This window comes from Geotrypetes seraphini, chromosome 4 (assembly GCF_902459505.1).
Source record: "Geotrypetes seraphini chromosome 4, aGeoSer1.1, whole genome shotgun sequence".
NCBI classification, from domain to species: Eukaryota; Metazoa; Chordata; class Amphibia; order Gymnophiona; family Dermophiidae; genus Geotrypetes; species Geotrypetes seraphini.
In genome coordinates, this window is record NC_047087.1 from 283,089,290 (window position 1) to 283,355,157 (window position 265,868).

The window sequence follows — 265,868 nt, forward strand, 5'->3', positions numbered from 1 at the left end:
GCTCCCAAATATCCATAAACTTCCTATAATGTCCCTGTTGTATGGCCATCATATGTTCCATTTTAAAAGTGTGACATAGAGATTCCCACCAAAAAGTATAATTTAATCGATCCCAGTTTTTCCAGTTCCTCAAAATAAGTTGTATGGCAACCCCTGTCATTATAAAGAGAAGTTTGTTATTCCGAGCAGATATTTGGCTTTTAGCCCTCATTAACGTACCAAATAGGATGGTATCGTACGTCAATGCCACTGAATTTTCCAATATTTTGTTCACTTGATCCCAGGTGGATCTCCAAAATTTAAGTATCAAGGGACAATAGTACAATAGATGATCCAACGTCCAAACTTTGAGATGACAGTGCCAGCATCTATTAGACTTGGAACTATCTAATTTCTGTAATCGAACAGGGGTCCAGAATGCTCTATGTAACAAGAAAAACCATGTTTGTCTCATAGATGCAGACACTGTACATCACATCCTCCAAGTCCAGATTTGTGGCCATTGAGATGCAGTAATCTGATGCTTTATCTTCTAATGCATTAGCATAGGATTCTCAGTGGCTGCTTACAATCGGTGGCAGCAGCGGAGAACCCTTTTGTGCATCGGGAGGGGAGCTTTCTGTGCCAGTAAGACTGCTTTAACGAGTCTTACTGCCAAGGAAAAGCTTTTGTGCATCAGGACCTCAGTGTCTGGCACCTAAAGGAATTAAAGCCTAGGTAATGAAATGTTCCCATCAGATTCCACAACTAGGCATGAAGCTTGTGCAAGGTGAATCCAGAAGTAGGTGGCCGGCATACATTACTAATCATGTTGTGAACCTTCTCTCAGAGTATGTGAGCACTTTTTAACTGTAACAGCCACTGTTTACGCTTCCGAAATGCTTATTGCCTTTTTATGAAAAATGGGTAATTAGATTTCTCTGTTTAATTAGGCTGATATCAATAACGAGTTATTTCTTTGCCTCAGGGGGCTCTTTGTACTTGGTATGCTAGCATTTTTCATGAACTGAGAAACATTCTCTAAAAGAAAACGTGATCCTTTATTAATATGTCTTTTTCCCCCACTCAGCTCTATGCCAAGCCTCCACAGTGTTTTCTTTCAGCTATGATAGGCAATAGTTTGTTCTAAGTCTCGGATAAGGTGGTGTTGTCACGTTCGACCATCCGATAAGTGAAAACAAAGGTCAATAAACAGAAAATATAAAATAATACCTTGTGATCAGAATAAGGGGCCCTTTTGCAAAGCTGCAGTAAGAAGTGTGCTTACCACAGCAAAAAAAAAATAGCTTACTGTGGGGCACACTGAGGCATACCACAGTAATTTGGGGATGTGTGCGTGCTACCCACACATAAAAAAATATAATTTATATTTTAGCACTGGGGCGGAGAGTGGGCATGTTCTGCACTGATTGGTTAGTGTACGGACATTGCCGCATGCTAACCAATCAGTGCATGTTTAGCACATGAGTCCCTAGCGCCTACAAAATACCATACCATACTGATTTTTGTATCCCGCAAGTATTGACTAGTCATCATTGTGGCTTACATAATATTAGAAATGATACAGAGGTATAGACTTCATACACATGACTACGTTATAACAGGTCAGTGCAGTGAAGAGAATAGATGTGTTTTCAGTGCCTTCCTGAATTGGAAGTATGTGGTAAGTCGTTGTAAGCTGCTTGGGAGTTTGTTCCAGAATTTGGGTCCTTGGAATTCAAAGATGATCTCAAAGAGAGCTTTTCTCCGGACCTGACATGGGGAGGGGGATGGTAGCTTCCAGTGTTGAATTGTCTTTTAATTATTGAAGGACTGTAAGACTGGGATAGTAGAAGTGAGTTCAGTTAAGTCTTCCATTAGTGTAGTAATGTACTGAATTGTGTCTGGCACCGAGTCTTTAGCCATGCATAGGAGGTAGAGGTCGTCTGCGTAGAAGGTGGTGTGAACGTTGGGGTTGGCGATATGTTGACCCAAGGCACTTACGTAGACATTGAATAGAGATGGTGAGGGAGGGGAGCCTTGAGGGACGCCACAGGATGCCTTCCATGATTGCAATTTCTTTTGGCCTCTCCTAATTTCGTAGGTTCTTTTGCTTAGGAATTCCGCAAACCATTTCTTCACGTTACTGTACACTCCTAACTCTTCCAGATAGAGGAGTAGCAACGAGTGGTCTAGTGCGTCGAAGGCCACAGAGATGTCAAATTGTATGAGGACTGTTTGGCCTTTCTCAGGTAGCCCTATGCCTTTGATGTAAGTTCCAGACGGAATGATTCAGTGCTGTGATGTGGTGAAGAAAGAGAAAATGGTAAAAATGGTCTTAATGCATAGGGAAAGGGACTTGCATACTGTCTTATTGTGGCTTTGGCATTCAAAGTACTGGAGGATTGAGTGACTTGCCCAGGGTCACAAGGAGCAACACTGGGATTTGATCTCACAACCTCTGGATGCAGAGCCACACCTTCCCCCAGTGAGCTAAACAGGAATGGCCTGAATAAGACGCAGGTCACTGTTTGGCAAAAGGGCTCTTAAATATGTGCCTTCACTAGTTCTGGGGATTAATCCTTTTTCTACTCGGAATATGCTGTCCTAACTCGGGATTGTTACCCAGGTGCCAGTCTTGAATATCGGCTGTAGCTGGATATATTTCAGTGGCTGCTTTCAGTGCCGGTATCCAGAATCAACAAGTTAAAGGAGTAACAACAAGGATATGGAGGGAATGGTCAACAGCGAATAACAAAACAATTGCACACGAGGGAAATAAATTAATTCAATAAATTATTGGGGCTCTTTTATAAAACTGCTGTAAGCACCAATGCATGCTTAACCGCAGCAATTTTGCCACGTACACACTAAAAAATAAAATGTGCATGGAGTGTTTTTATTTTGCGGGGTGGAAATGGGTATATTCTGCACTAATCGGGTAGAGCAGCTAGGCCATGCACCGATGAGTATGTGCTTAGCGCGTGTGAGGCCCTGGGCCCCTTTTATCAAGCTGCGCTAGAGGTTTATAGCGCGAGAAGGTGCAGTAAATTCTCCGACGCTCACAGAATTTGTAACCAATAGGAAGTGTTTGATTTATATAGGCTGCATCAGAATCCGTAAGCCACGTCTCAGTGAAGCTACAAAGATCTAGATCAGAGTTTCTCAATTCAGGCCTGGAGTACTCCCCTTGCCAGTCAGGTTTTCAGGATATCCACAATGAATATGCATAAACTTGGTTTGAATACACTGCCTCCATTATATGCAAATTTCTTTCATAATTCTTTAAGAATTGCCACTGCTAGGTCAGATCAGTGATCCATTGTGCCCAGCAGTCTGCTCACGCGGCGGCCCTCTGATCAAAGACCAGCGCCCTGAGACTAGCCCTACCTGCATACGTTCTGGTTCAGCAGGAACTTGTCTAACTTGGTCTTGAATCCCTGGAGGGTGTTTTCCCCTATGACAGACAGAAGAGCGTTCCAGTTTTCTACCACTCTCTGGGTGAAGAAGAACTTCCTTACATTCGTACGGAATCTATCCCCTTGTAACTTTAGAGAGTGCCTTCTCGTTCTCTTCACCTTGGAGAGAGTGAACAACCTGTCCTTTTCCACTAAGTCTATTTCCTTCAGTACCTTCAGTATATTCATTGTGGATATCCTGAAAGCCTGACTGGGAATGGGGTACTCCAGGACCGAGATGATAAACACTGATCTAGATTATATTTTAAAATAAATTCATGAAGTAAATTATGTTTATTATGGTACAGCAGCAATTTGTTGATGCTGCAGAAACTGTAGAAACAGTAGAAAAATATTTTACAGATGGAATTGATAAAGTGTTATGGAGAGGAATATTGGTTAGATACCTTACCTGTCTATAAGAAGAAGATCGCCGAGATAGTGGTTAATAATCACAATGGGTTGGAATTATAAGAGAAGCAAATAAAAAAGTTGAAAAATAATTCTAGAAAATACGTGATGTTTAAAATTTGAATTAAAAAAACTTCAAATATCACGTGCACTAAGGAGCACAACCTGCTCCTCAAACGCACTCCTTTGACATGCACTAGCGGTGCTGCGCCTTACAAGGCGCAGCACCGCTAAGAGGTGGAAAAAATATAGGCTCAGCTACCGTGATGCCACTTCCAGTTTTCTGGATGGGAAAATTCAGGAAATGTCAGCAAAGATGAATCCCACTTGAGATACTCCGTCTGAATCTGTAGCTTTCAAGTAGGCCACTGCTGCTATGGCTTTTCCAGAAGTGGCTGAGAAGATGCAAATTTCTCTGGGCTAGGTAGCACTGAGTGCTGCAGGAACTTAAGTGAGCGAACTATGCAAATGTTCAATGTTCAAGAGACTTTAGAGAATCTCTCCATTTCTCCCATTCTTGTTGCATTTTAGTACTTTGAGAAAGCTTTATTAGTAGGGATATTCCTTGAATGGTTACTGGAGCCATGAACCCCAGTGGAGCATATAGATTATTAACTGTAGATAAGATATATGGTTTTTCTTGAGTGGACACTTGAAACGTGTTTGTCATGAATGTTATGAAGTGCTGTTCTGCCTCTGGTTTCTTTCTCAGGGTCTTCTGCAGTCAAGGTAGAGCTTGCTCCCTGCTCTTGTTCTTTTCTCCTCCCTCCCCATATACTTAAGAACAACCTTTACTGGGTCAGACCGATGGTCCATCAAGCCCAGTAGCTTGTTCTCACAGTGGCCAATCCAGGTCACTGGTACTTGGCCAAAACTCATGCTACCAATACTGGGCAAGTAGTGGCTTCCTCCATGTCTTTCTTAATAACAGACTATGGACTTTTCCTCCATGAACTTGTCCAAACCTTTCTTAAAACCAGCTACGCTATCCGATCTTGCCACATCCTCTGGCAATGCGTTCCAGAGCTTAACTATTCTCTGAGTGAAAAAAAAAATTTCCTGCTATTGGTTTTAAAAGTATTTCCCTGTAACTTCGAGTGTCCCCTAGTCTTTGTCATTTTTGATGCAGTGAAAAATCGATCCACTTGTACCCATTCTACTCCACTCAGTATTTTTTTAGACTTCAGCCGTCTCTTTTCCAAGCTGAAGAGCCCTAACCATTTTAGTCTTTCCTCATATGAGAGGAGTTCCATCCCCTTTACCATCTTGGTCGCTCTTCTTTAAACCTTTTCTAGCGCCACTATATCTTTCTTGAGATAACGAGACCAGAATTGAACGCAATACTCCAGATGAGGTCGCACCATGGAGCGATACAGGGGCATTAAGGCATTCTTAGTCTGCCTATCCTTAACCTCTGTACCCATTCTCCCTTTCCTACCCCTGCTGATTTTTACCCTCACCTACTCAACCCTTCTGATTTTCACTCTTTCACCATTTCTTTCTCCTCTCTTGTCCCACCAATGATTATCCCCATCCCTATGCCTTGGATTGCATCCTATGCCTTCTGCCACCATGGGCCCAACTCATTGTTTTGAGCTGCATGAAACACCATACTGCCAAAGTTTGTTTTGTGGTTCTCTTAAATTTTTAGAAATTCTTCTCATTCCGTATGTCTTGTATTCATTCCTTTATTTCCTTGGGCTTCCCAAACTTTTCTGTACCAGGCATTATTTCCAAAATGTGTCTGTTTAAAGAAAAAGACACCTTCATCGATTGCATGTTACTTTTAAACTTGCAGGTATCCTGTCAGCAGCTGTATGAAGAATTTTTTAATATTTCTAACCCAGTTTGCATTCCAGTTCTAGTTCTGAGTTAGAGAATGACATGGTGACAGAATTCATCACCATTCCGTTCCCGCGGATAACCGTGGGAAATGATCCCATGCCATTCTTTAGTGTCTATCTCAACCTCAGTCCTTCTATACCAGCATTCTTCAATGCAAGGCTAGAGGGTCAGAGGTTGTGCCCATTCATACTCCCTTAAAAAATGACATGGAGATGGTTTCCTGCAGTTATCCGCGGGGACGGGAATGGTGATGAATTCTGTCACCGTGTCATTCTCTGAGTTGCACTTTGGCTAGATTTTATTAGCTCTTCACACACTGAACTTCAGTTTCTTTTATTCTGCTTCCAAAGGACAATGACATTCAAACCTTTAACTATGTCATTCTCACCATTTTTATGCTTAATCAGTGCAGTATCCATCACTGATAAAAATATTTCACTTCTTCCTTGGGCCAACAGAGGATTTTGTTGTAAACATCATCAACTGCCTAGGGCATTTTTTTCATGGTCCAGGAAGCATAAAAAAATTTGTTTTGTGTGAGGGGCCCGGGCAATGATCCAAATCAGTCAGGCAGCACTATTGAGCATGCAAAAACTCAGGGGTTGAGTATATGTCTTAAGTAATGATCATACTTGTTCCTTGGCCCCTAGGCTCACCATTTCTTCCTATCTTGCTGACAATAAAGACTGACTCACAGGGATTCTACAAAAAATAATGATTTATTTAGCACAACATAAATACAAGGGTTCTTCAAAAAGTTTCCACACATATTTTTTGCAGGAAATGGTTGGGGAGGGAAACGTGGAAAGAGGGCGTATCGTAGAATGTCAGAGCAGAGGGTGATTATGTGGAAAAGTGATGTAATTTGATATTGAGATATTTAAATAAATAGCGTTTAAAAAACATAAAATTGTGGAAACTTTTTGAAGAACCCTCTTATTAAGCATGAGGCAAATTCCTAAAAGCAGTTCTGTTACAAATCCTATCATTAATAATTATTAAATATTCTTTCATAAAATATAATTGATGTACCAATGTATTTTGGCTCAGGCTTCACTGACAATTAATTTCAGCTACCCATCCCTTAATCTCTAGGGGGGTCCTTGTACTAAATTGTACTAAAGGTAGCCTCAGCAAGCTTCCTACACAGGTCTTTTCTGCATATTAAGGCTACTTTTCCCATAGCTAGAAAATGGCTTTTTTCTATTTTCTGAATTAATGGCCACACGCTAATTTTGTCATTAGCGCAAGGCCACTTAAAAAATTTGCACATGAGCCCCTAATGAAGAATATAAGAATAGCCTTACTGGATCAGACCAATGGCCCATCTAAGTCACAAATACCTGGCATAAACCCAAATAGTAGCAGCATGCCATTCCACCAGCCAGGACAAGCAGTGGCTTCTCACATATCTGTCTCAACAGCAGATTATGGACTTTTCCTCCGGGAACTTGTCCAAATCTTTTTTAAAACCAGCTCCATTAACTGCTCTTTCCACATCCTATAGCAATGCATTCCAGAGCTTAACTATTCTCTGAGTGGAAAAAATATTTCCTCCTATTGGTTTTAAAAGTATTATTACTCTGTAACTTCATCGAGTGTCCCCTAGCCTTTGTAAATCTTGATGCAGTAAAAAAATCGATCCACTTGTATCCATTCAACACCACTCAGGATTCATTAGACTTTAATCATATCTCACCTCAACCATCTCTTTTTCAAGCTGAAGAGCCCTAACCTAGAGAATGACACGGGGAAAAAATCTGTCCCCGTCACCGCCCCGTCCCCGGCTCACCGTCCCCGGCTCACCGCCCCTTCACCGCCCCGTCACCGTCACTGCCATCCCATTCACCGCCCCGTCACCGTCCCCGCAGCATCCAAATAAGCCTCAGTATTGCAAAACACCATGAAGACAGAAGAGAGTCCTGCCACAACTACTACTGCACTGAGAATCTGTTTCAGTGCCTCTGCCCTGTAGTAAAAACAGAACATAAAATAAATCAATTGACTTGTCCTCCCTTGCAATGACGTGTTCCCCATGTTCACCTATAGCTCGAATCAGGTCAATTGTGCACACTAAAAATGCCCACCTGAGCACATAATCATGCAGCAACAGGAGGATCTGGAACATGAGCGCAGGCAGGTAGTGATACAAAAACAGCAGACACCTGACCGATTGCAGCGTTCTGCCATCTCCCTCCCTCCACCTCACCTTAGATGTAGAGTATGCCGGCTTTCTTTTTCGCCCAGCCGCACGCGCGGCTGCTCATTTGTTCAATATTCTCCTCTGACGCAACTGGAAACAGGAAGTTACAGGAGAGGAGAAGATTGATCAACTCGAGCAGCCGCGCGTGCGGCTGGGCGAATAAAAAAGCCGGCATACTCTACATCGGTGTTTTTCAACCTTTTTACACCCATGGACCGGCAGAAATAAAAGAATTATTTTGTGGACCGGCAAACTACTAGGACTAAAATTTAAAAACCCCGTTTCCGCCCTATCTCCGCGAGCTCGGTCACCTCAGTAACTATAGAAAAATAGACAAATATAGTGCAAAATATAGACAGCAGATATAAATTCTCAAAACTGACATGTTTTGATCACTAAATTGAAAATAAAATAATTTTTCCTACCTTTGCTGTCTGATGATTGATTTCATGAGTCTCTGGTTGCATTTCCTTCTGTCTGTGTATCCTTTCTTTCATTTCTTTCTTTCTGCACTCAGGCCCAAGAATTGTCCCTTTCTATTCCCTCCCTCTTTCCTTCCTATGTCCTTAGTGCCCCCGGTGCCTCCTTCCCATGTCTTTAGTGCCCCCAGTGCCTCCTTCCCATGTCTTTAGTGCCCCCAGTGCCTCTTTCACATATCCTTAGTGCCCCTTCCTGTCTTTAGTGCCCCCAGTGCCTCCTTCCCATGTCTTTAGTGCCCCCAGTGCCTCCTTCCCATGTCCTTAGTGCCCCTTCCTGTCTTTAGTGCCTCCAGTGCCTCCTTCCCATGTCTTTAGTGCCCCCAGTGCCTCCTTCCCATGTCCTTAGTGCCCCTTCCAGTCTTTAGTGCCCCCAGTACCTCCTTCCCATGTCTTTAGTGCCCCCAGTGCCTCCTTCCCATGTCCTTAGTGCCCCTTCCTGTCTTTAGTGCCCCCAGTGCCTCCTTCCCATATCCTTAGTGCCCCTTCCTGTCTTTAGTGCCCCCAGTGCATCCTTCCCATGTCTTTAGTGCCCCTAGTGCCTCCTTCCTATGTCCCTCTCACTGCCTTCCACACTTTGTCCCACCCCTACCTCCGAAGCCTGCCTGTCTACCTCTGTCCCTCCCTCCCTAGCCAAAGCCAGCTGCCTCCCTGCCGCTCAAAAAAAAAAAAAAGCCTCCTTCCTTTTCCCCTGCTCTTACCGCCATGCTGCAGCTGCTAAAGCCGACAGGAAGTCTTTCCGACATCAATTCTGAAGTCGGAGAGAATGTTCTGGGCCAGCCAGGCAGTGATTGGCTGGCCCAGAACGTCCTCTCCGACGTCAGAATTGATGTCGGAAAGACTTCCTGTCAGCTTTAGTAGCTGCAGCATGGCAGTAAGAGCAGGGGAAGGAGGGGTTTTTTAAATTGTTTTTTTGCGCCTGTCCATCTTGCCGGCCCTGCTCTACATCAAAGGTGAGGTGGAGGGAGGGAGATGGCGGAACGCTGCGATCGGGCAGGTGGGGACCGCGCGATCCTTAAATGCCTCACTGCGGACACAAGTCCATTCACCGCTCCACGGGGCGGTGAATGGCCTTGTCCCCGTCCCCGCAGAGACCACTATTTTTTCTTCCCCGTTTCGGCGGGTTACCCACAGCTACTCGCGGCTAGCCGCGGGCAACAACCACTGTGTCATTCTCTACGCTAACCTCGTTAGGCTTTCCTCATACAAGAGGAGTTCCATCCCCTTTATCATCTTGGTCGCTCTTATTTGAACCTTTTCTAGTGTCACTATATCTTTTTTGAGATAAGAAGACCAGAACTGAACGCAATACTCAAGGTGAGGTCACACCATTGAGCGATACAGAGGCATTATAACATTCTTACCCCCTCTTCTACAAAACCGCACTAGCGTTTTTTAGCGCAAAGAGCCGCGGTGAGTGGCCTTCACTGTTCCCGACGATCACAGGAACTCAATGAAAGTCGAGAGCAGCGCGGGCCATTCACTGTGGCTCTCTGCGCTAAAAACCATTAGTGTGGTTTCGTAGAAGAGGGGGTTAGTCTTTTTTTACCATCCCTTTTCTAATAATTCCTAGCATCTTGTTTGCTTTCTTGGCCACCACTGCACATTGGATGAAAGGTTTCAGTGTATTGCCCAAGACACCCAGATCTTTTTTTTGAGCGCTGACCCCCAAGGTGGACCCTAGTATCTGGTAACTATGATTTGGATTATTCTTTCCAATGTGCATTACTTTGCATTTGTCCCCATTAAATTTCATCTGCCACTTGGATGCTCAGTCTTCCAATTTCCTACGGTCTTCCTGCAGTTTTTCGCAATCCACATGCGTTTTAACAACTTTGAACAATGTACTGTTATCTGCAAATTTAATCACCTCACTCGTAGTTCCAATTTCCAGATCATTTATAAATAAGTTAAATACAGTACAGATCCCTGCAGTACACCTCTATTTACCCTCCTCCATTAAGAAAAATAGTCATTTAACCCTACCTTTTTTTTCTGTCCAATAACCAATTCTTAATCCACAATTGAACATTGCCTCCTATCCCATGACTCTTTAATTTTCTCAGGATCCTCTCATAAGGAACTTTGTCAAAAACTTTCTTAGAAATCTAGATACACTACATCAACAAGCTCACCTTTATCCACATGTTTATTCACACCTTCAAAGAAGTCAAACAAATTGGTGAGGCAAGACCTCCCTCAGCTGAACCCAGAGCTGACTCTGTCTCATTAAATCATGTTTGTCTACATGTTCCACAATTTTATTTTTTATAATTGTTTCCACTATTTTGCCCGGCACTGAAGTCAGGCTTACCAGTCTGTAATTCCTCAGATCTCCCATGGAGCCCTTTTTAAAAATCGGCGTGACATTGGCCACCCTCCAATCTTCCGGTACTACAGACAATTTTAGCGTCAGGTGACAGATCACTAGCAACAGATCAGCAATTTCATGTTATTTCAGTACCATGGATGTACCATCTGGTCCAGGTGATTTATCACTCTTTAACTTGTGTTTGAAAAGAACTATTGGAAGGTTGATGATTTTTTTTTTTTTTTTGGCCCATGAAGCTGATCTGAGGCTTTTTTTCTCCAACATTATTATTGTGGGTTCTGTAAGTGCATGGGTACTTGTGATTGAAAGTTTGAAGAGACAGTGGTGTCATTGTGCTAGGGGATTTATTTATTTGCTTACTTTTTTAGTCCGTTCTCCCATTTTTAGCCCGGGTTACATATTTAGCTGCAAAAGGTTGTTTATATACGAGTTTGAAAAGGATACCTGGTATTGTAAACTGACTCATCCCTTTTTAATCTGCGGTAAGTAAATGTCAGTATTTACCACAGCTTAGTAAAAGGTCCCCAAGGAGTTTACATTAAACAGGCCATACAACCTATATCTCTGGGCCCATGTCAGTGGCTGAAATGTCCTTCCCTACCGGATCCAGCTAACCTGATACTAGTTAGGAAGCAGAAGTGCCGAGGTGAGCAGAGAGGCAAATATACAAAGTCACTAAGGTCCTCCCAAGGAGTATTCCTAACTACACCCTCTCAAAATGACATCACATTATGTGATACCTCTCCAGTGAGCCTTTATCAGAGTAGCCCACACTCTGGAACGCACTCCCTGAAAGGCTTAACACAGGAAGCAGGTGAAAGCTTGGCTCTTCAACCAGGCCTTTAATGGAAGAATGACAAACGTGCCAGTGACACACACAAAGAGTGACACCAGCAGCATATGCTCTAGCAGGACATGTTTATCCTGCCCCAGCTAAGATAATATTTAAGCATCTTTCTGACCTCATGTGCAACCTTCTTTAACTTAGTCCCCTTATTTTCTCACTCCTTTACTCTATCTTACCTATCTATCCCCCTCTTTTACTAAGGTGCGGTAGCCATTTTAGCGTGAGCTAAAAATTAGCACGCACTAATCTAATCTAAACCTTAAGTTTATATACTGCATCATCTCCATGAGAATGGAGCTCGACACGGTTTACAAGAACTTAAAATAGTGGGTAGAGAAGAAGAAAAAGGATTACATGAACTTATGTGTAGAAGGGGGGAGAGAAAGGGGGGAAGGATAGAGCTACAATTTGCTGAAAAGCCAGGTTTTCAGTTGTTTGCGAAATAACTGAAGGGAGCTCAGGTTCCGTAGCGGGGTGGTGAGGTCGTTCCAAAGACCTGTGATTTTGAAGAGAAGGGATTTTCCCAGTTTGCCTGAATAGTGGATGCCGCGTGGAGAGGGGAAGGCTAGTTTAAGCCTTTGGGCAGTTCTGGAGGAGTCGGGACTGGAGGAGTTGAAAGACAGTGGGATAAGAGGAGGCAGGATTCCGTGAATGATCTTGAAAGCCAGGCAGGAACATTTGAAATGGATTCTGGAGATTATTGGGAGCCAATGAAGTTTGGCAAGGAGTGGGGAGGCATGGTCAGACTTGCGTTTTGAGAAGATCAGTTTGGCTGCAGTATTCTGGATTAGCTGGAGTCTTAGAATACTTTTTTTTGATAGATTTAAGTAGATGGCATTGCAGTAATCTAGTTTGGAGAGGATGATGGATTGGACAAGGATGGCAAAGTGTTGTTGGCTGAAGTAGGATCTAGCTTTCCTCAGCATGTGAAGGCTGAAAAAGCATGATTTTGCCAAGGAGTTGAGGTGGTCACTGAGGGAGAGAGAGGAATCGATAGTGATACCAAGGACCTTGCATGAGAACTCGAGCTGTAGTGTATCGCCTGTGGGTAGTGTGAAAAGTGTGGGCAGGTGTTCGAATTTTGGGCCGAGCCAGAGTAGTTTTGTTTTAGATTCGTTTAGTTTCATCTGTACCGAGAGGGACCAGGCCCATAGGATATAATGGACGCGTTAGCACACCTTAGCGTGCCTTAACATTTAGTGCGTGCTAATTTTTAGCGTGCGCTAAAATGGCTACCGCACCTTAGCAATAGGACCCGAATATGTTTCATCTTTGCTTACATTCTATCCTATTAAAACATTTTATTGCTATTGTAATGTAGCACACATTATTATACTTTGTATTGTTTTTTGAATATTTGACTGCTGCAATTGCCTATTCCTTATGTTTCACTTATTCTTGAGTGAATTCCTTTAAGCCGCAGACTTGCTACCAAGGATGATAGTTGAAAGTTAATATGTCCTTTAATGCTCTGAGCCAGTGACTGTGTAAAAAATAATAATAATAATAATAGCAAAATACCAATGTGACCATGCAAAGGATAAATGCTTAAAATAGGGCAAAAGAGTTCAATGAGAGCAAACCCAGTCTTTGTCTCTGCATAGCAATTAGTAGCTTTCAGCATCAGTGGTCTTTGCACAAACTCTAAACAGTCTTTGTGATTGGTTACATCGATTTTTCCAGCATCTATAATCTCCAATCAGGCAAGTACCCTCCATGTACCATGGTTACGCTCTGCACAGTAGCAAAACAAGTCATTGTGTCTTTGTTTACTTTTGGTCTACAACAGTGTTCTTCAACCTTTTTACACCTATGGACCGGCGAAAATAAAATAATTATTTCGTGGACCGGCAAACTAATAAGACTGAAATTTTTTAAAACCCCATTGCCGCCCTGTCCTCACGAGCTCGGTCCCGTTAACCATCTGATCCCATCCGCACAAGCCTCAAATAGTTATGATTTTATATTGAACATATTTTATTAAAGTATAAAAAGCAACAATATTCTGTACAATTGTCATTTTATAAATATAAATAATACAGGGCAAGAATCAACAAAACCCCCATCTCCCCTCCCCTTCACATATATCCCCTCTACTATCAAAAAAACTGAATAAGCCAAATTATTACAGAATGCTACACAAATATCATGCTAACAGAATACCGCAGTCACACATGGCAGGAATGGTGTTAGGGGGAGGGCAACTGCCTCCTGGTCAGAGAAAGCCCTAAGCCAGCTGGAAGCTAAAGACGCACTGCCTGGGCTTTGCACTCCCCAGTTATGTCTAACATCAGCTCTAGCAGGATACATATTTTAAATCTGATATATTCTAATCACAAGATAGAAATAAAATTATTTTTTTCTACCTTTTGTCGTCTCTGGTTTCTGCTTTCATCGTCTTTTCACTCTCTTCCATCCAGCGTCTGCTCCCTGTCTCTTCAATCCAGCATCTGCCTCTTCCATCCACTGTCTGCCCTCTACCCCTCCCCCTCCCATATGGTATCTGCGTTTTTTCTATGTCCCTCTCTCCTACACCAGATCTAGCATCTTTGTCCCTCTTTCCTTATTTTTCATCTGACCCCCCCTTCCCAGCATCAATCTCTCTCTACCTTGTCATTCCTCTGTCTCTCCCCTTTCTCTCATCTGATCTGATCTCTCTATTCCATCCTGACTCCTTCCCCTCCTCTAATCTCCCTGCCAGCTGTTTCCTTCCAATGTTCCTCCTCCCTTGTCCAGCAGTACCTTCTCCCTTTCTTCCTCCCCTTATCCAACAGTAACTCTCTTCCCTTCCTCTTCTCCCCTGTCAGCAGTAGCCCCTTCCCCTCCCTTGTCCAGGAATACCCCTTCTCCCTTTCCTCCTCCCCTTATCCAACAGTAATTCTCATCCCTTCCCTTTCCCTTCTCCCCTGCCAGCAGTAGCCCCTTCCCCTCCCTTGTCCAGGAGCACCTCTACTCCCTTCCCTCCTTCCCTCTCCAGCAAATGTTTCCTCTATGTAGGCTAGGGGCAGCTCTGTGTGCTTTTAACTTCGGCACACAGCTGCCCCTAAGCAGTATTTTAGCGCGGTTTCATGAGGCAGCCTTTGGTAGGCCGGCCCGCTTCGATGATGCGATGTGGGCCGGCCTACCAAAGGCCCCGAGGCTGCCTCATGAAACCGCGCTAAAATATTGCCTAGGGGCAGCTGTGTGCCGAAGTTAAAAGCACACAGACCTGCCGCTGCTTTTCTGGAGGTGCGGAGACATACGCGGCAGGAGTCGGTGGTGGCAGGCAGGAGTGCCGGCATAGTGACGGCAACAGGAAGTTGCACGTCAGCTGACGCCAGCACCTTTTGCTGCGGCGGGGTCCTGAATCCTTTGCGGATCGGCAAGATTTTTTTGCGGACCGGCACCAATCCGCGGACCGGTGGTTGAAGAACTGTGGTCTACAAAACCGAGGCTGTAAAAATAAGTCGAGAATCCTTTACACAAGAGGAAGGCTAGCAGGGCTGCATGCAAAGATCCATAGGGCTTTGCAGTCTATGATCTTTTACAAGTTCCTGGAGGAAAAGTCCATAAACTGCTGTTGAGATAGACACGGGAGAAACCACTGCTTGCCCTGGATCGGCGGCATGGAATGCTGCTACTATTTGGGTTTTTGCCAGGTACTTGAGACTTGGATTGGCCCAGATGGAATACTGGGCTAAATGGACCCTTGGTCTAATCCAGTAAGGCTATTCTTATGGTAGGCCAAATAGCAAACGGCTGAGTTAAGCTCATAATGTTGTGCAAGCAGTATCATTCATCTCGGTTCATTATTCAGTTAAGCTAATGCAGAAGGCTGGACCACATAACGTAAGAGGTTATCCTAACATTATTAGCCAGGTAATTTTTCTGGTTAACTTTAGTTCTGCATATTCAGTGGTCCTACGCAACTGCACGAGCTGGCTGGAAATAACATAACATAAAATTTTATTTATTTGTATACTGCAATACAGCATGAAGTTCAATGCGGCTAACAGGAATTAAGTAGAAGACCATACATAAGAGGTCCACTTATAAATAACCAGCTAAGTAATCCTATTAACTTTAACCTGATTGAACGTCACTCAATATTGACCTAAAGGTACAAAATTCTCATCGAAATGCTGAATTAGGGATCCTTCACTTTATAGGATGGCGGGGATTGTTTCGTACTGTCAATTCTTAACTAATAAAATAATTAAGCTCACTACTATGAGATATTTTTTTTTTCATTTCAAGGAGAGAAAACCAAGGTTCATTTTGCCTAATACAATACCTACCCTAGAATGCCCCTGTGGAATATTAACTATAAATTGCTACCCTGCTCACGAATGCACAAATATCACTCACTTCATAAAAGTGACAGCTCTGCTGACTAGGGACTCAATTTACCCAACTGCAGGACCTGTACAAATTTGCAGAGGAAAGTTATTTGTTGACTTAGGTCAATAAATATAATCCCAATGTATGTTTTTAAAAATGCAGCTCAGAACCCCTGTGTATCTCAGGAAAGCCCATAAACCATTATTAAGATGGACTTGGGAAAATCTAATGTTTATTCCTGGGAGAAGCAGTGTATCTGTTTTATTCTTTGAGGATCATTCTAGGTACTTGTGACCTGGATTGGCCACTGTTGGAAACAGGATAGAGTCGACTCAGTTATCTGGCACTGAATTAGGTGCTTCTGACCTGAATTAGGTGTTAATTAGGTTCTGTGAGTTTCAAAGGGTCTGTTTGTAGAAATCCCCTACAAATCATATCTACTGTACACTTCTCCCTCCGGATTCGCAGGGGATAGGAGCAGAGCCGGACTGTGAATGGCGAAAAACCGTGAATATCCGGCTCTGACCCAGCCCCGCCTCCCTCCCGCCTTCCCGGCCTTACCTGGTGGTCTAGCGGGTTTTCGGGGCAGGAGCGATCTTCCTACGCTCCTGCCCCGTGCACATCGCCATTAGGAAATGGCTGCTGTGAGTTCCCATAGTCTCTCAAGACTACGACGGGAACTCCCTACAGCTATTTCCTAATGGCGATCTGCACGGGGCAGAAGCGTAGGAAGATCGCTCCTGCCCCGAAAGCCCGCTAGACCACCAGGTAAGGCAGGGATGCCTGGGGGAAGACTTAAGGATTGTTCTTTTTTCCCCTTCCCCAAAAAATCGTGAATATGTGAAATCGCGATTACTGAAACCGCGAATGGGGAGGGGGAAGTGTATATAAAGAGATGAAAAGTCCAAGGTAGCATTCTTCTGAGAGGAGAGAAAAAGGGAAGATGACATTCTCTTTCTGAGAGGAGAAGAGTAGAAGACATATGTATCTTTGGGTTTATGTTCTTATGTAAGCCAAGTATGGGACAATCAAGCCATTGTGACATCACTGATGAGTTTGTCTCTTAGGCATTGGTGGAATGAGGCATTATGACATCACAGTCTGTGCTCTGGAATGTTGCTACTATTTGGGTTTCTGCTAGGTACTTAGGACCTGGGTTGGCCACTGTTGGAAACAGGATACTGGACTTGATGGGCCTTCAGTCTGTCCCAGTATGGCAGCTTTTATGTTCTTATGTAAGCCAAGTATGGGACAATCAAGCCATTGTGACATCACTGATGAGTTTGTCTCTTAGGCATTGGTGGAATGAGGCATTATGACATCACAGTCTGTGCTCTGGAATGTTGCTACTATTTGGGTTTTTGCTAGGTACTTAGGACCTGGGTTGGCCACTGTTGGAAACAGGATACTGGGCTTGATGGAGCTTCGGTCTGTCCCAGTATGGCAAGTCTTATGTTATTAAAACAAAATAGAACTGGAAAAATAAACTTGCTAATTCTATGAAGGGCTTGTCTAGAAACAAAATTAATAACGCTGCATACTGTTTAAAGCCTTTAATTTTCAAAATCAATAATTTAGGACTCCTTTTATAATGCAGCAGTAGAGCCTTTTACTGCGGGGCTGTGAGGTAAATGCTCCGGTGCTGATTCAATTCCTATGGGTGTCGGTGCATTCACCTCGCCAGCCTATGGTAAAAGATTCTAACACTGCTTGATAAAAGGCATTCTTAAATAATAAAATTAAGGATGTATATTTGGTACGCCGGCATGTGGTCAGCAAGTAGCCAGCAGCAGATTATCAAATTATGCAAAACGTGGGCTGCAATATTCATTTCCAAAGTCGTGTTGCCCTTGGATATGTGTGTTGTGCTATCGTTTAGTACTCTCCATCTTTGGAGAGAAATTTCTACTTCACTAACTGTTTTAAGTGTGTTTTTAACACTAATGAACCATACGGTATTTTGGTATGGGATTTCAATTTAAGCTTCTGGCATCTCTCTCATCCAAACAATTCCTCCGAGTCAGTTTGGTCCCCTTTTGGGGAGTCTGCGTTCCCAGCACAGATGCTAACTGCAGAGGCTATTCCAGCTAAATAAACGCTGGGTCAGTATTTCCTGTTTGTGCTCTAACAAAATAGCAATTTTCTGCATAGCCCTGGGGAGAGGGGTCAAAGAAGGATAATGGGGTCAGCTGCCTCCTTGTTAGGCATTTCTTAGGAAAAAAAAAAAAAAGTGTGAGAAAATACACAGAACCTCAGGAGAGAAGGGCTGTGACAGTCCACGTAAAACTAAACTTTCCAAAATTCTGAACGAGAAGAAAGAAAAAGTGCATGAGAAGGGAGTACAAAAAAATCCATGAAAGAGAGAAAAGATACTGTAAATAGGGGGGGGGGGGGAAGCTAAAATCTTATCATACTCAACAGCACTGCCTGCCTATGTTCCCTCTAAGCCAGGGATGTCAAACATCGGTCCTCGAGGGCCGCAATCTAGTTGGGTTTTCAGGATTTCCCTAATGAATATGCATGAGATCTATTAGCATACAGTGAAAGCAGTGCATGCAAATAGATCTCATGCATATTCATTGGGGAAATCCTGAAAACCCGACTGGATTGTGGCCCTCGAGGACCGACATTTGACGCCCCTGCTCTAAGCATAGCATGTGAGCAATCGCTCATACATTTTACATGGTTGCTACATGGTCGCTTACAAAAATACTGACCCACCCCGACTTGGCTTTCAAACAAAATGAAACTACAAAAATTTAATTAAACTAAACTGAATCAATTGCCACAGGTGTGATGGTTTTTATGTGCTATATACAGAAATCCATTGCTAATACTGGGACCAAAAATTGTTGGTTTTTAGAACTTGTGGCTCAGACCAAAAAATATTTGCACGCACCCAGCCACTCCATAGAGAGAGCATTGCTTTCTGCTTGGCTTCCTCTACATGGAAAATTATATGCTAAGAGCTAGATTTTTTAAGAGATTTAACTATGTAGATTCTGCAGTTAGCTTGCTAGACCTAACTGGCTAAAATTATGTCCCCTCCGATTGGTTAAATTTGTCCTTCTAAATGAACCACTTATATAAATTTAGGCCTCCTTTTATCAAGCCGCATTAGGGTTTTTTTTTATCACCGGCCATCGTCGTTAAAGCTTAACTATTCTCTGAGTGAAAAAATATTTCCTCCTGTTGGTTTTAAAAGTATTTCCCTGCAATTTCAGCTAGTGTCATGCCAAAACAGAGTTACAATTGTACAATCCTTAAAACAAGTTACAGAACTGTATATCATACCGACTCTCTATACATTTTTCTTTCAAACGCACAAGTTTCTTCCTGTTCAGTCTTTTCCTAATTTCAGCTTCTTGCTAACTGAAGTACCTCAAAACTGTTATATCTCACTGGGCCAGATTTTCAGTTTACTTTTTTAGCTTTGGGGGTAAATGGTCCTCTGGGACTCATACAATTGCATACTTCATTAAATGTTGTGTCTTGATCTACTGTATATATTAGGGAAAGCCTAATTAGAACCCTTAAAGATTATATTACACTGTAAATTCATATGCATTTAATAGCATGTTAATGCCGTCATCTCTCTCATCTGCAGAAATATGCAATTACTATACAATCTACTATATAAACGGCTACTGCTACTATTAATCATTTCTATAACACTACTAGGCGGTGACGGGACCAAAGCACGCGAGACTTCGGCACACCAATATTGCAGCGCAGACAATTCGGCGCAAGACCCCAGCACGCCGCCTAAAAACTTACTTTTAAAGACGTGGGGTGTGGGGGGGAACACCCCCCCCCACTTTACTTCATACTTTTTGCGCTGCCGTTGGGGGGATGTGGGAGGTGCAACCCCCCACATTATAGAGAAAACTTAACTTTTTCCTCAAAAATCGGGAAAAAGTTAAGTTTACTCTATAACGTGGGGGGTTGCAGCCCCCAACCCCCCCAATGGCAGCGCTAAGGGTATGAAGTAAACTGGGGGGGGTTCCCTACTTACACCCCGCGTCAGAGCTCTTTAAAAGTAACTTTTTAGGCGGCGCGCTGGGGTTTTGCGCCAATTTGTCTGCGCTGCAATGTCAGCGCACTGAAGTCCCGCGCGCGAATGACTATGAACCCTACTAGGCATACACAGCGCTGTACACATGCAGGTATTATCTCTGTCCCTAGCGGGCTCATAATGTAAGTTTTTGTACCCGGGGCAATGGAGTGCCAAGCGACCCGCCCAGGGTCATAAGGAGGCTACTACAGTGGATGCTTTGAGCAGAGCAAACTCAAAAAAGTAGGATTTTAGTCTGGAGTTGAATACTGCCAGGGAAAGGGGCTTGACGTACCAACTCAGGCAGTCTGTTCCAGGCACGCAGAGAGAAGAGACGTAGTCTGGAGTTAGCAGTGGAGGAGAAAGGCACAGGCGAGACTTGCCCAATGAACAGAGTTCCTGGGGAGAAGTATAGGGAGAGATAAGAGAGGAGATATATTGAGGAGCATTAAGTAGAGTATAGGTCAATAAGTAGAGTTTGAGCTGTATGCGGAGAAGGACAGGGAGCCAATCTTGAGGAGGGGGGTGATGTGAGCACAGCAACTCTGGCAGAATATAAGTCGTGCAGCAGCATTTTGAATGAATTGAAGGGGGGAGAGGTGGTTAAATGGGAGACCAGTGAGAAGCCGGTTGCAGTAGTCTAGGCAAGAGGTGATCAAGGTGTGAATAAGGGTTTTGGTAGTGTGCTCAGAGAGGAAGGGTCGTATAATGGTGATATTATACAGAAAGAAGGATTTGCGCAGAGAAGAAAAGAGAGGAGTCAAAGATGACCCCGAGGTTGCAAGCTGACGAGACAGGGAGGATGACAGTGTTATCCAGTGAGATAGAGAGCATGGGGAAAGGAGAGGTAGGATTGGGCGGAAGGATAAGAAGCTCAGTCTTGCCCATGTTCAGTTTTAAGTGGCAGCCAGACATCCAACTAGCAATGTTGGACAATCAGGCTGAGACCTGGGCTTGGATTCCTACAGAGATTTCTGGTGTAAAGGGGTAACATAGAGGCGATATTGGAAACCATGGCAGGAGATCAGAGCACCAAGGGAATGAGTACGAGGGAATGTTGAATGCTTCCATTGTGATGACATCAACTTGATTTCTGGGTCGTACCCATAAACCCAGGACTCATCGCCAGTGATCACTGTGCTGAGGAAGTTGGGATCACTGTTCACAGTCTCCAGCATGTCTTGTGCGATCTCCAAACGGAGTTGCTTCTGCTCGATCGTTAGCAGCTTTGGCATGAACTTCGCTGAAATTCTCCTGAAGCCCAAATCCTCAGTCAAAATGGAATGAACGGATCCAACGCTGATGCTCGCCTCGTCTTAAAGTTCTCTCATTGTGATTCGTCAATCCTGTATCACCAGGGTCCTCACTTGGTCAATGACGATCTCATTTCTGAATGTTGAGGGCCTACTAGAACGTGCTTCACTCTCCACTGATGTGCGGCCATCTCTAAAGCAGTCGTACCACTCCTTTATCTGTGTGGTGCCCATTGCTTCGTCCCCCAAAGGCCTGTTGAATCTTGCGGATCGTTTCCACTTGGGAATTTAATGCAGTAGCGTTGTTAAACTTTTTCTGTCATTTTGTCAAAAACAAAAATCCAACAGCGCTCACTTACATTTCCTCACTCATCGGCGGTCTGCTGGCAACTGACAGCTTCTGTAGGCAGGAAAAATTCAAGCATACGCATTAGGGTCGCCTACATACGTGCACCAAACCATGACTCCCTAGCTTTATTTGATCACGCAAGAAAAATTAAGGTCTGATACTTTTTGAACAGCCCTCGTATACAGTAGATGGAGAAAAGAGGAGGTCCTAGGACAAAGCCCTGGAGAACCCTATCTGCTAGTGGGATCGCAGAGGAGGAGGATCCACCGCCACATACAAGGGGGTGCTGAAAAGTTCTCGGCCCAATCAACTTCCTAACTGATGTTATTTCGCCGCTGTAGCTGAACAGAGTTGAAGCCTAATGATGTGAGATGAATGGCAGCTAAGTATTGTTCTTCTGTACTTTTATAAGCACTTGGAGACAACTGAGAATTGTTTCCAGCAAAGTTATGAGTGTTGAAAGACTCAAATATTAAGACTCTGTTCCTGCAAATGATTATTTTGGAAGGATTCAGGTACTGAAAGACTGTCAAGTACTGTTTTCCTGCAACTTGTACATATTAAGATATCAGTGAGTGATTTCCCCAGATTTTGTAGAGAAACTGAGTACATAAGTATATAATTAGTGGATTTTTTTTTTTTTTAAGACCTATGATTAAGGTGTGCCTGTTCTGTCTTATAGCATTTGCTTGAATGTAGCAGTCGCACTGTAGCCACCGAGGTCTTTTTTCGCCACTTTGTGAACGTTTATATTTATTAGTATTTATATACCGCTCTTTGTTAAAATATCAGTGTGGTTTACAACAGTTTAAAAAAGGAAAAGAATGCCAATATTTAACCCTTTCAGGACCATAAGGATCGTAGGCCAATTTTTGTGGTTTTGACGACATTTTTATGGTAAAAAGGGCTTGCAGATGCCAAAAAATTGATTTTTTTTTGTGAAATATCATTATTTTTTTTTAAAAAAATCAAACTTCTGGCTTATGGACAGTGTGGCAAGTGAATCTTCTCGTCAATCTGGCAACGACGCTAATGAATGAATGTCGGAACCAGTTTGTTTACATAAAGGCAGTATCATATGGAATCCGTACATATCAAATTTAGAACTGTAGACTATCCCAATCAAAATTTATAGGATTTTAAAGTTATGGGACAAATATGTCCCTTGGTCCTGAAAGGGCTACAGAACACATAATAAGAGGGGTACATAAGAACATAAGAACTGCCGCTGCTGGGTCAGACCAGTGGTCCATCGTGCTCAGCAGTCCGCTCATGCGGTGGCCCCCAGGTCAAAGACCAGTGCTCTAAATGAGTCTAGTATCTACTTCTCCGGAAGGGAGTAGAGTTTATTTATTTACTATTTGAAATCAACCCATAGTATATTATCACTATAATATAAAACGAAGAATTTAAATATGTCCAGAATATTATTGCATGTTCTTACCAGAGATAAGAAAACAAGTCTATGAAGTGTAATGTTGAATTATTTCCTAGGAAGAACATCAACATAGCTAGAAGGATAGGGGGCAGCTCTCCCTCGGTAAAGTCCTTGTATTTGGTGACCTTTAAAACCAATTCCTGCTCTATTCCTTTATGACAACCACAAGTCATCTTAAATTTACTTGCATGAATTCACATGGAGCAAGGGAGCAGTAATCTTCCCTGGGGCCTGTCGAAACAGAAATGAAAGGGGTGTAGCAGGGAAATCTCAGAGAAAATAAACAGGATGGAGAAAGTGAAGTGGTGAAGAGAGTGCAATGGAGGTTTTCTTAGTGGACAGACTTAGTTTAATCCTCTTATACCAGAAGCAAGCTGAATCAAGGGCACTTAACAACATGAAAAAGCACTCAGACATAAACATAGAGGGAAATTTTCTGCCCCCCCTTTGTGGCATGTATCCACAGGTTTTCAGCCCTCTTTCAAAAGGAACTCCTTCTACAGTTTACCTGTAAAAATTAAGGAAAGGGAATCGGTATTCCACCTTTATGTGATTTACAATCAAAGTGGTTTACATATTATATACAGGTACTTATTCTATACTGGGGCCAATGGAGGGTTAAAGTCACTTACCCAGAGTCACAAGGAGCTACAGTGGGATTTGAACCCAGTTCCATCAGTATGCAGACCACTGCACTAACCACTGAGGCTACTCATCTACTTGGACTATGATACGGGCACAAAATTATCCACAGAGTTTGCAGGTGCAAAATGTTCTATCATAAAACAGGCACAGAGAATTAAAGTTATGCTAATAGGCAGTAGAGGGCGTGGGGCAATTGGGAAAAGACTACAGGTCCCAGAGTGCCTTGTGCTGTAGTCAGAAAGGCGGGACTCAAGCAGAGAGGAGTGCTTCTGCCCAGAGAACCTAGTAGGTGAGAGGTGCCAAGTGAAGAGCTCCCTGAGAGGGAGAAGGAAGCTCCCAGTTTTCCTACACGTGGGCTAGGGCAGAAGCCCGGGGAAACTAAAGGCTGCCTTTTGAAGCTAAGGAGAAGGAAAGAAGAACTCACTACTGCCTGGCTGAGGTAAGCCACAGTGATATTATTGTATTATGTGTGAGGCAAACCAATAAAGAGAACACTTTGTTGATGTTAAAAGTGTTTGTGAAATGTGTGCTGATTGTTCCTGATATTTCAGGCCAGCCTGCCACCATTGGACACTCTGCCATAGTATGCTTTATCAGATCATAAGAAGAACACAAACATATACTGTTATCACATGGATCAGGTCTTGTGGAAGAAAGAATTAATGCTCAGTGAGCTAGCTTGCCACCAGATGTAATTAATAAGCTGCTGCATCAGCTTATAATAGTTAAAGCAGCAGAGACGTATCAGCAAAACCACTATGATGGGGAGATGGCACAGCTGTCACAAGAGGTGAGCTGGGCACCACCATACCACTCTTTTGAGTCAGTCTGTGAACATCCAAGCCCAAAAAGCTTGTTTTATCCAGAGGCTTCTCTATGTTTTGCTTTGTTCTGCCACCACCTATATTTTGTTCCTAAATGGACTTTATTTGAAAGTATCAAAGTTCCAAAGGTACACTAAAATCATCCACATAAAATAATTCCATCCACATAAAAGAAAATCATCCACATAAGAGCCTTAAAGGACCTAGTCCGCTAGGTCCTTTAAGGCTCTTATGTGGATGATTTACTTTTATGTGGATGGAATTATTTTATGTGGATGATTTTAGTGTACCTTTGGAACTTTGATACTTTCAAATAAAGTCCATTTAGGAACATCGTCACTCCACAGAGTTTTTTTGGTTTTCTCTGGATTTTCCTCTTTGTGGATATTTTGGGGTCAATTCCTTTTGTTTTTTACCACCTGTATTTTGCCATTAGGAACATCCTTCTCTACATTTTCCTTCAATTCCTCTAACTAGGAATGCCCCTAAGCGTCCCAATTTAAGTGTTTATGTTTATCTGTGATTTTGATAGACAGCCTTCTATAATAAAATAACAAAGCAGTTTGCAATCAATAAAAAGAGAGGGAGAGAAAGGAATTCCATTAACTTATGGCGTAAATGCGCATGAGAAACCAAAAGACACTGTGGAGTGACGATGTTCCTGAAACGGACTTTATTGAAAATATAAAAGTTCCACAAATCAGCGTAAACAATCCACATAAAGATAAAATGATCTGCCTAAAAAGCTTAAGGACCTAATCCGCCAAGAACGTGGGACTAGAGAATGATACGGTGACAAAATTCATCACCGTTCCCGTCCCTGTGGATAACCGCGGGAAATAATCCCATGTCATTTTCTAGTGTCTATTTCAACCTCGGTCCTTCTACACCAGCATTCTTCAAAGCAAAGCTTGAGGGTCAGTGGTTGTGGCCATTCATACTCTGATTCTTCCCTCTCTCCTTAAAGAATGACATGAAGATAGTTTCCCGCGGGGACGGGAATGGTGATGAATTTTGTCACCATGTCATTCTCTACGTGGGACCCAACATAGACCATGGACCATGTTGGGTCCCATACTCTTGGCGGATTAGGTCCTTAAGGTTTTTATGCGGCTCATTTTATTTTTATGTGGGTTGCTTATGTTGATTTCTGGAACTTTTATATTTTCAATAAAGTCCGTTTCAGGAACATCCAAAGTGTCTTTTGGTTTCTCTTGGATTTTCTTCTCTGTGGATATCTCAGGGTCAATTTCTTTGTTTTGGGTAAATGCGCATGAGTCAAGTCTCTTTCATTTGAAAGGAAGCTCTGGAATGAGAGGGCATAGGATGGAGTTAAAAGCTGATAAGCTCAGGAGTGCTGTCTGCTGAGGTTAGAAAACATTTTGGCTACTATTGGAGGAGGTCTTCAGCTGTCAGCCACAGGAAGGGTGATTCAATTTTGGGTGGGCCTGAGCACAAGGTGAGTGGGCCACTTGAGTATGACATGGGGGTGGACTGGATGGAGAATGAGATGGGAAGACACTGGATGTTGGATTAAGTATCCATGAACCCAGGATGGTAGAGAACCAATCTGGAGCTGAGATATATCCCTAACGATGTGAACTGGAAAAGACTAGATGGACTAATTAACTCTGAACAAGGCCAGCTCACAATAATTACAATAATTACAATATTTTATTAATTTGTTCAACTATGAGTTCAGATACAGTCGTCTCACCTAAGTGCATATCGGTTAAGTGAACGCTTCGGTTATCCGCAGCCTACCACCATGGTCCCATTTTTTTTATATTAAAGTCAATGGATGTAATCTCCAGATAATTGCAATTCGGATAAGCACACAATCCGCTTATGCGCACTGATGTTATAGGTCCCATCTCTATTTGTTCACGTTATGTTCACTCCAGTTAAAAGCAATCACATTCTCACGTTGATGAGCCACGTGTTCGGATCAGCAGTCTAGGCCTGGCCAGGTGTTCAAATTTTCGAAACTGTACCTTGGCATCTCGTGGAGAAAAGTCATTGTCTTTGGCTGAACGTGTCCGCCACGCTGGGCAAAAGTCATTGACTTTGGCTGAACGTGTTGATGTCTTAAAGAGACTTGACCAACGGGAAAGTCAGGTCTTTATTGCAAAACATTACAGCTTTCAACTTAGCCAGATTTCTCGGATTCACAAAAAAAGCAAACCATATTAAAAGACTGGCAAAACAACAGCAATCCTATCAGGAAATGCAAAAGAATTGGGAAGGCGGAGACGTTGAACTAACCAACATCAAACTTGTGTTTCTGCCACCAAACACGATCTCTTTGATCCAACCGATGGACCAAGGGATAATCTTTAAACATCATTACAGGTCGCTCGTGATGGCAGTGATTGATGCAAGCATAGAATCCAACCCCCAAACTGCTGAGCTCGCGAGAAAAATGACGGTGCTCGACTCTCTTCACATGATATGGGAGGCATGGAGTCAAATCTCATCATCAACGATTTCAAATTGCTATCGACAGGCGAGTTTCATTCACGCATCTGATGAGACAACTGAAGCTGACACTTCGTCCAATGAACTCCCAGTTGGACTCTCGCCACAAGAGTTTGAGCTGTATGTCACCGTCGACAACGATGTGCCCACATCATCTGACAGCACTAATTCCGATATCTGTACAGTCATAAAGGACACTGCAGACAACCAAGAGTCTGATGAGGATGGAGATACTGCTGCGGTCATCACGACTAATGAAACACCTGCAGAGATTGTTTCCTTCTCAGAAGCGCTGAAATCCCTACACACGCTGCGTTGTTATCTGGAAATAAATGGATGTCACAACTATGGCCAGCTTTACAGCATCAGGAGTCCGAATCGTGCAATCTGCGCTGCAGAAAACACTGATTATTTCAGTAGAATGTTGGTTTAAAAAAAAAAAAAGGTTTACAGTGTATTGCATTAGATGGAACAGTGCGGTTTCTAAAACTGAACCGTGTTGAATTGTTTTCAGTGTGTTTTTTACTGAATAAAAGTTTTATTGTACTTTGACTACAGTGCACTGTGATTTTTCATGACTAAAAAGTGATACTCCGATTAAGCGCACACTCTGTTCAAGTGCACGTGGCGGTCCGGTCCGGAGGCTTTGCACTTAAGAGAAGTCGACTGTATTCGGTAGGGGTACAGGGGGGTATGGAGAAAAGGGGCAAGGGCAATGAGAATTTAGTACTCACCACCTCATGGGCCCACCTAAAAATTAGTCATCGGCCTATGCCACTGCTTACCACAAATTTGTACATAGGGATTATGAACTGCAAAAGAGGCAGTAGGGCAGTTTCATATCGGCAGTAGCAGGCCAAAATCCTATTAGATTTTGTGAAAATGAGCATGTAACAACGCGTGGGGCTCTCCCAAACATGCTTGGTTTTGCGGAAACTGAGCATGCGCTGGGGGAGAGAAGGCCCAGCACAGAAGTGGTGGCGAATGGGAGGAGTCCCTCTGCTGGCAGGGTTAAGGACCCTCATCAGCTTAACAATGTGGGGGGCCACCAGGGGACAAAGAGTAGCAGCAAGGCGAAGTAAAATTTTGTGTACCACCACCACCACCAACGTACCTTGTGCTCTAGCCCCCACTAAACTTGAAGTATAGCTACACACCTGTCTGAAAGTCTTAACTGCTCTCAGGTTTGAAGCACCAGCATTTGGGTACTATATTAATTCAATTTTTAAATGTTAGCAATCTTTTTTTTTTTGGCTCATTTCAATTATAACCCTAGGAAGAAGAATTAAGAAGGGCTCCATATACTAATTTCATGTCATTGCAGTGATTAATCTCGGAGCCCTATTACAATTTGAAACACTCCTCCTGCTGACTTTTCATTAGCATTGCACATACTGAGCTACGCTGGTTATGGCTAAGTTTGAAGCTTAATATAAATTATAAAATAGACATTCTCCTCCTTTGTCGATTCAATGACAACACTATCAGAGAATGAGCAATTTTATGATTTTAATTTCATGCCATTTGGGATCTATGTGATTTATTCTGGAATACCAGCTATCCCCCACTGAGTATTAGCGGTTAGCCGGCCGAATGCTATTTAACCATCCTGGAGCACTGGATATCAGGCAGCGTGTCTCTTGAGATCACAGTGGTGATATATTGAGGTTTGATTGGAGGGAGGGGGTGGAAGGGGAGAAGCTTTTGCTTTAAAGGCAGACCCTGAACTGCAGCTGCTACACTCAGGCCAAGCTTCACTCAGAACCTTAAGATTTTGTACTTTGACTTGAGTAGTTTCAAGAGACTTCCCTGATAACTTTGGGGAATCAGGTCAGGGACAAGTAAATTTATTTTAATCTGTATTTTTCAAATTTATATAAAATTTATGTGAAAATAGAGGGTGCCCTCAGAACTTTAAATCCCCATACTCTGTTACAAACATAAAGCTGTTGTTGAAAAATTGCAGGCGGACCTTAGGAAATTGGAAGAATTAGGCGTCCAAATGGCAGATGAAATTTAATGTGGACAAATGCAAAGTGATGCACGTTGGGAAGAATAACCTGAATCACAGTTACCAGATGCTAGGGTCCACCTTGGGGATTAGCGCCCAAGAAAAGGATCAGGGTGTCATCATAGACAATACGATGAAATCTTCTGCCCAATGGGTGGCGGCAGCCAAAAAAGCAAATAGGATGCTAGAATTATTTAAAAAGGGATGGTTAAAGAATGTTATAATACTCCTATATCGTTCCATGGTGCGACCTCATCTGGAGTATTGCGTTTAATTCTGGTCTCCTTATCTCAAGAAATTTATATATATATAGCAGTGCTAGAAAAGGTTCAAAGAAGAGCGACCAAGATGGTAAAGGGGATGAAACTCCTCTCGTATGAGGAAAGACTAAATATTGATTTGTAACAAAGACAGAAAAATTTAAACAGAACTCTCTGCTTCCAGGGGCAGCCAATGAAGTTTTTGATAACAGGGACTTATGTGGACTTATGTGTTCCCATTTCTTCCCATTATGTGGAGTTAGGGGGTGGTAAGAGATAAAACCAACAGGTGAGGAGAGCACGAGGTCTTTGTACAGCCATACTCCATACTAGGACCCATGGAGTGAAGGGTGTATCCCATATGGAATTAACAACAGGGACTGCTACTTAAAATAAAAAAAAGGAGTATATACCTCTGCTAAATAGCAGAGGTTGAAGCATGAAGACTCCAGGAAAAAGAGAGAAAACTTCACAAGTAGAATAGGGAAGCCATCTCTTTGGTCCAGAGGCAGTTGAAAGGAATTACGCCTTTATGAGAGGATGGACAGGGAAGTCCAGTCCTTGGCTTGGTCTGGAAGCTGGGGAAAAGCCTGGAAAGGTTTAAGGCCAACTGCAGCCCCAAGTTGTGTTGCCAGGTGGGATGGATTGGTGCTACTGAACCTAGAAGTCTAGTGGCAGGAAATGAGAAGGAGTCAGGAAGCTGAAGTGGACTGTAAAAGTATGTATACAGTGTTCCCCTGCGAATTCGCGAATCGTGGACTCGCTCATTCGCGGTTCATGAATCATGGACTCACACATTCGCGGTCTGCTCTGACCGCCTCTTCCTGTAGTAAAGTCGGGCTACACCAATCAGGAGATGTGTGTCAAAGCAGCTCCTGATTGTTGTAGCCCGACTTTACTACAGGAAGAGATGGTCGGAGTAGACCGCGAATGTGTGAGTCCATGATTCATGAACCGCGAATGAGCGAGTCCACGATTCGCGAATTCGCAGGGGAACACTGTATACATACTTTTACAGTCCACTTCAGCTTCCTGACTCCTTCTCATTTCCTGCCACTAGACTTCTAGGTTCAGTAGCACCAATCCATCCCACCTGGCAACACAACTTGGGGCTGCAGTTGGCCTTAAACCTTTCCAGGCTTTTCCCCAGCTTCCAGACCAAGCCAAGGACTGGACTTCCCTGTCCATCCTCTCATAAAGGCGTAATTCCTTTCAACTGCCTCTGGACCAAAGAGATGGCTTCCCTATTCTACTTGTGAAGTTTTCTCTCTTTTTCCTGGAGTCTTCATGCTTCAACCTCTGCTATTTAGCAGAGGTATATACTCCTTTTTTTATTTTAAGTAGCAGTCCCTGTTGTTAATTCCATATGGGATACACCCTTCACTCCATGGGTCCTAGTATGGAGTATGGCTGTACAAAGACCTCGTGCTCTCCTCACCTGTTGGTTTTATCTCTTACCACCCCCTAACTCCACATAATGGGAAGAAATGGGAACACATAAGTCCACATAAGTCCCTGTTATCAAAAACTTCATTGGCTGCCCCTGGAAGCAGAGAGTTCTGTTTAAATTTTTCTGTCTTTGTTACAAATCAATATTTAGTCTTTCCTCATACGAGAGGAGTTTCATCCCCTTTACCATCTTGGTCGCTCTTCTTTGAACCTTTTCTAGCACTGCTATATATATATAAATTTCTTGAGATAAGGAGACCAGAATTAAACGCAATACTCCAGATGAGGTCGCACCATGGAACGATATAGGAGTATTATAACATTCTTTAACCATCCCTTTTTAAATAATTCTAGCATCCTATTTGCTTTTTTGGCTGCCGCCACCCATTGGGCAGAAGATTTCATCGTATTGTCTATGATGACACCCTGATCCTTTTCTTGGGCGCTAATCCCCAAGGTGGACCCTAGCATCTGGTAACTGTGATTCAGGTTATTCTTCCCAACGTGCATCACTTTGCATTTGTCCACATTAAATTTCATCTGCCATTTGGACGCCTAATTCTTCCAATTTCCTAAGGTCCCCGTACCTTTGGAAGTTGGCCGGACAGACGGGAGCCAAACCCGCCTGTCCGGCAGGCAGCCAACGAAGGAATGAGGCCGGATTGGCCCATCCGTCCTAAAGCTCCGCCTACTGGTGGGGCCTAAGGCGCGTGGGCCAATCAGAATAGGCCCTGGAGCCTTAGGTCCCACCTGGGGGCGCGGCCTGAGGCACATGGGCCAAACCCGACCATGTGTCTCAGGCCGCGCCCCCAGGTGGGACCTAAGGCTCCAGGGCCTATTCTGATTGGCCCACGCGCCTTAGGCCCCACCAGTAGGCGGAGCTTTAGGACGGATGGGCCAATCCGGCCTCATTCCTTCGTTGGCTGCCTGCCGGACAGGCGGGTTTGGCTCCCGTCTGTCCGGCCAACTTCCAAAGGTACGGGGAAGGGGGGTGGGGGGGGTCGGCCAGGGGGGTCGCGGGTCGGTCGGAGGTTCTTGGGGGGGGGGCGGTCGTTGGAGGGAGGGGGGTTTGCGTCGAGGGCAGGAGGGCCTGGGATCCCTCCTGCCCGTAATGTAGTGCGGGGTGGGGTTAGGGGGTCGCCGTGGCCAGGAGGGTTTGGGCTCCCTTCTGGCCCAACTACACAAAGTACGGGGAAGGCGGGTGGGGGTGTCGTGGGGGTCGGCCAGGGGGGTCGCGGGTCGGCTGGGGGACGGGCGGAGGTTCTTGGGGGGGGGGCGGTCGTTGGGGGGAGGGGGTTTGCGTCGAGGGCAGGAGGGCCTGGGATCCCTCCTGCCCGTAATGTAGTGCGGGGTGGGGTTAGGGGGTCGCCGTGGCCAGGAGGATTTGGGCTCCCTCCTGGCCCAATATTGTCGGGGAGTCGGCGGTCCTTCGGGGTGGGGGTGCGAGTGGTCCTGCCGAGGGGGGAGAAGAATCGGACGTCGAGGGGGGGCATCAGGCTTTCAGGATGGGGACAGGACTTCAAGGGGGGACAGGCAGATCTTCAAGGGGGACAGGCAGACCTTCAAGGGGGACAGGACTTCAAGGGGGGACAGGCAGACCTTCAAGGGGGGACAGGCAGACCTTCAAGGGGGGACAGGACTTCAAGGGGGACAGGCACGGAGAGGCGGGGCAGTGCACCGAAAGTCAGGGCGGGTGAACGGTGAGTCGGGGCAACCAGAGGAGAGTCGGGGCAGTGCACCGAAAGTCAGGGTGAGTCGGGGCAACCAGAGGAGAGTCGGGGCAGTGCACCGAAAGTCAGGGTGAGTCGGGGCAACCAGATGAGAGTCGGGGAGGGCGAAAGGAGAGTCGGGGCAACCAGAGGAGAGTCGGGGCAGTGCACCGAAAGTCAGGGTGAGTCGGGGCAACCAGATGAGAGTCGGGGAGGGCGAAAGGAGAGTCGGGGTGGCCAGAGGAGAGTCGGGCAGCATGCGCGTTATATGCCTGAGCGCGGTATAAAAAAGTTTTTGTACATATCATCGTGATTTCTGCGCGCTATACCCCTGTGCGCGTTTTACAATGGTGCGCGTTATATCCGCGAAAATACGGTACATTTCTCTACATTGAACTTCATCTGCCATCTCTTCGCCCACTCCCCTAGTTTGTTCAGGTCCCTTTGTAAATCTTCGCAGTCCTCTTTAGTTCTAGCCCCATTAAATAGCTTGGTGTCATCTGCGAATTTTATTACTTCGCTCTTCGTCCCTGTTTCTAGATCATTTATAAATACATTGAATAGCAGCGGTCCAAGCACCGACCCCTGCGGTTATAGTTATAGGCATCTTTAAAAAGTAAGTATTTTAGGCTGCTTTTAAATTTCTGCAAGTTTTGTTCAGCTCTGAGGTATAGAGGGAGAGAGTTCCAAATTAAAGGGACGGTGACTGAGAAAATGAGAGTACAATGAGTACCAATTATCTTTTTAGGGATGGGACGTTAAGGGAATGCTTTGAGGCGGTTCATAGACAACGGCGCGAAAGACAAAGGCGCGCCCAGACAATTGAGCACAGCGCGGAGGTGCGCGCCGCTCAAAATTACTGTTTTTAGGGCTCCGACAGGGGGTTTTGTTGGGGAACCCCCCCCACTTTACTTAATAGACATCGCGCCGGCGTTATGGGGGGTTTGGGGGGTTGTAACCCTCTACATTTTACTGTAAACTTAACTTTTTCCCTAAAAACAGGGAAAAAGTTAAGTTTTCAGTAAAATGTGGGGGTTAGAATCCCCCACACCCCCCACAACACCCCCACAACGCGGCGCGATGTCTATTAAATAAAGTGGGAGGGTTCCCCCCCACACACACCCCCGTTGGAGCCCTAAAAACAGTAATTTTGAGTGGCGTGCGCCTCCGCGCTGCGCTCAATTGTCTGGGCGCGCCTTTGTCCCGGCGCGCTTTTGACCTGACACCCTTTGAGGCTGATCTTAAAGTTCTGGGAGGGTCATAAGGGATCAGCAGTCTGTCTATGAATGCCAGGGTATTGGTTTGCATAGTTTTAAAAGTCAAGAGGGCAATTTTATAGGTAATCCTATGTAAAACAGGCAACCAGTGAGCTTTTTGTAACAAAGGGGTGATGGAGGGGGGGGGGGGTTAAAACAACATGGTTAACAACAAGCAAGAGACTGTACAAGCACAGTGTATTATAATCACAATCAGAAGAATTTGTCAAATAAGTAGGTCTTTAGCATTTTTATTAAGGAAAGATAGGAGTTGGAGTTTATCAGGACAGAAGAGGGTTTATCCCATGATCCAGCTTGAAAAGATATAATTCTATGGAAAAATATTTTATATATGCAACCTTTTACAGTAGGAAATGTAAATAATCTGAAAGGCAGAGAAAAACGTTTTCTATCTGTAAATTTAAAGCGATCAATAATATTTTGTTCACTTATTAAAATGGGCCATTTTATAAGAAAAAAAGACAAACATGAACTATTTTTGTCTCCAAAGAATGACATTGTGGGTCTGATTCACTAAGGTCTTTTCCTATAGACAAAGAGCATGGGGGGAGGAGGGGGGAAACTTCAGCGATACCATCGGGGCTGACTATTTCAACACAGTTGCTATTTGATCAGCGGCACCGTGCTAGCTTCAAAGGATTCACTGAATAATGAATGCAAAAGTCACCATTTCAAAAGTGGAACCCGGCTGATGAGTCCCTCGTTAATAGGATCACCCACCGGCTTTCCTCTAAGGTCATTGTTTCTGAAAGTGGCTGCTCTACCCCTAAAGCCCAGTTGCATTATAGAACGTTCCTATGTTTTGATAAGCTGTGCTTTAAATTATTCCATTGTGGTTCTTGCTCTTTAGCCAAACATTTCGTCTTTGGCAAAATGACTTTGCCAAACCACAGCCTCAATTTACTGGCTGCTTTTTTATTTTACTATTTTTTGTCTGGGGAAACCGGACATCTAGTAACCCTATAACATGGTCTTCATTGCAAGGTCCTTGGAGACCTGAGAGGCTCTTACACCTATCCAGAGTCGTCATCCCCCCCACCAGTGAGAGCCAGTGCTTACTCGTCATTCTTCCCAGCGGCGCTGCTCTAACTCTTTGGGTCAATGACAGCATGAGTTAAGTAAACACGCTGTCTTCGGTGACTTGGGAGCTTTTCCTCTGTTACTACTTCCTGCCTCCGCATAGGTGGGAAGCAGTAGCAGAGAGAAACTTCCAGGTTTCCTAAGGCAGCATGTTTACTTAACTCATGCTGCCAGTGGCCCAAAGAGTTACAGCAGCACCACTGGGAAGAACAGTGAGCCAGCATCGAATCCCACAGTAGGGGGGCGGGGGAGGAATAGCATGGGGAGGGTAAGACAGATACTGGATAGCGGGGATGGGGAGGAAAAGGAAGGAAGCATGCCAGATCTCCAGGGGAAGAAAAGAAGGGGCAGTTTACAATCTATCTAATGCACCTGGGGCAATGGGGGGATTGTGACTTGCCCAGGGTCACAAGGAGCAATGTGGGTTTGAACCTACAACCTCAGGGTGCTGAGGCTGTAGCTTTAACCACTGTGTCACTCTAGAAATCAAAATGTAGCAAAAGTAGCCAAGTATAAGACAATCGAGCCATTGTGACATCACTGATGAGGCTGGCTCTTAGGCATTGGTGGAATGAGGCATTATGATGTCACAATACCAGCTCTGGTTATCAGAGGCTGAAACTTTTCACACTATTTATTTATTCAACTTTCTATGCTGTTCTCCCAAGGGAGCTTAGAACAGTTTACATGAATTTATTCAGGTAGTCAAGCATTTTTCCCTGTCTGTCCTAGCGGGCTCACAAGTCATCTAATGTACCTGGGGCAATGGGGGGATTAAGTGACTTGCCCAGGATCACAAGGAGCAGTATGGGTTTGAACCCACCTCAGGGTGCTGAGGCTGTCTCTTTAACCACACTGGTTGTCTTGTGCCGCGTCCTCTGAAAGCATTCAGAATCCAGATGATGAAAAAAAAGACATATGATCGCTTTCCCCCTCATCAGGCAAACTGTACGAGTGTTACATGGTAGGCCAGGTGTCCATTTAATTCATCAGAGAACTCCGAGATGAGCGCTCTGATAAGCTTGAATTCAATCGGGCACATTCTCCTTCAGCTCCTCTAGATCTGTCAGTGCTGTGTTTCTGCCACAATGTGCTGCAGAGATCACAGGATCATCTATTTAAAGGCGGCCAGAAACAGCTGCAAATGAGTCTCTTTAAAGAGGACGACGTTCAAATGTTTATTCCCTGAGTAAAATATGTACATCGAAAATGGTTTCTCTCTTATGCAGAAAGGGTACCAAAAAGGGGCAAGGTTGGGGGACAGGGGGGGAGGGGGTTCATAGAGTCTGTATAGGATTTCATTCGCTGTGTGGTTTAAAGTACTAGGGCAATGTAAAGGTATAATGAAAAACAAATTAAAAATTTACTCAAGTAAAAAAGTAATAATAATTTTATTTCTTATATACCGCTATACCATAAGTTCAAAGTGGTTTACAACAAGTTACATACAATGAGAGTAAGAGATGTTTACAAGAAGTAAGAGATGTTTACAACGAGATACATACAATGAGAGTAAGAGATGTTTACAACAAGAAGTAAGAGATGTTTACAACGAGATACATACAATGAGTGTATGAGATGTAAGGGGAATAGAAAAAGTACTTTCTGGGATACAAATTGCAAATGGAAGAGAACCAAGATGATTTGAATCAAAAGGAAGTATCTAGTCAGAGGTTGGGGTGCAGGGGGAAAACAATTTGGGTGGAATACCTTTACAAATGGGAAGAAGGATGAGTTAATCTAAAATCAAGAGAATTGGGGATTGGGATGAGGATAGCTGAGGGGGATTGGGCAAGAATTAGGAATTAGAATTTGTCAAAGAGACGGGTCTTCAGTAATTTTCTGAAGTCGGCATAAGAAGTGGCCTCAAGAATGGGTTTTACAAGCCATTCTCGAGGCCACTTCTTTAACAAAAAGTAAGGGCCTGATTCTATAAATAGTGCCTTAGTTAGGTGCAGTAATTGAGGAGGCCTTAATGATGCCTAACTAAAATTTATGCCTAACCTAAATTAAATCAATTAGCTTAAATGATGTGGTAATTGACCGCGTCACTGAAGTTAATTTGAATAATTAATTTTTTTAGAAATTACAATTAAAAATTTAGGCATGGAATTACACGCGGCACACAGAGATGCCTATGTGGAGGTGCCGTATGACACCAATCTGAAAAGTAAGGGTGGTTAGGGGCGGAGAATAGGCGTGGTTGACTTAGGCGTCGCTAGGCATCCAAGTTAGGCACCAGTAAATTAGGCTAGGCGTCCTAGAGGTAGGCGTTGGTATATCAGGCCAGGGTTTTCCTGGCCTAATTTACTGGTGCCTGACTTGGATGCCTTGTGACACCTAAGTCAACCACGCCTATTCTCCGCCCCTAACCACGCTTACTTTTCAGATTGGTGTCAGAAGGCACCTCCACATAGGCATCTCTGTGTGCCGCGTGTAATTCCATGCCTAAAATTGAATTGTAATTTCTAAAAATGAATTATTCAAATTAACTTCAATGATACGGGGCGTGGGCAGCAGCTCCTATGCGTGCCCCGCACCTGAACCGGAAGTCTTCTCTCTGACGTCGCAACGTCAGAGGGAAGGCTTTCCGATGAGGCGCAGGACATGCGAGAAGCTGCTGCCCGCGTCTCTGTGCACTGCGTCGGTGAGTAAGAGGGAGCCGGCCCGAAGATAACACCGGGGGCGGCATAAAATGGCCAGGCGGGAGCAGGCCAGAAGGTAAGGCACAGCATGGAGGGAGAGAAACAACAAAGGTAGGGGAGGAATTATTTTAGTTTTAAATTTAGTGACTGAATTGTGACAATTTTGAGAATTTATATCTGCTGTCTGAATTTTGCATTGTTCAGGAAGAAATGCATTTGTTTCTTTTCCTCTGGGGTTGTATTGCATGCAGAGTCTTGCACCTTAGGGTTTGTTTGTATATATTAGTACTTTTAGATTGTGGTCCCATATTTGCAAAGGGGTTATTATCTGTGTTCTGATAGGAATTAATGTTGAGAACCATACAGTGTGCTTTGTGTAGTTTAATTTTGTAGTTATGTTGTTAATAAGATTATATTGTGTGTATATATGAAAAATGAATGGAAAAAATGGTGTTACAATTAGTACTATTATGAGGGTGGGGTCCGGGTCGGAGATGGGCAGAGTCTGGCCTATGACTTAGCCCAGTGTTCTTCAACCGCCAGTCTGCAGACTGGTGCCAGTCCACAAAATAATTATTTTATTTCCGCCGGTCCATAGGTGTCAAAAGGTTGAAGAACACTAGTATAGAATATACTTCAATAAACATTATTTCATTTTAGATTTCTATGCACAGCCTTGTGCATTTAACCATATGAAGTGTTCAGTACCAATCCAACTGCATGCAAGCCGCTGCTAGTTGTTACTGGGGACCATCAAAACACTTCCAAGCCACCTTACCCCCCACATAAACAGTGAGCATAACATTTGACCAGGGCAAGGGTAGGCAATTCCAGACCTTGAGAGCCAGAGCCAGGTCAGGTTTTCAGGATATCCACAATAAATATGCATGAGATAGATTTGCATCTCAAGGAGGCAGTGCATGCAAATCCATCTCGTACATATCCATTGTGGATATCCTGAAAACCTGACCTGGCTCCGGCTCTCGAGGACCGGAATTGCCTACCCCTGGACCAAGGCAATGCACTTATCTGCTCTGTTGCAGGTACTACAGCACCCCAGCCGAACTTCTTAGATCTTGTATAATTTTTCAGCGGCTCTGCAGGTGGACAAATCTGTGTGAAGCACCCTGTGTTACTTGTGTGATAAACTTGCTGCTTTAAACCCCTCTACCCAGCCCTGAGTTTCACAGAAAGCATCATCAGGAGGGGTAACTTCCCATGCTGAAACAGTATAAAAGCAGCCTGAATGAAACCCTTCCCTGCCTATTGTCCTATCCTTTTTCGTACTCTCTTCTTGTCTATATTTTATTGTAGTTCACCCCCAGTCCTTTTGTACCATATCAGTCTGTTTTGTCTTTGTCATCATGCAATTTTGTTGATATGTATCCCCTGATTTTATAATATTTTGTATAATTGCTCGAAAGGGTCCAGAGAAGAGTGACTAAAATGGTTAAGGGGCTGGAGGAGTTGCCGTACAGCGAGAGATTAGAGAAACTGGGCCTCTTCTCCCTTGAAAAGAGGAGATTGCGAGGGGATATGATTGAAACATTCAAGATAATGAAGGGAATAGACTTAGTAGATGAAGACAGGTTGTTCACCCTCTCCAAGGGAGAGAGAACGAGAGGGCACTCTCTAAAGTTAAAAGGGGATAGATTCTGTACAAACGTAAGGAAGTTCTTCTTCACCCAGAGAGTGGTAAAAAACTGGAACGCTCTTACGGAGGCTGTTATAGGGGAAAACACCCTCCAGGGATTCAAGACAAAGTTAGACAAGTTCCTGCTGAACCAGAACATACGCAGGTAAGGCTAGACTCAGGGCACTGGTCTTTGATCTGGGGGCCGTCACATGAGCGAACTGCTGGGCAAGATGGACCACTGGTCTGACCCAGCAGCGGCAATTCTTATGTTCACATTACGATAGACGATATATCAAATTATCATTAGACTTGAAACTTGAATTTGAAACTTGTATGACATGAGAAATCTGGGACCAATGTGTTGCACAGTTTTTTTGATACTGGATCAGTGAATTCATACTAGTGAGGAGCAGCCCACTGGTTTAGTGCGGTGGCCTAAGAACCTGGGGAACTGGGTTCAATTCCCACTGCTGCTCCTTGTGACTCTGGACAAGTCATTAACCCTTCATTTCCCCAGGTACAAAATAAGTACTTGTATGTAATATGTAAACCATTTTGATTGTAACCACAGAAAGGTGATATATCAAGTCCCGTCCCCTAATTAAACAATGGAATATTTAGGCATGCTTTGTTTAGCTGTGAATTTTAGTGTTTGGTGCATCACATACATGAACGTTGTCTGTCAAGTGTGTCACAATAGAACAGTGTATCGCAAACTGTGTGCCACGACACACTGGCGAGGAGGAGAGTCATCTACGCCAGCTGACTGCAGCGAGAGGCACATCCTATAGGAAGTCAGCCGGCGCAGATGACTCTCCTCCTGGCCGGCATCTTTCCTTCTCTCCCCGCACCTCCCGTATCCCTCCACTAAGCGGGTCGCGGCCAGATGGGCCTCCACGCACTTCCAGGTGCCTTCCGGCCGGAGCACTGGATTTAGTGTGCCGCCAGCCGGAAAGTTTGCGAGACACTGCACTAGAAGAAAGGTCGAGACCCACTGGCATGGAAGGAATCGCTGCTGAATAACTCCCTGGGATGGCTATAGGGGCCCCTCAAGTCAGGCTCAGGCCCCCTTTATCACTACAGCAGCCAGTATATGGCTGGTGGGGATACACAAGTCCTGCCAACCAAAGTGGTTTTCTGCCAGAGCCCAGCCCATACTGCCTGAGCAGCAGGAAGTCGGCAGGGTGCTCTGGCAGCTGATGCAGCACTTTCGCACATGCTCAGTTCACATTTGAACTAAGAATGTGCAGAAGTGCTGGGTGGCAGAAGCCGGAGCTGCCTGACAACTTCTGTTACTCATGCAGTGTGAACTAGGCTTCGGCAGGGACATTTTGGCTGGCATGGCTTGAGCACCCCCACCAGCAAAGGTGTGAAGAAGGAAGGATGCCAACAGTTATGGTGGTGACAGCCAGGGGACAGCAACAGCGTTGTGGCAGCAGGGGCGGCAGCTGGGGGTAGCAACAGTGATGGTAGCAGCAGGAGGAAGCGCCAACAGCAGCAGTTCGGAGGAGGGGGGAGTAGGTGAGACTGAGAGAAAATGCTTGCCCCTCCCCCCTTCAAAATTATCTTCTGGCTATGCCCCTGATACTAGCCATCAGAAAAGTGTATTACAAAGTATTTCATTCCATTCCAAACTTTCCTGAAAATTGAAGGCTATCGAACTTTCACAGAGACCTGGTTGGGCCTGGGAGATTATTGCATTTTCAGTCTTATAAGTTTGTATTTCTAACTATTAACAGAGTCAGAAAAATCCCGTATGGATTGATTAAAATACGAAACAGCTTCAGCAGACCAGGAAGCCAGGGGGCTCATAGAGTAGGTCTGATGGGTATTGGAGGCTGATCAGGGCACGGTATAAATCATGAGAATGACAGAGGGTCTCAAGAAGAAAAAAAAAAGTCTCCAGAGCAGATGTTGCAACAATTCCAAAAGTGCAAGCTAAACATTTTTCTTATTTTTTTCCAAATTTCTGCCTTTTGCTCATCTCAGCACCGCATGGGCCTCTCTGATCTCCCGGAAAACGTCAACAATATGCTGAGTTGGTACATGCTAAGATCCATACCTCTGACACTTTCACTGCAAGCAGCATAACTCTGTATAGGGAATCAAAGTACTGAACAAGCTAAAACCGTCAGTTGTCTGCATATCCAGCAATAGCATTGTTCAGTCACTTCAAATCGGTGGACCAGCAAATAATTTTTGTCACAAGCTGATGCTCAGGACTCCTGCGCCAGGAACGACACATAAAAAAACAACTTCCTAATGCTCAGCATTGCTAGCAAGCAAATCATATGCATGCTATTAGTGCTGAACATTGGGAAGTTGTATTTAAGAGCCTGCCTTGCTTATGCGCACAAGAGCTGCGCAGTAATCGAGGCTCTTGTGCGCATACCCAGGCAGTGTTACGGGTTCCAATTTGCAGGGGGAGGCTGCCTGTGATTATCTCAATGTTTGTTCCCACTGGATGGAAACGGCTTCCTCCCCTCCCCCCGCTATAAATAAACAAGCGAGCGGGGGCTGTACCTTCCCTCAGCCTTTGCAAATCCCATCCACAGCCTCCTTCTTCTTCAGCACCGCTGCAGCCGCACAGAGGACAAGGAGGAGCTCTCTACTCCACCTGCTAAGCAAACTTCTTTCAAATTACCGATCAGACACATCCTGTTTAAAATCCTAACGCCATCTCCAAGCTGGCATTAGGAGGGTTACCATATTGGACACATGACCCCGCCCCATTCCGCCTCCAGCCCCACAACGTTCCGCCTCCAGCCCCGCCCTATTCTCTCTCCAGCCCTGCCCCCACAAAGTCTCGTCTCTTCTTCCGGACGAGCACCAGCCACGTCTGGAGGGCCTCGAGCTTGTGCAGATGTGTGTGACGCATGCTCAGAGGCCCTCCAGATGTGGCCGGAGCTCGTCGGGGCTTTCCAAAACCCGGACAAATGCAGAGTTTTGGAAAGTCCGTTCAGGGGCATTGGGAGGCAATGCCTAAGTAGCTCATTTGTCTGCATTTACTAAGTAGCTCATTTGACTGCATTTACTTACCGTCTGCGCTGTTCCCTGTGCTCATGCCCTCTGAACATGTGTACAGCCTAACGCCGGCACTAGTCTGGCACTAATTGCCTCTAGTGTTGGCGTTAGGGTTCTGAACATCTGGGGTTGTGGGTTCAAATCCATGCTGCTCCTTGTGACCTTGGGCAAGTCACTTAACCCCCCCCCCCCCCCCAATTGCCCCAGGTATATTACATAGATTGTGAGCCTGCTGGGACAGACAGGGAAAAATGCTTGAGCACCTGAATAGGTATAGAAAACTGATTAAATGCCACTTGACCTGTATCTGAGTGGCCAATAAAGAGGTAGGAATCTGATAAAGATGTGCACAGATTTTTGGCTAGTTTGGCTTTTTCTTATTTTCAGGAATTTTTCTCAGTCTTGTTTTACATGTTTAATATCATGTAATCTGCTCTTTTAAGGGCCCCTTTTACAAAGCTACGGTAGCAATTCTCCCGCGGCAAATGCACCAAAGTCCACATAAATTGAATGGGCTTCTGTGCATTTGCCATTGCAAAATCACTGCAGCGGCTTTTTAAAAGGGGCCCTTAAGTCACTGATAGTACATAGTGGAGAACACATAATAAATAAATAAAACAATAAATACAAGGATTTATAATAAAATCATAATAAAAACTCAATAAATTCTAATCTGTTAGGTTAGGACATTCAGATGATGCCTCTGAATACTTTGGAAAAAGAAGTAGACCTTAGAGCAGTGGATCTCAAACTGTGTGCCTCCTGAGATTTCAGGTATGCCGCGGTACACTGGAGGGGAGGAGATGCGCCGGTGCCAGCTGACTGCCTACAGGACATGCCTCTCGTGGCGAGAGGTGCGTCCTGTAGGCAATAAGTGGGCGTCAGCACCTACCCTCTTTGGCCCTCTTCCCTTCTGGCACCTCCCACTGGCATCTCAGAGCCTGCCTGGAAGGCCTTCATACACACGCAGATATCGACATGATGATGTCATCACGGCAATATCAACATGATGATGTCATCACGGCAATATCCACGCCCTTCCAGGTGCCTCAAGCCACAGACACTACCTTTAGTGTGCCGTGGCTTGAGAAACTTTGCTGGACACTGCCTTAGAGTCAAAATAAAAGTCTTTATATGTACAACGGTGGTTCTTAAACCTGTCCTGGGGGACCCCCCAGCCAGTCAGGTTTTCAAGATATCCCTAATGAATATGCATTAGCCTAAAGCCTAAGCTTGGGGGTTTTTTTCAGTTGATTAAATGGCTGCCTATTGGATAACTCAATATTCTTAAAACCAGCTATTAAATATTTAATACAAATAAGTATTAATCTAAATCAGGGGTCTCAAAGTCCCTCCTTGAGGGCCGCAATCCAGTCAGGTTTTCAGGATTTCCCCAATGAATATGCATGAAATCTATGTACATGCACTGCTTTCAATGCATATTCATTGGGGAAATCCTGAAAACCCGACTGGATTGCGGCCCTCGAAGAGGGACTTTGAGATCCCTGATCTAAATCAATTCAATTTTACTCTTATCTCCCACAATTCATTTCATTACAGTACTTTTACAACTTAACGATACTTAATTTATTAATAAATATCAGAATTATTTAGTCAGTGAACCTAATCCCCATCACTCACACTCACTTCCCAACTTTCACACACATAGTACAGTCATTGTGATTACTTTTATCAAAAACTGGATCTTGGTTAGTTCATGAGTTCAATAGTCCATGATCATCTAGTCAGAGAGGCTTCAAACTGGGAGTTGCACAACAGTCTAGCACATGAAAATCACAGTTTCTTAAACACAATCGGCAGGCCTCTCTGTCCTCATGATGGTCCTGTTCTTCAATTCATAAAGCATTCAGCTCACCACAAGACTGTGTTTCGCCACCTGGCATCTTCAGGAGCTGTGTTTGCAAGGCTCACCAACATGACAACTTTACCTACAATACAAAATAATTCACATACATTCCCTTTCATTCATACTAAAACCTCACCAAAATCTTTAAAACACCTTTCACCTATCAGTAAACTAAGCATGACTCGAGCAGAGACCCAGGGTTCGGCACAAGCCAGGATCAGCTGACAAGCAGGAAACACATCATCTACATGACCTCACTTCCTCTCCATAAACCTTAGAGCCCTGTTCAAATAACTCCCATTCCAGTTATAACACCTTCCAGTCCACTTCTTTGTTGAATACAACCATATTCCTGTTACAACAGATTCCATTCCACTTTTTTGTTGAGTCCATAAGGCTCAACTGTATTCCACTCATAAATTAATCTCTGTTCCCTTCTAAACAGTACCTCAGAAATATTAACACCACTTGGTAAAGACACTTGAATCAAAACCATAAACCGCATATCCACTACCGTCTCCCTTATGAGCATTTGTTTTGCCAATGTGAAACAAGCGGGGTATCCTCCTTACCCAATCTGAGATTACTAACATGTTGAGCCACCCCAAATTTGATTTTTCGTCATGTTTGCCCCAGATACCATTTATCACACGGGCAAACTATACCGTACACAACCTGCTTAGTGCCACAGTCACGATCACACCCAGGGACCACAACCCTATCAATTACCAAGGCAAACTGGCACCCTTTTACAACTGGTGCCTCTCTGCAGTAGAAGAGACTTACAGGGGTATTTATGGACCTGATGTAGGTGTAATGCGTATGCAACAATCAAGGTTATAGCTTATGATTTCAATTCTCAAGCCCAAATTCTCTAAATGGTGCTGTAAGTTAGGCGGCGATAGAAGTCCTACCGCCGTCAAACTTTATTGTTTTGATTGGGGTTAATCGGCGCGTTGTTTTAAACCAATTAAAAAGTCATTTAAAAAATGTAGGCGCCTACAAAAAAAGGCACTGTAATCATGTCTACAAAGGCACCTAATGGTGCCTAAGGTCAAAGTAGGCGTGGTTTACACTGGAAATGACCTTAGGCTCCACTAGGCATCTCGTAATCATTTCTACAGACGCACCTAATGGCGCCTAAGGTCAAAGTAGGCATAGTTTACACTGGAAATGACCTTAGGCTCCACTAGGCATCTCGTAATCATGTCAACAGAAGCACCTAATGGCGCCTAAGGTCAAAGTAGACGTGGTTTACACTGGAAATGACCTTAGGCTCCACTAGGCATCTCGTAATCATGTCTACAGAGGCACCTAATGGCGCCTAAGGTCAAAGTAGGCGTGGTTTACACTGGAAATGACCTTAGGCTCCACTAGGCATTTTGTAATCATGTCTACAGAGGTTCCTAATGGCGCCTAAGGTCAAAGTAGGCATGGTTTACACTGTAAATGACCTTAGGCTCCACTAGGTATCTCGTAATCATGTCTACAGAAGCACTAATGGCGCCTAAGGTCAAAATAGACGTGGTTTACACTGTAAATGACCTTAGGCACCACTCAGCATCTCGTAATCATGTCTACAGAGGCGCCTAAGGTCAAAGTAGGCATGGTTTACACTGGAATTGACCTTAGGCTCCGTTAGGCATCTCGTAATCATGACTACAGAGGCACCTAATGGCGCCTAAGGTCAAAGTAGGCGTGGTTTACACTGGAAATGACCTTAGGCTCCACTAGGTACCACACTACCGGAAAGATGTGTTGAGAATTGAATCGGTTCAGCGAATGGCTACCAATATGGTCTTGGGGCTCAGGGATCTCACGTATGAAGAAAGACTAAAAAAACTGCGGATGTACTCACTGGAGGAGCGAAGAGAGAGGGGGGACATGATTGAGACCTTTAAGTATATCACGGGGCGTATAGAGATGAAAGATGATATCTTCAGTCTTACAGGGCCCTCGATTACCAGAGGACACTCGCTGAAAATCAGGGGAGGGAAATTTCAAGGTGATGCTAGAAAGTACTTCTTCACCGAAAGGGTGGTCGATCATTGGAACGAGCTGCCTCAGCAGGTGATTGAGGCCAACAGCGTGTCAGATTTTAAGAGAAAATGGGATATTCACATGGGATCAATAGGGGAGTAAAAGTCAGGGTCATTGGCATGGGCAGACTCGATGGGCTATAGCCCTTTTCTGCCGTCAATTTCTATGTTTCTATGTTTCTATAGGTATCTCGTAATCATGTCTACAGAAGCACTAATGGCGCCTAAGGTCAAAGTAGGCGTGGTTTACACTGTAAATGACCTTAGGCACCACTCAGCATCTCGTAATCATGTCTATAGAGGCACCTAATGGCGCCTAAGGTCAAAGTAGGCGTGGTTTACACTGGAAATGACCTTAGGCTCCACTAGGTATCACGTAATCATTTCTAGAGGCACCTAATGGCTCCTAAGGTCAAAGTAGATGTGGTTTACACAGGAAATGACCTTAGGCTCCACTAGGCATCTCGTAATCATGTCTACAGACGCCCCCAAAGGCGCCTAAGGTCAAAGTAGGTGTGGTTTACACTGGAAATGACCTTAAGCTCCACTAGGCATCTCGTAATCATGTCTACAGATGCACCTAATGGCGCCTAAGGTCAAAGTAGGTGTGGTTTACACTGGAAATGACCTTAGGCTCCACTAGGCATCTCGTAATCATGTCTACAGATGCACCTAATGGTGCCTAAGGTCAAAGTAGGCGTGGTTTACACTGGAAATGACCTTAGGCTCCACTAGGCATCTCGTAATCATTTCTACAGACACACCTAATGGCGCCTAAGGTCAAAGTAGGCATAGTTTACACTGGAAATGACCTTAGGCTCCACTAGGCATCTCGTAATCATGTCAACAGAAGCACCTAATGGCGCCTAAGGTCAAAGTAGACGTGGTTTACACTGGAAATGACCTTAGGCTCCACTAGGCATCTCGTAATCATGTCTACAGAGGCACCTAATGGCGCCTAAGGTCAAAGTAGGCGTGGTTTACACTGGAAATGACCTTAGGCTCCACTAGGCATTTTGTAATCATGTCTACAGAGGTTCCTAATGGCGCCTAAGGTCAAAGTAGGCATGGTTTACACTGTAAATGACCTTAGGCTCCATTAGGTATCTCGTAATCATGTCTACAGAAGCACTAATGGCGCCTAAGGTCAAAATAGACGTGGTTTACACTGTAAATGACCTTAGGCACCACTCAGCATCTCGTAATCATGTCTACAGAGGTGCCTAAGGTCAAAGTAGGCATGGTTTACACTGGAAATGACCTTAGGCTCCGTTAGGCATCTCGTAATCATGTCTACAGAGGCACCTAATGGCGCCTAAGGTCAAAGTAGGCGTGGATTACACTGGAAATGACCTTAGGCTCCACTAGGTATCTCGTAATCATGTCTACAGAAGCACTAATGGCGCCTAAGGTCAAAGTAGGCGTGGTTTACACTGTAAATGACCTTAGGCACCACTCAGCATCTCGTAATCATGTCTACAGAGGCACCTAATGGCGCCTAAGGTCAAAGTAGGCGTGGTTTACACTGGAAATGACCTTAGGCTCCACTAGGTATCACGTAATCATTTCTAGAGGCACCTAATGGCACCTAAGGTCAAAGTAAGCGTGATTTACACTGGAAATGACCTTAGGCTCCACTAGGCATCTCGTAATCATGTCTACAGACGCCCCCAAAGGCTCCTAAGGTCAAAGTAGGCGTGGTTTACACTGGAAATGACCTTAGGCTCCACTAGGCATCTCGTAATCATGTCTACAGATGCACCTAATGGCGCTTAAGGTCAAAGTAGGCGTGGTTTACACTGAAAATGACCTTAGGCTCCACTAGGCATCTCATAATCATGTCTACAGAGGTTCCTAATGGCACCTAAGGTCAAAGTAGGCGTGGTTTACACTGGAAATGACCTTAGGCTCCACTAGGCATTTTGTAATCATGTCTACAGAGGCACCTAATGGTGCCTAAGGTCAAAGTAGGCGTGGTTTACACTGGAAATGACCTTAGGCTCCACTAGGCATTTCGTAATCATGTCTACAGATGCACCTAATGGCGCCTAAGGTCAAAGTAGGCGTGGTTTACACTGGAAATGACCTTAGGCTCCACTAGGCATTTCGTAATCATGTCTACAGAGGCACCTAATGGCACCTAAGGTCAAAGTAGGCGTGGTTTACACTGGAAATGACCTTAGGTTCCACTAGGCATTTCGTAATCATGTCTACAGAGGTTCCTAATGGCGCCTAAGGTCAAAATAGGCATGGTTTACACTGGAAATGACCCTAGGCTCCACTAGGTATCTCGTAATCGTGTCTACAGAAGTACTAATGGCGCCTAAGGTCAAAATAGGCGTGGTTTACACTGTAAATGACCTTAGGCACCACTCAGCATCTCGTAATCATGTCTACAGAGGTTCCTAATGGCGCCTAAGGTCAAAGTAGGGGTGGTTTACACTGGAAATGACCTAGGTATTTCGTAGTAATAATAATAATAATAACTATTCTTTTATACCGCCATAACCAAAAGCTCTAGGCGGTTTACAATAAAAAGAGCTGGACAATCAGTGAAATACAATAATACAGTAAAAAATATAAATATTTGTAAAATAGAATTTCAATAATAAAACTCACTGAATAATAAACTTATCGAACAAAGTGGTCTTAATTAATTTTCAAAAACTGCAATAAGATAACATAATTTGTGAATACATTTACCTAACCAAGATTGTTGCCTACCAGCTTGAAATGCTAGGGTCCTATCTAAGAAGGTCTTATATTTACATCCATTAATTTTTGGATAAGCAAATAAGTAGAAGTTCTAGTTTCTCTTGATGGTCTATGCAGCACAAAATGAGGAAAAAGGTAAGCTGGAGACAATCTCGATATCAACTTAAAACAGATACAGGAAAATCTGAATAATACTCTTGCCTCCAAAGGCAGCCAATGAAGTAAACAATAATATGGATTAATATTGTCGTTCTTTTTTAAACCAAAAATCAATCTAACAGCTGTATTCTGAATTATCCTTAATTTCCTTATAATTTTTTTGGGTGCTCCTAAATAGATGATGTTACAATAGTCTAAAATAGATAACACTAATGCCTGCACCAATAGTCTGAAGTACGATAAAGGATCAAAATATTTTTTAATGGTTCTTAATTTCCACAATGTAAAAAAGCATTTTTGTACCACTAAGTTCGTGTGTTCTGCTAGTGTTAAATGTCAGTCTAGTGTGACTCCCAGAATTTTGATAGATTTAATAATCAGGTAGTCATGACCATTAAGATAAAGCAATGAGTTTGTTATTTTGTTGTTGGGACTAGCCAAGAAAAGTTTGGTCTTTTCCGTATTGAGTTTCAGTTTGAAATTAATTGTCCACTGGTCTATTTGAGTTAAAATAGAAGATATCTGGTTTAAAAATTTCAGTGGTAAAATTATTTAGAGGGATTAAAATGAAATGTCATCTGCGTACATATAAAATTTTACATTTAAACTCTGTAATAAATGTCCTAAAGGGGAAATTTAGATGTTGAATAAGGTAGGCGATAGCGGAGAACCTTGGGGCACACCAGATGGATTGCTGCATGAATGACAATAGTTACCGTCACAGATCACTTGATAAGATCTTTTCTTCATAAAACCTTGAAATCAGTTCCAGACCCTTCCTGAAAGTCCTATTGTGTCTAAACAACTCAACAATATTTCATGATCTACTAGATCAAAGGCACTACTAAAATCTAGCTGAAGAATTAAGACACTAGTGCCTTTGTTAAATACACCATGAAGATAATCAAGCATTGAAGTTAAGATGGTCTCCGTACTATATCCTCTTCCAAATCCCGACTGATCGTCATTAAGGATATTAAATTTATCCAAATAACTTACTAATTCTAAATTAACTAAACCTTCCAGTAATTTGGTAAACAAAGGAATGCTTGCTATGGGTCTATAATTGGATTTCGTGGCAATTGATACCTTCTGATCTTTAAGAATAGGGGTAACCAAAATTTGACCCAATTCATCAGGAAACAGTCCCTTAATCAAAGAAAAAGTAGCCCATTTAAATAAATCCACTTTAAAAGTAGATGAAGCATTTTTCATTACGTTTGGGGGACAATCGTCCAGCAAACATTTCGATTTGACATATTTATTGAACAACTTTAAAAACTGTTGTCAGTCTGGAGCTTGGAAATGATCCCAGCCCTTGAGTCATCTTTCAAGTAACTAAGTAGCTATTTATCTTGGCTGACCCTCTTTAATCAGGAGTTTATAGTTCTTTAATTTAAGTCTCCAATTTACCTTGTCCTTCTCCCTATTTGATTTCAACCAAATCCTTTCCAGTTTTCTTAATTCCTGTTTAAAAACCAATAGATCAGTATCAAAACATTCATTGGAGGATCTCTATCTCTTTTTATACATTTTTACTGGAGCTATTTGATCTAATACTTGCTTACTGAACTTTTTCCATCTTGTTGGAAAATTTGAGTCCTCCTCACCTTTAGGATTTAGCTTGTTATGAGACCTGAATTCTGTTGGATTTATACTTCCTCTATTGGTAATTAATTTTACTTTTTTATTATTATCCAATTTTGAAAGAGGCTGTTTTTCCTGCCAGCAAAGTTCAGAATTGCATAAGTAATGATCTGACCAGATGAATTCCTTCCATACACCTTGAATAAACTGAATTTTTGACCAAGTCACTGACCAAATCTAGTTGGTGACCCTTTTGATGCGTTTTTACTGATAAGGGTATAAAAATCCCAACACAGCTAGTATAGAGAAGATATCAATTACTTCTGAATGTTCTATTTGTTTTAATTGTATATTTATATCTCCCAGTAAAAGATTATATGATCCTATCAATGTATTTGTTGCAAGAAATTCATAGAAATCTTCTTTAGCGTTAATCCATCTCTTAGGGTGAATATAAAATATTGTTATTATTAGTGAATCCTCCAAATATGTACTTGAGGTCAAAGTAGGCGTGGTTTACACTGGAAATGACCTTAGGCTCCACTAGGCATCTCGTAATCATGTCTACAGAGGTACCTAATGTGCCTAAGGTCAAAGTAGGTGTGGTTTACACTGGAAATGACCTTAGGCTCCACTAGGCATCTTGTAATCATGTCTACAGAGGTACCTAATGGGGCCTAAGTTCAAAGTAGGTGTGGTTTACACTGGAAATTACCTTAGGCGCCACTAGGCACCTCTGTATATGCAATTCTTATCAAACTTAGGTGCTAGTAATGTAGGCCTGCAATATCCTAGCTTATATTACCAGCACCTATGTTAGATGTAAGCCACAATTCTCTTAACGGCACCTATGCGTGATTGACACATGGCCGGTGCCGTTTTTAGAGGCACCCGCCGATGTAAGCACCATTACTAGAATCCGGCCCTTGAAGTCCAAGAAAACAATAAAAGGCTGTAGAGAGTCTTTCAAATTTAACTCTTCTTAGCCAGAAAAGAGAGTCTCCAAAGTGGAGTTCACCAACCTTCCAGAGCTTCGGAGTCAAGCGTCTCACCAAGTCTCTGTAGTAGCTTGGCACGCGCGGCATTCTTTTTGTGCTTCTTCCCTTCGTAGTGTTGCTGGGCCATGGAGGGATTGTTGAACCAGGCACTGCAAAGGTTGCAGAATTTCCCAGAATCACTGCCATTTATATAAGCCCAGGGAAGATCACAGTCTGTTGGGCTCATCTGTGGCTCTTCAGGAAGCTCCTGCGCCGTCTCTACCATGTTGAGAGAAAGATGGACAAAAAGTAAGATGTAAAGGGAGCACCTGTATTGGATATACAAAACAGTTTATGTACATTTCAGCAAGCCATGGTCCTGAGATAAAATGTTCTAGACCAGTTAAGATTTAGGAAATCCACACTGAATATTCATGAAATTGATTTGTATACAATGGAGGTAATGCATGCAAATCTCTCTCATGCATATTTATTGTGGATAGACTGAAAACCTGCCTGGATGAGGAGCCCCCGGAACAGATATGGGAACCACTGTCTTCTGTAGACCAGCATGTCATGGCAGAGAGAGTGCTGAAAGCTAACTCTCTCTGGCCAGAGGAACCTTTTCTCTCTAATGCAACTTCCTGTGAGTGGATGCAACAGAGAAAAGGTTCCACCAGCCAGAGAGGCAGCTTCTAGCACTCCCTCTACTACGATCCACTGCAGAATATGGAGGATCCTCGGAGGGAGGAGGGCTGCAGTGACGTTGACCCAGGCACAAGGAGAAGCAGCTGGAGTGCTACATCCCAGCTAGTTAGAAATTCAGGGGGCCCTAAAAATTGTCTGCAATGGGGAGGGGGGATAGGAAGAGAGAGCTAGAGGGGGGGATAAAGAATACTAAACTGACCAGGGGCAGAGGGGAGAGAGGAGTCAGATGCAGGACATGGGAGGGGGGGTAATAAGAACATAAGAATAGCGTTACTGGATCATACCAATGTTCCATCTAGCCAAATATCCCGTCTTCACGGAGGACAATACAGGTCACAAGTACCTGGCAAAAACCCAAACAGTAGCAAAGAGAGAGACAGGACCAGGCCCAGCAAGAGGTACAGATGGTGGAATTAACTAATTTATTATTTACTAATTATCAGCTTTGAGAAATGTGCATTGTATCCTATTCTTCCTTTACCTCCCCTCCCAGTCCACACTACCTTTGGAACAATAGTGCTCTATAATAGTTGTGCACATGGTACTTTGCAGACCCCAGGTTTCAGATAACTGAGGTTTCTGGACCTTGGCTCAAACTATTTGAGTAGTCTGAACAATACATAAGGAATTGGCATAAATTATAAGGGAACTGGCATAAATCAACAGCCCTCTGCCTTGAATTGCTTTGCTAAATTCTGGTTGGGATTCTTATGTCTCTTAAGGTGGGTTGGACATCTCTTCTATATACAGTACTCCCCCGAAATTCACAGGGACTCTGTTCCAAGAACACCCATGAATTTTTAAACATCGCAAATGTGGTTTTGCGCCTGTCAAGAGGCAGGAGATGGCAGCTGGGGTGCTGGCAAGTGCAGAAAATCATTCGCGGTATGCTCCGACCGCCTCTTCCTGTTACTAAAGTCAGGCTACACCAATCAGGAGCTGCTTTGACATGCAGATCCTGATTGGTGTAGCCCTGACTTTAGTACAGGAAGAGGCGGTCGGAGCATACCGCAAATTAGTGAGTCTGCGATTTGCGAACCGTGAATTCACGGGGGGGGGGGGGCACACTGTACCCTTTCACAAGACTGTAACTGGGAAGAACCAAATCTACAACTGATTCAGTATAGGGATCGCATCATAAAGTGTACAAGGGGGTGCTGAAAAGTTCTCAGTCCAACCAAGACGAGAATGACGTGGATATGGTTCAATCAATGCTCTGAAACAATGTCAAAACACAGAATTAACCCCCCTCTTTTACGAAACTGCGATAGCAGTTTCTAGCAGGGGGAGCCGCGCTGAATGGCCTGCGCTGCTCCCGACGCTCATAGGAACTCAATGAGCGTCAGGAGCAACACAGGCTATTCAGCGCGGCTCCCTGCGCTAGAGACTGCTATCGCAGTTTCGTAAAAGGAGGCCTATGTTTCTGCAAATTGGCACTTAATGAAATAAGACAACGCTGTACAGGTGTAGGTTTTCAAATGCTCAGAATTTAGGAACTTGGTTGGTTAGGCTGAGAACTTTTCAGCATCCTTCATATTGCTATGTAAATGTTTGTTTGTTTGTTTTTTTTAATTTTAGGTGTGTTATAAAGAGGGTGTATGTCATTTTTAAAATATTATTTCTGGGTCTTTGACTACTTCAATTCAGTCTCTACCAAGAAGAAATGAAACCATTTTCCACAGTTGTGCTGTACTTCCTAGAGGTTTCTATTAGAGATTGACACGGTGACAAAATTCATCACCGTTCCCGTCCCCGCGGATAACCGCGGGAAACCATCTTCATGTCATTCTTTAAGAAGAGAGGGATGAATCAGGGTATGAATGGCCACAACCACTGACCCTCAAGCTTTGCTTTGAAGAATGCTGGTGTAGAAGGACCGAGGTTGAAACAGACACTAGAGAATGACAGTCTCTGGTATCCAGAGCAGATATTGTGATGTCATAATGCCTCATTCCACCAGTGCCTAAGAGCCAATCACATCAGTGATGTCACAATGGCTTCATTATCCTTGGCTCACATAAGAATCAGAGTACGAATGGCCACAACCACTGACCCGCAAGCTTTGCATTGAAGAATGCTGGGGTACAAGGACTGAGGTTGGAATAGACACTAGAAAATGACATGGGTTTATATCCCGCGGTTATCCGCGGGGACGCAAACGGTGATGAATTTTGTCACCGTGTCATTCTCTAGTTTCTGTCACGGGCCAGCAAGACAAATGCTCACAGAATTCCAATAAGCATCGGAGGATTTACCTCACCGGCCCATGGTAGAAACCTCTACCGCAGCTTTGTAAAAGGAGCCCAAAGACTTTTACAGACAGTGTCTGTAGTTTAACTCTCCAGTGCAATTGTATTTTAGCTTTATTACTAGTTTTATTCTTTATTTCTTACTGGACAATCTAATTCACGTTTCCCTCTAAGCTAGTATATCACAAACGATGTGCCGCGGAGGATTCCAGGTGTGCCCCGAGGAGGAGAGGCCCCGGCATCAGCTTACTTCTTACTCGTTGGCTGACTAGCGGTGAGAGGCCCGTCCTGTAATCAGTCAGCCGGCACCTCTGCTCCTTCTCCTCACCTCGTCTTCTGCAGCACCCCCTCCCCCCCCCCCCCACCGGTGGTAATAGGAGGCTCAGGGCCGCCGCTGGAGGACGTCCACACATTTCCGGGAGCCCTCCAGCTGCAGCCCCGAGATTAGCATGCCAGCAGCTTAAACATTTTGCGACACGCTGCTCTAAACTGAGCAGGAGCCCTCCCAACTTCATTGCTGCCAGTATGAGGGGCGACGCTGCAATATTGCGTGGTCAATTGCTAGGCACAGGCAATTCTGCAGAGTCTTGATGTCCCTCACCGCTGAAAATATGAGAGTGAAACAGCAACCCCCACTCACAACGTGTAGGTGGAGGGCTCTCACTCTCACTCAGCTTAGAGCAGTGTGCCGCAAAATGTTTAAGCTGCTAATCTCGGGGCTGCGGCTGGAGGGCACCCGGAAAAGCGTGGACATCGACGCACATGCATGATGTTAGGACGTCGGCATCCATGCTTGCGCCGACGTCCACCCGCCGCGGTCCTGAGCCAGAAGGAGAGGTGAGGAGAAGAAGCGGAGGCGCCAGAGAGGAGGAGAGACGCCCGTGCAGGCTGACTGCTTACAGGACGTTCCCTCTGGCGGTGAGAGGCACATCCCGTAAGCAGTCAGCCGGCGCTCTCCTCCTCACCGGCATCTCGGGGACGCACTAGCGTGCTGCGGCACAAGGTTTGCGATACACTGGCTTAGAGGGAACAGTGTTCAGATAAAAGATTTTCCAAAGATTCATATAAAATGCACTGTACATTTTACCAAGTTTTAAAGGGGGGGGGGGGTGATGTTATCTACTAAATAAATGTTATAATCTAACAATTGAATTCTGATCTTCTCCCACCAGAAGGAAATAATCCAAGGATGCCCTCAGTTATTTAGTACATAATATGGAACATTTTGGTATTCCGACTGCTGGGTTGAAAGCCTAGACGATGTCAGTTAAGGAAATGAGTTTAGACAATTGTGTGCGCTACCATTTTGAAACATTTCACGGCTCATCACAGCTAGGTGGAGGAGTTAGAAAACAATCTAATGACACCGTCATTTATTATCTTTTAAAGAAACTGTAATCTGCTTTCTTAAATGGCAAATGCTAATAGCCTTGGGGGTTTCAAATCTCTGCGTTTCTCCCATCGGCTTTAGTGCTAGGATTATCATTAAAGTAAGTCAGCTGTACATTAAGGCTCTCCTAGGACCGTGCCGATAATTCATCACTTTACCTTGCCTTTTCACAGACTTTGCTTATCGCTAGCAGGTTGCAGGAGTACCGCCTCCTTCCACGTGACCCCGCCTAGTATAATCTGACTTCTTGGCTATGCTCCGATGCCAGTGTAATGTGGCCTCAGTAAAGAATCTAAAAGAAAGGTACCACTGTGATCAGTCCGATGACTCAGTGACAGAACAAATCTGATTTGATTTCTGGCCCAGGTGCTGTGCTTCAACGCTGGGGATTCCACAAAGGCAGCATTCACAGATGGGAGTTTGGGGGGGGGGGGGGGTATTGCCATTACGCAACAACCACACAAGGGGCTAGTTCTATAACCAGGGGTCTCAAAGTCCCTCCTTGAGGGCCGCAATCCAGTCGGGTTTTCAGGATTTCCCCAATGAATATGCATTGAAAGCAGTGCATGCACATAGATCTCATGCATATTCATTGGGGAAATCCTGAAAACCCGACTGGATTGCGGCCCTCAAGGAGGGACTTTGAGACCCCTGCTCTATAACAGTGAATCTAGAGAGCCAACTAAAACAGCTTCTCGGTATCTACAAGAAATACCTTGACAGAACATTATCATTTCAAGCAGGCAAATGGAACAAATGTTTAACCAACTTCATCTCAAATGCATTTTCATACCATACGTTTAGAGGAAGTCAATCAAAACTATCTCTTTGACAAATTTCTCTGACCCCACTTCAACCTTGATGTACTTCCAAAACACTTCCAGATAAACTTGACTAAACTTAACATGCCAATGTAATTTTGAAAGTTCTCTGTAATATCGCTGTCTGTATATAGTCACCAAACTATTTAGTGCAGTTAGGACTAAAGAGGACTGCAAAGATTTACAAAGGGACCTGAACAAACTAGGAGAGTGGGCGACGAGATGGCAGATGAAGTTTAATGTAGAAAAATTTAAAGTCTTGCATGTAGGAAACAGAAACCCGAGGTATAGCTATACGATGGGAGGGCTGGTAATGGGTGAAAGTATCCAAGAAAAGGACTTGGGGGTAATAGTGGACAAGATAATGAAGTCATCGGCACAGTGCACAGCGACCTCTAAGAAGGCGAATAGAATGCTAGGTACTATCAAAAGAGGTATTACAACCAGAACAAAAGAAGTTATCCTGCCGTTGTATCGGGTGATGGTGCGCCCGCATCTGGAGTACTGCATCCAATATTGGTCGCCGTACCTTAAGAAGGATATGGCGATATTCGAGAGGGTTCAGGAAAGAGCGACACGATTGATAAAAGGTATGGAAAACCTCTCATATGCTGAAAGATTAGAGAAACTGGGGCTCTTTTCCTTAGAGAAGCGGAGACTTGGGGACATGATAGAGACCTACAAGATCATGAAGGGCATATAATAATAATAATAATAACAGTTTATATACCGCAGGACCGTGAAGTTCATGCCCAGCGGTTTACAACGATTAGAAATGTTACAGATTGAATGAATAAACAAAGTACAGATTTAGCGACAGGTGATTCTTGCGCTCGGTTGTTAAGGACTAAGATTGAATAGGTTGGTTTCCTAAGTATTTCAGGAATAGATGTGTTTTCAGGCGTTTCCTGAATTCTCCATAGGTAGTAAGCACAAGCAATTGTTCAAGGTCTTTACCCCATAATGCTGCTTGATGTGCTAGAAGATGTTGATGATGACTTTTAAATTTACAACCTCTAACCGGTGGAGAAACGAAGTTCAGGTGTGAACTTCGCTTGTGTCTGTTGGTTGAGAAAGAGAAAAGGTCTGTTATGTATTTAGGGGCTAAGCCATAGAGTACCTTGAAGCAAAAACAACCAAACTTGAATTTCACACGTGCCTCCATCGGTAGCCAGTGTAAAAGTCGATAGGAAGGTGTCACATGATCAAACTTCTTCAGTCCACAAAGTAGTCTAACCGCTGTATTTTGAACTAGTTGCAATCGCCGCATGTACTTCTGGGGGAGTGCCAAGTAGGCGATATTACAATAGTACTAGAATTCAAAATGATGAGGCGTCGAAGTAAGCTCTGATGGACAGAAGTTTCCAGAGGGTGTAAAAGATTTTTCTGATCAAGGAGTCTACCTGGTTTTTCATGGTCAGGTTTTGGTCCAGTGTTACACCCAATATCTTCATAGTGGGTTGAATTGGATAACTAAGGTTGTTGATGCACATTGGTGCTTTAGTGTTGAGTGGATATGGTGCTGCTATGAAAAATTTTATTTTCTATGAGTGGAGTGGAGAGGGACAGATTCTTCAAACTTTCGAAAACTACAAGAACGAGACGGCATTCGGAAAAGTTAAGAGGGGACAGATTCAGAACCAATGCTAGGAAGTTCTTCTTTACCCAGAGGGTGGTGGACACCTGGAATGTGCTTCCAGAGGGTGTGATAGGACAGAGTACGGTATTGGGGTTCAAGAAGGGATTAGACAATTTCCTGAAGGAAAAGGGGAAAGAAGGGTATAGATAGAGGATTACTATACAGGTCCTGGACCTGATGGGTCGCCGTGTGAGCAGACTGCTGGGCATGATGGACTTCTGGTCTGACCCAGCAGAGACACTGCTTATGTTCTTATGTCTCTTCTCCTGTAAACCGCTTTGAACTGTTTGTGGTATGGTGATACTGTATATAAAAATAAAGTTATTATTATTATTATTATTATTAATAAAGAGTGGGATTTTTCTTCGGCTAAAAATGCCCCATAGTGTTAGGGAACTATTCTATAAAGGACAGTAGGTATCTACATTACTTTGTATGCACTTAAAAGGCAATTCTATCAATTAGCACTTTAATGTAGGTGCTCCAAGGCTATAGGTCCCCCAACTTGCACTTAGCGCCAATTCTATTATGGACATCTTGGTGCCAAGATTCCATTATACAATACTAATGCAAGGTTGGCACTGGCGTACTCCTGTATAGGGGGACCTTTTACGCCAGGTCAATGGCAGGCAAACGTTGACATGCCAAGGTGCACCAAATGACAGGCATAGTTTTATAGTATTCTATAAGCTACATAAGTGACTGGCAGACATGCCTGTGGCCTACCCATGCTCCACCCATATCAATTAACTTTTTGCAGTTAGGCACTATGGCATTTAGGCGTTATCTTACTCAACATTACCTAATGCACATAGGCGCCTGCCAATTAATAGCATCTTTGATGTACTACCTCTAGGCACTACTATATAAAATTGCCCCTTAGGCATGAGCACTTATATCCAGGGCCGGCTCAACCTATGGACCAGGTGAGGTCTTGGCTCAGGATGCCGATGATAAAAGGGCACCAAAATCCCAGTCCGGTATCTCTCCCTCTCTCTTCCCTCCCCTCTACGGATGGGAAAGGAAAAATTGCTGGATTGGGATTTTGGCAACCTGTATCACCAGTATTGTGGGGGGAAGGAGACTTGAGATAGAGGGAGAGCTACTGGATCATGGGGTGGAGCACCGATGCAAAAGTTGGCTTAGGGTGCCACAGTCCCTTGAGTCGGCCCTGCTTATACAAGCCATAGAACTGGACCCTATATTGGTGGTAAAGGGAGGGAGGGAAACAGGGGAAGGTCACAGGCGGTTTAGCTTATGCTCCTCCCTGAACTCTGAGTTTTGTATTTCCCTCCAAAAGTTAAAGCTTCAATTCTATTGGGCCAGTTTCTCAGAACAGACCATTCCCTGTTCAGATTTGATCAACACCTTCCTTTGAGAAAAAGTCCAGAATGTTCTTCCTACAACTGCATATGAAGGTGCATTTTGGCAGCCTGCAATTCCTCACCCACTCACACCTTCTCACATCATGTCCTCGCACTCTTCGCCCTTATTCTCACTTCCCATGCAGTATTTCTCTTCTCCTTCCAATGGAGCAATCTTCCAGCTCACTTCACCTTATTATTATTTGAACTGAAAGTTTTCAATGGCATCATCCTGTAGCCAAATTAGTCCGTGGTAACTTGGAACAATTCACTTTTATGACTAAATGATCTGTCTTTCTAGAAAATCACAGGTTTAAAAGTACAGTATTAGAAAGAGAATATGAAACTGGAACGTACGCAGGTGAGTCTGGACTCATATAGAGCACTGGTCTTTGACCTGGGGGCTGCCGCGTGAGTGGACTTCTGGGCACGATGGACCACTGGTCTGACCCAGCAACGGCAATTCTTATGTTCCTTTGAAGTTAATTTATTTGTTTCATTTCATAATTGAAGAGCACTATACATTAATAGATAAAAGATGACCTAATGCAATCTACTGCATCCAAGGCAAAGGTGAGAAGAGTTGCTAATTTATTTCATTTTTAAAACCAAGTTGTCCCTGGTATGCAAGATTACCAGACAGAAACTGACCTGGTTTTGGACATGTGATGAGGGTGAATTCACTAGAAAAGGAGGTGCTACTCAGAATGATCAGTGGTAAAAGGAAGCAGGGGAAACCAAAGGCCTGTTGGCTGGATACTGTCAGAATGACACGGGAATGAACATCAAGCAATTGAAAGAAGCTGTGGAAAACAGGGAAGCCTGGCGAGGACTGGGGTCCAAGGGTCGGACACGACTGAATGGATAGCAGTAGTACTATTTTTTTTTTAAACTTATAATTCGCCTAAAACTAAGCGGTTTACAAAAGAACATAAACTAAACACAGCTTCATAATATCATAAGAAACCATAAATTTTAAAAAATAATAATTAAACAATACTCCACACAAAATTAAATAAATTTACACAAATTTAACTAAACAAATCAGCATAACTGTTTTCCAGTGTTCTTTCAGAAACATATTCTGGCTTTTGCAACCTTGCAGTTATAGTAGGTTAGACTATTTTATATAATGAATGCTGAAGATGACATAGAGCAGGGCTGCCCAAGTCCGGTCCTCGAGATCTACTGGCAGGCCAGGTTTTCAGAATATCTACAATGAATATGCATGAAAAAGATTTGCCTGCACTGCCTTCTTGGCATGTAAACCTCTCTCATGTATGTTCATTGTGGATAGCCTGAAAACCTGGCCTGCCAGTAGATCTCGAGGACCGGACTTGGGCAGCCCTGCCATAGAGAGTGTGGCGCTAAATGAAAAATACTAGCGCAAGCTTTATGGAGGCATTAGTGTTTAGCGCGTGCGGTATTATAACGCGTGCTAAAACCGCTAGCGCACCTTAGTAAAAGGAGCCCTAGGTCTTTGGGAGCGATGTACTTGCTAGCTTACTCTTGTAAATGTGTGGTAAAATATTTGGGTTTGAAGTATGTATTTTTTGAACCACAACATCCGAGAGCCTTCCTAAATATGAAGATCTTAAGAGGAACAGAGTCAACTAAGGAGAGAATTAAGAAATTGAATTCAGTTAATAGCATTTTCTTTAAATTATTTTTCTTTAATATCTTCCTTGTATTTAATGACCTCCTTCTGTTTATAGAGGTCTAAGGAGGCTTATAATTTTCTATTTTCTTTCTTCTATTGGTAAGGAAAGTATTTAAATGTGTTTCCTGTTAGAATCTTCTTACCGTGTTACTGTATCAAGTATAATGCTTGTAAATTATATTAAACTTATATATTAAAAAATTTTAAAAAATTAAAAAGCGCAGTTCCAGTTTTTTCAGCTAAAAATGCCTCTCTGCAGTTATGCGTTTTAACCCTTAGGCACCAAGTCATAGATTAGCATCTAAGTGCATGGTGACAGCTAACTGCTCTTTCAGCTTCATTTTGACATCTAACATCCATTAATTCCCACTGCTGCACCAAACATCGAGGGCCAGGTTCTATAAATGGCACCGCAACGCTCAGCATGGTTGTCAATCAACCTCTAATTTTCTTTTCTGTGATTGTCTGCTCGTTTACAGTTCGATTTATATTCCCTCTTTTTTGGACCTTGTGTCCTTGTACCGTTGGATTTCTGTATCTTCTGTGTTGCATCTGTTAATAAAAATTATTTGAAAAAAAAAAAAAATAAAGAATCACACCTTAGGCGTCGCTAGGCACGGTAGAGGTAGGTGTTGGTACATTAGACTAGGTTTAGGGTTTACCAGCGCCTAACTCAGACACCTGGTGATGCCTAAGTCAGCCATGCCTAATCTCCACCCCCTATCTACGCCTACTTTTCAAGTAGACTTCATTAGCCGTCGGATGGCGCCTCGACTTAGGCGTCGTTAGGCGCTCTCAGTTCCGCAGAGAAGACATAATTGGTTATTTAAACTTATCAATTAACTTCAATGGCAAGGCAACCATTTTTAGCATAATATTTTATTCAACATCTGGGCCTGTGCAACCTCTGTGATTTGACATCTGTGATCATATCAGTTGTGATCAAATCAACTTGCATCATTGAATAATTCCATGCTGCTGACTCCTGATGCAGGCCTTCAGCCGAAACACAAACTGTGTTAAGTCATTTTGTATCACCTAATAAATTGATTCAGTTACAACAGTCCATTGGTTTTCGTCTCCGTTGCTGTAGCATTGCTTGTTGTTCTGCGGAGGATTTGTTGTCTTCTGGTTTTGACGGTCAATTATCATGCTAATTGAAATAATTTGGGTATTTATAGAATCTGGCCCCGAGTGCTTAATTCATACCTAACTTTTGGCGCATTATATAGAATTAACCCCTAAGGGCTGGTTCAATAAATGGTGTTCAAAACTTAGCTAACATAATAATATATAAGAAAGCAAACTTAATGTTTCCAACAATGTTGCATTAGATAATAAGTTTGCTAATGATGAGTTGCATTAAGGCACACATGTCAAACACAAGGCCCAGAGGGTGAATCTGGCCCGCCTGGCCATTTTATGTGGCCCACACCTCTAAGTGACTGACCCAGTCCCAGTGGCACTCCCCCACTCCCAGCGGTGCTCCCAAGCTCCTCACCATGCTGCCTCAGTATCCATTTGCAGGCAGAAGGACCCAGTCCCACTGTAAAAGCTAGGTTGGAGCAGGGCGCTCCACACAAGTGCCTGACCACGCCACAGGTGTCTGAGGGTGAGGAAGGATCTATACTTCTACTAAGACTAAGTATCTTAATTAAAAATTTGGTCCGCGACTTAGCTTGTGTTTTAGATTTCGGCCCCTTATGTGATGGAGTTTGACACCTATAATTTTGAGACTTTGAAAATACCAAATGATTGTTGTAGTCGTGAAAAATCAAGCAGTTTCCCAGTAGATATAACATCATTTAATGTACGAATGCCTGCCTGCATCCAATGCTTCCAGAAAATCTCAGGCTCGCCTATTTGAATCTTGGAGTTTAGCCACAAGGATTGATAAGTAGATTTCTCTATTGCAATATCTGTTAATTTATTAATAAATTTCAAGGTTTTCCAAGTAGTCTAAAATGGTGTCATAATTAAGGGATAAACCAGGAAAGTAATTATTATCAAATGGCAAGCCTCAAAACCAGGAAACTGGCTTCAAAATAGACCACTATTGGGATCAGAAGCACAGCTCATATCACTAGCTTGCTCTTAACAGTCGTGAAAAACAAAACAGTAAAAAAAAAAATTCCTATAAAAGGATAGAAGAAAAAGACTCTCCGATGTCAGAATTGACGTCGGGGAAAGACTTGTTGGCCCAATTGCACATCGCTGGCCCTTCCCTTCCTTTCCTGCGGCAGCGAGCAGGCAAGAGGGCAACGAGCAGCACCAGCAGCGGGGGGCGACATGCAGCAGCAGTACGCAGGGGGGGGAGGCAACGAGCAGCAGCAGAATGCTGGGGGGTGGAGGTGTATTCGCTCCATAAGACACATCCACTTTTCCACCCCCTTTTTGGGGGTGGAAAAAGTGTGTCTTATGGAGCAAAAAATACGGTACTTTCCCTTGTACTCTCATAATGCAAACTTGTCAATGCTGGAGCCATCAAATGTGCGTGTGTAGAAGATCTCAATTGTCTCGCAGGAATATAAAGTGCTAAGCAGTCACATAAATATTTAGGTGCCATTTGATTAAGAGAAGTTTGCACTCTCTCTGACATCACTTCTGGGACCCACGCCTAGGAAGCAACCGTCAAAGGGCGAGCCAACACCGATGCGGGCATGCTGCTCACACTGGAGAAGTTAAAAAGGTACAGGGGAAAGGGCAGCGCTCACCCCTTACTATACCACTGGGCACAAGGAGTTACATCAAGTGAAACCAGGTGTCAGTCCCAGTGTACAGGTCAGGCATTGATCCACACTCTTCTATAACACTGAGCACATCTTAAGGGAATGCACCTGACCTACCCACATTGTTGCCGTTGTTGCACATCTTTTGCAGAGCCACGGCAGGAAGTGACGTCAGAGGGAGAGCCGATGCTGGCGCGAGCAGCAGGTTGGGGTTGCTGCTTATGCCGTGAACATTAAAGAGGTCCAGGGGAAGGGAAGGGGCACGTGCGTGTGGTCGGAGGGGGGGAAAGAGCAGGGGTGAAGAAGAGGTTGGGTGTTGGCACCCCCACCAAGACGGCGCCCAGGGCGGACCACATCCTATGCCACTGATTCAAAGCTGTTTACATATTTTATACAGGTACTTATTTTTGTACCTGGGGCAATATGTAGTAACATACTAACATAGTAGATGGCGGCAGATAAAGACCTGAATGGTCCATCCAATCTGCTAACCTGATTCAATCAAAAAATATATATATATTTTTTCTTCTTAGCTATTTCTGGGCAAGAATCCAAAGTTCTGCCCGGTATCGTGCTTAGGTTCCAACTACTGAAGTCTCCGTCAGAACTCACTCCAGCCCATCTACACCATCCTAGCCATTGAGGCCCTCCCCAGCCCATCCTCAACCAAATGGCTATATACAGACACAGACCGTGCAAGTCTGCCCAGTACTGGCTTTAGTTCTTTACTATTTACTATTATTTTTGGATTCTAGATCCTCTGTGTTCATCCCACACATTTTTGAACTCTGTCACCATTTTCCTCTCCACCACCTCTCTTGGGAGCGCATTCCAGGAATCCACCACCCTCTCCATCTCATCCCATACTCCTCAGACCATCAGACACCCCCGGAACTTGCATGGAGGTGATCCCTGGTGTTTAGGAGTGAGAGTGATCTCCCTCTGCTCCCAACCTGTCTGGCTCAGAGTTCTAAAATGGCGACACTGACCTCGCAATGGAGGGTTAAGGATTAAATGACTTGAATGAGTTACAGAGTGGAAAACCAATCCCCTCGTAAAAGAAAGCAACAGTAGATGGTGGAGTAGGGAAGGAAGATTGACTTCCACACAGAATCAACATGATAGTATGATCCCACTTTTATTCCATATCCTAGGGTTACCATATCACTCCAGAAAAAGGAGGACAGATTGAGACATCTGGGTTTTACTTCCATTGGTTTCAATAGAAGTAAAGCCCAGATGTCTCAATCCGTCCTCTTTACTTCCATTGCTTTGAGTAGAAGTAAAACCCGGATGTCTCAATCAGTCCTCCTTTTTCTGGAGCCACATGGTAACCCTATCATATGCCAATAGATACAACACACCTGTGTTCCGGTAGAAAACTGCCTGCCTCAGGGAATAAAAACCAATCCTCGTGGTTTTGAACTCGTCCCAATGAAAAGTATACGGAATGAATCCTCATAAAGGGACCAGTGAATTGTTGTTCTAGAACGGCATGCACAAACGTCTATCACCAGTTTTTATGTTGTTCTAGACCAGCAATTCACTGGTCTCTTTTTGAGGATTCATTCCGTATGCTTTTCATTGGGACAAATTCAGACTACGAGGATTGTTTTTTGACTCCTGAGGCAGGCGGTTTTCTGCCTAAACACAGATTAAGTGACTTGACCAAAGTCACAAGGAGCTGTAGTGGGAATCAAATCTGGTTCAGGTGGTCCTCAGGTAGGAGTGGCGTAGTGTTTAGAGCAACAGCCTCAGCACCCTGAGGTTTCGGGTTCAAATCCCATGCTGCTCCTTGTGACCCTGGGCAAGTCACTCAATCTTCCATTGCCCTAGGTAAGTTAGATAGATTGTGAGCCCTCTGGGACAGATAGGAACAAATGACTGAGTACCTGATTGTAAACCGCTTAGATAACTTTGATAGGCGGTATATAAATAATAATTTTTAAGAAAACAACCTGTATATCTCAGTTTTTTTTTAAATGGGGACTTAGACATTTATACAAGGCATCAAATGCAAATGGATGGATTATGCCACCGAGTTGGCTACTGACCCCTGGCAACACACAGTGAGGAATCTACCCTGTGATGTTTCAAGGCCCGAGTACAGGAGTGGTTTGCCATTGCCTTCTCGTGTGCAGTGTGTGGCTCACCATGTTGCTCCTGCTGCCCAACACAAGGCCTACATTGGCTGGTATTCCCAGGTAGTCTCCTATCCACGCACCAACCAGGCCTGACCCTGCTTAGCTTCCAATAGTAAGAACAAGCCTATATCTAGGGCAGCCAGGCCATCAAAAGCCAATAGGGCTTGCAAAATGAGGACCATAGCTCCCGGCAGAAAGCAACTACCTATCCATTTACTGCGACTGAAATACATATTTTTTTAACGCCATGGCCAGCATTCAAAAAAGAATGCTCACCGCTGCTACTGAATATTGACCCGGTATGATTTTTAAACTTTCTATAAGCACTTAATATCAAACCAATACAGTGAGACCAAGATCAGAAATTTAAAAATGAAGGAAGAATCTTCCCATTTTTAAAAAGTCTCATAATGAAGATCCACATTTCATATGCATCTCTGATAGAGGCACAGTTCCTCCCTTTATAAGCAGAAGTGCAATAATGCTGCAAACCATTATGAATTAAACTAACGGAAGGCTTTTAAACTGCTGTCCAACCATCCAAGACAGCCCAGCTGCCGCACCAAACTATAAGAGGTCTTGGAAACCCCCAGTGCCAGGGAGCAGTGTAGCATTTCAGTCTGTCTGTGCCAGCCACCAACTTTCCTGCTGGATTTTCCATGCTGGGAGTTAAAACTCACCTGTGCATGCGCATGTGCTGGGTGACTCCCCCAGCACCAGCTTCACCCGCTTGGCGTGCGTCTTGCCCTGGTAGTGAGACTCTGCGACGATGGCCGAGGTGAAGAACATGTTGCAAAGGGTGCAGCATTTGTTCTTATCCACTTCAGTCTCATCACTTTCCTGAAAAAGAAAAAGAAAATTGAAAGATGTGAAACCTTTCCTGACATATGAGAGCTAATGGCTTCACAAGCCGTTTCGCTAGTTCCATAACTGCGTGAGATGGGGGGTCTTACCGAGCCAGCTGTATGCATGCCACAATAAAGAGGCTAAATTATCATTTTTAACACCAGATAAATATAGGCTCCCATCCTTCATGCAACTAAGCAAAGCAACCTGATGTGGCTCCAAACTGAATGCTCTTGAAAGCACTTTTACAGTGCTCTGACATTCTACATATCTGGGAGTTGAGGTGGTTAATGGGAATTGAGAAACACATTTTGGCCTCTTCCCCCTGCAATCTGTGCATGATTCATCTTCTACCAACCTCACTACACTCACTGGCTCCCTATCTGCCTTTGCATACAGTTCAAGGTCCTACAAGTGTGTTCATTCTGCTGCCCCTCAATATCTCTCCTCTCTTCTCTCTCTTTATACACATAGAAACATGATGGCAGTTAAAGGCCAAATGGCCCATCTAGTGTAACCATTATCTCTTTCTCTCTGAGAGATCACACCTCCCAGAGAACTCTGGTCCTCAGATCAGCTGCTCTTAGCTGTACCCTTTTCCTCCACTGCCAATTCCAGACTTCGTTCCTTTCTTCTAGCTGCCCCTATGCCTGGAATAAATTACCTGAGTTTGTCCGCCAAGCACCTTCCCTTACCTTGTTTAAAAGCAGACTGAAAACCCACCTTTTTGAAATAGCCTTCGATCCATAAACCCTACTGCCTTAAAGCCAGCAGATTAACCATTCCCCCTAACTGTATCCATGGCATCCTGTTTGTCTGTCTTGTCTGTTTAGATTAAGCTCCTTCGAGCAGGGACTGTCTTCTGTGTGACTCTCTACAGCGCTGCGTACGTCTGGTAGCGCTATAGAAATAATTCATAATAGTAGTAGTAGTGTGAAGAGTTTCAGTGTTTGGGAAGCAGAGCTGAGATTGTGACGTCATAATGCCTCATTCCACCAATGCCTGAGCCAACCTCATCAGTGATGTCACAATGGCTTGAATGTCCTGTACTCTCCACTGCCCACCACCCTAGCCTGCTGATTAACCATTCCCCTTAACTGTATCCATAACATCCTGTTTGTCTGCCTTGTCTGTTTAGATTGTAAGCTCTTTCAAGCAGGGACTGTTTTCTTCTTTGTGATTCTGCACAGCGCTGCATACATCTGTTAGTGCTATAGAATAATTCATAGTAGTTGGGAGCAGAGCTGAGATTGTGATGTCATAATGCCTCATTCCACCAACACCTAAGAGCCAACCTCATCAGTGATGTCACAATGGCTTGATTGTCCTGTACTCTCCACTGCCCACCACCCTAGCCTGCTGATTAACCGTTCCCCTTAACTGTATCCATGACATCCTGTTTGTCTATCTTATCTGTTTAGACTGTAAGCTCCTTCGTGACTCTGTACAACACCGTGTATGTCTGGTAGCGCTATAGAAATAATTAGTAGTAATATTGGCCCTGATTCTATAAATGGCACCTAAAACATAGGTGCTGAGGAATATAGCGTATAGCGCCTGTCAATCTTCAATTAGACACCGTTTATAGGTACCTAGCAATGCCTAAATTGGACTTAGCACCGACAGGTATCAAAATGGTGGGCGCCCCCCTATTTATGTCAAGGTTTTCTTTGCCTAAATATTGGCGTCTAACTCCAATTTAGGCACCTAGATGTAAAACATGCCTAAGATCCGCCCACAATCCGCCCCTAGTCATGTCCACTTTTAGGTAGGAGCCTTTGACTATGTGCCTAGCTGAAAGTTGTAGACGTCTACCACGTAATTAATTAAAATTTTTGTCAATTATGAGTTCATTATTGCTCATTAACTTACCCCCCCCCCTCTTTTATGAAACTGCGATAGCAGTTTTTAGCGCAGTGAGCCGTACTGAATGGCCCGCGCTGCTCCCGACGCTCATAGAGTTCCTATGAGCGTCGGGAGCAGTGCGGGCCATTCAGCGCGTCTCTCTGCACTACAAACTGCTAGCGCAGTTTAATAGAAGAGGGGGTTAGGGTTACCAGATGCACAGATTACCCCGGACAGGTCCTCCTTTTCGAGGACATGTCCGGGGGTCCAGATGGCTTTTCAAAACCCGGCATTTTGCCCTGGTTTTGAAAAGCTTCTCACCAAAATTGCATCGAGAAGGGGCATCCGCACATGCGCGGACACAACACGGTTGATATCTCGCACACACGCGGATGCCATATGGGGGCGGGGCGGAACGGGGACTGGCACAGGCAGAACGGGGCGGAACTGGATGAGCCTGGGGGGCGAGGTAATGGGTCTGGATTTTTCTCTTCAGGAAAATCTGGTAACCCGACGTTACCGTCTCTGATTAAGGTAATTCAAAAAATTACGTTAGGCAATTAGATCAGCTGGGTGCACCAATCTAGGCACCTCATTTCAGACACCATTTAAAGAATCTATGGACCATTCGGGTCTTTATCTGCCGTCATCTACTATGTTATGTTATGTTATGTAATCTGGGCTTTTATGTAATAGGAGCCTGAGGTTTGTACTCTCCCATAAAAAGGAGGTGTTGAAATGAGTGGATTAAGTCATATGGAAATTTATTTTGGAGGAATGATAGAAATATGTATGGAATATTATTATTGTGAATCTAATTGTAATAAATATCTCTTTGTATTATATTATTGTATATTTATTTGATTCCTTCAATAAAATGTTATAAATCAAAAAGGAAATGGTTTTATTCAATGTCTTCAGGTACTTACTAAGACTCACTAGTAGGAGGAATTGAAGCATATGAAGCCATCTGGTGAATATCACCATGTTAATTAATTGCTTCCTCCACATCATTGGGGGTCACTGGAAATAGCTACATCTTCACATCCTTCCATGCTTTTCACGTTGCTTCACTAATCTACGCAATATATACACTTTCAAGCTGAGAGAACAATTATAGGAATATTCCAAAAGTAATTAAGACTAGGAAACCACAACATTTTATTGTATAAAGTTTCACACCCCTTCAGTGTTTGGGTGAAGCCCCTCGTGCAGCAATAACAGCTATGAGTGGTTTAGGTTTTGTATCCAGCAACCGTGCTGAAATATTTTGCCCATCTGCCTTGGTGAAATAGCTCCAGTTCTTTCAAATTGACGAGTTACTTTCTGTGGACTGCAGCCTTCAATTCTTGCTGGATTCAGGTCTGAGGGTTGACTGGGTCACTCAAGGACACACACTTTCCTCTTGCTGAGCCCCTCAATTGTTGCTACCCAACCCCCCCCCCTATCTTGAATCTGCTTGCTAATGTAGTAACTGATCACAATCTTATTGTAAGTTGCAATGATTCCTTGCAGAAAATTGAGGGTTATAAGAAACTATGGGCTAGATTCACTAAGGGCACGGATCCAATCCGTGAACGATCCGATCTGTGTCCGGGGGGGCTGATTCACAAATCGCCCTCATGCATCGGAATCACGCCTCCAACCGACCACCCAGATCGCTCTACAGTGATCCCGACGCATGCGCAGACCATCTGTAGATGGTCTGCGCATGCGCTGGCCCTCCGTGCCCGGCAGAGGAGGAAGCCTGCTTTTTTTTTTTCTTTGCATGCCTGTGGTTTTAACCTGCTTTAAACCTGAGGGTTAAAACCACGGGATTGCACTGCGGGGAAGGGCAGGAGAGTCAGGGCATGAGCTGGACAGATTCGGGGCCAGAGCCGGAGAGATTCAGGGCGAGAGCAGGAGATCGGGGCTGAGAGCAGATCGGGGCAGAGAAGCAGGGCAGAGAGCAGGGTGGCCGAAGGCAGGGCAGTCGGAAAGGACCTGAGAGATTGGTCCTCAGCAGTTGCATATTTTTGATCGGTCAGCCCAGTCAGTGTCCGCCATTTTTTTTTTTTTTTTTTAGTGATTCGATGCCTGCCTGCATTTGAATGCCATTCCCCCTCATTTGCATGCGTGGATCAGAGGATGATTGGAACAGAGGTTAGTGAATCGGGTCGGAGGGAAATTGGGTTGCAAAGGGGTCGCTAAGTGGTCGGAAGTTAATCGGTGGGCTTAGTGAATCTAGCCCTATATAGCATGGTACATTCAATGGTGTAGTAAGGGGGGTACAGCGGGTGCGGTCCACCCCGGACATGGTCTTCCTAAGTGTGCTTCACCCTTCCTCCTCTCTGCCCCCCTCCCCACACACTCTCCTTGCCATGCGCACGTGCCCCATGCCTTCCCCGTACCTTTTTCACTTCCCCGGCATCGGCATCCTCTCTCCGATATCACTTCTGGGACTCGCAACTAGGAAGAGACATCAAAGGGCAGGCCGACAATGACAGGGGCATGCTGCTCACACCAGAGAAGCTTAAAAGGTATAGGGAAAGGGAAGGGCACATGCACGCGGAAGGGGGGCAGGGAAGGGGGAGGGGAGCCACCGCCCTGGGCACCGCTTACCCTTACCACGCCACGGGGTATGGTTCTCCTGCTGATACAAGTTTACAAGGTTAATTAAAATTTGATATACTGCCTATCAGGCTTCTAAGCAGTTTAGAAGTTTAAAACAATGAGTTAGGGCAGTGGTCTCAAACTCATGGCCCGGGGGCCACATGTGGCCCACCAGGTACCATTTTGAGGCCCTCGGTATTTTTACCATAATCACAAAAGTAAAATAAAAGTTTCTTGATCATATGTCTCTCTAGCTATAAATTACATTACATTAGTGATTTCTATTCTTATTCCATGGACAGAACTCCTAACACTCCCTCTCACTTCTTCAACTCCCATCAATACATGTGAACCTCCACCTTCCCCTCTTATTCTACCCACCAAACCTATTAACTTCAATAACCAGTATTTTCCTGTAAATAAAATTTTACCTTCCTATTGTACACTCTTGTATATTCCTGTCAACTTCAATGACCTGTACATTCCTAAAATGTTAATTCCAATGATTTCATCATTTGTAATCTTAATTAATTGCTGTGAACCGCCTAGAACTCTCTGGGTATGGCGGTATACAAAATAAAGTTATTATTATTATTATTATTACCTTGTGGTTCAAGACGGATTACATAGGAAGTTATCTGGACATTTCCAAGGAATTATAGAGTAGAGCAGGATGCTTCAGGGTATTGAGATGATTCCTGCGGAGATTAGTTTGTCTTCAAGGATTTCTTGAATAGCAGGGTTTTTATTTCTTTTCTGAAAGTTTTGTAGTCTGGGGTGATCAGTAAATTGGAGAGTTGGTAGTCTAGTTTTCCTGCCTGTGTGGCTGGTAGGCCATCGTACAGTTTTTCTTTTTTTGTTTGACGTCTCTGATTGGAGGGTGCGTGAATGGTTTGTGGGTTCTTCTATGTCTGGTTGTGGTAGTTTGGATTAGGTGGTTTTAAATACTAGACAGTAGAATTTGAATAGTATTCTTGCTTAAGACTTAACCAAAAAGAAAGATTTATAAACTATAAAGAGTTTTACGTCATGCAAAATTGTCATTTCTTTAATAAGACATTAACTATTTTTTCTGAGGCCCTCCAAGTACCTAAAAATCCAAAATGTGGCCCTGCAAAGGGTTTGAGTTTGAGACCACTGAATTAGGGTGACAAACACTAATACAAACAGACGTACTGAAACGATAGGGAAAGAAGTACATGTCAAATAAGAAAGAGACAGTGAAGTAAATGTAAGGGAGATTGCCAAAAATACAGTGTAGTGAAGATAGAGATCAAAGTACTTTGAACAAAAATAATAAAGATCTTTAGAGCAAAATCTAAAGTAGCCTTAAACCTTAGAAGTCCCTATAGCGAGACCTACCATCCGATCATAGTGCATGAAAAATTTTAAAAATTTTAAATTGAAGAAGTTTTAACTCATAAATTTAAGGAAAAATATGTGTATAAATTGGTGGGTCTCGCTATAGGGACTTGGGTCCTTGGCTTGATTACACAATTCTGAGTGTAGGTTAACTTTCACATAATGTGACTTCTAAGGAAAAAGGACAAAACTGAGGGGAACTGGAAAGAGCACAGGAAGTATCAAAAAGAATGTCACCGAGTGGTTCGAAAAGCCAAAAGAGAGTATGAAGAGAGATTAGCCAGGGAAGCACGAAATTTCAAACCGTTCTTTAATATGTTAAAGGGAAGCAACCGGCTAGAGAGGAGTTGGAACCGCTGGACGACGGAGACAGGAAGGGAGTGGTGAAGGAGGAGAAAGAAGTGGCAGAAAGACATAACATGTTCTTTTCGTCTGTATTCACAAACAAAGACACATCCAACATACCGGAACCTGAGCAATTCTTCAATGGAAATCAAGCAGAAAAATTAACATCCATAGAAGTGAGCCTTGAAGATGTACACAGGCAGATAGAAAAACTAAAAACTGACAAATCCCCGGGTCCAGACGGAATCCATCCAAGGGTTCTGAAGGAATTAAAGGAGGAGATAGCTGTACTACTGCAGCAAATTTACAATCTATCCCTGAAAACAGGCCTGATCCCGGAGGACTGGAAGATAGCCAACGTTACGCCCATCTTTAAAAAGGGATCAAGAGGTGACCCGGGAAACTACAGACCGGTGAGTCTGACCTCGGTTCCAGGGAAAATGGCAGAAGCACTGATAAAAGAAAACATCAATGAACATTTTGAAAGAAACGAACTTCTGATAACCAGCCAACATGGTTTCTGCAAGGGGAGATCGTGCCTAACGAACTTATTGCACTTCTTCGAAGGAATTAACAAACGGATGGACAAAGGAGACCCCCATAGACATCATATATCTAGATTTCCAAAAAGCCTTTGACAAGGTGCCCCATGAACGCCTACTCCGGAAACTGAAGAACCATGGGGTGGAAGGAGACGTACACAGATGGATCAAAAATTGGTTGGCGGGTAGAAAGCAAAGGGTAGGAGTGAAGGGCCATTACTCGGACTGGAGGAGGGTCACGAGTGGTGTTCCGCAGGGCTCGGTGCTCAGGCCGCTGCTATTTAATATATTCATAAATGATCTAGAAACAGGGATGAAGTGCGAAATAATAAAATTTGCAGACGACACCAAACTATTTGGTGGAGCTCGGACTAAAGAGGTCTGCGAAGAATTGCAAAGGGAATGGGCAACGAGATGGCAGATGAAGTTCAACATTGAGAAATGTAAAGTATTACATGTGGGAAACAGAAACCCGAGGTATAACTATACAATGGGAGGGATGTTATTAAATGAGAGTACCCAAGAAAGGGACTTGGGGGTAATGGTGGACATGACAATGAAGCCGACGGCACAGTGCGCAGCGGCTGCTAAGAAGGCAAACAGAATGTTAGGCATAATCAAGAAGGGTATTACAACCAGAATGAAAGAAGTTATCCTGCCATTGTATTGGGCGATGGTGCATCCGCATCTGGAGTACTGCGTCCAATATTGGTCACTGTACCTTAAGAAGGACATGGCGTTACTCGAGAGGGTTCAGAGGAGAGCGACGCGTCTCATAAAGGGGATGGAAAACCTTTCATACGCTGAGAGATTGGAGAAACTGGGTCTCTTTTCCCTGGAGAAGAGGAGACTTAGAGGGGATATGATAGAGACGTATAAGATCATGAAGGACATAGAGAGGGACAGATTCTTCAAACATTTGAACAATAAAAGAACAAGAGGGCATTCAGAAAAGTTGAAAGGGGACAGATTCAAAACGAATGCTAGGAAGTTCTTCTTTACCCAACATGTGGTGGACACCTGGAATGCGCTTCCAGAGAGCGTAATAGGGCAGAGTACGGTACTGGGGTTCAAGAAAGGATTGGACAATTTCCTGCTGGAAAAGGGGATAGAGGGGTATAGATAGAGGATTACTGCACAGGTCCTGGACCTGTTTGGTCGCCGCATGAGCGGACTGCTGGGCACGATGGACCTCTGGTCTGACCCAGCAGAGGCATTGCTTATGTTCTTATGTTTAGATTTTGCTTTAGAGATCTTTATTATCTTGATTGAAATAAGAGAGAGAGCCATTTAGGGGTTATCCAAAGGGGAGGGAATCTGCCATCTCGTCGCCCACTCTCCTAGTTTGTTCAGGTCCCTTTGTAAATCTTTGCAGTCCTCTTTAGTCCTAACTGCACTAAATAGTTTGGTGACTATATACAGACAGCGATATTACAGAGAACTTTCGAAATTACATTGGCATGTTAAGTTTAGTCAAGTTTATCTGGAAGTGTTTTGGAAGTACATCAAGGTTGAAGTGGGGTCAGAGAAATTTGTCAAAGAGATAGTTTTGATTGACTTCCTCTAAACGTATGGTATGAAAATGCATTTGAGATGAAGTTGGTTAAACATTTGTTCCATTTGCCTGCTTGAAATGATAATGTTCTGTCAAGGTATTTCTTGTAGATACCGAGAAGCTGTTTTAGTTGGCTCTCTAGATTCACTGTTATAGAATATTCCTATCATAAGCTACAAGGCAGTTCCGTTGAAAGCTGCCAAAAGCTGTTTGTAAGCTTTTGCCAGCTTTCAACGGAACTGTAAGTCAGTCTTGTAGCGTATGATAGGAATATTCTGAATGACATGACTCTTACACGATTATTTGATTATTTTGTAGATGCCTGCATGTTTTTGCCTATGGCCCTGAAGCAGTGGACCGAGTGATAAGTCCACGAAACGCTGGCCACGTCGGCAATTTTTGGCAACTTACAGGCAACTTCTGAACTAACAATGACAATGATTAAGATAAGTACTTAGTTGTCAAATTCTATTGCAAACTAATAGAGAGATGTATCTATAGTTTATTAAAAAGTTACAGTTTACATAAAGGTCTTATAAAAAGTTAAAAAAATTTAAAAATTATATTTATTCAAACTTGAAGTAAACTGTATTGAATACATCCTCAGGTTTTTGGGGCCAGTGATTGGAGCAGGAGCAATTACGCTGAAGTTTCAGTCCATGATAGGACTTTGCGTAAGCTCCCATTCCGAGGCCTTTTCCTGAGTAGTTACAATCATTGTAGAATTAATTTTAGATATTTACTCTCTGGAAGTGGTATTTGGTATCATTTTTGTATATTGTGATAAAAATTTATAAACATTAGAGGTTCTGGTAGAAACCCGTTTACAAAGTATGTATTCTTTCCAATTAATATTTCCAAATTAAAGTCTTTTTGCTTATTTTTAAATGGGTTTCTACCAGAGCCTTTAATTCAGTAGCATAATTAAATGAAATATCTATTTCTGAAGTTTATAGGGACGGGCGGGGACGGAGGGGATTCCTCGCGGGGACGGGTGGGGACAGAGGGATTCCTCGCAGGGACGGGTGAGAGTCCTCACGGGGACGGGTGGGAACGGGTGGGACTTTGGCGGTGATGGGTGGGATTTCTGTCCCCGCGCAACTCTCTAATTGTGAGTCCACCGGGACTGCTTTGAGTGTGGTTGTTTAACTACAAAAAGGCAATTTACAAGTCCCAATCCCCCCCCCCTCTCCTTTTCTTTGGCATTTCTGGAACAAAGACCACAGAAGTCTGCCTGGCACTGTCTTTAGGTTCCAGTAACTAGTAAAGCTATAGAAATGATATGTAGTGGTTCTAAATTAACAGTCAATGCTTTTCCCAATTTCAGCCAGAGACCTCTGCAGTTCTCTTAAAGTAATCTTAGAGCTCACGGAGATCTTCTTTTTGCTTAAGATCAGACAACTGACTTTGAAGAGATGACTTGATCAAGGCAGTGTCTGGGGTGTGTCCAACAGTTTCCAGTTTACAATGATAGACCTGACGGTGCTCCAAAGGATATTCAAACACTTTAAAATTTTCTTATACCCTTCCCCCAATCTATACCTTTTAATAACTTCACCCTGGAATTCTTCCAGCATCCTAAGAGTTTAGCACCGAACTCTTAAATTGTTTAATTAAGAGTTTTTATTGGCTGAAAACCGGCGTTAGGCAGCATGTTTAGACTGAAAACCCACCTTTTTCATATAGCTTTCAATCCTTAACCCTACTCCTCTGCCCTCCATCCATTCCCGCTATTTAACCATTCCCTTTAACCATATCCATGACATCCCGATTGTTTGTCTTGCCTGTTTAGATTGTAAGATTTTTCGAGCAGGGACTGTTTTCTTATTCTTTGTGACTGTGCAGCGCTGCGTGCATCTGGTAGCACAGTAATGTAATGTTTTAATATTAATCACTTGTTTGTCAGTTTTAAAATGAATAAAGAATTTAAAAAAAAAAGAAAGAAATAATTAATATTAGCAATAGTAGACATTTGATTCAAATTAACTAAATATAACAGACACCACTTGATTTTTCATCCTGGAGAACTTGAATCAGCTCAGCTATTACAGAAACATAGAAACATGATGGCAGATAAAGGCCAAATGGCCCATCTAGTCTGCCCATCCGCAGTAACCATTATCTCTTTCTCTCTCCGAGAGATCCCATGTGCCTATCCCAGGCCCTTTTGAATTCAGACTGGACACAGATGGGCTCTGTTTAACTTACTCGTTTTAAGGGCCTTGTTGTGGCAATTTTGGAAACGGAACTAGTATGGGTTTGGTATGACAAAGGGTGTGAAGGCATCTGATCAAGATGTTTTGGTTTCTTATTCATAACTGCTTTTTAAATATTTCTAGTAAATATTTCTAGAATCATGCCATCATATTGAAAATGTAGTGTATAGATCAATTATATAAGCTCCTGCTTTAATGCATTTTGAATTGTATTTTTTAGACAGAAGAATGTGAAAAATATGCAAGGGTTTGAAGGATTTTACATGGCACTCTATCTTGTGCAATCTTGCGCTGGCTAGGGAAGGCATTCAGGAAAACGCATTCATCACTCCAATAGTGGATAATGAGGATTCTGAACGAGGCTAGGGTTTTTGATGAATGAGTAATCATAGGGATTGAACATGTCCAAGATTTAATTTCAAGTGTCACCCAGATGGTATGCTCTTTTCAGGAATTAATAAGTACAGTATTTGCCTGAGTAAAAGGGCCTGACCATAATTTGCCCTCCTGGAATGCATAGTGCACAAGCTTTTAGTCAGAGTAAAAAAAGATGTTCATGTGGATGTGTTTAGAGGGGGATTCTTTTTTTAAGGGGGGGGAGAGGAAATAGCCTGCAGGGAGATGATTTTCAATAGTATGCAGGCTATTTTGTCTTCTCTTGGCCACCCATACAAATAGCAGGCGTAACAATTGCAAATTGGTTTTGTATACGTATTTGGGGCTTGATTCTATAAACAGCGCCTACCTGTGGGCGTCTAAATCGGGGCACCTATTGATGTAGGTGCCTAACTTAATTTTCTTTTTTAAATTGGATAATTGGCACTGATCATTGAAAGCGCCATTAAAAACTGATTAAAAAACCATTTAAAAAAATTAACCCCCCCCCCCCTATTTTTACAAAAGAGCAAAAGAAGTTTTTAGCTCCAACTGAATGCTCTGCGCTGCTCCGATGCTCATAGGAACTCTATGACTGGTGGAGCAGCAAAAAGCATTCAGCGCACTGGCGCTAAAACCTCTTCTGGGTCATTAGTCGGTAAGCACCTACCATTTTGTGGTAGGCATCTACCTTGAGGCACCTACCTGGAAAATAGGTCTGGTTAGGAGGCAGAGTTTCGGCATAGATTGAGTTAGCCACTGATAGGTGTCTATGTTAAGACGTCTATATATTTTTTTTATTGTCCCTTTATTTTGGAATGATCTTCCAACTACTATTCAGTCTGAGCAATCTTTTCCTAAGTTTAAGTCATTATTAAAAACCTATGAAAGCGTCATTGCGGAAAAACACAAGGCTATGAATTCCTACACTAAAATCTGGAGTCCGGTTAACGCCTATTGCAACATAGGATGACGACATTCAGTTTATGTGCTGAACCACAGATACCACCCTTTGAACCTGGCTTTTCCTCTACGGCTCATTCCACACTTCCTATAGGTCAGGGGCAAGTAATTCTGGCCTCGAGAGCCGGAGCCAGGTCAGATTTTCAGGATATCCACAATAAATATGCATGACGTAGATTTGCATCTCAATGAGGCAGTGCATGCAAATCCGTCTCATACATATTCATTGTGGATATCCTGAAAACCTAACCTGGCTCCGGCTCTCGAGGACCGGAATTGCCTTCCCCTGCTATAGGTGAATGGCTCCGGTGTCTCTCTGTGTTTGGATATTACAATCATTTTTTTGGCTGTGTTTGTGCTGCTACTCTCCTCTTTCTTCATAGGCGTGGGTCTGCCTGCTGTATTATTCCATTACATTAGAGATTTCTATTCCGCCATTGCCTTGTGGTTCAAGGCGGATTACAAAAGAATTACAAAAAACGTATTACAAGAAGAAGATATCTGGTAATTTCTAAAGGAGATGGTAATTTCTAGAGGAGATAAAGAGTAGATGAGGTTGCTTTGGGGAATCGGGAAGGTATTGGGAAGTGGGAAGGAGCTAGCGGTATTAAGTCAATATTTTGTGACTCTTTGTATTGATGCAGCGTGCATGTCTCTTGCCTTGTTAACATTCATTTATTGTACTTTTATATACTAAAACCAGTATGATTCGATGAATGGCGCCTAGCTTTATAGACGGTAGGCGCCGTTTTCCTTGCCGCCTAACGAATTAGGTGCTCGCTTATAGAATCAGGCCCTTTGTGGTTACTAAGGGGTCCTTTTATTAAGGCGTGCTAACCGATTTAATGTGCGCTAAAGACTAGCATGTGCTAAGTGCTAAGGCACCCATAGAATATAATGGATACCTTACCATTTAGCACACGTTAATCTTTAGCATGCGCTAAATTGATTAGTACGCCTTAATACAAGGACCCCTAAATTTCAAATGGAACAATGTGATTTATGTTATGTAGATGTCTGTTCATTGTTTGGGTAGACATTTATTATATACCATTTGCTGATTAGTGATATATATTGCATCTTTGATTTGTTATGATTGGATTTATGCTAAGTAATAATAATAATAATAATAATAATTTTATTCTTATAATACCGCCAAAGCAATGGTAGTTCGAGGCGATTTACAACAAAGAAGAGCTAGACAAACAGTGTATAGGGGTACAATGTAAGATCATCAAAATACAGGAGAGCATGATACAGAGGTGAGGCATAAGAGATTTTGGGAACAATTCGGTTAGGGTTGGAGAGGCTTGAGAGGACTTGGTTACAAATTGGTTAAACAAGTTTGTTTTTACAAGTTTTCTGAAACTTAGATAGGATAAGGAGTGCGTGATAATGTTACCCAGCCAATCCTTCAGTTGACCTGCTTGGAAGGCAAGTGTTCTGTTCAGGTATCTTTTGTAACGGCAGGCCTTTAGTGTTGGGTGGTTAAATAGGTGTAGTCTGCGTGTGGGTCTGGATGGCCATTCTAAGTTGAAATGGGGAACAAAGTATAAGGGGGCCGAACCTAGAATAGATTTGAAACAGAGACAGGCAAATTTGAACACCACTCTCGCTTCGAGGGGCAGCCAGTGGAACTTTTGGTAATAGGGAGTTAGGTGTTCCCATTTTTTTAACCCAAAAATCAATCGGATTACGAGTTTTGGATGTATCATATAGTATGATCTCCATAGAAAAGAATAAATAATCTGTAAGAATGGTTTATAAATGAATAAATGAAATGAAAAGATGTTGGTCATTTATCAAAGGTGTTCCAGATATGGACAATTAGCTACATATGTCTCTAACAAAAAAATTGTCACACTTAAGTACACAATGCTACAAAAGGCAGCAATGGACCAATAATTACACTTTGACATATTATTGAAATTACAGGAATTAAGACTTTCCAAATGTTTGGGCGGTCTCAGATTTCCAGAAATACAAACAAGCCTTTTTAGTTAAAGCAGCCAGAATATGACTTAAATCTGTTACATCAGTGTTCTTCAACCACTGATCCACAGAAATTTCCTGCTGGTCCACAGGACCAGCATGTGCATCGGGCCCCATTCAGTGCTCTTCAGCCGCCGGTCTATGGTGTGATCGATGCGGCGTTGTCTTTGGGCCGGCTCCCTCTTCCTCAGTGCTGCAGTGCACAAAGCTGTGGGAAGAGGCTCCTACACGCGTCCTGCGCCTAAACCAGAAGCCTTCTCTCTGACACCGCAACGTCAGAGGGAAGGCTTCCACATGAGGCGCGGGACGCGCGAGGAGCCGCTGCCCATGGCTTTGTGCACTGCAGCACTGAGGAAGAGGGAGCCGGCCTGAAGATAACACCGGGGGGCAGGCACAGCATGGAGGGAGGGAGACAACAACGGTAGGGGGAATGATTTTATTTTTAATTTAGTGATTATCTGTCTGTTCAGGAAGAAATGCATTTGTTTCTTTTCCTCTGGGGTTGTACTGCATGCAGAGTTTTGCAGCTTAGGGTTTGTTTGTATATATTAGTACTTTTAGTTTTCAGTCCCGTATTTGCATGGGGTTATGTCTGTGTTCTGGTAGGAATGAATATTGAGAAGCATACAGTGTGCTTTGTATAGTTAATTTTGTGGTTAACCATTATGTGGTGTTAATACGACTATATTGTGTATGTGTATATATATGAAAAATGAATGGAAAACATGGTGTTACAATTAGTATTATTATAGGGCGCAGTCTGGGTGGAGATGGGTGGAGTCTGGCCCACGACTTAACCCAGTATTCTTCAACTGCCAGTCCGCGGATCAGTGGCGGTCCACAAAATATTTTATTTCCACCGGTCCATAGGTGTCAAAAGGTTGAAGAACACTGTGTTACACAGTCTTCACAACAATTTATTATTTGACCTCTCCCCATAAAACATCTTTTTAAATTATATCATCTCTTATGCTTGTTAAATGGCCAGTTATTTTGGGCAGATTACAAGCATCGTATTTTGATGCATTACATAAAATTCAACTTCAACATTTGCTTGAAGCCTTGGTCTGGGGCTATCCTAATATTAAAACTGGCTCTTCACCATTTTTAAGGATGAGTGGGTATGTAGGAATATACTAACCCTCTCTTCTCAAAGCTCTCTATGGGCTTCCGGGCCGTTACCGAGCGGCAGCCACTAACGCAGCTTTGTAGAAGAGGGGATAAGCCTCAAAAATATTTATAATGGTAAACACATTCCTTCATTTAAACATCTTCAAGATATTTAGGGCCTGATTCTAGACCTAGACCCCCCCAAAAAAAATAATTGGTGCTGACTAGAAAGACACGTAGGGAGAAATATGCTGTTTTAAATAGTCCTTAAGTAAAAATTCAAAGTGCCTACAGGCGCCTCAACAAAAGGTGCTGGAATTGTGTCTCCAGAGGTGCCTAATTCCACTATAGGCATGGAGGTGCAATTCACATCAAACACAGGCACCAGAAATGCTGGCCTACATTTCCGGCACACATCTTTGTTGGAAGCGCTATTCTCTAAACAGTGCCATTGCATGATTGACAAGTGATCAGTGGCCGCTTTTAAGTTTTACCGCCAACAGTGGCGCTGTCTAGAGAATCTAGGTCTTAGATCCAGGTTCTGTAGATGGCACAGCTCAGAACAGTTGTCAATCAACCACTAGGTTGACACAATTGGACACGAGGGATTTTCAGATGAGTCATGGGTAATGTTGCTTTGTTGATCTCAAAAGACAATAACGTCACCAACCGGAGGAAACTCCTTCATTTCAAGATAAGCGTTATTTTTGTTTTGATATTTATTTATTTTTCTATACCATTCACCCAGGGGAGTTCAGAATGGCTTGCATGAATTTATTTAGGTACTTGAGCATTTTTCCTTGTCTATCCTGGCGGGCTCGCAAATCTATCTAATGTACCTGGAGCAATGGGGGAAATTAAATGACTTGCCCGGGGTCACAAGGAGCAGGCATAGGTTTGAACCCACAACTTCAGGGTGCTGAGGCTGTAGCTTTAACCACTGCGCCACTCTAGAAATCAAAATGTAGTAAAAGTAGCCAAGTATAAGACAATCAAGCCATTGTGACATCACTGATGAGGTTAGCTCTTAGGCATTGGTGGAATGAGGTATTGTGATATCACAATACCTGCTCTGGTTATCAGAGGCTGAAAATTGTCATACTATTTATTTATTCAATTTTCTATGTCATTCTCCCAGGGGAGCTCAGAATGGTTTACATGAATTTATGCAGGTGCTTAAGCATGTTTCCCTGTCTGTCCTGGTGGGCTCGTAATCTATCTAATGTACTTGGGGCAATGGGGGGATTTAAGTGACTTGCCCAGGGTCACAAGGAGCAGTGTAGGTTTGAATCCACAACCTCAGGGTGCTGAGGCTGTAGCTTTAACCACTGTGTCACACTCTCCCAACCAATTTGCATGCACAATTAAAGGCCATATGCAGAATTTGGGGGGACATAGTTTACAATTTCATGCAGCCACCTCAAAATGTTTAAGATCTCATAAAATTACATCTCCTCCAGTCATAATTAATATTTGATCTAAATTAGATAAGAGTGTTTCATTCATTCATAATTTCACATCTCCATCTTTTGATCCTCACATTTCAGCTTTACAAAATATTTACTTTATGTTACGTTTTTAATAACGCACTTTATTCCCAAACTAGAATTCAGAGTGGTATAGCACCATAAAGAAAAATTGATTACAGTCAATCTGGAATTTACGATAATAATCAATAATATTTCAAATTAAAAGTACCCCCTTCTTAAATTATCACCAGATAATAAGTAATAAAAAAAGGGGCCAATTAATGGCCATGTGCTAATTTTAAAATTAGAATGAGCATTAGTGTATGAGCCTTTCCCGCCACTTATTTTGTAAATGGTAATGTTAATCCTGAGCTAATCGGCCAGTGTGAGCCAATGCGTCATAGTGGAGGGCAGGCCTACTCTTTACCCCCAAACATGGCACATGCCAATCCCAAAATTAGCATGTGCTGCCTGAGCACACCCTACTGCTGCGGATTTTAAGCAGCAGTGAACACGCTCTAGTGCTTACCGCCACTTGGAAAAAGGGTCTCTTCAGACTTTAACAATTTCTGGAAACTACTCCTATTTATTATATCTATAATAATAATAATAATAACAGTTTATATACCGCAGGACCGTGAAGTTCTATGCGGTTTACAATGATTAGAAAGATGCTACAAATTGAGTGGAATATACATAGTTAGAGATTGGTGGCTAACAGTTTAAGGGATCAGTTGTTATGGGAGAGATTCATTACCTAGGTACTTCAAGAACAGGTATGTTTTTAGGTGTTTCCTAAATTCATCATAGTTATTTGCGTGTATAATTAGTTTTTCCAGGTCTTTGCCCCATAAGGCTGCTTGATAAGAAAGAAGATGTTGATGGTGTCTTTAAAATTTACATCCTTTAACCGATGGGGAGACGAACTTCAGGTGTGTACTTCTCTTATGTCTGTTGGTTGAGAAGGAGAAGAGGTCAGTTATATATTTAGGGGCTAGACCGGATAGTACCTTAAAGCAGAAACATCCCAGCTTGAACTTCGCACTCCATTGGCAACCAGTGTAGGAGTTGATAGGAAGGGGTTATGTGATTGGACTTCTTCAATCCAAAGATCAACCTGACTGCCGCATTTTGTACCAGTTGCAGTCTCTGCATGTTCTTCTGGGAGATTGCCAGATGGGCGATGTTACAATAATCGAGATGGCTTAGTATTAGGGATTGTACCAGAATTCTAAATGATGAAGCGTCAAAGTATGCTTTAATGGACCTAAGTTTCCAGAGAGTAAAAAAACCCTTTCTGACCAAGGAGTCCACTTGGTCTTTCATGGTTAGGCCTTGGTGCAGTATTACCCCCAGAACCTTCATTGTAGGTTGAATAGGGTAGCTGAGTTTGTTGATGCATAGTGGTGTTGTAGTGACAAGTGGGTGTGGCGAGGCTACGAAGAATTTAGTTTTTTCTGAATTAAGCTTCAGTCTGAATTCTGTTGTCCATTGTTCCATCAAGTTTAGTGCTTCTGTTGCCATGTGGGTAGTTTCAGAGAGAGAAGTAGTGAACGGGATAATGATTGTAAAGTCATCTGCGTAACTGAATAATTTTATATCCCGCTGGGCCAGCTGCACGCCTAGTGATGTAAACGTTGAAGAGCAATGGGGATAATGGTGACCCCATCTATAGTGCTGCCAGACATATACAATGCTGCACATTAAACAATAAAGCTCAATAAAGCTTACAATCTAATCAAAACAGACAAACAGGACAAATAGGGAATTTCTCACAAAGGGAACGATAAAACAGATGGGCACTTTACATGTGAGTGGGAGTTTGGAGTTAAAAGCAGATTGAAAAAAAGTGGGCTGCTGGCCTAGATTTGAATACTGCCAGAGATGGAGCTTGACGTACTGACTCGGACAGTCTGTTCCAAGCATACGGTGCAGCAAGATAGAAGGGATGGAGTCTGGAGTTGGCAGTAGAGGAAAAGGGCACAGATAAGAGACTTACCCAATGAACGGAGTTCCTGGGGAGGAGTATAAGGAGAGATAAGAGAGGAGAAATACTGAGGAACTGCAGAGCGAATGCACTTGTAAGTCAATAACAGGATTTTGAATTATATACAGAAATGGATAGGGAGCCAATGAACCACTGTGGTAACTGCCCCATAGCCTATAGGGATTTAAAGGGCTTCGGGGCTTTTGCCACACGGCTTTGTAAAAGGGGGTGGGAGTGATTTGAGGAGAGGGATAATGTGAGCATAGCGACACTGACAGACTATAAGTCGTGCAGCAGAATTCTGAATGGATTGAAAAAGATAGGAAACCATAAATGTAATACTTGTCAGTCGCATATTCCAAATCTTAGCAACTTGATAATTTTGATCTCAAACCTTTAACTGAAGACAGAAGAGAGCTTTTTACACCACAATGAGAATTATTTATTTATTTATTTTAATTTATGAATTGCTTAAATCTAAGCGATGTACAAAAACATTTACATCCACAATTTCAAACAGAAACATCGTAAAATGCAGTAAACAAATGTCAGTCTCCCCCACAAAATTTCCTTAATACAGAATTACCATGTTTCCCCAAAAATAAGACCTACCCCAAAAATAAGCCCTAGCATGATTTTCGGGGTAGGTCTTAATATTAGCCCTACCCCTGAAAATAAGCCCTAGTCGTAGGCAGCCGCGCTTCCCCGCCTGACCCACTCCCTGCCCTGCCCCCGTGCGCCCCTGCCAACCCTTCCATCTCTCCCTCCCATCTGAACCCCAACTGCGAGACCGAAATACCTGGAACCAAACGGCAGTGTTGGCAGCACATGCTGCATCGCGGCCTGCTCTTCTCACATCTGGCCATTCCGTGCTGCATTGCTGATGACATCATCAGTGATGCGGCAGAGGAATGCCCGGATGTGAGAAGTACAGGCCAAATAACTCCAAATATTATGTCAAGAGTCCCAGTGTTTCAATAAATATTATTAGTATATATGGTCTCTAAAGGTATATCTTCATGGATATGAGATGTGAGAAGGACAGGTCGCGATGCAGCCTGTGCTGCTGACGCTGATGTTTGTTTCCAGGTATTTCGGCTTTCGGGCGGGGTTCGGATGGGAGGGAGAGATGAAAGGGTCAGCAGGGGAGGGTGCGGGGTATGCAGCGGCGGTGGCAGGGGGGATGAGAGGGATAGAAACTTCAAGGGTTCTGCTACACAAGGGATGGGAGGGAGGGATAGAAGCTGCAAGGGTTCTGCTGCACAGGGGGATGGGAGGAAGGGAGGAAAGGAGGGATATAAAGATACTGCACAAGGGGATAGGTGAGAGGGGAGGAAAGATGCTGCACATGTGGGGGAGAGAATGGAAATAGGAAAAATTAGGGTGTAGGAGAGGAAGGGAGAGATGATCATTGTACATGAAAAAAAAAAGACCTACCCAAAAATAAGACCTAGTGCCTTTTTTGGGTCCCAAATTAATATCAGGCAGTGTCTTATTTTCAGAGAAACACAGTATTAAACTCTAAAACAAATAATAACCACAGAGTTAGAGAAAGGCCACAAACAGTTGTGTTTTTAACAATTTCTTGAAAGACATACGATCTTTGCATAATTTCATTATACCTGTTACTGAATTCCAGAGATTCTTACAGAAAATAGATTATTCTAGATTTTACATAGCGAATCCCGTTATTAGATCCTAAAACTCTGATAGAAACAGATTTTATAAAACAAACAACAAATCTTAAGCATCACATGAGCATTAATTTGGTCTCCTGATACTAATACTGTCTTGCAGAACAGAAAATGGGCTTGGTTCTGGACTAAGGGCTAGATTCACTAAGCAAACCGATCGTGCACCGATCGGTTTGCGGGCCCTTTGCGACCCGATTTTACTCTGGCCCGATTCACTTACCTCTCTGCCGACCATCCTCCGATCCGCGTATGCAATTGAGGGGAACGGCATGCAAAGTAGGCAGGGACGCAATTCACTAACCAAAATCCTGCTCCTAGTTTGCAATCTTTATACTTTATATTGCATAAAGCCAATTAAATAACATCAGTTTAACCCGGAAATGTCTTATCTATGTTGGTCCTGTAATAATGATTTAGGTGCATTAGAACATTATTGGGTCCTTTTAAAAAGGTGCACTGCCTTGTAGCATATGCTAAATATTGAGCCACCCATTCTATTCCTATCAGCTGCTAGGCATGTTACATCTGCTGCTCAGCAGTGCACCTTTGTAAAAGCCCACCTATGTGCAATTCTTGTCCTAATCTGTCTTTCTGGAAAGATGTTTAGAACAGATTTTGCTCGATAACCAACCCTCATTCTCTTTTAAATATACAGTATAAGTATGTTATTATGAGATCAGCTTGTCTTCCTAATTCAGTTCATGATAATACTAAAAGTTTATTTGATATACTCATGGCTATTGCTTTAAACATCTCAAACTTATTTACTTCCAATTCTGGTGGGCTTCTACTTGTAATGTTAAATATGAAAGGATTCTAGCTGAACAATATAACACTTTAGATAGGTTTCATAAAGTCTGGGATCCTCTAAGGCTGAAGGCCCCTGGGCCCCTCCCAGTGCATCCCAGGGTGTACCAGGAAGGGGAAGGCCCGTCATTTTGAAGAGGTGGGCCTGCCGGCAGGAGGGAGTGGGCATCCCTCTTGCTGATATCAGGTGGGGGCGATATTGGGGGGGTGCTCAGGCAGGAGGCTGAAGATTGGCGGGGGGGGGTAGGGGGTCTTCTGCCCACCACTTCCAGCTGAACTGGTTGCAGCAGGGGAATTTCTCCAGGTCTGCTGAGCCAACAGGACCCCCCCAAAGCCCCACTTTCATGGAGTTCTGACGGCTCTGCTGATCGGGGGAAATTCCCCTGCCATGATCAGCTGATGAGAAGCTGTGGTCTAGTTTCAGGATTCCCCAGCAAAGATAGGTGGCTGAAATGTAGGCCAGGGTTTTCAGGCCTCCATTTCAGCTGCCTATCTTTGCATGAATCAGGCGCGATTGACACATGATCGGCGACAAGGGCACCGGTTAAAGAATCCGGAGGATACTGCTGTTAAAGTCAACTATATGCATACAGTATATGGTTCAATTCTTTTGAGATACTGTAATGTGCAGTAGTTTGTTATTTTAATATGGTTCTATTTTACATTGCTCATTATATGCAACTTAATAAAAAGACTGAATTTAGACACTTACAAGCAGCTGCTCCCTCTTTACAAAATTTAACACTGAAAGTTGGGCGGAAAATCTAATTTATTTCTATAGCATCCATTTCCTTTAGCAATCTCTCTCTGTATTACCAGCTTCATCTCGTACCATATGTCCTAATGTGGACTATACAGTTCTCCTCTTTATGCAGTGCAATTAGGATGAATAAAAGCCACATTTTGCTGAATGATGACGGAGCCTGTCTCTTCCTTTTCAAAGTGCTCCAACAAAGAACTACTGCACCGTGTTATGTGAATGGATCCCCTGTTAACAATGAACAAACACTAGGCAGTGCCCATAAGCCATTGCTGCCTGGCTCTGTCCTAATTAAAAAATTTTGGAGGTGAAGCCATAACTCACAGCTACATCACAAAGTGTTAGGCAGACCTCTGTGTGTTTTCAGTGTTGCATTCTGTCTTGTTCTTCACAATGGATTCAGTAGGCCGTACATAAATGTAGAAAACAGGTTTGTAATGGGATACCCTAGATCAGGGATCTCAAAGTCCCTCCTCGAGGGCCACAATCCAGTCGGGTTTTCAGGATTTCCCCAATGAATATGCATGAGATCTATGTGCATGCACTGCTTTCAATGCACATTCATTGGGGAAATCCTGAAAACCCGACTGGATTGCGGCCCTCAAAGAGGGACTTTGAGATCCCTGCCCTAGATACAGGTGCCTAGAGTGTGCCTGTTCAAAACGTAGGGCTCCTTTCACTAAGGTGGGCTAGCGTTTTTAGCGCACGCAGGAAAATTACCGCGTGCTACGCTTCTAGAACTAACGCCAGCTCAATGCTGGCGTTAAGGCCGAGCGCGCACGCTATTCCGCGCGTTAAAGCCCTAACGCGGCTTAGTAAAAGGAGCCCTTAGTCTTTAAAGAACTGTATCGCACATTGTGTGTCATGGTGAGATTCCAGGTGGGCTGCAAGATGCCCCAAGGAAGAGAGCCCCTGGTGCCAGCTGACTGCTTATAGGACGTGCCTCTCGCAGCGAGAAGCACATCTTGTAGGCGGTCAGCCAGCATCGGCGCCTCTCCTCCTCGCCACACCTCTCCTCCTCCAGCACCCCCCCCCCCCAACTGGCGTAGTAATAGCAGGCTCTATGCATGCACCGATGTTGATGTGATGACATCACACAGGCACGTGACATCAGCACGTCAACGCCCATGCATTTCCGGATGCCCTCCAGCTGCGGCACTGAGTTTAGCGTGCCGCAGCTTTAGAAAGTTTGCGGGACACTGCTTTAAAGGAAGAAAGGTGCCTATGTTCCCTTATAGAATAATAGTGGAATAAGGTATACACGTGCATACTGTAATTGGCCCTCGGGTCGTCCCTCTGATAGCTCTCCTCAGTCGCTCCAAGTACATGAATTTTGTCAGTGCACTCAAGCCCAGTCCGAGGCCCTAAATAAGCCACTCTGGGTTTTCTTCTTTTATATTCTCCAAAGTAAAACAACTGTCCTAGCAAACAAAAATTAGTAGTCTCAGGCTTAGTCGACAAGATTGTAATGCTCAAATTCTTCACATACAAATAGTTCCTTTATGCCAGCATCTACTCCTGTGAGTGCTGGAAGTCCACCTCACACTCCACAATTCATGGTTTTTACTGTGGCCACTTATTGGGTTGTTTAGGATTGACAGATTTCCCGTTCCCTAAGTGGTCATTATGAATGGCTATTTCTTCTTCTTCTAATCCCCCGATGAGGCAAGGTGTTAAACGGGTCCCATTCTCTAAGTGGTCATAATGGACGGCTATCTGTGGGACCGTTGGATGATCATGGAGCAAAAATGGTGCTCAGGGAGTATGAAAGAATGAATGAATTATTTGCTTCGGCCTTTACGGAAAAAGATGTAAGAGATCTACCTGAACCAGAAATGGTTTTCAAGGGTGATTATGTGGAGGAACTGAAAGAAATCTCGGTGAATTTGGAAGATGTACTAAGCCAAATTGACAGTTAAAAAATGATAAATCACCTGGACCGGATGGGGGGGCCAATGTTACGCTGATTTTTAAAAAGGGCTCCAGGGGAGATCCGTAAAATTACAGACCAATAAGCCTCACTTCAGTGCAGTGCAAAATGGTAGAAACAATTATAAAAAATAAAATTGTGGAACATGTAGACAAACATGATTTAATGAGACAGAGTCAACATGGGTTCAGCCGAGGGAGATCTTGCCTCACCAATTTGCTTGACTTCTTTGAAGGTGTAAATAAACATGTGGATAAAGGTGAGGCAGTTGATATAGTGTATCTAGATTTTCAGAGAGCTTTTGATAAAGTTCCTCACGAGAGGCTCCTGAGAAAATTAAAGTGTAATGGGATAGGTGGCAAAGTTCAGTTGTGGATTAGGAATTGGTTATCGGATAGAAAAGAGGGTAGGGTTAAATTGTCATTTTTCTCAGTGGAGGAGAGTGTTATGCCTCCTGCAGCCTTACCCTGGTCCTAACAGGGCTGTAAAATATGCTTTATGTAATTCAGTATTGTTTTAGGACCTTACTGTTAGTTATTTCCTGCCAGGACATGTGAGACAAGGATTGTGGAAAATGTAGTCTGAGAAAGTGTATAAACTGTATTTCCATTGGCCCGTATTCCCTCTCAGCTAAACTTGGACTCTGTCTGTTATCACTTCCTGGCTATCTCTGATCTCTGCCTGATGAGGTCACTCAAGGTGTTTCCTTCCCTCGGCCACCTAGAGCTAATCTCAGCTCTGATTGGCCTCTTTCTAGTGCCCCCCTCCTCTTACCTGGTGGGCTTCCTGCAGTTCCTGTGTGCCCTGGCAGTCTTTGCTGTTACCCTCTGCTAGAGCTCACCTCTGACCACATGGTCCAGCCACATGGTGTATGGCCGCATGGCAATTCAAGCCACCCTGATGTCTCTCTTTGATTAGAGGAGCATCGTTTTCACCTCTCTTTCCAACAGACTTTTCGCGAGAATCATCCTGTTACCCTCTCTGGCTCTCAGACTTTCAGTATTTGCCTCTTCCTTTCCCCCTATTCGTCTAACCTTATTACCTTTATATCATACTGGAATAAAGAAGCTGTACCCAGAGGGATTATTTCCATCTATCCTCTGAGAAAACTCCACAACTGTATTTATGTTATATTTACTCAATAAAGTATATCTCAGAAAAACAGGAAAAGTATCTGCGTTTGAATCTGCCTAGAGAGGTTTAACTCCGCTTAAAATATGACACTTAATCTGGGATTGCATTGTATTAAGGCGGCAAAAAGAGTAAACAGTGGAGTGCCGCAGGAGTCTGTACTGAGACCGTTGCTATTTAACTTATTCATAAATGATCTGGAAATTGGAACGACAAGTAAGGTGATTAAATTTGCATAAAACACTAAACTGTTCAAAGTTGTTTTGCGGATTGTGAAAAATTGCAGGCGGATCTTAGGAAATTGGAAGACTTGGGCATCCAAATGGCAGATGAAATTTAATGTGGACAAATGCAAAGTGATGCACATTGGGAAGAATAACCTGAATCACAGTTACCAGATGCTAGGGTTCACCTTGGGGGTTAGCGTCCAAGAAAAGGATCTGGGTATCATCGTAGACAATTCGATGAAACATTCTGCCCAATGTGTGGCGGCGGCCAAAAAAGCAAACAGGATGATAGGAATTATTAAAAAAGGGATGGTTAACAAGACTAAGAATGTTATAATGCCCCTGTATCGCTCCATGGTGTGACCTCATCTGGAGTATTGCGTTCAATTCTGTTCTCCTTATCTCAAGAAAGAGATAGTGGCGCTAGAAAAGGTTCAAAAAAGAGCAACCAAGATGATAAAGGGGATGGAACTCCTCTCGTATGAGGAAAGAATAAAACAGTTAGGGCTCTTCAGCTTGGAAAAGAGATGGCTGAAGGGAGATATGATTGAAGTCTACAAAATCGTGAGTGGAGCAGAACGGGTACAAGTGGATTGATTTTTTACTCCATCAAAACTTACAAAGACTAGGGGACACTCGATGAAGTTACGGGGAAATACTTTTAAAACCAATAGGAGGACATTTTTTTTCACTCAGAGAATAGTTAAGCTCTGGAATGCATTGCCAGAGTTTGTGTTAAGAATTGAAAGCATAGCTGGTTTTAAGAAAGGTTTAGATAAGTTCCTGGAGGAAAAGTCCATAGTCTGTTATTGAGAAAGACATGGGGGAAGCCACTGCTTGCCCTGAATCGGTAGCATGGAATATTGCTACTCCTTGGGTTTTGGCCCGGTATTAATGGCCTGGATTGGCCACAGTAAGAACGGGCTACTGGGCTTGATGGACCATTGGGCTGACCCAGTAAAGCTATTCTTATGTCTTCTTCTTCTGATCCCCCGATGAAGGGATAAGTGAAAGGGGTCCCATTGGGATCAGGATCCTTCAGTTAAGTTATGCTGTTCTATCATCATTTAAAACATTTTTTTGATGATTATAGATGTGAAGGAGGTTTTATCCTTTGACCGACGATTGACGTCGCCCTTTATATAGGCATTTGTAGTTATACCAGCCACTAGAAGGAATTTGAGGTCTTTTTTCCTCCAAGCTGTGATTATTATGAGAGAGAACTGTTGAAGTCAGCAGACATATATATACAAAAAAATTAATATTAATTTTGAGCCTTTAAACATGAATGTTTATTATTTTTTTCATGTAAGTTTTTTTTCACCTTTTGTTTTTGATATAAATGCATGGCCACTGATTGAAAAAATGGAAAATCGGTCATTTTACTGTCCTTAGCGCAAGGGAACTAAACTAAACTAAAACTTAGCTTTGTATGCCGGGTCTTCAACCAAAATGGAGCTCGACTCGGTTAACGGTAACTAAAAAAAAATACAAAAAAGTAACAGAAAATATTAATATGACTGATTTCCGAAGTGTTTGGCAAATAAAATAGTTTTTAAAGATTTGCGAAAAAGTTGAAAAGGACCAGGACCCCTTAAGATAAGAGGAAGTTCGTTCCATAGTTGAGAAAATTTGAAAACCAAGGATTGACTGAAATTCTTGATTCCTTTGATTCCTTTCACTGAAGGGAGAGTTTGAATTGTTGGGTGCCTCTTGCAAAGGTCATTTTATAATACAGCTTGGAGAAAGGACCCCAAAGTGGGAGTGTGTGATGCAGTGGTTAGAACTACCACCTCGGCACCCTGAGGTTCTGGGTTCAAATCCCACGCTGCTCCTGGTGACCCTGGGCAAGTCAATTAATCCCCTTTGCCCCAGGTACATTAGATAGAGTGACAGTGACACTGTCCCCACCGGGACAGTGAGGGAAAAATACTTGAGTACCTGAATAATTTGTAATCCACATAGAATAGTAGGATATGTGGAATATAAAAGATTAAAGAAAAAAGTGACTTAAGGGTCTTTTGCACTTTTTTTTTTTTGTAATAAAGCTAAATCTGGCATCAAAATGGGTATCAGAAGAGGAATACATAAAAAGCACAGATGTCCTTGTTAGTTCCAGTTTCTGCAGCTGGAGCTGGACTTTTGCCTGCGGCTTTCCTGCTGCCAATGCTGTGCATTGTAGGCTGGCTCTTGAAACATGTCAGATCCTGTTAGGTTGGCTGCACTGTGCCTCTCATTTCCATGTATGACACTGTCTGTTTGAATAAAGAATGTTTCTCTGTGGTTTTTTTTTAAATTACCATAATTGGGGTCGCCTTGAGATTATGTTACTGCACTTGCAAATGTGCCTACATGCTTGGAATACAAACCAAAAAGGTTCAATTGTACCCTACTGCTATATTGCAATAGGGAGCCTTAGATTTTGGCAAGCTAAGTAGGAATCACAATTTCTCCATGGTGCAACCTTACCTTGAGTATTGCACTTAATTCTGGTCACCATATCTCAAAAAAGACGTGGAGGGGCATTTTCGATATAATATCTAAATCTGAGTTTAGAAGTTGGAGGGGAAACTTCCAAGCATTTAGTATAGAAAATGACCATTTTCAAACCAGAAACATGTCTTTTTTTTTTTTTTTTTTTAATGAAAATGACTATTTCGAGATGTGTTTGCCCTAAGTGTGTCTATCTTTTTGGACTATTTTCAGGAAAAAAAAAAACCCTACACAAAAACCAACCATTGGGACATAGGAGGGGCCGGCATTTTTATCAGATTGGCCACTCAGACATCCCAGCAGAGCAGTGGAGCACCCTGGGACCTTACAAGGTCCCAGGTACACATCTTACCATAACCCCCTTACATTGTTTTGTGAGCCCTCCAAAACTCACCCACAGCCTGCTGTACACAACTGTATACCACCCCAAAAGCCCTTATGCCTGCAGGTGTCACCTGTATGTCAGTATAGTAGGTTTTGGTTGGGCTCACGCTTTCCATCACAAGTGTACTAGTTAGAGTGGGATATTGACCTGAGTTCCCTGCAACGGCCATCAGGCTACTCCAGAGTAGAAAGTTGCACAGGGACAGAAATCTCACCCGTCCCCGCGAAATCCCACCCGTCCCCGTGAGTAATCCCTCCGTCCCCACCCATCCCCGCGAGGAATCCCTCCATCCCCACTCGTTCCCGTGAGGAATCCCCTACATCCCCACGAGGAATCCCCTTGGTCTCCGCCCGTCCCTATAAACTTCAGAAATAGTTATTTCATTTAATTATGCTACTGAATTAAAGGCTCTGGTAGAGACCCATTTACAAATAAGCAAAGACACTTTATTAATTTGGAAATATTAATTGGGAAGATTGGGATTAATTGGAAAATATTAATTGGGAATTTACTTTGTAAACGGGTTTCTACCAGAGCCTCTAATGTAGATATAAAATATAAATACTCAGCTGATGAGAACCCCCAAGCTGTCAGCTGAGGACTTCCTTTGCAGTTGGCCGGGGGTCCCTTTTGCCAAGATTGGCAGGCAGCAGTAGCGTCCCTGAGTCACAGATGCTGGCACCTCAGTGGCTAATGGATGTTGCCAGCGACTGCTGTGCTTGGTAGAGGGGAGTTCTGATCATCTCTAGAGGAGGTCCTCTGCTGGCGGTACTTGGGGATCCCCACCAGACACAGCAAGGATCAGCAAGTACTTCAACACTGTAGAAATAAAACCAGAAATGCATTTCCTTTTCTTTTGAACACAATACAAAGACATCTGCGATATACATTTTCCAAAGCTAACATATTTTAGTCAATAAATTCCGTTTTTTACCTTTGTTGTCTGGAGACTTATTTTTCCATAAAGCTGGTCCCAGTTTCTTTTTTCCGCTTTCCCATCTTCTGTAAATTCTTCTGTTGCTGTTCATTGGTTCCTCCTACCATGGTCCAGCATTTATCCCTTTCTCATCTTTAGCCCCTACCCACCAGTACCATGCCCAACATTTCTCCTTCTATCACCCCTCTCCAGCACCATGCCACATCTCTCCCTCCATTCCCTTCACCACTATGTTCAACATTCCTACCTCTTGCATCCATTTCTCCCTCTCATCTGTACCTCACTCCCTCCCTATGACCAAAAATTCTCCTTTCTTCCATTCCCTGTGTATACAATCATCTCTTTCCCTCCGTTCCTCTCTCCCAAGTTCATGCCTTCTGTGTCCAAAAATGCATTCCCTCCCCCACCTCAGCATCTCTTTCCCTCTCTTCCTCTCTCCCAAGTCCACGCCTTCTGTGTCCAAAAACGCACTCCATCCCCCACCTCTTTCCCTCCCTTCCTCCATCCTCTCTCCCAAGTTCATGCCTTGTGTCCAAAAACGCACTCCCTCCCCCCTTTCGTGTTCCGCGTTTGCCTCCCAAGTTTGACCTCCTTCTGTCCCACATTTACCTCCCACGTTTGTGTCTAGCCCTCATCTGCCAACAAATTACCAACTTTCTCATCCAAATGGAGCTCGAGCCGCGAAGGCTGCAACATAAGCAATATCAGCAACTCATTTCTTAGTATTGCAACGGAAAGTGAAACGACACAAAAATCCATACGAAAAAAGAGATTATCGCTGAAAAATAGCTGGAAAGCAATGACCACAAATGCTCGCAGTCTAAGCAACAAAGTTCATGATCTGCAAGCCCTGATGTTAGAGGCAGATCTAGATATTGTTGCTATCACAGAGACATGGTTCAGTGAATCACATGGATGGGATGCAAACATACCGGGATATAATCTTTTTAGGAAGGACAGAGATGGTCATAAAGGTGGAGGAGTAGCTCTCTATGTAAAGATCAATATCCAAGCGACCGAAATGCAAGGGACCTGGGGAGAGGAAGAAGCGATATGGATTGCTCTGAAAAGAGAAGATGGAACTTCTATCTACGTGGGTGTAGTCTACAGACCTCCGACTCAATCGCAGCAAATTGATAAGGACCTGATTGTGGATATCCAAAAGTTTGGAAGGAAAGAGGAGGTTCTGCTGTTGGGAGATTTCAACCTGCTGGATGTGGACTGGAATGTTCCGTCTGCGGAATCGGAAAGAAGTAGGGAGATTGTGGATGCCTTTCAAGAGGCTCTGCTCAGACAAATGGTGATGGAACCCACAAGGGAAAAAGCGATATTGGATCTGGTCCTCACAAATGGAGAGAGTATCTCTAATGTTCGAGTGGGTGCTCACCTGGGAAGTAGCGATCATCAAACGTTTTGGTTTGATATAACGGCTAAAGTGGAGAGCGGCCGCACGATACTTAAAGTCCTAGATTTCAAGCGTACGGATTTTAATGCAATACCTGAAGAAAGAGCTGTTAGGATGGGAGGACATAAGAGAAGTGGAAAGACAGTGATCTAAGTTGAAAGGAGCGATAAATATGGCTACGGACCTTTATGTGAAGAAAATCAATAAAAACAAGAGTAAAAGGAAGCCGATATGGTTCTCCAACCTAGTGGCTGAGAAAATAAAGGCGAAAGAGTTGGCGTTCATGAAATATAAAAAAACCCAAGAAGAGGAGAGCAGAAAGGACTACAGGGTGAAACTGAAAGAAGCCAAGAGAGAGATACGTTTGGCGAAGGCACAGGCGGAAGAACAAATGGCTAAAAATGTAAAAAAGGGAGAAAATTTTTTTTTTCAGATATATTAGTGAAAGGAGGAAGATAAAAAATGGAATTGCTAGGCTAAAAGATGCTGGGAACAAATATGTGGAGAGTGATGAGGAGAAAGCAAATGTGCTAAACAAATACTTCTGTTCTGTGTTCACAGAAGAAAATCCTGGAGAAGGACCGAGATTGTCTGGCAAAGTTACACGAGAAAATGGAGTAGATTCTGCGCCGTTCACGGAGGAGGGTGTTTATGAGCAACTTGAAAAACTGAAGGTGGACAAAGCGATGGGACCAGACAGGATTCATCCCAGGATACTAAGGGAGCTCAGAGAGGTTCTGGCGAGTCCTATTAAAGACTTGTTCAACAAATCTCTGGAGATGGGAGTGATTCCTGGGGATTGGAGGAGAGCGGATGTGGTCCCTATTCATAAAAGTGGTCACAGGGATGAAGCAGGAAATACAGGCCGGTGAGCCTCACTTCAGTTGTTGGAAAAATAATGGAAGTGTTGCTGAAAGAAAGGATAGTGTACTTCCTTGAATCTAATGGGTTACAGGATCCGAGGCAACATGGCTTTACAAAAGGTAAATCATGCCAAACGAACCTGATTGAATTTTTTGATTGGGTGACCAGAAAGCTGGATCGAGGACATATGCTAGATGTAATTTACTTGGATTTCAGCAAAGACTTTGATAGAGTTCCTCATAGGAGGCTGTTGAACAAACTTGAAGGGCTGAAGTTAGGACCCAAAGTGGGTCAGAAACTGGCTGTCGGGCAGACGCCAGAGGGTGGTGGTTAATGGAAGTCGCTCAAAGGAAGGAAAGGTGACTAGTGGAGTCCCTCAGGGTTCGGTGCTGGGGCCAATCCTGTTCAATGTTTGTAAGTGACATTGCTGAAGGGTTAGAAGGAAAAGTGTGCCTTTTTGCAGATGATACCAAGATTTGTAACAGAGTAGACACCGAAGAGGGAGTGGAAAATATGAAAAAGGATCTGCAAAAGAGGAATGATCTAATGCCTGGCAACTAAAATTCAATGCAAAGAAATGCAGAGTAATGCATTTGGGGATTAATAATAGGAAGAAAGCGTATATGCTGGGAGGAGAGAAGCTGATATGCACGGACGGGGAGAGGGACCTTGGGGTTATAGTGTCCGAAGATCTAAAGGCGAAAAAACAGTGTGATAAGGCAGTAGCTGCTGCCAGAAGGATGCTGGGCTGTATAAAGAGAGGCGTAGTCAGTAGAAGGAAGAAGGTGTTGAGAACAAAATCTTTTCCAGAGAAAGGAAAATGGTAAAACCAGAGGACATAATTTGAGGTTGAGGGGTGGTAGATTCAGGGGCAATGTTAGGAAATTCTACTTTACGGAGAGGGTAGTGGATGCCTGGAATGCGCTCCCGAGAGAGGTGGTGGAGAGTAAAACTGTGACTGAGTTCAAAAAAGTGTGGGATGAACACAGAAGATTTAGAATCAGATTTAGATTATTGAACTAGGCCAGTTACTGGGCAGACTTGCACGGTCTGTGTCTGTGTATGGCCATTTGGTGGAGTATGGGCAGGGGAGGGCTTCAATGGCTGGGAGGGTGTAGATGGGCTGGAGTAAGTCTTTACAGAGATTTCGGCAGTTGGAATCCAAGCACAGTACCGGGTAGAGCTTTGGATTCTTGCCCAGAAACAGCTAAGAAGAAAAAATTAAAAAAAAAAAAAAAAATTTAAATTGAATCAGGTTGGGCAGACTGGATGGACCATTCAGGTCTTTATCTGCCATCATCTACTATGTTACTATGTTACTATGAAGCTCGTCTTCTATTTCCTGCCTGCCCTGCCACAGCACACATACCCGACCGTAAGTCTTCCCAAATGTCAGCACTGACGTCGGAGAGCGGGCTTTGCGTAAGCCCTCCCTCTGCCGTCAGTGCTGACATCGGGGGGGGACTTCCGGTCGGCTATGTGTGCTGCGGCAGGGCAGGTAGGAAAAGAAGACGAGCCTCGCGGCTCGAGTTGTATTGAACCCCGCGGGATTCCCGAGACCACAAGGGGGGTCCCCACGGGATCTCTGTGACCCTAGGGGGCATCCCCACGGGATCCCCGTAACCCGAAGGGGTAACCCCTGGGATCCCTGTTCCCGTGCAGCTCTCTACTCCAGAGACCTGCTTCCTGCTCTAATATGACTGGCCATAACATCTGAAGCTGTTATAGAAGCAGATATATACACTTCTCCCTCCCTATTCGCAGGGGTTAGAGGCAGAGCCAGCCCTTGAATAGGGAAAAATCACGAATACCTTTTGGCTGGCTCTGACCCACCCCCGAACCTTACCTAGTGGTCTAGCGGTGACACAGGGCAGGAGCGATTTTCCTATATTCCTGCCTCGTGCAGAGCCGTGCTGCTGAGTTCCCGTGGTCTCCCTGTTGTAGTCTCATGAGACCACGGGAACTCACAGCACGGCTCTGCATGGGGCAGGAGTGTAGGAAGATCGCTCCTGCCCCACATCACCACTAGACCACCAGGTAAGGTCTATGCTCCGAGCGCCCCATGCCATCTCCAATTGCCTCCCTCAGCCTCCAATTGCCCCCACCCCCGCCGCCTCTGATCACCTCCCTCCAAGTCCCGTTTTTTTTTTTTAATGCCAACGAGCGATTCTCGGGGGGGGGGCCTGGGAAAAACCGCAGATAATCAAAACCGCGAACATCGAAACCGCTAATAAGGAGGGGGGCAAGCGTACTCACATTTGAAAATGCCACAGGATGCCTGAGCATATCCCATGGTAAACCAGTTTAAGCTGTAATAAGCATATGCTAGTTCTTACCACAACTCAGAAAAAGGACCCCTTTGAGGGCAGAAGCTCAACTAACCAAAAACCTGACATTGAGCTCATATCTTTTTCAGCACTAGCTTAAAGCAGGGGCATAGTCCAAAGTGCATTTTATGGGGGGGCCCAAGGGGGGACTGAAAAGTCCAGGTACTCCTTCCCTGCAGCCACCAACACTGCAACAGCAACATTGAAGAGAGGGGCAGTCTGCCCTGGGTGCCATCATGGTAAGAGCACAGGTATCCATCCTCCTCTCTGCCCCTCCCTCCTTCCACCCACCCCCTCCACTACACTTGCACACCGCTTCCCTTCCCCCCATACCACTGTAACATTCCTGGCATGAGCAGCAAACTTCAACCTGCTCTGATAGCCTGATAACCTCTGATATAACTTCCTGGCCCCGCACCTAGGAAGTGACATCAGAGGAAGAGCCGAGGCTGGTGGGACAGCAGCTTGGGGGTTGCAGCTCACGTGAGGAACGTTACAGAGGTATGGGGAAGAAAAGCGGCGTGCACACAGCACAAGGGGGCAGGGAAGAAACATGTGGAAGTGAAGGGAATGAAGAGGGCAGGGAAGGCACGTCTCTCACCCTCGCTATGCCACTGATTGAGGCATCCCTTTGTTGGCAGGGATGCCAAGCCCCACCAGCTGAAGAGGTCTCCTCTGTGAGTCCCACTTGTACTGCCAGAGAAGTGCTCCTTTTAATGGGTATTACTTAAAAGGCCTTGCGGCTTGTATTTTTCGGATCTCCTTTCATTGATATTGACGACTTATTTTATCTGCTTGATGTTTGACGGACTGGTACAGTGCATAGTTTTCCTTCTTTGATGCTACCTTTGATTGTTTTCTACGCCCACACAACTTGGGCATGTGCAAACTGGGCATGCAATTTTGGATGCCACATATAATACCTTGGGATTGGTATATACATATTCGTCTGACTCCTGTACCAGCTAGCAATGAGGTCATATTTATTTATTTAATTCGTTTTCTTTCCCGTTCTCCCCAACGAGCTCAGAATGGGTTATAAGTTCAACATACATAATATATAGTCAAGATGATTTATGGGTTTAAACATATATAATATATAGTCCAAATGGTTACAACGTGTCATGTTTATAATACAATGTGAATGTCTTACGGCTCCTTTTACTAAGGTGCACTAGCGTTTTTAGCGCACGCAGGAAATTACCGCGCGCTACGCAGCTAGAACTAACGCCAGCTCAGTGCTGGCGTTAAGGCCTAACGCGCACGACAATGTAGCGTGCGCTATTCTGCGTGTTAAAGCCCTAACGCAGCTTAGTATAAGGAGCCCTTAGTATGCAAACTACAGATGGTCAGGTTCCAGTATAGTTATCTCTTTTTAACCATACAGTAGTAGGTTCCAATATACATTTCTCTTTTTAAACTTTTTAAGCATACGGTAGTAGGCAAGGTATTCTGTATATATCTGGTCCATCTGATGTCAGGAAGTGAACCTCACACCCTACCAGTTTGCTGACTAGGCAAGGGAGGGTCATGTTTCTTTGAAATCCTTTCATTCAACCATTGGTCCTCCACAAAATGTTCCCTGAGACTTGCTGAATCACGTTTTCTCAGGCAGCAAGAACTGCAAAAGCCCTTTCGCTCCTGCTGCCAAAACAAGATCACATTTCACAGGGGTAGCTGCTTAGCCAACAAAACAGGAACCAATGTCCTCTTCCATTATTAATGTCTCTCTCTCTCTCTTTCTTTCTAAAAGTTACTTAATCCTTTTTCTGGACTGTATGCTCTGCACACCCAGTAACATGGATGAAGGAAGCAAGGCTTCCTTTAAACATTTGAGATGTTGGTACATTTCAGACCCATAACCTTTTGTTTCTGGAGATAGCCCTCTAGATTTTGGGTATATGGTTTTCTGCACTAATATAACCTGGGGATCTCCAGAGCTCATCTGGAGAGCAGCCAAGTACCGGGTAGAGCTTTGGATTCTTGCCCAGAAATAGCTAAGAAGAAAAACTTTAAAAAATTAAAATTGAATCAGGTTGGGCAGACTGGATGAACCATTCGGGTCTTTATCTGCCGTCATCTACTATGTTATTATGTAAATATGTGCCTGGGATAAGAGCAAATCTCATAATTATGATTTCTGTTTGTTGGGACCAGGGACCAGGACTGGCACACACTGGAGACAATTACCACACGCACAGTCACTTAATAAGTCCTAGAGTTCAAGCTGCTACCTCAATACCCTAAGGTTGCGAGTTTGATCCCAGCCTATTCCTTGTGATTCTAGCACTCCATTGCCCCAGGTACCCCCCAGTTAGATTGTGAGCCTGCTGGGACAGATAGAGAAATACTTAAGAATACAGTAAATGTGCTCTGAACCAACTTGTCTACTACAGTTATTAGGCAATAGTAAATGTGACACAAAATATTGGAACTTTTTGAGAATTTTGTAATTCCCAGTTGATTTTACTGGTTTCTTTACTGTAATCCGTTCTGAGCTCTAATGGGGATTTGATGGAATACAAATATGAAGATAGCGTAGCTGGTTTTAAGAAAGGTTTGGACAAGTTTTTGGAGGAAAAGTCTATAGTCTGTTATTGAGAAAGACATGGGGGAAGCCACTGCTTGCCCTGGATCGGTAGCATGGAATGTTGCTACTCTTTGGGGTTCTGGAATCTTTTGTTACTCTTTGGGGGTTCCGGAATCTTGCTATTCTTTAGGATTCTGAATGGAATGTTGCTACACCTTGGGTTTTGGCCAGGTACTAGTGACCTGGATTGGCCACCGTGAGACCAGGCTACTGGACTTGATGGACCATTGGTCTGACCCAGTAAGTCTATTCTCATGTTCTTAAGATTGATTTAGATCAGATTAGTAGTTACTTTGGCAGAGGCATTAAGAGCATAAAAATGGCCTTACTGGTTCAGATCAATGGTCCATCTAGCCCAGTAAGAACATAAGAACATAAGAAGTTGCCTCCACTGAGGCAGACCAGAGGTCCATCTCGCCCAGCGGTCTGCTCCCGCGGCGGCCCATCAGGCCCATTGCCTGAGCAGTGGTCCCAGACTATCCCTATAACCTACCTCTACTCCTATCTGTACCCCTCAATTCCTTTATCCTCTAGGAACCTATCCAAACCTTCTTTGAAGCCTTGTAACGTGCTCCGGCCTATCCCAGCCTCCGGAAGCGCGTTCCATGTATCCACCACCCTCTGGGTGAAAAAGAACTTTCTGGCATTTGTTCTAAACCTGTAGCCCATCTCCTTCTGTTAAATATTCCTTCTTGTGAGAATATGTGAATACTCTCAATGTAAATCTCTTTTAAGCAGTATGTCAATTAGCATGAGGTAGATATCCAAGAGAATTGTTACTTACAGTCTTTGAGATTAGCTGTGCTAGGAATCTCATGGTTTTTTGAGGCTCTGAAGTAAGTTAAATGATGAGTTAGTCCTAGATGGATGTGGCAGGTGTTCCCAGGAAGCTGGCTGATGTGACTCCTGTATTTCCCTCGGCCCCTGAATAATGTTTCAGGACCCTAAGAATAGCATTGAAAGGTCCTGGGTGCCCAGCTGTTCCCAATCACCCAAGTACAGTGCAGAGCCTAACCTGCTCATAATCAAAAAAATATAGACATCCAAAATGCATCCTAATCGTCAGAACGTCCAAGTGCCGATCATCGACACCGTCTTTACATCTAGCGAGGTTTTCCAGCCTCTGTGCGTCCAGAGCACGAGATGGGTGTGGTGGAGACGTGCTATGGGCAGGTATGGGCATTACCAAGGGTGGGTTTTAGACGTGGACGTCTCACAGCGATAATCAAACATTTTGCAAGACGTCCTGGACGTTTGGAACTAGCCCTGTTTTAGAAGGGTCTAAGTGCCACAAAGGTGCCCAAAGTGACTGCACGCATCAAGGTAAGACACCCCCCCCCACAGTCCCCCAGTACTCACTGACCTCCTTCCACCACACAAAAATTAAAACAAAAAGGTACATGCCTGGCTCTAGAACAGCTGTTCAATAATAGGCATCAATGGCTCTTATTTTACCTTAGAATTACCAACGGGTCCCTGCAACACTTGTTCTAAGGTGCTTATATTCTCTTCAGCTCTTCCACGTTCTTACTTACATAGCACATACATCCAATGTTTTGCCAAAGACCTCAGAAACACCACTCCTCTGTCCCATTACAGGTATTATTTTCCGGGGAGAATATTGTGTTAAATTCTCACTGGTCTAGGCTCAATTTTATCAATTTTTAATTATAACTCTTCCTTTTTTGTCATTTTATAATTTTACTTATCTTGGTTGACCATTTTCTCAATTCAGTAGACTAAGCGGTTGGACCCGACATGTTTTGCCTTAGCTTCGTCAGGGATCCACTCATAGCCGCTATCATCCAACCCATACATCTTACAAAAAAGTGAATGTATGGGAAAATAATACCTGTAATGGGACGGAGGAGTGGTGTTTCTAAGGTCTTTGGCAAAACATTGGATGTATGTGCTATGTAAGTAAGAACGTGGAAGAGCTGAAGAGAATATAAGCACCTTGGCTCTAAAACAGCAGCATCTGGTATGGAGAAGTCTAGTAAAGCTGCCCCCAGGTGGTGGGTGGGCTAGTGAACCATAAAGAGGAGTACCTAGGCCCATAAGCCACTCTAACCACTACATTTATGGTAGAACATGTGAGCCCACACAAAACCTATTATACTGCCATATAGATACCACCTGCAGCCACAAGTGCTATTAGGGTAGTACACAGGAGGGTATAGGTTTTTTTTTTTGGGGGTGGGGATTGGGGGGGCTTACCCTAAATTATAAGGGGGTTATGGTGAGATATACAGCTTCCACCCTTTGGGAAGTTCACAGCAGTGCCCTCTAAGGTGTCCCATTGCTCTGTCAGGATGTCTATGTGGCCAGTCGGTTCATAGACAAAACCGCCGAAGACAAAGGTGCGCGCCGACAACTGAGCGCAAGATGGAAGCACGCGCCGAAGATAAAGAGCGTTTTTAGGGGCTCCGACAGGGGGTTTTGTTGGGGACCCCCCCCCCCCACTTTACTTAATACAGATCGTGGCGGCATTGTGGGGGATTTGGGGGGTTGTAACCGCCCTCATTATACTGGAAACTTAACTGTTTCCCTGTTTTTTAGGGGAAAAATGAAGTTTTCAGTAAAATGTGGTGGGTTACAACCCCCCAAACCCCCCACAACGCGGTGCGATCTGTATAAAGTAAAGTGGGGGAGTTCCCTCCCCACACCCCCCGTCGGAGCCCTTTAAAACAGTCATTTTCTTTGGCGCGCGCCTCCGCATTGCGCTCAGTTGTCTGCGCGCGCCTTTGTCCCGGCGTGCTTTTGACCTGACACCGGCCAGTCCGTTACTATGCTGGCCCCCACCCAAGTCCAAATGGTCAGGATTAAGACATTTTCAACATGGATGTTTTTCTGATCAAAAACGGGAACATAAAGTTAGGCATCCTGGTGACCAAGATATCTAAGTAGATGATTTTCCCCCCCCAAAAAAATAAATTATTTGGACAGCCAACAGTTTGCCATTTGAAAATGGCTATTTTTGTTCCTCCAACTTTAGACATCCAGCTGGAAATGTCCAAGTTAGACTTAGATGTTTTTTGTTTTTTTTTGGGGGGGGGGTTCGAAAATGCCCCTCTATGTCGTTGTCAGATAGCTGTCAGCATTTTCTGTTGGCCTAACCAATGTCAGCAAAGGTGTATGGGAGATCATTTATTTATTTATTTAAAAATTTATATACCGCATACAACTATGCGGTTTCCATATCACATACATAATATCTTGTTTCCCTCTGATCTTGTGCGAATGCCCTAAATTACTTCTAAATTATCAGTGCTTAAGAACAACAAAGGACCTTGGCACATCCCTGAGGTTCAACAGATATGCTAAGGTCCGCACACACTGCAACACAGTCGGTGGGATTGGAGCTCTAGGGGGCATGTCATATGGGGTGCTTTACTGGCTCGGAACGGTCCTGGAGTAGAGACAAGGATTTGAAAAAGGGTTATCAGACAGTCTGGATTTACCGGGACATGTCCTCTTTTTATAAGATTGTCCGGACAGTTTTTCAAAACCCGGCACTTTGTCCAGGTTTTGAAAAGCTTGAATCTCGGGGCCACATCTGGAGGGCATCTGCACATGCGCAGATGCAATGAGGTGATATCGCATGCATGCGCGCATGCTTCTGATGTCATCACGTCGCTCCTGCGCATGCTCGGAGGCCCTCCAGATGTGGCTCCAAGCTCAAGAAGAGGTTTGGGGGGGGGGATAGGGATGGGTGGAACTGGACAGGCCTGGGCGTGGGGCCACATGTCCAGATTTTACAGTCATAAAATCTGGTAACCCTAATTTGAAATCTGCCCAGGGTAATACATTTCTGAGCAGTTCCCTCAATACTGATCTCCTCCTCTGATCAGAATATTGAGCACAGGGGACAATCCTACCTAGGAATGGGCAGTCAGAAAATGTTTGTCTCATTTCCCATGTCATTTTTGGAAATGTTTGCTTTATAATCCAGCAACTAGCAATGTCACTGCAAAATCCAAATGTCATTGCTTCCGACAGGGCCTTGTGGAATTCACTGCAGACACCCCTACTGCAGGATTCCCAAGGTCAGTATACTAGATTTACAGCCACGTTTATCCTCAATGCTTGCTCGTGGCATATTGCAAGCACAATAAAATGTACAACTTACAATTAGAATTAGCAGATATCTCAGATATTAAAGCAAAGATGAAAAAATAAATAATGCAATAAATAGGTTTGACAATAGTTTCCTAATGCTTCATTAAGCACAGAAATAAATCAGAAACATGCATAATAGAGTATCTCACAAAAGCTTTTGTATAATAGAGCTTTAACCTTTTTTTTTTTTTCTAAAAACTAAAGTTTTGGATTCAGAACAAATATCAAGAGGGGGATTATTCTAAACTAGTCTTTAAGCCCGTTACATTAACGGGTGCTAGAATAGATGTGTCTGTCTGTGTTTCTTTATCTCTCTCTCCTTGGCCACTGTCTGTGTCCTTCTGTCTCCCCCCCCCCCCCGAGCAAAGCTGTCTGCCCCCAGCACCCCCCCCAAAGCAGCCCCCTTTCCCTATCTCTCCATGGCCCCTTCTGTCTCCCCCCAGCACACCCCTCCCCCCAAAGCAGTCCCCTTTCCCTCTCCCTGTCTCTCCATGGCCCCTTCTGTCTTCCCCCCCAGAGCAAAGCTGTTTGCCCCAAGCACACCCCTCCCCCAAAGCAGTCCCCTTTCCCTCTTCTTGTCTCTCCATGGCCCCTTCTGTCTTCCCCCCCAAGCAAAACTGTCTGTCCCCAGCACACCTCCCCCCCAAAGCAGCCCCCTTTCCCTCTCCTTATCTCTCCATGGCCCCTTCTGTCTCCTGCCAGAGCAAAGCTGTCTGTCCCCAGCACACCTCTCCTCCAAAGCAGCCCCCTTTCCCTTTCCCTCTCCCCCTGGTCCCCGGTATTGATCCCCTTCTTACCCTCCCTCAATCCTGGTGTCTTCTGGCCTGCTCCTCTTCAAAGCAGCCTGCGATCATGGTGGCCGGCTTTAACGAACCTCGCAGGCTGCTCTCCAACTCAGTAGCATGTTCCCTCTGACGCAATCCCGTGCATCAGAGGGAACGTGCTACTGAGGTTGGAGAGCGGCCTGCGAGGTTCTTTAAAGCCGGCCACGATCGCAGGCTGCTCTGAAGAGGAGGATCGTAGTGGTGGCGGCAGCAGCGGCGAGTGAGGGTGGGAGGTGTGTTCCCTGCTGAGGACGTGGGCAGGGAGAGAGCTTGCCTGCGCTTCCAAATGGTGAGTGAGGGCGGGAGGAGGGGAGTGGCCAGAATGTTCCCTGCCGCTGGGTTCTAAAATGGAACACGGCCACGGATCACACACCACAGCGGCAGGGAACACGAAACCCTAAGTGTTCATGCGCGCTTAGGGTTTTATTATATAGGATAACGGAGCTAGATTCATAAAGATTGGGCATCTCTCCCGCTGCCGAGGAGGGTTGTGGGCTGTGTTGGTTGGTGGTGGGAGATATTGGGCATCTTTTCCACTGCCAGGGGGCTGTGGCGGTTGTGGCGGGAGAGAGTGGGCATCTCTCCTGCTGCTGGATGGTTAAGATAGGCGGCTGGAGAGGGTTACTTGCAGCTCAATTTTTTTTGTTGTTGTTTTTAATTTTTTTGCCTTATTCTGCGCATGTGCCCATCGCTATCACCAGTGATGGGCACATGCAAATTTAGCGAATCTTCGCTACTGTCGGCCAACCTCAATGCATGAGCGATTTTTTTGAGAATGGCTCGCGTTTTTGAAATTGCAGTGCCCCGTCAGTATTTTAACGCCAATTTTTTAGAATCTGGCTCTCGGTGTTTTATAGACCTTTATCAGATTTATTTATTCAAAACTTTATGTACCGTATAAATCCTATACGGTTTACATAAAAACATTCATAAATATTGGACAAGTTCGATAATAAAAAGAAAACACTTTTCTATCTGATTCAGAGTATCTATCGCACAAACCCCCTCTTTTACTAAAGTGCGCTATGCTTTTTAGCGTGCGCTAAATATTAGCATGCGCTAAACACTAACGCGCACTAACATTTAGCACGCGTGTTGATTTAGCGTGCGCTAAAACGCTTAGCGCACCTTAATAAGAGAGGGCCTAAGGCATTTGCAGGTAATTACATTGCACAATATCTCATCCTAGGAAAGCATTTACAAACAAACGCCATCTCTTCTCCAAGCTGAAGAGCCCTAGCCACTTCAGCCTTTCCTCATATTCTAGAGAAAGGAAAATAGTAAAACCAGAGGGCATAATTTGAGGTTGAAGGGGTGGTAGATTCAAGAGGTACGTTAGGAAATTCTTCTTTATGGAGAGGGTGGTGGATCCCTGGAATGCGCTCCCAAGGGAGGTGGTGGAGAAGAAAATGGTGACAGAGTTCAAACGAGCGTGGGATGAACACAGAGGATCTCTAATCAGAAAATAACAGGTATATGTTGAAGGAACTAAGGCCAGTACTGGGCAGGCTTGCAAGGCCTGTGTCCTGTATGTGGACATTCAGTTGAGGACGGGCTGGGGAGGGCTTCGATGGCTGGGATGGTTAAGATGGGCTGGAGTGAGCTTTGATGGAGACTCTAGTAGATGGAACCTAAACACACTACTGGGCAGGGTTCTGGGTTTCTGGCCCAGAAATATCTAAGAAAAAGGAACATTTAAACTAAATCAATTTATGGAGCATGTATGGTTGGGCAGACTGGATGGACCACTCGGGTCGTTATCTGCCGTCATTTACTATGTTACTATGTGAAGTCATCCCATCTCTTTTAACATTTTTGCTGCTCTTCTCTGTGCCTTTTCTAATTCCGCTATATTTTTTGAGATACAGTGACCAGAATTGCACATAGTATTTGAGGTGTGGCCATACCACTGAACGATACAAAGGCATTATAACATTTTCATCTTTGTTTTCCATTCCTTTCCTGATAATTCCTAACATTCCATTTGTTTCCTTAGCCACCACCACCGCTGCACATTGAGCTGAGGGTTTCAATATATCCTCAACGATGACACCTAGATCCTTTTCCTGGACATTGATAATAATAATAATAATAATTTTATTTCTTATATACCGCTATACCATAAGTTCGAAGCGGTTTACAAAGAAGGTCGTGCAGTGTTTACAGCAGGAGACATATGTTTACAACAAGATACATATGTTTGGAACAGGAAATAAGCTAGGAATTGGAACCAGGGATTTGAGATACATAGGCTAAGTTGAAGAGTGTGCATAATAAGTCGGAATTACAATGAATAATATACAGGGAATTACAATTTGGAAGCGATAATGGGGGAAGTTTACAGAGAGGAGAGGATATTGCAAAGAGAGCGGGGACAAGATACAGGAACAGGAGATGATTACAATGCGATACAGGTTAATACAAATTGAATAGGATATTACAAAGTGAACAGGAACAGGAGAAGTTTACAATACGATACAGGTTAATACAAAGTGATCCCCTAACGTAGAACCCTGCATCATGTATGGTAGCTATATTTCGGATTCCTCTTTCCCACATGCAGCACTTTGAACTTGCTCACATCAAACATCATCTGCCATTTTGATGCCCAGTCTCACAAGGTCCTCTTGCAATTTTTCACAATCCTCTTGAGATTTAACAACTTTGTGTCATCAGCAAATTTAACCACTCCCCCTTTTACAAACTACGCAATAGGTTTTTAGCACCAGCTCTGCGCTGTTCCAATGGTCATAGAGTAGCTATGAGAGTCAGAGCAGCACAAAGCATTCAGCATTCTAAAAGCCTCTTGCGCAGTTTTGTACCAGGGGGGAGTTAATTATCTCACTACTTATTCCCATCTCTAGATCATTGATAAATACGTAAAAAATCAGCGGTCCCAGCACAGACCTCTGGGGAACCCCACTATTTACCCTTCTCCATTCAGAATATTGACCACTGAAACCTGCTCTGTTTTCTATCTTTCAACCAGTTCTTAATCCAGGAAAGGACATTACTTCCTATCCCCTGACTTTTTAATTTCCTCAGAAGTCTTTCATGAAGTACCTTGTCAAATGCCTTTTGAAAATCCAAATATACAGTATTAACCAGCTCACCTTTATTCACATGTTCATTCACCCTTTCAAAGAAATGCAGTAGACTGACGACACATATTGCATACGAAATTCTATAGTGAGCCAGTGCCGCTCAGGAAGACATGGGGGTAATGTGATCAATGAGTCTTATCCAGCAATATACAAGCTGCTGTATTCTGAGCCAGTTACAATGCTTTCAGCATACACACTGGAAGCCCTGCCATGACAATAGCGAAAAAGACAAAACAAGGTAAAGTCCTCACTGTATTTTAAGGATTTTCTTGGCACTGTACTATGTTTAACAGGGTCTGTTTCCAGTAGTTGATTTATTGTGATTCCCAATGAACTCATAAGGGCGGAACGTAAATGGTAATGTAATGTAACTTGAAATACCTCATTTTTTTTCATGTTATCTCCAAATATGGGCATAATTGCCGCAGACCTCTTATAGAGAACAGCAAGTGCAGTATTCATCACATAAGAATGCATGGTAAATTGAGAATCAAGGTTCCCCCCAGATACCTAACTTCACAATTAAGCAGAATCATCACATTGCCTAACTCAATTGAAACTGGCCATTAGGCTCACAGGTCATTTGAAACAATCAAGGCCTCAATCTTGCTCAAATTAATTTTTGGGTCCATGCTTTGCTAGCTAATGAGAAATGGCATGGTAACAAACACAACAGCAGATTGATAACCCAAAGAAATATGAAATGGAATATACATTATAAGGTCATCTACAGAAATCTGAACATATACCTCAGAACTCCTAAGTAATTCACACTAAAGCTGCACATATTAATTTGAATATAATCTTTATGAAAAAAAAAACTAGGAATGAGGAAGAAAAATGAATCCAACAAACAATAACATAAGAATAGCTTTATTGGGTCAGACTAATAATAAATAATAATAATAATAATAATGACTTTATTTTTCTATACCGCCATAATCTTGCGACTTCTAGGCGGTTTGCAGTGAAGAATAGCTGTACAATCAGCAACTTACAACATACAGATGGAGAAGAGGTCACAGAGCGGCCTGTGATTATATGGTGCAAATTAGTTAGAAGAAAGATATACATAGGTTGCAATATAGTTTTAACATGTTACAATAAAAATGTTGGAAAACATATACCTCAGAACTCCTAAGTAATTCACACTAAAGCTGCACATATTAATTTGAATATAATCTTTATGAAAAAAAAAACTAGGAATGGGGAAGAAAAATGAATCCAACAAACAATAACATAAGAATAGCTTTATTGGGCCAGACCAATAATAAATAATAATAATAATAATGACTTTATTTTTCTATACCGCCATAATCTTGGAAAACCAGCGAATAACAGAATACAAATGGAGAAGAAGACATTGAGCAGTCAGAGAATACGAAATACAGAGTACCGTGAATGGGGAAAAAGTGGATTCAGTATGATGAGCGGTAGCTTTGAAAGGGGGGGAGGAAGACTGGCTATGAAATAAATTTGTTGAAAGGGGGGGAGGAAGACTGGCTATGAAATAAATTTGTTGAACAGAGTGGTCTTTAATTATTTCCGAAAAGCGCCATATGTCCACCTGGCGCCATCAATGAAGTAGCCTAGCCAAGTTTGCTGCCTACCAGCTTGAAACTTGAATGTTCTGTCTAGAAAGGTTCGGTATCTGCAGCCTGTAATCTTCGGGTAGGCAAAGAGGTTGTGATTTCTGGTTATCCTTGTGGGGGAGTAAAGTTCGAAATGAGGTAGTAGATAGTTGGGGGCCATTCCCCACACCAGTTTATAGCAAAAGCAAGAGAATTTGAATAATATTCGAGCCTCAATTGATAACCAATGCAGCAGTTTGTAGAAAGGACTGACATGGTCTCTTTTCTTTAGTCCGAATATTAGGCGGACAGCTGTGTTTTGAACTATTTTTAATTTTCTCATGTTTTTTTTAGGTATACCCACATAAATGATGTTACAGTAGTCCAGGGTGGATAGAATCAGCGACTGTACCAGAAGTCTGAAAGATAGGGGGTCGAAGTATTTTTTTATGGTTTTTAATTTCCAAAGTGTGGAGAAGCACTTTTTTGTCACCGAATTTGTGTGTTCGATCAAGGTCAGATGGGTATCTAGGGCGACTCCTAGTATTTTTATAGTTTTAGTTATTAGGTGATCGTGACCGTTTAGATGTATTGATGTTGTGATGATTTTGTCCTTAGGGCTTGCCAAGAAAATTTTTGTCTTTTCTGAGTTGAGTTTCAGTTTGAAATTGATAGTCCATTGTTCAATTTCAGTCATGATGTGGGAGATGTGTTTTGAGGTGGCATTGGTCACGTTAGTCACTGGAATTAAAATAGAGATGTCATCAGCGTATATATAGTAAGTTAGGTTTAGCTTTTGTAGTAGGTGGCCTAGGGAAGAGATATAGATATTAAACAAGGTGGGAGACAGAGGGGAACCATGAGGAACTCCTGAGGGGCTTTTCCAAGAGTTAGAGTAGTTCCCATCATAGACCACTTGATAAGATCGTTTAGTTAAAAAGCCTTGGAACCAGGTCCAAACTCTTCCCGAGAGACCCATTGCGTCTAAGCAATTCAGCATTATTTCATGGTCCACTAGGTCAAAGGCACTACTACAAGCCCAGTAGCCCGTTTTCACGGTGGCTAATCCAGCTCACTAGTACTTGGCCAAAACCCAAGGAGTAGCAATATTCCATGCTACTAATCCAGGGCAAGCAGTGGCTTCCCCATGTCTTTCTCAATAACGCACTATGGACTTTTCCTCCAGGAAATTGATAAGAACACAAGAATAGCCATACTGGGTCAGACCAATGGTCCATCAAGCCCAGTAACCTAACTCCCACAGTCAGTTGATTTACTGTAGACTGTTGTAACTAACTTGTGACCCTTTTTAATGATGATGATGTCAGGCAGCCAGGTGGTATAAATTAATATCTGATTTTTTGAACAAAAAACAAAAACTAGTGTTAGAGACATTTGGAGCATTGAGACAAAGCAGCAGATTTCTGCGTCTCAGTGGCCACGAATTTGGACTTGGAGGATGAAATGTAAAGTGTCAGCATCTATGAGATAAACATAGTTTCTTTTTGTTGCATAGAAGTTTTTGGACAACTGTTAGATTACAAAAATTAGATAGTTCTAAGTCAAATAGATGCTGGCACTGTCGTCTCGATATAGGGACACTGGATCATCTGCTCTTCTTTTGTCCCTTGATACTTAAATTTTGGCGATCCATTTGGGGTCAAATCAATATAATACTGGAAGTTCCATTGGCATTGACATATGATACAGTGCTGTTTGGTACGTTATTGATGGCCAAGAGTCACATTACTTCACATAACAATAGACTACTTCTCATCATGACGGGAGTTGCCATGCAGCTTATTTTGAAAAATTGGGATAGGTTAAACTATAGTTTTTGGTGGGACTCCTTGTGCCAAACTTATAAATTTGAACGTATGAGTGCAATACAATTGGGACATTATAAGAAATTCAAGGAGATTTGGGATCCATTAACAAAATTTTGTAAAGATTGATTATTAGTTTTAGCTCTTTGTTTATACACATCCAGAATGGATGGGTGGGAGGGGGGGGATATGCCTTTAATTTATTATTTGATTCCAATTTTGTTTGTCTTGATCATTTGTATTACTCTTGATTGTCTTTATACTGTATGAAAGGATGGGTGAGTGGGGGGAAGGGATATGTATTTATTATATCATTTGATGGAGTTAAGTGCTGTTTATTTTGTATATTGTTTGATAATATGTTGCACTTGATGTTGGTTTTTAAAATGAATAAAGATATGGAAAAAAATGATGATGACGTCCAAAAAAGAAATTTGAATGGAATTAAAACTAACTGTAAATTGTAGATTTTTGTCACAAGTATGCAACCAGGTTATGAATTGTTCCAACTCTTCAACAGAAGAAGGCCATAATCAGAAAAATATCATCTTTAAATCATAACCTTAATTTTATCTTGGGCCACCATGTCGACAACTACAACCATAATTCTTCAAATTGAGCAACATAAAGGTTTGCCACACTTGGGGCCATAGTAGTCCCCATTGCCGTGCCATATTATCTTTAGATAATATTGGGTTCCAGACATAAAATAATTTTTACATAATACTACTTGTGCTAACTGCATCAAAAATTCTGTGGGAATTTTTTTGTGGACCGTGGCATGTCTGCAAAGTAGTACAAATTATTTCCAACGGTGCTGATTGAGGAATATTAGTATATAAAGCTGTGATGTCCAGGGTTACTAATACATCTGTAACCGTAATGTACCCAGATAGTTTGTCCAATTTCAGTAAGAAATCTGTCGGGTCTTTAACATAATAATGACAGGAATAGCCTTCCAGATGGTAACACGTAAATGGAAGAGTTATGATCGACCTAATTACACTTTCTGGTGGGCAAACTTATGTTCCAGTTACAAGTATGAAATAATGAACGTGGAATGTTTGGGATATAGTAACACATTCAAAATGGTGTGGAGCCCATTGACTGCATTTATTGAGTCACAATAATTGTCATGTACCTTTCCTTTTATCTGACTTCCTTATACATCCAGGGTGAGTGGGGGGAGGGGAATGTATTATGGTTTGCTATACTTAATTTATCTATGTTATTGAAATTAAATATGTACCAGACTGCAGCAGAGTTTTATCAAAATGAATTAACGGCTGATAGGGTGCCTTATTGAGACCCTTAAATAAACTCCAAGGGGCAGTGAATGGCTTTGCCCCTGTCCCCGCAACGACGGGTAACATCACCGTGTCATTCTCTATGATAGACTACTGTAATTTGCTTTATGCAGGCCTTCCCTTGATGTCTCTTATAAGATTGCAATTAATCCAGTCAACATCGGTTAAAATTCTTTACTCAGCACACCATTTTGACTATGTTACACCATTACTTAGGGCTCCGTTTACAAAGGTGCGCTAGCGTTTTTAGCGCACGCGCCATAGCGCACGCTAGCTGAAAAACTACCGCCTGCTCAAGAGGAGGTGGTAGCGGCTAGGCGCACGGTATTTTAGCGCACGCTATTCCACGCGGTAAGGCCCTAACGCGCCTTTGTAAAAGGAGCCCTTAGAAAAAAATACCTGCTCCCTTTATCAAGTCGTATTTACTTTAAGCTGCTTACACTAGTTTAAAAATATTTTTCTCAATCGGCACCACATTACCTCAACAAATTAACAACTCCTTTACCAGCCCAACCATCTTCTCCGCTCTGCCAATAATAACCTATTAGCTTTACCGCCTCTCTCCGAAATACGTAACTCATCCTATCCACTCTCTGTCTTCCGTTATGCCGGGCCTAAATTTTGGACCGACCGTCCTCTTCATATCAGAAACTTACCTACTTTACAAGCATTAAAAAAGGCACATATTCAAGCTATGTGGAATTATAACTTTGTTTTTGACCCGGTAATGCTGTTCACTCTGGATCATCTTCCAATAGCGGCACCGAAAGGGTTTCGGAGTTTCCTGGCTCGTTCGGTGTTGTTGGTGGAAAAAAGTGATTTTGCACTGCTGGATCTCTTCTGATTCTCTTACGATTTCCCATTGGCGTACTTTAATGTTACACCAAGCATCCATGGAGAGGTTATGCTTTTCATCATTGGACTCTGCTCTGGGACGGACCTTTTGTCTTTGTTGGACACCTTTTTGGGACACTTTAACACCCAGAGCACGTAGTCATTTGCTGAATGTATGAGATATTTGTGGTTTGGAATGCACTGGAATGGAATTTGTTTCTAGTTATTGTTTTGGCTGTGGTTTTGGGAGGGGGTGGGGGGTGGGTGGGGGGCTCAGGTATACAGTGAAGTTTGGATGAGTTCTGGTATCCAGGCACTTTGTTGTACACCATGTATATTTGAGCATTATGTATTTTCTTGTAAAATCAATAAAACATATATTGAAAGAGAAAAAAAAAAAGGCACAGCAAACACGTCTTTTTAAACAGTCTTTTGCAAAGTCATAAGCACAGCTCACCTTCTGTCTGTAAGATAATGCATTGCATAGTACTTTTGATTGCATGGTATATGTTACTGTAATGTAAACTACGCTGTTTGTACATTGGGGCCCAGATTCTGTACAGGACGCCCGGTCTCACAAGCCGACGGGCGTCCTGCTGTCTATATTTTACAATTTGGTCCCCTTTTACTAAACCGCAATAGTGGTTTTTAGCGCAGGGAGCCTATGAGCGTTGAGAGCAGCGCTAGGCATTCAGCGCAGCTCCCTGCGCTAAAAAATGCTATTGTGGTTTAGTAAAAAGGGAGGGGGTGGGTATTTGTCTATTTTTGTATGGTTGTTACTGAGGTGACAGTGCATAGAGTCATCTGCTTTAACCTCTTTGAAAAAACCCCGGAATAGGAATGATAATTAACAATTCTATGCGTACAGTATGCGTTGTGTTTTTTTAAAATTTTATTGTTGGTAGATCATTTTGACTTGGTCATTTTAAAAGTAGCTCGCGAGTCAAAAAAGTGTGGGCACCCCTGATCTAAGCTGTTTCTCACGGCACCCCAGGCCAGTATGCTAGACTAAAGATTGCATTAGAAAACATCAGAAGCCATGCTGACTGAGTTACATATACTGCCAGCTGTGTTACACTGCCTCAGTTCTTCTAAACATTTCTTTAAAAAGCATATTGTACTTCTAAATAAAAGAGCCAAAAGGGAAAATAGTTTTAAACTGGCAGCTTGCAAGGATGCTACCTGTGAGTCTTGCTGAGATGGGAAAAGAACACAGAAGGGAAGAATAGGGGTTAGCATTGTATGTCTTCATTTCATGAAAAACTATATAGAGGGCAGGGGCGTAGCGAGACCTGCCAGTTTTGGTGGGCCCAGATTTAACCTGGGTGGGCCTGGCCCACCCCACACACACACATATTTATATATATATATATATATATATATATATATATATATATTTTTTTTTTTTTTTTTTTACCTTCCTCTCAACCCTCCTAAGACCCCTCCTCCCATAGACACCTGGGACAATCAGGGCTTTAAGCCCCTTTCCAGGTATATCCCAGGGTGCACTGGGAAGGGGAAGGCCCACTGTTTTGAAGAGGCGGGCCTGCCGGTGGGAAGGAGTGAGCATCCCTTCTGCTAGTCTTTCACAAATGCTATGGGGGGGGGCGTCGGGGAGGACAGCCAACTAGGCCATCAGGCTTGGTGTGGTGGGGGCTGTAGGGGGTGTAGGGGGAGAGTTTGCTTCCGGGGGGGGGGGTCCTTCGGCATGGAGGGGTCCCCCAGGTCCTGCGGCAGAAGGGAGTGGACATGACTTTTGCCGATATTTCAGAAAAAAGTACCCCAATATCTGGGGTGTGGGGGGCTTCCAGCATCGGGGGGGGGGGGGGGCTTTTTTTTTATAGGTGCAGCTCTTGTGTGTGTGTGTGCACACACAACACCTACGCCCATTAAAATGAAAAGCAGCCCCTACTCTCCCTACTTGCTAGTTCAGGCAGGGAGAGCAGGGGATGTTTTTTTTGTTGTTGTTTTTTTGCAGGCAGGTAGGAGAAGGATCTATGCTAGCAATTGCTCTTCTGAGAAAAGTGCCAGGCACAGTTCCTTCCCACCTTTGCCAGTGATTTTCCACACACATAGTATGTATATAATTTGCATGCTGTTTTGATGAGCATCCTGCCCGTAAAACAAAAATTGCTCTCACCACAGGGGGCCCTATTATTACTTCAAACTGAAGGAAACATAGTGGAGCAGGTGGGCTTTGGAGACCCTTCCTCAGTTTCTGCCCTGGGCTCAGTTCTGGCACCAGATCCGCATATATAAGCCAATTTGAGAAAAAAAAAATTATATATCCTCTTCATGCTTCAGCAGGACACAGGACAATTTCTTTTAAAACAGACTGTCCCAAGTGAAGCAGGACATCTGGCTGCCCTACTCCAAAACTTATTCAGAAAAACCCAAGAAAAGACATTCAGGGTACAGGGTCCGCCCATCTTCTCTATTACCAAGTTTAGCTCAGAATTCAGTCAAACCCCAAAGCTTATTCATCCGCTTATGTGGCTTTTAGTTACCTTCCAAAGTCCTGTAACTTTACTCCTGCTCAGTGAACAAGACTTGGGGATTATAGTAACAGGAATTGTCTCTTACAGGTACTGTATATGTCTAACACAGGGATCTCAAAGTCCCTCCTTGAGGGCTGCAATCCAGTTGGGTTTTCAGGATTTCCCACAGAGAGGCACTGCAGGGACTTCAGGGACCAGACGGACTCCATCTAACCAGTAGAGGTAAGAACGTCTTCGGACACCGACTAGCCCGTCTGCTTCGTAGGGCTTTAAACTAGGTAAGTTGGGGGAGGGTACCAGTACAGTAAGTAAGTATCCGGAGGAGGGGTGTCGCTACTCCACTTCTGAGCCCGAGGTAAGTACTCACATTGTAAACGATCCTTTAAGCGACACTCCAGTTCAGATGGGAAACTTCCCAAGGGGATCTAGCACTCACAAGGTATGGCGGGCTATGTATGTTAATGCACACAGTCTAGGCAATAAAATTCTAGACCTGGAGACCGAAATAAGGGCTGCTGACCTGGATGTAGTAACAATTTCCGAGACTTGGTTCACGGACTCTCATGGGTGGGATATGGCTATACCGGGTTATAACTTACTTCGTCAAGACAGAGAGGGCAAGATAGGGGGGAGGGGTGGCACTATACACCAAAGAAGGCATCAAAACTATGAGAATCACAGACATCAAGTACACCGGAGAGTCCCTCTGGGTAAACCTGGCCAGAGGCAACGAAAAATGCCTGTACCTTGGTGTAATATACAGACCTCCAAGACAACTGGAAGAAAAAGACATAGAATTAATCAATGACGTTGAGAATATCACTTTACGGAGGGATACAGTACTGCTAGGGGACTTCAATATGCCCGATGCAGATTGGAACACATTTTCAGCATCAACCAATGGCAGCAAGAGGCTATTATCCTCCATAAGAGGAGCACGACTCAAACAATTGGTATTGGAGCCCACTAGGGCACAGGTGATACTGGATCTGGTACTCACCAATGGAGAAAGCGTCTCGGAGGTCTCGGTAGGTGACAAGCTAGCCTCCAGCGACCACAACATGGTGTGGTTCAACCTCAGAAAAGGTTTCTCTAAATCAAGCACGACAACGAAAGTACTCGACTTTCGAGGCACTGACTTTGAACGCATGGGAGTTTTTGTCCATCAGGCATTGCAAAACCAAACAGTGACCGATAATGTAGAGGCTATGTGGTCAACCTTGAAATCTACCCTGCACGTAGCAACAAACTGCTACATTAAATCGGTAGGGAAACGGCGAGGAAACAATAGACCCCGATGGTTCACCGCAGAGATCTCAGACCTCATTAAAGAAAAAAAGCGAGCATTTATTTCCTACAAACACTCGGAGAACAAGGAGGCTAAAATAAAATATATGGCCGAGTCTACAGCTGTCAAATCGGCAGTCAGAGAGGCCAAACTTCAAGTAGAAGAAAACCTAGCAAAGAACATTAAAAAGGGGGACAAATCTTTCTTCAGGTATATTAGTGACAGAAAAAGAAACACAGATGGGATAGTACGCCTTAGAAAACCTGATGGGAATTATTTAGAATCAGATACAGATAAAGCTGAACTACTAAACGAGTACTTCTCCTCAGTCTTCACCTGTGAGGCGCCGGGGTCCGCCCACAGCTACAGGCGAAGCAATACTCGGAAGACCTGTTTCGGAACTTCAAGTTTACACCCAGCGACGTCTACGCCAAGCTATCAAAAACTCAAGGTGAACAAAGCCATGGGACCAGACAATCAGGGTGCTCAGAGAATTGTGTGACGTCCTAGCAGAACCTTTGTCTGTACTCTTCAATCTCTCCCTGAGTACAGGAAAAGTCCCCTTGGACTGGAGATCAGCTAACGTCTACGCCAAGCTATCAAAACTCAAGGTGAACAAAGCCATGGGACCAGACAATCAGGGTGCTCAGAGAATTGTGTGACGTCCTAGCAGAACCTTTGTCTGTACTCTTCAATCTCTCCCTGAGTACAGGAAAAGTCCCCTTGGACTGGAGATCAGCTAACGTCTACGCCAAGCTATCAAAACTCAAGGTGAACAAAGCCATGGGACCAGACAATCTACACCCCAGGGTGCTCAGAGAACTGTGTGACGTCCTAGCAGAACCTTTGTCTGTACTCTTCAATCTCTCCCTGAGTACAGGAAAAGTCCCCTTGGACTGGAGATCAGCTAACGTCTACGCCAAGCTATCAAAACTCAAGGTGAACAAAGCCATGGGACCAGACAATCAGGGTGCTCAGAGAATTGTGTGACGTCCTAGCAGAACCTTTGTCTGTACTCTTCAATCTCTCCCTGAGTACAGGAAAAGTCCCCTTGGACTGGAGATCAGCTAACGTCTACGCCAAGCTATCAAAACTCAAGGTGAACAAAGCCATGGGACCAGACAATCAGGGTGCTCAGAGAAGTGTGTGACGTCCTAGCAGAACCTTTGTCTGTACTCTTCAATCTCTCCCTGAGTACAGGAAAAGTCCCCTTGGACTGGAGATCAGCTAACGTCTACGCCAAGCTATCAAAACTCAAGGTGAACAAAGCCATGGGACCAGACAATCTACACCCCAGGGTGCTCAGAGAACTGTGTGACGTCCTAGCAGAACCTTTGTCTGTACTCTTCAATCTCTCCCTGAGTACAGGAAAAGTCCCCTTGGACTGGAGATCAGCTAACGTCTACGCCAAGCTATCAAAACTCAAGGTGAACAAAGCCATGGGACCAGACAATCAGGGTGCTCAGAGAATTGTGTGACGTCCTAGCAGAACCTTTGTCTGTACTCTTCAATCTCTCCCTGAGTACAGGAAAAGTCCCCTTGGACTGGAGATCAGCTAACGTCTACGCCAAGCTATCAAAACTCAAGGTGAACAAAGCCATGGGACCAGACAATCAGGGTGCTCAGAGAATTGTGTGACGTCCTAGCAGAACCTTTGTCTGTACTCTTCAATCTCTCCCTGAGTACAGGAAAAGTCCCCTTGGACTGGAGATCAGCTAACGTCGTTCCTCTGCACAAAAAAGGGTTGCAGGGCAGAGGCTGCAAATTACAGACCGGTGAGTCTCACATCGATTGTGAGTAAGCTCATGGAAACGCTAATCAAACGTGAATCAGACAATATCCTGAACGAGGAGAACCTACGCAATCCCCACCAACATGGATTCACCAAGGGTAGGTCCTGCCAGTCCAATCTTATCAGCTTCTTTGACTGGGTAACAAGAAAGCTGGACTTGGGAGAGTCCCCGGACGTCGTATACTTGGACTTCAGTAAAGCTTTTGATAGCGTCCCCCACCGCAGGTTATTAAGCAAGATGAAATCAATGGGATTAGGTGTAACACTAACTGCATGCGCGCATGTTCAAGGCCCAGCACAGGAAGCAGATTTTCGGGCACCGGCACCAACACACAGGACATGCTGGTGCCGGTGCCGATGCCAATGCGGAGGCTACACTGGAAGTAAGAAGAGGGTTCGGGTGGGTTGGGGGATCTCAGGTTGCGGCGGGGGGGTGTCAGTGGCGGCGGGGGGTACACGATGGCGGCGGGGGGGTGCCGGATCGCAGGGGGGGGGGCCTTCGGGGGGAGCAATGCCGGTTCTCGTGGGGGGGGGGGAGCAGCGCTGCTGGCCTCGGGGGGGAAGGTGGGGGGTGGGAACATATCAAAGCAAGTTTCCCTTACTTCCTATGGGGAAACTTGCTTTGATATACGAGCATTTTGGATTACGAGCATGCTCCTGGAACGGATTATGCTCGTAATCCAAGGTACCACTGTATTATATACAGGTACCTTCTCAGTCTCTAGTGGGTTACAATCTTTATACCTAAGGAAATCTCAGTCCACTGCAGTAAGGGTAGGAGGCACCCGGGACGGTGGTTCCTCCATGCCCCCTTGCGCCCTCCTCTCCACTACCCTGCTCCTTCCTGCCCCCACCCCCACACTCCACACTCATGTTCTCCTTTCCTTTCCCCCATACCTCTAAATCTTCACCAGTGTGAGTGTTTTTTTTCCAGCATGCTCCTCGCACCAACGTTGGATTTCCCTCTGATGTCACTTCCTGGCTGCATGACCCGGCAGTGATTTAGAGGGGAACCAGGCTGGCACGAGCAACAGGCAGGAGAAGTTGCTTACGCTAGGGAAGATCTACAGAGGTACAGGGTGAGGGAGGGAAGGATGGTGGAAGCGGGGCATGGTGTGGCAGGGCGGAGAGGTGCCGGCGTCACCACCGACACGGCGCTCGGGGCGGTCCGCCCCCTCCTTACTATACCACTGCACTGCACTATCCATCAGGCTACCCCTCCACCATTTAGGGATGAATCTCAGCAAGTCGGAGAGATGGACACCTAACTTTAATCAGACTCTGAAATGCTAGTATTTGACTTGTGTAGAAGCAATAATGTCTGTAGCTAGAGCTGCCTTGGGTGCTATAAGTTTCTAATAGATGATATGAAACACATAAATTATCAGGTACATACTGTCTGCAACACACTCTCAGCCTTAGGACCATCAAGTTAACAGTTACATAGTAGAGTGTGACTTCACCTTTTAATATGTAGAATTGAACAAAAGCAAAATCAAATCCCAGCTTTTCCCTCAGTCAACCAGAAAAATACAGAAACCAAGGAAAACAGGATTGTGTCCTGTGAAATTTCCCCTGTTCCCCTCACCCCCATCCTGCCACGGTCAGAGCTGTCCACAAGGGACGAGGGAGAAGGGATCTCCCTCGGCTTCCGTTCAAAGCCCGTCTCTGATTCTGTGAACGAGCGAGCTCTGATGGAGGAACATGGAATCATTTTGTCCGATGACTGCCCTGCCCAAAATAACATGGTGCTGGGGAACCAACCCCAACCGTACAATCCCATCTAAATGCATGCCATATTTTCATTCAGAAACAGCAGGACAAAAGAGGAACTTAGGCCCTCTTTTACTAAGGTGCGCTAACCGATCGGCACGCGCTAAACGCTAATGCATGCATGTTAGTCTACGGACGTGTTAGCGTCTAGCACGCGCCAATCGATTAGCGCATCTTAGTAAAAGAGGGGCTTAGGAATGGGAACGAATAAACTTATTACACCAAATTAAAAACCAGCCTTCGAGCATCGAGACATCCATGAGCCATCACCCATCATAATCCAGTTCACCCCAGTAATAGAATTGAATAAATAGCAAAGCAGGAAATGACAATAATTAAGCAGAGTTGGGCAAGTTACTTTGTATAAATAATAGATTAAAGTTACTAATTACTGCAAGGAAAAAGTAATATATTCAAGATACCATTTCAGTTACTTCAGGGTAATTGTAAAAGCCCATTTCTAAACTGTCTAATTCTTGGGACATAACAATGAGCCAACGATGATCCACTTGAACTTGTAACTTTGTACAGCATTTCTAACTATGGGCTAGATTCACTAAGCAAACCGATCGTGTACCGCTCGGTTTTGCGCTCACTTTCCTACTACGGCTCGATTCACTAACCTTCCTCCAGACTCCCAACCTCACCCGATCCGGATCTGCGCACGCAAACGAGTAAAAAGGCATGAAAATTTCTTAAGGCCTCGATTCATGAAACCGTTTCGTCCAAACCGACTGGCCTTTCCATTCCCAAAAAGTTTCGACTGCTGAGGACCAAGTCGCTTTACATCCTCGCCGACTATTCCTGCCTAGCAACTGCCTTGATAATTTGCATGGACAAGCTTTACTGAATCGATCGGCCAGAATGACTCGGAAACGGATAGGACACGAATAGGATCGATTTGTGGACTTTAGTGAATCTAGCCCTATGACCTAACTGTATTAGTATGTAACTGTGCTGATCTACCTATACTAGCAACTCAAATGTCCATGTCACACTGTCTTTTGTAACTTCCTGCGTAACTGACCCAACCTCTTGTAATATAATCCGACCTTGAGCTGAATAGGTAAAGGCGAAATAGAAAACCTGATTAACATAACATACTAGTTACTTGTTTAATGAAGCAATACGTTAAGTTCCTCTGAAAGTAATATGTTACTTTTAATTACTTTTTAATTCTTGGGTGTACACATACACATTACATACACATAATTCTAGCAGTTGGAAATCCATCCGTTATGAAAGAAAACTTCTAAACAGAAAGGCCTTGATTTTTTTTAAAGTGATGCCTAGCAGTGCCTAGCCAATTTGCACGCAAAAGTAAATGTGTTGGGGTTTTTTTAATTGGCTTAAATGGTATGATAATTGAAAATGCCATTAAAAGCCTATTAAAATCATTAATTAAAGTTCCACGTGGAAATCAGCACGTTGCTTACCAATGCCTAAACTGAAGCACCTACACATGCCTACCCATGCCTATCTGAAACCTGGCCATATATACTGGCACCTAATATCAGGATGTCTGCTGGCACCTGAGTCAAGTTTGATGCCGCTAGCGTGATTCTATAAATGACACCTAGCAGTTGATTGACAACTGTGACGAATGGCGCCATTTATAAAATCAGGCCCAAAATGCTCAACTCTTCAAATATAAGAATCCAATACAAGTTCATGATGAGGTCATCAGTTTGAATCTGCAGAATTTGATGTCACAGTTAAAATCAACAGTTGATTCAACATGATTTTATTTCTTTGCTAGCACTGACTCCACTTCATCGCTCTCAGGCGTGTGGCTTACCAGACACAACTTGCATTTAACATAAATATCATTCTTTTTTTTACTAAATCACCCATAATGTAAGTTCATTTGGCAGGGAGAAGGTCTTCAGCTGGAAGGTTTTGGCGATCTCCGCCAGCACATGTATTTTATTTACTTTGTGGGGTGGGAGGGGCAGGGATTAGATGAAAATTTTTTGGCTCATCTACTTTGGTCTTAGGCCTACCCTAGATCGCTGTCTGGCTATACCCCTGGCATGAGGAAAATCTGTTCCCTTCCCTTTAAAGACCTTATAAGAACATAAGAACATAAGAACATAAGCAGTGCCTCTGCCGGGTCAGACCACAGGTCCATCCTGCCCAGCAGTCCGCTCCCGCGGCGGCCCAAACAGGTCAAGACCTGTCTGAATCATCAGAAGGGGCTCCCTTGCCACCTTGGTTTCCCATTTAAGTCCTGCCTTCCTATCGAAGTCCTAGCCCTCCGGTCTTGCACATGCACGACCTGGTTGGTTTGTACTCATTACCTGGGTAACTTCCTATACTTGTGTTACATCCCAGCTCCTCCCTCAGTATCCCACGATCCCTTTATCCCTCAGGAATCCATCCAATCCCTTTTTGAATCCTTGTACCGTACTCTGCCTGATCACTTCTTCCGGTAGCGCATTCCAAGTGTCCACTACCCTTTGGGTGAAAAAGAACTTCCTTGCATTTGTTTTGAACCTGTCTCCCTTCAGTTTCTCCGAATGCCCCCTCGTACTTGTTGCCCCCTTCAGTCTGAAGAATCTGTCCCTATCCACCCTCTCTATGCCCCTCATGATCTTGAAGGTCTCTATCATATCTCCCCTGAGCCTCCTTTTCTCCAGAGAGAAGAGCCCCCGCCTATCCAGCCTCTCGGCGTATGAGCAGTGTTCCAGCCCTCTTACCATTTTCGTTGCTCTCCTTTGGACTCTCTCAAGTACCGCCATGTCCTTCTTGAGGTGCGGCGACCAATATTGAACGCAGTATTCTAGATGTGGACGCACCATCGCTCGATACAATGGCATGATGACTTCCCGTGATCTGGATACTATGCCCTTCTTTATGATTCCCAGCATCCTGTTGGCTTTTTTAGAGGCTGCTGCGCACTGTGCAGATGGCTTCAGTGATGCATCTACCAGCACACCCCAGTCTCTCTCGAGTCTGCTGTCTCCCAACAATACCCCCCCCAATTTGTAGTTGAACAATGGGTTCTTTTTCCCTATATGCATGACCTTGCATTTGTCCACGTTGAAGCGCATTTGCCATTTGTTTGCCCAGTCTTCCAGCTTGTCCAGGTCCCTTTGCATGTCCTCACACTCCTCCCTGGTCCTAACTCTGCCGCACAGTTTGGTATCGTCTGCAAATTTTATAACCTCACATTTTGCCTCCTTTTCCAGGTCATTGATGAATATGTTAAAGAGTAAAGGCCCATAGCACCGATCCCTGTGGCACACCGCTCGTGACTCCCCCGCCAGTCAGAATATTGACCTTTTACTCCAACCCTCTGCAGTCTACCCGACAACCAGTGCTTGATCCATCTGTGCACATCCCCTCCACCCCGTGGTTCCACAGCTTCTTAAGCAGCCTTTCATGTGGCACCTTGTCGAAAGCCTTTTGAAAGTCGAGGTAAATGATGTCTATGGGCTCCCCATTGTCCACCCGACTGCTTATTCCCTCAAAGAAGTACAGAAGGTTCGTTAGGCACGACCTTCCCTTACAGAATCCATGCTGGCTTGTTCTCAGTAGGCCATTCCTCTCGATGTGCTCGCAAATGTCGTCCTTGATCATAGCTTCCACCATCTTCCCTATAATTGAAGTCAGGCTCACCGGCCTGTAGTTCCCGGGGTCACCCCTCGATCCCTTCTTGAAGATGGGTGTGACATTTGCCAATTTCCAGTCCTCTGGTACCTCACCAGTTTTCAAGGATAGGTTGCAAACATGTTGAATTGTGCCCGCTATTTCCTGTCTTAGTTCTTTTAGAACCCTTGGGTGGATCCCGTCCGGGCCTGGTGATTTGCCACATTTTAACCTGTCTATCTGTTTGAGGACATCCTCCCTACTTACCTCTATGTGCTCTAATTTTTCGGCCTGTTCCCCACTCATGAGCTCCTCTGAGTCTGGTATATTAGATGTGTCTTCGCTCGTGAAGACTGACGAGAAGAACGTGTTCAACCTCTCAGCTACCTCTTTTTCCTCCTTAATCACTCCCTTCCTGTCCCCATCGTCCAACGGCCCTACCTCCTCTCTCGCTGGTCGTTTCCCCTTAACGTAACTGAAGAATGCCTTGAAGTTTTTTGCCTCCCTGGCCAGCCCCTCTTCGTACTTCCCCTTTGCTAGTCTAACCTCCCGTGGCATTCCTTTTGGCATTTCCTAATGCGCCTGATGATTATCCTCTGTTGGGTCTTTTTCCATCTCCGGAAAGATACTTTTTTGTCCTTTATCGCCCTCTTTACTTCTATTGACATCCAAACGGGTCCTTTGATCGTTTGTTCTTGCAGCCTTTCCTGAAATTGGGGACATACATTCTCTGTGCTTCCTGCAGGGTGGTCCCTGAATAGGGTCCAGGCGCTTCCCACAGTCTCCATCCTAGAGATTTTTTTGAGGCTTCCTCCCCACCATTTCCCTCATAGCAACATAGTTCCCTTTCTTGAAGTTCAGCGCAGTTGTTTGCGGTCCTCCTAACTATGGGTGTCCCTCTTTCTAATGTGAATTTGATCGTGTTGTGGTCACTGTTGCCTAGTGGTGCTCCCACTTCTACCTCTCTTGCAGGCCCCCCTAATCCGTTTAGGATGAGGTCAAGAGTAGTACCCCCTCGCGTCGGTTCTTTGACTAGTTGCTCCATGAAGCAGTCCTTCACAGTTTCTACAAATCCTGTCTCCCTAGTGCAGTTGGAGTGACCCGTACTCCAGTCAATCCCTGGTAGTTGAAGTCCCCCATCACTGTTACACTTCCAGTCCTGCACTCCTGTCTCAATTCTGCTTCCAAGTCGTGTCCGACTCCCTCTGGCGTACCAGGTGGTCGATAGTACAGCCCCAGTTTTATGCCCGCACCCTTGTTTCCCGGTAATTTGACCCACAGCGATTCCAGCCCCTCTGCCTTCGTTGCCATATCCCATCCCGACCGAGTGAATAGAGTCCTTTAATATATAGTGCTATGCCTCCCCCCTTTTTGTGGGTCCTGTCCCTCCTATAGAGCTTGTACCCTGGCAGCGCTACATCCCATTGATTTTCCTCTGTCCACCAGGTTTCTACAATTCCAATTATATCCAGGTCCTCCCCCTTGGCCACGACTTCTAGTTCACCCAGCTTGGCCGTGAGGCTTCTTGCATTTGCGTATAAGCATCGCAGGTCCCGTAGTTTTTCTTCCACCTCTGCATTTACCTGGGCCACTTGCCCTTGGATTTCTGGCAGTTTTCCCGCTCTCTGTGTTTCTGCTTTGCCCTCAGCCTTTACCTTCTTTGCTTTCAGCTTCCCCACATTCCTGCCACCCCACTTCCCCGCTTTTCCTCTGGGATTTCTAGTCCTACCGGTCCCCCTCCTGGGCTATCATCCCTTGCGCCTCTGTTTGATCCCCCTCGCCTTGTGGTACCTCTATATTACCCTCGGCTTTCGCCCTTATGCCACCCAGTCCCCCTGTGTCCACAAGCCCCTTAGTCTTCTCCCAGCAAGCTCCCATTACCTGATGTTTCCCTCGCTGTCTGATTTGGAGATCTTCCGGTCCCTCTGTTTCCTCCCTGCAGTCAGCCCGTTCAGCATCTGTTCTGGATACTGTTGTCCGAAGCGTCAACATCAGATCAGCTGTCGGCTTTCCCCCTCTCCTCAGTTTAAAGCCCTCTCGATCTCCTTCCTCAAATTGGTTGCCAGTAGTCTGGTTCCCGCTGTGCTCAGGTGCAGGCCGTCCCGCCGGTAGAGCTTGCTCTTTCCCCAGAAGGACGTCCAGTTCCTCACGAAGCGGAAGCCCTCCTCCTGGCACCATCTCCTCAACCATGCATTCACAGCTTGGAGGTCTGCCTGCCTCTTTGCATCTGCTCTCGGCACAGGCAGGATCTCCGAGAATGCTATCCTCCGAGTGCTCCGCTTTATCATGGAGTTCATTTTCAAAACTCAAAAACGTCCAAAATACAGCCTAAATAGGCGCTTGGATGTTTTTCTCGCCAAGAAGTCCAAGTGCCAATTTTCAAAACCAGCTTTCTAGCTGTCTTGTTAGACTTTTTCCCGCTGAGCGTTCAGATGAAGTTAAATGTGCTTCTTTTTAGTAACAAGGGAAGCATGGAAAGAACTCTGTGAGGATCTGAGAGAGCAGTTTGGAAAACAGTCAAATAGGTTCATTCACGTATCATCAGCCTCCACCATAGAGATACATCTTAAATAAAAATGGTAAACTCAACTGGGAAGTAATGAAGACAATAAATCAGGGATCTCATTCCTCCTCTGTAATTATGTGTGCAGCCATGTTTTATACAAAAATTATAAAAGGCAAATATTTCCTGGGCTGTCTCTCTACCAGTTTCTTGCAATAATCTAGTCTTGTCAAAATTAGCTCCTTGCTTACCTTTATCAGTTTATCCAGAATCAAAAAGAACCTAGCAAATTAGATGCAATTCTGCAAAGCATAAGAGATAAATGGAATAGCGATAATTTTGTGATATAAAATAATGTCCAGGTTCCATCAGTCCAGTGGTGGACTCGAAGAAAGATTTGTTACCTTGTACCAAAAAAAAAAAAATAATGTCCAGGTTCCAAACTCAGTCAGTAATGGAAAGAATGAATTTATCACCGGAAGTATAATGAACTTCGAGTCTAACCCCCCTTCCTTCCACCACACACATACATACTGTTCTGCTCCTCTTAAGAACATAGGAACAGCCATACTGGGTCAGACCAATGGTCCATCAAGCCCAGTCTCCTGTTTCCATCAGTGGCCAATCCAGGTCGCCCTACCTGGCAGAAATCCAAATGGTAACAACATTTCATACTACTGATCCAGGGCAAGCAACGGCTTCTCCCATGTCTGTTTCAATAGCAGACTATGGACATTTACTCCAGGAACATGTCCAAACCTTTCTTAAACCTAGCTAAGCTAACCGCTGCAACCAGCTCTTCTGGCAATGAGTTCCAGAGCTTAACTAATTTTGAATTTTAAAAAAAATTTATTTCTTCTTATTGTTTGGAAAAGTATTCTCATGTAATTTCATTGAGTGTCCCCTGGTTTGTGTACTTTTGGAAAGGGTAGAAAAATCAATTCACTTCTACCCATTCTATACCATTCAAGATTTTGTAGACCTCAATCATATCTCCCCCCCCCCCCTTAACCATCTATTTTCCAAGCCAAAGAGCCCCCAACCTCTTTAGTCTTTCCACATATGAGAGGAGCTCAAGTTTCAAGTTTATTAAGTATTTGATTAATCGCTTGCTCAAATATCTAAGAAATGAAAAAAATCTTTTAATTTACAGATAATACAGGGGTTATAAAAAACAGATGAACACTGCACAAAACATTTTAAATTAATGACTAACAAAATAAACAGAAAAGGAAAACAAAGGGAAAGGCAGGGTAATGAAATACAATAATAATGATAGAAAGAAGGACGATAATGGTAAAAAACAATAGGAGGGAAATAAAAGAAATAGCCTTATGAAAATAAGCGAAAATAGGCTGGGACTCCTAAATATCATAAGCATCCCATTTATCATTTTGGCCGCTCTTCTTTGAAGCTTTTCTAATTCCACTACACTTCTCCCTCCCTATTCGCTGTGATAATGGATTAACAGACCCGCGAATACAGAAAAACCGCAAATAACTTTTTCATATGTTATTCACTGTTTTCGATTAAAAACCATCGTGAATATGGTGAAACCGCAAGTAACAAGGTGGGAGACCTGGCCTGTTCCTGAAGGAGAGGCAAAACACGGTGAAGAAAGTGCGGGGAATCGGCGATTTTCTCTGTAAACACTTGGAATCAGTGATTTCTCTATGTAAGCTGATGTCATTTGGGGGGAGGAGCCAGCAAGCTAAAAACCATGAATAATCGAAACCGCGATTGCTGAAACTGCGAATATGGAGGGAGAAGTGTATATCTTTTTTGAGATACAGTGACCAAAACTGTGCGCAGTACTCAAGGTGAGGATGCACCATGCAGTGGCGTAGGAAGGGTGAGTGGCCCCCTCCCCATCCCCCCCCCCATTGCCACATGCGTGCCCTTCCCCTTCCCTTTTTAACTTCTCCAGCATGAGCAGCCCACCCACGTCGGTGTTCGCTCGACCATCTGACATCACTTCCTAGGCGCGGGTGCCGGAAGTGATGTCAGAGAGAGCGCCGATGCCGCTGCGGTCAGCAACCTCGCACCGGATAACTAAAAAAAAGGTACGGGGGGAAGGCAAGGGGTGCACGCACATGGCAAGGAGAGGAGCTGGGGGGTGCCATGCCCTTAGGAAGACTGCACCCAGTGTGGGCTGCCCCCCCCATCCCCTGTACCTCCATCTTACTACACTACTGGCACAAATGGAGACAGTACTGAGGGCATTATACAGTAAATATTTTCAGTCCTTATTTTACCATTCCCTTTCTCGAATAATTCCTAGTATTCTGTTTGCTTTTTTTTTTTTGTTTGTTTTGCAGCCACCACACTGGGCAAAGTATTGCATTCCAGCTGCTGCTGCTAAAACTCCTCTGTCACTAGCAGGTGATTAACACTGGACATCTGTGATTTTATTTGGGGCATTGTTAAACTAATAGTCCCAATTTGACAACATAAAAATAGACTTCTTCTTTGGTAGCCATAACATTAATAACTAGGAAATGGAAAAATTGGGATAGACTGAATTTTTCTTTTTGGTGGTAAACACTTTGTTTATATTATCGCTATGAAAGGATGATAGCGGAACAATCTGAGAATAGTAAGATTTTTAGGGTGCCTTTTACGAAGCCGCGTTAGCGGTTTAACGCATGTAATTCTGTGCGCTAATTTGCCAGCCACGCTGGCCGCTACCGCCTCCCCTTGAGCAGGCGGTAGTTTTTCGGCTAGCGCAGGGGTTAGCGCGTGATAAAAAGTCGCGTGCAATAAAACCGCTAACGCGGCTTCGTAAAAGGAGCCCTTAAATTTATTTGGAGTCCATTGGAGTCATTCGTTAAACAACGGAATGATTAATAACTTTAGTTACCAGATATACACATCCAGGTAGGGAGGGAGGGGAGATGGGGGAGCAGGGGAAGGGTAATTTGTTTCAGTTATTTGCAGGTATGTAAGCGCTGTTCTTTGGTATCTCTGAATGTATAATTGTTGCACTTTGTGTATGCTTAAAAAATCAATAAAGATTAAAAAAAAAAAAGAATGCTTTACTTCCCCTCTCCCCCTACTCTCCCCATGTTAATGGCATAAACCGTCCAGAGCCCCGAGGTCAGAGAACCGTCGGTTACTTGATACGGGCAGAATGAATATAGTGTGTTATGAGTGGACAAGGAAATAATGTTTTTCTATTGCTGGGCCCCTTCTCTGAAATGCCCTAACAGGCATATTGAGATTTTGTGGCAGCCAGTTACATTTTCAAAAACTATTAAACTCGTTTTTTCGCTCATGCATTTTTACACCAATTGTTCCCTACATTGAGTAGAATATGTGATTTTGTTGAGACAGCGTATGATAAAATGTCTAGTAACTTATCTTTTTTTATTGTTTTCACTCTTGTTCGCTGGAAGAACTATGAGGTTTGGGGGTTTTAACGATTACATACGGTGAAATTGTGAGCCGCTTTGGCTAAAAGTGGAATATACATGTATTAAATAAATAAATAAATGAGAGATTGGAAGGGTGAGATAGCTGGGATAAGAGAGAGTGCAAGAGAGGTAGAGAGTACAAGTGTATAACTTGAGGGTAAGGAAGAGGCAAATAAAGGAGGTGAAGAGATACTGGATAAGGCAGAGAAGAGATTAGTAAAACAGAAGAAAAAAAGGAAAGTCGATGAATAAAGTCGATGAATACAATGTAAAAGGAGAAGGAAAGTTTTGAACTAAATAAAAGTAGAAAAAAAAAAAATACCCAGAGGCATATAAACAAAGAGTAGAAGATAATTTATTCTCTAAAACAAAGAAACATAATTTTTTTTAAAAATCGTATAATATTTTTAAATAGCTATTTTCACTTGTCTCCAACTATATGCCAATTAATGCAAATAGACCACAAAATCACTTGGAAATAAAGAAAACCACGCTGCTGAATCTACTTTAATTTGCTGCAGGGAATGAGGATCTTAACTGCCATCTTCCTTCAAAGGGAAATGCTAATTTTGTTTTAATGTAGTTTAATAATTTTGTAACTTTTTTTTTTTTTTTTTTCAAAGTTTGTGTATCTTATAATGATTTCTCATGCTTACTGTCCTCAGGGACAGTGGGACAGAACTTCATGAAAAGCCGAGTAAATCCATCAAATTAAACGAAAATAAAATTATAGACGAAAAGGAGTGGTTACTGCGTATTGCACATCAAAAATAACTTACTATTAATGTGAAAGCTCTTAAGAAGCTGCATAGCTCTGCGTAAGCAATGCAATTCTTTGCTCTTTTTCTCCTTAAGTCATTTTCAGCTATTTCCAAAACATGTAACACCAAACAAAATAAGACAAATACGGGTAAGTGAGCTAGCAAGTGATCTTAGGGCTCCTTTCACTAAGGTACGCTAGCGTTTTTAGCGTACGCACAAAATTACCGCGCGCTAAACCACGTGGTATGCTTCCAGAATAATGCCAGCTCAATGTTGGTGTTAAGGTCTAGCGCGCGCAGCAATTTAGCACATGCTATTCCGCGCGTTAAGGCTTCTAACGCACCTTAGTAAAAGGAGCCCCTAGTGTGCGCAAAGGCGGGAATTTCCCACATGTTGAGCCCATTCTTAGTGCGCTAAGTAATCAAGCAATTCCCCCTATTTCTTTTCCAGGTCATGTGCTAATGTTCACATTAATAATAATAATAATAACAGTTTATATACCGCAATGCGTTAAGTTCTATGCGGTTTACAGAAGATTAGTGGAGTACAAGTTGAGTTGACGTACAAGTTGAGTTAACTTAAGGGATGTGGGAACAATGGGGAGAAAGGGCAAGAGAGGGGAAGGAGGGAAGTGGGTCAGCTGTCTAGGTATTTCAGGAATAGGTGAGTTTTGAGGCGTTTCCTGAATACCTCATAAGTGGTGGGCAATAGGAGTTGTTCTAAGTCTTTACCCCATAGAGCAGCCTGATGTGAGAGAAGATGCTCATGGTGTTTTTTTAGTTTGCATTAGCGCATATAACCTGAGAAAAATTGATGGGGAAGCATTTTCCGCCTCCTATTTAGCAGGCAGTAAGGGTTCCCGCCTTATGGATGCGCTAACCAGTTGGCATGTGGTAATTAGAACACGGTAGCTGGATAGCATGGTCACACTCATTCTCTACTCCGACACACCCTCCCCCCCCTCCAGAAAATAAATATTAAAAAATAAACCCTGGTCTCCGTCTCTGTGGACAACACTCTCATCCTTCCTAGTTTGTCTGCTCGTAATCTCGGGGTCATTTTTGACTCCTCTCTCTCCTTCACCACCCAGATACAACATATCGCTAAAACATGCCGCTTCTTCCTCTGTAATACTAGCAAAATCCGACCCTTCCTCTCTGAGCACACTACCAAAACATTTATCCACGTCCTCATCACCTTGCGCTTAGACTACCGCAACTCACTACTCTTAGCTTACCCATCTCGCTCCCCTCCAGTCCGTATAGAATTCGGCTGCACAACTCATATTCCAGGAGGGCCGCTTTGCTCACATTACTCCTTTCCTAAAGTCACTTCATTGGCTTCCCATCCATTTCCAAATACAATTCAAACTGTTCTTACCTACAAATGCACTCATTCATCTCCCCATATGATTCCCCCGTGAGCTCCGCTCTGCTGGTAAGTCCCTTCTATCTGTGCCCTTCTCTTCAACTGCTAACTCCAGACTCCGTCCCTTCTACCTTCCTGCGCCATATGCTTGGAACAAACTGCCCAAATCCCTACGGCAGGCTCCGTCTCTGGCAGTATTCAAGGCCCGTTTAAAAGCCCACCTTTGAGAGTGCTTTCATCTCCTAACTCCTCTCACCTTGGGTTCTGCATCCCCTACCCTCTATGTCATGTCCGTCTGTCCAAGTTAGATTGCAAGTTTGATCATGTGACACCTTGCTACCGTGAGCTGCATTGGCTTCCGGAGGAGACTCTGCTAATCTTTAAGTTGGGACTTGCCCCCACGATACCTTGTTGACAGGTTTGATATAGGGCTCCTTTTACAAAGGCACGCTAGCGGTTTTAGCGTGCGCTTAACGCGTGTTAAAATGTCGCGCGCTAGCCACTACCGCCTCCTCTTGAGCAGGCGCTATAACGCACGCTAATCTGGTGCGTGCGCTAAAAACGCTAGCGCATCTTTGTAAAAGGAGCCCATAGTGTCGCAGAAGAATAATAGGATATCACATGCTTTATTTACGTTTCCTTCAGTCAAGGGCTATAAAAGTAAGAAATATCACAAGCACACTCTTGCTGATCAGGCGGCGTATTATGATAAAGATTTCCTACCACTGTTAGTTAGATCAAGTTCACATGAACATTTTTGAAAGTTATTGAAAACTTTTCTCTTCTCTAAATTTTTGATTAATTAGATATCCTTGCATTCTTTACAACATACTCTGGTTTTTTTTTCTTTAATATAATCTTTTGTTAACCGCATTGAACTCATGGCTATGCGGTCTAGAAATCTGCTGTTATGTTATTGCAAGCTCTTCTGAGCAGGGACCATCTATAAATGTCAAAATGTACAGCGCTGCTACGGCTTTCAGTTTTATATAAGTGATCAGTAGTAGTACCTACCGCAAAACACTCTAATGTGCCTTGTGGTAAGCATTTCCATCCACAATAAATGTGTTTTAGAGCATAGCACCCTTTACTGCTGGAATCTTGATGTCAGGGAGAAAAGGTTAGCAAGTAGGCAACGGAAAGGCTCTGAGAAAACTCCTGTTAAATTAGCATATGATAAAACAGGATGTCTCATGGAGTTGCAGCAGAGCTGGCCAGAGCACCTTGTCGAGCAACTGATAGCATATCGCTGAATACAAAACCACACAGAAAGCTTAAAGCTGCCCCAGTAGGCATGCATCTTATTGATGAGTGGGCATATCAGAGCATTTCACCCCCAGAAGGCACAGCTATTCATTAACTCTGACGTCTGAACTTTATAAATGTTCCTTTCTGTGGTATGGACTTATGCAATGCTCATTAGCCTAATAAATGTAGTTAAATTATGCACACTGATAAATAGAACCTGTCTCTGAGGGACTTTGCAGTTCAAAGAGAAATTATCCATTAAGTAGCATAAGATGGCTGCCTCTAGCTTCGAGGTCCACCCTTGTGGAAGAAATAGCAACCTCCATTGTTAGTAATTTGAATTTTTCTCTAAATTCCAGCATAGTACTGGAAGACTGTAGGGTGGCCAACGTGATGCCAGTTTTTAAAAAGGGTTCCAGAGGCAATTCGGGAAATTATAGACTGGTGAGTCTGACATCGGTGCTGAGCAAAATGGTAGAGACTATTATAAAGAACAAAATGACAGAGCATATAATTAAGCATCTATTAATGAGAGAAAGCCAACATGGATTTAGACAAGGGAAATCTTGCCTCACCAATCTATTGCATTTCTTTGAAGGGGTGAATGAACACGTGGATAAAGGTGAGCCGGTTAATATCATGTATTTGGATTTTTAAAGGGCATTAGGCAAAGTACCTCATGGAAGACTTCTAAGGAAATTCAAGAGTCATGGGATAGGAGGTCATTTCTATTATGGATTAAGAACTGGTTGAAACACAGAAAACAGAGGGTAAGGGAAGGGGGACTTGTATGCTGCCTTTTTGTTGCTTTGGCATTAAAAGTGGTGGGCACTAGAGAATTAAGTGACCTGCGCTGGAACAGCATTGGGATTTGATTTCACAACCTCTGCGTGCAAAGGCAGCAGCTCTACCAGTGAGCCACACCTTGCCCACAGGGAGCAGATTTAAATGGCCAATATTCTCAATGGAGAAGGGTAAATAGTGGGGCTCATCAAAAAGGTTTTGCAGGAAAAAAGGGTACAAATTAGTCACAGCAAACCCCCCTTTTTTTTCTTTTTTTACCAAATCATAGGGCTCCTTTTACTAAAGTGTGCTAGTGTTTTTAGCGCACGCACAAGATTAGCCGAAAAATTACTGCCTGCTTAAAAGGAGGTGGTTTCAGCTAGCACGCGGGGCATTTTAGCGCACACTAGCGTGCCTTTGTAAAAGGAGCCCATAGTTCTTCTGAATGGTAGATAAGTTAAAAAAAAAAAATTATTTAAGTTTTTGGAAAAAGTGATTGGGGAGTCAGTGGATTTTCACTGTTTTCCCTCATTTCTGAAGAGTATTTGTAAATAATTGTAAAAGCACAGCATAAATGGATACTCAACATCAAAATTAAACAAAAAATGAACACTTGAAAAACAAATAATTAACTATGAACATGTTGAAAATAAAATAAAGGTGGACACTAAACTAACCAAAGAAGAGGAGGGTTTTCTGCCTATGAAGTTTCACCCTGAGTAATAACCTATCCGCATAAATAAATGGTGGTGGGTTGGAGTCTGAGGCCTTTCCGCTTCTTCAAAAAAAAAGTTGGTTTGTGTATATGTAAGTTAGGTTACTGAAAAACCCTCTCTTAGAACCTATGATTTTGAAAAATAAAAAGGTGGGGGTTGGGTTTGTTGTAAATAGTGGGATTCCCCAGGGGTCTATGCTGAGACCACTGCTTTTTAACATCTCATTTTTACAATCTCAAAAAATCATATCATGTAAGCCCTTATTACAAAAAACTGCACTGGCTGCCAATGAGGGCAAGGATCATCTTCAAATTTGCTTGCCTCTGCTTCAAAACCTTAACAAGCTCATCTCCAATCTACCTGTCGGATCACTTTGAACGTTCAGGCCCCATGCGCACACGTAATACCCACCTGTTTGCCGGACCGTCCCTAAAGGGCTGTGTCTACAAAAGATTCCTCGATAGATCCCTGGCATTCCAAGCAGGCAAATGGAATAAATGTCTTACCACTCTCATTTCTAACTCACCCTCCTACCAAACTTTCAGGAAATCAATCAAAACCTATCTCTTTGATAAATTTCTCTGACTCCCTCCCCGCCTTGTAACCCTGCCTTGTATCTCCGACATGCCTCCGGATTGCCTGACTACTCCCGACTTGCTAAGCTAAGCTGATTGACTTGTTTGTAACATTGCTGTCTATGTACAGTCTCTTACTCTATTAACCGCTCTGAGCTGTTATGGTACTGCGGTATACAAAAATAAAGTTATTATTATTAAGTAGGTGCCTTTTGACCCTCTTATCCTAAGTGCCCTGTTATAAAAAATTAACCCCTAGTCTATAAAAGCAGTAAAAATTTCAAATGAAATTTAAATGAATGACAAGCTGATTAGCACCAAAAATTGGCATTTTAATGAGCCAATTGGCATCAATTTACAAGTTTACACATGTAAATTTAGGACACAGGGTCCATGCCTAAATTTTACGCATGAGTCCTCAAAATGGGTGCTGAAATGGGCAGATCAGAGGCGTTACTTTAAGTTACCTGTGTAATAATAGAATGAGGGCGTCCGTGCCTAAATTTAGGCATAATCAATTCACTATTAAGTTATAATACCCCAGCTCACGTGTCTAAAGGTACTGTGATAATGAAAAGACTACTTAAAATATATAAAAACCTTCGTACCCACAAATGATTTAATCATTAGTTTTTGCAAGATCTTCAGAAGTGCTTCCCATGAGCTCTGAGTTATGCTCCACAAGATCCGTTGCACTCAATTCGTCATTTGATCCATCGAGATCTTTATGATTATTTTCAATTCACCACTGTGTGTTTTCAATAAATATTGAATAAATAAATGTCTTTTACTTAACTTATGTTGCTCTTGTGCTCAGCGTTGAGTGGGGACATAACACTCCGACATGTTTCGCCCTACGGCTTCTTCAAGAAGGTCCTCCCAACACGGGATGGTATGCAGTGAAATGTTGGAGGGGGGAACCTCCTTGAAGAAGCCGTAGGGCGAAACATGTCAGAGTGTTATGTCCTCACCCAACGCACCATTGCCCTACGGCTTCTTCAAGAAGGTCCCCCCAACACAGGATGACATGCAGTGAAATGTTGGGGGGGACCTCCCTGAAGAAGCCGTAGGGCGAAACATGTCGGAGTGTTATGTCCTCACCCAACGTGCTACTTTGTCTGTACTACAGCCTATTTGGTTATCAGCTTAAAGACATGCACACTGTTTTTAGTCTACATTTTTATCTGTGATTCCTAGTTCCTACATCAACCGGACCTCTAAGGAAGACGTGTTCGCTCAAACGCAGACCGTGTAGGGTCCGGTAGGACAATTATGTGTGGACTACAAAATTGTAATTATATTTGCATTTATATGTTTTTATTGTAAAGAGTGGCTAATAAATCATCATTTCGACCATCCACATCCACAGTTTTTAAGCTCACCCAAGGCCATTTCAGGCAAAACCACACCCACGCTCAGCCTTGTGCAAGCTTAAGCGTTTTCTAGGCATCCCGATTGGCTGCTTAGACGGCGGGTAGGATGCCTACCACTGCCTATACACAGGACACTGTTTATAGAATTTGCCCCTTTGGGCTTGTACACCATATTCTACCATCATCTGACTAATTACAGGCTCAACCTAAAGGGGGAAGAGTACTGCTATGGCTGAAATGCATAACATAGGGCCAAGGTTGCTGATATTCTTCATGGTAATTGACCCAGCTAGACAGAAGTACAAGTATAAATGAGAAGACTGCATAAGTCATATGGAGAGGCATTTTCAATAGGACATCTAAGTCTGAGTTTGGACATTTTGGGAAAGGCGTCTAGAAATCCAGTAGAGAAAATGTCCATATTTGAAGCCACAAGATGTGTATCTTTTTTTTTTTTTTTAATAACCTATCTAGACATTTTTGCCCAAGGTGAGTCCTCTAAAACCCATCCAAAACTTACTGTATACCACCTGTACACTACAACAATAGCCCTTATGCCTGCAGATGCCATATTTATGTAGGCCCCCATATTTTGTGGGGGCTTGGAGGACTCACCATACAATATAAGCAGATTATATTGACATGTACCTGGACTTTTTAATGTGACGTTCATTGCAGTACCCCTTAGGGTGCCCCTTTGATCTGCTGAGCTGTGTCTGTGTGGCATCTGAAGCTATAGTGCAGGCTGGAATATACTGTTTCTTTCACAGGTAGTGGAAGGGGGGACAGTGATCACTGGGGGAGTAAGGGAGGGCCATGCCTTAATCCCTCCGATGTTCATCTGGTCAATTTGAGCACCTTTTTGATCCTTATTTGTTTTTAAAACTGGTCTAGCCCCAAATGTCTAGGAGGGGATACTGAAAGTTCTCAGCCCAGCCAAGAAGGGAGTGAGGTGGAGCCAAGAAACGTACAAATTATTCCATAGATTCACCCCCTAAAGTCAACACACTTGGCACATCATGTCTGAAGTTTCTGTAACTCTTCCAAAAAATACTCTGTTTCGTCACTGAAATATTTTTCCACTGCTGCAATCACCTCTGAATCACTCGAAAATTGTTGCCCTTTCAAACATTTTTTTAAGGTTTGGAAACAGAAAATAGATGGAGCAAGATTTGGTGAGTAGGGTGAATGGTCTATGCACCGAAACCCCAACTGCATCAAAACATCTATCGTTTTGCCAGCCTAGTGAGAAGGTGCATTGTCTTGCAAAAAGAAACTCCTTTCTGCAGCTTCCCTCTCCTTTTTTCTTTCAGTGCCTCTATTAATCGGCACAGCAAGTTACAGTAGTATTCTGCATTAACTGTTTGGCCACTTGGAAGATAGTCAGTCATTACAACACCATTCCTGACCCTAAAACAGTGGTCATGACCTTTCCTTCTGACCTTTGGGAGTTGAATTTCCTTGGCTTTGGAGAACCTGAGTACCGCCATTGCATGGACTATTGTTCTGTCTCAGGATCATAGTGGAGTAACCATATTTCAACAACAGTAACTAGTTGCTCCAAAAAGTTAGCACCAACTCGCATTCAAACATTTGGGCACCTACTTGGCTGACAGCTTCTGCATACCCAGCTGCTCGTGGATAATACACCCAACATGTTCCCTGGATATCTGTAGTGTCTCAGCAATTGTTTTAGCCAATATTCGCCAATCTGCCATGATCAGGTCAACAATTTCAGGAGTTGACACCGTTTGAGGCCTTCCAGACTTTGCTGCATCTTCAGTCTCGAAATCTCCATGCTGAAAGTTTGCACACCACTTCTTCACTGATGGGCATTTGTCACTCAATATTTGCATCATATGTTCATGGATTTCCTTTGAAGTTTTCTTCTGCAGGAATAAGAACTTCATGATGGCTCAGAGATCCACACTTGCAAATCCCACACTTTTCGTTAACATAGTTCAATCAATGATCTGAAACAATGTCCAAAACCTAGCATTACAATTCTGCAAATTGGCACTTTGCAAAAATAAAATAGCACTCTTTGGAGCTCAAAATTTAGGAATTTGGTTGGGCTGAGAACTTTTCAGCACCCCATCGTAAATGGTACTCTGAAAATTTTGTTAAAAGTTTGATTATCCAAGTCCTAAGCCCACCCTAAGCCCACCCAAAACACGCCCCCTTAAGATTTGATGCACTGGAGACAAATGACCAGAAAGATGTCTAAAAAGTCAACTTCGAAAATGGCCACTTAAATGTTTTGACAAGTTAGATGTCCAAGTGCCAGTTTATGCCATCTTTTAAAGTTCTATCTTTTTGAAATGAGCCCCATGGTCTTTATCTGCTGTTAATGCTCTCTATTTCTATGTTACAGTCTTATTTCTATGGCAGATTAGAGTACTAAGTGACAGAGAGAGAAAGAAAGAAAGAGAAGGTGGTGAAAGTCAATAGGCACTTACTGGGTCATCAGGTCGGAGTTTTTTTGAAGGAGGACCTCCGTCTTCAGGGTGCAGCATGTAGTAGAGTCGGACTTTGTTAGCATGCTTCTTGCTCTGAAAGATGAAAGGCAACACCACATCAAAGCAAATCCAACAGGACAGCGCAGCAACCACATTACATAGGGGACATGAGACCTTCTTAACCTAATGCCAAGCAAAGATGCTGCCACTTATTCATATTTATTTATTTACTTATGTATTTTTTTTATTTTTTTTTAGCCTGTCCTCCAATTACTTTCTATTGATTTTGCCTTGTTCTCCTGATCTCATTGACCCTAATTCTAGTGGTGTCATGATTTACATTAACTTTTACATTGCTCCCCCAGCACCCATGGGATAGGTACCTCTCCTCTCTTTTCTCCTCTAGGGCTGGCTGACACTCCCAATCTTTGGGCCACCGGCAAGCATCAGTCAGAAGCTTTCCCGCAGCATCAACATTCCTGTCCCATAAGAGGCAAAGCTTCAGGGCTGCAAAGGCAACGTGTTCAGCTGACTGATGCTGCCGTGTGACCCAACGATTTCCAGGCTTGCCTTCATTGGGCCATAGCACCATGCGGATGGAGCCCTCAAAAATCCTACCACCATATCCTACTGCCAATTTCTCGGGGGAGGCCATGAACTCCGACGCCTATGAACTATGAGATGTTCATTTGCAAGCACTAGCCTGATGAGAAAATCTCAAGAAAAGAACCAACTACGTGGGGGCCTCTTCTTTAAGCAAAGATTGGGAAGCCCTGGGATAAAGTGCACTGCATGCGTCGGGCATTACCCTGGTATAGACATGTAGCTTACCTCATAATGTGCAATTCTCTGAGATCTGGAGATCAGCTGTGCATTGCAGATGTTACAGTAGCTGTCGGTAAATAAAGCTCCATCCTCCACTCCTGCTGATTTCATCTGCAGTGACATGGGAATGACAGACAGAAAAGGCAATAGGAGCAGAATAGAAGCAAGGAGAGATTACCAAAGATGAAGAGAAAGCACAGAATTAGAAACAGGGGAAGGAAGTGCAAGAGAGAGAGAGAGAGAAGAAAATTAAAATGAACTCTGGGCAGAGTGTTATACAAACTTGTATCCTAGAAGAAGCTTCAACATCAACTAAAAGACTCTATTGAAGAAATACCAAGCCCCAAGGGAAAATTAGAAGGGGTAGGGAGGGAAACAAGAGTAAACTGAATATAAGCGTGAGTAACATAACCTGGGGTTTTTTTTTTCCCATTTTGACCCCTGATTTTATTTTGCTGAGCCCTGGACAGTGAACTTACACTGTAATTGGACCAAATCTGATCATATGACGAAACTCCATTTAAGTAACGCCTCAGCAGAATAATCCCGGGCATCATACTTTAAACCAGGGATTCTCAACCCAGTCCTTGGAGCACACCCAGTCAGTCAGGTTTTCAGGATACCCACAATGAATATGCATGTGATAAATTTGCACACAGTGGAGGCCTTGAATGCAAATTTATCTCATGCATATTCATTGTGGGTATCCTGAAAACCTGGCTGGCTCAGTGTGTCCCATTAGGGGTATGTATGGGTATAAAAAAAAACCACACTGCATAATGGGCCCCTGTTATAGAATTATAGATATACTGTAGCTATATAGATATAAAAAGAAAGTATGAGGATGAATCAGTTACAGTGATAAGATGCTCAAATGAGAGGTCCCTAAGTAAAGTTTTTCTGAGTCCCCAGCCTTTAACATTCAGAAGGCATTCACTCAGAGAATAGATAAGCTCTGGAACGCACTACCAGAGGTTGTGGTAAGAGCAGATAGCGTAGCTGATATTAAGAAAGGTTTGGACAATTCCCTGGAGGAAAAGTTATTGAGAAAGACTTGGGAGAAGCCACTGCTTGCCCTGAATTGGTAGCATGGAATGTTTGCTAATCTTTGGGATTCTAGAATCTTGTTACTCTTTGGGGATTCTGCATGGAAAGTTGCTACTATTTCGGGTTCCAGAATCTTGCTTACTCTGAGATAATAGGATGTTGCTACTCCTTGGGTTTTGGCCAGGTACTAGGGTCCTGGATTGGGCATCGTGAGAATGGGCTACTGGGCTTGATGGACCATTGGTCTGACCCAGTAAGGCTATTCTTAAGTTCTTATGGTGCAGGAGAAGAGAAACTCCCTCATGTTGCAAATCCAGGGCCCCTTTTACAAAGCTGTGGTAGATGTTTCTACCGCAGTCTAGTGAGGTAAATCCTCATCGGAATTCTATGAGCATCAGAGCATTTATCTCACTGGCCCACAGAAGAAACCTTTACTGCAGCTTTGTAAAAGCCAGCGTCAGTGTTGAAGATTCAGTGACTCTAAATTAGAGACTGATGGTTTTTTGGTTTTCTTTATGGATATAAGTGGAGTAATTTGCTCATATTATCACATTATTTACTATACCAATACAATTTTTATTTATATACTGCCAATACCTCCATGAAGTTCACAGCGGTTTACAAAATAATGATGAAGATACAAATTATTAAATAGTATTACAATATTTAGGAATTATTAATAACAAATTCTTGAAAAAGATAGGTCTTAAGGTCTTTTTCGAAAATCTTAAAATTAGATTACTGGTTAATATTAGTCGGTAAAGTTTTCCAAAGTTTTGCTGCTTGATAAGCCCATGTGGAGTTAAGAGATCTTATATTTTTAATGACTGGATGCTGAAGAGTGTCATTATTTCTCTGATTCTAAGATGGATTATTGGAAAAATTAAACAGTTGAGGCATATAATCTAGATTGCCCAACGCGGAGAATTTTCCAATAAATAATTATTACTATGTACCTCAAAAAAAAAAGAATCCGCCCAAGAGGTGGACCAACTGGTCACAACAGAAATTAATTTAACTGAATTTTTGGAAGATACTCAAGATGTGATTCAGAGTCAGTCTACCTTGGTGATAACATGCATGAGTGAGATAGATAAAATGTTAATCATGAAACTTTACTTTAAAAATAGATTAACTAAATTTTGCGGTGACTTAGGATTTTTCCTGATATCTCTAGAGCTACGCAATGCAGAAGGAAAGAGTTTTTGAGGTTAAAACTTAGAGTTTTGGCTCTAGAGGCATCTTTTTATTTAAAATTTCCCTGTAAATGTTTAATTAAGTTACATGATGTTGAATATGTCTTTTGGGATCCCATTCAATTACAACAATTTTTAGTTGCTCGAAAGCAGAAATGAGTATTATTTTTCTTGCTATGATATTGAGGAGGAATGTATCCCTAAAATAATAAGGAATGATACAAGGTTCACGTAGGTGAACTGAGAATTATTTCCTTTATCTTTTCTTTATTTTCTTTGTTGAATGCAGTATCCTGTTCCCCCTGTTTACTGGGCTTATAAAGGATTTATGTATGATGTATTATGTATTTTTGATTGTAGATTCTCTTTTTTTCCTTATATTATTGGATAATGTATTATTCAAATTATAAATAAAAAACTTATTGAAAAAACTTATAGAGTTTCTCCAAAATGTATTTTAAATATTATACAATATACCTTCTATAGGTAGCCAGTGCAGTTCAAGTAGGTAACATGTAATCATTACTTTTCTTCAGTCTGAAGATTAATCTAATGGCTGAATTCTGTAGAGTTTGCAGTTTTTTTAATTATAAATTTCAGGCAATCTAAGAAGGTGACATTGCAATTTACCAGTCACCAATAATTCCGTAAACGTTATTTTTGGAACAACTCCAAGCAGTGCAGTGTGTTTTCTGTGCCAAAATTATGTGCCTTACCTCCCCCACCCACCCCATGAACTAATCCCTTAGCCCCTTTCCAGCTCCTAGCTGTGCCCCCCAAGTCATGTGAAGAAATAGATCATGGATTACACCTATTTTCAATTTCCTCCACTGTCACTGATTCTGACAACTAATTAATGACCCCTGCTTTTTTCTTGAAATCAGCTTTTAACTTAACTCGTAATTAACTCTATTTCTGCTCTCTTCCCTAAACCACCTACCTAACATGTTGAAGGAATAGGGAGCTATCTCCAGGCAGAAATGCATGTGACCCACAGACTTATCTCTTTCTAAAAACATACCGCACATGTATTGTAGAAGTAGATTCTGGGTTGCTGGGGTGGGGTGGGGAGTTCTATGACATTATTCAAGCAGGAGCCCACTATGCACAAATATACATTGCAGCTGATTAACAATGGTACAAGAACAACTGGAAGCAATACCACAGCAAAGGAGATATACACCAATAAGCTATTGGATCAATTTATTAAATGATATAAAATAACTCAATAAGATTCATGTCTCAGCCAATTATAGACAGGTGTGAATTAACCAAAGTAGCTCGATGGTAGATGAAACAATGAAAACATTGCACTAGAAATATATACCAAATGGTTAATTCATACCTGTCTATAATTGCGATTAACCCAGATTGGAATATTATTGATCAATTCTACTCTCCTGGTGCAGGAATGTAGAATCATGAAATTGTGTTGAGTCATTTTATGTCATCTAATACATTGATCCAATTATAGCTTATTGGTGTGTGTCTCCTTTGCTGTGGTATTGCTTGCAAGAACAACGGTTCCAGATACCAAGCAACTAATTACTGAGTAATTCCATTTAATTGGGTTCCATATGGTGAAATGTGCCGAGATTGCATGCAGTTTGACTCCATGACTCCTAAAGTGCACAGCTCCAGTGCTGAATCGTCCAATCATTACTGGCACCTTTCAGCCCTGTCATTTTCCCTTCTGCTGAAGCCGAGTGATTCAGCACAAAAGCTTTGAACCGTACGAAAGAGCACTTTGTGCATTACTTCATTTTTTGCCTATCAAAACCCTGCAACTTTCTGCACCACTCTAGAAATCAAAATGTAGTAAAAGTGAGCCAAGTATAGGTCAATCAAGCCATTGTGACATCACTGATAAGGCTGGCTCTTAGGCATTGGTGGAATGAGGCATTATGATGTCACAATACATGCTCTGGTTATCAGAGGCTGAAACTTTTCACACTATTTATTTATTCAATTTTCTATACTGTTTCTCTCAAGTAGAGAATGGCATGGGGACAAATTTTTCCCCATCCCTGCAGGAAATCATTTTCCCATCCCATCCCATCCCAGCGAATCCTTTTCCCGCCCCTGCCCTATTCCTGCAAGCTCCGTCCTCATCTGCACAAGCATCAAACACTTTAAAATCATGACTGTTCGAGGCTTGTGCAGTTAAGACAGAGTTTACAGGAATGGGGCAGGGAGAGGGACAGAGACAAAACTCGCAGAGATGGGATGGGGAAATTGAGTTCCTGTGGGGACAGGGAAAAATTTGTACCCGTATCATTCTCTACCATATATGCACACTTGCCCCTTATGATTAGGACCGAGGGTCTGCCTTTTCTGTGACATAACGAGTATATTCCTTCAGACTTCTTACTTCAAATACATTCCACTGTGCTTTCTTTCTCTTGAAATCGGACCGATATTATTATCTATGATGTAAATAATAGTCCATCATTTACACAGAAAAGGTTAGTAATTTGCATGTCCCACCCCTCTGCAGCCCTGAGTACACTCCTTTGCCTGGATATCCACTGAAGGATTACATTATACCGCAGGGGCTTGTGACTCCTGTTCCGAACCCTGTGTGTCTGAAGGACATTCCAGTAAAATAATCCCTTCTTTTATCTCCTGAAAAATATTTTTCTCCCTGAAACCTGGATGGAGGTGAGGAGGTCACAAGTAAGACTTATTTCTTCTTTTAATTCCTGAATAAAAGATACAAAATTTAGCTAAACGCAGGAGCTTCCTCATTCTGGAGAAAGAATACCTCTTGTTCCCACCTGGACTAGCTCTCTTCGTCCACTTTCTGGGGGGTTTTTTCCCTCCATCCTCTCCCATCACTGGCTTACACGTGCACTTATCAAATCCGGGTAGCGTGAAGGAGAGCTGTGCTGTTCGTTTGCAGCCAAGGACAGACATGAAATATTACAAACAGTTGTTGCACTGGTTGGATGGAGTTAGTGAACAGTAAAGCTTGGGTCACACTGGAGTGCGTAGGCTCTAGTACCACTACACACGGGTTCATGAACTCCATGGAAAAGAGGGCACAGGCACAGCTGCTGCTTGGCATAGTTCTACTCACTGTTCGGCTTTGACACTTCCATTGCCATTAACTGGCCGGTCAAACTCCTGTTTTTACTCGATAAGTCTGTCCAGGAGCTGAAAGGTTACACTAAATACACGGGAAAACATCCCCAATCCAACCACATGTTCAGTTTGATGTGGTTATAAGTCTCAGGCCTTCACATCCGTGGATGGCACATTGGGGGAGTAGCTTAGTGGTAGAGCATCGGGCTGGCAATCGGGGAAGTCTGGCTTAAATTCCACTGCTGCTCTTTGTGATCTTAGGCAAGTCACTTGATCCTCCATTACCTCAGGTATAAACTTAGATTGTGAGCCCTCTGGGGACAGGGAAATACCTAGTTTTACTCACCTTGATATACTACCAAAGAGGCATGATGAGCTAAATCTGTGTAGGCCCGACATTTAGGGTTACCAGACATCGGCGAAAACCTGGACATTTCCTCTTTTTAGAGGACTGTCCGGGGTCCCATCTGGAAGGCATTTGAGCATGCATGGATGACGTCGCACACATCCGTGCATGCGCCAGGCTCTCTAGACGTAACTGGAGCTTATCCGGAAAGAAGAAAGGAAGTTTGTGGGGGGCCAGGCTAGAGGCTGAACTGGGATGGGCTGGGACAGAACAGGGCGGAGCTGAAGGTGGAACTGGGTGGAGCCAGAGTGGAGTTTAGTGGGGCTGGAGGCAGAACAGGGCAGGGCCATGTCTCCGGATTTTTGCGGCCCGAGAAATGGTAACCCTATCGATATTCAGACTGTAGGAAGCAGCCCAGCTATCTCTCCTGGTCAGCAGTGAACCCAGAAATTCAATGCCAGGCCTTATCAGGTGGCCAGTATTAAATTTCTGAGGGGGGGGGGGTTTGGCCACTTTTGATATAGTTGGTTATAACAGCCAAAGATAGATCTGCTATTTATGTGGACCTATCTGGCCACTAAACTTTTAGCCAGTCAGCCAATAAATACAGGTGCTAATCGGCTATGTCACGCAATGTAGCCAGTAACTGGGCTAGCCGCTAAGCACTAATATTCAGTGGTCATCTCACGTTGGATATTGGCATTTAGCCGGCTAAGTGTTATTTAACCGGCAAGTGCAAACAGTTTTTGAAAGGCTCACATATAGGTGCAGAATAACAGGCACTGATATGTGCTGACATTTTCAGCTTTGGTTCACACGTGCACAAGAAGCTGCGCTTATCGCAAAGCCTTGCGTGCATTCCTCCAGCATAATCGCCTCCCATTTTGCCCCAGAATTTCTGCTTATAAAATTTTCCTGTAACAAACTTGCTGCATTCTGTCGACTTAGGCTAGCGCTAGAAGCCACATGTTTCAAATATCTGTGCGCAGCTCTACTGCAAGCGTCCCTGCATCAGCCTCTGGAGCTGTTCGTGCATGAGGTTTTCCCTTCCTTCTGTCACTCTCCAGCAAGCAAGAATTGGAAGAGGCCTAAGCTTGGCTGCCATCTAGTGGTTTAGAAGACACAAAACATCAATCCCAAGCTCAGCGACCCCTTTTAAAATCCAAAACAGGGGCGAACCTATTTGACAGCTAAAAATAAAGAGGACTGGAAAGAAATTGGTCCAGTCACTATTATTAAGCCATCTGGACTACTATAACATCGTTTATATTACTAGTACCAAGAAAAATAGGGCCACATTGAGACTTATGCAGAATACTGCAGTAATACATATCTATGTTCTGAAGGAGTTCGACCATATAACCCCCTTTTTATCGTGAATTGCATTGGCTTCCTGTGGAGGCTCGTATAATCTTTAAATTGGGCTGAATTTATTATAAGGTCACCTTTGGTCAGGCCCACTTTATTTAGTTGATAGATTTTCAATAGCTTCTCAAAGGAACAGTGGAAGATCTCATGTGATCACACTCTCATTTCAGGCAGCTTTCTATGATAAGGATTTCCGACATCTGTTATTTACATCTCATTCTTATGTACATTTTAGAAAACAATTTTCAAAATAGTTGGTTGATTAGATCCCCATGGTTTTCTTCCTCTGTTATTATTTAACTTTTTGTAAACCGCATTGAACTTCAAGGTTATGACGTCTAGAAACCCAATTTTATGTTATGTTATGTTTATGTTATGATGCTTTGCGATTCCCTATGTTGGTAAGTATAATGATTGTCTATTTGTCCTAAGCTATTATTTGGGATCTATCTTCTTCCTTACTTGCCTGTTAAAAGCAACCAGGAAAAATAAATATATTGGTTTGCCATTAACCCCTGCTTTTGAGTTGACCTGAATTTCTTCAGTTCCAATGGAGCCGGGAAAACACAGCAAAGTTAATGAAATTCAAAATTTCCTTTCTTCACTAACCATGGTAATGCCACCAAGCCCCACGGGACCCTCAACTCAGCCGTGTGCAGTACTGAACTCAATGTTAAATGGGGCAAAACGTCTTCCAGAAGCTGTATCCTTTAAAAGCAAATGGGCCGGCAGGAAAACAAATAAGCATCTCTCCCTATAGCCCAGCATGACCTGTTTCAGATCCTGCAAAGCTTCCTCCTTTGGTTTTCTGCACTGGGTTCAAAGTGCTTTCATTGAAAGGCCATACCTCTCCCTTCTGGACATCTTGGCCGTTCACGCTTTACAGAGAGAGAACTGGGTTCGTGGTATGACCTCCTTAGCTCTGTGAATGTGCGCAGCCGTTCTGCCTGTGCACCGAGTACGATGCATTTACTCTGTCCTGGTGGCTTACAATTTTCTATTGTGTGACAATTTAGAACAGTGGACAAAAATAACCCAGTGGGCAGCATAAGAAATATATCAAAAGGGCAGAAAGTGCAATAAAGGATTATTGTGCATCTGCAGCTGGATTCTTTACACTGGCTTGACAAAAGAATGACCTTTGTAAAGAGTTCCCATTACAAATCCTGTCACTTTATAATACCGTTTCATCAAACCAATCATGAACTGACCACGTGGTCCAAATGTATCATCCATAAACCACACAAAATTTCCACTGGTATTAAATCATGGGGCTCAAAGGTCAATAGTTATTCTCAATCGATTTTATTTTATTTTCTTTACACATCACGACCTTATCGGGGTGAAAAGCCTCAAAATTTGGAGCTGTGTGCCCAATTTAGGTTCTTTTCGTGAATGCTTCACATGCTCCTGCTCAGGTCACAGGCAAAAAAAACACCCCTGCACTTGCTGGAGCAGGTGAAATATTCGCAAAAAGAACCCAAAATTGGGTACACAGCTCCAAATTCTGAGGCTTTTCACCCCGATAAGGTAGTGACGTGTAAAGAAAATAATAAAACTAAATAAAATCAATTGAAAATAAAGATTGACCTTTGAGCCCTATGATTTAATACCAGTGGAAATTTAGTGTGGTTTGAGGACTATATAATACTGGCCATCTTCTTTTTTCCTCATAAGGATCCTTTCAGGACCCTCAACAGCCCTGTATGCTTTTAGGCCCTGATCCTATAAACAACGCCTAACTCGTAGGTGCTATTGAGTATGACTATCAAATCATCCACTAGGCGCCATTTGTAGAATTGTGCCAATCAACCTCTACGTTGCCCTAAATGCCAGTAAGTGTTGAAATATTAGGCACACTGCCATTTAGGCCAGGGTTTTCTTGGTTTAAATGAGTGCTCCTAAGTTAGACAACTACCAGCGCCTAAGTCAAACCACACCCAAATTCCGCCCACAATCGGCCCCTAACCATGCCTACTTTCTAGTAGGCGCCTACCAAGTTAGGCACCTACCAGATACATTTTTTTTAACATAATTTTTAATTAGTTTTTAATGGCACTTTTCAGTTTTCAGCCCTGATTAAGCTAATTAAAAAAATTAACCCCACCCCTTTCACAAAACCGAGATAGCAGTTTTTAGCGCAGGCCGGCGCACTGAATGCTCTGCGCTGCTCCCGGCATTCATAGAGTTGCTTTGAGCATCGGGAGCAGCACACCGTTATCACAGTTTTGAAAAAGGTGCCTAGATTGGCTAAGCGCACCAATCTAGGCATCTTTTATAGAATCAGAGCCTTAGTGCCGGGAATGTACCATTATAATGGTTTGTTTGGGGGGGGGGGTTAAATCTTTATTCATTTTAAAACATGCACAAAGTGCATACAAAAATACAACAATTGGCACCAAATAATAGCACTTATTACTAACAAATAATAATATAGACATCTTCCCCCCCCCCAACCCGGATGTCTGTAAAACTCAATAAAATGCTAATTTGCTAATGTTGAGAGGAGGTGTATCAAATTCTGCTACAGCAGTCCCTGTTGGGATGCCTGCAGTGGTTCTTCCTATCCCTATTGAAGGCAGAAAACCTTTGAATGTGTGGTGGTGGTGATAGAAGAGGATTTGGTTTGTGGTAAAGTGTGTGGATTTGCTATAAAAAAAAAGTGTGCCTATGCAAGAATCCAAGGACTGAACTGGAGAGCTGGAGTCAAAAGCTCGTGTGAGAAATAAACTGGTTAAAGGGCCTGCCTAACAAACAGGAGATCTTAGGTTTGAATCCCAGAAGTGCTTCCATTCTGTTTTGGTGCGAAGGAGTAGCCTAGTGGTTAGAGCGCCAGGTTGACAATCGGGTAAGTCTAGTTTAAATCCTGCGGCTGCTCCTTGTGACCTTGGGCACATCATTTAACCCTTCATTGCCCTAGGTACAGGCAGATCGTGGGCCCTCTAAGAAACAAGGAAATACCTAGTGGACCTGAATGTAAATCACCTTAAGATACTACTTAAGGTGGGAGCTGAAACAAAGAGGTTTGACTGCAGGAAAAAGTGTTGTTTGGAAATGTTCCCGGAGAGAGAGTCTAGGCAAAAAGAATCCCCAAGAGCGCCAACTATGATGTTTCGGTTAAAAAAGAAAATAGATACCCAGCATGCAGAAAACCTCAATTCCCAATAGACGGACAGTAATTGAAAGGGATCATAGGACTGTAGGGTTACTATATGGCTCCAGAAAAAGGATAGATTGAGACATCTGGGTTTGACTTCCATTGAAAGCACCAACCCAGATCTCAATCTATTTTTCTGGAGCACTGGAAGTAAAGCACCAGAAGTAAAGCCCAGATATCTCAATCCATCCTCCTTTTTCTGGAGCCATGCGTTAACCCCTACATAAGAGCCAACTCAGTGGGGTGCTGAGCGCCTCGCTTTGCTCTACATCAGGGGTGTCAAAGTCCCTCCTCGAGGGCCGCAATCCAGTCGGGTTTTCAGGATTTCCTCCATGAATATGCAAGAGATCTATTAGCATACAATGAAAGTAGTGCATGCAAATAGATCTCATGCATATTCATTGGGGAAATCCTGAAAACCCAACTGGATTGTGGCCCTCAAGGAAGGACTTTGACACCCCCTGCTCTACATGGTACATGTATAATTGCAGGAGGTAATTATTTTTTTTCTGTATGTTTGGGGGGGGGAGATGGAAGAGAGGGAAGTGAGGGAAAGTGGAAGCTCTATGCTAGGTAGAGTTAAGTCTAAACCTATATAATGAATTAAGGTCTTTTCTCCACAATTCTTTTTTTTTTATTGTAAACCATTTTGATCATTTTGTATTTAATGAAATATCAAATTTTAATAAACCTAAACCAACTGAACAAGTTCCTCCATTGTGTCCAGGGAGGGATAATCTGTATTTTCTTGACCACTTTGAATTTGTTAATAGAAATCATCTTACGCGGGGTTCGCAGATATTTGACTTTCTATCTATTAAGGGATGTGTTTACAAATAATTATTTTGCAGAATTCCATCTTATCAGGCCGGTATATGGGATAAACATCTTAGTAATTTTATATTAAGTTCCAACACTTATCTGGCATTTAGAAAATTGTTAAAAAACATACTGGTTTGGTAAATTTTTTGACTAATGGATTGTAATTCACTGTGAATGTCTCTGCAAACCGCACAGAAATGAGAGATAGCTGCAGTATACAAGCATATTGTTATGTTATGTATTGTGTTTATCACTCCCAACCATTTTGAAATGTTGGCACCTATTAAAGGGATCACATACACAGATGATGCAGATGGTGTATATATAACTCTGCATTATGACATTCTTAGTCTTGTTAACCATCCCTTTTTTAAAAAAATAATTCCTAGCATCCTGTTTGCTTTTTGGGCCCCTGCCACACATTGGGAGGAAGGTTTCATCGTATATCTGGATTTTCAGAAGGCGTTCGACAAAGTTCCACATGAACGACTACTTCAGAAAATTGCGAGCCATTGAATCGAGGGTGAAATACTCACATTGATTACAAACTGGCTGGAGCATAGGAAACAGAGCGTGGAGGTAAATGGACAATTCTCAGACTGGAAGAGCATCACCAGTGGGGTGCCGTAGGGCTCGGTGCTTGGACCTGTGCTCTTCAACATCTTTATAAACGATCTGGACATTGGTACGACGAGTGAGATGATTAAATTTGCGGACGATACAAAGTTATACAGAGTAGTGAAGACACAGGGGGATTGCAAAGGTCTGCAACATGACATAATCAAGCTCAAGAAATGGGCATCGACATGGCAGATGAGGTTCAATGTGGATAAGTGCAAAGTGATGCACGTCGGGAACAAAAATCTCATGCATGAATACAGGATGTCTGGGGCGGTACTTGGAGAGAACTCCCAGGAAAGGGACTTGGGAGTTCTGATCGACAAGTCCATGAAGCCACCAGCACAATGCGCTATGGCGGCAAAAAGGACGAACAGAATGCTAGGAATGATCAAGAAGGGGATCACAAACAGATCAGAGAAGGTTATCATGCCACTGTACCGGGCCATGGTGCGCCCTTACCTGGAGTACTGCATCCAGCACTGGTCGCCGTACATGAAGAAGGGCACAGTACTACTCAAAAGGGAAGAGCGACTAAAATGGTTAAGGGGATGGAGGAGTTGCCGTACAGTGAGAGATTGGAGAAGCTGGGCCTCTTCTCCCTTGAAAAGAGGAGACTGCGAAGGGACATGATCGAAACATTCAAAATACTGAAGGGAATAGACTTAGTAGATAAAGACAGAGTGTTCACCCTCTCCAAGGTAGGGAGAACGAGAGGGCACTTTCTAATGTTGAAAGGGGATAGATTCCGTACAAACGTAAGGAAATTCTTCTTCATCCAGAGAGTAGTAGAAAACTGGAACGCTCTTCTGGAGTCTGTTATAGGGGAAAACAGCCTCCAGGGTTTCAAGACAAAGTTGGACAAGTTCATACTAAACTGGTGAGACTGGACTCATTTGGAGCACTGGTCTTGACCTTGGGGCCGCCGCGTGAGCGGACTGCTGGGCAGGATGGACCATTGGTCTGACCCGGCAGCAGCAATTCTTATGTTCTTATTGTCTACGATGACACCCAGATCCTTTTCTTGGGTGCTAATCCCCAAGGTGGACCCTAGCATCCGGTAACTGTGATTCAGGTTATTCTTCCCAATGTGCATCACTTTACAGTTGTCCACATTAAATTTCATCTGCCATTTGGACATCCAGCAGGCAAACCTGAAGCCTCAAGCGTGGAAACAGGTTACATTCAGTTTTCTCCTCCGATATGGAGAAGCCAATATTGCGGGAGATAAAAATCATGCCTAGCTGGAATATGAATCTTCTGCTTGGAAGGGATAGAAGTCCAGCATTTTCCCATAGCGTAGATCTTTTCTCAACTTGTTCTAAGAACATAAGAAGTTGCCTCCACTGGGTCAGATCAGAGGTCCATCGCGCCCAGCGGTCCGCTCCCGCGGCGGCCCATCAGGCCTATGACCTGTGAAGTGTTAAAGAGACTGGGATACATACTGGCACCAGAACCAGCCATTCCAGACTTTCAACTACTATGCCAGGATGTGAATCGGAGCAGAATGGACATTACAGTGAACCCTTGATTTTCAGACCTCGTTTATCCGGACTTCGGATTTAACAGACCCCATCGGGCCTTCTGTGAATTGAAGTTCGGTCTCTCAAACAGCCGTTTCCATTTCCAGCAGCAAATTTAATCATTTTCTGCTTTCGGGAGAAAGAAGATCAGTTTTAATTGAATACGGTGGAGCAAATCTTTATACAGTGATAAAAGTGACCACCAGCATGACCCACAAGGTTTAGATCAGAGAATATTCCTGAGTGCCAAAACAGGGCTGGGTTTGGAAATGCGCAGCTGAGTAAAATAAGTTGTTTTTCAGATCAGCCATTTCGGGGACATTCGGATTTTCCAGATACTCGCATTTAACGGACACCCCTCCCCACTGAGCAGTCTGTTAAATCGAGGGTTTACTGCAATGGGTAAAATTTTCAAAGGCTTCCTGGAGAAATCACTTTCATAAAATCCAGGGTTCACACAGGTAGAACAATCATATCTGTCACAGTGGATTTTCCGCTGAGCAAAAGTGCAGGCATACGTTTGAAACGTGTACTTTCAGCCATTCTTTAAATTGGTTGGGGCAGAGATCTTTAGGTGTGCATATAATTTTCAAAACTGAATGCATGTCATGAACAGTAGAGATAACACGCGATTACATGTGTGATTTTTTACCTGCATGACCACTCAACCTGCAAACCTAGGCTGTGCAGGTATTTTGTTTAACCCTTTAATTGGCAGGTGGTGAAAACAGCTGCTTTAGGTAACTTTGATGAACGAGAGCACCGGTGCCAAGTAACAAGCATTTGGAGATGCAGATCTCCCCATAAGAAACACAAGTTGCTTCTGAACGATAATGCCAAAATAAAGAATTAAAGATCAGATTAGTTTGCACAGGTTAAAAAGTGTGCGCATACTTCATCGGTGAGACGGCATATGGGAAATGTACATCAGTGTGGCTCGGAGTGAAATTAGAATTCATCCTACATGAGCAAGCAGAGATGCTGCACGGGCTAACACAGTACCATAATTTCACGTGCCCAGATGTTAGTGCCAAGTGGCACGATGCCATTTGGAGCTCTCAGTGTGGCTGTTCTGAATACACAATTCCAAGCGCAGGTTGTAAACAGCCTGTTACAGGGCTGGGAAAAGCCCAGTCTCCTAGTCCTTGAGTGCTTGCCTGAATGCAGAAGAGCACAAAATTACGCCGTTCTTTAGGGTACTGGCATGTCTAATGCTGTGAGCAGTACAGGTGCAATGGTTTGATCACAGCCTGAAAATGACTTCAAAGGAGGAAGGCTTGTTTTCCCTGGTTTTTGCTAGAGGTACTTTTTCCCTGGTTATGATGATAGATATGACAAGATGTACCCCTATTTTAAGTATTTTATTTTGTTTTGTTTATTTACTTTTGTTATTTAGGCATTTGTAGACATGTATGTCTTAGATGCTGTGTATGTTAATTGTGAGTCGCTTTGGTTAAAATCGGATTGTAAATGTATTATTATTTATTACTGTCTCCCACCTACTCTAGTTTGCTTAGGTGCTTGCTGACCTGCCTTCTATGTGAATTTAATAGGTGACAAGGAGAAAGAGTTCCTAGAAGCTTTCAGAGCTGATCTGGGGCAGGAGGAGGAAATGCAGGGAATGGGAGATAGATTACGTTAGATAGATTGTGAGCCCACCGGGACAGAGAAGGAAAATACTTGAGTACCTGATTGTAAAAAAACGCTTAGATAACCTTGATAGGCGGTATATAAAATCCTAATAAACTTGAAACTTGGAGAACTGGGGCAACACATCCTGGCTTGCTGCTGTTCTTAATCACCAGTAACAACTATGAGGGGGGGGGGGACAGTGTTTTCAGCCTATGAGAAATTACTGTGCTGAAAACAAAGCTATTGCAGTGGCTCCACTTAGCACCCCTAATGATGGCTCAGGAGGCCCGATGGTCTTATCAATACACTCCTTCACTACAGGAGGACCTGCCTGTCAAGGGTCAGCCTTACCACCGAGTCCCTGGCCCCTTATTTCAGCCCCTACTGACTTATGCAAATCATGCCCTACAATAAGTCTCTGCACATTGCCCCAGATCCATCTGCTTCTTCCGCAGGTCACCCCCGTCGTTTCTTTTACTGACTTGTGGTGGAAGAGTATCTTAGCAAGTTGCTAAAGATAATGTAACCTTGCTTTCTTAAACGTGAGGGCAGCTACTGAAGAGAGACATCTGCCACTTGCTACTGTAGGTTGGGGGGTGGGTAGAACTATAGAGGCCAGAAGAGAAGGTGAAATGGAACAGCCAGGGAGCAAGGAAATGCTCGTATGAGGAAAGACTAAAACGGTTAGGACTCTTCAGCTTGGAAAAGAGACGGCTGAGGGGAGATAGGATTGAAGTCTACAAAATCCTGAGTGAAGTAGAATGGGTACAAGTGGATCGATTTCTCGCTCTGTCAAAAATTACAAAGACTAGGGGACACTCGATGAAGTTACTGGGAAATACTCTTAAACCCAATAGGAGATTTTTTTCACTCAGAGAATAGTTAAGCTCTGAAATGCGTTGCCAGAGGATGTGGTAACAGCAGATACGTAGCTGGTTTTAAGAAAGGTTTGGACAAATTCTTGGAGGAAAAGTCCATAGTCTGTCATCGAGAAAGACATGGAGGAAGCCACTGCTTGCCCTGTATTGGTAGCATGGAATATTGCTACATCTTGGGTTTTAGCCAGGTTTTAGTGACCTGGATTGGCCACCGTGAAAACGAGCTACTGGGCTTGATGGACCCTTGGTCTGATGCAGTAAGGCTATTCTTATGTTCTTAAAATGCTGCGATACCTGCTTCTTGAACCACATTGTCACTTCAAGTACTAGGTGTGGCTCTTTCTCATTATGGTGTCTAAAATGCCTCTCCTGGGTCCAAACTAGAGAATGACATGGGGACAAATTTGTCCCTGTCCCCGCAGGAACTCAATTTCTCCATCCCGTCCTCGTGAGTTTTGTCCCTGTCCATGTCCCTGCCCCATTCATGTTAGCTCTACCTTAACTGCACAAGCCTCAAACACTTATGATTTGAAAGTGTTTGAGGCTTGTGCAGATGAGGACGGAGCTTAAGCATTGGTGGAATGAGGCATTATGACATCACAGTCTGAGCTCTAGAATGTTGCTACTTATGATTTTAAAGTGCTTGAGGCTTGTGCAGATGAGGACGGAGCTTAGGCATTGGTGGAATGAGGTATTATGACATCACAATCTGAGCTCTAGAATGTTGCTACTTATGATTTTAAAGTGCTTGAGGCTTGTGCAGATGAGGACGGAGCTTAGGCATTGGTGGAATGAGGTATTATGACATCACAATCTGAGCTCTAGAATGTTGCTACTTATGATTTTAAAGTGCTTGAGGCTTGTGCAGATGAGGCTAGAGCTTGCAGGAATGGGGCAGGGACAGGAAAAGAACTTGCCGGGATGAGAAAATGAGTTCCCGCAGGGACGGGGAAAAATTTGTCCCCGTGTCATTCTCTAGTCCAAACACTTCCATTCTGGGTCTGAGTGAAGGAGTCTCAGGAGTGTTCCCTTACTATTCTCCACTGGTAATTTCATCGCAGCCACGCTGAAATGTCCTGCATTGAAATGGCTGTGATGAATCGGCCTCTTCTTTGAAAACTTGGCCTGTCTGTAGACCTCGAGAACCAGAATTGAGTTGCCCTGGTTTAAGTAATACTGTCCAACCTCAGCAAATAAGAGACTATTTCAGAGTGACATATTAGTAAAGTCAGCTAGAATACCCATATCTGATGAGATACAGGGGAAACTTCATACACCTGGGCCTTGGGAAAATATCTCTTCCCACAAGAGAGAACCTGACCCCTTGGAGAAGGCAACCACTCTATGTGGAACACTTTTCCAGGCCAGACCACTGCATCACTGACCTCACTCAAACCTGCCCAAGAACCAAAAGCATTTGAAATTAAGATGATCAAATAAGTTTAATTAAATCCAAGGACAGTGAATAAGGATATTGGTTTCTGCACTCACTACCAGATACAGTCGTCTGACTTTCTTACTCCTCTGCAAATGCTTCACATCACCCCAGGCCATCTTTTCCTTGTACACATTTTTACAATTTTTTGGGGAAAACAAACACCACCACGTATAATCTACTTGTCTATTTGGGCAATAGCCTGCTTTTCTCTTTCTGCTCTGACCTGATAAAAGAAGCATAGTTCTAGAAAGTTGATTCACAAATGCATCGGGCTTGACTTGTGGTTTTCCTGCTGTGACACATCGGACAGATAAGACTCACCTGTACGACACTGCAAAGGGAACCACTGAAGGGGAGAGGGTGGTCCGCTGATGGTGCACTATTCAGTCCTTTCTTCCCCCCCCCCCCCCAAGCATATATGTATATGTATAAGATGGCTTATCTTTTCTCTCTCAAAACTGCCCACTCACCCCCACACCCACCCTGTTCCTAGATCGGGCAGGAGGGACTGGAGAGAGAGCAGGACCTTGCATTCCAGCCAGGACTGGGAGAGTATGAAGAGGGAACATGGATTTTAGGTACCTGGCTCCATGCATCCCTCAGGCAGATTACAAGGAAATACTTTTAAAACCAATAGGGAGAAATATTTTTTCATTCAAAGAATAGTTAAGCTCTGCAACATATTGCTGGAGGATGTGGATATATGGATTTTAAAAAAGATTTGGACAAATTCCTGGAAGAAAAGTCCATAGTCTGCTATTGAGGCAGACATGGGGGAAGCTACTGCTTGCCCTGGGATCGATAGCATGGAATTTTGCTACTATTTGGGTTTCTGCTGGGTGCTTCTGACCTGGATTGGCCACTGTGGAAACAGGATACTGTGCTAGACGGACCATTGTTCTGACCCAGTATAGCTATTCTTATGTTCAGATGTGGCCTTTATAAAAAAAAGTGTAAGCTTGCTGACTGTGTGAAATTTTGAATGAAAAAACTTCTCAATGTTTGGGTTAGGTATTTGTTGTACCCTGGGCAGCTAAGTTTATTGCCCCCCCCCCCATCATAATATAAATGCATTTTAAAATGCCCACAAATGGAGCCCTGCACAGTTCTGATTGCACAGGTAAAGGGCAGAGGAGGAAAGTAGCAGGTGAAAAAGCACAGGATATAAAATAAGAACTTTTCCCTCTTAAACCTATAACTCCAAGGCAGAGAACAACAAATGCTTCTCTGAAGCAACCCTACCCCCTAATGTACTTCCCCTACCTCTTCCCTGCCCCGTTTTTATTTTATTTTCTATCTTGTATTTTCACTTTCCCTCCCTCCCCCTTTCCTTTTGTTTCCATAAGTCTCATAGTTTAGTCTATCCCCTAATTATTTTAAATTTTTATCTTAATTCATTTGTTCCTAATGCTAATTAGTATTGTAAACCATCTACTGTAGACATCCCTTGATAGATGGTATATCGAGAACTGAATAAACTTGGAGAGAAAAATACAGACTTCTATGGACAGCAGTGGTTCTGGTCCCATTATCCCCTAGTTTCTGCCAGCAGCAACTTAAAGAAAAAAAAAATCTGCCTTAAAACCTCAAAGGGCCTCTCCTAAATACCATTTGTTTATGTTTTACTGAAGCCCTGATCCCACACTGCCCCTTGTGACCTTGAGCAAGTCACTTAATCCTCCACTGCCCCAGGTATGGGAAAAATGCTTAAGTACCTGATTGTAAACAGCTTAATACACCACCCAAGAGTTATATAAAACCCCCAATCCCTTCCCTTCCCCTCTAAACTAGCTCGTTATGACAACCTGGCTGACAAAAACTGGCTACAACTTGGTTTTTGGCCATTATTTATATGTATGTAAATGGACAAACAGGGCAACCTGAATAGATCACCCAGAAATTAGCTGAGAAAAGCAGTCTGAAAGGCAGCCAGACAGAACCAGTAGGGTTTTAAGCACACTTTTTGCTCTTCATTTTATAAAGTGATTTTGTCACCTCAAACTAAGGAGAGCAACATATAAATCAATGTAATTCCTCCTCCTGCTCTTTAAATCCTGACACATTTGAGGTCTGTTCGCTTGTCCCCACATAAAGTAGATCTTTAATTTAATCTGAATGCTTATAGACCACTTCAGGGTTCTGAGCGGTTTACAAAAGACAATTATTGAACAAATACAATTAAATGCAATCAGTAAAATTAACACTCTGCTCTTCCTACAGCTTCTTCTTGCTGTAGCCCAAATACATTTAAAAAAATAACTTAAGAACATAAGAATTGCCATACTGGGACAGAGGAAAGGTCCATCAAGCCCAGTATCCTGTTTCTAACAGTGGCCAACCCAGGTCCCAAGCACCTAGCAAGATCCCAAGTAGGAAAAACAGATTTTGTGCTGCTTATCCTAGGAATAAACAGTGGATTTTCCCAAGTCATCTTGGGTTTCTCTTTTAGGAGAATATCCCAAGCCTTTTTTTTTTTTTTAAACCCCGCTATGCTAACTGATTTTTTCACCACATTCTCCAGCACGGAATTCCAGAGTTTCATTACACGTCGTGTGAAGAAATATTTTCTCCGGTTTGTTTTTAAATCTACCACTTAGCTTCATCGCTTCAAGAAACGCTTTAAAGTTATACGACGGCTGCTGCTACAACACAACCCCTCGGTTAGACAGACTTTATAACAAGTCTGTAGTAAAGTACTGTATATACATATGCATAGCACCAGCAAGGTGAGAGGTGAAGGGCAGAGCCCACCATTGGCCATGAGAAAAAGGTGGCACTCGGCTCGCCCCTGACGGGACACTTGACTTAGTGATAGCATCGTGTGTCCGAGTGCCTACATTAAATTAGTCCAATCCGTAGGCATCGCCTTAGAGTTCCGGTGCCCTCTCTAGAGGCCCCGCGGGGCAGCCGCGCTACTTCAACTAAGGTTCCCCCCTCAGTGCACACAAAGGATGCGCGGCGAGGGCGGACCGAGTTTGCCATGCGACGCTCCCCTTCGCCGATAAACGCAAAGACTCAACGCGGTCCTGAACCAAAGAATAAAACTTCTGCCCCTCCCCCGGGCCAGCCGCAGGCGCGAGCACAAAAGCGCTCGCGCTAGAAAAAAAAAGAGACGCACGGGTGCAAAGCAATGGGGAGCGACTGGATCCATTCCCGCCTCTTTTTTCCCCCCCCTCAGCCTAGAAGATCGTCCGTTTTTGCAAATAGCCGACCCGGCCCGGAAGTTAACCTGTTCGCAGCCCAAACTCACCTTCAGGAGCGCCGCGATTCTTGGAAGCTCTCCCTCCAGGCTGTCGGGCTTTCTGAAGCTGCACCGCCTCCCGTCCCTCTCCATCGCCGAACGCCCTTCGTTGCTCTCCCCTCCCCCTCCCCAGCTCCCTGTGAGTGCTGCTAGATTTTTTTTCTTCTTCTTCTTCTTGAAAGAAGGAGGAAGAGATCCCGAAGCTCTCTAGCTTGCTCTTTGGGCTCTGGGCCGAACACTGTCAAATGACTCTCCGGACACTGGCACAGTTGGAGGGAATCTGGGCAACCTGGTGGGCAGAAATCGCGCTGGTCTGGCAAATACAGTAACAAAACAAAAAAGTACTGATCAACTGCTGTTAATACATGTGTGTGTGGGGGGGGGGGGGGAAGGTTAAAATGCCCAGCAGGGAGAGTTTGTAAAATCCCCATCTGGACGAAGTCTAAAGAGATGAACCGAAAAATGGAAGAAAACAAAAAGAAGGGAACTCGAATTTTGGCCACGCCAATACAAAAATTTTACTATATCCTTCAAGGGGGTAATATTTAAGATTAAGTTGTAGTGGACCCTGAATGTGTATGAAAACCAGAAAAGGGGGTGCTCTTAGACTCAGCCAGCTTTCTGTGCATCTTCTCATAGTGGGCACAGGCTAACTTTGGCAGCCTTTGCAAAGCTGATTGCACCCATCCTGCAAAAAAGATTCAGCCCCGGTGTTCAGAAAGTCCAGCCTTCCAAATGTGCTGTTCTCATAGTCATTTCGATATGAGGTCTATCAAAATCCAACAGATTTATCCCAGATATTTTTTTTTTCTTAATACAGAGCTGGGGGAGTAGTGCCAGTAGTTGGAGCTCCACTGGCATCAAAGGAAAGCCCGTTCAATCCCTGCTGCTGCTTTGTGTGATCTGGGCAAATCATTTAGGGGACATTTTACAAAAGCTTAGCATGCACTAAACTTTAATAAAAGGCCCCTTAACCCTCCATTGCCTCAGCTAAAAACTTAGGGCCCCTTTTACAAAGTCACAGTAGCGATTGCCTGGCAGTAAATGCAGTCCATTTAATTTCTGTGGGCTTTTGTGCATTTACTGTGGGAGAATTGCTGCTGTGGCTTTATAAAAGGGGCCCTTAGAAGCCCTTTTACCAGCTGCAGTAAGCACTAACGTGTGCTTACTTCGGCTTAAAATGGCATACCATGGGGCACACTGAGGCATCCTAAGGTACCTTTTGAAAGTGTGTGCACAAACCACATGCTAAAATATTTAACAAATATTTTTGTAGGGGCAGGGACTGGGTGTGTCTGCATTAATCAGTTTGGGCTTCTTACTGCACAGGCTGGTGAGGTAAATGTTTCCATGCTCACTCAATTCCAATGAGTATCAGAGCATTTACTTTGCCGGTAAGAAGCGCTATCATGGTTTGGTAAATCCCAGCATTAGTGCAGATACATTGTCCACACACTAAGGGGCTGATTTTATAAACGGTTGTCCTGATTATAGGCGGCGGTTGTCATACTACCACCATCTGGCAGCCAATCGGGACGCACCGTTTTAGGGAAAAAAAAAATCCCCGAGGCAGGACACCTACACTGTAAACATTTGTCAGGGGTCTAGGGAGAAAGGTAGGGACACCTAAGGGGATTAGCTGCAGTAGCTGATCGGCTTCTCAAAGTGGTTCCCACTAGAGAGTTGCGCAGGGACAGAAATCCCACCCACCCTTGCCTGTCCCCGCCAGGATCCTCTCCGTCCCCACCAGGATCCTCTCCGTCTCCACCCGTCCCCGTCAGGATCCTCTCCATCCCCACCCATCCCCGCAAGGAATTACCTCCATCCCCGCCCGTCCCCATAAAAAGCAGCAATTACTTCTGACAGGATCATCAATTCCACAGTTTCCTTTGTGTTTGCGCTGCTGTTTTCCTTGTGGAATCTCTTTTTGTTTTCTGTTCAGGTAATTAACTTATAAACCCCCTCTTTTACTAAGGCTGACATGCCCATTATATTATATGGAAGAACCCTGCTTCCAAAGCCTTCCATCCACGTGGGAGTCCAGTGGGCCAGAGAAGGGTCCCCGTGGGAGTCCCGTGGATTAGGGGGGGATTCCCGCGATCCCCGTTTCCGTGCAGACCTCTAGTTCTCACTTCCCATGGCTCTCTAGCAGGAGGAAGCTCTGCTCTTCCAGCTGCCTCCTCTGTTGCTGCTGCAAGAGAGAAGGAGCTGAGATCGGACCACTGAATCGGTGAGGCTGATTTTTAAAAAACCAAATCAATTCGAACCAATTCAGCCAGAGTGAATCGATGAATCAATATAAATGAAAAATCAGGCAGCTCTAGTCTAGACCAGGTATAGTAGCCATCGCTAGATTTAGGGCATGCCTGAGCAATGTTAGGGCATCGACTGGAGTGCTTGTTTTAATATTAATGGCCTCGTTTTAATACTAACACAAACCTGGGGGGTTTACATTACCATTCATGCTTTCAAGAGTCCCCCAGGTTTGGTTTTTTTCTAAAGGACCCATTTATGGAAGCTTCGTACCATCAAAAAAATATTTTGATTCTATATCCTTAGATTATTAGTGCAATCCATGATATTAAGCATCCTTGATTATTGTAATATAATTTACTTGGGGACCATATAAGAGAATCTCCAAAAGATTGAGGATCAATCAGAATTCAGCTGTCCGTTTGATTCTTGGCCTGAAAAAGAATGACCATTATTACAAGCAATTACATTGGCTGCCGGTGGAGGCAAGAGTGCTGTTTAAGTTTGCCTGTATTTGTTTCAAAACCCTAACTGGCTTTCCTCTTATTTCGAGCTGGCCCATACCATCATGTCTACCCGCAGTTCTTGCTTACTTGCCTACCCCTACATTAAAATCTTGCTGTTATATAAGAGATTTTTGGATAGAACGCTTTCAATCCAGTTCAAAAGCTTTGTCCTATCACTCTTATAGGAAATTAGTAAAGATCTATCTCTTTGATAAATTTGTTACTTGATAATCCTCTGTATTTCTCTGTTGCTTGTATGTCACTGGTTATCAGTTGCCTGTTTTGTGAACCGCTTAGAACTGCGGTGGTGTGGCGGTATACAAAAATTAAGTTATTATTATTATTTAGTGAAATCTCAGTTTATTTCAGCTAACTCAGTAGAACATTTTAAGAGAGGTCATCGATCTTGTGGCAAGTGTAAAGTCTGCAAGCATTGCACGAAGTTAAGCCAAATGGAATTACTGAATCTGATTGCAACTCCAGTAGGGTGGTATATATAGTACAGTGCCCATGTTCTCAGGATACATTAGATAGATTGTGAGCCCACTGGGACAGACAGGGAAAAGTACTTCAATACCTGAATAAATTCATGTAAACCATTCTGAGCTCCCCTGGGAGAATGGTATAGAAAATTGAATGAATAAATAAATGAATGAAAAAATATATTGACACGAATAAGAACATAAGAATTGCCGCTACTGGATCACACCCATGGTCCATCATGCCCAACAGTCCGCTCACGCGGCAGCCCTCTGATCAAAGACCAGCGCCCTAACTGAGACTATCCCTACCTGCATACATTCTGGTTCAACAGAAACTTGTCTAACTTTGTCTTGAATCCCTGGAGGATGTTTTCCCCTATGACAGACTCTTGAAGAGCGTTCCAGTTTTCTACCACTCTCTGGTTGAAGAACTTACTTATGTTCGTACGGAATCTATCCCCTTTCAATTTTAGAGGGTGCCCTCTCGTTCTCCCTACCTTGGAGAGGGTGAACAACCTGCCCTTATCTACTAAGTCTATTCCCTTCAGTACCTTGAATGTTTCGATCATGTCCCCTCTCAATTTCCTCTGTTTGAGGGAGAAGAGGCCCAGTTTCTCTAATCTTTCACTGTACGGCAACTCCTCCAGCCCCTTAAACATCTTAGTCGCTCTTCTCTGGACCCTTTTCGAGTAGTACCGTGTCCTTCTTCATGTACGACGACCAGTGCTGGACGCAGTACTCCAGGTGAGGGCGCACCATGGCCTGGTACAGCGGCATGATAACCCTCTCCAATCTGTTCGTGATCCCCTTTATCATTCCTAGCATTCTGTTCGCCCTTTTCGCTGCCAGACGGCTTCATTGACTTGTCGATCAGAACTCCCAAGTCTCTTTCCTAAGAGGTCTCTCCAAGTACCGCCCCGGACATCCTGTATTCGTGCATGAGTTTTTTGTTACCTACATGTATCACTTTACACTTATCCACGTTGAACCTCATCTGCCATGTTGATGTCCATTCCTTGAGCCTGATTATGTTGTGTTACAGATCTTCGCAATCCCCCTGCGTCTTCACTACTCTGAATAACTTTGTATCGACCGCAAATTTAATCACCTCACTCATCGTATCAATGTCCAGATCATTTATAAAGATTTTGAAGAGCAAGGGTCCAAGCACCAAGCCCTGTGGCACCCCACTGGTGACACTTTTCTAGTCCGAGTATTGTCCATTTACCCCCACTAACTGTTTCCTATGCTCCAGACAGTTTTTAATCCACGTGAGTATTTCACCTTCGATACCATGGCTCGCAATTTTCCGAAGTAGTCGTTCATAAGGAACCTTGTCAAACGCCTTCTGAAAATCCATATATACAGTGTCTACCAGGTCACCCTTGTCTATCTGTCTGTTTACTCCCTCAAAGAAGTGCAGCAAGTTCGTCAGACACGATCTGCCTTTGCTAAAACCGTGCTGACTGGTCCTCATCAGCCCGTGTCCGTCAAGATGATCAATGATGCGGTCCTTTATCAGCGACTCTATCATCTTCCCCGGTACCGAAGTCAGACTCACCGGTCTGTAGTTTCCCGGATCTCCCCTCGAACCTTTCTTGAAGATCGGCGTAACATTTGCCACCTTCCAGTCTTCTGGAATCTTTCCCGATTCAATTGGCTGTTAGTTGAAGCAGTTCAGCTGTAGTCCCTTTCAGTTCCTTGATGACCCTCAGATGGATGCCATCCGGTCCCGGGGATTTATCACTCTTAAGCTTATCAATCTGCCTACACACCTGCGACCCAGGCAAGATCAACCAATGGCTGAAAACGCTGTCCGGTGGCGTCATGAAGGGGGCAGGATAGAGCCAGATTGGGAGGGTGTTCCTTAAAGGACACATTCACCGCTCTCACCGGCTTCTTAGCCTTTTCCAAATTGTAGCAGTGGCGTACCAAGGGTGGGGGTGTGTTTCAAAAAATATGATGGGCTGGGGGGTGTAAAAAATGATGGACCGTGGGTGTCACATACCCTAGGTACGCTACTGGCCATGAAAAACCTTTGCTCTGTTTAGTGTGCTAGAGCTAAAAAAAGTTTGAGAGACAGTGGTCAGTGGCATAGTAAGGGGGGGCGGTCCACCCTGGGCGCCATGTTGGTGGGGGCCCTGACACCCCTCCTCCTCTCTGCCCCCACCTCTTCCCATTCCTCCCCTCCACGTGTGCACACCCCTTCCCTCATACCTCTAGTTGAAGTTATTGTTCATGGCTCCACGTGACCCTGTCGGCTCTCCCGCTGACATCACTTCTAGGTGCCGTGCCTAGGAAGTGATGTCAGAGGGAAAGCCGACGGGGTCGCGAGAAGCACATTATTGACCGCCACGAGCAACAACTTCAACTAGCGGTACAAGGAAGAGAAGGGGGTGCACATGGCATGCAGGATCAGGGAAGGAGAGGGGGAGCAGAGACAAGGGCGGGAGAGGGGCGCCACTGCTTCGCTTCTGACACTGATCTATATCTATCTTTGGCGTTAACTTATAACATTCAACTTTTTTCCATTTTTCTGCTTTCTTCTCAAAATCTACATTTCCATGTCTTCCTATCTCTCTCCTCTACCGTGGTCTGGCATCTCTCTCTCTCTCCTTCCCTTCCCCTTTCTGTGGTCTGACCAGGGCCAGTGTAGGGGAGGGGGAAACACGGCAGCTGCCCTGGGCCCCAAGGCTCTGGGGGGGCCTCCCGTGGGCCAGCATGTCCTCCTCCTTCTAAGCGCACCGGTCCAACATCGCCTTCATCTTCATTCTCATCCATTTTTGTTGCAGGAGACTGCCGACTGCAGCAGCGACTCTGACATGCAGCCTGAGGCCTCCCTCCTTGCTTTCCTTCTGCCACGGTCTGTTCCCAGTGATGCAACTTCCTTTTCCCTCCTGGGCAGACTGGTGGGCAATGGTTTGGAGGGAGAGAAGAGAAAGGGAGAGAAGCTGGATGTGAGGTGTTGTGGAGGAAAGGGGAAAGAGACACTTGGAGGGAAGACAGTTGGAAAGAGAAAGGGAGAAATGGTGGACCTCGGGGAGGCAGGGAAAGATTTGGGATGGGAGGACAGTTGGGAAGAGAAAGGGAGAGAAATTGGACCAGGGGATGGAAAGAGGGGAGGGAGGGAGAAATGTTAAGTCTGGGAGTGGAAGGGAAAGAAAGATGCAGCATCTCTTTTTTCCTTCCCTCTCTGCCTCCCTTTGTTCATTATCAAGGAGGGAGAGAAGAAAAACAATAGAAAAGAGAGGGAGAGATGTTGGACCATGGGGAGAAAAGATGGACCCATAGGAGAGAAGAGAGGTGAGATAAGAAGATGCTAGAGGATGGAGAGAAAGGGACAGGGAGATATAGCCTGTTGAGAGAGGAAGTGGTGTGTCATGTAGATGAGATCAAAAGGGAGATGACAAGATGAGCGAGAGAACAGCAAATACAGTGGTATAAATGTGGTAATGGGGAGTAGATAGAAAGAAATAGAAGGCTGAGAAAGGAGTGAGATGGGAGAGTTAAGAATTAGAGGAGATAGAAAACTGATAGGTAACTGAAAATTTAAAAAGAAGGAGAAAGGTGAGAAAGAGGGCGAGATTTGAGTGGACAGAGACAGAAAAGAAAACGGAGGAAAGCTGAAAGGGAAAAGTCAATATGTTGGAGACAGGCATAGTGAGGGAATAGAGCAAGAGAGAAGAGAAAAAATGGACAGCAGACACTGGAAAGAGAATTAGTAGAAGATAGACAAAATGCAGAAAGAGAAACTGGGACCAAGATGATGGAAAAACAAAACATCTAGGCAAGGTAGAAAAAAGTGTTTTTTAAAAAATTTATTAACTGGAATATGCAGTGGCATAGTGTGGATGAGAAACGCCTGGGGTGGTGGTGCCCCTGCTCTGCTCCCTCCTGCCGTGTGTGTGTCGCTTCCCTTCCCTGTACCTCTGTAATGTTCCTGGCGCAGCAGCAACCACTAAGCGTCGGCTCTTCCTCTGACATCGCTTCCTAGGTCCAGGTCCAGGAAGTGACATCAGAGGAAGTGCCAACACTGGCACAACAGCAGCTTGGGGGGGTTGCTGCTCATGCCAGGACATTACAGAGGAGGAAGGGAAGCAGCTCAAATGCACGACAGTAATGGGGTGTGGAAGGAGGATGGGTGCCCATCCCCACCCCCTTACTATGCCACTAGGAATATGTTAGCTTTGGGATATGTGCATCACAAATACATTTGTATTCTATTCAGTTGCATAACCACACAGCTAATTTGGGTGGGGGGTGGATGGAGCCCAAAATGGGAGGATGGGCACCAAATTTTCTCCCCGCCTGAATGCAAACTATAAATACCTGAACTAGTGGGGATTCCCTAAGCCCTGCCAACTGAAGATCTCCTCCTCCAGACTGGCAACCAGAAATCACCAAGCTTTGCGGCTAGTGGCCGTATCCTCAAGCTGCCACTGCTTTCATGCGTGCATGAAAGCCAAGGGGTTGGGGAGGCAGCAGCAGCAGCTCTGAAATACTGTTGCAAGCTGCAGAACTTGGGAAAGTTCTGATCGCTGGACCTGAGGAGGAGAAGGTGGTCATCAGTTGATGAGGCTTGGGGATCCCCACCAGCTACAGCAAGGGAGATGTTCATTTTGAGGGGGCCTAAGCTCAAAGTGGGTGGCACAGCCCCCTCTCATGGTTATGACACGGATTATGTTTAGTACAAAATGAAGGTCTTGCTGAGTTTAACATTTTGGGGTTTTCAGTTTAGTTTTGGTATTCATATTTCTATTTCTAATTTGTGATCCATTGTTCTGTATTTAGTAAAGGTCTGTCTGTGTTTTGTGTGTGAAGAAGTCATTTAAAATTGTTTTAGATGCATAAGGTAGTAATGGTGTGTGGGGAAATTGGGAGGGGCAGAAAAAAAAAGAGGGGCACCCGTCATTAATCATCATCATAGAGTGTTCCAAATTGTCTAAGGAAGAATTAGAACATAAGAATAGCCTTAATGAGTCAGACCAATGGTCCATCAAGCCCATTAGCCCATTCTCAAGGTGGCCAATCCAGGTCCCTAGTACCTGGCCAAAACCCAAGGTGTAGCAATATTCCTTGCTACCAAAACAGGGCAAGCAATGACTTCCCCCATGTCATTCTCAATAACAGACTATGGACTTTTCCTCCAGGAACTTGTTCAAACCTTTCTTAAAACCAGCTACGCTATCCGCTCTTACCACATCCTCTGCCAACACATTCCAGAGCTTAACCATTCTCTGAGTGAAAAATAATTTCCTCCTATTGGTTTTAAAAGTATTTCCTTGTAACTTCATTGAGTGTCCCCTAGTCTTTGTGATTTTTGACAGAGTGAAAAATAAATCCACTTGTACCCCGTTGTACTCCACTCAGGATTTTGTAGACTTCAATCATATCTCCCCTCAGTCGTCTCTTTTCCAAGCTGAAGAGCCCTAACCGTTTTAGTCTGTCCTCATACGAGAGGAGTTCCATCCCCTTTACCATCTTGGTCGCTCTTCAGTTACTGGGCTTCAATAATAACAGTACCTGCCCTCTCAGCATCTGAGGCTACCAGATCAAGTGGAATAACGTCAGTCCCAAATGACAACTCTAGTGCTCTTGAGATTATCAAGGCCTGAACTAGGCCTTTTTCAGATTTTATTTGGTCTCCAGCATGTAGAACAAGGCCATCCAGAGGTCCAGTCACAGAGGCAACCACGGAAAGCTTTTTTTAAAATCTTTATTGATTTTCAAACTTTGACAGTGCAGTACAATTAATTGAACATAAAACGCACTATTAATTACACAAGTAATACATGAAACAATCTTCTCCCACCCTCCTCCCAATTATTAATACAATAAGACATATTATGTGATTACAATATTATAATTAAGTAATTTTAATCCTCAAAATACATTTCCCTCCCCCCACCCACCCTGGATGTTTAAAGAAATCTAAGAAAAGGAGAGAGACATTATTGCGAGGTAACAAACGTAGTCAATGAGCTCCACACTTTATTAAATGAATTACTAAACCCCAAACTGAAGACTTGAGATTGGTGCCTTCTCCTGTGCTTCTCCATAGGTAAATATAAGGAATGAATAGTAGCATGTTGCCAGTTTTCAGCTAGTAGCGCACCATCTTGGATCTCTTCTGCTGTTACTCAAATATTCAGGAAAAAAAAAAACAACAACAGCAAAGTAGACGGAAAACTAATGGCAAAGAAATGTGTTCAAAAGCAATACAGGGGCCCTCTTTTCCTAAGGTGCGCTAACCGATTAGCGTTCGCTGATTGATTTAGCGCGCACTCAATACTAACGCATGCATGTTAGTCTATGGACATATTAGCGGTTAGCGCACCTTAGTAAAAGAGGGGGTTGGTGTCCAAATGAAGAAATTTTATTGCATCTAGATGACAACGACTCAACACAAATAATCTTTCGACTGTAAGGCCTGCCTCAGCAGCCTAAACACATATAAAACTAAAAATTAGTAAATAATCAAATAAATACAGTATATAAATAAATTTTACAACAGTAGCCATCAACTATCAATCATAATGCACAAATAATGACATAAATAAAGATAAGATCCTGGGGAACTGGGCTCAATTCCCACTGTAGCTCCTTGTGACTCTGGGCAAGTCCCCTAACCCAGTATGCACAAAAGGACACAAAAAGAGGCAATTGCATGCAAATCTCTCTCATGCATATTCATTGTGGATATCCTGAAAACATGGCCTCCCTGTGGATCTCAATTTGGTCTACCGTACCTGAATATAACTCACCTTGAGCTATGATGGAAAAAAAGGTATGCGATAAATCCAAAATCCCTTCCATTTTCCTTGGGTAAAATAGGGTTTACCTGTGAAAAAAAAAGTTATAAAATGGCCCCATCATGTAAAGAAATGGATGGTCCAGGGATACCACCCATGTACGGCATGCTCATACTGTGGCCTTTTGATGCAAGGGGATACATGGATATGCCAGAAGCTTTAACATAAGAACATAAGAAGTTGCATCCGCTGGGTCAGACCAGGGGTCCATCGCGCCCAGCAGTCCGCTCCCGCGGCGGCCCATCAGGTCCATGACCTGTATGTGATCCTTTGTCTAAAACCTTTCAATCCCCATTTTTCTTCTACCTATACCCTTCCATAATCCTATCTCTACCTCTAACTATATCTGTGACGGGATAATCGCGTGCCAGATGCTAGCGCGCCGACAATTCAGCGCAAGACAGAAGTGCGTGGGGGAAAAAGTCATTTTTAAAGGGCTCCGACTGGGGGTTTGGGATGGCAACCCCCCCCCCCCACACTTTATTGGTTAGTGTTCACGCTGCCGTTGCGGGAGGGGGTGTGGGGGGTGAAACCCCCCACATTATAGAGAAAACGGAACTTTTCTCGAAAAAAATAAGAAAAAGTTCCGTTTTCGCTATAATGGAGGTTTCCAACCCCCCGAACCCCCCTCCAACAGCAGCGCAAACACTAACCAATAAAGTGGGGGGGTTGCCACCCCAAACCCCCCCATCGGACCTCTTTAAAAATTACTTTTTCCCCCACATGCTGTCTTGCGCCGAATTGTCGGCGCTGGATTGTCAGCGCGCTGGCGTCTTGCGCGCCACTGTCTATGAACCATCTATATCCCTCAATCCCCGTATCTCTCAGGAACTTGTCTAATCCCTCTTTGAATCCCCTTAAGTGTACTCTGTCCTATCACATCCTCCGGAAGCGCATTCCAAGTGTCTGCCACCCTCTGAGTGAAGAAAAATTTCCTAGCATTGGTTCTAAACATACAAGAGCACTTAACATATCCTGTAAACCCATGTTTGGTTTTAGCCTGATACGCCTCTCCCCTGAAAATACATATGGTGTGAGGAAAATGAATGATTTCGACCCGGCTGACAGAGCATCGAAGCTGTGTGAGAGCCAGCAAGACTGAAGCTTCCATGGTAACTCATTGCATCAACCAAACGCTTTTGAGCACTTTAAGTGGCAGCTATTGAGATCTTACAATAGAAGCACGGCAAAGCAATCTGGAAGAGCGTCTTAATTAGAAAGAACAGTCATGGATATTTTGTTTTAACAGAGCTGAGCCCATTGGCTTGAATACTGAACTTAGATAGCAAAAGTTGATATGAAATATAAGTGGTGCTTCCAATTGTGGCAGACAGGAGCACATTTTGAAAAGTTGATCATATCATGGGGACACCAGGAAATACTTCTTTACCGAGAGGGTGATTGATAGATGGAATGGTCTCCCACATCAGGTAGTCGAGGCTAGTAGCAAGCTCGACTTCAAGAGACGACGGGACAAACATGTGGGGTCGCTACAGAGGTATGATAGGGGATAGTTTCTCAAGGGTGGAAGGGATCATGATTGGGCAGACTTGTTGGGCCGTCGGCCCTTTTCTGCCATCGTATTCTATGTTTCTATGTTTATATCAAGGGGCGGGCTGACCATTAGGACAAAAGAGCTCACAACCAGAAAGGGAGGGGGGGGGGGGCGGGGGACAGATTGCCATGGGCATCGTCTTGGTGGGGATGCCCATGCATCTCCTCATCTCTGCCTTGAAATTTTCACTGACATAAGCAACATCTTCCACTTGCTGCTTGTGCTGGCTTCAGCTCCTTTCTGACATCACACCTGATGGACCAGGATGTGATGTCAGAAGGGTGCCGAGGCTGGCGTGAGTAGGAGGTGGAAAATGTTGCTCATGCCGGCGAACATTTCAAGAGGTACATGGGGGGGGGGGAGCACTCAAGCGGTGGGGGCATTTGGCATGGCAATGCCAGGTGCCACCAGCCCTGGTGCCTCCCATCCTCACTTCACCATTGCTGACAACACTAGAGGGCCAACTCTTCCTTAGCTTCCAACTAGTTTAATCACTTTTGATAGGTGGTTAGGGGCCCATGACCCTTGCAAATCCCTTCCTGAGCACTATGCATAGATTCACTTTTTGTCCTATGTGTCTGTCTTAATTAGATTGTAAGCTCTATAAAGCAGGGATCATCGCTTAAGTGTTTAATGTACAGCACTGCATGTATCTGGTAGTATTATAGAAATAGTAAATAGTAGCAGTAGTAGTAGTAGTAATAGTATTGTCCAGGGGCCCAGATCACTGTCAATCTGTCCAGGTCATATCTATACAAGTTTCCTGTCAAAACGACTATTGTGAACTTAAGTGTAACTAACATTACGGCAAAACCAAAAATTAAAGTTAAGGCGATCCCAGTTCTTCCAGTTGCATGTAACCATTTGTATGGCTACCCCAGTCATGATAAGGAAAAGCCGCCCTCTATATATGTCCAATGAGGGCCTCATATGTCAAAGAAATTGATGCCTCAAGTATAGCATTAATCTGTCCCCATATTGACTTCCAGAACTTGAGTATTAAAGGACAATAGAACAACAGATGATCCAGTGTCCCTATATCAAGATGGCAATGCCAGCATCTATTAAACTTAGAACTATCTAAATTTTGTAAACGAACAGAGGTCCAAAAAGTTCTATGCAATAAGAAAACCATGTTTGTCTCATAGATGCTGACGCTGTACATCAGAGTCCAAATTCGTCACCATCGAGATGCAGAAATATACTGCTTTATCTCAGTGCTCCAAATGTCTCTAAGACTATTTATTGGTTTCTTATTCAAAAATTCAGAAATTAATTTAAACCACCTGGCAGCCTGATGTCCCAGCAAATCTGTCTGGAAGCATAGGACCTGCAAACTATAATAGTTTTTAAACACAGTGTGAAGCACTACAGATTGGTATTGCTGCTAGAACCTGCCTGGCATTGGACTCAGTGAAATGAAAGTTAACTGACTTGCCACAAGGAGGTGCTGTGGAGTTTGAATCTGGGCCACTCCCATTCCCAGCTTGCTGTTCTAGCCTTTATTCTAGTCCTCTGCTCTGTGGAAAAGATGGAGACATTTAAATATGTATTTTATTCAATTAGCATATACATGAGATTAAAAACTGTAAGAGTGCTAGTTAACTGGTTAAATATTTAAAAAGGGTTGTAATTATTGGGAATAGTCCAGTGCCAAAGGCTAGGGAGAGCGCTAGCAGTTCTCCTTATCACAGTGACTATCCAAAGGAATGATGTTATTATTTTAAAACTGTCCTAAAAATGTGACCAGTCACCAATTTAAATTAAATATGATGTTCAAGAAAACATTTAAATGGCTTAAAGTACCCCAGCACTAGCATTTTACTATGAAAATGCTTTCTTCAAGGGAAAATGTGGCATAAATCATCCATCATAAATCTTTCAAAATGGCTGAAGGCAGTCTTGGGATGTCAAAAGATTACAAGCAGGGTCTCAACCCTGCCTGTGGCCATTTTGAAAGATTTATCATGATGATTTAAGTCATACCTTTCCCTTGAAGAAGGCATTTTCATGTTGAAGTGCTGGCATTGTGGTTATATGTAAGACAATTACAATGTGTTGGTTTTTATTTTGTGTTATGTATTATATTTAAATTTACTGGTATATGCCAGTGATTCTTTAGCAAGGTAGGCCTACAGAAACAATTCTATTTCTTGGCTGTGTTGTTAGGATAGACCAATAAATGGTGCCAGCAGAGATAAGGGCTGTCTCGGATGTAAGGGCTGAAAGGCTAGAGTGGATAATTGTTATTCTAAGAAATAAAGCAAATAGAGTAACATTTATTTTGTTTATTCATTTTCATATTGCATCTCTCTCATAGGAGATAAAAACAAGTTTTCTGATACTTATGGTAAATGGAACTGTATTAGTACTGGAACACTTCTGCACTCTTTTCAAAGCAATAGAAAGTCTATAATCATGATAACATATATGCAGATATGATACCACAAATGTTTATTTCAAAAGCCTGTGTAGGGAGAATGTGGCGCAGTGGTTAAAGCTACAGCCTCAGCACCCTGAGGTTGTGGGTTCAAACCCATGTTGCTCCTTGTGACCCTGGGCAAGTCACTTAATCCCCCCATTGGCCCAAGGTACATAGTAACATATTAGATGATGGCAGATAAAGACCAAATGGTCCATCCAGTCTGCCCAACCTGATTCTTTTTAAATTTTTTCTTCTTAGCTATTTCTAGGCAAGAATCCAAAGCTCTACCCGGTACTGTGCTTGGGTTCCTACTGGCGAAATCTCTGTTAAAACCTACTCCAGCCCAAGATTGTGAGCCTCCCGGGACAGACAGGGAAAACTGCTTGAGTACCTGAATAAATGCATGCAAACCGTTCTGAGCTCCCCCGGGAGAAAGGTATAGAAAATTAAATAAATAAAAGATACTGTAAAAAAGTTTACTATTTACTGAGTTCTAAAACCCTTTGGATTCATAAATTCATTAGATTAGTTTAGTTAAAACTTGATATTACTGCACTTCATTAAAATCAAAGCGGTTTACATCTGGGAAAGGAAACTACAATTAAAATCCCAAAAAGAGGTTAGCACAGAAAGAATTAAAGAATTAAACTGATCAAGGATAAACACCATCACCAAGTCAGTCTCCAAGTACAAAAGGGAATGCCAATGTAGGCACCCTCGTCACTTGGGGTAAGTGGATATACAGTAATTTTACAGAATGGCTGCATGCTAATTAGCAAATGGTCATTAATGCCACAAGCAGAAAAAAAAACTTATGATGGTCCAAATATTTAAATAGTGGAGGGAAGAAGTCGCTAAAAAAATATTGTAACTAAAACCTCACATGCTACTCTATGGGATCTGCGCACTGTACATACATGATGCACTTTGTATTCAGGCCCTCAGAGGTGATTTGTTTCTCATGAGCATACTTTCAACAGTTCATGACTCACCTCTTTCTTTATCAGGCTACTGTGCTTTTATTGTTGTAATTTGGTCAAATAAAATGTCATTATTTTTTTCTTATATGTACTTGTGACAGACTTAGAGAACTTAATATGTATTAGAGCAGGGGTGGGCTACTCCGGTCCTCGAGGGCCGGAATCCAATCAGGCTTTCAGGATTTCCCCAATGAATATGCATTGAAAGCAGTGCATGCAAATAGATCTCGTGCATATTCATTGAAAACCTGATTGGATTCTGGCCCTCGAGGACCAGAGTTGCCCATGTATGCTCTAGAGAAAGACGGAAGAAAAGGGGATATGACAGAGATGTTTAAATATCTCCTTGGTGTTAATGCACAGGAGGTGAGTCTTTTTCAAATTAAGGAAAATTCTGGAAGGAGAGGGTATAGGATGAAGTTAAGAGTTGATAGGCTCAGAAGTAATTTAAAAAAAATACTTCTTTACAGAAAGGGTGGTAGGTGCGTGGAACGGTCTCCCAGTGAAAGTGGTGAAGACGAAGATTGTATCTGAATTCAAGATAGTGTGGGACAAGTATATGGGATCTCTCTTTGGGAGAAGATAAGATAATGGATGGTGGCGTTATATAAGTGATAAGTAGTGGGGAAGGGCAGACTGGATGGGCCATTAGGCCTTTATCTGTCGTGGTGCAGAGGTTAGAGCTACAGCCTCAGCACCCTGCTGGCTGTGGGTTCAAATCCCTCACTGCTCCTGGTGACCCTTGGCAAGTTACTTAATCCCCTCATTGCCCCAGGTACACTAGATAGAGTTTGAGCCCACCAGGACAGATGTAAAACCCACTTAGGATATAAGTGGTATATAAATAATAAAATAAATAACATCTTTTGTTCTTCTTATCAACTACCAATTGTAAAGGAACCAGCAAACGACATGGCCCATGTTTCATGGTCACTGCCTCAGGGAGTTGGCCCCTGAAAAAAATTATAAAATAAGCACCTTATCCCATATAATATCTGCCTATGTTTTGCTTGCTGCTGCCTTCCTTGACTCTATGCTTGTAAAATGGCCGCCATATTTGTTTAAACTGTTATATAGGCTTCTCATATGATTCTACCAGACAATCAACAGTTAATTTCACAATAAGGACTACCAATCAATTTCAAGATTTAAGTCTTCTGGTAATATAGTGCTATCTAAATAATGCATTGGTAGTCTGTGGGTGGATTGAGGGTGGTCCCTAGATTTACCCGCTTGATGGAGGTATTCATTCCACTAAGCAAATAGCTATTCAGATAAAGTTAAAACTGCCTTTTTATTGTCCTAACCTATCCTATAGCTCTCCAGAGGCCCTCTAATTCTATACACTTGCATGCAAAATGTTACGCATAACATGCAACGTTGCATGTGCAGTTTATAGAATACTGTCAGTTACATTGACCATGCTGCCTGGCAAAATGCAGTAGACTCTCTGTTAGCAAGAACTCAATTAACCAGAACTCCCAAGCAACCAGAAAAAGAAATCTAAGAAATACAGTAATACTTTAAATAGAAATGAAAATAAAATCAATTTCTGCAGAAATTAAGTGTAAACTTGGTACGCCACACCTGAGTATGCCCATGCTTTGCCTAGCACATGTCCAGTAGTTTATCTGGAAAAGTTTATGGTATGGCATTGTATGGAGTATAGTATTAGTTAGGGCTATTTTTAATAGTAACTCTCAATCAACCAGAAACTATATTTATCCAGCATCTATCAATCCCCATGGGTGCCAGTTAACTGAGAGTCTACTGTAATGTGTTTTCCCGGAAAAAGAAATTAATTAAAAACTCAGGGTCTGTTGCCAATTTAAAAAAAAATGTTTTAATCTTTACCTTTCCTTGGTAAATCAAAAAACTTTAAAAGTAAATACAAATTATATTCAGCTATAGTACAAGAAGAATTTGCTTTTAAAAATGAAAAACAAAGACCCTGAATTGGACTAAGAAGGAAGAGCATGAAGCTTAACCAACCTGCCAAGCCTTTCCCTCCTAGACCAAAGGCTAGGCACCATATCACAAATTCTATAACCCTTTTCCATTTGCATTTTGTCAAAGTCAATTTATTACCTTGGTCCCATGGTAACCAAATTCAATTCTTTTTTCTCCCCACCTCTGGCCCCAATGTGAAAATATCTGCTGACACCTAAATGAATTTTATGGCCCTTACTGTGGAACCTGAAGCCACTCTCCTCTCCCATTTCTGGTTTATCTGTAAAAGAATGTGTCTGGCTCATAAAATTTCCTTACGGGTGCCGAAAATCTGATGTGCCTTGGGGCTCTCACGTTCCTTTCACAGACCTTCAGAGATTCTCTGTTCTCTGTATCTCCAAGATAAGCATGACCAGAGTGCTAAATATATATAGTTCCAATTAATAATTTTATAATTCACTCAACATGTGCAACTGAATTTGATAATTAGCTGCTATTTGGCATCAATGGCTCTACATGCTGTTAATTTACACTAATTAGCAGTTATTAGGCATAAGTCTGGCACCCAAAGGGCTGGATTCATGAACCTGCCCAATTGGGCCCATTCCGGACAGGTCTGACGAATTCTTCAAACTAAAATATACAGATGGGGGGCGATCAGAGGAACGCCCCCATCTGCCTGCCCGGATCGCTGGTGTGCGATCCCCACGCATGCATAGACCATCTGTTTTTCCTGCAGATGGTCAGCGCATGCGTTTTGTGTCCGTGGGTTGTTGTTTTTTTTACTATTGTTTTCAGGCCCTGACTCTCCTGCTCCTGTTATCCCCGGCGGTGGCAGCCTCTTGCCGCCGGTGGTGGCACTCAGCTGGTCATGCCCTAATCTCTTTGCCTTCCCTGCAGTGCCAGCCCACTGGCACTGCGGCGTGTAGCCCTGCTTTAAACCCGCGGGCTCGTACTGTAGGGAAGGCAGCAGAGATCAGTCTGGGCGGCGAGAGAATGAAAGTTGCTTAAAAGTTGCTTCATTTGTCAGGGAGCCAACAGGCACTGCTCTCCCCCTCCCCGGCTGAACGGTGGGAAATGAGGGACAGCGAGAGGAGCTAATGTAAAGTTGCTTAAAGTTGCTTCATTGGGAGCCAGCAGGCACTGCTGTTCCCCCCTGGCTGGACAGTGGGAACAGAAGGGCGGCAAGAGGAGCTATGTAAAGTTGCAAGTTGCTTCATTGGGAGCCAACAGGCACTGCTCTCCCCCTCCCCGGCTGAACGGTGGGAAAAGAGGGACAGCGAGAGGAGCTAATGTAAAGTTGCTTAAAGTTGCTTCATTGGGAGCCAGCAGGCACTGCTCTTCCCCCGGCTGGACAGTGGGAACAGAAGGTTTGCAACTGGTCCTCAGCAGCCGCTTCTTCAGTTGATCGGCCAGCCCAGTTGGATCAAGAATTTTGTGTTGCGAATCGCGTCCCTGCCTACTTTGCATGCATTTCTTCTCATTTGCATGAACGGATCGCAGGAAAGGTTAGTGTATGGGGCCCGAGAGAAATTTGGTCGCAAAGGGGTTGCAAACCGATCGGTGTGCTTTGTGAATCTAGCCCAAAGTTAGGGGTGGTTAGGCATTATTCTACAATATGGTGCCTAACATTTAAAAATGCCTATGACGTGCCCAGGCTCCTCCCATGGCCTTCTCCCTTATAGGTTACATGCAGTAAAAGTTAGGTGGGTGGTTATAACCATGTATCATCCCCATCATTCATTTATTAATTCAATTTTCTATACCGTTCTCCTAAGGGAGTGCAGAACGGTTTACATGAATTTATTCAGGTACTCAAGCATTTTTCCTTGTCTGTCCTGGCGGGCTCACAATCTATCTAATGTACCTGGGGCAATGGGGGGATTAAGTGACTTGCCTAGGGTCACAAGGAGCAGCGTGGGTTTGAACCCACAACCTCAGGGGGCTGAGGCTGTAGCTTTAACCACTGCAACACTCATGTTTGGTTCCCTCTCTGTGTGGCAAGGTGGTGACCACAACCAGCATTTAATCATGTGTTACGGGGGGCCTGCGCAGAGTGCTGGGCATGGCTCTGGCTACCTTGTAGGTCAGATGAAGATTGTATCTGAATTCAAGCTAGTGTGGGACGGGTATGTGGGATCTCTCTATGGGAGAAGATAAGATAACGGATGGTGGCACTATATAAGTCATAAGTAGTGGGGAAGGGCAGACTGGAAGGGCCATTAGGCCTTTATCTGTCGTGGCGCAGAGGTTAGAGCTACAGTCTCAGCACCCTGCTGGCTGTGGGTTCAAATCCCTCACTGCTCCTGGTGACCCTGGGCAACTTACTTAATCCCTTCATTGCCCCAGGTACACTAGATAGAGTTTGAGCCCAATGGGACAGACAGAGAAATATGATAAAATACCTGAACGTAAAACCACTTAGGATATAAGTGGTATATAAATAATAAAATAAATAACATCTTTTGTTATTCTTATCAACTACCAATTGTAAAGGAACCAGCAAACGACATGGCCCATGTTTCATGGTCACTGCCTCAGGGAGTTGGCCCCTGAAAAAAATTATAGATCAGACTGAATGGATCAAGAGTATCTTTTTTTGCCATTATTTACTGTGTTATTGTGTTATAGAATAGCACACCAAGGAGACTCACGTACAACTCCAATTGAGAGCTTGTTAACACAAATTAAATACCTAATTGGTTCTTCTTATCACCCATTAATCAATTGAGTTGCGCACAGATCTCACCTCCACTCAACTTTGAGCAACCTATATGGAATCTGGGAGTGAGCATAAAGTTGGGTGCCCAATTTTATAAAATTGGGGGAGGGGGGTAATTGTGCAAATGCAAGTGGTGAACATGTGGGTGGGGCATGGGAGGGGATCCAAGATACAAATGTAACTTAGAAAATACTGTAAGTTAGGCATGATTTTGCCACCTTTAGGTGCTTATGATTATGTCCGGTTTATAGGATGGGATTCACTAACCTGCCCAATCGGGTCCGATCCGGGCAGGTCCAATGAATTCAGGAACAAAAAATATGCAGATGGGGCGATCGGAGGAACGCCCCCCCCCCCATCTGCCTGCACGGATTGCTCAGTAGAACGCTCTGTAGATGGTCTGCGCATGCCCATCTGAGACACGACCTTTTTTTTTTATAACTTGAAAACTTTTTTTTGTTAGTTTATAGCCCTGCGAGCCCGTAGTTTTAACCCACTTTAAACCCACGGGTTAAAACCACGGGCTCGCTGGGTGGGGAAGAGAGCTATGGAGAAGGGCAGGAGAATGGCAATGCGGCAGGAGAGCTTCAGGGAAGGGCAGGAGAACGGCGATGCGACAGGAGAGCTTCAGGGAAGGGCAGGAGAACGGCGATGCGGCAATAGAGCTTCAGGGAAGGGCAGGAGAATGGCAATATGGCAGGAGAGCTTCAGGGAAGGGCAGGAGAACGGCGATGCGGCAGGAGAGCTTCAGGGAAGGGCAGGAGAACGGCGATGCGGCAATAGAGCTTCAGGGAAGGGCAGGAGAATGGCAATATGGCAGGAGAGCTTCAGGAAGGGCAGGAGAACGGCGATGCGGCAGGAGAGCTTCAGGGAAGGGCAGGAGAACGGCGATGCGGCAATAGAGCTTCAGGGAAGGGCAGGAGAATGGCAATATGGCAGGAGAGCTTCAGGGAAGGGCAGGAGAACGGCGATGCGTCAGGAGAGCTTCAGGGAAGGGCAGGAGAACGGAGATGCGGCAATACAGCTTCAGGGAAGGGCAGGAGAACGGCAATGCGGCAATAGAGCTTCAGGGAAGGGCAGGAGAATGGCGATGTGGCAGGAGAGATTCAGGGAAGATCGAGGCAGAGCAGGGCGGCATGAAGGCGAGCAGCAGGAGATAAGAAGCAGGGCAGAGCAGGGTGGCATTCGGGGGTGAGCAGGCAGGAGAGATTGCAGGGCAGAGAGCAGGGCTTCCAGTCGGAAAGACGTTTTCGACTGATCTCCAGCAGTCGCTTCTTCAGGTGATTGGCCAGCCCAGTTGGATCGGAAATTTGATGTTGTGAATCACATCCCAGCCTACTTTGCATGTGTTTCACCTCATTTGCATGCATAGATTCGAAGCGGATCGCAGGAGAGATATGTGAATCAGGCTGGATGGAAATTTGATAGTAAAGGGATCGCAAACCGATCGATACAAAATTGCCATCATAGTGTTACCATTCAATGAATTTAGATACGCAGAAAAATTTATACTTAAAGAAAGTTATTTCCAGTGCTCTCAAAGTCAGTGGCATAGTAAAGGGGAAGGGGGGTGGTCCACCCCAGGCACCATCTTGGTGAGGGCGCTGGCACCCCTCCTCCTTTCCACCCCCTCCCCCCACTCTTTCCCACACTTCCCTCCGCTGTGTGTGCGCCTTCACTCCCCCCCCCCACCCCACCATACCTCTATCTCTTCACCAGCGCGAGCACCAACTCCAACCTGCTTCTCGCGCCAGTGTCGGCTCTCCCTCAGATTTCACTTCTGGGTCCCGTGCCTAGGAAGAGGGAGAGCCGATGCCGACGCGGGCAACGAATTGGCGATGCTGCTCACGCCGGGGAAGTTAAAAGAGTTATGGGGTAGGGAAGGGGTGTGCGAGTGGCGGGGACGGGGAAGGAGCGTGGGGGTGGGGGTTGAGAAGAATATGTGGCGCTTCTCACCCTTGCTACGCCACTGCTCAAAGTCATTTGTTCTCATTTTGAAGTTAGTCAAATACAATAAGTAAAGCTAGGATGGTTGCCTGAGAGCTTGTCTGCAACCTTTAGTTCTGGCATCCTGTTAACTGGCTGTCTCGTCAACCTCTAGCCTCTTAATAAAACAGATCTGTTTAGTTCCTTTCACAGACTCGCAAGCCTGAAATGATTAAATAAGTATTTACTTATGAAATCATAGACTCATATTTCTAAATGCAGATCACAAGATTCACACCGGCATTTAGTTTGAAACCTAGCGTAGTTGGCAGAGTCTGCCACTATATGCAACACTGAATTTAAGTCAAATTAGAAATGCGTCCAAATGCCTGCAACATGAACTGTTAAAGGCTTCGATACAGTCAAATAGTGCAGGCTTAAATTTAGTTTGTCGGAGTGACTATAGGTTGTTTGTATATACAGTGGTGCCTCGCATAACGAACGCCTCGCACAGCGAACGCTGCGCACAACGAACTTCATGTCTTGCTTCCTACAACGAACTTCGTTTCACACAACGAAGTCGCCCGAGCTGCATCCTTCCGCGCAGGCACTGCGTTTAACTGCCCTCTCTCCGCCTGGCTCCCTGTGCAGTGGTGGACCGTCGGCTCGCAGGGGCCCGGCGCCTACTGCTGATGCGTTGGGGGGGGCGGAGCTACTCTCGCCGCTTCCCCGATGCTAGAAAAAAAAAAAAAATGAACAGTTAAGTCCCAGTTTTTGCCGCTGAGACTCTGCCCTCTCTCACTGTAAAATTAGACTCTACTTAGTCTGTCTTTAAATTTAAAAAATGTGTGTTGTTTTAAAAAACAATTATGTTTTTAGATGTATCTAAATAAAAATAATAACAAAAAATTTATCTTTTTTTATGTCATCTTAGCATATTATATGCTACAGAACTAATTATTTTTTTTAACATGTATTGTTATGGGAAAACGCGTTTCACATAACGAACTTTTCGCATAACAAACTTGCTCCTGGAACCAATTAAGTTCGTTGTGTGAGGCACCACTGTACTACTTATTGCTAGATTAAATAAGTACTTGGATTTTTTTTTTGTTTTGTCTAGGAGGAGCAGCGCTGACGGTGCTCGGCACCAACTGCCAGTTTCACTAGTGGCCAGATCGGGAGCCCTTTCCAGCAGGGCACCTAGCATCATCTACACCCCTCCCCCATTCCAGCAGGGGAGAGCCGACAGAGGAGAGCTGCAGTCCGACGCTCAGACCAACGGTCGGTTCGGGAGCCCGTTCCAGCAGGGTACCCGACACCATCTTCACTCCTCCCCCTTTCCGAAGGGTCTACCTCTGAGGATCTCGCATCCTGTGCGGCAGCAGTGGAGATTACCTTGCCAGAGATGTCGGCTGTTCTTGGAGGAAACTCGGGACCCAGATGATAGCCATCGGAACTGGGGTTGACGGCAGTTAAAGAATAGAATGGGAATGGTGGTTGAAGTGAATTGGGGTGGAGATGGAGGTGGGTATGGAGAGGGATAGGGATATGATGTATTCCGGAAAGGCATTTAAGATCTGGTGTTAAATGATCATAATAATTACAAGTCAAAGATCTTGATGCTTTTTTGGAGTGTGTTTCTGTTTCTCTCTATGCTTACTTTTATCTCTATTTTGTTTACTTTAATTATTATTTTAATTCTATCTTTAAATTATTTATTCATTACTTGTTGGAATATTTCATTTCTATCTCTGTCTTTTTATTTTATTTTTCATAGTTTCTTCAGGTACTTTAGTTAGATTGTGAGCCTTTGGGACAGTTAGGGAATTTCCAAGTACCTATCTTATTTATTTAGTTTTTATTTATTGTATCTTTAATGCATCATTTTTGTAAACTGCTTAGAAACCTCACGGTTATTAGCGGTATATAAGAATTAAATTAAATTAGATCGTTGATTTTTTTAATCTGAATCCTTTCCAGAACCTTGACGGTTCCTGCAATTACAAAAGAAAACCCTGAAAAATGAATTAATAGTGCAAAAATAATCTTTCAATGAAGTAAAATCTAACTGTGGGCCAGATGCACAAAAGGACTTTTCTCATTTTAACAGCAATTTTATAATCTAAGGCCCTCATTCAATAAATGATCCCTAATGTTAGGCATCTAGATTGATGCACCTAGCCGCCTAACTTAATTTTCTTAATTGGTTTAATTGGCACTGATAATTGAAAGTGCCATTTAAAATAAACAATTAAAATTGATGAAAAACAATTATCTGGTAGGCGCCTACCACTTCAGGGTAGGTGTCTGCACCAAGAGACCTACCAGCAGGTAGGCATGGTTAGGAGTGGATTTGGGGCATGGTTTGACATAGTCACTGGTAGATATCTAAGTCAGGTGAACTCATTTATGCCAAGTAAACCCTAGCCTAAATGGCAGTGCACCTAAGCATTTAGTGCCTGCATTTAGATACCTCTTGTACATGTAAATATCGATATTACTAGCACTTGTGCACGTACCCACAAAAATGGCAGCAAGCATTTAGAAAAATTAAAAGGGGACAGGTTCAGAACCAGTGCTAGGAAGTTCTTCTTCACCCAATGGGGGGTGGACACCTGGAACGCACTTCCAGAGGACGTGATAGGGCAGAGTACGGTATTGGAGTTTAAGAAGGAATTGGACAATTTTCTGAAGGAAAATGGGATAGAAGGGTATAGATAGAGGGTTACTATACAGGTCCTGGACCTGATGGGCCACCGCGTGAGCGGACTGCTTGGCGTGATGGATCTCTGGTCTGACCCAGCAGAGGCACGGCTTATGTTCTTAAGTTCTACAGACTGTGTACATGCAAGAGGGCGTAGACATGCGTGGAGTATGGGTGGGACTCTCACTTTCATATATGCAGTACATAGGGTTGTCGGATGTCTGGATTTACCCGGACAGCATGTCCAGGCGTCAGGATGGCTTTTCAAAACCTGGCACTTGGTCCGGGTTTTGAAAAGCAAATTGCATCGGGAGGGGAATCCACGCATGCGCAGATGCCCTCCCGGCCAAGACGAGCAGTCTGATAAGGCGGGGCTAGGGGCGAGGCTGAGGTGTGGCTTGGACGTAACAGGGCAGGGATGGGTAGAGCTGTGTGGGCCTGGGAGCGGGTCTCCAAATTATGTGCATCTCTGCCACATTTAAGCACCTAGTTATGCCAGGTCTATGAAACAGAGAAAATGGAGGCAGGTAAAAACCATTTGGCCTAGCCAGCTTGCCCATCCATCCCATCTGCTATCCTGTGCTCTCCCTTAGACATCCTATGTGCTTGTCCCAAATTGTCTTAAATTCAGATACAGTCTTCATTTCCACCACCTTCACTGGGAAGCCATTACATGAATTCACCACCCTTTCCATGAAGTATTTCCTCAGGTTACTTTTGAGTCTATCCCCTTTCACTTTCCCTTATTACAGAGTTTCTATTCAATTGAGAAAGACTCACCTCCTATGCATTTATATCACATATACATTTAAACATCTTTATTTTACGATCTCCGCTCTCCCACTTTTCCTCCAAAGTATACATTAGTGTACACTGTGTTAGAAGAAGGGAACTTGGAGGGTGATGGGTGGAGAATGGATATGGATTGCATGTTACAAGTAACGCACGGTATCTACCGCACACTATCACTAGTGCAGTTAGCAGGGGTGCATTGATTTCTTCTTCAAGAGGAGGCATTAATCCTTAAAGCGTTTTAGCGTGGACTGGCGAGGTAAATGCGCCAACGCTCATTCAATTCCTTTGAGCGTCAGAGCATGTACCTCGCTGGCCCGCGCTAAAATGCTCTACTGTGGCTTGATAAAAGGGGGCCAAAGTTTGAGGGGAATGATAGCCATTTTCTATACTTTTGTGGCATGGGCAACTAAGAAAGAACACATATTACCCAGGAACAAAAAAATAAAATAAAATTTTGTTATATAATATAATTAGCAATTAATACCTCATAATTGATGCTAATTAGCACTAATTAGAAGTTACACACACAGCTAGGCAGGCACTTTCTATAAAGTGCAATGCGTCAACTTTATTGCGTGAACCTGAAAAGGAAGCGTGGCCAGGGAAGGAGCATGGAGGTTACACACACTGATATAGAATACACCTGATCGGCATAGGTTTTCCATGGCTTAAATGGGTCCACCTAAAAGTTATCAAATGCACTGGTGCTTAGTATATTCTGTCAGGTATGTGTACCTTTTATAGAATTGCACTAAGCACCGTTCTAGTAGGCACCAATTATTTTGGCAACGTATATAGAATCAGGCCCTAAGTGCACCTGCACTGTATGTGAATAATCGAAATGTACAATAAATAAGGTTACCAAATTTTCCTAAAGGAAAATCCGGACCCATAGCCACACACCCAGGACCGCCCAGTTCCACCCTCAGCCCCGCCCCTAGCCCCACCCCTTAACATGTTTGTGCATCGGGACAGCATCCACACATGCGCGGATGTGACGTGATGGCGTTGCACATATGCCCATGTCACCACGTTGCATCCGCGTATTTGCGGATGCTGTCCTGACATCGGAAGCTCTTCAAAACCCAGACAAAGTGCCGGGTTTTGAAAAGGCGTCTGGACCCCCAGACGTGTCATCAAAAGGAGAACATGTCTGGGGAAATCCGGACATCTGGTAACCCTAACAATAAATAAGTTTTTTGTACATTAACTGCAGAGGACATGTTCGGCATGCCTCTAGCAGTTACCGCACAGCCTTTGCAAATACTGCGTTTTATCATTTGCTGGTAAAGTGCAGCTAGTGCAAAACCTTATCACACTTTAATAGGCAGGCCCCATAATATCCTACTTTTTCCGAACAGGTACACTCTAGTGTAAGTTCCCATGTCCCTCCTACAAAGGGTTATCAGATGTTCGGATTTACCTGGACATGTCCTCTTTTTAGAGGACTGTCCAAGTGTCCGAACGGCTTTTCAAAACCCGGCACTTTGTCCGGGTTTTGAAAAGCTTTGAGCTCGGGGCCACAGCTGGAGATCATCTGCGCCTGCATGGATGCGACGTGGTGATGTCACATACATGCAAGTCACCCCAAACACGGCTCTGAGCTCGAGAGGGGGAGGTTTGGGGCCTTGGCTAGGGTGGAATGAGGCGACTTGGGCGGGGCTGGGTGGAACTGGGCAGGGGTGAGGGGCGGGTCCACACATCCAGATTTTACTCATGTAAAATGTGATAACTTTACTCCCATCTCTTATTGTTGGGATTAGCACTGGTGTAATAATGCTCAGAAACAATTTTCAGAGGCTACATTCGATTCTCTCTTTTCTTTTCTTGGTACTGGGGGAGGGTTGCAGCCTTTCTGCTCTGGTGGAGGGGTTCAGTCATGCCTTGTGGCTGAGATTGAGAATATGTATAAAATACAGGAGCGGGGGTAGGGGGGTTAGCATTCCTCCCTCAGACACACATATTGCCAATATAGGAAGATTAAACGGCCATAGTATCTAAACCAGTGTTCTTCAACCACCGGTCCATGGACCAGTGCCTGTCCACAGAAATTTCCTGCCTGTCCATAGGACCAGCACGTGCATCAGGCCCAAAACAGTGTTCTTCAACCGCCGGTCCACGGTACGATCGATGCAGCGTTATCTTTGAGCCAGCTCCCTCTTCCTAACTGATTCAGTGCACAAAGCCACACGCAGTGGCTCCTACGGGCATCCTGCACCTGAACCAGAAGCCTTCTCTCTGAAGTTGCAAGGTGCAATTAGTACTATTATGGGGGCAGGGTCTGAAGGGGAGATTGGGTAAAGATAGGCGGGGTCTGGCCCACGACTTAGCCCAGTGTTCTTCAACCGCCGGTCCACGGACTGATGCCGGTCCACAGAATAATTCTTTTATTTCTGCCGGTCCATAGGTGTAAAAAGGTTGAAAAACACTGATTTAAACTATAAACACAGTCAAACCAGCTAATTAATTATCTTAAACCTTGCATCTACAGCAGGGGTGTCCAACCATTTGGCTTCTCTGGGCCGCATTGGCCGAAAAAAAATGTTTCTGGGGCCGCGCAAACGCTGCAGCAAGACAGGAGGGAGCCGGCAAGACGGTAAACACCCGGGGACAGCAGAGGAAAACACTGCATCGCCCTCAACCAGGGCTGCACAAAATACTTCACGGGGCTGCATGCGGCCCTCAGGCTGCAGGTTAGACACCCCTGATCTACAGTATTCCTCTGAATCCTTTGAAATACACAAACATGCTTATAATGGTAGAATTTGGTGTGGTTATTAAATAAGAATATTTTTTTTTTTTAATTCAAAACCATTTTTATTAAATTTTACCACTCAAAAATTCAGTAAGATCAATACAAATGTTTCACGAGAACCAGAAGTAAACCCCAATCCTCCTCTCCCTTACACCCTCCCCACGTAATAAAACTCTCCTGTAAACGGAAAGTCTGGTTCCTTGTTAAAAAAATAAATAATTAAGAGCAGCTCCTATGGTAATGTAACCTCATATTCAGGAAGTGAAAACACAGACACTCTAAGTGTGTGTGAACAGCAGCAGAAAAGCTGCCCCCGGCACTGTGAAGATACTAGTGACACTACCAGAGGAGAGTCATTTCTCATACGTTACATATTTTTATGGGAAAAGCTAAGCTAAGGTAGCAGGTAGTTAACCAAAGACGTAGTGTACCTCCACTTTTTATACAGGGTTTATTTATTTATTTTTAAAAATGTATATTCTGCTCTAACAACATTTCTAGGTGGATTCCAACAAACATACATAATTTATAACAGACAAATACATTAAAACATCAGTTACTTAATAAACTTCAGTGAGAAACTGCTACTGAAGGCTGCAATCTCTATGCATACAGTTAAGTTTATCACTGAAGAAGCTTCTATTTGTAAAAAAAAAAAAAAAATGTATAGGAAAAGCAAATGTCCCAAGTGGTTTGACTCAATCCCTTAAAAGAATAAAAAAAAAAAACCTATTTGCACCTTTGATGAGTGTAGAGTGCTGTATTTTAGCGTTCGGCACCTTGGGGTAATCATTCTTACATCACCTACTTTTCAGCTGGTTACGCTGAAACGCTGGAGTAAGTCTTTGAAATACTCGCAGGCACGATCCATTTCATTTTTAATTCCCAGTAGCTTCATAGTCCTGGGCAACGCTTTCTCACCAACAACTGTTAGATGCTCGAACAGCAATCCCTTAAAGCTGCCAACTGAAAGTATACCCAATGCTACCAGTCCACAGTTCCTTTTGAGCCCTGACTGGTCTTCTGCACTGCTCCTGTGCCTTTAAACTCACTGTAGTGGGGGTGGGGAATTTTTGGATGGAATTTGATATCCAAAATTTGTTTTTACTGCTATATACGAAGGATCTTCAAAATGTTTCCACACTTTTATTTTTTTAAGCAGTATTTATTAAATATGTCAAAAGCAAATGACATCACTTTTCCTCAAAATCACCCTGTTCTGCCTGACTGACTAGTCACATGACATCCTACGGCACACCCTCTTAGCACTTCTCCCACCCCAACCGTTTCCTGCGAAAATATGAAAGTACGAACACATTTTGAAGAGCCCTTTTATTATTATTTTTATTTTATATGTTTCTTTATGTTTCTATGTATTTTGATTGGTTTAGTTCTCAGTGTTTGTTTATGTCGGGCTTGTTTTACTAAGGTATGCTAACAGGAGTGAGGTCTTAAAGATCTCAATCTGTGTACTTTGGAGGAAAGGCGGGGGAGGGGAGATATGACAGAGACGTTTAAATACCTACGTAATATAAATGCGCATGAGTCGAGTCTCTTTCATTTGAAAGGAAATTCTGCAATGAGAGGGCATAGGATGAACTTAAGAGGTAATAGGCTCTGGAGTAATCTAAGGAAATACTTTTTTACAGAAAGGGTGGTGGATGCATGGAAAAGTCTCCCAGAAGAGGTGGTGGAGACAGAGACTGTGTCTGAATTCAAGAGGGCCTGGGATAGATGCGTGGGATCTCTCGGAGAGAGAAAGAGATAGTGGTTACTGCAGATAAGCAGACTAGAAGGGCCATTTGGCCTTTATCTGCCGTCATGTTTCTATGTCTCTATAACAGATATAGCACATGCTAATAATTAGTGCCCGCTAAATGCTAAGAAGCTGTTTTATTCCTACGGGCTTCTCAGCATTTACTATGTATTCATCTCATTAGCGCACCTTAGTAAAATAGCCCCTTATTAATTTGGAGGATTTCTTAACCGCCCATCAAATATCTAGGCCATGTACAAGAATATTCAAAAATCAAAAAGGGAACAAAGTAGATTAATAATTAGCCCTGCTAAACATCACTGTTTTCAAAGTTTCAAGGCTTCATATCAAAAACTGTATATATATATATAAAATTCTCAAAATACTTAGGGCTCCTTTTACGAAGGTGCACTAGCATTTTTAGCGCGCGCTGCAATGCCCCGCGTGCTAACCCCACACTACACGGAAAATACTAATGCCAGCTCTATGGAGGCATTAGCGTCTTGTGTGTGCGGCATTGTAGTGCGCGCTAAAACCACTAGTGCACCTTCGTAAAAGGAGCCTTTAATGTATCACAAAAGTTCTTAACCGCATATATAATGTGTGAAAGAAGTGATGTAATGTAATGTAATGTAATGTAATGTAATTTATTTCTTATATACCGCTACATCCGTTAGGTTCTTGTTGCCACTTGTTACTCCTACTGAGAGGAAAGGATATCAAGGAACCATCATCACATTTCAGGTGTTCCCACCAGCACCATATAAAAAAAAATAATAATAATTAAAAAAAGATTATTGTGAAATACTGTCACTTATCTGAACAAACAGGTGGTGGTATAGTGAATGTCCATATATCAGATTCTCAACGCTCTTGAATCCTTTGCTCCCACAAGCAATAAGGTCGAAGAAGGCGTGAGTAACACCAGAAATGACCTCAGGCATCTGCGATTCACAGCAAACATAGGCACTGGAAACGAAAGCCTTGAAAAGGCCTAGATTTCTTTCCTTTTTAAAAAAAAAAATTATTTTTATTATTTATAAAAATTTACAAGTTACACCACTTGTTAATGAAATACTTCCTCAGACCACTATAATACCTGTGGGGGGAGGACCTTAAAGAAAGGTAATGGGAGATCCATTAATAGGTTAACATTGAAAAGAAAAATAGCAAAGACAGAACTCTCAGACTGTATTTTTTTTAAACTCTGTCAGTTGGTATCTTCTTGTGATCTAAGAAGGATCTCAGGTGCTCAGGTTGACATACCTCAGACCAAGGTATTTAATAACACATTTACATAGATAAGCCAAGAGGTAACTAGCTCCTAATTTCTTTGTTTCCTCTCTCATTACCAGGAATTGTTTTCTTCTCTCTTGAGTGGATTTGGTCACATCAGGATACAGCCATAACCTCTGACCACAATAATTAGAAGTAGGATTTTTGAAGTGCCATATTTTTTGCTCCATAAGATGCACTTTTTCCACCCCCAGAAAGAGGGTAAAAATAAGGGTGCATCTTATGGAGTGAATACACAACCCCCCCCCCTCCCTCTCGTTACCTTTTTAAAATTCTGATGCCCTCCTTTGCTGGATGCAGCTGCCTGCCTGGTTCCCCGAGCACTGACAGCTGACGCGGCTGCCTCCGAATCCTCTTCCCTTGCAGCAGAGCAGCGCACAAGGCTATTGGCCTGGTCCTGCACCGCTTCCCGTGAGAACTCTCCTGTTAAGAACTTTCATGGGAACCAGCACAGGACCTGGCCGGCAGACTTGTGCGACGCTCTACCGCAGGGGAAGAGGACTCAGAGGCAGCCGCATCAGCTGTCAGTGCTCAGGGACAGGGTGCAGAGCTTGGCAAGGAGTGTGGGGTTGGGTGTACAGCCTGGCAGAGAAAATTTGGTTCAGAATGGTTTTTTTCTTGTTTTCATACTCTAAATCTAGAGTACGTCTTATGGTCCAGAGCATCTTATGGAGCAAAAAATACAGTATATTCTCATGATAGAGTTCAAATCTTGTTCAAAGACAAAGTTGACTACAAGGGTAGCCCATTCTTTAACTTGAGATATAGAATCTTCCCTTCAAAAATACTCATGTTGAGGTTATTAAAGACCAAAAATGTATTCAAAGAAAAATTGAATACATTGAAAATTACAACAGACGTTTAAATCTCAGGGTTCTCAATTGTTCTAAAATTTTAGGCTTATCAGCAGTTGAAGTCTTTAATAATTATTTGCTGGAAAATTTAAAGTCTCTGCTTCAAGCCATTTCCCCTATAAATAAGGCTTATTAGTTACCTACTATTAATAAAAGGGATACGGGAGATAAGCCAAATGATTCAGCCCTTACAAATCGCATACAGCCAGACAAAGATCTTCTTAATATTACAGAAATTTTGGAGGATTCTGGCCTACATTTCTGACACCTATGTTTGACATGGTCGCAATTCTGCAACCAGCGCCAGTGTGTGATTGTCATATGACCAGCACTGGTTTTGGAGGCACCGGCCAGTTGCAGAATCCGGCCCTTCTTGTCCAGTGAATATCAGGGTGGATTATTTAAGAACAGTATGTCTGGAGTTTGTTTATACGGTCAGGGCTGGGTAGGGTTACCAGACGTCTGGATTTCCCCAAACATGTCCTCTTTTTGAGGACATGTCCGGGGGTCTGGATGGCTTCAATATGTAGATAGAATATTCAAATAAACACAATATCTTGATCCCAATGAATTAAACGAATAGGTCATCAAATTGAAACTGTAAGCGTTTTTTAAAACCTTTTTTTCTTTAAGAAAAAGGCTGTTAATATATAGACTGTTCAATTAATTTAAACAATATCCTCATATTCTGACTGAATTCATTACAAATGATTAAAGCATCTCAATCAATTCATTCTATACTTCTTCTTAAATGATCCCATCCTTTGGTTTCAAAGCTTACATGTTTCTTTTTTTTTTTATAAATTGTATTTCTTCCCATTACCCATTTGTACCAGTTTGTACTAATTTGTAATAGAACAAAATGATTTGTATGTAATGTCTTATCTTATTTTATTTTGTCCACCCTGCTCTCTTTTTATGTATTGGAAACATGTAATACGTATTGAAATATATGATATTGCGTAAAAATCAAATCTATTAAACTTGAAACTTGAAACTTTTCAAAACCCAGCACTTTGTCGGGGTTTGAAAGACATCCATGTATGCGCAGATGTCCTGCCCGACAAGAGCAAGCAGTGGGGGGGGAGGGGCTGGGGTGATTGGGGGGGGGGGCTGAGACGTGATAGGGTGAGATGGGGATGGATGGAACTGGGCGTGCCTTGGGGTGGGTCTAGGGGTCGGATTTTCCAAACGGAAAATCTGGTAACCCTAGGGCTGGGACCAGCTTGAGCAGGAAAGTCGATTGGCACAGTAATCTCACTCAGCACCCTTCTTGCATCTAATAAATCAGTCCAAGCCAGAGTTAAAGGTTCCGAACCAATGATTTACGCAACTTGGATTCTTTCAGGCCAAAGCCACCCATAAGCAGAGATAGTAGAGAAAAAAAAGATTCAATATTTGCAGTCTTTTCTCAGTCTCTTTACAAACCCTCTCTGAGATGGAAGTAGATAAAGTCCTTCCATAGCTTTACGTATCTGAGGGCCCCTCTCCCCAGATGGCAAGCTTAACTGTAAGTATTTTATATGATATGATAGAGGTCTATAAAATACTGATTGGAGTGGAATGGGTAGATGTGAATCACTTGTTTACTAATTCCAAAAATAGTAGGACTAAGGGGCATGCAATGAAGCTGCTAAGTAGTCAATTTAAAACAAACCGTAGAAAAATATTTCTTCATTCAAAGTGTAATTAAATTCTGGAACTCGTTCCCAGAGAATGTTGCGACAGCAATTAAAAAAAGGTTTGGATAATTAATTCCCTAAAAGAAAAGTCCATAAGCCATTAAGTCCATAAGCCATTATTGTAGCAGGGATAGGGATGTGATGCACTTTCGGGAGTGAAAGGAAGTGTATGTGTCCTCTATGCTGCTAATCAGTGCGAAGAGATGAAACGTTACAGGTTGTTTGCAGTAACCAGGCAATAGGGGCTGCATGAGATATGAAACATTAAAATAAACACTGCTTTGTCCAGTCCCAGGCTTTGGCAGTTTGACTTTGGTTTTGGCAGTTTGACTTTAAATGTCATGCACCTGGAGTGGTAGAGGTTGCTATAGGAACCAGTGAGTGTGGGTGCTGAGTGGCAGATTGGTTGGAGCCAGAAGCTCCCTGTCGAAGGTGGGCTCGGAGTATCCTTCTGGCCCATCTAAAATAGAGAGACTGAGGCAGCTCTTGGGCTCTTTGGTGTGTGTGTGGGAGGGAGGGGGGTCTAGAGAGGAAGTGTGACCTCGCTCCAGAGGGTTTTTAAGACCTGGTTTGAGCAGATTTGTCGTTTTGGCCTATCTCCACCATTAGACCAAGGTCCATCCCAAACGGAGGATCTTTTCCAGGAGTTTTATTAACTGAAAAACTTATGAAAATAGAGACTTTTTAAGTAGGTTATAAGAACTACAACTGAGTTATTTCTGCAAGTTGTCTCATTTACCTGTTGAGAAGTATAAAGTTGGTAGTTCAGTTCATCATAGGTTGCCAGATTTCCTCTGTGAAAAAAGAGGACATCTGGTCCCGCTGGCACACCCTGTTCCACCTCCAGCTCCATCTCATTTCGCTGCCCCCCCCCCCCACCTTGCCCCCACACAAACCTCTCCAAGCTCTGTGCCCTGAGGTTAGGGACTTCCAAAACCCGGACAAACTGCCAGGTTTTGGAAATCCCTCCGGGTACCCAGACAGTCCTCTAAAAAGACATGTCTGGGTTTTCTCGGATGACTGATAACCCTAGTTCATCATCCAGTGGTGCGGTTTGGATTGTTTGGAGGAGCAAGGGACTGTGTGAAGGTGCTTGTGATGGCCTGCCAACCTAGCACTGGGCCCTACCCTAAATAAATACTTTGTGTAGTCCCTTCCCAGCTGTCGGGTAAGCAAGGGCCTTACATTATTAAGATGAACTTGGGAAAATCCACTGCTTATTGCTAGCTTAAGCAGCATAAAATAGGATACTGGACTTGATGGACCTTCAGTCTGTCCCAGTAGGTCAATTCTTATGTTCATATATAGTAGAACTCCCTAAGCCTCCAAACAGAAGTCCTTGTGGGGGGGGAAGGGATCTTCCTACTCTGTTGATGACTTCTGCAGCCTTGTAGATGTTATGGAACTCTTCTCAGTCCCCTCTTACTTCTTCAGACTTGATCTGTTCATCGCTCCTCTCCTTTTCCTGTGATGGCAGTGATGGTGGTCTTCTGGTCCCCAATCCAGCACAGCAGCTGAATGATTCTGTTACTGTTTCCATACTCCTTTTCCACTGTGTGCTGGCTGGGCTGGTCAGTTACTAACGCTTCTTACATCAGTGATGCAGTAGTCAGGGAGCTGGAGCAATAGACAAGAAACTTACTCTGGTCTTGGCATTTACAACAATAGTCTTCATCCAAAGATTATCTCTCCTGCCTACCATTGTCAGTCACAAGCAAGAGAAACAGCCCCTATTTCAGAAACCATAGGAATATTCTAAAGTCAAACCAGATGATATCCAGGCAGGCTGGCCAATTCCTACAGTTGGCGATGACCAAGGATATTCAATGCCGAGCAGTTTCTGGTGTCTGGCATTGAATATCTGGTTTATTATTGGCCATTGTAAACTTAACTGGCTAAGTCAATATTCAGCACTGGCTGGTTGAGTTTATAGTAGCCAAAGATAGGACTGCTATTTGCGTGGCCCGATTTGGCTGCTAAACTTGGCCAGTCAGCACTGAAAATTGCCAGTTATTACATGATATAGCCAGTTAACTTTTAGCCACTAACTAACTGGGAATATTCAGCGGGAATAATCAGTCATCTTACTCTGAATATTCAGATTTAGATGGTTAAGCGCTATTTAACTGGTCAGCGCATTTTTCTGGTCAGTTAAATAGCACTGAATATCATCCAAATAAAGTCACAAAACAGTTCTTTGCTAGATCCACTAAAGGTCTTTGCTGTGCATTTAGGTTTCATGCCATACATAGAACTGGGCGTGCCCTTTGAAGCAGTTAATGTGAATCATGGTCTTTGTCAGCCAAACAGTCCTGGCTTGCTTTGGTGCTTTGAATAATTGAAAAATCATTAAAAATATATATATATATACCGGTATATACTGGAATATAAACTGAGATTTTGGGGCCCCAAAAAAATGGCCCAAAAATTATTGTCTCGGCTTATATTTGGGGGTCAGTGCTCACCCACCCCCCTCCCGGACCTGTTGCAGGCCTCCATTGTGCCTGCCATAAGACCTGGTGGGTCAGTGGTTGGCCGGGACAGGACCCTCCCGCCTTCTGTCCCGACCGACTGTGATAATATTTACCTCCCTCCTGCCTCCTATCCCAGCTGAATGTGACAACATTTACTTCCATCCGTCCTCCCCCTCATACCTTTCAGTTCCCTGGTGGTCCAGAGGTGAAACGAGGCAGGAACGATCTTTCCGCGATCCTGCTCCATGCACATCTGCTCCCTGAATGGCTGACACAAGTTCTCGCAGCAGGCAACCTCATGAGTTCCCGTGGTCTTACAGTTGCCGTGAGAACTCGCATCAGCCATTCAAGGAGCAAATCTGCATGGGGGAGGAGCGCGGTAAGATCACTCCTGCTTTTGTTCACTGCTGGACCACCAGGGAACTGAAAGGTACGCAAGGGAGGTGGGAGAGGTGTAAATGTTGTCACAGTCAGCTGGGATAGGAAGCGGCAGTGGTCCTTCCTGTCCTGGACCACTGCAGGACCACCAGGTCTTACGGCAGGTCCGGCGGAGGCCTCCAAGGCATCGGGACGGACAGGGGAAAAAGTACAGGGCAGGAAGGGTGCAGAACCTGGCAGGGCAGGAAGGGAGGGGGACAGGGTGCAGAGCCTGGCATAGCAGGGAGGGAGAGGGCTGGGTGCAGAGCCTGGTAGGGCAAGGGAGAGAGGAGGGACTGGATTCAGAGCCTGGCAGGGCAGGAGAGAGAGAGAGGCTGGGTGCAAAGTCTGACAAGACAGGGGTGGGCAGCTGAATATTAAACCACTCCCCACCAGGTTTATATTCAAGTCAACCTTTTTTTCTCCTTTTTTGGGGGGGAAAGGTTACCTCAGTTTATATTTCAGTTGACTTATATTCAAGTATATATAGTATCTTAAATTATTGAGTGTAATAATAGTATGAGACTGATGAAGATAAGAGCTATAAGTATTTGTTGGCTCAAGTGAAAAAAGTCCCCTCTGAGGTCTCAGATTACTATTCTGCTATAATTCCAGTGCTGTCGCTGAAATGATACACTAATAGTACTTTCTCTCATAGGCCTATTCTTATGTCACTCTAATTTAATCAATTGTGAACCGAGTCGAGCTCCTTCGGGAGATGACCCGGTATATAAACTGAAGATTAGATTAGATTAGATGATTTGATTATTGCAGTGTTGAGTGTTCTTTTGTAATATTTGAGTTACTGTATGCTCCCGCTGAGAAATTCTGATCTTATAAAAGTAATATACAATATTACATATATATGCATATTGAGCTACACAGTTTCATAAGTGCCCTTTTCCACATGTGAAAAATGCTTTATGTGCTGAAAACGTTTTATAAAATTACCCCTAAAAGGACAAAAATTCTCATTTAAAATAAGCAAATCCCCTTCAGACAAGCTATCATTTTGCTTCTATGTACAGCAATGCATTTGCATATATATTCACTCTGTCATATACCTAATAGCTTCCAAATCCTTTCTTTACACCTTTTTTATTGCCGCCTCCATTCTGTGTTGTTAAAATGGATATTTTTCTATAATGTATTTTATTTTTAAGTGGGATTCTCCACTGCTTTATGTCCCCACCACCTCCAACAGGATTTCCATCCTCTAAACCCTCAGAAACCACAGAATGCACCAAAGCTAGGCCAGGCAATGGGGGGTTTCTGCCAGGGCCGAGCCCCTTCCAAGAAGACCATGGATGGTGAAAAAAGTAAAATAAGCAAGAGCAAAAGTGGAAATGTCCAATCAGGATGTGTCTTTCAACTCATCTGATAAATCCAAATGTCTTTATTCATCCAAAATAACTCTTTCATCCAAAGTAACTCATTGGACATTTCCACTTTTGCTCTTGCTTGTTTGATTTTTGTGGATTTGTTTCCCCTGTTTTAGTGTGCCTGAAAAAAGTAAAATAACTCATTTCACCATCTTATGTCCTTCTGCTCTATGGGCCTGATTCTATAAAGGGCACCTAGGGAAATTGTGCCTACCGCTTGTCAGTCAAATTTAGGCTCCATATATAGAATCTTGCCTACCAGTGCCTAAATAAAATTAGATATTACATTACATTGATGTCTTCTATCCCACCAATACCTTTTAATTCTAGGCGGTTTACAACAAGAAATTAGCCTGGGCATTCCCAGGGAGATTCCAAGGTTGATAGCTATAGTATGCGTCGGGATCTGGGAATGGTCGATACTGGTAGACGTCTACAATGTAGGCACATGTACAGTGACATAGCGAGAGAGAGAAGTGCCCAGGGCGGTGGTGCCCCTCCCCTCGTCTCTATGCCCCCCTCCTTCCCCACTCCTATCTGCTGCAAGTGCCCCCCTGTTCCTTTCCCGATCCCTGTTTGCAGCGGTCAACAGCATGACCCCATTGGCTCTCCCTCTGATACCACTTCCTCTACATGGCACTCAGACATGATGTCAGCAGGAGAGCCAATGGGGGTCACGAAAAGCACATTGTTGACCGCCGCAAACAACATCTTCAACTAGAGGTTTGGGCAAAGGGGAGTGCACACATGGAGGGGAGGAATGGGAAGATGCAGAGGCGGAGAAGAGGAGAGGTGCTGGCGCCCCCACCAACATGGCACCCAGGGCGGCCTGCCCCCCCCTACCCCTTTACTACGCCACTGCACCAGTATATTAGGCTTGGGTTTTCCTGGCCTAAAATAGCATCACCTAAAGTAGGCATCCAGTGGCGCTTAACGCTTTCCATACACAAACTCCTTCTTTTCATATAGACACCGCAAGGCACTGCGCCAATTTCCGCATAGAACTTAATCATTTTTAATTGTTGTTCATTGACTTTTAATGGCATTTTCATTTATCATGCCCAGTGGCATAGCGAGGGTGAGTGGCACCTGGGATGGTGGCGCGCTCCTCCCCATCCTCTTCTCCTTCCTGACGCCCCCCACTCACGCTCGCTTCACTTCCCTTCCCCCCTACCTCTTTAATTTTCCCAGCATGAGCAGTATGGCGAACTTGCTACCCGCATCGTGTCTGCTCTCCCTCTGATGTCGCTTCCTAGGTGTGGGACCCGGAAGTGATGTCAAAGAGAGGCGACACCGACACGGGCAGCAAATTCGCCATGCTGCTCATGCCGGGAAAATTAAAGAGGTACGGGGGAAAAGAAGGAGCAGCACGGCAGAGGGGGTCGGGAAGGAGCAGGGGGGGCGTAGAGGAGGATGGGTGCCAGCACCCCCTCCAAGACAGCGCCTGGAGCAGACCGCCCCTCCTCCCCTTTACCACGCCACTGATCATGCCAATTAAGCAAATTTTAAAAATTTAAGTTCCACACAGAAATCGGCTAACTGCAGTACTCGAGATATGCAAAACGGGGTACTCCCGAAGGGATTACAAATACTCACTTCGTGTTTGCACAGCGCAGTGGGTTTGATATCTGTGGAATGGACAACAATAACTGAATTTGACATACGAGGTTCCGGCCCTTTTGGATGTTTCTCCACCTTTGGATTTGATCTTCCGTATGAGCTAAGTACTTTGGAATTTATGTCGTGTATCTAGATGTCCAACAAACTTTTTCCACGGAGCTTATAAAAACCTTTATATAGCTATTTTTCTTTCAACAATACCACCAAAATAAGCTAAATATATTAAATAGTTCACTATACCATAAATATAATCATATCATAACACTTAAATATTTTATTAAATATAACATTTACAATATTATCATATCACACATACTAATATCTCATACCCACACAGAGCGGGAGTGAAGTGGACATCAATTGTTATTAAGAAATCACTGCACGTATGCTATATGGAGTGATTTTGAACTTTTTTGGACAAGAGTTTTAAGTCCAAGCATATTCATTGCTGGCTTTTTGCTATTCAGAGTATCCGGATGGTGACTTTTTTAAATGACTTATTTTAGTATTTCTATGAATTGGAATGGCTCTTTGTGGGCATGAAATATTAGTATGTGTGATATGATAATATTGTAAATGTTGTATTTAATAAAATATTTAAGTGTTATGATATGATTATATTTATAGTATAGTGAACTATTTAATATATCTAGCTTATTTTGGTGGTATTAATGTATCTAGATGTGCGAGATAAACACAGGAGAACCAAATCCACGAACTCAAAGTCGAAGACAAGAAGTGGATATGTCCTATTAAGATTGGCAAACTCAATTGATCTCATAAAAGCTCTTTATTCATTAAATAACTGAAAAAGGTTCAAACTCAATGACTCGACATGTACATGTTTCGGTCCAAACCGGCCTGCCTCAGGAGTCTTAAGAGTCTAAAAAGGCCACACTGTCATTAATAAGTTTGTTAATTGTTCCCCATTTTAATTTTTTAACTTAAATGCTTAGAATGTATGACTAGCGTTTTATCAAATTTTAATAAACTTGGAACTTGTTTGATGATGATCTAAATTGAATCTTCAGAACAGATGCGTGCTGAAAACAAAACTTGTCCTAAGCGTGGAATGTCGCATTTTGTCTAGCTGATTTGGATATATGCATTATAAGGAATGGACTTTATACGCAGTAGTTGCCATCCCAGATGACTGCTTTTTGCATCTCGTTTACTTGATGAACCTTTCTACTTTTTGTTGTTCCTGCTGTTGGATGGAAACTTGGATTACTACAGGCTATTGGTGGAGTTGTTTTTTTAAATGACCTATGATGAACTAAGGGCTCATTTGCTTTGCATTCTTTGCAGTTTTGATGAGCTCCTTGACAAAGTGTGAGGTCTTAGTGCGCTGTCTTAGCAGATGGAGATAAAGTATTTTGTTTATTAAGTGAGATTACCTTGCCCCAAGACAAAGTTTGAAAGGCACTAGCACAGATAACAGTACCAGAAAAGACCTCAGGAGCAAGACAACGAGCCCAGAGGGACAGAAGTAAAGAAAAATTCAAATACACGAGGAAGCATCTTGCTTTTCTCTTCTGCATCACATTTTCACATGCTGAGAATTATCAGATGTGTATCCAGGATCCCTTTAAAATCAATTTTCACATTAATAGTTGTTGTAGGCTGCTGAGTCATTTCCAACTCTGATCAATTCTACCATGATTTTCAGTTCCTAGGATTACAGTCAGGTATGGAAGCACCACAAACCCATCTACAGTCAGTGGCGTAGTGAGGGGAGGAGCACCTAGGGTAGTGGCATGGCACCCCACCCCCCCCATTTCTCCACTCCTTCCATTCCCCGCTCCTTCCTACCCCATTCCAGACTTGTGCTCTCCCTCCCTACCCCCACATACCTTTAAATCTTCACCAGTGTGATTGGCTTCGGCAGCATGCTCCTCACGCCAGCGTTGGATTTTCCTCTGACATCACTTCCTGGCCCCGTGACCCAGAAGTGATTCAGAGGTGAACCAGGCTGGCGTGAGCATCAGACAGAAGTTGCTCACATTAGCGAGGATAATACAAAGGTAGGGGAGGGATGGCACAAGCGTGGCGGGGCGCATCAGAGAGGAGCCAGCACTTCCACCGACTCAGCACCCAGAGCAGTCTGCACCCTCCACACACCCCTTACTATACCACTGCCTGCAGTGCAAACTCTGGCCACCAGGGGACATTTTGTACCGTTTTTATCTCCTGGTTCTTTTGTGAATCGGGTATGTACTGTGCTCCTTGAATCATGTAGAGTACTAGCAAATGAAATAAATCAGGTTCCAAAATGTCAGTGTGCTTGAATCATGCACAGATAGGTCTTCACAGATGTGCACTAGTCCCTACACCACTGTATTGCAAACTGTGTGCCGCCCAAGATTCCAGGTGTGCCATGAGACACAGGGGAGAAAGGGAGGCACCGGCACAAGCTGACTGCAAAAGGCACATCCTGTAGGCCAGGGGTGTCAAAATGTCGGTCCTCAAGGGCCGCAATCCAGTCGGGTTTTCAGGATTTCCCCAATGAATATGCATGAGATCTATTAGCATAGCAGTGCATGCAAATATATCTCATGCATATTCATTGGGGAAATCCTGAAAACCCGACTGAATTGCGGCCCTCGAGGACCGACATTTGGCACCCCTGCTGAAGGCAGTCAGCCAGCGCCTCTCCTTCCCTTTGTGCCACTTCCAGCACCCCTACCCCCCCTCCGCCACTGGTGGCTCAGGGCCCCATCTGGAGGGCCTTTGCACATGTACGGAGGTCAACATGATGACATCATGCATGCACATGATATCATTGCATCGACATCCGCGCACTCCCGGATTCCCTCGAGCTTTGGCCACCACATTTTTTGAGCTGCGGCTTCGCAATGTTTGTGAGACACCGCCCTACACAGTCTTCCGAAGTCTAAGATAAATGCTCCAGCACAAGCAGACGTTGACAGTTACCCACACAAAGATATAGATCTACATGTGTTCACACACACACACAGAGGAACCAATGTAAGAACAGCATTAATTGCAAAAGTATTTGTGTATGCAAGCATTTAACATTAACAGTGCATGTTCAGTTTCAGTGGTTCTCAGCCAGTCCTTGAGACAAACCTAGCACTTGTGTTTTCAGGGTATCTATAACAAATATGCATGAGAAAGATTTATATGCACTGTATGAAAATCTATGTGTCATGCACATCCCTTGTGGTTATTCTGGAAACCTGACTGACTGAGTTTTGATCCTGGGACTGGATTGCAAACTCTTTCTTTGTTTCTGAGTTGCAGATTTTATTTTTATTTTTGCTGTGTAGTGATGGAGGCGTGTACAATATTTCTGTTCAGTTTGGCCCAAGTACAGTTTTTAATTCTGCACAATTTTATGCAATTATTATGCCTAGATTTCTAAAAGTCTAGCCCAGTGGTTCCCAAACCTTTCCTGGGGGACCCCCCAGCCAGTCAGGTTTTCAAGATATCCCTAATGAATATGCATGAGAGAGATTTGCATACCTGTCATTTCCATTATATGCAAATTTCTCTCATGCACTAGGATGGTCTCCGGACTCAAGGGTCTCTCATACGAGGAGAGACTGGGCAAGTTGCAGCTCTACTCTCTAGAGGAGAGCAGGGAGAGGGGTGACATGATTGAGACATTTAAGTACGTCACGGGTCGTGTCGAGGTGGAAAACAACATATTCTTTCCTAAGGGACCTTCAGTCACAAGGGGGCACCCGCTCAAACTCAGAGGAGGGAGATTTGGTGGTGACACCAGGAAGTATTTCTTTACAGAAAGGGTGGTGGATCACTGGAACAAACTACCGGTGCAGGTGATCAAGGCCACTAGCGTACTCGACTTTAAGAATAAATGGGACATCCACGTGGGATCTCTACGTGGGTCGAGCAGCACTCTGACTTAATGGGGTGGGACAGTAGAGTGGGCAGACTTGATGGGCTATAGCCCTTTTCTGCCGTCATCTTTCTATGTTTCTATGGCGCCACCATCCATTAGGTCATCCCATGCCATCAATGAGTATTTTGCAGCCTGACAAAACCTATTTTTCCTACTATATGAAAAAACTGGAAACTCTTCATTGTTTAACTTATTTTTCTTTACCAAACTTTTCAAACCACCCTAGTAATTCAGTAAGGTGTTTTCCTACACACACACTAGGAGAAAATCAGGGCACAGATCTGTCATCAGCTTACAATGCAGAGATTAGACACCATAGTTACACGTGAGCACACACATAAATCATTGCTAACGTGACCAAAAAAACACAGGAATACACTCCCACTACTGCTCCAACTACATTCAGACCCTGTCACGCACCCGGATGCTATGCAAAAGCGTACACACATGCAGCCATGGGCATACATATATGCACCCTGCCACTTTCTCTAGCCTTGGTGGCAGAACAATGATCTCTCCTCTGCCCCCACCACATCCAAATCTCCATTATCCCAAGGACAAGGAAGGGAATAGCACAGTAAAAGAAATGTATCTGTATGCTGTAAATCTCCATGTAGACACCAATTCTCTTCCAATCAATACAGAACGTCCCCTGCCAGTGACATTTCTAGCCTGGTGGTCACAGGCTCCAGCCCATCATCCGAGAGTCTTAAATATACATTATCTGCCTATTTCATCGCTTTCCATTTACTGGAGTTCGAGCTCTGTCTCCCATTATATGTGCCCTTCAGTCTCCTTCCCCATTGCAGCCTCTCATTCAACACCCTTCCCCACCACCACCATAACTGCACTTCTACACTATTCCCCTCCCCCTCCCCTTTCCTTGGTTGCCTGCATAGCATAAAAGTCTCCAGTTGAAACCTAATATTGACAAAATTCAGTTAGAGCCATTGTGGACTTTAATTGATAAGTGAATAAGGCCAGCCGTTAAGACATATCACACACAGCTGCAGTCTATGGAAGCCATTGCTCATCATTTCCAAACAAATTATGACTTCGCAACAACCCTACCACAAAGAGCCCATCATGATAAATTTTGCAGTTAACCTGCCTTCTCACCTGTTCCTTCCCACACACAAATTCAGTGAATGACTGACCCTCGTATTAAGTGGGCTCATATTTATTCAAATAAGCATCATGCAGGAAACCACTGATGAAATGTATAAATAACAGCAGATAAATGAAGTTATAATAATATTACACCCTGAAAAGCCTGAGCCTGTACAATAATATATATGAGAGAGTGATATTTATAAAATACAGACAGTGTATACACAGGTCTGATAACTGGACAATAGAACACTGTTCCCTCTAAGCCAGCAGTCTCAAACTCAAACCATGTACAGGGCCACATTTTGGATTATTAGGTACTTGGAGGGCCACAGAAAAAAATAGTTAATGTCTTATTAAAGAAATGATAATTTTGCATGAGGTAAAACTCATAGTTTATAAATCTTTCCTTAATTGCTTCTGATAATTTCAGCTATACACAGCTGAAAGCAGTGCAACATTTAAAAAGTGAAGTTTAGATAGTTTTTCACTATTTTGAGGCACCTGGCGGGCCGCATGTGGCCCATGGACCGCGAGTTGGAGACCACTGCTGTAAGCTGAGCAGGAGTCCTCCACCTATAGTCCCTGCCAGTGGGTGGTGCTGTTTCACTATCACATCTTCAATAGGGTGGGTCAAGCAACTTCTGCAGGACTCCAGGGAACCTGCCTGTACCTAGCAATTGGAAACTCAGGGCTCCTTTTATCAAGGTGCGGTAGGCGGTTGATGCGCGGAATACCGCGCGTTCAACTGCCTGCCGCGCTAGTCGCTAACGCCTCCATGGACGAGGCGTTTGTTTTTAGGCTTGCTGCGGGGGTTAGCGCGTGATAAAATGTCCGATGCGCTAACCCCCATAGCGCGCCTTGATAAAAGGAGTCCTCAGTATTGAAGTACCACTGCCTAACAATACAGTTGGAGGATTCCTTAGAGGGAACAGTGCAATAAAGTTGTAATTTTTACAATGTCATTTTTCTCTGTGAGACACTTGTGTGAAAATTGTCCTTTTTATCAAATTCTGACTGGTGTAAAAGTACAGGTTGACATGGTTGTTTGTACTTTGCCCATAGGCATGTACAGGAGCCGAGTTTCGGCAGAATGTGGGCAGAGTACATATGTATGTATAGATAGATCGATATGCAGATTATAAAATATGCTAATCTGTATGCATAATTAAAAATTATAGGAGGGCACATTTGCTCCTACTTATTTGATCATAGTCTCTTTTTAAGATTAAATAATAAATTAGTATTTTTCTCTAGTCTTTTTGTGATTATGACAAATTTGATTGCATTGTGATTACTACGCTCTGCCTCATTACCCTCCTCACCAGGTCCTGCATTCCAAGGGAACGACAAGGGGACAAATTTGTTCCCGTTCCCGCAGGAACTCAATTTCCCCATCCCTGCGAGTTTTGTCGCTGTCCCTGTCCCATTCCTGTAAGCTCTGCATTAACCCACAAGCCTCTGGGGAGGGGGAAAAATTTGTCCCTGTGTCATTTTCCAATAAGGACTAGATCTAAAGTAGTCTCGCTTCTCATTGGTTCCTGGATCAGCTGCATCATCAACTTAAAGAGTAATTTGTGTCATACAAAAGCTTTACCTCCCTGGCATGTTCTGGTGAGACATTTGGCCAATCAGCACTGGAGGACTGAAATATCTCTTTGTTATTGTGATACCAAAGTTGTTAGCCATCAAGAACATTTTTCAGTATTGCCCAGCTAGACTATTGGAATTCAGTCTATTTAGGCATTAAGCAGAGCAGTCTAAAACCACTTCAGCTGATACAAAATACAGCAGCTAAGCTTATATTCGGGAAGCGAAAGTACAATCATGTTTCTCCTTTGTTGAGAAAGCTTCACTGGCTTCCAGTCCGCTTCAGGATTCAATTTAAATGTGCATGCATTATCTTTAAGCTTCTCTATGGAATATTTGATCCTTTAGTTTTCTTATATTGGAACCCCTTCAGATCTTGCCATTTGAGGAATACACAGAGATATAAACTATCTTTCCCTTCTTTTAAGGGTATTAAATCTATAGGAAAGCTTAGTCAATCTTTTGCCTTCAAGCTGGTAGAGATGTGGAATGGACTTCCTGACTCCATTAGACTGATAGGCCAGCTACAACAATTTCGTAAAGCCCTGAAAACTCTGCTGTTTACACAACATTTAAATGGCTTAACTATAAAATCAAAGACAAACCTGGTTCTTTTTGTTAAATAGAATTTTTTGGAGCCCAGTTCATTTACAAAAGTTGGACAGTTCAAAGTCTAATAGATGCTGACACTGTCATCTTGAACTAGGGACACTGGATTATCTGTTGTTCTATTGTCCCTTGATATTCAATTTTTGGAAATCAATATGGGGACAAATTAATTTGATACTGGAATCTTTGATTCCGTTGTCCTATGAAGTGGTAATCTGTGGGACATTGTTTTCAACTAAACCTCCGTTAGAAAGGTATAAAAGTAGACTCTTTATCATTATGACTGGGATAGCCATGCAAATGATTACCAAGAACTGGAAAAATTAGGACAGACTTAATTTTTCCTTTTGGTGGGAAATTTTATGTTTATGTTATAAATATGTAAAAATGAATTCAGAAATATCATGTCATAATAAACTATTTAAATTAACAAACATGGGGACCATTGACGAATTTTCTTAACTCTGATTAGTTGGATTATGCCTTTATTTCCTATTTGATTTGTACATTCAGGGAAGGTAGGAGGGAGGGGGTAATATATTTTGTAGTATTCATTAATCAATTGTAAGTGCTGTCTGTGATGTTAATTGTATGTATATATTTAATGCACTGTTCTCAAATTGAAAATTAATAAAGATTTATTTTAAAACAATTAAAAAAAAAAAGAATTGACGACAATCCAGCTTTTTTTTCTTCTTTTATGCTCTCTTTCTTATGAACTCTAGTCTTAATTACATGTGAACCAAGTCGAGCTCCATTGGGAGATGACCCAGTATATAATTTGACGACTAGATTAGATTAGATTCCTTGTTATCTTACCAATTCACCGTCTGTCTCGTCATCTTGTCCGGGTGGATGGCTGTCTGCTCCCACCAGTGGCATAGCGAGGGAGGCTGATGACCAGGTGGTGGCGCCTGGCATCGTCACGCCCTGCACCCCCCATTCTTCCCCATCACTTGAGCGCTCCCCTTTGTACCTCTTGAAATGTTCACTGGCACGAGCAGCATCTTCCACCCGCTGCTCGTGCCGGCCTTGGCTCCCTTCAGACGTCACATCCTGGTCCCACGACCAGGAAGTGATGTCAGGAGCCGAGGCTGGCACGAGCAGCAAATGGAAGATGCTGCTTCCACCGGCGAACATTTAAAGAGCTACATGGGAGTCGGAAAGGAAGAAAGGTGCTGGCGCCAGGACCTGTGTTGGGGTTCCCCCCCCCCCCCCCGCATTCCCTCTCACCTTACTATGCCACTGGCTCCCACCACTATTCTTTATCACACATGGAATTTCTATCTATAATGATTCCATATGGTATTTTCTTTCCTCCTGGACTTTCAGGCTCGTTGACTTTAGGCCAGGGGTGTCAAACTCAATCACATAAGGAACCAAAGTGTGAAACATAGGCTAAGTTGCGGGCCAAATTTTTAATTAAGATACTTAGGGGTCCTTTGCTAACCGATTTTGTGCGCGCTAAATGCGCACCATAATAAAAGGACCCCTTAGTCTTAGTAGAAGTATAGGGTTACAACCTCTCCAACCCCACGATGGCTCTGTGATGTAAACAAAATAAATAAAAAAGGCTTCCCCCCCCCCCTCTTTTAGGTCCTAGTTCACACCTGCTGTCTATCACCAGCTCTGGCAGGATACACATTTCAAATCTGACATACTGTAATCACAAAACAGAAAATAAAATTATTTTTTCTACTTTTTGTTGTCTGGTCATTATTCAAATCATGTTGTGGTCCCAGGCTCTGGTTGTCTTCTGCCATGTTACTAAAGGCTGTGGTAGAATAAAACAGCAAAATAGCTGTTTTGCAGGCATGCCATCTCCCTCCATTCCCCAAGGAGACAGCTGTGCAGGACTCAAAAGGTCCTCAAAATGACAAACAATGTCTCCTGTTGTTTTATGTAGGCAGCCCTCCCTCAGCGAATGGATTGCAACTTACTATTGCTGGAGCCTCCCATCCAAATAGTCCAGCAGCCCTTTCTATGACACGTTCTGACTGACCAATCCCCTACAGAAGCTACTGGGGACAGCACGTCCAGCTCTCTATCTCCCCACCATCAGTATCCCCACCATCTTCTCACCAGTTTTGCAGTTCCCAGTCAGAGCTACCCTCAGCCCCAGATTCATTCTTCAACTTCCTGCAGGTCTAGCGGGAGACCACTGAACCATCCAAGATGTAACCTACTCAGTCCACAACAGCATTAAAAGACTGTCAGATGTAGTAAATGTAGAACAAAGGAAAGGGAACAGAAACCCCATGTAAAATCCAACAGAAAGATAACAAATGGAGTGGGATAGAACACGTCAACCTTGAGACAAACCATCTTTTATTTCTATAAACTCAAAATAAATTACATGCAAAAACACATGAATAAAAAGTCCTATAAACGTGATGTCCTTCTTGTGAAAGGATCCAGTTGATGACCCGACTCGGTCCGTGTTTGGCCTCCAGGTGGAGGCCTGCCTCAGGGGTGCATCTTGACTTTTATTCATGTAGAGTGTATTCTCTTTAGACCAATAGACCTACCCCTGAGGTAAGCCTCCACCTAGAGCGCTGGTCTAGGGTCTGGCAACTCAGCTTCAATGCCAAAAAATGCAAAGTTATGCACCTAGGCAGCCAAAATCCATGCAAGACTTATACCCTTAATGGTGAGATCCTAACAAGAACAGTAACACAACGAGACTTGGGGGTGATCGTCAGGGAGTCATGGGACTTGGGGGTGATCGTCAGGGAGGACATGAAGGCTGCCAGTCAGGTGGAGCAGGCTTCATCCAAGGCAAGACAGATCATAGGTTGCATACGCAGGGGTTTCTTCAGCCATAAGCCGTAAGTCATTATGCCATTGTATAGATCCATGGTGAGGCCCCACCTGGAATACTGTGTGCAATTCTGGAGGCCGCATTATCGCAAGGATGTGCTGAGACTGGAGTCGGTTCAGAGAATGGTCACCCGGATGGTCTCGGGACTCAAGGATCTCCCGTACGAAGAACGGTTAGACAAATTACAGCTATACTCGCTCGAGGAGCGCAGAGAGAGGGAGACATGATCGAGACATTCAAGTATCTCACGGGCCGTGTCGAGGCAGAAGAAGACATCTTCTTTTTCAAGGGACCTGCGGCAACAAGAGGGCATCCGTGGAAAATCAGGGGCAGGAAACTACGAGGTGACACCGGGAAATTCTTTTTCACTGCAAGGGTGGTTGATCGCTGGAATGGTCTTCCACTGCAGGTGATTGAGGCCAGCAGCGTGCCTGACTTTAAGGCCAAATGGGATCGGCACATTGGATCTATTCACAGGGCAAAGATAGGGGAGGGTCATTAGGGTGGGCAGACTGGATGGGCCGTGGCCCTTATCTGCCGTCTATTTCTATGTTTCTATGTGTCGGGTCATCAACTGGATCCTTTCACAAGAAGGACATCACGTTTATAGGACTTTTTATTCATGTGTTTTTGCATGTAATTTATTTTGAGTTTATAGAAATAAAAGATGGTTTGTCTCAAGGTTGACGTGTTCTATCCCACCCCATTTGGATCGCGTTTATAGGACTTTGTATTCATGTGTTTCTGCATGTAATTTATTTTGGGTTTATAGAAATAAAAGATGGTTTGTCTCATGGTTGACGTGTTCTATCCCACTCCCCACTTGCTCTCTTTCTGTCAGATGTTAGTGATATCCCTCTACCTCTCGTCCACCGTAACATTTCAGTCCTCTATTGTTCATCATACTGGTGGGATAGTTGGATAGTGATTAGGGAATAAGATAGGATAATTTGAATAATTTTGGGTAGTTAGGAAGGACCTGTTGTAATTATTATTGTTCAGTTCTATGTGTTAATATTTGTTCCATGCCTTGAGGGTTAAGGGGAGGCATTTGATCAAGTTTAATAGATGAAATGAAATATTGTACCTTCCAGCAGATGTGGCTTCTCCACTTTCTGCCAAGGTCCTCGCAGCTGTTTGGATGAGAAACCCTAATGCCACTGTAAGAGAGAGAGATGGAAAGCAGTGAAGTAGCAGCCCCCACAGGGTAGAAAAAGGTTAAATACTTTTGTGGCTGTGCTAATGTTCATATTTTATTTTCTTTTAAATATTTAATTTTATACCCGTATATATAATAAAGCAGTATGGCTACCATGTGTTAGTCCGCTTGCCTGCCCAGAAATTCAAGGTTAAGAAATAAATCCAAAACTAGATAAGGTCAAACCTTTTTTTATTGGATAGCAATAGTTTTATAAATAAAACAAATCTATATATATATAAGATGATACTATATATATATAAGATGATACCTTTTATTGGAGTAACTTAATATATTTCTTGACTAGCTTTCGGGCAAAATGGATTAAGTTAGTCCAATAAAAAAGATATCACCTTATATTCTTTGACTTTATTTATCAACCTTTATATCTGTACATCCAAGTGGATTAATACAGCAAACATATTACTTTATAAAATACTATAGTTGGATGCTGAGGGCCTGATATTTTAAAGCATTTATCCTGATGGCAGCACCCGCTACCCAGATAATGCAGCCAACATTCATTGCAGATGACCCCCAGTGCTAAGAAGACAGCACAGAGGCGGAGTGTGGGCAGAGCAGCAGATTATATGGATGGTGGTGTTAACTTAGGAGAGCAAGCAAGCTGCCCTGAGTTTATCTGGATAGTGGCACAGAATATCGCCATAACAGCGGTGACTGCTGCCATACTCGCATATTCAGCACTGATACCTGGATATTGGCCAGCAATGAATAGTTGGCTATATGTTTAGACCCTGCGACAAGCATTTAAAAGAAACACCAGCTATGGAGTTTAAATACTGACCTGTGAGTTTTGATGCCATAAAAAAAGGGTCAACTTCAGTTTCCCCTGCATTGTTCTACTCCGCTAGTTACTGTAAAATGGAGAATTTAAGTATACGATACAGTATTGTTGTTAGTTTTTAAGGTATTAAACTGTCTGGTGTCCCCATTATTAGCTTCTTCTTTGAGACTATGGGGCTCATTTTCATAGAAGAAAAATGTCCCAAAAACTGGCATAAAGGGGTAGATAGACGTTTTTCTGACCAAACGTTCCAAATCGCTCTTTATAAAATCCATGTTGTAGATGGTTTTCTATGCTGTCCATCTGCAGTGCATCTAAATTTCAAGGGGGGCATGTTAGAGACATTATTTGGATGGGACTAGGGCAGGCTTATGATTTGGACATTTTTTATAGTAACATAGTAGATGATGGCAGATAAAGACCCGAATGGTCCATCCAGTCTGCCCAATCTGATTCAATTGAAAAAAATTTTTTTCTTCTTTTAGCTATTTCTGGGCAAAGATCTGCTCGGTACTGTGCTTAGTTCCAGCTACTGAAGTCTTCGTCAGAGCTCACTCCAGCCCATCTACACCCTCCCAGCTATTGAAGCCCTCCCCAGCCCATCCTCAACCAAACGGCCATATACAGACACAGACCGTGCAAGTCTGCCCAGTACTGGCCTTAGTTCTTCAATATTTACTATTATTTTATGATTCTAGATCCTCTGTGTTCATCCCACGTTTTGTTTTGTTTTTAAACTCTGTCACTGTTTTCCTCTCCACCACCTCTCTCGGGAGCGTATTCCAGGCATCCACCACCCTCTCTGTACAGAAGAATTTCCTTACATTGCTCTTGAGTCTACCACACCTCAACCTCAAATTATGTCCTCTGCAATAATGGATGTTTGAGGCTGGACCTGTTTCAATAATGAAAAAGTGCCAAAAAGGTGCCCCAACTGGCCAGAATACTGGAGGGATGAAGGCATAACTCTCTAACACTCCCCCAGTGGACACTGACCCCCCCTCCCACCCACCCCCAAAGATGTGAATGAAACATTACATAGCAGCCTGTATTGCCACCTTCAGATATTATGGCCAGCCTATTACAGCAGCAAACAGGTTCATGGAGCAACCTATTAGTCAGTGCAGTGGACTTTAGATACAACGACCCAGGCCTATATCCCACTCTAATACACTTGTGGTGGAACATGTGAGCCTTCCAAAACACACATGCAGGCATAAGCGCTATTGTTGTGGTATACAGTTGAGTACAGTAGGTATTGGGTGGACTCTGGAAGGCTCACTGTACCATATAAGGGAGTTATGAGATGTGTACCTGTGACTTTTTATGTGAAGTTCACTGCAGTGTCCCCTGTGTGGATGTCTGTGTGGCCGGCCTACTATGAATGCTGGCCCCCTCCTACATCTCCATTTCTCGTTTTGTGTATTTCTCTTTTGGACTTTTTTTTTTTTTTTTTTTTTTAATGTTTCAAAAAGATTAATGTACCGAGGACAAACACATCTAGGAAACGGCCATTTTTGAAACAAAAAGATAGGTGTTTTCCTGTTTTGAAAATGGCTGCATTCACTGCTGGATTTTTAGGCACGTTCCGCAGAATGTCCAAAATTGATATAGATGTAATATCGATAATGCCCCTGCGTATCGACCATCATGGGAATTGAGATATGCACCGATGGGTTTATTGGATGTTCTTTCTGTGATGTGAAGCTTGATGTGTTTAGGGCAGACATGGGCAAACTATGGCCCACAGGCCACATCCAGCCCGTTTAGTTTTTTAATCCGGCCCGCCAATCATCCGAACCCCACCGACCACGAGCCCTATATACCTCCTTCCAGAGCAGTGTCAGGCCGGCAGCACTTTAAATAGGCTGCTTCACGGCATTCTCTCATCAGGGAATTCCCTCTGCCGCATCACTGATGATGTTATCAGTAACATGGCACATGGAAGGCCCGGACAAGAGAAGGCTGCAAAGCAGCCTGTTTAGTGTGCTGCCAGCTCGATTCTGCTCTGGAGGGAAGTATGTAGGGCTCGCGGTTGTCGGGGTTCGGATGGGAGGGATGGATGGAGGGTCAGCAGGGGTTCGGCTGCGCATCGGGGGCGGGTGTTCAAGGATTCTGCTGCACAAGAGATGGGAGGGAGGGAAGGATAGAAGCAGGGCAAGGGTTCTGCTGCACAGGGGGATGGGAGGGAGGGAGGGAGGGATAGAAAGATGCTCTTGGTCCGGCCCCTCTGTCAAATTTAAGAATCCATTGTGGCCCACGAATCAAAAAGTTTGCCCCACTCTTGGTATAGGGGCTATGTCTTTTGTATTTCAGGCCCAAAACTGTAGAATAGCCTGCCCTCCATGTTACATGAACTTAAGAGTCAGAACACTTTTAAGAAGGCCCTAAAAACCTTCCTGTTTTTACTATCCTTTAAGAATTTGATTGAAAGAAGTCTTTTGTATGAGATGCCTTATTTTATTTTGCATGGTTTGTTTTTGTATACTGTGTAAATGCAATATTTTCCCAGCCACAAATTCTAGGATTGTGTGGGTTATAAATTTTTTTTTATTTAAAAAAAAAAAAAATTCTTGATTTTCAGTCACTTGGCAGCAGCTCATTTTCTGATACACTTGAGCAGTCCCCCTAGATCCCTACCTGCAAGGATACATAACACCCTTGGGGAGCCTGGTTTGGTATTCAAACTGAATAATTTATGCAAATTAGCCTGTTTCGTAAACCATGCTACATGAATATTTATTAGGAAAGCTATAACTTTGATGCACTTCCTTCACATCACAAGGGAGAACTGGATGTGTGACACTGCCCCGACAGTACAAATAAGAGGAAGTAGGGCAGTGGTCTCAAACACGCAGCCCGGGAGATACATGCGGCCCGCCAGGTACTATTTTGAGGCCCTCAGTATGTTTATCATAATCACAAAGGTAAAATAAAACAGTTTCTTGATCATATGTCTCTTTAGTTATAAATTACAATATTATTATTAAGGAAAGATTTATAAACTATAAATTGTCATTTCTTTAATAAAACATTAACTATTTTTTCTGAGGCCCTCCAAATACCTACAAATCCAAAATGTGGCCCTTCAAACGGTTTGAGTTTGAGACCACTGAAGTAGGGCATTTCTTAAACTCTGGAAATCAAGAGATACAAGTTTTCATGCTGTAAGAAAGTGGTAAACTCAAGCATTTTTGCTCAGTGCTTGAGGAATTGTATAAGTGCAGCTCTCCTGCCACACAGCTCAGAGCTGAGGACTCTTGGGAGATCAATAAAAGTTTCATTTGGGGGGGAATAAAGCAGGTAATAACCTGGGGAACTGGTTTTGATTCCCACTGCAGCTCCTTGTGACTCTGGCCAAGTCACTCAACTATCCATTGCTCCAGGTACAAGATAAGTACTACATAGACTGCAAATATGTAAACCGCTTTGATTGTAACCACAGAAAGGCGGTAGGTATTAGAGAATGACACGGTGACAAAATTCATCACCGTTTCCGTCTCCGCGGATAACCGCGGGAAACCATCTTCATGTCATTCTTTAAGGAGAGAGGGAAGAATCAGAGTATGAATGGCCACAACCACTGACCCGCAAGCTTTGCTCTGAAGAATGCTGGTGTAGAAGGACTGAGGTTGAAACAGACACTACAGAATGACAGTCTCTGGTATCCAGAGCAGATATTGTGATGCCATAATGCCTCATTCCACCAGTGCCTAAGAACCAATCACATCAGTGATGTCACAATGGCTTCATTATCCTTGGCTCACATAAGAATCAGAGTATGAATGGCCACAACCACTGACCCGCAAGCTTTGCTTTGAAGAATGCTGGTGTAGAAGGACTAAGGTTGAAATAGACACTAGAAAATGACATGGGATTATTTCCCGCGGTTATCCGCGGGGATGGGAACGGTGATGAATTTTGTCACCGTGTCATTCTCTAGTAGGTATATCAAATCCCATTATATCACCCAACACCTAAGATAAGTCTATGGTGCCCCTTCCACATACAGATTTCAAGTCCCCTTTTCCAAGCCAGGCCAAATATCCAGTTTTGTAATGTGTATGCTATAGGATCAAAAGAAATAAAATAAAGACGCCCAGAAAGTGTCATAAGTCGGTACTTGAATGTCCTAATCGCCAGAATGTCCAAGTGCCAGTTTTCAAAACCGTCTTTCTGAATATCTTGTGAGGCGTTCTAGCTGCTGTGCACCCAAAGATCTAGAGGGTGTGTCAAGAGCCGTGTTATGGGTGGGGTTTAGGCATGCTTAGACTTGGACGTCCTGCACCTATAATTGAACGTTTCCCAACACATCCTGGACGGAACTTAGATGGTCTGAGCTAGACCTGTTTTAGAAGGATCTAATTGCCAAAAAGGTACCCAAACTGACCAGAAGACCACTGGAGGGTTTAAGTTATCACCCCCCCCCCCCACACACACACACACACACACACACACACACACATTTCCTCATTGGTCACTAACCCCCTCCCACCCCAAAAAATTATGAATTAAACAGTGCATACCTGTCTCTAAAACATCAGTATCTAGTATGGAAAAGTTTAGTAGAGCATCTTAAGTAGCCTGGTGGATGATGTAATGAGCCATAGAGAGGAGGACCAAGTCCCATAAGCCCGTGTAACCACTACATGTATGGTGGAAACTGTGAGCCTACCAAAACCCACCCAAATCCTACTATACTATCATATAGATGCTACCTGTAGCCATAAGGGCTATTTGGGGTGGTATGCAAGTGGGTATAGTAGGTTATAGGGAAATTATGGAGGGCTCAAAGGTGCCCCACCGTTCTATTGGCATGTCTGTGTAACCAATCCATTGCAATACTGGCCCCTCCCACATCCAAGTGATCTAGATTTGGACATTTTCAACATGGATGTTTCTGTAGTCAAAAAGATTTGATGTCCTGGCAACCAAGACGTCCAAGTGGATAATTTTTTGGGAAAAAATGTATGCATGTCCAGTGGTTTCAAAAATGGACATTTCTCTACCCTCATTTTTGGATGGCTTGTGGGAAATAGAGAATGACATGGGGACAAATTTTCCCCCGTCTCCAAAGGAGCTCATTTTCCCATCCTGACTCCCTAAGGTTTTTTTTCCTATCCCTGCCCCATTCCTGCACGCTCCGTCCTCATCTACACAAGCCTCAAACACTTTAAAATCATAAGCAGTAACATTCTAGAGCTCAGATTGTGATGCCATAATGCCTCATTCCACCAATGCCTAAGCTCCATCCTCATCTGCACAAGCCTCAAACTCTTTAAAATTATAAGTGTTCGAGGCTTGTGCGGTTAAGGCAGAGCTTCAGGAATAGGGCAGGGAGAGGGACAGCGACAAAACTCATGGGGATGGGGAAATTGAGTTCCTGTGGGGACATGGAAAAATTTGACCCCTTGTAATTCTCTAGTGGGAAACTACCAAGTCGGACCTAGATGTCCTTTTTAAAAATGGCCCTCTATGTCATGATTGTAATCCACCCTTGAGCTGAAAGTTTAAAGTGGAATATAAACGCTCATATTAAATTAAGGGGCCCTTTTACAAAGCAGCACTAAAATATGGCCTGTACTATGATTAAGTATTCAAAAGTTGTCTGGATCACTATGTATTAAAGTGATTTATGTTGTATTCCAAAAGGACACCTCAGCCCCACCACTCCACCGCATGTAATGTTTTCTATATAGCGGGAAGCATGTTGTGGTGCTTCATCATTGGCTGTCACTTTTTGGTTATTCACTACTAGTTTCCTTATTTTTTGTATATAGAAATTTTCTTTTTAGTTTTTATCTCAATAATTTAAGAAATAAATATTCCCTTAACACTCAACCTTCCAAGTGTCATAGTGTACGATTTAAAAGTAAATTGTACTTATCTCAGCCAACACCAGGGGAGTCTGACCCGACATGTTTCACACAACAGTGTTTTATCAAGGGTCTCCCTGTGAAATATAAAGCAGAGGCTGTCACATACATTTCCGTGCCGCCCCTCCCCCATCAAAATTTTGTTGAAAAGCTATGTGCTCATATACATTTAGTTTTACACTCACCAAGGCTGCCGCTGTCATCCGACTCCGTATCTAAGTGAGCAAAGATGGCGGTGGCGTCCCTGATCTGGAGTTTAAATCCTCCCTCTCAAACAACTATAGTGAACGCCCCCTGTAGCTCATTGGTCCAGAACTAAAGTTACATCAGAGAACCCCATTCTAATTCGCTGTTCAAGCCATGAGGCTCAATTGTGTCAAGTGAGAAAATCAGTCTTTGTTCGTTCTCATTAAGTTTACTCTGATCACATCCCCCATCCCACCCTGTCACTTTCTTAATGACACGCCATCTCAGATCTGCAGTAGTATGTCCAACCCTCAGCCAATGATCTACTAAGGGGGCTTGCAGTGTCTTATTTGCTATACGAGATTTGTGTTCTGTCAACCTTACTTTAATTTTTCTACTAGTTCGCCCCACGTATATGAGGTCGCACGGACAGAGGATGATATAGATCACCCCCTGGGTGTTACAATCGGTGACATGTTTAGATTTTAAAGTTATTGGTCTACCCGGAACCCTCCAAAGGTCCCCCTGGATGGTGGAGGGGCACCACTGGCACCGTCCACATGCCCCATGGTGTCCTCCCTCCCCCTCATCGGGCCGGACACCATACCTTTGGAAGTTGCACTTTTGACCTAACGTGCTGCCCCGGGTATAAGCTATCCTAGGGAAGAGTTCCAGAGGTTTATGAGGTTGTACAATAAACCAATATTTTTTAAACATGTTCACCATCGCCTTGGTTGCTTTTGAAAAAGGCAGAACACATGTGAGTTGGTCTTCCTCGCTATTGGTCTGGGATGGTTCTTGCAGGAGTAATTCCCTCTGTGCATATTTCCCCCTAATGAAAGCCTGTTTTATAGATCTTTCTGGATAGCCTCTCGCCCGGAGGCGGTCCGTTAGTTTTTTTGCTTGTGTTCTATATTCCCCCAAAGAGGAACAAACCCTACGTATACGTAAAAATTGCCCTATAGGTAAATTGAAACGTAGTTTAAACGGATGAAAACTATTATAATGCAGTATAGTATTGCGAGTAACAGGCTTCCTATATAGGGTAGTGCAGATGTTCCCTCCCTGTATTTGAACAGTAATATCTAGAAAATCTATCTCCATCTGGTGGCATGTCATGGTGAATTTAATGTTTGGATCCACCGAATTCAAAAACTCCACAAAAGAATCTAGATCTTGTTTTGTGCTATCCCAAATGAAAAAAATATCGTCCAAAAATCTACCCCAAAATCGAATATGGGAATTCCATGGAGATGTATATACCCAGGACTCTTCAAATCTAGCCATATATAGAGCAGCTACAGAGGGGGCCAAAGTGGCACCCATCGCCACCCCCTGTATTTGTTGGAAAAAACATTTGTGATATTGAAAATAATTCTTTTTAATCACCCAAAAGGCTAGCTGCATAAAAGAGTCACTCCAGAGACAAGATACCCACCAACTTTCCATTGAATTCGTAATGCAGCTAGCCTTTTGGGTGATTAAAAAGAATTATTTTCAATATCACAAATGTTTTTTCCAACAAATACAGGGGGTGGCGATGGGTGCCACTTTGGCCCCCTCTGTAGCTGCCCTATATATGGCTAGATTTGAAGAGTCCTGGGTATATACATCTCCATGGAATTCCCATATTCGATTTTGGGGTAGATTTTTGGACGATATTTTTTTCATTTGGGATAGCACAAAACAAGATCTAGATTCTTTTGTGGAGTTTTTGAATTCGGTGGATCCAAACATTAAATTCACCATGACATGCCACCAGATGGAGATAGATTTTCTAGATATTACTGTTCAAATACAGGGAGGGAACATCTGCACTACCCTATATAGGAAGCCTGTTACTCGCAATACTATACTGCATTATAATAGTTTTCATCCGTTTAAACTACGTTTCAATTTACCTATAGGGCAATTTTTACGTATACGTAGGGTTTGTTCCTCTTTGGGGGAATATAGAACACAAGCAAAAAAACTAACGGACCGCCTCCGGGCGAGAGGCTATCCAGAAAGATCTATAAAACAGGCTTTCATTAGGGGGAAATATGCACAGAGGGAATTACTCCTGCAAGAACCATCCCAGACCAATAGCGAGGAAGACCAACTCACATGTGTTCTGCCTTTTTCAAAAGCAACCAAGGCGATGGTGAACATGTTTAAAAAATATTGGTTTATTGTACAACCTCATAAACCTCTGGAACTCTTCCCTAGGATAGCTTATACCCGGGGCAGCACGTTAGGTCAAAAGTGCAACTTCCAAAGGTATGGTGTCCGGCCCGATGAGGGGGAGGGAGGACACCATGGGGCATGTGGACGGTGCCAGTGGTGCCCCTCCACCATCCAGGGGGACCTTTGGAGGGTTCCGGGTAGACCAATAACTTTAAAATCTAAACATGTCACCGATTGTAACACCCAGGGGGTGATCTATATCATCCTCTGTCCGTGCGACCTCATATACGTGGGGCGAACTAGTAGAAAAATTAAAGTAAGGTTGACAGAACACAAATCTCGTATAGCAAATAAGACACTGCAAGCCCCCTTAGTAGATCATTGGCTGAGGGTTGGACATACTACTGCAGATCTGAGATGGCGTGTCATTAAGAAAGTGACAGGGTGGGATGGGGGATGTGATCAGAGTAAACTTAATGAGAACGAACAAAGACTGATTTTCTCACTTGACACAATTGAGCCTCATGGCTTGAACAGCGAATTAGAATGGGGTTCTCTGATGTAACTTTAGTTCTGGACCAATGAGCTACAGGGGGCGTTCACTATAGTTGTTTGAGAGGGAGGATTTAAACTCCAGATCAGGGACGCCACCGCCATCTTTGCTCACTTAGATACGGAGTCGGATGACAGCGGCAGCCTTGGTGAGTGTAAAACTAAATGTATATGAGCACATAGCTTTTCAACAAAATTTTGATGGGGGAGGGGCGGCACGGAAATGTATGTGACAGCCTCTGCTTTATATTTCACAGGGAGACCCTTGATAAAACACTGTTGTGTGAAACATGTCGGGTCAGACTCCCCTGGTGTTGGCTGAGATAAGTACAATTTACTTTTAAATCGTACACTATGACACTTGGAAGGTTGAGTGTTAAGGGAATATTTATTTCTTAAATTATTGAGATAAAAACTAAAAAGAAAATTTCTATATACAAAAAATAAGGAAACTAGTAGTGAATAACCAAAAAGTGACAGCCAATGATGAAGCACCACAACATGCTTCCCGCTATATAGAAAACATTACATGCGGTGGAGTGGTGGGGCTGAGGTGTCCTTTTGGAATACAACATAAATCACTTTAATACATAGTGATCCAGACAACTTTTGAATACTTATGGATAGCATTTCTTGGGCTGGACAGAATATCTACCTTACCTATATTGCCAATTCTAATGTTAGCTGTACTATGATTAGCCTGCATTCTCCATTTATGCAGTAATGGCCCATGCTAATCTTCCCATTAATGCATGGCCATAAGTATGTGAGCCCTTAACTACACCTATTTTGTTGGCATTAAGGCCTCATGTGCTAACCACATGCTAATCGATTAGCGAGCAGCAACGTAGCTGCACTAACCAATTAATAATAATAACTAATAACCTTAATTTTTACATACCGCAATACCACAAATAGTTCCGAGCGGTTTACAGTTGTTATTTCCTGGAGGGCGGGGATTCCTAAAAAAATGTAATCATATCCTGTCGCTGGCGCACTGCCAGCGCTTCTCTACCCAACTGAGGGGCATTAGAGAAGATCAGAGGAGATGAGACGACACAAGACTAGCTCAAGGCAATACAAGAGCTGAACTCTGAAAGAGAACAAACAGAAATATGTTAAGAGCAGCAAGGGGCAAATACGAGACATTTTTATGAAGAGGATGATTAAACATTTCTGCGTCTGATAAGCCTAAAAACTAAATAGCACATTATAAGCCCTACAGTATTACACAGAGCACTTAACCAAGGTAAAATAAGAGATTCAATCATTTTATGGTTGATAAATCCTGTTATTTTTTTATTGGGTTGGATTGGACACAGATGCCATGGAAATGGATTGTGCTAGCACAGGATGTGTCTGTTTTAGCCCCCACTAGGGAGATAATTACACTTTCTATTGGCTATGATTGCGCTTCGTACTATTAATGTTTTTGGCAGATTCTAAAGAGATGAGCTAGTAAAGTGGATGAGAGCGTAGTTATGAACTAATGCTGAGGATCATACCAGCAGAATGACCCCAGAAAGTTAAAAAGAGCTGCTCGACAGGTAAATAACCAAAATGCGTGCTACTATCAAGAACAGTTCTTACATGGGAGAATTGCTGCCTATGTAGCTGTGTCTGTTCCCTGTCGTTGAAGTGAGGGCCGCCTTGGGTCACTGCCGAGTTCCTGCAGTTGTGAAAGTTCTTCCAGTTGGACGGAGATGCTACCACAGGTTCCTGCGCCCCAGGGGATATACGACAATATCAGTAGTGGTCTTTACACCAAAGGATTTGATCCAATAAATATCAAGGAGTTAATATTGAGATGGAGCCACTAACAGCCAAATTGTGCACACGACGCGCTGCAGTTAGGTGGTGGTAGGCGCTCTACCGTCGCCTAACTGACCAATCAGAGTCATGTTGGTTGGTTTTTTTTTTTTAAGTTGATGGCGTTATTCTAAGGTGCCAGTCTTGCACCTAGGAAGGCACACAGGGATGCCTATGGCCGCTGGGGACATGGATTGTACTGAAAGTAGCCGTAGACATCATTAGGTGTCCCTATGCATCTTCGTAGGCGCGAGACTGGCACCTTAAATGTAGGTCTTTGAAATGCTGACCTTCATTTAATCTGTGCCATGCTCTTGAACCATCAAACCTTACTCAACAAAAATAGGCAACCCAAGTTCAATAGAAGTTCTACAATCTCATATTATATCCCAGACCTTCAGGAACAAACAGTATGACTATATACTTCTTATATTTATATTTCCAATAATATATATTTTTTGTAGAGGGTCTTCAGATTGCCATTCAAGTAGCATAACTCAACTGACTCCAATCTTCATAGACTTCATTATTTTTTTTTTCATTTTATGTTCCAATCTAACATTTTTTTCTATATTATATTATACAGCGTTCCCCTGCGAATTCGCGGTTTGCAGTTTGCGGACTCACTTAATTCACGGTATTCTCCGACCGCCTCTTCCTGTACTAAAGTTGGGCTACACCAATCAGGAGCTGCATGTCAAAGCAGCTCCTGATTAGTGTAGCCTTACTTTAGTAACAGGAAGAGGCGGTCAGAGCATACCGTGAGTGATTTTCTTCACTCGCCGGCGCTCCAGCTGCCCTCTCCTGCCTCTCCTGCCTTTTGACAGGCGAAAAACCATATTTGCGGTTTTTCAAAATACACGGGGGTTCCGAGAATATCAGAGGAGTACTGTATTTGTAACAATAACTTAGCTTTGTAGTGCAGCAATACCTCTTCCAACGCATTTCACCCACTTCTTTCACACCCAGCATTTGGTGCTTAATCCTTATGTCTTGATGTATGCCGCATCACTAATTTTTTAGGAATATTTTTGGAGGAAGGTAGTGGTCCCGCATTATCCAGCTAGTGCATTGATTAGCACACACTAAGGCTCATAGTCAATATATGTATCATTTCCAGTTCCAGAAATCAACAGCATTTGTACCTACTACGTTTACAACTACTATTAATTATTTCTAGAGTACCAGGCGTATACAGCACTGCACAGTCACAAAGGAGACAGTCCCTGCTCGAGTGAGCTTACAATCTAAACAATCAAGACAGACAAACAGGATGCCAGGGTAGGGGTTACAGTTAGAGGGGATAGATAAACTGCCGGCTAGGGTGTAGGTTTTTGAGTTGAAGGCTGTCTCAAAAACGTGGGCTTTCAGCCTACTTTTGAATAAGGGAAGGGAAAGGGCGTGGCGGACAGACTCGGGTAATTTATTCCAGGCATACAGGGCAGCAAGCTGAAAGGAATGAAGTCTGGAATTGAAAGTGGAGGAGAAGGGTACAGATAAAAGCAATTTATTTGAGGAACAGAATTCTTGGGGAACATAAGACTAGCCTTACTGGGTCAGACCAATGGTCTATCAAGCCCAGTAGCCCATTCTCACGGTGGTCAATCCAGGTCACTAGTACCTGGTCAAAACCCACGGTGTAGCAATATTCCATGCTACCGATACAGGGCAAGCAGTGACTTCCCCTGTGACTTTCTCAATAACAGACTATGGACTTTTCCTCCAGGAACTTGTCCAAACCTTTCTTAAAACCAGCTACACTATCCGCTCTTACCACATCATCTGGCAACGCATTCCAGAGCTTAACTATTCTCTGAGTGAAAAAAAAAATTCCTCCAGTTGGTTTTAAAAGTATTTTCCTGTAACTTCATCGAGTGTCCCCTAGTCTTTGTAATTTTTGACGGAGTGAAAAATCGATCCACTTGTACCCGTTCTGCTCCATTCAGGAAAGGGGAGGTGTATAAGGAGAGACAAGAGAGGAGAGATACTGAGGAGCTGCAGAATAATCACACTTGTAGGTTAGTAATAGGAGTTTGAACTGTATGTAAAGGCAGATAGGGAGCCAGTGAAATGATCTGAGGAGAGGGATGAGGTGAGCGTAGCGAGGTTGGCAGAAGATAAGTCGTGCAGTAGAGTTTTGTACGGATTGCAGGGGGAAAGAGGCGGTTCAGCAGGAGACCTGTTAGAAATACTGTAGATCACAGTAGTCTAAGCGTGAGGTTGCAAGAGTGTGGACAAGGATCTGGGTAGTGGGCTCAGAGAGGAAGGAGTGAATTTTGGTGATGTTGTAGAGATAGAAGCAACAAGCCAGCAGATCTAGTACAGAGACCTGGATGACAAATGCCTAATATTGGTGTTATGTATTAATTAGATTTGTAGGGATTATTTGATTTCTAATCTCTGGGGTTTAGTGTCACAGTTTTAAAATTAATGTTATATTTAATTGATTTATATTGATGTGGCATCATTGAATGAAAGATATGGATGTTACATTTTAAATGTTAGGGATCGACATTCAGTCTGCAGTGGTAAGCAGCTTGTAAGCCACAGACAGCTGCAGGCTGAGTTACTCTGGATATTCAGCGCTGAAGGCTGGACATGACCAAGCATTGGATGTCTGGATTAGTGCTACAATCTGGAAGTTATGAAACCACCAAAGAAAACTGGAACCAAACCAATCAAAGAAGTAGGGGTGGGCTTAGAAATACCCAAGTGAGGGTATGCTGAAAAACAGGGCTCCAAACAATTTTTCAATTTTTTATTAACACGTGTCATGATAATTTATTGATTAATCTATATACACATATATATTACTTTTATCCATGATAAATCATTTTTATTTAAAATAATAATTGTCTCTATATGATTTATGTACATTTTTTTCTATGCATATTTATGTTAACTGATTGTGTTTACATGTTTCTTGTACATATATGTTTTATGACCCCTGAAGCAGGCTTGGGTGAGCCGACACATGGACACCTGTTAATAAAGATCTCCTTGAAGAATTCATCCATTTGTTCTGAGTTCTGTTTTTCAGCATACGCATGGGTTGGGTATTTGTAGGCCTATCCCTACTTCTTTGGGCAATTCAGAAGTTAACAAGGCACCAGCCAATATTGAGACTGAATATTGCCATCCAGTGGTTACATGCTGGCTCTGCACATGCTCTGCCCCTGGACTGCTCCTAACCTAGCCGGTTAGTGCTATGGCGGTCAGAAGGGATATTCAATGGCATTAAACAGTTGAGTGCCACATGGTCAGCTCAGCGGTGTATAACCAAGCAGAGTCAGTACAGGCTGCATGAAAGCAAAACTAAAGGTATTACTGAACTGAAAACATCGGTGACCCGTCAAATGCACGCCGGACTTTGGCGCGCTGACAATCCTGCGGTGACATTTGCGTGCAGGACATATGAAACATAGAAACATAGAAGATGACGGCAGAAAAGGGCTACAGCCCATCAAGTCTGCCCACTCTACTTACCCACCCCCTGTCTATGCCCTAATGACCCAATTTCCTTATCTTGACCCTCGTAGGGATCCCACATGGGTATCCCATTTATTCTTAAAGTCTGGCATGCTGTCTGCCACGATCACCTGCACTGGAAGCTTGTTCCAATGATCAACCACTCTCTCTGTGAAGAAATACTTTCTGGTGTCGCCATGAAATTTTCCGCCCCTGAGTTTGAGCGGGTGCCCTCTTGTGGCCGAGGGTCCCTTGAGAAAGAAAATATAATCTTCCACTTCGACACGTCCCGTGAGGTACTTAAATGTTTCGATCATGTCTCCCCTCTCCCTACGTTCCTCAAGAGTGTAGAGCTGCAATTTGTTCAGTCTCTCTTCGTACGAGAGACCCTTGAGCCCCGAGATCATCCTGGTGGCCGTCCGTTGAACCGATTCAATTCTGCGCACATCTTTACTGTAATGTGGCCTCCAGAATTGCACACAGTACTCCAGATGAGGTCTCACCATGGCCCTGTACAAAGGCATTATGATTTCAGGCTTTCGGCTGACAAAACTTCTATTGATACAACCCAATATCTGCCTTGCCTTAGATGAAGCCTTCTCCACTTGATTGGCAGTTTTCATGTCTGCACTGATGATTACTCCTAAATCTCGTTCTGCTGAAGTCCTAGTTAAAGTTTCTCCGTTCAAGAAGTACGTCCTGCATGGATTTCCGCTTCCGAGGTGCATGACCTTACATTTCTTAGCATTGAAGCCTAGCTGCCAGGTTGAGGACCAACTTTCCAATGTAAGCAGGTCCTGCGCCATATAATTCTGTAAACTGCATTCACTTACTATATTACAATAGTGTTATTTTACCTTGAAGCCCTTGAGTCAGATCCCCTATGAATATGTTGAAAAGGAGTGGACCCAGGACCGAGCCCTGCGGCACTCCACTGGTCACCTCCAATGTTTTAGAGAGGGTACCATTAACCACCACTCTCTGAAGTCTGCCACTCAGCCAATCATTGACCCATGCAGTTAGTGTCTCTCCTAACCCCATCGATTCCATCTTGCTTAGCAGCCTGCGGTGTGGGACACTGTCAAAAGCTTTACTGAAGTCCAGGTACACGACGTCCAAAGACTCTCCCAAGTCCAACTTTCTTGTTACCCAGTCAAAGAAGCTGATGAGATTGGATTGGCAGGACCTACCCTTGGTGAATCCATGCTGACTGGGATCCCAAAGATTCCCTTCATTCAAGATCGTGTCCAATTTGCTTTTAATTAGTGTTTCCATGAGTTTGCACACTATTGATGTGAGACTCACCGGTCTATAATTCACAGCCTCTGCCCTGCAACCCTTTTTATGCAGAGGAACGACATTAGCTAATTTCCAGTCCAGGGGAACTTTCCCCTTACTTAGGGAGAGATTGAATAGTTCAGCCAACGGTTTCGCCAGGACATCGCTCAATTCTCTGAGCACTCTTGGGTGCAAATTGTCTGGTCCCATGGCTTTGTTCACCTTGAGTCTTGCCAGTTCACTGTAAACTTCACCTGGTGTGAACTCAAAATTCTGAAATGGGTCTTCTGTGCTTTGTGTTGCCTTCAACTGCGGAGCGTGTCCCGGTGCCTCACAGGTGAAGACTGAGCAGAAGTATTCATTCAGTAGTTCGGCTTTATCGGAATCTGATTCCACGTAACTTCCGTCCAGTCTTCTAAGGCGTACTATCCCGCCTGTGTTCCTTTTTCTGTCACTAATATACCTGAAGAAGGATTTGTCCCCCTTTTTAATGTTTTTTGACAGAATTTCTTCCACTCGAAGTTTTGCCTCCTAACTGCCATTTTGACCGCTGTAGACCTGGTCCTATATTCTAATTTTGCCTCTCTTTTCTCTGTGCGCTTGTAGGAGAGAAACGCTTTTTTCTTCTCTTTAATGAGGTGCGAGATCTCCGCGGTGAACCATTGGGGTTTATTGTTTCTTTGTCGTTTATTTACTGATTTTATGAAGCGGCGAGTTGCTTCATGTATGGTTGATTTCAGTGTTAACCACTAAGCTTCTACATCATCGGTCTCCGCTTCGTCCTGCAGCGTCTGATGGACGAAATCTCCCATGCGTGTGAAGTCTGTGCCCCGGAAATTGAGTACCTTTGTTTTCGTGTTTAATCTAGGGAAGCCTTTCCTAAGGTTGAACCATACTATGTTGTGGTCGCTGGAGGCTAGCGTATCTCCCACTGAGACCTCTGAGACGCTTTCCCCGTTGGTGAGTACCAGGTCAAGGATCGCCTGGGCCCTAGTGGGCTCCGCTACCATTTGTTTGAGACGTGCTCCCTTTATGGAGGTTAAGAGCCTCCTGCTACCGCTGGTTGTCGCTGAAAATGAGTTCCAGTCTGCATCAGGCATATTGAAGTCCCCTAGCAGTACAGCTTCTCCTCGTAGAGTGATATTCTATATGTCTTCAATTAATTCTGCGTCCATGTCTTCCAGTTGTCTTGGGGGTCTGTATACCACACCTAGATACAGGCATTTTTCTCTGCCTCTTGCCAGGTTTACCCAGAGGGACTCCCCGGTGTACTTGACATCTGTGATCCTGGTGGTTTTGATGTCCTCTTTAATGTATAGAGCTACCCCCCCCCCCTCCTAACCTGCCCTCTCTGTCCTGACGAAGTAGATTGTAGCCCGGTATAGCCATATCCCACCCATGTGAGTCCGTGAACCAAGTTTCAGATATTGCCACCACATCTAGGTCGGCATTCCTTATTTCAGCCTCCAATTCTAGAATTTTGTTACCTAAACTGTGTGCATTGACATACATGGCCCTCCATATCTTGTGTTTGCTAAGTCCCTGTGAGGCGTATCCTACCCGAGTCGGTGTGACTCCCAAAGAACTGTATGCGCGCCACCATTGAAGCCTTTCTGTTAGCACTCTGAGGGGGGTGTGGGGAGAACCCCCCATACAAGTCCTTGCACTCCTGTTGGGGGGGAGGGTGGAGGTAACCCCCCCCCCACACACTACACTGAAAACTCCCGAACAGTGAAAAAGGAAAGGTGAACGGGAGTTTTCAGTGTACTTGGGGGGGTTCCCCCTCCCCAAATCCCCCCAAACAGGAGCATGAGGACTTATAAATCTACTGGCGGGGTTCTCCCCTCCCCCCACACCTCCACTCACAGCGCTAACGGGAAGGCTTGAAAGCAGCGGAAGCGGCAGCGCACATATGTCCTGTGCGCAAATGTCATTGCGGGACTGTCGCCGTACCAAAGTCCTGTTGCTCTTTTGACGGTGTACTGAAAACATCTCCTGGAGAAGCCAAATAGTTTGATCAGAGGAATGAGAACCAGGATATCCAGCTTCAAATCCTACTGCAGCAACCTGCACTGGCGTTGTAATGGGGGGTGGGAGGGGTAAACCTCCCCGGGCGCTGTCATGTTGACAGCGCAGTCACCCGTCCTCCTCTCACCCCCCCCTCCCCGCATCCCCCGCGTGCATGCTGCTTCCCTTCCCCCATACCTCTGTAATGTTCCTGGTGCAAACAACAACCCCCAACCTGCTGTGATGGCAGTGTGGCTTCTTCCTCTGATGTCACTTCCTGGACCCACGCCAAGGAAGTGACATCAGAAGAAGAGCTGATGATAGCGTGACAGCAGCTTGGGGATTGCTGCTTGTGCCAGGAACATTACAGAGGTACGGGGGTAAGGAAGTGGCGCTTGCACAGCAGGTGGGGGTGGGGAAGAAGCATGTGGAGGTGGGGGGGCTGGGGAGGGGCGCCACTTACCCGGGCTTCTCTCACCCTCGCTATGCTACTGGCAACATTTGTTTATGGGCAAGTCAATTAACCCTCTATTGCTTCAGACACAAACCTAAATTGTGAGCCTTCGAGGAACAGAAAAATACCTGAGTTTACACAGGCAGTATATAAGGAATTAAATACACTTTGATACTGGAGCTTGTAGTCTTATTATTAATATTGCCAATTAAATTGCTCACCCTTTCTTGCAAGTTAGCTGATAAAATTCAATAATCGTGCCTTTCCTATTTAATAAATAATATAATTGCTTTTTTAAAGCCAGTTTGTTACAAATAAAAGCAAGAGAGTATTGGTATATAGGTGAAAATTTTATTAGGCTAATGAATATTTTAAGATATGAGAATTTAGAACTATTAAAATCCCTTCCATGGAAGACATTTTTTAAAATGCTAATTGGTACTGAAGGTTTTGAAATACCGCTTGTGCAGAAAGTATTGTTGAATGTGTAGTAGTCCTTTCAGGACCCTCACTAGCCAGCATGCCACTGCCTTCAGGACCATACCAACTCAGTATAGAGTGGAGGTTGTATGTACCATTTGGTTGTTGCATTCACTTTCTGGGATGGCTGCAATGGTTCTGGCTGCCCTTATGTGAACCCCAGAAGAATACCTCTTCGGCAATGCAGGAGGTTAGAGATTCTTTTGGGACTCACTAAGAAATGTATGTGCAGGACCTATCCTGGAGAAGATGGGGTGGTAAGGGAAATAGAAGGTGTGTTGAGAGAGATCAGGGCTTTTGATTATCTTCATCTCCTATCAAAGCCCGAAGGACACTCATGGAAGTGGAAATTGTCCGAGGCAGTGGCATAGCCAGACACATAATTTTGGGCAGGCTTGAGCCCAAAGCGGGCAGGCATCTCTCTTACCCCCCCCCCCCCCCCCACCCCTCAGCACCTGCAGCATTTCTGCTTCTCTTCAGGATGCCAGCTCTACTGAAGACAGGGGATAACACCATCTGCTGCAATGCTGTAGCAGAGCCGGGAGCAGCAGCAGGCAAGAAAGAGAGACCTTTGAGGCTGTGTGCTTTTTGTGACTGCAATAATGGGGTTGTGGTCACAGAAAGTCTGATGAGCTCTGCTCTGGAAATGAGTGGTAGATTTCGAATTGCTGTGTGGGTTTCTCGATAGAAGCAGTGTGTGTTAAAGACTCAGCCTCTGACTGGGCCTACTTAGTTGATGTCCAGTGTATGTGTCTAATCTGAAGGGAGTGTAAAAATCAAAGGTTTTACCCACTCCTCTGCCTGCTGTTGACTTAAGGAGTGGAGCAGCAGTCTGATCCCTCAAAGCCAAGGCAGCAAAGAGCAAGCAGCAGGGCCAGTTCAAGGATATCTGGCGCCCTAGGTCAGGGGTGGGCAATTCCAGTCCTCGAGAGCTGGAGTCAGGTCAGGTTTTCAGGATATCCACAATGAATATGTATGAGATGGATCTGCATGCACTGCCTCCTTGAGATGCAAATCTATCTCATGCATATTTATTGTAGATATCCTGAAAACCTGACCTGGCTCTGGCTCTCGAGGACCGGAATTGCCTACCCCTGCCCTAGGTGAACTTTCAGCCATGCACTCCTTTCCCTACAAAAGTACAGCTGAAGGTGCTCCCCCCCACCCATGTCCAGAAAGTCCCTTTCCCTTTTCTACCTTTTCCTAGGCCAGCATCTCCCTTTCGCTACCTCCCCTCCCAGAGGATTCAGAATTTCCCTCCTTTCCTTCTTTCTTCCCTAAAGTATTCAGCGTGGCTTCATCCCTTCCCTTCTCCACTCTTGCACCCTCATGAGGTGTTCAAAATCTCCCCTTCCCTCACACCTCACGTGTTCAATTGCAGGATCTCTTCCCAATCCCCAGAAAGGTTCAAAATATCTTCTTACCTCCCACATCAGGTATTCAACATTTCCCCTTCTTACCCCCCCCCAACCTCAAAGTGTTCAACATCTCCTCTTCCCCTGAGATGTTCAGCACTTTCCCTTGCTTTCTCTACCTTCTCTAGGGTAACACCTGGGTTTCAGTTGAATGTCTACAGAAGACTCATTGGAGGGGGCAGGATCCAGCAGGAATCTAGACAAGGATAGAGGAGCTCCTGATTGAGTGATCCTGAAAACAACAGTCAGTATTCTGTAAGTAATCTGATGGGATACAGCTAGCCACTATCAAGATGGTAAAGGGGATGTAACTCCTCTCGTATGAGGAAAGACTAAAACAGTTAGGGCTCTTCAGCTTGGAAAAGAGACAGCTGAGGGGAGATATGACTGAAGTTTACAAAATCCTGAGTGGAGTAGAATGGGTACAAGTGGATTGATTTTTCACTCCGTAAAAAATTGCAAAGACTAGGGGACACTTGATGAAGTTACAGGGAAATACTTTTAAAACCAATACGAGGAAATAATTTTTCACTCAGAGAATAGTTAAACTCTGGAACGCGTTGCCAGAGGATGTGGTAAGAACAGATAGAGTAGCTGGTTTTAAGGATGGTTTGGACAAGTTCCTGGAGGAAAAGTCCATAGTGTGTTATTGAGAAAGACATGGGGGAAACCACTGCTTGCCCTATATCAGTGGCATGGACTATTACTACTGCTTGGGTCTTGGCCAGCTACTAGGGACCTGAATTGGCCACCGTGAGAATGGGCTACCGGGCTTCTTGGACCATTGGTCTGACTCAGTAAGGCAATTCTTATGTTTTTATGTTCCTCTTTATAGGCGCAAGCCCTTGCGCTAGCTCAATAGCTAATGTAAATACTTGAACTTATGCCCCTGCAGGATCCACACCTCCTTACACTTACGTTCTTTGGATTAAACTCGCACAGGCCCAGATTCTATAAATTATGCCTAAAGTTAGGCACCTAGATTGGTACACCTTGCTGATCTAAATGCCTAGCTTAATATTCTTAATGGGCTTAATCGGTGCTGATAATTGAAAGGGCCATTAAAGCTTATAGGTGCCTAGCTTGGTAGGCGCCTACCAATTTGAAATAGATGTCTACACCAAGGCACCTATCAGCAAAAAGGCATGGGTTTGGGTGGATTTAGGTGGATTTGGGGTGTAGTTTGACATAGGCTTCAGTAGGCGCCTAACTTAGGAGCACTTATTTAGGCAAAGAAAACCCTGTAATAGCAAAAATATTCAAAAATTCTTATTCAAAATAACAATGTTAAATACTCATTATATATGTACCATATAGACTCGAATATAAACTGAAAATTTTGGACCAAAAAAATGGCCCCAAAATGGGGGGGGCTCGGTTTATATTCGAGTCAGCACTGACACCCCCCCCACACACACACACACACACACTCCCTAACTTGTTGCATGCCTCTGCCGGATCTGCCGTGAGACCTAGTGGTCCAGCAGAGGCCAAGACAGGAGGGACCCACTCCTGCCTCCTGCCCCAGCCGATTCTAAGAATTTTTACCTGCCTCCCTCGTGTGCCTGTAGTATCCCTGGTGGTCCAGCAGTGAACTGCAACAGAAGCGACCTTCCTTCGCTCCTGCCTTTACAGAGTCGCTAGCTGATTTGCTGCAAGAACTCATGGCAGCCAATCATCTATCGGCTCTGCACGGACAGAAGCAAAGGAAGGTCGCTCCTGCTGCAGTTCACCACTAGACCAACAGGTATGCGGGGGAGGCATCCATGGGCAGCAGGGAGTGTGCATCCTTCCTGCCTTTTGGGGGGAAAGAGGGGAGGAGATGGTTGAAGGAAGTGGCGCCTGGCATGGGGGGGCCTCCACTGGCAGGAGGGAGTGTCTCCTTCGTGACTTTTGGGGGGGAAGAGGGGAGGAGATGGTTAAAGGGAGTGGCGCCTGGCATGGGGGGCCTCCGTTGGCAGGAGGGAGTGTGCATCCTTCCTGCCTTTTGGGGGGGAAGAGGAGAGGAGATGGTTCAAGGGAGTGGCGCCTGGCATGGGGGGGACTCCGTTGGCAGGAGGGAGTGTACATCCTTCCTCTGATGTCAGAAGAGGGGTGGGACCACGGCAGAGGAAACAGCGCCGAAGCAGCAAAGATCGCTGGCATCGCGATCTTGCTGCAGGCTGCTTTTCTAGGTAAATGGTGCAGGGGAGGCCAGGGGGATGAGCGGTCCTTCGAGGTGGGGGGGCAAGCGGTCCTTCGGGGGGGGCGGGGCAGCAGGCCTTCAGGGTGGGGCAAGCAGGCAGGCCTTCAGGGGGGAGACAGGCCTTCAGGGGGGACATGCCTTCAAGGGAGGGACAGGCCTTCAAGGGGGGTAGACAGGCCTTCAAGAGGGACAGGCAGGCAGGCCTTCAAGGGAATGGACAGGCCTTCAAGGGGGACAGGCAGGCAGACCTTCCGGGGGAAGACAGGCCTTCTGGCGGGACAGGCCTTCAAGGGGGGACAGGCCTTCCAGGGAGGGACAGGCCTTCAAGGGGGACAGGCAGACAGGCCTTCGGGGGAGGGACAGGCCTTCAAGGGGGACAGGCAGACAGGCCTTCGGGGGGGAGACAGGCCTTCAGGGGGGACATGCCTTCAAGGGGGGACAGGCCTTCAAGGGGGAGAGGCAGACAGGCCTTCAAGGGGGGGACAGGCCTTCAAGGGGGACAGGCAGGCAGGCCTTCAAGGGGGGGACAGGCCTTCAAGGGGGACAGGCAGGCAGGCCTTCAGGGGTGGGATGCAGACTAGAGAATGACACGGTGACAAAATTCATCACCGTTCCCGTCCCCGCGGATAACCGCGGGAAACCATCTTCATGTCATTCTTTAAGGAGAGAGGGAAGAATCAGAGTATAATTGGGCACAACCACTGACCCGCAAGCTTTGCTTTGAAGAATGCTGGTGTAGAAGGACTGAGTTTGAAATAGACACTAGAAAATGACATGGGATTATTTCCCGCGATTATCCGCAGGGACGGGGATGGTGATGAATTTTGTCACCGTGTCATTCTCTAATGCAGAACTTTAAGGGGGGGGACAGGCCTTCAGGGGAGGGGGGGCACAAAGAGACGTGCATATGCCGGACTTTGGGTGGGAAGAAATAATGGGTCTGAAAATAGAGGAGAGGAAGAGAGATGATGGACCATGGGTTTTAGGGAGGGAAGGAACAGAAAGGGAGAGAAGTTGGACACAAGGGATGGTGTGGAGGGGGGATAGGAGGGTAGTTGGGAAAAGAAAGGGAGAGATGGTGGACCCTGGGGTGGTGGGGAAGGAGGGAGATATGCTGGATGAAAGGGTAGTTAAGAAAAGGTGGATCTGTGGAGGGAGACGAAAAAAAGGAAAGATGCCAGATATCTGGGGGAGGGAAGGGAAACAGAAGGGGAGGACAGAGATGGCAGATGGATGGTTAGCATGCAGAAAGAAGAAAGAAGGAGACCCTGGCAAGCAAATTATCAAAAGACAACCAGAGCTTTGGACCAACAAGATTTGACACGCTGCCACCACCACCACTACTAGGAACACCTCACCGGGTAGGCCAGCAATGCTTATAAACTTTATAAAACACATTATTATATTTTCTTATAAAGCACATATTTTAACTAAACTCTCTGACATCCTCAGCCTTTCCATTCACAAAAATAGAAGGAAGAAAAGTTCCTATTTCCTACTGTCTCATGTCCCCGGCCTAAACAATATTTTTCTTCTGCAGACCCTTCAAAAGTCTGACCAAATCCTCATTTCACTTGCATTATAAAGTACTGAGGATGCCATCTCTCCCCAATCCCAGGTCCTAAAGTCTAAGACAGTAGCACAAACTAGTGCTGCCCGATTCAGGAAAAAAATTTAGATTCGATTCAGCCTATTGAATTGGTTTTTTTATTCGATTTTCCTGCCCAATTGGGTGTTTTTTTCAAACATCCTGGTGGGTATATTTTATAGCTTTTTCACCCCCCTTTGGCTTCTCCTAACCACACTGGAGCTGTGGTGTAAATAAAATAAAAAAACAAAAAGGACTTTTCCTTTCTCTGTTAAATCCTAGCTCACGTTTGCGGTCTAACACCAGCTCTGGCAGGATACACATTTCAAATCTGACATATTGTAATCACAAAACAGAAAATAAAATTAGTTTTTCTACCTTTTGTTGTCTGGTTATTTTTCAAATGTGTTGAGAGGAAGAGGTGGTCTGGGAAATTCTGCTGAGCAAACTCCGGGCCCATTTCCACCCCCCAGTTAGTCCACTCCACTCAACTGGTTCACACACTGAGTGGGTCTTTGGATGTTGTGCCTGGGTAGTTATTTTGGGATCTCTTCCAGTGGTTTGTCAGTATCTCTTTGTGGTCCAAGGAAGGAAACTTTGTTAACCTTAGCATTGACCTTCAGAATATGTTTGTAACAGTGCTGCTTGTGTGGCATTAGGCTATGTAGTGATCGAAAGAAAAAAACCAAACCTTTGCACATTTTTGCACTATATGGTGGATGTATGAGGAGATTCACATTTTCTGCATAGCTAAGTCCATGTGATGTTACTTTGTGCTGTATTTGACATCTAGCAAAGTCTCTGTTTGGAAGGAAAGATCTAAGCTTAAAAATGAAGTGGCCAGAAGTTATGGTAAAAGCAGATAGCGTAGCTGGTTTTAAGAAAGATTTGGACAAATTCCTGGAGGAAAAATCCATAGTCTGTTATTAAGACATGGGGGAAGTGTCTGCTTGCCCTGGATCGGTAGCATGGAATGTTGCTACTCTTTGGGTTTTGACCAGGTATTAGTGTCCTGGATTGGCTACCATGAGAATGGGCTACTGGGCATGATGGACCATTGGTCTGACCCAGTTAGGCTATTCTTATGTTATGTTCTCATCTGTAGGGGCCTTTGTTTTCACTTCTTATTTTAATGTATTTTTTTTCTGGGAACTTATCAGTGTTTTTTATAATGGGAACAAAAATGGAAGAGAATTAATGTGTGTGGAATGGGGGGTAACTAATTTCTTCAGCTAAATAATTCAATCCATCTCAACCAGACATAGGAGAATTCACGCACCATTCACACACCTTCCAACCAAAAACGTCAAAAGAAAAAAACAGTTCAACACCTCCTAGCCATTCGAGCTGCAACACTAGACCCCCAACTCTACAACCTATTGACCTCGACCACATACTACAAAACCTTCAAAAAAGAAATAAAAACCCTTCTATTCAAAAACCACATAAAACCGAACTAACACAATCAGAACTGTCCCAAGCATCACCTGCAATTACTCCATATGTACTTCTGATGTCATGACAATTCAGACATAATTTATGTTATGTTATGTTTGGAATAATGGTTACATATATGAGGTTCAATAAAAGAAAATTTTCACTGCCTATTTCTATTCTGACCATTTATTCCGTTTCTTGGTCATTACAAAAAATATTTTTTTACATGGGGGGGGGATGTTAAAAAATGATGGGCCCCGGGTGCCACATACCCTAAGTGCCTGCCAGCTCTGCGCATATGTGAGTCACTCTCACAATGATCAATCAGACTGTTGAGATGGGGATTACGACAAACCTCCGTGCGAATCATTTGCATGCAAAATTTTTAGTGCATCAATAGCTCTTTTAGAATTGGCCAAAAATCGGATCAGAGCGGACCCATGCGGTCTTACCGATCCTGTTTAGTGCATCTGGCTCAGAGAGAGGAAAAGTCTTTTTTGTTTATGCCACAGCACCAGTATTGGGTTGGAGAAGTTGTAACCCTATGTAATGTTATTGTAACACTGTGAAGGTTAAACTGTAACCCATTCTGAGCTCTCTGGGGAGGACGAGATAAATAACTTCTAACCCACCTTTTACAAAACCATAGCATGGATTTTAGCGCCGGCCACGACAGTAACAGCTCTGACGCTCATAGGAATTCTGTGAGCGTTGAAGCAGTTACTGCCGCGGCCGGCATTAAAAATTGTGCTACGGTTTTTTAAAATGGGGGGTGTAAATAAAGTTACTAAAAATATATATTTTTTATGTAAATCATATTTATTAAATTTCAAATACAAACAAAATAGTAAAAAAAAATCTTTTCAAATACAAGAAGAAAACCAAAATTTTCAGTTAATATATAAGAAACAATATCACTAAAAGCAAATATATCCAATTCCCTCCCCTTTTTCCCCATTTTAGAACTATAATTAAATATTAAATAATATGCGACTGCAAGTGTGTGGTGTTAATGTATCTAAATAAGGTTGCCAAATAGTAAAAAAAAATTGTCTTCCTTGTCTAGTGTCCCATTCTGATAATTGCACACTTTCCATTGTTAAAATGTGTAACATTCTAGAACGCCAATGACTATATGTTGGTCTTAAGGGTCCAATCCAAAGATAGTGTGATAATTTTTAAAGAGTTGCACAGCATATGCAGTGCCAAGACATGAAATACAGAAATCAAGGAGAGCCTGGAAAAGCCCAGTTCAGCGATACGCAGACACCAACTCCTACAAGGGAGGTTGTTGTGTGTGTTTTCAAAGAGCAGCTTAGAGAAGCATCTATCTGGGAAATTTTACATATACCAATATTGTGCATGTGTAACACACATACAGCATCTGTGCCCATTAAAAAGAAAAAAAAAAGGTTTTACATATACCGATATAAAAATATTTTTTATATGGGGGGGAGGTGTTAAACATGATCGGCCCCAGGTGTCACATACCCTAGGCATGCCACTTCACTAGGTCAGACCAAAGGTCCTTCAAGCCTCTGAGAGTGGATCTAGGTCACACTATCTGAATAGTAACAGTGAGTCTTCCACTTCCATCTCCCCATAATCACTGCCCCAGGGGGCCAGATGTGCAGAAAAGTCCAGCGCCTCACAAACTTCACTTCCTGCGAAAGTCAAGTGATTTTATTTACAATCTCTTAACTTATCCAGAGTGAAAATTCATCATTAACCTCTCTGATACACAAAACATCAGAAAATGTTCTGCCAGCCTATGGTTATTAAAGTTAATATCTTCTCTACAGGGTTCCATTTCTCTCCATGGCGAAGTTAAAGAGCTGTCCCTGAACGAGCAGAACAAGGAGAGACAGTTTGCGAAAATATGAAGCTTGTGGGGCTCTAGGTGGCCGACAGTTCTTTAACCTCCCATCAGCAGATTGATTTGCCTTTGAGCAATGTCAGCATAATGCAAGGGATGAATTTGTTCTTGCGATCTTGCGTGAAATAGCCCCGAAGAATAATGTGCTGATTGTTAACCTCAGTGAGAAGAAAAAAAAAAATCATCTAAAAGCAATACTAGGAGATTTTCTTCTTTCTTTTTACTTCTGCTCTGTGTTATTGAAATTGTGTCACACCCAGACTCACGAATGAGAACCCAAAGGTAGGGAAGGAAGCAACAGAACCTGCAAAATAAGAGAAAACATTGTTTAAAGAATTAGATTAGCAAAGAGGAAAAACAAGTGGAAATGCATACATACAGCGGGAAATACAGTGTAATTCAAAGAATCGTGTCAATCAAAACTGTATATAGAAACACGATCATATAATAAGAACGTAAGAAATGTCGCTGCTGGGTCAGACCAGTGGTCCATCCTGCACAGCAGTCTTCTCACGCGGCGGCCCTCAGGTCAAAGAGTCCAGCTCTAAATGAGTCCAGCCTCACCTGCGTACGTTCTAGTTTAGCAGGGAACTTGTCCAACTTTGTCTTGAAACCCTGGAGGGTGTTTTCCCCTATAACAGACTCCGGAAGAGCGTTCCAGTTTTCCACCACTCTCTTCCTTACGCTTGTACGGAATCTATCCCCTTTCAGCTTTAGAGAGTGCCCTCTCGTTCTCTCTCCCTTGGAGAGGGTGAACAACCTATCTTCATCTACTAAGTCTATTCCCTTCAGTATTTTGAACGTTTCGATCAAGTCCCCTCTCAGTCTCCTCTTTTCAAGGGAGAAGAGGCCCAGTTTCTCCATCCTCTCACTGTACGGCAACTCCTCCGTCCCCTTAACCATTTTAGTCGCTCTTCTCTGAGAGGTTGATAGCTGCAGCTCAGGACAGTAAATTACAGACAAGATGGCTCAAAACAACAATAGAAAGGCTGGTAAAATAGAGACATGCAGATTCTGAAAGTATGAATTGGAATCATAAGAACATAAGAGCTGCCATACTAGGACAGACTGAAAGTCCAACAAGCCCAGCTTCCTATTTCCAACAGTGGCCAACTCAGGTCCCAAGTACCAGGCAGAAACCCAAAGAGTAGCAATATTTCAGAGCTGAGATTGTGATGTCATAATGCCTCATTCCACCAATGCCTAAGAGACAAATTCATCAGTGATGTCACAATGGCTTGATTGTCCTATATTTGGTTCACATAAGAACATAAGAGCTGCCATACTGAGACAGACCAAAGGTCCATCAAACCCAGTATCTTGTTTCCAACTCAGGTCCCATGCAGCTACCTAGATCCCAAGTAGCAAAACAGATTCTGTGCTGCTTGTCTCAATAATGGCCTAAGGACTTCTCTTTTATGAAATTATATAACCTTTTATAAACGTGTAGCTAGCTGTGAAGTTCTATCCAGCAAGACAGAATATGGTAGCGGGACAGCATGTCTCATCTACTGGAAACCATGCAATCACTATAACATTACTGTAGCAGAAAAGCACTGGCATCGTGACCTTAAGAGAAGTGAGGAGAACGAAGAGGTTGTGATAACCTGAAACGTTCCCCCTCCAAGTGATAAGAAGTTCATACGAAAAAAAAACCCCCACAAGAATGGCATTGATAACAGAAGTGTCAGTGCAGAGTGATTATTGTCTTCTGTACATCATGTGGAGAGAGAAGATTCTCAACTACCAAGAAATGCAGTCAGAGACCAAGAAAATGTGGCAGAGAGATACAGAGATATTTCCCATCGTATGGGGTGCCACCGGCTTGATGAAAAGCAACTTCCAAGGACAGTAAGAGAATTTTTTAAGTACCTTCTTACTTCTCATTTATAATCTTAATGTATATTTTCTTCAAACCGCTTAGAACCTAACGGATGTAGCGGTATATAAGAAATAAATTACATTACATTACATTACCTTGATAAGGTGCCTGTACATATCACATCTGTCAACTCCAAGAAGAAGGAAAATGGTAAAAACCAGAGGACATAATTTGAGGTTGAGGGGTGGTAGATTCAGGGGCAATGTTAGGAAATTCTACTTTACGGAGAGGGTGGTGGATGCCTGGAATGCGCTCCCGAGAGAGGTGGTAGAGAGTAAAACTGTGACTGAGTTCAAAGAAGCGTGGGATGAACACAGAAGATTTAGAATCAGAAAATAATATTAAATATTGAACTAGGCCAGTTACTGGGCAGACTTGCACGGTCTGTGTCTCTGTATGGCCGTTTGGTGGGGGATGGGCTGGGGAGGGCTTCAGTGGCTGGGAGGGTGTAGATGGGCTGGAGTAAGTCTTAACAGAGATTTCGGCAGTTGGAACCCAAGCACAGTACCGGGTAAAGCTTTGGATTCTTGCCCAGAAATAGCTAAGAAAAAAATTAAAAAATTTAAATTGAATCAGGTTGGGCAGACTGGATGGACCATTCGGGTCTTTATCTGCCGTCATCTACTATGTTACTATGAAGCTATCTTTGTCAGGAGGCCAGCACTACAGCAAGTGTTAGCCATAAACTGGAGAGGCTGGGATCATACCCCATATACCCTGGCTTCGGTGTGAGGTTCATTATTAAACTAAACTAAACCAAAACTTACCTTTGTATACCGGGTCTTCAACCAGAAAGGAGCTTGACTCAGGGCTCCTTTTACTAAGATGCGCTGGCGGGTTTTAGCGCGCAATTAACACGCGCTACAATGCCCCGCACGCTAGACGCTAACGCCTCCATTGAGCTGGGGTTAGTTTTTCAACATAGCACGGGGGTTAACGCGCGCTAATCTGCAGCGCGCACTAAAAACGCTACCGCAGCTTGGTAAAAGGAGCCCTCCGTTAACAATAAGTACAAAAAAACTGAGGGCTCCTTTTATCAAGCTGTGGTAGGCGGTTAATGCACGGAATACCGCGTGTTCAACCACCTGCCATGCTAGTCGCTAACACCTCCATTGACGAGGCGTTAGTTTTTTGGCTTGCCGGAGGGGTTAGCGCATGATGAAATGTCCGACGCGCTAACCCCTATAGCAGGGGTGTCCAATGTCGGTCCTCGAGGGCCGCAGTCCAGTCGGATTTTCAGGATTTCCCCAATGAATATGCATGAGATCTATTAGCATACAATGAAAGCAGTGCATGCAAATAGACCTCATGTATATTCATTGGGGAAATCCTGAAAATCCGACTGGACTGCGGCCCTCGAGGACCGACATTGGACACCTCTGCCCTATAGCGTACCTTGATAAAAGGAGCCCTGAAAAAAGTAACAATCAGAAAATATTAATATGACTGGTTTCCCAAGTGTTTGGCAAATAAAATATTTTTTAAAGATTTACGAAAAAATTGAAAAGGACCAAGACCCCTTAAAATAAGAGGAAGTTCGATTCATAGTTGAGAAAATTTGAAAACCAAGGATTGGATTGTTGGGTGCCTCTTGCATAAGAGAATCTATAAGCATCCTATATAATAATATCCTTAGCGCGCATGTGCACTTCAATCTTCGTGGCTCCGTGCGTCCGTAGCTCCGTGGCCGGCAGAGAAATTGTAAAGCAGAGAAGTTGGTAAAGCGTGCAGCGCGTGCGCGTATGTTCGATTTGCTGCGAGTGGCGGTTTACTTTATCCAGCAGCGGTTACTCTGTGCCGGTTGCCATTCCAACACAACGCGTGATTTAAAAAAAAAAGGTAGGTGGGAGAAGGGGCACGATAATTGACATTTTCCCCCCCAACATCCCCAATATTCCCCCGACATCCCCCTGACATCTCCACACACACACAGAAGGAAGGTAGGTGGGAGAAGGGGCACGATAATTGACATTTTCCCCCCCAACATCCCCAATATTCCCCCGACATCCCAGACCTCCCCCGACATCCCCCTGACATCTACACACACACACAGAAGGACAGGGGGCCAAACAGACGGGACATTGACAGGACTGACAGAAGTAGAGACACACACACTGAAAGACAGGTAGGTGGCAGTGAAAGACACACACAGAAGGGGGCTAGGGAGAGAGATTGAAAGAGAAAAAAAAAAAACAGACAGCGGAAAAGGAGAGAAAGACATGCATAAAAAAAGACAGACAGACAGCAAAAATAGAGACAGCAAAGACACATACAGAAGGGGGCTAGGGAGAGAGATTGAAAGGGAAAAAAAAAACAGACAGCGGCCAAGGAGACAGACAGCAAAAAAATTAATACAGACAGACAGCGGCCAAGGAGAGAGAAAGACAGAAAGAAAGACAGACAGACAGCGGCCAAGGAGAGAGAAAGACAGAAAGAAAGACAGACAGACAGACAGTGGCCAAGGAGAGACAGAAAGAAAGAAAGACAGACAGTGGCCAAGGAGAGACAGAAAGAAAGAAAGACAGACAGTGGCCAAGGAGAGACAGAAAGAAAGAAAGACAGACAGTGGCCAAGGAGAGACAGAAAGAAAGAAAGACAGACAGACAGAAAGCGGCCAAGGAGAGAGAGTTTCAAGTTCAAGTTTCAAGTTTATTTATTCTTGATGAATCGCATATTTAAATTGCTAGGCGATGTACAATAATATTAACATATATTAATAAATGAAACAAGCACAATATTAATGGTGACATAAAAACAAATTTGTTGTTAGTTAAAATTTAACACACTTAATAAACTGAGTGTAAACATAAGTTTAAAATAATTTTGTGGGTAAAACATACAAGACATGTGTGGTTAAGAGGGGGAATAGTTACAATTTTTGATAGAAGAGAAGAAAAAACATAAAAGGGAAAAACAAAAGGGAGGTTATAATGGTTGTTTTTGAAAAAAAAACAAAAAAAAAAACTAGAAAACTCGGTAACGGTATGAAGATAATCAATTTTTCTTTGTCCTAAGATCCATACGCATCTTTAAAGAGGAAGGTTTTTAACGTTTTTTTAAACAGTGTTAGGTCTTTTAGTTCTCTAATGTATTGTGGTAAAAGATTCCAAGAATGTGGGGCCATAACTGAGAACATGTCTTGTCTTCTAGTTCCTATCATTTTAATAGAAGGCACTGAAAGAAGATTAAATGAAGATGAACGAAGTGATCTTGTTGTACTATATGGGATAAGCCATCTGTTAATAAATTGGGGTTCATTAAAGTTTAGGGCTTTGAACACCAAAAGCAGTAATTTAAAGGTGATACGATGGCTTATAGGAAGCCAATGGGATTTAATCAACAGTGGGGTGACATGATCATATTTTTTAGCTTTGTAAATTAGTTTCACAGCGGTATTTTGTATAAGAGAGGGAGAAAGAAAGACAGTGGCCAAGAAAAGAGACAGAAAGAAAGAAAGACAGAGAGACAGAAAGTGGCCAAGGAGAGAGAGAGAAAGAAAGACAGACACATAAATTTATTCTAGAACCCGTTAATGTAACGGGCTTAAAGACTAGTTCCATAATAAAGGGAAAAAAGGGATGAAGATACCATATAAAAATTTTAGAAGTAATACATGCACATTTAAAGTGAAATCTGAGATGGACCGGAAGCTAGTGAAGGTTTAGAAACAAAGGAGATTGGGCAGACCTGAATGGTCCATCCAGTCTTCCCAATGGTTCCATGCATTATAAAATCATGATTAAATTGTCTTATATTTCTGGGCCATAGACTGGAGTTGGCCTTGAAGCTCAGTCCAGTGTATCTAAACCATCCCAAATTACTGGAATTCCCAAAGCCCTCCCCGGCCCATCACAAACCCATTAGCCATATACACAGGCCGTGTAAATCTGCCCAGCTCCAACCCTAGCTCTTCAATTTATAGCCTTCACTTTCCGATTAGAGATCCTTAGACTTTATGTGCTATATAAATACTAATTTTTTTTTATTATTTTTTTTTTAGGGAGCTAGAATGAGTAACTGGAACACTGACATGAGAATTAAAAGCTCCAAAATAAGGGGCCCTTTCACAAAGCTACGGTAAACACTAATGTGTGCTTACTACTGAGGTTCCCACAGTAATTTCAGGAAGTACACAAACTACTCACATGCTAAAAAATGACATTTATTTTTGGGTGCAGGGGGTGTGTATGCGGGTGGAGAGAAGGGCATGGTCTTCACTAATCGGTTAGCCCAGCTACATTGTCATAAGCTAACCAATTAGCCTGTGTGAGCCCTTACCCCCTACATAAAGGGCAGCGATAAGGGACTATGTGCTAATCTGTTTTAATGGCCACACACATATGGCAAAATTAGCGCATGATCATTCATACTAAAACTACGAAATGCGGTCATTTGACCTCAGCAGTAACAATGGCTTTAGCATGCGAGAAAGACCAATGTATGAGGTCTTGTGAAGGCCACTTTTCCCGCTGTGGAGGAGCGTGTGGCGTGCCAGTTTTTAAGAACAGTTGGGATGCTCATGTCGGATCTCTACGAGGGAAAAGGTCATCAGAGAGCGATTAACTAGGGGGATGGGTCAATGGAGTGGGCAGACTCGATGGGCCTTGGCCCTTTTCTGCCGTCACTTTCTATGTTTCTATGGTTGGAGCCACAGCCTCAGCACCCTGGGGTTGTGGGTTCAAATTCAGCACTGCTCCTTGTGACCTCAGTCCTCCATAGCCCTAGGTGCGTTAGATAGATTGGACAGAGAGGGAAAATGGTCGAGTATAGGCAGTATATAAATACCTAACAAACTTGAAACTGTTTGGTAAAAAGTGTCCCTTAGGCTGGTGACAATCTCCGCCATTAGCAGTTTCCACAAGCGAAGCAGGGGATTTACTACTGCTATTGAACATTTGTATAACACATTGTACAGAGGAGCATTAAAGTGTTAAAGGTACAGTTTAATTGAAGACAAGAACCACTTGATCTCAACATGCGATAAAACTCTAAGAATTGACAGTTTGCCCTACTAAACTATAAAACAGGAAATGAGGCGGGTGGGTGAGAGCCAGAATGGGATGGCTGATAGGTTTCCACCCACAAAAACAGTTCTGTGGAGATATTTAGTTTCATCTGCCTTTCTAAATTAAATTACTGCGTAGTGTCCCATAGATGCTTTAAGCAATTAAATTTACTATTATTGTAGAAAGAATCATAAGTAGCAAGACCAATGGTCCATCAAGCCCAGTAGCCCGTTCTCATGGTGGCCAATCCAGGTCACTAGTACCTGGCCAAAAACCAAGGAGTAGCAACATTCCATTATCTCAAGAGTAAGCAAGATTCCGGAACCCTAAATAGTAGCACAATTCCATACAGAATCCCCAGAGTAACAAAGATTCTAGAACCCCAGAGAGTAGCAACATTCCATTATCTCAGTGTAAGCAAGATTCCGGAACCCTAAATAGTAGCAACATTCCATACAGAATCCCCAAAGAGTAGCAAGATTCTAGAATCCCCAAAGAGTAGCAAGATTCTAGAATCCCAGAGAGTAGCAACATTCCATGCTACCAATCCAGGACAAGCAGAGGCTTAATAACAGACTATGGACTTTTCCTCCAGGAATTTGTCCATAAGAACATACGAACAGCCTCACTGGGTCAGACCAATGGTCCATCAAGATTAGGCTATAAATGGCTCTGCAAAAATATTGATTCCACTAAACATCCAGTTTATGGGCAGTAATTTGCAGTTTTTGAATCAGCAAAATCGTTCACATTTAACTGCTTATTGCAAGATAAATAAATATTTTCAAGTTTTACAGCAACATCCTTGCAAATGAGCCTGTTCTAGATATTTTGTGTATTTAGCACTTGATTGCAAGTTTTTATATTGATCGGATAACTGGGTGTCCCCTGTATGGATCACTTAACACATGAGGGTAGAGTGTTTGCAGTTCCGTTAGCAGCTAAAACAGCGAACACCTTCCCGGCAATGGATTTCAGAGTTTAATTACACATTGAGCGAAGAAATATTTTCTCTGGTTTGTTTTAAATCTACTGCCTAGTAGCTTCATCGCATGCCCTCTAGTCCTAGTATTTTTGGAAATAGTAAACAAGCGATTCACATATACACTTTCTACTCCACGTAGGCCCTCTTTTACTAAGATGTGCTAACCGATTAGTGCACGTTAATCGAATTAGCGTGCACTAAACGCTAACGTGTGCATTTTAGGGCTCCTTATACGAAGGTGCGCTAAGCGTTTTAGCGTGCACGCACCGGATTAGCGTGCACTGCCTGAAAATCTACCGCCTGCTCAAAAGGAGGCGGTGGCGCCTAGCGCGCGGGGCAATTTAGTGCGCGCTATTCTGCGCGCTAAGGCCCTCCCGCACCTTCGTAAAAGGAGCCCTTAGTCAATGGATGCGTTAGCGTTTAGCGCGCGCTAATCGGTTAGCGCACCTTAGTAAAAGAAGGGGTTAGTGTTTTATAGTCCTCTCTCGTATCTCCCCTGAGCCATCTCTTCTCCAGGCTGAAGCGCCCTAGCCTTTCCTCACAGAGAAGTCGTCCCATCCCTTTTACCATTTTCACTGCCCTTCTTTGTACCTTTTCTAATTCCACTATATCTTTTTTGAGATGCAGCGACCAGAATCGCACCCAGTGCTCAAGGTGCAGCTGCACTACGGAGTGGTACAAAAGAGTAGCCCGAGAGCCCGTCTCGACGGGCGTAGGATAACATGGGGCTAGGAGCCCTATGCCGCTCGTGTTGTCATGGAAGCGGAGGAAAGATTGGTCGTTTTAAAAGTTGTTTTGGTGAGGGGGGAGACGCGTGCCGATAAGATGGTGCGTGATTGGAGCTATGGGGAGAAGTGGGCGGTACAGGAGGAGGTGTTAAAAGCCGGGACCTTGGAGGACTCGGTTTTTTCAGGGTCCTCCAGGGTGGCTTTTTCCCCGCCCACCCACCCTTTATATATGGCCTTTGTAGCTCGGGAAAGGGGGGTTAAGTGACTTGCCCAGAGTCACAAGGACCAGCACTGGGATCAAACCCACAACCTCAGGGTGCTGAGGTAGTCGTTGTAATCACTAGGCTACTCCTCTGTGACTGCTACAACATTTTGGAACACCGTATGACAAGAGCTGTGCATGGAAATCACATTGAGAACGGTCCAGAGAATAGTTAAGCTCCGGAACACGTTGCCAGAGGATGTGGTATGAGTGGATAGTGTAGCTGGTTTTAAGAAAAGTTTGGACAAGTTCCTGGAGGAAAAGTCCATAGTTTGTTAATGAGAAAGACACGGGGAAAGTCACTGCTTGCCCTGGATCGGTAGCATGGAATGTTGCTACTCTTTGGGATTCTAGAATCTTGCTACTCTTTGGGGATTCTGCATAGAATCTTGCTACTCTTTGGGGTTCCGTAATCTTATGTTGCTCTTTGGGATTCCAGAATGTTGCAATTCTTTAGGATTCTGAATTGAATATTGCTACTCCTTGGGTTTTGGCCAGGTACTAGTGACCTGGATTGGCCACCGTAAGAATGGGCTACTGGGATTTATGGACCATTGGTTTGACCCAGTAAGGCTATTCTTATGTTCAAATAAGACGGCTTAGTGGTACTGTGGATTTATCAGCTGGATATACTGTCAAACATTGTGGTGGCATTCTAGAAAGACAATAGCAGAGTCACTTTAGAGTCCAACTACCCTGGTTTTAAGCCATTTGGCTCCACCCCCAGCAATGGTCAACGTCTGAAAAGAAACAAATAGACATTCCTCAACCATTGCATCATTGCACAGTACAACCACAACATGACTGGGGCTGATAGAGTGGACCAGGCTCCTTTGGTTTACAGAATTTCTATTCAGCCTTGCAAACGGTGATGGCCATTGATTGTGCTCTTACTAGAGGTAGCAGCATACAATGCCTGGGTGCTCTGCAGATAGACAAAGGCAGCGCAAAAACGGTGTACATTTAGGCGCGGTGGTTATCTTTCTATCCCCGGAAGGCTCAAAATCTGTTTACACCCGAAGCAATAGAGGGTTTAGTGACTTGCCCAAGATTACACGGAGCCTCAGTAGGATATGAACTGTACATATTCGTTGCAGATATCTTGAAAACCAAAGTGGCTAGGTGGTGTCCCAAGAACTGGCCTGAGAACCCCTGCTAGAACAAATTTCCTTCACAGTAGAGAATGACATGGTGACAAAATTCATCACCGTTCCCGTCCCTGCGGATAACCGCGGGAAACCATCTTCATGTCATTCTTTAAGGAGAGAGGGAAGAATCAGAGTATGAATGGCCACAACCACTGACCCGCAAGCTTTGCTTTGAAGAATGCTGGTGTAGAAGGACTGAGGTTGAGATAGACACTACAGAATGGCAGTCTCTGGTATCCAAAGCAGATATTGTGATGTCATAATGCCTCATTCCACCAGTGCCTAAGAGCCAATCACATCAGTGATGTCACAATGGCTTCATTATCCTTGGCTCACATAAGAATCAGAGTATGAATGGCCACAACCACTGACCCACAAGCTTTGCTGTGAAGAATGCTGGTGTAGAAGGATTGAGATCGAAATAGACACTAGAAAATGACATGGGATTATTTCCCACGGTTATCCGCGGGGACAGGAACGGTGATGAATTTTGTCACCGTGTCATTCTCTACTTCACAGCTCAAAAACCGGAGAAACATATAAGAGCATAAAAGTAGCCTTACTTGGTCAGACCAATGGTCCATCTAGCCCAGTAGCCCGTCCTCACAGTGGCCAATCCGGGTCACTATAGGGTTACTATATTTTGGGGAAAAAAAACCCCTGGAAACATAACCCCGGCCCATTCTGCCTACAGCTCTGCCCTGTTCTGCCCCCCCCCCCCCCCAGCTCCACTCCTGGCAAGTCTCCTCTCTTCTACAACCAGCTCTGGCTGGGCCTGGAGCATGTGTGACGTCATCCATGCATGCGCAGAGGCCCTCTTGATGCAGCCAGAACTGGTAGGGACTTCCAAATCTCAGACAAATGCCGGATTTGGAAAGTCCATCTGGGAGCCCGGACATTCCTCTAAAAAGAGGTTTTCCCAGACTTCTGGTAATCCAGAAAATAGCAACATTCCAAGCTACCAATCCAGGGCCAACAGTGGCTTCCCCCATGTCTGTCTCAATGACAGACTATGGACTTTTCCTCCAGGAATATGTCCAAACCTTTCTTAAAACCAACTAGGCTATCCGCTCTTACCACAACCTCTAGCAATGTGTTCCAGAGCTTAATCATTCTCTGAGTGAAAAAATATTTCCTCCTATTGATTTTAAAAGCATTTCCCTGTAACTTCATCGAGTGTCCCATAGGCTTTGTGATTTTTGATGGAGTGAAAAATCGATCCATTTGCACCCGTTCTACTCCACTCAGGATTTTGTAGACTTCAATCATATCTCCCCTCAGCTGTCTCTTTTCCAAGCTGAAGAGCCCTAACCTTTTTAGTCTTTCCTCATACGACAGCAGTTCCATTCTCTTTATCATCTTTGCTCTTCTTTGAACCTTTGAAGGTTTGATGCTCAGGAATGAAAGAGAATAGTTTTCCCCAGCTACTTACTTTTAACTTAATATGGCATCAGTTCATCAGGACAGCACATTTTCTCGATATAAAAACATGAAGTGTCTGTATTTATGCTCTCTTATAAGAATGTTGGTCCCATGTATTTGCAAAAGCAAGAAGACCCAAATTTCCACATGAAATGAAAAAAATCCAAACAAACGAAACTGTGGAAATACAATGTTCTTGGACTTTGGAAATAATTTATTCAAAATTTCCTTGATAAAAGCAATCACAATTATAAAACAGTAATAAAAACTCAAACCACATGTGTCTTTTAGAAGGACCCAACACGGGCCGTGTTTCAGCTAAGCACATCTTCCTCAGGGATCCAAGATGTAAAAGACTGTCTTTCACATATGTTGAAAAAGTATATGCAAGATCCTAAAAGATCCAAATCCTCCAGAAGTCAAATAGCGAAATGCAGTGCTGAAAACAGTACCTTAAATTTTTCAAAATTAGAACTACCGGTGGAGATAATATTTCTTTTTTATTTTGTATTATTCAATTTGACTTTCCAAAGCTCACCATTTAAAACACATTGATGGCTTACCTTTAACCTCTGTGCATTACAGATAAAGAGAGGGCCAGAGAAGAGGGATGAGCTCCTTTCACTTATGCCACAGGTGTCAAAAGTCCCTCCTCAAGGGCCGCAATCCAGTCAGGTTTTCAGAATTTCCCCAATGAATATGTATCGAAAGCAGTGCATGCAAATAGATCTCATGCATATTCATTGGGGAAATCCTGAAAACCCGACTGGATTACGGCCCTCGAGGAGGGACTTTGGCACCCCTGACTTACGCTGACTAAGATTCCAGGAATTGGAGAGAGCCTGGGTGATAGGTACCGAGGCAAGGGGATAAATGGTAGGGGTGAAATAAACACTGAAATTACAAAACAACCTAGGCAAAGAATGGGCACTTCCACTAATTAGGTTAGAACAGGGGTGGGCAACTCCGGTCCTCGAGGGCCGGAATCCAGTCGGGTTTTTAGGATTTCCCCAATGAATATGCATGAGATCTATTTGCATGCACTGCTTTTAATGCATATTCATTGAGGAAATCCTAAAAACCTGATTGGATTCTGGCCCTCGAGGACCGGAGTTGCCCACCCCTGGGTTAGAATCTTGCTGGAAATTATAAAGGAGAGACGTGTTTAATTGCCAGCCACAAGGTGGCAACAGAACCTTAAGAAAATATTGTTCTAAATTGGAAGACACTGATTAGGCCTCCACATGAGCAGGCAAAAAACTTCCATAGAAACCACATGGAGTGAAACAGAGTTTACACATTAAAAGAAGTTTCTGGCACTGTGATAATCCCTGATGATGCAGTGGGGGATGAATCTTGGAGGAAGCACTCTGTCAGTATTCATTGCTCTACTCAAGTCTGCATCTGTGTTGCTTGGTAGGGGGTAGGGAAGAAAAATGAAGATAGAAGCCCTAAAATCATTTCACTAGAGTTTCCAAGATCTAGGAAAGAGATTTTGGGCTAGTCTTGAATTTCTAACAACCGTATCCTGGTACATTATGGAACCTGCAGCACTGATTTCAATGGGTACAACGAGGGACTCTGAATTCCACACTATTTTGGGGTATACGTAAGTTCAAGACCAGGGCTGGCCACACAGTCTTCCCTCTGGAACTGGAGGCAGCAATCTCACTATCCTTTTGTTTTTCTTTGTTGTCCCTGTTCACTATCTAATTTTCTTCCCCTCTCCCTTCTTTCTAATTTTTAAAGCTGGATAAATTTCAAGTTTAAAATATATGGGATTGTTTTTCTTCCTGTTTTCTATGGTACTATGGCTGCTATTTTTTCTACACCAAGAGGCATGAATTTCCCCCTCAAATAAGACTGCCACCTGGATCCAGATTCTCAGGTCAGGATTGATCCAGTCTTGGGTTTACCTCATTGCATGCAAGGACTTGGAGTTATGATTTCCCAATTGCATGTCCTAAGAAAAGCAAGACTACAAGTCCCAGCATTCACTGTGGTAAACCCAGGACTGAATTACCCCTTTCCAGTGAATCTGGATCCAGTTGGCAGCCTTACCCTCAAAGAGACTCCCCATTGCAAGTCTATAGAAGACCTCCCAAATTACCCAGTTCCAGTAGGGACATTTCAGGCCACTCCTGGTTTTCAATTCACATTCATATGTTGTGTGATTTTTCTCCATCTGTTTAGATATACTTTGTGCATTTTCAGTTTGTCATAGTCCCTGATTCAGATAAAATCAGTGCCACCATTCCCCTAATGTACCAGGATAATGTTGTCATTCTGTTTCTTCAGTTCCTTTGTACAGAATTTATCTTTATAGGAGGGCGATGATTAAAAAAAATATTTGCTTTAGATTTACACTGTGGGTCTCTTCAGGACAAAAGGAACTAAGAATTTGAGCCTATTTGGATTTTTGGATTGAAGCTGCCCTCTAGTGGAAGAATTTGGCAGCATGAGTACAAACAGTCGTGCCAATAAAGTTGTCTTAAAATCTGAATTCTAAAAAGCAAGTAATTCTTGGGATCCCCAGGCACTAAGGGCAGTCCTGGGTAACATTTGTTATTTCCTTCTTTTTAAGGTCCAAACTGATATTGCAATGGGTTGTATCTTTTTAAAACAACACCGATAGGGGGGAGGGGGATAATTATCTTGTAAGCTTAAAAAAAACCAACAAATACTTTTGCTATGGCGGCAAGCAGAGGTGCCTACCTTTACTATGTGGAAGAATGAATTGTTTACCTTGTTACAGTATGAATAATTGGATGCCAAGAATTGTGGCCCTGGCCGATGGAGGAAATTCCGGGCAATTTGGGCTCAGGTTTGGGATAGCTTGTCCCATGGGCTTGAAGTGTCCTTTTGAATTTTTGACACTGGAGTGCTTGTGGGGGTGGAGGGACATTGGGGGGGGGGGGTTAGTGCTTGGTTTCTTGGTTAGGTCCATTTGTCTCCGCGTAGACACCACGCGGTAGACTCATTCATCATGTGTTTTGGTTTGTGGTTGTATTTGTTCCCAGAATATTGTAATCTTTTATCTCTATTTTGCAATAAAACTTTATTTATTTATTTATTTATTTATTTTTTAAACCAACAAAAAAACAGATTGCACTCTGCTCATTCTGTATGCCTCTGATATCAGTGTTTTATGGTTCCTAAAGTTCCTCCTACATAATTTTCTTACATTGGTAAATCAAAGTCAACTGGAGGCTGCTCCGCTGATCCTTAAAAACTGCCGTTACAGTCATCATTCTGACACTTACGTGAGCAGCTGGTGTTAAGGTGTAGCATGTGGTTACACCACCAAAACACCCTTTCCACATCAAGGAACAACACTTACTCCCACTCGGCCTGGCTGGCAATGATATCGCCGAGTAGTTGTTTTCTGTGTACCAAGGAATCATCTTCAGATCCAAACAGCAAACAGAGATGCCAAGTCTCACTCATTAGGAGTGTGTCATATTCATTTGAACACTTTATCACTTCTCACACTCTTTGAGCCCTTATTAGATAAGGACAGGTTGTTCACCCTCTCCAAGGCAGAGAGAGCACTCTCTAAAGTTGAAAGGGGATAGATTCCGTACGAATGTTAAGGAAGTTTCTCATTCACCCAGAGAGTGGTGGAAAACTGGAACGCTCTGCCGGAAGCTGTTATAGGGGAAAACACCCTCCAAGGATTCAAGATAAAGTTAGATAAGTTCCTGCTGAACCGGAACGTACACAGGTAAGGCTGATCTCAGTTAGGGCGCTAGTATTTGACCAGAGGGCCTCCGCGTGAGCGGATTGCTGGGCCTGATGGAGCACTGGTCTGACCCAGCAGCGGCAATTCTTATCTTCTTATGTTCTCGCTCTTGATCACAGCTTTAATAAGAGGGCAGCCTTAGAAAAATAAACCAAGTAATCTAATCAGTAGGAAGCGTTATGCCCCCAGCTGTCTTACCCTGGTTGTGACAGGGCTCCACGATATGCTTTATATGAGACAGCAATGTCACAAAACTTTATTGCTGTAGGTACTCCTTGCCAGGATACGTGAGCTAAGTGTTGTGAGCAATATAGTCTTACATATGCCGCAGCCACTCCAGCTCGCCTATAAGAACTTCTCTGCCAGTGGTCTTTATCCTCAGACTACCTCCCTTCTCTCAGCTAAACTTGAATCCTAAGAGATCAGTAAAAGGAAGACATCTGAGCGCATCTTCCTGCCTGCTGCTTCCCCTTACTGTCCCTTTTCCCTTTACTCCAAGTATGTAAGCTCTGAACTCAATGTGCAAACTCGTAACTAGAGGGTGGAAGACAATTTTGGGCTCAAAAAATGTATCCAAACTGCTTCCCACCAAAGAAAATCCAGTAACATTTCATTTAAAATCCTCATCAGTCCCCTTGTAAATCCCTACTTGAGCAATAGGCATAGATTCACCTCGGTCTTGTGTGTCTGTCTCTAATTAGATTGTAAGATCTCTTGCGCAGGGACCGTCTCCAGAGTGTTTTAATGTACAGCGTTGCGTGCATCTGGTAGCTCTATAGAAATAATAAATGGTAGTAGTTAATGCTGTCTTGATTCATTTGCAAAGCAATATGTTAAACCCCCCAGTAGAGATGTGATGCAATTACATTACAATTTAATTATTACAATTAAATGTATGAGATGTTATAATCATGGTCAGATGTTTCAATAGGCTTCCCCTTCAATTCACACCAACACAGAGGTTAAACATTCAAATATTTGTATTTTATTTGTTGCAATGTTAAAAAAAAAACCAACCCAATAACAATTGAGGGTGAAAGAAAACGAAATAAGTATGTCCAACAACTGTTGTTATCAAACATTGTTTAAACAAGGTAAATTAAATTTAAATATAAATGAATAGCAAAGCTAATGTACCATTCACGTATGATCAAATTTACATTGATTACATCATTATAGTTAGTGATAATATTCAAACCTCAAACAAACATGTCCTGCCTTTCAGCTTAATACCAACTTTGTTCTAGAATAGTGAATCACACACTAGTTTGCCTTATGAGATTTTAAGTGTGCCGTGGCTCACAGGGCGCCTGTGTCAGCTGACTTCTACCGTCACGCTGCACATATCTGCCGGGACTCCTGTCTTCCTTGTCTCTGTGTCCCTGGACCGGCAGCGGCAGCTCTGTGTGCTTTTAACTTCGGCACACAGCTGATTTAGCCCAGTTTCATCAGACAGGCTCAGGGCCTTTGCAAGGCTGGCCCACATCACATCATTGAAGGGCCTAGCAAAAGCCCCAAGGCTGCCTGATGATACCAGGCTAAACTACTGCTAGTGGCAGCTGTGTGCCAAAGTTAAAAGCACACAGTGAGCTGCCGCTAGCAGTGACAGGAGAGGTACTGCTGGACAGCAAAGGAAGAAGGGGTACTGCTGAACATGGGGAGCAGGGAAAGGGGAAGTAGTACTGCTGGATGGGTCGGGAGGAAGGAAGGGAGAAGTGATAATGCTGGACAGGGGAGGAGGGAAGGGAGAAGAGGTGCTGCTGGACCTGGCAGAAAGGGAGGGAAAGGAAAGGTGCTACACACTGAAGGGGAGGGTGAGATGGTGCATGGGGAGAGAGCATGTTGGGGGGTGGGAAGGAGGGATGCCACTGAGGGAAGAGGCAAAGACAGAGAGATAAAGTATGCAGGAGGGAGAAAGTATTGGACTCATGGAGAGGGCGAGATGGATGGGGAGAACAGAAAGGAGAGGAGAAATGTTACACTCTGGGGAAGGGGGAGAGGGCAAAAAGTGAAAAGTTAGACTCATGGAGGGAGAGAGAGAGAGGTTGGTTGGGGGAGGAAAGGAGGACCAGAAGAAAATATTGGACTCATGGAAAGGAGAAATGTTGGATTGGGAGGGGGGCCAGAAAGGAGGAAAGGAAGGGAGATGTACTGCAGGGGGACAGAAAGGAGGAAGAGAAAGATAAATGTACCTTGGGGGGGGGGGGAGGAGAGATGACTAAAGGAAGGGAGAGATATCAGACTAGGGAATAGAAGGGAAGGAGGGGAGTCTGGTAGCTCTATAGAAATAATAATAGTACTGTAGTAAAAAGAGATGCCAGATTATGGGAAGGAGAGGAGAGAGATGCCAGACTGGGAAGGGGGAAAAGGAAGGAGAGAGGTGTCATTGGACCACTGGGGGGAAGGAGAGAGATGTCAGACCATAGAAATAGGGAGGGAAGGAAAGAGAGATAGGAAGGGAAGGAAAGACATGGAAAAGTAGATTTTAAGAAGAAAGCAGAAAAATTGAATGTTAAGTTAATGCCAAAGATGGATGCAACTATGTTTCCACTTCAGCAGGGAAAAGTAGCTAAGGAGTCAGAAAAAATGCTAAATTGTAACAAAGACAGACTGACTCAGTAAATAGCACTACCAAAGAGAGGAGCCCGCTGTACAAAAACTCAGCTCAGAGAAATAAAACTCTGAAGAGGGAGAGGTAACCCCCTCTTGGGAAAGAGTTTATCTTCCAATCATTGCTTAATTAATGTTAAAAGCGAGTCCAACTCAATGGTGTGAAAACAGGATTTCAAATATGTATGAATGTCTTAATTGAAATACTGTATATGCTCAATTCACAAATCTTTTGCATTCAGGTTGACACTGAAATTTCTAAATGCACTTAACTCGGTTGTAAGAGAAAACTCATCAGGGTCCCGACGCGGCCCCGTTTCGGTGTCTACTTCAGGAGACCCCGCCACACTGTAATTTGAGATTCGCTAAGAAGTAACAACCGTGAAAAATTCAAGAGTGATCTGAAATGCAAAAACAAACGTCAAAAAAGCAATAGACACTGGCAATGAAGCTCATTAAAGCCAACTATCTATGCAAAAATGTAATAAGGCTTATAGCTGACATAACAGACAGGAGCAGAATAATGTACATACCGTTCAAAATGTTGAAAAAATTTCCGTGCAACGGAGAACGCCAGCACCCGCTCCGATATTTAAACCGGAGGGGGGAGGGAAGCCGGACGTAACAAAACGTGATGACATCATTGAAAATACTGACAGGAGCAAAAAACTTCAGGATTACACTACAGAAGCCAGACAAGATCAAAGGAAAGCTACCCACTCGATCTCATTGTTAAGGCCATATGGGTGGAGAGTATTGAGGTCAAAGATCCATTTCTGCTCCCTTCTCCACAACATACGAGCTATATCACTACCCCTAGTATTACAGAATAGATCCAATACTGTAAATTGTAAATCAATAGCGGCATGATTCTTGCTTTGCCAATGTTGGACAAGGGGGCTTCCTGCACTGCAGTGCGTATGCGATTCATATGTTCTCCAATACGGAGCTTCAAACTGCGGGTAGTGCTTCCCACATACAAAAGATGGCACGGACAAGATATTGCATAAACTACATGCATGCATGCATGAATGTGACCAACTGCAATTCTCACCATGTAGTTTATGCAATATCTTGTCCGTGCCAGCTTGTGTATGTGGGAAGCACTACCCGCAGTTTGAAGCTCCGTATTGGAGAACATATGGTATAGTTGGACTGGAGTGAGCTTTGACAGAGACTTCAGTAGCTGGAACCTAAGAACAGTACTGGGCAGAGCTTTGGAATCTTGCCCAGAAATAGCTAAGAAGAAGAAGAAAAATTTTTTTAATTGAATCAGGTTGGGCAGACTGGATGGACCATTCGGGTCTTTATCTACCGTCATCTACTATGTTACTATGTTAACCACTAGCAACTTAACTGATCAGCACTGAATATTGGCTTAACAGGTTAACTTTTTAGTGACCAAGAAAAACCAGATATTCAATGCTGGTGGCCAGATATGGCTAGGGTTTTGAAAAGCTTCCCCTGAAATTGTGACGGGCAAGAGGCGTACAGCAAAACGAAAGCGCTGCCTACCACCTACTGAATATCCGTCCCATAGAGTTGAATTTATTAGTAAAATTTGTAAATACTCCCAAGCAGCCTTGTTCAGTCATATGTGGTTTTCATTTTTCCTGTGGGGAGGGAAGGAAATCCCACTAACACCCTTTCTCGCCAGGTGGAGGCACCAGATGCCAAAAATTCAGGGACTCGTCGTGAAACCTGCTCCACGGGGGACTGATGCCAGTTTGGCTCTGGAACCAGGGTTGTCCACAAGGGGGCATTAAATAAGCTTATTGGCCGGTTCCTAATTTCAAAGACAAATTGCCAAGGCTTACCCCATACTCATTCTCAGTTTCATTGTTTTTTCATCCTCAAGCCTGCGCAGTGAAAGAGACTTTTGTTTCAAGGACTAAATGTCGGAAATATCCTAAGAGGGTCCTCATACCGCCCTACCCCCAGTGGCATTTTATGACATGCTGTACACAGCACATTCATTCTTCCCTGCCCGGAGGCCCTGAAGGGGCTCTGTGTTCTTCAGTCCCGGTTCTCTGAACAGCTGCCTGTTCATTCATCTCCAGAAAACAGCTGGGGGGGGGGCAGGGGGAGGCTGAGGAGAGAGCTCAGTAATAGACAAATAGACAGATTTATGCTTTCACACCAGCTACAGCCACCAGGTCTGTGAAGCTTTTATTCAGTGAGTACTATAATTAAGTCATTCTACTCCTCCACACAGAAGCTGAGTTCCTATTTATTTATTTTTATTTGTTTTGTATCCTGTTCTCCCTAACGAGCTCAGAACGGGTTAAAGGTTTGGTCAATTTCCTGGAGGAAAAGTCCGTGGTCTGTTATTGAGAGAGACATGGAGGAAGCTTCTGCTTGCATGGAATGTTGCTGCTCTCTGGGATTCTAGAATCTTGCTACTCTTTAGGGATACTGTATGGAATGTTGCTACTATTTCGGGTTCCGGAATCTTATTTACTCTGAGATAATGGAATGTTGCTACTCTTTAGGATTCTAGAATCTTGCTACTCTTTGGGGATTCTGTATGGAATGTTGCTACTATTTCGGGTTCCGGAATCTTCCTTACTCTGTGATAATAGAATGATGCTACTCCTTGGGATTTGGCCAGGTACTGGGGATCTGGATTGGCCACCGTGAGAACGGGCTACTGGGCTTGATGGACCATTGGCCTGACCCAGTAAGGCTATTCTTATGTTCTTGTAAAATCAACATGGGTTACAGGTACACATACACAGAAGAAAGCCACATTTAAAAGCTCAAAGTAGAAAGGGTCAGCTTGAATTGGGATTGGCTTTGCTATATTGCTATATATAGATAGAAAAGGACAGTGATCAGAATATTTTTTTTTCCTGCTCGCTGACATCACTTTTTTTTTTCTGGTTTCACTTTACTTGACTCAGATGCAGCGCTGGGCTTTAGTAGGGACAGTAAAAGCACCTAGAATGCCTTTTGAAATATGAATGTGGAAGTATTCTCCCATCCTGGACACCACCCTGACACCTAGCAAAATGGCGATTTCTAATAAGTTGTATAATATAAAGTAGCCAGTGAAGGGTTCAAACACTGGATAAGAAGTACAGCTCTGTGTTCTTTTTTTGGTAATATCATGTTTATTAGGACAGAAGGTAACCATATACAATCAACAAATCCAAAATTGTAGGTCAAACAACACTAAGGTGAAACATGTCGAGTCCAACCGCTTAGTCTACTGAATTGAGAAACATATGGGTTGGGTGACAGCAGCTACGGGTAGGCAAAATATTATGTGAGACGGGTATGATTCTTTATAATTTTGGTGATAAGAGTTAAATTTAAGAGATTTTAATCTGTGTGATATCTTTTATTGTAGAGTGGATCCCTGACGAAGCTAAGGCGAAACATGTCAGGTCCAACTGAATTGAGAATAAGGTCGATTATTACGAAGATAAGTAAAACTATATAAAACTACAAAAAGTTAAAAGATGAAGAGTTAAAATTAAAATTTTGATAAAATTGTGAGCCTAGACCAGTGAGGATTCAACACAATATTCTCCCTGGAAAATAACATCTGTAATGGGACGGAGGAGTGGTGTTTCTGAGGTCTTTGGCTAAATAACGAATGTATGTGTTATTAAAGTACGAAGGTGGAAGAATTGAAAAGAGCATAAACTAAACTAAACCTTAGGTTTGTATACCGCACCATCTCCACAAGCGTAGAGCTCGGCACGGTTTACAGGGTTAGGTTGAAAAGGAGCTACAATTAAGGGTTATAGGAAAGGAGCTAGGAAGATAAAGAAGGACAGGGTACCAAAGAGTGGGAGGTATTAGATTTTTGAAAAGAGCCAAGTTTTCAGGTGTTTACGGAAGGATTGGAGGGAGCTTGAAATTCTGAGCGGGGATGTGAGGTTGTTCCAGAGTTCTGTGGTTCTAAAGGGGAGGGATGTTCCTAGTTTTCCTACGCGGGATATACCTTTTGCAGAGGGGAATGATAGTTCCAGTTTTTGGGAGGATCTAGTGGAATTAGGGTTAGAGGAGTTCCAGAAGAGTGGGATAACGGGAGGGAAGATGCCATGTAGGATCTTGAAGGCTAAACAGGCACATTTAAAGAGGACTCTGGAGTGAACTGGGAGCCAGTGAAGTTTGGACAGGAGTGGGGAGACGTGGTCGAACTTGCCTTTAGCGAAAATAAGCTTGGCCATTGATATCTACTATCGAACAGTGGTTTACAGCAAGGAAAATAGCATGTACTGTAACAAGGAAAAAATACAAATGCGGAGCCTCGGAACCCGGTAATACAAGTGGCGCGAGTAACAGCAATAAATGGAAATACAGAACCATACCAGCGCAGATCACCTTCGTCCGTTTACTCTTAAAGGTCCCCAGAATCCCCATGCAGAGCAACACATTCGTACACATTCGTACAACACATTCGTACCGCACGCATCCATACTCACAACACCACACAAAGCACACTCTCCACACCGTCTGAATCTGGTCCTCCAGACCACCGAGGACCATCGAAGTGACAATGAGTAAAAGGGTACCCATAGGAGGGCTGTGCCCACAACAATATTGCAAAGCAATCCCAGCTGCAACAGTTAAGAAGCAGGGAGGAACAGACGCAGGATAAGGCTGGGAATGCGCAGGTCCAGGCAGTAGAACCTCTGTGTCCTAACTGTTCATGATCACATCCATTCCTGATTCAGGAGGTTTTAATTGCCAAATTTGTAAAAGAAATTCACCCAAGGTGGTATACAGTAAGAATAAGCTGGACATAGGGAATAGGTAATTACAGTGGCGTGAGGGTAGGAGGCGCCTGGGGTGGTGCACCCCCCTTGTTCCCCCCCCCATGCCACACTCACCCTCTCCTTTCTCCCCCGTACCTATTTAAATGTTCACCAGCATGAGCAGCTCCTCCAGCCAGCTCCTCACATCGGCGTTAGCTTTCCCTCTGACGTCACTTCCTGGCCCTGCAACCCGGACGTGATTTCAGAGGGGAGCCAGGCCAGCGCCAAGCAGCAGGCCAGAGAATTTGCTTGCGCTGGCCAAGATTTAAATAGGTACACAGAGGGGACAAGGGAAGGCGTGAATGTGGCATGGGGGGGGGGGCAGAGAGGTGTCGGGGCCCTCACCAAAACGGCACCCGGGGCAGTCTGCCCTCCCATATGCCACTGGGCAATTACAACACTAAACATATTCAAATAACAGTACACATTATGGTTTAGTATACACAAAATTCACCTTAAAACATTTTAGTAGATGGCTTAGGATGTAACTGGAGGTGGAACATTTGGACTGATAAGACAGAACAACTGCAATTAGAAATAAAGTTGGCTATCTTTAAGGATAACGTTGCACATAGAGTCCATAAAAAGGTGCAGGAAAATAATTTCAGCTGGAATAGGAGTGGATATGCACAGTGCCTCAGTGTGTACAGCTGGTGTCACTCCTTGTGTCTGTGTACCACTCGGAACTGAGGAATCTCTCCATGCCCCGATTCCAATTCGTACTAAGTAAATCCATGACAAATGCCTTCCAGTCCAATACATCTCTGCAGCAGACACTCCAGGAGGATTAGGAATTGCAGAACGAGAGCAAGAAGCAATGCACCAGGGAACGGAGTATTACGATCTATGGTGCCTGAGAACAGACGGCATGCCCCCTCCCCCCACCCAGCTACCTAAAATATCTCACAATAAGTAAAGCTCTGGAACCGTAGCCAGAGTTCTTCCGACATTGTGTAATAAGTTAAGAAAGTTGGCACAGGAATGAGACCATTTAGGAATCATCAGTCTCCATCCTTTTCATGGTGAAATCTCGGCGCTCTTCTGAGAATTAAGAACAGCAACCACGATGGAAAGAAATATTTCCTGGGCTCCAGGGGGTTCGAACTGTTACTACGTTTGGATTTAGATCATGACGGTTCGGTGTAAGTTATATTCCGATTCGAGAGGCATTTTCCTGTTGTTAGAGGGCTTATGTTCGAACCCCATCATTTTATAAACCGGCGCCCAAATATAGGCACCAAGGCCTCGATTCTAAAAATGACGACTTAAACGTTAGGTGCCCACATCGACGAGCCTAGCTGATCTAGGCCCCCGACTTAATTATCGGTGCCGATTAAGCCTTGTCATTGATGTGAATTGCACTTAATTGGACGGTAGGCGCCTATCACATTACGGGAGGCGCCTAGTCTAAGGCAAGGTTAGGGGGCAGATCGTGGGCATGTTTTTCATGTATGCGCCCGTTTCGGA

The 265,868-nt window shown here is 43.7% G+C and overlaps 1 protein-coding gene across 2 annotated transcripts; it reads right to left on the minus strand.

Annotated features, from left to right (window-relative positions):
• Nucleotides 1-51,074: 51,074 nt before the first annotated feature.
• LOC117359870 (zinc finger matrin-type protein 4-like) lies at nucleotides 51,075-163,810 on the minus strand. Of its 2 annotated transcripts, none has more exons than XM_033943268.1 (5): nucleotides 163,712-163,810; nucleotides 143,359-143,463; nucleotides 142,528-142,620; nucleotides 66,732-66,891; nucleotides 51,075-51,626 (listed from the first exon to the last, which is right to left on the minus strand). In XM_033943268.1, exons 1-5 carry the CDS (start codon nucleotides 163,793-163,795, stop codon nucleotides 51,385-51,387), a joined length of 684 nt encoding a protein of 227 aa, XP_033799159.1. In that variant the 5' UTR covers nucleotides 163,796-163,810; the 3' UTR covers nucleotides 51,075-51,384. The 2 variants fall into 2 exon arrangements, with proteins under 2 accessions (XP_033799159.1, XP_033799160.1); XM_033943269.1 differs by lacking the exon at nucleotides 51,075-51,626 and adding an exon at nucleotides 55,855-55,986.
• Nucleotides 163,811-265,868: the final 102,058 nt, after the last annotated feature.

What these genes read in the sequence shown, in the direction of transcription:
- LOC117359870 (XM_033943268.1), bottom strand. Translation starts at nt 163,795, where the DNA reads ATGGAGAGGGACGGGAGGCGGTGCAGCTTCAGAAAGCCCGACAGCCTG. An exon ending in GAATCGCGGCGCTCCTGAAG is followed by an intron (nt 143,464 to 163,711) that starts GTGAGTTTGGGC and finishes ATGTCACTGCAG; the next exon opens with ATGAAATCAGCAGGAGTGGA. An exon ending in CAGCACATGCGCATGCACAG is followed by an intron (nt 51,627 to 66,731) that starts GTGAGTTTTAAC and finishes TCAACATGGTAG; the next exon opens with AGACGGCGCAGGAGCTTCCT.